The sequence below is a fragment of the Ictidomys tridecemlineatus genome, chromosome 14 (genome assembly GCF_052094955.1).
Source record: "Ictidomys tridecemlineatus isolate mIctTri1 chromosome 14, mIctTri1.hap1, whole genome shotgun sequence".
In the NCBI taxonomy this organism is placed as follows: Eukaryota; Metazoa; Chordata; class Mammalia; order Rodentia; family Sciuridae; genus Ictidomys; species Ictidomys tridecemlineatus.
Genome location: NC_135490.1, coordinates 4,516,007 through 4,753,546, shown reverse-complemented (window position 1 = coordinate 4,753,546; position 237,540 = coordinate 4,516,007). Strand labels below are relative to the sequence as shown.

Sequence of the window (237,540 nt, the reverse complement as noted above, 5' to 3'; positions counted from 1 at the left end):
CCAATTCATCTTTGCAGCATCCCCGTCATCTGATGTTGGTTCTGTCATGTGGGTTCTGGTGGCTGCATACTTGTGGTATACTTTAACATGTCCCTTGGTCCTTGGCATTTCCTGGAGATGGGTGCTGAACCCACGGCCTGGGTCATGCTCAGGTTCAATCCCTTTGTGAAAACCACTGGAAGCATATAATATCTGATTGTCTCTCTTATTGTGACCTTAGTAGCTACTGATACCATGTCTAGTTCCATTCCCATGAAATCACAAAAGGCCCTCTTCTAAGCGTAGGTTTCTTTTTCATGTATTCCTTGGAATACCTTTATAAAGACACACATCTCCTCATTCACTGTTTTCCACCTGTGACGCACCTTTAAAAGGAGAAAGTGTAAATGCTGGACCGCTTCCCTTTGTTTGGCAGGTTTCATGGTCCTATTCCTGTTCCTGCCATTTTCAGTGGCATTAAGAACTCATAGGTGAAGCATTATGGAAGGTTTTCATCCATTGCAGCGACTATTCCTAAAGCTCAGAGTGCTCTGTTTGGTCCAGTGGGGAGTTTCTTCCTGTTGGCTCCTGGGTGCTTTGGACATGTATGACCTTACAGGTCCTGATGCTCCTTGCTATTTGGTATGGGAGGACATTCTAGACTTATCTCAGACTTCTCTTTTGGCCATTTCTCCACGAAATCTTGATTTCTTTTCATTTAGAAATAGTATTTCAGGTCCACAATTTGGCACCTAGAGGTATATAGTGGACAATGGTAGGAATATACATATACATGTAGATATATGTCATAAAATACCTCATGAATTCAATGCAATTGAGTCTATAAAGCTCACCATCTTTTCAGTGGCTTTGTGATGGCCTTTCCTTAGTAGCTGAGAATTTAATTCTCAAAGACACAGAAGGTGGGGTTGGGGATTTAGCTCAGTGGCAGAGCGCTTGTCTAGCATGTGCAAGGGCTCGAGTTCAGTCCTCAGCGCTGGGGAAAGAAAAAAAGACACAGATGATGATAGAATATCCCCTTAAAACTCATTGACATCAGGAGTTAGAAACCAAGTCTGGCCTGCCACCACCTAAGAATGGTTTTGCCTTTTAAAAGGATTCAAAGAAATCAACCAACAAAAGAAGAATAGTATTTTGTTAACACATGAAACAGATTCAAAGCTTCAAATTTCAGCACCCATAAATGAAGTGTTATGGGAACTAACATTCACTTATGTGTTATCTAGGATTGCTTTTGTCCTCTACCTGCAGAGCTAAGAAACCAGCTGACCTTCAAAGCTGACAAGTACCTACCTGATTCTTTACCAAGGAGATTTTCTGACTCTGGTCCTAGGCTTCTTTTTCTGTTGTGCATGTCATGCCTGTCTTGATTGATTTTGGTTCCACTCCCAAGAATTTCTCCCTCAGGTGTGGCCCTGGCTGAGGCAGGCACTCACATGACAGGCACAGTGGCACACGCCTGCAATCCCAGTGGCTCAGGAGGCTGAGGCAGGAGGATCACGAGTTCAAAGCCAGCCTCAGCAAAAGCGAGGTGCTAAGCAACTCAGTGAGACCTGCCTCTAAATAAAATGCAAAATAGGGCTGGGGATGGGGCTCAGTGGTTGAGTACCCTTGAGTTTAATCCCTGGAACCAAAAAAAAAAACAAAAAAAAGGGTGGTGGTAGTTCATGGGGGTAGAAGGCTCCTGGACCTTGAAGTGCTCCCCACTGTGGCTCCCTTGCATTCAAGCTGTGGACTGGGCACGACCAATCCTTCTCTCCAACTGGCCCTGCTGTGCTTCCCAGAAACAACTGTCCCAGGTCCGCCAGCCACTGCCCAGAGCTGCGTTCCTCCTCCAAGCAGATGCCACCATCCAGAGATGCCTTCTTCCAGAGGGACGCTGCCCCGTGTCTGTGGCTGGGGGAGCGCTGTCCTGCCTGCTGTATTTTGAAAATTCCTTTTTTAATTGTTTTATGTGGGGATTCAGAAAGAGTTAAACACTAGTATGTTTTAAATTTTATTATTATTATTAATTTACATAAATTCTATTACGTTCTTTTTCAACCCGATCTTCTCGTTTGGGGGATTTTTTTTCTCCTTTCTCCTATTTGAATGTCCTTTCAGTTTTTTCCGTTTCTATGGTGGTATTGGGGATTGAACCCAGGGATGCTCTACCACTGAGCTACTTCCCAGCCTTGTTAATTATTGTTTGTTTTGAGTTAGGGCCTCACTAGTTGCTGAGACTCTGGGACTTGCCATTCTCCTGCCTCAGCTTGCTGGGTTGCTGGGATCACAGGTGTGCACCACTGCGCCTGGCTTATTCATGTTTTTCTTTTAACATTCTTATTTCATCATTTACATCTGATGATGCTGATGTCTGAAGCCCTGGTGTTTGTTTTTCCCAGTGGCGTGTGGTGTATTTGAAATTGTGTGGTGTGTGTGCATTCAGCTTCATGGTCAATTTTTTGGGGAGACGGGGGGTACTGGGGATTGAACCCAGGGGTTCTTTGCCACTGAGCTTCATCCAAAGCCCATTTTATTTTTTTATTTTGAGACAGGGTCTCTCTAAGTTGCTAAGGCTGGCTTTGAACTTGTGGTCCTGCTGCCTCAGCCTCCTGAGTTGCTGGGATTACAGGTGAGTGCCACTCCATGCCCAGTGTCATGGTGACTTCATCTCTAAGAGTTGTTAGAAGCCCTGCTAAGGACATTCATTCCTCCTTGAAGACACACGCTTTCCTCTTCCAGGGGCCTGGAAAAGACACATTTTCCTTTCCATTTGCCCCCGTGGAAAGCTTATCCCTCTGTCTTCTTTGCTCTCTTCCTGAGAGTGCTACCCTCCCGAGTGCCAGCTTTATTGGGGTGGTCTATGCTCCACCTCCTCCACTCTGCTCCCCCACCCCACAGGCAGGCACCACAGGCACACCCCACAGGCACGCCAGGCACACACCATGCACACACAGGCACACACCACAGGCACACACCACAGGCACACACCACAGGCACACACAGGCACACACCATGCACACACAGGCACACACCACAGGCACACACCACAGGCACACACAGGCACACACCATGCACACACAGGCACACACCACAGGCACACACCACAAGCACACACAGGCACACACCATAGGCACACACCACAGGCACACCCCACAGGCACACCCCACAGGCACGCACAGGCACACACCATGCACACACAGGCACACACCACAGGCACACACCACAAGCACACACAGGCACACACCATAGGCACACACCACAGGTACACACCATGCACACACAGGCACATCCCACAGGCACACCCCACAGGCATGCACAGGCACACACCATGCACACACAGGCACACACCACATGCACACACCACAAGCACACACAGGCACACACCATAGGCACACACCACAGGCACACACCACAGGCACACACAGGCACACACCATGCACATACAGGCACACCCCACAGGCACACACAGGCACACACCATGCACACACAGGCACACACCACAGGCACACACAGGCACACACCATGCACACACCACAGGCACACACCACAGGCACACACCATGCATACACAGGCACACACCACAGGCACACACAGGCACACACCATGCACACACAGGCACACCCCACAGGCACACCCCACAGGCACGCCAGGCACACACCATGCACACACAGGCACACACCACAGGCACACACCACAGGCATGCACAGGCACACACCATGCACACACAGGCACATACCACAGGCACACACCACAAGCACACACAGGCACACACCATAGGCACACACCACAGGTACACACCACAGGCACACACAGGCACACACCATGCACATACAGGCACACCCCACAGGCACATACAGGCACATACCATGCACACACAGGCACACACCACAGGCACACACCACAGGCACACACAGGCACACACCACAGGCACACACAGGCACACACCATGCACACACCACAGGCACACACCACAGGCACAAACCATGCATACACAGGCACACACCACAGGCACAAACCATGCATACACAGGCACACACCACAGGCACACACAGGCACATACCATGCATACATAGGCACACACCACAGGCACACACAGGCACACACCATAGGCACACACAGGCACACACCATGCACACACCACAGGCACAGACACACGCACACACAGGCACACACTATAGGCACACACCATGCACTCACAGGCACACACAGGCACACACAGGCACACACCACAGGCACAGACACATGCACTCACAGGCACATTCCTGTGGTTCCTGGGTACTGAGGATTTCACAGTGCCCATGTCCACTTACCTCTCCCACTTTGCTCCCAGACCTAGAGTAGTTCTCCAGGTTTCTCACAGGTCTGCCCAGCCCCCATAGGGGCATTCTGTATCTTTCATTGAGCACTTTTAAATGTCCATTGCAATGAGCATCATATGCTGGAAACATAAGCCATTAATTTCACTCTTGAGCAATGCAAACAGCCAAATTTAGAAATCCGAAGGTTAACTGGGTGTGGTGGTGCACGCCTGTACTCCCAGAGACTCTGGAGCTGAGGCAGGAGGATCATAAATCAAGGCCAGTCTGGCAACTTAAGTGAGGCCCATTCCCAAAGTAAAAAGGGCTGGGGACGTGCCTCGGTGGTGAAGCGCCCCTGGAGTCAATTGCTGGTACTGAAATTTTTAAAAAGGCAGTAGCAGAAGAAAGAAATGCAGAATGTCTATTATGCATGACATACAGTCTGAAGCCTAGGGCTTAGCATGTGCCCCTCCCTGCCCTTTCAGAAGAACTCCTTCAGCACAGATTTCCTCCTCTGCGTTCACTGACACAAACACAGATCCTCTGGAGAGGGTGGATCATCCTGCCTGAGCCCTGGGACTCTGCAGCGCTCCCCTCCCTCTGCTCACCCTGCACTGCTGCCAATCAGCCAGCACTGTTGATTCCACTTGCTAAGCACCCCCAAGCCACCCTCCTCTGCCTCCACGGACCCTGGTCTAGCACCTCCACATTTCTTCCCTGGAGAGTTAGGAGAGTCTGACTTTGAGCTGTCCTCTGCTGGGCCTCCCCCCAGAACCTGTGGACACTCCAGCCATGCTGAGGCCCACGTGCCTCCCACCCGCTGGGGTGCCGGCCTCTGCCTGGTCTCTTCCACCTCTGCCTCTGTGGATGTCTGTTTCCCTTGACAGTGAATCAGGTGTCAGTTTCTTCTGGAAGCACTTTCTCAACCTTGCCTCTTCAGTCAGTGCTTGGTCCTTACTGAACTCCGCATCTTCATTCGTTTCCCACCTCATTTCCTCCAGGCCAGCAGCTTTTGACGGTCGTGCTCTCAGCTATCTGTGGGCCTGGGAGCCTGATTCAGTGGCTGACACAGAATAGGTGCTCAGTAAGTGTCCTGGGCACTCTGTTTCTCACTGGAGGGAACTGAGCTCAGACGATGCTCCAGGTGAATGTTGGCAGGCAGGCAGAGGGAGCCCCGGGGTTCCCAGGTGGAAAGGCAGGTGGTGACCAAAACTCTTCCCTCCACAACCTGGAGAGATTCCTGCCTCATACAGACAGGGCCCCTTTGCCTCTAACAACAGGCTGACTCTCCTGTGTCTATCGAAATTGAGAGCCATAGGGATCGCCTTACCAGATTTCTTTGTCCCTTTGGTGCAGTGTGAAGGAAGTGAGGACCAAACACGTGGAGCACGGGGAGGTTGAATTGGGGCTCAAAGGACATTTTAAGGTGGCCCCTCAACCCAATAAATCCTTAATCAGGGCTGTGGTGGGAGTAGCTCAGGAAAGCCAAGTCCAGAGAGCTCAAGCTAGCCGAATTCCTCAGTCCTAACCGTATTGCAAGACTCCAAGTCCTCCCTGGGTTCTGTGGCCCAGGTGACAGGCTCTCAACACCCTCTGGCACGAGGTCCGTCTTGCGCCTCAGGCCTGCTCCGGTGCCCACGGCCCTCGCCCACCCAGTGTCCTCAGTTCTGATTCTGGAACACAACTTCTTGGGCCCGTGAGTCATAGCCCTCCTCCTGCTCCTGCCATCCGCAGCTTCACACACTCAGGACAAAGAGTCCTTCTCTTTTTTCTGATGGGTTCCCAATAATTTCATGATTGGGTTTCACGTTATTGGCTGTGTGCTCCATCTGGCTGATGACTGGCTCTCGGGGGCCAAGTCCTGAGGTCTGGCGGGCCCTTCCTTTCCCGCTCCGCCCCGTGGGGCCCTGAGCTGTTGGAGCCGCCGGCCTGTGGTGCGCCTCAGTCTTGCCTTTGTGTTGACAGGCCCAGCCCCGCGGCTTCCCCAGACCCTGCTCTCCCCAGCCTTGGCTGAGCTCACTCGCGGCCTCTGGAGGGATGCTGGAGCAAGGTTTCAGCAAGCCCTCTCTCTGGAATATTAAAGATAGAACAACTGTTTGTTCCCATAGATAAGCTGTGAATCCAAACACTTCAAAATTGAAAACAGATTAATAAAGCAATGGCTGCTGCCAGCAGTGGGTTCTAGGTGGAGCTGGTCCCTGGAGGGCCTTAAGGCTTTGGGAGACATTAAGGCCTGAGTGGGGAACTCAGACCAAACAAAATATTGGTGTAGCCTGAAGGGTATTTGTATGTTCTTGTTTAGTTTCAGGTCAATAATTTTAATTACTGTCTCAGTTAACAGTTCAGATATTAGAGGAATAAAACTAAATGGTGTCTCCCTGGCCCAAAAAATAAACTTTATGGTTTTAAGTGAAGTAGCAGAAGCAGCAAAATTGACAGCAGGAACATAACACTTTAATTATAACCAAGGTAACTAAAATAGACACATTTTAGCCTTATGTCAGGGTCAGTGGCATCAAACAGTTGCTGAGCAGGCCCAGGAAGGGTACGCAGACGGGCTCCTCTCTCCCTGCTGCTTGGAGCGCTGGGAGCCAGGCTATCGGCTGTGTCTCCTAAGCTGTGCTGGGGCTTCCTGACTTGGTTCTCTGTCTGGGTTTGGGGTAGGTGTGTCTCTGAACAGTGCAAACCCAGGGGCATCTGCTCACAAACTCCTCCCTAGGGCATCATCTCCTGGCCTTCGTGCATTGCTCTTGGGATTGTGATTACAGCCAGTTGAAGAAACTGCGGCTCGGGGAACACCTTCTGGGAGTTAGCCTGGGAGCCACTGAGAACGGCTGCTCGATGGGCACAGACTTGGTGAGTCTAGGGCAGCGAGGGAGGGGGATGATGGCTTTGCCAACTTGGGGAGGTGGGAGGGGAGGAGTTGCCCGGAGCTTGGGTCCAGCTGGCAAAGAGCTGTCCTTGGGCAGATGTCTCCAGAGGAGGCTGCATAGGTGTGGCCATCCACTTGAGAGCAGGCAGCCCAGGCCAGGGGTACTTGAGTGACTCGACCAACAGAAAATGGAACTGACAGGTAGGCGAAGAAACAGGAAATAGCCCCAGGTCAACACTCAGATGTGAAGGCTTTGAGAGCCACTGGTCTTGAGAATGCGTGTGCCTGAAGTTTTCAGTTCAGAATTATTAGTAATATTACTGACCAAATATTGTAACATTAACAAAAATCACTACTCCAGTATCTCACTTGAATAGTTTCTCCACGTTATCTACAGTTGGGTGGTATTGCATATACAAAGAATCGTGTGGTTCTGATTGTGGTAAAAATACAATTTTTTTTACTTCATATCATAAACATTTCCTATATCAGTTTTCATAGTTAAAATATATAATGGATGCTTGACAGTTCATCAGCTTGATGTATAACAACCTTTTTTTTTTTTTTTTTTTGTAGCAGGGATTGAATTCAGGGAACTCGACCACTAAATCACATCCCTAGCCCTATTTTGTATTTTATTTAGAGACAATGTCTCACAGAGTTGCTTGAGTCTTGCTTTTGCTGAGTTTGGCTTCGAAATTTCCATCATCCTGCCTCAGCCTCCTGAGCCACTGGGATTATAGATGTGCACCACCACACCCTGCAGTGTTATAACAACTTTACCAATAATTTCTATATTGCTGAACATTTGGTTGTTTCTGATTTCCCTCCAATATAAATAATGATACAATGAAAATTCTTGGACAAAGGTAACTTTCTTCTTTTAGAACATTTTGTTACTTTTAATTATTTGGGTCAGGGATACAAATATTCTTAGAATTCCATGTTGATTGACAGAATGCTTTCCAAGCCATTGTGTCAATTTATATCACCACCACAGGTGCTCAGGTGGCAAGAACCCCACTGCCTTGTTAGTCCTGGGGGTTATACCTTTTCCCCACTTGTATTTGCTTTCAAAGTCACTGTTTCTAAGACTTCAAACTAGCAAGTTTTCACTTCTGATGGGGGGTGGTGCGGGGTGAGGGGGAAGACCCCTTTCAACATGCTTTTGTATTTATGTTGATTTAGTAGGTAATTTGTCTTCATTTGCATTTCAGAATCTGAAGGCATGTTAAGGGAAACTAAATTCACCCAAGTCAACAGTGAACCTTAGGAATCACAGTGCAAAACGGGCACCAATGGTCTGGCCAGTGGAATAAGATAGCTGGGAGAGCTATGGGGACGTGGAGGGGTTTTGTGACCATGGCCTCAGGGAGGGGAGGACTGGAGGCCGAGGTCAGTCAACCAATGATCCCATCAATCACGCCTGCACTAGGAGACCCAACAAAGCGCTGCACAGCAACCTCAGGAGGCTTTCTTGGTGGCTGCTGCAGGCTGGGAGGATGTGGAGCCTCATCTCACAGGAGAGCTCAGGGCAGCTCTGCAGCCTCCCCAGACCCACCCTACTTGTTTGTAATTTTCTATTTCAGTCTGTTTTTGCTGAATAATGTCACTTGTTTCTAATGGGAACATTGTCAATAAGATGGAGTCACACCAAACCCAAAGCAAGATAGAGCTGGGAGGCCACAGACAGGCCCTCACGATCCCCATGTGTTTCAGCCACTTTTTTGCTGCTTTAACTAAAAGACCTGACAAGAACAATTAGAGGAGGAAAAGCTTTGGGGGCTCGCGGTTTCAGAGCTCTCAGCCGTAGATGGTCAGCTCTGTTCCTTAGGACAGGAGGTAAGGTAGAACATCCCACATGCATCAGAGGAAAGCAGCTGAGAATTGGCACCAGGAAGGGGGAGCAGTGAGGGGAGGGGGGAGACTGCACTTCTCTCAACAGGACAAACTATACCCCCCCCCCAAGGCATGCCCTCAGGGACCCACCTCCTCAGGAGCCACAATCCAGTTAATCCCTACCAGGAGATTAATGCGCTGGTTGAGTTAAAGCTCTCATAACCCACTCATTTTGAGACAGGGGCAAAGGACTGGTAGTCAGCAATGACTGGGTTGGAAGGATGGAGGCTAATTCAAAGAAAAGGAACTGGAATGCTAGTACATCCAGAGTACTTCCCCTCTCAAGGCTATGACCCCTTTGGAGAATCACTCCTTCCAACAGAGGAGTTGCTACTGAGTACCTCCTGGGTGGCTCTTTTCCTGCCTTTTGGTCACCTAGGCAAGATAGCAAGAGGGAGGGAGGAAAGGACCCCTGAGATCTACAAAAGGTAAGACACACTCCCTCCCACGGGCATCAGCTCTGGGTCTGCAAAAGGTAAGACACACTCCCTCCCACGGGCATCAGCTCTGGGTCTGCCATCTCTGCACTCCATCTTTGTTTGTCTATTAAATAAAACTTGTTTCCTACATTTGTCTGGTCATTTCACTACTGGGGGAATAAGGATCTGGTCCTGATCTCCAAGACAGCTATCAGTTTCACCTCTAAACCTTCTTGCATCGTCTCACTCCTGACCAAGGTTCTGGGGACCCCCTCCTCATTAGGAGTTCTGCAACACATTTGAAAAGCAGCTTGTAATACTTTTTAATATTTTCTTCAGTTTTTCTAGGTGTGTTACAGCAGAAGGGTTGTTAGTTCCTAAGTGTCCCCGGTGATTTTTAAAATACTTCAGAAGCCAAAAATCTGACCATTGTCTGTTTCCTTTTCTTTTTTCTTCGAATTTTCTCTACACAATACTTATTCTTCTCAGTATGATTTCCTCTTACTGACCAGGGAAAGGCCACACAAGGAAGCAGTGGACAGGAAAAGCACAGAAGAGAGTGTTGGCAATTGTTTCACTCTTTCGTACAATTAATCCACCACTTGTTATGCATGATAAAACAACCAACCATCAATGGCTTTACCCAGAGAAAGGGAAATGAACCTGGGGCTGTGTTTACCTGTACAGTCAACCTGCCCTGACCCACAACACAGAAGGATGTTCTCTATACAATAGGGCTATTTTATGGTCTGGCAGATTTGCATTCATTTTTATTTTGTGCCTTGTTTTGCATCTCATTATCTTAATTCATTGCAGTAAATAACCTGCCTTTCTTTCTTTTTGGAAAGATGTGGTTTGCCCTCTTGGGTCTGGGTGTGGTGTATCCAGAGGGCTGCTGTTGATGCTTTCCCAAGAAGGCCAAGCTCTGGGGCACCGGAGTGAGTCTCCTCTCCCAGGGTCCCAGCTTGATCTGAGGTAAGCTCTTTAGTGGGCACGTGCATGTGCGACTGGCACTGTAGGTGACTCCAGGCAGAAAGATGCTCAGAATAAATTAAAAAACATCATGAATTTCCATTCAGAAGTAAATGGGGCATAAATTTAGTCTCCCTGTGAGTTCTAAATTATTTTTACTCAATCAGCACCGACAAGCATCTGGCCAGAGGCTCCTTCTCAGCCACCTCTCGGGTCTCTCCTGATTTTTTGTTTCCTCGTTGACTAAAGCTGCTGAGTTTCTGATAATGCAGGGCTGAGGACAACCTGATTTGATCTTCCTGGAGCCCGATGGCTTCTCAACCCTCCACCTGTTCACTTCTGATCTATACAGCAATCACACCCTGCGGGCTGATGTGCAGTGCAGCACTTAAGATGCACAGGAGAATCCTGGAGACCAGGAAGTTATGCCCACTCGTCCCAACAATCCCAAGCACTGGGGAAACGCCAGCGCCCAGTTCCACTGCTGTGTTCTGCCTTACCTCTCTCAGGCACCTTTCCGCTCAGACCTGGTCCTGGTGCATCCCACACAGTTAGGGAGGTGTTGTAGCCTGTTCTAGCTGTTATGAGGGAATGCACAGACCAGGTGGCTCCCAGTAACGGAAATGTATTGCTCCCAGTTCATTTGGAGCTGGAAGCTGGATGTCCGAGAGCAAGTCTTGGATAGACGGGACGCCTGGTGCAGGCTGCTTCCTAGTTCATATACAGTGGCCTTCGCTCCGTGTCCTCATATGGCAGAATAGACTCCAGGGAGCCGCTTAGCCTAGGTTAGTGGCTCCCTGGGGTCTCTTCTGTAGGGCACTGATGCTTCTCGTGAGGCTCCACCCACCTGAACTGATCATGTCCCAAGTCCCCACCTCCTAACACCATCACCTGAGTGTCAGAATTTCAACATATGCATTTGGGAAGGGACACAAATATTCAGATTACAGAAAAGAGGGATAACAAGAAACTGGCCCCCCACTCTCTTCTACCAACTTCTGATTCAGCCCTGCCAAGAAGCTTAGACTCCTAAGCCATAATTACCATATGACACCACAAGCTCTTGCTTTGGTCAGTTTCCCAGGGCTTCAAATCCAGATTTAGCAATACTATACCCCAGGCTAGAGCACTCACATTTACTTGCATGGTTAAACGAAGCTGTGGTACCTCCACACCACTGAATCCTTCTTAGCAGGACTGGCCTATGGCTATACATGACATGGATGGACTATCAGAGAATGACAGAGTGAAAAGAAGCAAGTATGAGAGTCACATACTGCACGATTCTGTTGGCACAGTAGTATGGGAATGTCAAACCGTAGAGGAGGGAGACAGCTTAGTGGCCGCCAGAGTGGAGGTGGGGTCTGGTATGGAAGCAGATAGTAGGAAAGGATGGCAGGAGGGTCCTCAGGGTGAAAGAAACGGTCTGTGCATTCACTGCTCATGGTGGTGGATCCCTCCCTCCACATGTGAGAACACGGCCCCCCCCACGTGGATGTCCAGTGAAATCATTCTCCCTGGGGGTGGAGTCTGGAGTTTGTACAGTGTCATCTTTAAGCTAATGGTTCTAATAGCTAAAGTGGAGGGTCACTGCCTTGGCCATTCTTGAAAACCTTGATAAGAGTTTTACAACATATTTGCAATATACTGCTACAGACAGCAATTGGTTTAACAAGACATTAAAATCCCCAAATCTCTAATTTTTGTTCAGAAGTGAGTGGAATGTACATGTATAACATCCTGTGAGTACTCTGAGCCTTTGCCACTCAACCAGCACTGCCACCTTCTGGGAACCTGTCAACAGGTCCCATCCCAGTTACGCATGACTGAATTAGAATCTGCCCCTTAACAATATCCCTGGGTGATGTGAATTCACATTGGAGAAGCACTCGGGTCTAAATTCTTCATTACATTAGTATGCTCAGACTTTTCTCAAACATTCTTCCAGTGAATTATAAGGGACATGATTATAAATAACTACCCAGAGTTATCTTTCCTAAGCCCATAAGTGGCGTTTCCAGAAACATGGCACGATGTTTAATGAGCACATGGTGAAGCATTTCTGAAACATCGAGGCGATGTTCAAACATATCTGGTGCAATTCAATGGCACACAAAGGGCTTTGATGGCAATGTCAGGTGAAACCTCACCTGTGATTCATCTCCTGGTGTGCTACGTTTAAAGCCATTTTCTAAATTTCACCAAACTTACCCCTTATGCATAACTGCTAGGAGCCACTGCAAAGTATTACATTCATATGGAAATTGGGCTCCTACTGTTCACTTAGGCCCATTTGGGGACTCAAGTTACAAGACTCCTGGAGAGTTCCCATTGGTTGGGGAAGGATGGTAGGAGGGGGTTCCGGGGGAAGTGGAGCCCCCCGTGTCCGGTAGGGACACACGTGTGTGGGTGTGTGTGGACCGGCTTGTTAGGGGGACGCACACGGCCTCTCACAAAATAAAACTTTGTTTCAGTTCCATCTGGCTTGTGTTTTTGTGCTCAGCCGGATTGCAGCATCGCAAGCCGGCGTGCACTGACAGCGACCCGCGAAAGCGCCCAGCAGGAAGGCAGCAGGTGAAAACAGCAGCGGGCAGAAGCGGAGCCAAGGCTCACGCGGCCCCCGCCGTCCAGCCTGCAGCATTTTGGTGGCCCTTGTACGGGGAACGCCCAAAATTTATAGGTGAGTGATATCGCTCGCCCCTAAGGAAAGGCGACAGAATGGGTATTTTTGTTTTGATTTATTCTGCTTTTATTTCAGGCTCTCTAGCCTTACAATTTTTTCAGGCGAATTGGGAAAAATGGTTGGCTCAAGGTTTTAAGTTATTCGGCCCTGAGAAAGAAAAAATTGATATAATCATTTTTCTCCTCTCCGTTTCTGTTTCATTCTGTTTTGGCTTTCTTCTATCCTACCTTATTGGGTTACGTTACCTTTATAGTAGATTAGAATCTAGTAAAAAACAAACCGAAAGACTGTTAAGTAAATTGTTAGAGGTCCAGGCTATGGCAGAAAACTTATTAGGTCAAGCAAAACAAAAGGTCCCTCAAGCTAGTCAGACAGAAGAAAAATTGAAGAAGGCAAGCTTAGGGAAAAAACGACCCTCAGATAGGGAGGCTAGTACTAACTCCGTTCCATCACCAGAGGGCGTAATTCAACCAACAGCTTCACCTGTAGCTGAGCAGCCCTCAGTTTCCATAGGTGATGAACAGAATCCTGAGGCAGGACCCCAAAAGTTAGCATGCCCTGTAGTTGAGCGGGGAGAAGAAAGGGAACGAGTTTACCGTGCCTTAGATTTCAAAATAGTAAAGCAATTAAAGGAAGCTGTACAAACCTACGGGCCTGCGGCTCCCTTTACTGTCAGAATGGTCGAATCTATTACCAGCTGGGACTTAACACCAGAAGATTGGGCTAGCGTGTGTCACTCTGTGCTAAATGGAGGACAATATTTATTATGGAAAATTGCCAATGAGGAATTTTGCAGGGAGACAGCTAGGCGAAATGCAGCAGCAGGTTATCCTGAAAGAGATTCTCAAATGCTATTGGGGAAAGGACCTTATGAGGGTCAGAGGCAACAGATTAGATATGATCCTGGCGTATACGCTCAGATCACTATGAATGCAATTAAGGCATGGAAAACTTTGAAGGGACAAGGGGATTTACAAGGTCAACTATCTAAGATAACACAAGGAGTTAATGAGCCCTACGCTGACTTTGTAGCTAGACTTATTGAAACAGCCTCTAAGACATTTGAAAATACAGAACAGGCAATGCCATTTATAAAACAACTGGCTTATGACCAAGCAAATCGTTGCTGCAAAGAGGTCATTAGACCGTGGAAACATGGAGATTTAAACACATATATTAAATTATGTAGCGACATTGATGAACAAGGACAAGTCATGGCAGCTGAAGTAAAACAGGCTTTAGATACCAAACCAAAAACATGCTATAATTGCAATCAGAAAGGACATTTTAAAAGAAATTGCCCCATAGGAGGAGGGTTTAACAAAGCTAGGTATCAAAGGAGTAGAATCCCGGGTATTTGCCCACGATGCCATAGAGGGAGACATTGGGCTAATGAATGCCGTTCTCAAACCACCATAGAGGGTATTCCGTTATCAAAAAATGGACAAAGACCAAGTGTCTACCCACAATATCGTGGAGAAAGGTATCAGGCCCCGTTGTCAAAAAACGAATTGGAGGGCCCAATGCCCCGGGGCCCAAAGCCACAAATATACGGGGCAATGGAGGAACCCAGCAGCACCATCAAGGTAGTGCCCAGGACGCACTATCCATCAGATCCCTCATCAGACAAACTAGAGGGAGCGCAGGGTTGGACATCTGTGCCTCTGCCAGAGCAGTATTAACTCCAGAGATGGGAGTTCAAATCATTCCCACAGGAATAAAAGGACCTCTTCCCCAAGGAACAGTAGGCTTATTATTAGGACGCAGTTCTTCTACACTAAAAGGACTTATGATAAGTCCTGGGGTAATTGATCCCGATTATGAGGGTGAAATAAAAATTATAGCCAGTTCTCCAAGAGGTATATCCGTAATTTCATCAGGAGATAGAATAGCACAGTTATTAATAATACCCAGCCTACATGATGAATTTTCCAGTTGTAATGTAGAAAGAGGTTCCAAGGGATTAGGCTCCACAGGTGTAGATTGGGCTATGCTTTCTTTAAATTTAGATTCTCGCCCAATGCTAAAATTAAATATTCAAGGACATGATTTTAATGGGCTGCTGGACACAGGTGCTGACCTCAGCATCATATCTCGTCAGGAATGGCCAAAGCACTGGCCATTGCAACAAGCCACTCAAACGCTTCGAGGCCTAGGAGTGGCAACTAACCCCCATAGAAGTGCTATGGTATTAGATTGGAGGGATCCTGAAGGATGTGAAGGAACTATACAGCCTTATGTATTGGACCATCTTCCCATAAATTTATGGGGACGGGATGTCCTAGATCAATTAGGATTGACATTAACAAATAACGTCAATTCTAACGCGCCCACTAGTAGGGCTAAACAAGGCTTTAGAAAAGAAAAAGGATTAAGGAAACAAGATCAAGATATGATAGCACCAATTCAAATAGATCAAGAAATAAATAAACATGGATTGGGTTTTCAAAAAGGGCCACTGAGACAATCAAAATTACATGGAAATCAAAAAGACCAGTGTGGGTTCCTCAGTGGCCCCTGACTAAAGAAAAGATACAAGTAGCCCACGATCTGGTCAAACAACAATTAGCGGAAGGACATTTACAACCTTCCGTATCTCCCCATAATACTCCCATTTTTGTCATTAAAAAGAAATCTGGTAAATGGAGATTATTACAAGATTTAAGAGCCATTAATAATGAGATGGTTATTATGGGACCTGCTCAATCAGGGATTCCCCAATTGTCTGCTTTACCAAAAACCTGGCATGTGTTAACTATAGATATTAAGGATTGTTTCTTTTCAATTCCAATTCATCCCGAGGATAGTCCACATTTTGCATTTACTATCCCTGCACTAAATCATGAAGGTCCTGATCAGAGATATGAGTGGAAAGTTTTACCCCAGGGGATGGCGAACAGCCCGACTATGTGTCAAATTTATGTTAATAAAGCAATCCAGCCACTTAGAAATCAAAATCCTGAACTACAAATATTTCACTATATGGATGATATGTTATTAGCACATAAAGATAAGAACACATTGCTAGAATGTTATGCCACACTTACAAACTTACTAAAAAATTATAATCTAGACATAGCAATAGATAAAGTACAATTAAATTTTCCAATTAATTATTTAGGAGTTTTATTATCCTCAACCATGGTCCGTCCACCAAAAATTCAAATACGAGTAGATCAACTCAAATCACTTAATGACTTTCAAAAATTATTGGGAGACATAAACTGGATAAGGCCTTACCTAGGCATACCAACAGGAGAATTAGGACCCTTATTTGATATCCTAAAAGGTCCATCAGATCCAAATTCACCCCGCATGTTAACGCCTGAAGCAAGAAAGGCATTAAAAATCATTGAAACATATATGGAAAATATGCATTTGGATAGAATTGATATAAGTTTGCCTTTATTATTTATTGTACTACCAACAAAAAATATTCCTACAGGAGTATTTTGGCAAGAAGGTCCATTATTGTGGATACATTTATCGTATTCCCCTAATACTATTCTTACTAGATATCCTGAGGCTGTAGGACAATTAATACTCAAAGGGATAAAAGCAGCGAAGGGAGTGTTTGGGATTTCTCCCAATAAAATTATTACTCCATATACTATGGATCAAATTGATGAGTTAGCTAATGAGTTAAATACTTGGGCAATAATCATGTGTAAATCTAGTGTCTCATTTGATAATCACTTGCCATCTAATCCCTTGTTGTCCTTTTGGTCTAAGCATCCTGTAGTTTTTCCTAAAATGACAAAAAAAAACCCTATCATGAATGCTCCAAATATATTCACTGATGGGTCAAACAATGGTACAGCAGCGGTAGTTACCCCTGATCAAACTTTTACATTTTTAGTACCCAAACAATCAGCTCAAAAGGTAGAGCTCAATGCAGTATTACAAGCTTTTATGATGTTCAAAGATTCTGTATTTAATTTATTCTCTGATAGCCAGTATGTAGTTAATGCTATAGCATCCCTTGAAGATGCTGGTAGGATTTCTCCTTCCTCTACTGTTTTCTCTTTGTTTTCTGCTATACAAACTCTAATCTGGGACAGAAAAGATCCATTCTTTATTGGACATATCAGGGCACATACAGGGTTGCCTGGAGCCCTTAGTTTGGGTAATGAACTAGCAGATAAATCTACACATGACATACATATTTTCTCCACAATAGAAGAAGCTATAAATTTTCATAAAAGGTTCCATGTCAATGCTAATACCTTACAAAAACGTTTTAAAATAACTAAGGAACAAGCCAGACATATAATAAAACAATGTCAAAATTGTGTGACATTTTTACCACAAGTTAATCTTGGAGTCAATCCTAGAGGACTGATACCTAACCATATTTGGCAGATGGACGTTACACACTTGCCAGAATTTGGAAAATTAAAATATTTACATGTTACAGTTGATACTTCTTCTGGATTTTTAATGGGCTCCCTTCATGCCGGAGAAAAAACTAAAGATGTTATAGCTCATTGCTTACAAAATTTTGCCACTGTGGGTGTTCCTAAACAGTTAAAAACTGATAACGCTCCTGGTTATACGTCTAACTCTTTTAAACAATTTTGCTCATCATTTGGCATTACTCATATAACAGGAATCCCATACAATCCACAGGGTCAAGGCATAGTTGAAAGAGCTCATCAAACTATTAAAATGTACTTATTAAAACAAAAGGAAGGAATTGGAAAAGGGTATATATCCCCCAAAGATAAACTTAAAATAACCCTTTTTACTCTAAACTTTCTAAATTTGGATTCATCAGGACTTAGTGCTGCGGAAAGACATATGTATCCGAAAAATGTACATAAGCCTAAGGTACTTTGGAAAGATATTCTAACAGGACAATGGAAAGGTCCGGACCCAGTAATAGTCTGGAGTCGGGGCTCCGTCTGTGTTTTTCCACAGGAGGAACAGCAACCAATTTGGATTCCAGAGAGATTAACTAAAACAATTTCTACAGAAAAAGAAGATGATTTGACTCAAATCCATAACAGCTGATATCCAGAGCTCCAGCTTGGCTATTCTTACATCTACAACAGTGATTTACCACGGTGCCTTTTTCAATATCTATTTTATTATTACATTTTTCCCACATCATAAGGTTCTATTTTATTTATTTATTTATTTTCTCTTTCTTTTTGAGCTCATACAAACCTAGGTTAATGTTTTTCTGATCAGTTTTATTTTTTGACTGTGTTTTATTTTTTTTTAACTGTAAAGTTTTTAAACATTGCAATGGAGATTTCACCTAGGTATAGCTACAAGGCCTTTATTTACTATTGTCTTATATGTTCTATGTTATGTATGCACTGTTTTGTGTTGTATGTCTGTATGTGTGTATGTCCATATTTCATTTATAAGGAGCGCTCATGTATAAATAGATATAAATGGATCCAAAAAAAAAAAAAAAAAAAAAAAAAAAAAAAAATCACGTGACTTATATGGTTTAATTTAAATTAGGTAAACAGCTGTTATAAATTTTGCTTTTAAAGGTGGTTAACAGATCTGTTTGTTTACTTTCACCTTTCCTTTTCATTATATTTAACAATTCTGTTCAAGATAATGTCTCTTTAGCACCATGGCCAGAATTCCCATCTCCATCCCAATGCCGGTGAAGACTAAGATAAAACCAAACTACAACTTCTATGATAGCTATCACAGTAAACTATATAAACTGATACATCAATCAATATAACTCAATAAGTATCCTCAATCAAGGACTTAATTTACTTTGGGAGAAAATGGACATATTGACAGACTCCTCCACTTTGAACTGCTCAATCAAGGACTTAATTTACTTTGGGAGGAAATGGACATATTGATAGACTCCTCCACTTTGAACTGCTTACACAACTTGCCTGGACTATGTATCACCTGTATGCATTGTGCTCTATTTGTTGATACAGTGAATTATGGTAGTGCTGAAATATCTTAGCTGCTGTGTCACCAGTGTTACTGTTCTTCCTAAGGAGCCGTCAATTGGCTTGGTGTCGTGGCATTTCTGTATCTTCCTCCCTTCTACTAGTGATGGTCTAAAACTTGGGGGCCAACAGAGGTGAGGCAAGAACCTCACCCCCCCACTGGCACCAAGGTTAAATTTGGGGGCCAACAGAGGTGAGGCAAGAACCTCACCCCCCCACTGGTGCTTAGGCCTATCCACAAGCATGGCTATGCTAGACCGGTAGTCAGTGACGGGTTGATCTGATTACAGTGGATTCAACCTAAGACAGGAAACTGACGTGTAAAAGTCAGTTCTCCCATGACGGGTAAGAACCACATGTTAAATTGGACAACCTACCAGGCACGGTCCCTAGCCACATTGCCATTGCTTAATTAAACAGAAGGGGGCAGATGCTAGGAGCCACTGCAAAGTATTACATTCATATGGAAATTGGGCTCCTACTGTTCACTTAGGCCCATTTGGGGACTCAAGTTACAAGACTCCTGGAGAGTTCCCATTGGTTGGGGAAGGATGGTAGGAGGGGGTTCCGGGGGAAGTGGAGCCCCCCGTGTCCGGTAGGGACACACGTGTGTGGGTGTGTGTGGACCGGCTTGTTAGGGGGACGCACACGGCCTCTCACAAAATAAAACTTTGTTTCAGTTCCATCTGGCTTGTGTTTTTGTGCTCAGCCGGATTGCAGCATCGCAAGCCGGCGTGCACTGACAGCGACCCGCGAAAGCGCCCAGCAGGAAGGCAGCAGGTGAAAACAGCAGCGGGCAGAAGCGGAGCCAAGGCTCACGCGGCCCCCGCCGTCCAGCCTGCAGCACATAACCAATTTTAGTCTGTGCCCTCTTGGCTGCAAAGGGTGCAAACACTGTAGGTCAGAAACTCTTGAGTTAGAGTCCCTTGACAGAATTGCTCATTTGTTACATGACTTCAGGGTCTGGGTGTCCCATCAATGCCGAGAGGGATAGTGGAGACCGGCGGTTTTCAGACCATCTCAGAAGCATCTACAAAGGCACCATGGAGGTCACCTTTGTCAGGGAGAAGGGACTCCTGGGTGAGGATCATGAGCCTCATACTACGACCCTCCTGTCCCAGTTTAATCAGCAGTTCTGAGAGACGTGAGCTGTCCCTACCTATTGTATTTCTCCAAGCAGCCTCATCTGGACGGAGGCGCTTGCCATTTAAAGGCTGAAAGCAAAAGTCAACTAAGGTCTCATGGAAATGCTTCCTAAGTGTAAGGAGCGCGTGCACCCTGAGGTCTGTGTGTCAGACACAGAACAATGACACAGTGCTAAGGGCAGTGACCTCAGCAAACAGTTAAAAATCGATCACTAGTTTTCCATCCCAACAAACATTTTCATAGCTGCATTTTGTATTAGTCTGTTTTTCATTATAATAAAAAAATACCCGAGGCTGGTACGTCAGTCAGCTTTTCATCACTGTGACCAAAATACCCGCCATAAACAACTTAGAGGAGGAAAGATTTACTTTGGCTCATGGATGCAGAGCTCTCAGTCCACGGCTGGCTGGTTTCCATGCTCGGCCTGAGGTGGGGCAGAACATCATGGAGGAAGGGCATGGCAGCGGGAAGCTGCTCAGCGTGGCATCCAGGAAGCACAGGGAGGGCGGGCACGCCAGGGACGAGACACAGTCCCTGTGGTCATGCCCCCAGTGAGATACTTCCTCCAACCAGGATCCACCTGCCCATGGTTACCACCCATTAGTCCACTCAATAATTAATCCATCAAATGGATTAATCCAGTGTTGACATCTGAGTCCTCGGATCCCATCATTTCCTAAGAGACCCACCTTTGGACATTGTGGCACTGCCTTTGATACATATCTAAAGCACAGAAGCTGGGTACTTTTAAAGAAAAGAGGGTTAGTGACCTCACAGTTCTGGAGGCTCAAGGCCATGGTCTGACACTGGTTCAGGTCTGGAGAGGACCTCTTGGTAGATGTCATCAAAAGGGCAGGAGCAAGTTCAAGAGGGAGAGATCAGAGGATGGGATAGGAAGCCAGAGAGCCTGGGGTCCACGAGGGCTATGTCAATCCCTTCCAAGGGCACACCCCAGTGGCCTAACCATCTCCACCAGGCCTTGCCTCTTGAAGGTCACATTACCCCCACAAATGCTGGGGTCACACAGGGACCAAGCTTCCCACACGTGAGCCTTAGGGGGACACTCTCAGACTGCCTCCAACTACAGTTGAACAAGCCTGCAGCACAGTGCAGAGTGTAGATGCTGGATCTAACCTGCCGTGTTCCAACCCCAGATACTCTGTTGACTGGTTTATGTGACCTCAAAAAGCTTAGTATCTCTAGATTCTAATATAAGTCCTTCAGTCCTTTATCCACACTTCACAACCCCAAACACTGAAAACCAGATTACTGCAGATGAATTAGAGGCAAAATCTGTCCTGAATATAAATGAGGCTATTAATAGATTTTGTGCCTTTTCACCTTCTGTGTGTCACTGGGGGTGCTGGCTACTGGTTTCCACCCACTTTCTGTTGGACTGTACCTGCATCATCTCTCTCTCAAGTGGGATGCAGAGTCGAGAGAGCAAGAGGCATACTGGGGGCACTCCTAGGAAAACCAAAGCAGGTGGAAACAGGATCCGATAAGTGAGCTTCTGGCCACCTTGTAGCTCTGACAGCTCAGACCACACTGCAGGTTGGACACAGCTGCAGCCAATCCAAGGGCCATCTCCGAGTGGGATTCTGGAGCACAGGCTAGCTAAGTAAGGGGTCTGATGTTGGGTAGAATCGGTAGGTCCCCAGGCCCTGCTGTGCCCCATCCTTGGCTGAGGGCTGTGGAAGAGTAAAGTGGCCTTGGCTTGACAGCTGAGGCTGGTCTTGAAGGAACTCTGGGCTGGAGGCTGGAGGGTATGGGCTGACTACATTAATCACTGCTGAACAGAAAGTCTTGAGGGCGTCCAAGAGGTGCAGAGCTCCATGGTTGCCAACATAGCTTTGCTTTTTTTTTTAAACAGCTTTAGTGATGTATGATGTAAATTTCACTCACAGGAGTACCGTTCAATGATTTTATTCAATGTCCCCAGTTGTGCAGCCATGATTAGAATCCAGGTTTAGAATGTATCCATCGCCCCAAGTGATTGCTGCCTATTTTTACTTCTACCCTAGCCACAGGAAACCGCTCATCTGCTTTCTACCTGATAGTTTGGGGCTCTAGAAATTTCAGCCAAGTGTCACGATACAATATGTAATCTCTTGACTCTGGATTCTTGGACGGATCATATTTTGAGGATCACGCATTTTGTTGTGCAGGGCCACGCCTTGTCTTTCTGCTGTGGAGTGGCCTTCTGTGGCATGGAGGTACTGCGTCTGGTTAGCCTTCTGTCAGCTGGTGGGCAGCGTGGCTTTGGCCTGATGTGAACGATGCTGCTGTGAACACGCGCCTGCAGTCCTGTGGGAGATGGTTTCCTGTCTCCTGGTTCATCCCTGGGAGTGCGACTGCTGGTCGTGTGGTGAGCAAGTGGGATTCTAAGAGAAACTGCCAAGTGGTTCTTCAGACCGAGTATACCCTTGTCCAGCAGGGCATGAGCGTTCCAGTTGCCATACATCTGGGTCAACTCTTGGTGTCCCCAGTCTTGTTGTTCCCAGCCCTTCTAGAGGGAGTGGAGCAGGCATCTCGTGGTGCCCTCTGCACTTCCCTAAGGACACGGGTGGGGCACCTTTTTGTGCTTAGTAATCACTCAGTATCAGTGTGAGGTGTTGTTAATGAGTTAGGCGGGTTCCTTGCATACTCAGGATACACCTCTTTTAGCCGATATGCAATGATAGTCTGTGCTTGTCTTTTCACTTTCTTAATGATTTATTTTCAAGAGTAAATCTTTAAAATTTTGATAAAACCCAACTTTTGTTTTTATGAATTATGCCTTTAGTGTCGGATCTAACCTGCCTAACTCAAGGTGGCAGAGATGTTCTGCTTTCTTCCAGATGCTATGTGATTTCAGTTCACACAGTAACTGGGGACTGTTTTGCCCTGGGGGAGATTCAGGACCATCTGGAAACACTTTGGCTGTCACAGTGGATGCTACTGGCATCTAACAGGTGGAGCCAAAGATGCTGTTGAGCCTACCACATGCACAGGACAGCCTCTCCACCACCTTCCTGACCAGTGTCCCTGGTGCTGAGGTTGGAAGACCCAGCTTATGTTTTTGGCCCAATTTGAATACATTTTTGCATATGCTACTGAGATACAGATCTAAGGGCTTTTAAACTTTCCACCCCCGGCCCCCCCGCAAGGTTGTTAAAAGCGATATTCTACTATCGTGGGTTGTCCTGCATCTTTGTTGAAAACCAGACCATAAGCAGGAGGATTGAGACCTGATTCCTACTGTGTTCCCTTATCTACATGTCTGTTCTGAGCCCAAATCACACTTCTAGCGATTTTGAAATCGGGTATTCTCAGTCTTTCAACTTTGTCCTTAAAAAAAAAAAAAAAAGTTGGCCTCCTAGTGTCTCTTTGTATTTTATTTTCATATAAATTTTAGCGCCAGCTTTCCAAGTCTACAAAGAAACCACTTGGGGTTTTGAACTGCTTTCTTAGCAATATTGAGTTTTCTAGCTCACAAACTGCACATATTCTTCCATTTATCTAGGTCTTTAACTTCCATCAGCAATGTTTCATGTTTCAGTATACAGGTCTTAAACTTCTTTGCCAAGTTTAGTCCTTTTTTTTTTTTTTTTAAATATGCTCCTATAAATGAAACTGCATTCTGAATTTCACTTCAAACTGCCTATTAACAATTACAGAATTATGACTCCATTAGTTTCATACATTAATTTTGTATCCTTAATCTTGCTAAACTTGTTAGTTCTAGTAAGTTTTTCTTTGATTCCTTATAATTTCCATGTGTATTTGTCACGAGGTTACTATAGATTCAGTCTGAGGCACAGTTACATTCAATCAAATCTATGTCACTAATGCTCATCACACTTCAGACACACATCCTATTTCTAAGTCCTAACTGAGTCTACACCCAAGGGCTCCAGACGCTCACCTGTGATGTGTCTTAAGTCTGGGTTGCTGGAACTTAATCGGTGCCACAGGAGTCTGGTGCCGGGGGACAACAGTGTCGGAGGCCTTGGTCTTTCTGTCCAGGTCCTGTTAGTCCCATCGCCCCCCAGAAGTCTGGGTTTTTAAGTCCTGGTTCAGTTGTGCTTGCAGCTGATAAATGGATGGGGTCTGGGGTGTACGCCCTGCGTGTAGACTCTCATATCACTAACTTAAGTCTATCTGAGTTCTGCAATTTATCTAAGTTTTGCAGTTCATTTTACATCGTGGGCACATTTCTTATAATCATTTACTTATTCACTCAACATATACATAATTAATATAATCAATAGTCAATAATCCTACAATCTTTCTGGTGCTCATATCAATAGGTCCATGAAATCTTGAGAATCATAAATTTTACTTCTTCTAATCTGTAGGCCTTGTATTCTTTTTCTTGCTTTCTTCTGTGGGTAGAAAGCCTATTATACTGTTCAACAGAAGGTGTGAGAGTTGCTCACTTTTCCAAATTAAAAACAAAATTCAGAGTTCTGAGAACGTTCAGCCCTACCTGTGTTGGGTGAGGGATGGCAGACACACAGAAGCCAACCCAGAGGGCTGCAGAGGAGAAGGTGGGCAGCACATGCGGGCTTGGGGCAATGCCTAGCACAAGCCTGTCCTCCTACGGCATGGTTTTTGGGGTGTGAACCTTGACTGACTGCTGGCAGGCTAGGACCAGGAACTGGGGTTGGCATGGGGACTCAGCCTTGCTGGGCGGAGGCTAGGCTGGTATTCCCTCCAGGGTGAAGCTGGTGGCACATGGGAGCCCTGTGGTGTCTTGTCAGCCTCCTTGGGAACTCTGGGTAGTGGGAGCTGTGGACACGGGAAGGGCATGGACTCGGGGTGCTGGGCTGAATTCCCGCCATTGCCAGACAATGAGCACCACAGGGGACTGTGGGCGAGCGCTGTTAGGAACAGGAACACCCTCATTTCCAGCCACAGCGACCTCGTCTCTCAAAGCCTTGTTCTAACCACTGGTCCATCATAACTATTGAGGGATTTGACATCTATCTGAGCTGGGAACAACAGCTGAGATGAGTGACAGTAACAGAAAGGGACAGTTCCATGATGAGCTCTTGGTGGCATCTTCAGCCTTGCCTGGACTTGGTGTTGCTCCTTTAGGAGGCCAGTGGGTTCATCCCCAGCTGAGGACACCCCTGGGCAGCAGCTCTGGTCTCCTGCTGGCGATGCTCCAGGGCCACACACGGCACAACCCGTCGTCACACGACACTCCATACCTGTCTTCCTTAATCACTGTGAGGCCAGATGCACAAATTTCACCTTAGTAACTACCAGACGTCCTTCATACCTAGTGTGTGATACGTTAAAAAGACCTTCAAGCTGAAGCCAAGGAACTGCCGGGGCCCACTGACTGTTCTGAGTAACAAAAAACTTAAAAGATTTTCCACTCTTTATTTGAAAGTACGGTGCTTTAATGACAAGATTCTGCCATCTTTTAATGTGATTATCATTAAGATTAAAAAGAACAGGTTTATAGAGAAAGGACCCAGATGGGGGGGCTATGCCTGTCTGAAACATGAGCTCCCTCACGTGAGACGTAGGACAGCACCTCACCCCCGGGTAGACCTGTGCTATTGGGCTCCTTCTCTTCACCGTCCGCTCCCAACTTGAGCCTCCCAGGACGGCTTTGCAAGCCGTCTTCAGATGCCATGTGCTGGTGTCTTCGTCACTACAGCAGCAGGTAGTTTTCAAAGGCGCAGACCTTGTGCTGAGTGATGGAATCTAGGGAGAGAAATAAGCAGTCAGGCATTTAGGACAGTGAATCACATCACAGCAGAGTAACAACTTTAGGTGTACCACCTGTGGCTTTCTAATAAACTAAAATAAAGCAAACGTATTCAGAATGCCAGGCACCCTGCCACAGCCACATGTCCTGTTAGGTTACTGCACACAGAGGACATTTCTATTATGACAGAACATTTTGTTGGAAATGCAGAGACCTGAATTTTAACCTCAGTTAGCCACCTCAAATAATACTCTGGTACAACACAGGGTATAAATAGACATTCGGAGGCGTTTTAATTGTGACATTAACATGATCCATGCTGTGCCATTCTACCTGCCTAGTGGGTACTTTATGTGGAATACAAAGTCAAGCACAATCCCAAAACTGGCTTGCTAGGGTTCAAGTGCAGAGGCGGCACTGGTGAGCTCTGAGGTCCTCTCAGTGGGAAACACGACTGTTTTATGAAAATTGCTAGTGGTGTGGGCCTGGGAGAGCATGGCAGGTGCAGTAGAGTGCCAACACGGCTGTCCAGCGGCTGGCTGCAGCGTCCCTCGCTCCCTCCTCAGGACCAGAGAGCTCTCTGCTCAGCATTCTGCTCCCATAACCAGAATGAAGGAAGAATGTAGCTGATGGGCAGCGAGGGCTGGATCACAAGATGAGTTCAATTAGCTGAGTTCAACCACTGCCAATTATACCAGGAAGTCATCCTACAGTCGTGTGTGTGTGTGTGTGTGTGTGTGTGCGCGTGTGTGCGTGCACATGCACACTGGGGAATCGAACCCAGGGCCTTATGCGTGCAAGGCAAGCACTCTACCAACTGAGCTATCTCCCCAGCCCCTGCAGTTATATTTGAAGGACATGGAAGAAGGTACACTGAAGAACATGAAGGATGGAAAGCTACGATGGCTTGGGGACAAAGAAAAACATGGGTTTATTCTATGAATATAGAAAAGAAAATGGAGGAAAAAACAGCTGGTCCTAGCTGTGGCTTAAGTGCCTCAGGGTTCACCTGTCGCCCTCCCAATACCAATGTGCTTACACAGGAGGTCTGAGCTGGTGAGGAGTCCTCCGATGGACCTCAGCAGGGAGGAACAGGGACATGTGTGTACCTATCATCCATTGTCTTCTGTCTATCTGCATCTTCTCACATACATAGATACACACAATACATGACTATTAGTAGTATTAGGCATACCATAGTCCATCTCAGTGAAGTATTATTATTTGCATGTTAATATATTAGTCTTTATTTGTGATACATGTTGCATATATTTTCTCTTCTTGTCATTTGTCTTTTGACTTCTCTTGTGCAAAGTTTTGCCAGGCAAAAGTTTTATCTTTTTTATGTACTCATAAATATTCCAATATTTTGTTCTGTTGCCCTGAGTCATAGGTAGTAAGCTGTTTCCTCAATCCAGATTATAAATAATTCTATGAATGCAACTTTTACACTTAGATTTCTTATTTGATATGGCATTTGCAAGTTGGATGGCATGATGTTCTACTTAATCTGAAAATTCAATTAAAAAATTTAAAACTTTAAAAAAGAAAATTGACATATTCATTCTAAAGTGTAAGTGAAAGAGGAAACACCAGAAATATAATTTTGAAAAGGAGAAATAATGAGAGTGAGTTTGACCAACCAGATACAGAAAAATCATTCTGTATTACACTATAAAATAATTAGACCGGGGCTGGAGTTGTAGCTCAGTGGTAGAGCACTTGCCTTGCAAGTGCGAGGTACTGGGTTCCATCCTAGCACCACATAATAACAAATAAAGGCATTGAGTCCATATACAACTAAAAAAAATTAAGAAAAGTAATTATATTGTCCTGTGTAATGCTGAACTGTAAAATCACATGTGCTTTGCACAAAACGGACAGATAGGTGGATGGAGGAGAATAACCAGAAGCACCCTCACATACTTGGGAATTTACAAGAGCTTTCCAGGGAGGCAGTTAAATCAGTGGAAGATGGATGTGTGATCGAGCAAACGGCAAGGCCCCGTCACGGCTCACAACAGACAGGCTGCAGCCAGAGCGACAGCTTTCTAAACATTAATAGGAACTACAAACAGAAGATCCAGGAGACTCTCTTTAAAGCTCAGGGATGAGAGAGACCTGAGAAAGTCAAAGTACTGAATTTAGATGCCATGGAAGAACAGCAGTATTTGATTTCATAAAAACAATAACTGAAAATTAAAACCTCTGTAATACTGAGCACAACTTAAAACCAGAGTGTCAGATTTTAAACCATTTATAACAAATGATCAGAGTCCATATCATTTCAGTATCACTATAAAACAATGGAAAAGATAACTTCATTTAAAAATAGTCAAGAGATAAGGACAGACAATTCATGAAAAATGAATCCCTTTGCTAATCTATTCGTATGCCTTAGTAACTTAGTCCCTGGGGAACTGCAAATGAAATATTCAGATTTATTTGTTTTAAGTCATTACAAATCCAAACAATGCCACACTGCAGATATGGGCAATGCCCTGCATCTTTGAGGAAAGGAATTCACAGCTGTGAAAAGCAGGCTTGTGTATCAAACCTAAAGCATATACCCTAGGCTGCAGCCATTACTCTCCTATGAATATACTGCACACATATGTTCACTCGCCCAGGATTGGGCTACAATAAATACAGAGTAAGACAACCTCTAAAAACTGAGTTCAAATTGTTTCAATGGACACACACACACACACACATAGCTAAAGTATCAGAAACAGAGGAAACAACCCAAATGCCCAATAATAGGGGGTGCCTATTATTAACACTGTAGCTCTGATGTCTCCAAAGAATAAACCAGCTGTGTATGTGACAAATGGGGAGGATCCTCTCGACCCAGATAAATGAAAACTCATAGAAAATATGTGGTCAACTATTTATATCAAAACAAATCCCCAAATAATACCTAATTTTTACATTCATTTATTTCCATGGAAATGTGTTTTTAAAAATCACGAAAACAAGGTTCTATCTTTACCGTCATTACTTTAAGGAGGAACCGGGGCCTGGAGGACCCTTGCACTTCGGTTCGAGTTCTTTGACCATGAAGTCAGGGATCATGCCATCAGTCCTCGCCTGCAGCCACCCACATCCACCCTTTCCTCTGCTGCAGGAGGAAGGCTGGCTGGAGAGGTACCGATTTTAAACTTAGGCGAGATGGAAGACACCTAGCTGTCATCTCACAACACAGGTGTAGACCCCTCATGCCTCTCATGCTGTGTGGTGACTGTGCTCCTGGGGAGTCACCCTTCAGGCTTCAGAGAGGCGGCACTGAGTCCACACGCGGGGTGACAGACTTGGGGGTTTGACAGAGGGGCATTTGGTAGACATGTAAGGGCTGGAAGCAGGAGAGCCAGGCCCGCAGCTTCAAGCTCCCCATGACCCACACACGGGAAGGATGGTTTCTACCCACGTTGAGGCATCTGCAGATAGCCACGGCCCCTGATTCCAAAGTCACATTATAGGAATAATCTTCCCACACCCAGTGAAATGTGACCACAGGAGAGAAGTGAGCAAGGCCAGTCCTAGTAAGTGAACATACAGACAGTAAATCAAACTGCACCGAGCAGCTCCAGGAAAAAAGAAACCAAAACTTACACAAAACAAAACAAAAACAATGCTATTTATCAAGCTTTGGCACACATCATGCGAAAGCTGAAGTGTACCGGCCACACTCCTGTGTGGTCTCTTGCTTAGGACATGGAATCAGCCCGCTGCCAACACGGATTTCTTACAGTACGGCAGGCAAACCCCATTATTTAAGTTAAAACTCTGATTGCCAACAGCTGAATGTGGCTGATGGTGCTGGGTGCCAAGTTCAAGAGCACGAGGGACCCTATGAGGAGCCTTATCTTTGCTTCTCAAAACAAACCAAGAATCTCAGGGCTGGGAGGAACACCAACAGTCATGAAGCCAGACGCCCATTCCGTTAGGGCACCACCTCTACTTCCCGAGGAACGAAGGTCACCCAGCCTCTGGGGACACTCAGGCAGGGGCCTCACTACTTGAGACATCCCTTGGCAGCAGAGCCCAGTTCTTAACATCCTTTCTCACAGTGAGCCCAGAGCTGCCCGTGGTGCACCTCTCACCGCTGACCCTGGACCACTGGCACAGGCCTCTCCTGCTTTCCCATGGAGTCCTGCAGGCAGCTCTTCTGCAGACGGAGCAGGCAAGCTGCGTCCCCCTCCTGCTTCCTGGGCACCTCACCTACCACTGCCGGGATGCTTGGAGCTCAAGGCTGGGCGTCACCTTCAATTCTTCTCAGCAAGGGCAAATGGCTCCGAAATTTAGACTGAGAATCTGGTGACTTCACCTGTATGGATATTAACTTCATCCTAACCACCATCACCCGAGCCACTGAACCACTGCAAGAGCCCAACCACCCGCCTTCTGCTTCTCCTTAAAACATGTATCAGCCTGTTTCCCTTCCTGACGGCCGCGTAACAAAAGCCACACTCTGACCCTGTCTGTCAAGGTCCTGGGCCATCTGCGGGATCCACAGCCCCATCACCGCCCCGCGGCACCCTCCCTTCACTTCAGCTCCCCCAGCCGGCTGCTCCTCCTGACTGCACAACCTCCACACTGCTCCCTGGCCTGACAGGCCAGCCCTGAAGGCTGCCCCAGTCCTCCCCTCTCATCTGGGTCTCAGCTCCAACGCCGCTGCCAGCGGTCACTGCAACTCCTGATAATCACATCCCATTTTGTCACAGCATAGACCTCCATAAGGATGAGTTTAAATTTGTTTTCTGTCTTCTCCCCTAGGATACAGGTTCCACGGGGGCAAGGACTGTATTTCTCTTGTCAACTGCTACACCTGAGTGCCTAGGAAACGGTTAGCACAGGAGAAGCGCAAAATCAATAGCTACTGACAAATGACCCACAACCTGACACCACGGGGTGTGTCTGCAGGCAATGGCTGGGTCCCACGTTCCTATCAGCTGACGCCGACCGGAGACATCACAGCCCACACTTCCCCAAGAGTGTATGAAGGATCAGGCCACACCATGGACAAGACAGCCTGTCCTAGCCCGTCACTCCAAGCACACCAGCTTTTTCTTACTGTCTGGGAAATGGGAACATTATTATATTACTAGAGAGTTTTCCCTGAAATCACTGTTACTTACTATTTTTTCTATTATTTTGATTTGCATTTCCCCAGTGATTAGTGACATTGAGCATTTTTTTATGAGCTTATTAAACATCCGTGTCTTAGGAAAAATACTTATTTAAGTTCTTTCCCATTTTTAACCTCATTATTTTGTTGCTGTTGAGTTGTAGGAAGGTTTATATATTTCTGGATACTCACTGCCAATATTTGCCAATGTTTTTTCCTATTCCACAAACTGCCTTTTACTCTGTTGTTGCTTGATGCCCAGAAGTCCTTACTTTTGATGTAGTTCAATTCATCTGTTTTTTTTTTTTTAAATTTGTTTTAGCTGTAGATGGGCACAATACCTTTATTTGTTTATCTACGTGGTGTTGAGGATGGAGCCCAGTGCCTCACCATGCTGGGTGAGTGCTCTACCACTGAGCCACAACCCAGCCCAATTCATCTGTTCTTATTTTGCTGCCTCTGTGGCCACCTCCTTTCCTGCCCACCGTCCATGTTATGTGAGGAGATGAGGGTCAGCCCTGCAGGCTCCCCCAGCCTGAACAGAGAAGATGATGCTCCTCTCCGTGGGAGTCTTATTTGATGGGTGGCCAAAGGCGTACCATTAACAACCTGTGCACTTTCTCAGTGGTGGAAATTAGACTTTATATTCCTTGAACCAATTTTGGTAACTGTTTTTTTCATAAAAATTTCCATTTTACCATTTTAAAAAATTTATCAGCATCCAGGTGCATTGCGCCCCCCTGATTTACAGACACCATTCCCGGGTCTGTGGGTACAGCACCCGCTTTGCTTGTGGTATCATTCACGGGCACTTCCTCCGTCCCTGTCAACATTGCTCCTCTTCCCCCTTCAGCAGTCGCTGGGAACTCGGCTCCCCTTGCGGCTGAACCTTCTCTTTCCTTCGCTTCTGCTACTATCCACATGATGTTTCTTTCCCCCACATTCTTCAGGGTTACTTTCGAAAAATTGGTTAAAAAAATACACGGGATAATTTCGTCCACCTCCCTTTTCTCCTCTTACAAACCAGGAAGGGTCTGTGACTGCTGCCCCTGGTGGGGGAGGCACCTGGGTCTCTGCCCTGCTGGCGGAACCCTAGTTTCCGTAGTGAAGAGTTTGAGAAGCAGCAGCGTTAGGGGTTTCACAGTCGAGAGAAGTCACACTTGCTGAGCTCAGTGAGGACCTTACTTTTCACAAAGACGACGCTGGGCTGGGACTTAGGTGACTGGTCTGGAACTCTGGATCTTCCAGCCACTCACTATGTGGCTGCTCAACTCAGATCCCCTGGCTTCCCGGTGCGTGAGTGGACTGTGACGGGTGACTGCATTAGACACTTTGGCCCCTGTGGGTCAGCTCAGGTTGCTGAGACAAAGAGCCACAGACGCGTGGGGGGTTAGAAAGTGGACACCCACCTTCTCACAGTTCTGGAGGCTGGAAGCCTGGGTCACGCTGCCTGCAGGGCTGCGTGTTCCCGAGACCTCTCTCCTTGGCTTGAGGACCCCTGGCCCCGCGTCCTCCGTGACCTTCTCTGTGGGTGTACATCCTTTTTTTATTAGGAAAGCCACCATATTGGATTAGGACTCCACCCTTATGACCTCATTCCACCTTATTTCTGTTTAAGAGTCTTATCCCCCAACATGGTCACACTCTCTGAATGTGAAGGGGACTCATTCAGCCCCAAACCTGAGCTCACCACCTCAGGCTCCGCCATGCTCAACGGCACTGCCTGATAAGCCACAGCTGAAAGGAACGGGCCTGCAGCTTACTCCAAAACCACAGGAAAAGCTTTCACAGTCACCGCCCAGGGCAAGGATGAATCAGGTCAATAAGCAAAGACAGCCCTGGACTGTCAGCCACATGCCGTCACGAGCTGAGCTGAAGCGGCTTCTCAGTGCATCACCCCTGCAGGCCCCTGGAGCTGCAGGGCAGCTGCCAAACACTGGAGCACTTTCTCCAAAGCTGGGACCTTGTGCAAAGGGCACCGGGAGTATGTACAGCAAGGTCGCCTTTAAGTCGGCACTGCCACGGCCTGGGGCTGTGGCTCAGTGGTGGAGCACTGGCCTAGAATGAGTGAGGCCCTGGGTTTGATTCTCAGCACGGTATATAAATAAAGTTCTATTGACAACTAAAAAAAAAACCCAGAAATTTAAAAAGTCACTGTCACAACCCAAGTGCTTAGCTTGAGGGTGTAAACGGCCAGTTTAACCTCTGAAACAAGGGCTGCATTTCCCACGATGGACCTAACATGTTGCCATGTCGAGGACATTTCCAGTTTTGAGCTGAACAAATAGCTGCCTGTTACACTCCAAGTGGGTTTTTGGTTCCACTTTGTTTTAAGAGCGGCTCAGGAATGTGCCTTTGGCACACTGGTAAATGTGCAGAAATGGACTTCTCAGCAAGCATTTGCCTGCCGGCCTTTAAAAAGGGCTTTAGCTTTTACATCCGGAAGGGAATCTGCACCTAGTGGGTTGAGTTCTTTAAGTGTAAATTTAGAAAGCGACCCAACATGTTAGGAAATTCAAAGATAACCATCGAAGATCATTAGCTGGCCAACATATTAATTAAAGGAGAGCACAGGCCATCATCTTCTGAGCCTGCGCTTTCCATAGCTTTCCAAAGCTTGTACTAAGATTGTGGCAAGCAGTTAATTAAAACAATATTACTAGTAATACATACAACATATATACACAAATACGGGCTTTGCAATATGTAACATATATACACAAACACAAAAGGCTTTGCACATACATATATATCTACACACACACATATAACATACAACAGGCTTTGTATATATGTATGTGCATATATATTGAATTTAAAAAAAAATCTATAAACATTAGATTTTGGAATTATAAAATACTACATTTTAGTTGTCATTCATTTCTGTCTTGGTAGATTTCGTTTGTTCTGAATAATTCAAAGCAAAAATAATTCTGAAATTGTACCTGAAATGCTGCATCTGGGCTGCCCGGCTGAACCCTGTGGCAAGGGTAAATTAGGCAGCATTGGGAAGAGCCCCCACTGCACAGGTGACCCTGCCTCTCTGACTAGTTCCTTATCTGTGCGTGGAAGGTGGACTGAGAGGATCTCGGACAACACCCACATAGCCTCCGAATCCCGAAGCCTAAAGTCCAAGGCCTCAGGATTGCCACGGTCACTGCACTTCTTCTGGTCAGTCATCAAGGGAGACAGTGAATGATTCAGGCCCCGTGCCGTCAGGGATCCCTTCCTGAAGACGCTGATGCTCTTCATGAGGGATGCACGTCAAGGCCGTGCTGTGCTTGGCCACATTGCTGAGAACATGGCACTGTGCCCACGCAGCCCAGATGTACGTCTCCTCTCCCGAGCACAGCCCGGACAATAAGAGGTGCCTGAGCCTGGAAACATGCTCACGAGAAAGGCCAAACTGGCCTCGTGGTGACAAGAAGGGGACCGAAGGTGTGAACAGAAATGACCACAGCATGCGTGCCACAGACCATGGCTGTGCAGGCTCCCGGCATCCCAGGCTCACCTTCTCACCAGCTGAGCCCCTTGGGACCCCAGGGTCTCCTGTCTCCATATGTAGCATTGGAATGTAATACATCTCACAGGAGTGCTGGGGGAAATCCAATCACCGAAAATGCTTTCACATACAGAATGTTACCAGGTAAAGGTGGCATTTTAGTTCTTAGTGCCGGGAATCTGGTTTCTGTTTTCCTGTTTATTTTTATACATATCCAAGTGCCCACAAGTGTACTATCTCAAAAATCCCCATTTCTCCTTCTGGTATGATTCACCAAGAATCTTGGCCCAAGTACAGAGCTGTTTCAGGGAAGACGGGCTCTGGGGACGGAGCAGGGCACACACTGCTGACCCTCCAAGCAGCCTGGCTGGGAGGCAGCGTGGCACAGAGGACATCCCCCAGGAACGAGTGTGGACCTCGGCTGAGCCCATGAGGTGACAAGGTCCGCTCGCTCTTGCTCTGTGCAGCAACCCGTTGGGCTGGGAGGGAAAACTGGCTGGATGCTGAGGGGTCACCCTGGGCCTGAGGCTAGAAGAAATCTTATAAGTACAATAATCACAAAAAAATGAAAGTTGGGTTGCTGTTTTTGCAATACAGAAAGTCCAGGGACCAAAACTTATCTGATGGGTCATGGTGCTAGGCTGTTGGAGGCCCTGGGGAAAGACTGCTCTTTGGCATCCACCTTTCTCCCTGGCAGAAAAGAGCAATCCTCAAGGGGCTCAGAAACCACAGACAATAGGAATAAATACAAAGCTACTCAAACAGCAAGAAAGCCCTGGAGATTTCAGTTTGTATGGCAGTCTCTAAATCTGAAAGTGGACACAAAAAGTTGCTTTTAAGACTTCTAAGTAAATGCTTTACTTAAACTACTCCTAAGGCTCCCAAGAGCCAGGCTCTGGCGGTGCACACCTGTGATCCCACTGATCGGGAGGCTGAGGCAGGAGGATCACAAGCACAAAGCCAGCTTCAGTAACTTAGAGAGCCTGCAAGACCCTCTCTTCCAAATAAAATACACAAAAGGGCTGGGGGATGTGGCTCAGTTGTTGAGTGCTCCTGGGTTCAATCTCTGGTACCAAAAAAAAAGGAAAATAAAAAAGGTCTCCCAAGGAATCACCTGACCTGGCAGCTGATATTCCAGTTGGAATAAACTTAATTCATAAATTTTGAGTATTGCCTTTCATGATTTACACAAGAGGACCAGTTTTCTATCAAATTGATACTTTAAAACAATTTGCTACATTCTTAATTTTAACTTTAACCATATTTTGAGAATAAAGAGAAGTATTTATAGTAACAGAAGTTAACAGAAGGAAAGGTCTTCGAAGGACACAGGTCTCTGTGAGGGACACTGTCTTGTGGTCTTCTCTGACCACCATGTGAAGCTATCGGGCAAAAGTAGGCTGGGGGCAGAGAGGGCTGGGAGAGGAAGTGCAGTGCTCTGGCTGGCTGTGACTTGCAGGTCTGTGCAGGAGACAAGATGTGTGCAGGAGAAAAGCCATCCCTCACCTGCAGCAGCTGGGGCTACTGAATGGTTATTCAATTCAGAAAGAGAAACTATGAGCTCATAAATATTTGAAAAATAGATGGTCCGCTGAAGGACCCAGTGGTCAGGGTGCCTGCCAGCCAGGGGCACCCCCTCACATGAGCCAGGACTGCAGCACACACAATACCCGGATGCTGCCAAGGGCACAGGCAGGTGGTTGTAATCAATGACAGGTAAGAAACAGGACGTCAATTAGGAGAGAGGAAAGCAACAGAAACAGGTCCACAAGCCCAGGCCTAAAATGTAGAGTTCTTAAGGGGCTTGGGCAAACTAAACCCTGGTGTGGGCCTGCAGATGCTCGTCTCTTAAAATACCACCAGCAAGAGAGCCAGCTGGAGAAATAATCGAGGAACTGAGCAGGCGGCACCGAGTGTGACTCCGACACAGAAGGCAGGAGCAACAGGAAGGGCCCTCACAATTGCCCAACCTGGAAATAATAAGAGCACAGACCCAGACTGGGGCCTTTGTACAGAACACAATTACCGAACTCTGGAAAGATTAGCTGTTGATGTCAATCATGTGCACAGTGAGCTCAGAGGAACATGTTTCCAAGCACAGTTCTGGTCTGCAGTTCATGGCATTTTGAAATGAACACTGGTAAAAAACAAAACAAGAACCTCTGTCTCTGAGCATCGATGTTTCAAGGTTATATTCTTAGCATTTAGAAAAGAGTAAACAGCTTTTGGACTATAGCTAAAAGCATTAGGTTCTTTTTTTTTTTTTTTTTTTGAAGTTGGTTTTCAGGGAAAAGATAAAATACTCGATATCAGAGAGTGAAAAGTCACCTTTGATCATCATCCTTTAGAAATCCATCAAGGATGACCATCAATTGTTTAAAAGATGTTCACAAAGTGCACCCGGCTGCATAGAGATGGAACTTGGACAAATCAGGAATCCGCTTCTCTTTAAAGGCTGATTCCAGCAAAGGGTGAGAAAAACCAGGAGTCTGGGATTCAGGGGGTCCACGTGGAAAGGACTGTGCCTAAGGAACAGGGGTCAAGGGAGGCAGGATGGGAGAGAAACGGGGGGAGAGAGTCTGAAGCAGCCAGGTTAAGGATCTTCGCTGCCGAAGGGGCTGAGAGCCGACAAGTTCACTCAGGGCTCAAATTCCATGTCCCTCTGAATGTGGCTTCACGTGGAGTGATTAAGTTGAAATGAGGTCATTAGGGTGGGTTCTGATCCAATCTGACTGGACCCTTCCCATGAAGAGGAAATTTGACACCCAGGGACACCCAGGGCACGTGAGCAGAGGGAAGGCCAGGTGAGGACACAGCCAGAAGACAAGAGGCCTGGGCGGGCAGCCTGCCGACACCCCACCCTGGGTTCCAGCCTCCAGAACTGCGGAGAGCAGCCATTTGCTGCTTCAGCTGCTCAGTCCGTGGCACGGAGCATGGCACCCAACCAGCCAAGAGTTGATCAAAGACCAAGGAGGAGGAGGTGAGGCCACCCCCAGGGAGGAGCCTGCAATCGCCCTGCCGAGTGCAACCCACCACGGGGCGTGAGACCAGCAGAGGCTGTGCCCCAGTCCTTGGCGCCCGCCCATCACGGTGTCCTGGCTGCCCCATCCTCCCCACCGGCTCCTCCCAGCAGACCCACAGCCTCTCGAAGGTGGCCGCCATGTCACCACAGTGCAGGACAGACCCCGCGGTCAGGGTGTCTGGCTGGCCACCTTGTCCTCTGAGAACCTCGTGTAAGTCTGTGCTGAGCTGACAGCAGCCCTGCACCCACAGTCACACCACCCGCCTGCCGGACAGCTCCATTGGCTGGGTGGACCAGGCTTTCCACACGAGCTGGGAGCCACATGGGTGAAGTCCAGGTGTTTTTTTTTTCCTTTTGAATTCTCCCTCAGTGACAGGAAGGAGCAGGGTGTGCAGGACAGTCAAGACTCTAGGGGCAGCTGTGAGGAGTCGTGAGCCGAAGCAGAGGTCTAGGACACGGGGAGGGGCTCACGGGACGCCCCTTGAAGACTCCTACGGCTGGAACCACAGAACAGTGGCTCTGCAGGGAACTCGCGAGGCCTAGGGATCATCAGGAGCCCTCTGTCCCCGGCAGGAGCCCCCTGGACCCGCCCTTTCTGCACCTGAGTCTTACCTAAGACCCATTTTTCCGACAGGTACTTGGTTGTTGCTTTCTTCTTCCCAGCGTAGGGCCCGACAACGATGCTGGCCTGGCGAGGAACCTGGCTGACTTGGCCTCCACACAGGAGGACCAGCTCACACAGCTTGGCTCTCGGCGGGCTGCTGTCCGGCGTGATGAACATCACGGGCTGGTCGGCAAAGAGGGTTCCCCGGTACTGCTCAGGAGACAAATGGCGCTCAAGTCGACAGACCTGTGGGGAGACAGGGAGCGTCACAAAGGCAGGGGCTGTGTCGCTGTCTATGGGAGCAGGTTGATGGTGAAGCACACGTTCTCTCCCAGGAGGACAGACTTAGTGTAACCATGCCCAGTGGACGAACTGTGAATGCTGAGGACCCAGAAAATATTGGCATTAATGACATGGGACTGATGTTTTCCAAAGTGGCCACAAACAAAACTCCCAAGAAAACAAATCTGTAGACAGAAACATTGTTGGTCTTTGAACTGTTAACAGATCCCAAACCAAAATGCTGGAAAGTAACACCACCAATGGATTGGAGAGAATCACATCTACAAACTCAGGTCTGACCCAGTGCCGCGGGTGGCCTGTGTCCAGGAAGACAGACCCGCTGCCCCAGGAAGGCCCATCACATAGACAGCCTCTCTCGATCCCAGGTGCTCACAGCTCACATGGGTCAGAGAGGCTGAGTCCAGGCACAAGCAGAAGGCCTGTAGCCACTCGCAGACCCAGCAGGTGGGGAGAGAAGTGTCCAGAGGATGTTTGGGTGTCCTTCTGAAAGCCCGTGAAGAGCGTCATGACAGCAGGAAGCACTTGAGAAACAGGGATGTGAGAAGGTGCTCCTTCTTAGTCTGATAAAGCTGTGGTCCTCTGCATGACCCTATAAAGACTTCTTTTTAAGTGCAAATACCAGGAGATGTCAACTGTTATTTTCTCTGAGTACTTTACCTGTGCAGGGAATATCTGAGATCGGTGGCTCGAGGAATTAGGGATTGGCTAGGAGGTATGTGGGAAGGTTTGACAGGGGGCAACCCCGGGCAGGGGCTGTGTGGAGCTTTCTGATCAGGGACGGGAGAGAGGGCCCCCTGAGGTCAGAGCACATTCCTCAGTCCACCTCTCTGGCAGGAGGGAGGCCAGCTGTTCTTCCACGGGGTCTTCACGCCTCCGTGGTATTACTAGAGGACCCTGCTACGAAAACTGGGCTCCCATTAGTGGGATCCGTTCCACACACTTAGGTTTGGCCATGGGATCCACTCTTCTCATCCCTGCTTTGATTTTACAACACACTACTGGGCATTTGGCAGCGTTAACCTGACTGGTAAAAGACAGTGGGATCCTAATAATGCACACAATCCCATTTACATGGGACTTTGTTATACTGCAAGCAAAGGTCCAATACCCCGTGAGGCAGTGAGTGGAAAGGGTTGTGACAGTCAGCTGTTTCACTGCTGTGACTAACGGACCGAGCAGAACAACTGGGAGGAGGAAAGGTTTATTTAGGGGCTCATGGTTTCAGAGGTCTTAGGCCATAAGTGGCCTGCATTCCTTGGGGCTCAAAATAAGGCAGGACTTCAAGGCAGAAGAGTGTGGCAGAGGGAAGCAGCTCACATGATGATCAGCAGCAGAGACAGACTCCACTCTCCAGATACAAAATATGTGCCCCATGGCCCCGCCCCCAGTGCCCACCTCCTCCAGCGACACCCCACCTGCCTCCAGTTACCAGCTAATCCATCAAGGATCAATTCACTGATTGGGTTAAGGCTATAACCTTCTTGCATTGTCTCACAAGTGAGCTTTTGGGGACACCTCATCTAAACCACCACAGTAGTTAATTTAATTTTGCAGATGAAGACGCTAAGCTAAAGCAAGCTGAGACACTGTGTTGGCCTCAGGGGAGTCAAGCTGGGAGATGAACTCCAGGACCCCACCATGCACTGACTGGTGAGCCACTGGGTCACCTGCCTTGCACAGCTGCCCAAGGAGCACCTAGGACATAACCACACATTCAAACATTAATCATAAAAGTGGCTATGGTGGAACAGCACAGAAGGACAAAGTCAATGGTGACTTTCCCAGGTGCCTGCTACTTGAAGCCACTCCTGTCTTGTCTGTTAATGGCAGGCTGAGCATGGAAATTTTAGGTGCTAGGCTCTTTATGCACATGTAATACAGACAGCCCCTTCCCAGGGGGGATGACTTGAATCGGTCACTATCAAGGTGATCCTTTTCTGGCAAATGACATAACCCTGGCCATTGTGGCCTAAGAGTGGGTGGGATTTGGGGGGAGTTTTCCTCACCATTATAAATCAATGCATAAGCAAAAACACGTTTCTTCTTTGCCCACGTATCACATCCCCAGGAACCACGTGGAATGACCGAGGCCTTGGACAAGGTGAGCAGGAAGAGAGCAAGACTGGGTCCCGAGTTGCATTTCCATGTCCTGGCTGACCAAACTGGGGATCAACCTTCCTTGGCCCTTTTATGTCAGCAAACAACTGGCCCTTCTTCAAGTTACTCCTTTTAGTTTCCTGAAGCCCAAGTGGTCCTGTTTTCATAGCCTGGAGCTTCCCGCTGCCTAGAGCTCACCGTGCTTATCCGAAGTCTGTAAAAGGGGTACCTAGTGGGCAAAAGTGGGTCAGGCCTGAGATCTCAGTATGTGCACAGGCGGTGGACAACCTCTAGCCCAGTAAGAGGGAAGTAGGTCTCTGGAGTGTGCAGCTAACTGATGTGCCAGTCTTGCCACATGTACTCAGCACTTAGTCTGCACACCCAGGAGCTGGGAGAGAAACAACGACTGGCACGGGTCCCCAGCTCCACATGAGACCAAACTCAGCAAATTATAGTTCTCTCATTTACTTACTTATTCAGTTTGAACTCAGAGGAGGTAAAGCACTACAACAATCTATTCATTCAAAATGATTCATTTTTTTCTTTTTTGGCACTAGGAATTGAATCAGGGGTGCTTTATCACTGACATACATCCCCGATTTTTTTGATTTAGAGACAGGGTCTCACTAAGTTGCCGAGGCTGGCCTTGAACTTGCAACCCTCCTGCCTCAACTTCCCCAGGCTCTGGATTACAGGTGTGTGCCACAGCGCCCAGTCACTCAAAATAACTGAGACAGCGTGTGCATTGGCTCTCCATACCTAAGAGAAATAATTTCTGGGAAAGTTTAATCAAAGACTGGATTTCTTAAAGTCAAACATCAACCTGGGGTTTGTCCTATGAGTGTACCCTGTGCACACCGGGGCCTGCATGCCCTGGAGCTCACTGTCACACAAACCACGACAGGCGGCACATTTTACCTACACAGACAACAGCACACACGACTCTGGCTGTTGTGAACTTTAGTGAGGCCTGTTCCAGAAGCCAAGCCCTAAGAACAGGACGCCTCCCAGTGCTCCAGGGACAGAGCACTCATTAGCCATCTCGGCCCCCGGAATGCTCACATCACAGTCCTCAGTGACGCCCAGAGTGTTTGAAACTCAGCAGTGCAGCCTTCCCCGGATGTCACTGCACCCCCGAAGCTGCAGATCACAGAGCTGCTTCCCCGTGGTGGGCCATGCTCTGCCTTGCGGATTCTGCCCTGGGCTTGCCCATGTTCCTCTCCAGCAGAGCACCATCAGCACGCTTTTGCATTAGTTAAGATTACCAGGCCACAAAGTGCTCAGAGGTTAGCAAGGGAGCTGAAGGAGTGCTGGTGCACAGAGGCGGGCTGTGCCACACGGCCTCCCTGAGGCAGGGACGTGAGCTTGCAGAGGAGGACCACCTCCCAGGCACAAGGCTGACGCGTCCTCATTGCCTTCTCCACCACCTCTGCACAGCAGTGCACAGCTACTGGCTCTAAACTCTAATTCCGTTCCCAACATTTTTATGCACACCAGAAAAAGGAGTGCGGTGGCCATGCACGTGGTTATCGCAGGACGGGGTGGGAGGGGATGTGTGGATCAGCAAGGGATGGCTGAGTGGCCCTCCTGCTGTCACCTCAACCAGGATCTAGGAGATAACCTGGCTCCTCCATGCTGACCTGAGTTTCTAGTGAAAATGGTAAAAAGGTAAAAAGAGGAAGAATCGCAGCTGTCACACAGACACGACGCTTGGGGCCCTCATTCATAGGACAACCTGAAGCACACATTCAGAGATCGGGAACACGGAATGAGTCTTGAAGAAACCGGCTGTTCCCGGGGCAAGAGCCTCAGCAGATAAAATCTCCCCTCCAGACAAAATCCACTTCGTGCCTAAAGAGGAGGCATCTGTGAGGTCAGCCGCTCTTCACCATATGTGACCCGGGCTCCGCGGGGCGGCGTGCACAGTGCAAGTGAGTTCAGCTCCTCACAGAGGCCCAGGTTTTCCCTGCAGCGCCCAGAGGCCTTTCTAGAAGCACCAGAGCAGGGGACCGAGGAGCCTTACTGACAGCTCTAGGCTCAAGAGCCTCCAAACCAGTGGCGCTGAGGGTGGCACCGGGTCAGGGTGAACCACAGGTGTTTGGAAGCATAGCTGCTGCTCTCTGCAGTGGTGACAGAGCTGCGCCTTCATGCCTATGTCCCTGTTCTGGTGTGCAGTGACGTCAGGGAGGCAGCCGGTGGGCGGAAGTCATCCTGGCCTGAGCTCTTGAACCTCTGCTGTCACTGGGATCGGTCAGCTTTGCCGTGACAGACCGCCTGTGTTTGTCTTCACCGGACAGCTACTAGAGAAACAGGCCGTGGCGGGGGCCCTTCCAGTCATCTATCTGCCCACGCGCCAGGGAGCTTCCAGCTTCATGGAGACCCAGCTCTTCAGCCTCAACCAAGAAATGAACCTGGGGGCTGATGGCTCACTTACTCCAGACACCGCTGCTGGCTTTCCACCGCGAACCTGCTGCCCCTCCAGGGAGCCCACCTGGAAACTGAGGCCAGAGAGACCAAGTTCCTTTCCAGATGTCTGGGAGATCCTGGCAAGACCCTCCTGCATTTTCCGAGGTGCGTGATCCAGCTCGCTTGCCTCCCCACCCTGCCTAGGGCGGGCCCACAGAGTCCCATTCACAAAATCAGCCCCCATCTCTCCTGGCAGGAGGAACACCTGTTCAGTCCTTCGAGGGTCAGGCTGAGTTCTGAGGATTCATAATGGAGGGAGAACGTCTTTGCTTCTTCAGGACTTTCCAGAAGCCAGAGCAAGTTCAGACGTTTCTTTTCATGGGGGAGGAAACAGCCTGAGCAGGTGTCGGGCAGGTGTGGGGCAGCTGGGCAGACCGTAGTGGCCGCTGGGTTGGCGCTGGACTGAGCAGGACATTGGCTCACTGGAAGGGTGGGAGGGCATCGCGCTGGCACAACCCGACCAGGATCACTGGGGTGCAAATGTGAGGCAGGGGAGGGGCAGGTGACAACAGTGGGGATGTATTGTATAGGATGTACCAGGTGCCGAGGCTGCGGGGCTCGGGCCAACTTGCTGGCAGCATGGGGAGCGGCTAGTGGGGAGCCACCAGCACTGGAGCAGGAGGGTAGCCACCAAAGCCCTAAGATAGCAGGGTCACCCCGCAGCCCAAGCAGGACGGAACGAGCCGCTGAGATCTGTCCTCCCACACAGAAGCAGGTCTGGAGGCACTTCCCCACACTGACAACAAGAAGTGAAGCAGGGCAGGGTGTGGGGTGAGGCTGGTTCCAGATAGGAGAGGGCAAGCCCTCCAGAGCCCAGGGGAGTCCCCGGCTCCCTGTGTGCCAAGGCAGGTCAGCCAAGAAGACGTGCCGGAGCCACGTCAGGGAGGCTCCGCTGTTGAGGCTTTAAGGTTTCCAATTAAAAGGACGTGTGTACCCACCCCCAGGCTCAGTATCTACAGGGAGGGAATGCGGGTGCCAAAAGGACGGGGGGACCCACGTCTCCTAGGCTGCCTACATGCACAGGCCTCAGGCCTGCGTCCGCCTCTGCCTGTTGGCAACCCAGGACCCCCAGTGCAATGGCCCCCTCTGGCCTCACACCTGCAGGTCTCCACCTGCAACAGTGCCTCCCCTTTCTCACCCCTGGCCATCATGCTGCTTCCACTACAGCAAGCACAGTGGCAAGGGATGCTGCACAGACCTGCTTTCTCATGGGCAAATGGAGACGGACCGTCCATATGGATGGCCAATTGCTCCACCTGACTACTGTGTCCCTCTTGCCTATTCGAGGCCTGTCCTATCAGTTCTTCCCTCTTGCTCCTCATCACTGAGCTCTTGTTTGGTATTTTACACCAGCAAGTTGCAAAGATGCTCCCCTCCCTCCCACTCCCCTTCCTAGCCGCCTCTGCCAGACACTGCCCATGTGTTTGCACTGCTTTGTGGCAAACTCCTTGACAGTGTGGCCCACGCTCACTGTCGGCTGCCCATCTTCTCCCTGAGTCTGTAGGAACCTGCCCAGGAACCTGAGCTGCTGAGACCATAGGGACCACACACTGCCAGAGTCAGCAGGAGAAGCTCATCCTCATCCCACAGGGACCAGGAGGACGCCGCTGGCCTCCCCTCCTGAAAGCCCTTTCTTTATCCACACATCTGATTCCTTTCAGCACCACCAGTAGCTTCTTCGCCACTGGTTCCACTCTTCCTCCTGAGCTCTTAATTCTGATGCTGAATTTGGGGAATTCCATCCCCTCAGGTGCCCAGCCCAACTCCCCGAGGTCAGCCTGGATGTCCCACTGTCTCACACACCTCCCAGCACCCCCTCCCCCTGAAGCCTGGCCAGCTTCACTATCAGAACATAACAGATCAGTCTTCTAACTGCCACGCACGGAGTCCAAGCCAACATGGCTTCCAGCCGGGGTTAGCTCTGCTGGACTGGCTTCCCTTTTAGCCTTCTCCCTGCTACCGACGCTATCTGACATGGTGAGAATTTTGAAATCCCAAGTCAGATAATGCCATTTGTCTTTCAAAATGCTGGCACCTCACTTCATTCAGAGTAACGGCTGAAGCCCCTCCACACTCACCCCCACCCTGATCCTGGAGCACGCGACACAGCTCTGCCCTGGGCTTTGGCACTGTTTGGTGTTTGCCTGGGACGTCTTTCCTTCGGCTCCCACGGCGTTCTACCTCCTCCAGCTGTCACCAATTCAGCAAGGCCAATCCCGGGCAGCCTGCTGAGAATGCCCATCTGACCAACATCCAATCCCCTCACCGGGGCTCCTCTCTCTTATCGTAAGTCTCGCCACCTTCTAACATGATGGATCATCTGCTATTTTGCATTATTTTGTTTTTTCCCTGTTGGAGCCCGAGGGTGGTAAGATGGCTTGGATATGAGGTGTCCCCCAGAGCTCATGTATGAGACAATGCAAGAAGGTTCAGAGGATAACTAATTGGGTTGTGAGAGTCTTAACCCAACCTGTGAATTAATCTCCCTACAGGGATTAACTGAGTGGTAACTGAAGAGTAGGGTGTGGCTGGAGGAGGTGGGAGTTGGGGTGTGGTTTGGGTATCTCTCTCTGATTCATGGTCATGGTGATGTGAGCTGCTTCCCTCTTCCACCCTCTCCCGCCATGATGTTCAGCCTCACCTTGAACCCTGAGGAATGGAACCAGCCTTCTATGGACTAAGACCTCCAAAACGTGAGCCCTCAAATAAACTTCTCCTCCTTAGAGTTGTTCTGGTCAGATCCTTCTGTCACAGCAGAGAAAAGGCGGATTGAGACAGGTGGGACTCTTTGGTTTATTCCATGGTATACCCCCAGCACACAGAACGGTACTTGTCAACAAGCTCAGCTGTGCTTGTTGAATTGGTAAGTGTATTGAGTAACCACGGAGTGTTGTGCCTGGGAGACGTGGGATCCTACTGAGTCTGACTCCAGGAAAGCCTCTACTCTGGTTTGGGAAGCAAGACTTCCTCTTGTGGAGAAAATCAAGGCAACAGCGACAGAGGGAAGGAGTGAAAGAAGGCAGAAGAGGGGAGGGTGGGAGACAGAGAGACCCCCAGGGAGCCTTATGCCAACCTGAAAGGTGCTGGAAATGCAAAGCTCCCAGGGGAGGCAGAGCAAGGCACTGGGCAGAGTGACGTGGTGGAGGCGCCCAGGCAGGAGGGCCTGGGGACAGTCTGCACAGGCCGCATGGAGACTCCTGGGTGCATCCTCCACTAGGGTGCCTGATCCAGGAAGACAGAAAAGAGCAGTCGGGTGTTGGATGAGCACAGGTGACGGGTTGAATTTAACCCGTTCTGTCTACATAATGAAACTTCATGAAAATCAGAATTAAGGGGTTCAGAGAGCTTCGGGGCTGGTTAACACACGGAGTGCCTTGTCCTGTGTATCTCCTATGCCTATTCATTGTGTCCCTTGACACTGTCTCTGTCATATAGTGCTAAGTGTAAGCAAAGTGCTTCTCTTGAGTTCTAGGAGACATTTCAGCAAGTAATGAAACCCAGGGAGGGGCTCTGGGAGCCCACGGCTGACAGCTTCAGTCAGAGTCGGAGGGAGACCAGGACCTGTAATTGGTGGTTGAAGTGGGAGCAGTGTGGGGGACTCAGCCCAGAACTTGCTGGATCTACTGCTAACTCCAGGTTGGCAGTGACAGAATGGAACTGAGTCACAGGACAGCCAGCTCGTGTCTGCAGAAACCGTGGAAATTCATGTGCATTTGGTGTCAGAAGTGTTCTGACCAAAATACAGAAATCTGTTTTGTTTTTCAGGAATAGTTCTGCAGGCAGCTAGACTGCAGAGCCCCAGACTCTTCTGAACAGAGGTGACAAGTAAGGACCAGAGGACCCTCCAAGAAGGACTCTCGACACCAGCTGGTGCAGTATCTGTGTGTTTTACTAAACACAGTATGTTTAACCACACAAGTTCAAGGAGGCTGGTTACAGTAATCTCTTTGTACAGGCATTTATAAAGCTGCTCAAATTCAGGATGAACTACTCCAGCACTCACATGGATTACTGAGTCTAACTTCTTCATCTCACTGCAAGCTCTTCTGCTGAGCTGGGGCATCCCACCCATCTTCTCCTGCCCTTGGACATTAGAGCTCCGAGTTCTTGGGCCTCTGGACTCTGGGGCTTGTACCAGCTCCCACCTACGTTACTGCACCCAGTTCTCAGGGCTCTGGACTCGGGCTGAACCAGGCCACTGGCTCCCTGGACTCTGGCCTGTAGACAGCAGATGAGGGACTTGTCGGTCCCCTCCTGCGTGAGCTAATGCCTCCTGGTTCGTCTCTCCTTTTCCTTTCTGTGTGCTCTACGGGTCCTGCATCTCTGGACAGTCCTAACACACCTGGCTTCTTATGCTCAACACAAGGCCTGCACACACTCTCGCAAACCTCCTACAGCTCCCATGACTTGGAACAAAGAATAAAACTCCTTGGTGGTCTCAAGACCCTGCACGGCCCAGCTCCTAGTGTCTGCAGGTGACTGCTTCATCCTCGATGTCCTGGGTGGCCTCACCAGGCCCCCGCCTCCATGCTCACCCTCTCCCTTTGCCTTAGGCTAACTCTGGCTCATTGTCTGGATTTCTGGTCACTTGTCACCTCTTCAGGGATGCCCTCCTGGCTCCCTGGATAAACCAACTCTGTATCATGCCTTTATTCATAAACACTTAGCACTTACTGGGTGCTGGGCAATGTTCTACATGTTCTACTTATTTAGTCCCTGTGACAATTCTATGGGGTCGGTACTGAAAATGGCAGAATATGCCACTGTGGTGACAAAGCTCCTTAGAGGCGAAGGCCCTTAAAGGAAAGCAGATGGATGCAGAAAGCCATGTGGGATATACATGAGGATCTTCTCTTGGCATGCAGCCAGGGAGAGAGAGGCCTGGCATCGGGAACTTTCCGTGGCTCTCCACAGCAATAGATTGCCCGATGCACGTGACCTTTCCGTCCACTCTGCTAGGAAGGGTCTTCATAGTAGCTCCAGAGCTGGGAACCTTTGACCTTTCTGGAGAAGAACATTCTCTAGCATCTCTTTGGTGTCTCCTGATATAAATAAAGCAGAGGCAGGTTCCACTTTGTTCAGAGGCTCATCTGACCAGCGTGCCTGCCCTGCCCCCGCTTTTGAAATCACTTTCTGGGTTCGGTGTGTTTTTTGCCATTCCACTTTTCCTAGCTTTTATTTTTTAGCCAGCCCATTCTACTGAGGGCGACACCATTTCCACCGCCCACGAGGGACGTGGGTGGGAGATGAAGAAGGGCATTCAAATTTCTCCTTTCTTCATGAAAGGGGAGAGGATTCCCTTGTGAAAAAGATGACTTCTCTGGACCAGGAGAGTGGAAATACTCTCCAGCCTGGAAACACAGAGTACTCTACAAAAAAAGATCTTTTAAAAACAATTCTTGGGCTGGGGATGTGGTCAAGTGGTAACACTCGCCTGGCATGCAGGGCACTGGGTTTGATCCTCAGCACCACATAAAATAAAGAATAAAAAAAAAGATGTTGTATCCACTGAAAACTGAAAAATAAATATTAAAAAATTCTCTCTCAAAAAAAAAGAATTCTCTTGCTGTAGCCTCCCCACATAACTTACTCTCCCCCAATTCCTCTTTGTTCAACCTAACACAGAAATATGCCATTTTTGCCACGTCTTTCAATCTTCCTTTCCGTGTGAGGGCTCCGGTGTCATGGAAGGTACATTTAACATGCGTGCTTTTCTCCTGTGAATCTACCTTAGCCTCTAGGAGGGCAGAGGTCATCCGCCTCACCTGGGTGCTATCGCCACCCCCTTCTCCCTACGAGAACACGAAGACACAGGGAATAAGTGACTTCCTAAGGCCACAAAGCTGGTGGGTGAGGACCAGGCCTAGGAGCAGAGGACCTGCCTTCCTCCCAAGGTCACACTGCCCACCCATGAGCCCCGTGGCATGGTGCCCAGTAGGGCCAGGCACAGTCCTGGACCTGGGTCGACTCCTCCTCAGGCTGACTCTGGCTCATGGTCTGGATTTTTGATCATACAGAGCAGAATGAAGTAAGTGTGAGCTGTTATTTATAGGTGATGCATTCCAGGCACTGCACACACACGGCGGGGGGGGGGGGAGGGAGGGGAGAGATTGTTAAAAGTAACAATTATATATTGAATATCGTAAACACTTACCAAGCAAATACTCTACCTGTTTGCTAAATTTATTCTTGGCACTTTGCACATTATATGCAATTGCTACAGAATTCTGGGAAGCAGAGCCTAATGCACCTATTACAGTTGCTGGAACTGAAGGGCAGAGTGACTGGATCAATGTGCCACACTGGCATGTGGTGAAACAGACATGACTTAATGTACACGGAGACCCTGTGCCCCTGGCTGCACAATATACTTCCTTGAAAACATGACTTCTGCACCCAAAAAGGATTAGCTACCTCTGAATTTGAAGGTATGACAGTGTTAAAGCCATCAGTTCCTTGGTGGGGACAGCTGCCGAGGATTCGGACTCTACATTCTTGCAACTATTGGAAGAGATTTAGGTCTTTTATCCAATAGCAGTAATCAAAAAATCTTTCCCTTTCAAATAGTCTGGATTAATTACATACCCACAGTCGGATGTCAAGCTTGATCTCCTGGCCAGTGCTGGACACTGTGTGGATACTGCAATATGGTGCCTGGGACCCTCCCTCCCTAAGCTATGAGACCCCGTACTCCATGACTCGCTCAGCGACAAGCAGACAACCACCTGCCATAGCTGCTGAGGGGCTCGACTTCCATCCTGCTCCTCTTGCCATCAGGTGCCCAACTCTACTGAATTCTAGAAGGTGCTTGGTAAACCATGGGCCACGCTACAGCCGAGAGCTGGGCGAGGAAACGGATGTGGCACCGCAGAGGAGCCCAGGCTGGCTGGCTGACTCCAAGCCTATTCTTAAGAAAGACTAGGGTATGGCTGGGGAGCCACAGGTGTGTGCATGTAAAGATATGGACACACCCTTCAAGAATTCCCACACATTGCCTGACGTGGTAAGTTGGTAATGGAGAACCAGAGTCCAGATCCTAGACACCACCCGTCCCCATCCCACAGGGATTTTTCTTGGGTCTGAGCTCTGAGAATGGTTAGGAGAGGCCTGTCTCCATCCCAGTAGCAACCCAGCCCCACACATCTGCATATGTTTAAGACATCTGGATGCTCGGAACATTTAACAGGCTGACAGCAGGGAGAGAAAAACCCGTCAAAGCAAGGAGACTCTGAAGGCCAGTAAAAATGGCGCAAATGATTTAGAGAGTCCTTATGTTCTTGGTAGGAGAGGCCTCAGGCAAAAACCTATGCAGTCAAGCATGGGAGTGAGGTTTATAAAACCCCTTGGTTTTAACACCACAATACTTTACAACGATTCAGAAACAAAATGGAAAGAAATTCCAAAGACCTTATCCAGAAAGAAAAACGTGTGAGGGCAGGGGAGGGGTGCAGCCCATCAGGGTGGGCTGGCCTGGTGGTGCGTGGTGACGAGTAAGTGCAGTCTGTGATGCTGTGGTGGGGAGAACAAGGCTTTTGGCTGGGAGGCTGGGAGCAGCCCACTGGCCCTAGGAATTGCATCCAAATTCTCATTTTAAGCCCAGAGCGAAACAGTGCACCAGGAGTCCTGCTGGCTCGGCTTTTCCAAAAGTTATGTATAAGTGGAACTTTCTGTTCTCCAGACAAAGGATCAGCTGGGCGGAGGCAGAGGTATTCTCCCTTATGTTCGCTGAATGCTACTCAATGGACATCAGAACTCAGTGTGTGCCAAGCTTGGATTTTTAAAGCGTCATTTGAGTTTTAAAGTCTCCATAAGTGATGGGAACATAATCATCTTGGGAATCCACAAATAACTTTTAAAACAACATAAATCTGGGTTTCATGCCTCGTAGTTTTCAATAACTACAAGAAGTATGTCAAAACTTGAACCTGGTGTGCCCTCCCTTCGGAGGAGGTTTATGTGTGGGCCGCGAGGCCCTCCTCCACCCACTTTAGCCATCATGATATGGACCCTTCTGCAACACTTGGCTCTGAGTGCTTGGCTGCTTTTAATTCTCATTTTTTAAAAACAGAGATACAATACATATGGAAATCACTCCTCGGTTTTAGTGAATCTTTTATTTGATCCTTTAGAAACTGATAGATGGCAAGAGATTTGTAACCCTAGGTATGCAACTACTAGTCCATAGCATCGTTCAAAGTTGGGGGCTCTCAGCAGATATTTCTAAGCAGAGCCACATCCAACAGCTCCCCGGGGTTCTGCGTCATTGCTCCCCAGGAGCAGCTCTTATTCCAGTGGCACATTAGAATCACCCAGGAAGCTGTTCAAATGATGCCACAGGGGCTGTCCTCACCAATGAAGCCAAACCCTGGGTGAGGACCCAGGAAAGCCACTTCACTGTGCGATGCCACCAACTCGCAGAGCAGGGCCAGGCCCCAGCCCTGCTGGAAGCTGGCTGGCACTGGAGCCTTGGCCTGGAGCCTTGGAGAGGCTGTGAGGACCCCAGGAGACAGGTGCAGGTGGCCCGTCAAGTAAAAAGTCATACCAAAATGAACAGAATGACTCGGTGGAATACTGACTCGCTGTCTCATAAATACCCTTATTATTTTTGCCAAATTATTTCTAAACTGACGAGTAAAGCAAGTATTATCAAAAGCGTATTTACCTTCACTGGTAGTCCCGCCTCACACCAACTCTGAATTTGAGGGAACAGTGACGGCCTCAGGGCGTGGGACTAAGCCCCGGGCTGGGTCTCTGCATCACCTGCTTTCCAAGCTACAACCTGCTTCTGTTTATTAATTTGAAACCACGGTGAGCCTTAAGAATAAGTGGTGAAGGTGAGGAAGGTACTTCCACCCCCAACTCCCCTCCCATACCTCCCTGCCAGGGACTTTAACCTTTGAAAAACCAGCCTCTACCTCAGAGCAAAGCCTGTCCAAGGAAGGAACATGACTCTTGTCCTTGGAAAGACCCACAGAGCACCCCTAGGCACATTCCCACCCTGCTGAGTTGTTTATCTACAAATAACAGGAGAGATCTGCTGTGCCTGGTGTCCCCTACTCAGTCAGGCTAGGTGGGGACCCAGAGCAACCCCCTAGCAGCCACCAATCAGCAGGAGACAGGGAAATACCTGGGATGCCAGGTGACCCTCCCAGTAGTTTATGGTGGTTGATAACGTGTTGGGAAACCATGTAATTCAGCACGTACACCCCTTTTGGCTTAGACCAATCAGTTCAAACGAATCCCCCTCTTGTAGTAACCAATCACCTCTCCCCAACTTGTTCCCGCCAGGGAATGTGCTAATCATGTTTTAGAGTTGTTGTTTGATTTTCCCGAGGTGTGTGATGATTTGCTAAGAGATGCTATGATGTATGTGGGGGTCCCTGCCTTCTCCAAAGAGTGTATAAAACTGCTGCAAACCCTGGGCTCAGGGCCTCTCAGCGTCACCAGTTGCTATGTGCGCGCACGGAGGACCGAGCTAGCTGGCAATAAACACCTCTTTGCTGTTTACATCGATCTTGGTCTCTGGTGGTCTTTGGGGGTCCTGAATTCGAGCTTAACACCTTATTCATATCTTAAAACAGCAGTGTCCCTGGGAGGGAGAGCCCTGGCCACTTGCACCACTTGCAGAGCCACACAGGGTCCTCTTCTAGCAACGTGCATGTGATTACTTTTAAATCCAACGTTACTGAAGCATCATTTATGAGCAAGAAAATGTATCCACTTAAAATGGGCATGTTATGATTCTGACATTCTGAGGTAACAGGGCCACTCCCACGGTCCCAAAGAGCTCACTGTGTCCCTTTACATCCAACCTCCATCCCCACCCCACAGCTGCTGCAGCTGCAGAGAAAACTGAAGACAAAATGGAGCTGGCCCCTTTAAAGTCCCTATGTTCTAACTGGTCCACGGAAACAGGCACTTTCCTACATGCCCCAGACCTCGAGGAAACTGATGATCTAGAGGGGAGCCAGGCGGTGGGCAGGTCCCACTGTGCTTTTTCATTTGTTCTTCTTTACGTTTTAGAATAAGTCAATTCCTGGGAAAACTTGGAGAATTCAGGCTGCAGACTTGTGCTTGGGTGAGAAGAGCAGTGAGTGACAGCAGGGCCCTCAGGGGACGGATGCCAGTTTACAGCTTCCTGGCTGTGCATGCACACCACACACACACACGCACACACACACACACACACACACACACACGTGAACACATACATGCGTATATATGTGTATATGCATGAATGACAGACACGCACACCCACGTATACACACATGCCTATGCAGACAGGTATACACGCAAATACATATTAATTTCATTGAACAAATGTTTTAATTTCATTTTTCTATTTCAAGGCCATTCTTATTTAGGCCAGGCCTTATTTAGTTTATTGCATCTCTTAAAATAGTCCAAACGGAATAACATCTGAAAACACAAAACAAATGTGCTTCAGAGCATGGCGGGAGGTCAGACCCCGGATAAAAGTTTAAAGGAGCCAAATATGCAGAGCCTGGCCAAGAGGTGACTAAGAGGGAAGGAGATAAGATCTGTCTACAAATACCTGGAGGCTGTAAACAGCAAGGGAAGTCCCACCACAGAGCCAACAACAAAGGCTGGGGAAGGAAAACCAGGTCTAGGCCTGGATTTCACTGGACACCTCTGGGTGCTACTCCATCCCATCAAGGCTCAGTCCTACCTTCTTCACTTCAGGCCTCATCGCTGCCTGGAGACTCTCAGATGAGGACAGCACGCCTCTCTCTTGCTCCAAGCCCTGCCAGTGCGAGGCCCTTGGTTTGCTCTCTAAGGCCCTCCTTCATTTGGCCAACTCCCCTCCACCCTTAGCACCTTCCAGAACTTTCTGTGCAAAGACACTGACCACCCTAAATCCTGCAGACAGCATTTGAGCCTCATTTTGTCCTTCCACTCAGACTCACTTTTCACTCAAATGACTTATGGAGTATATTCAATGTACCATGCAGGTTTTTAAGAAAAAAAATGTGGACCTGCCTCTGGGAAGCTCATGATCTAGTAGAAGAGACACACAGAAGTAGTTAATTAAGCCACAGCACATTGATCATCCTTTTTGTACTCTAGTATTTATACTGGTGATATTAAAACTTTACTATGAGATCATAAGAGAGGATGGAATTTTTGTGGAAGTCCTGAGGAATGCTCCACAGAAAAACTTGTCCTTTACATAACTAGGAAAAGTATGTGTGGGGCTGGGGATGTGGCTCAAGCGTGCTCGCCTGGCGTGCGTGCGGCCCGGGTTCGATCCTCAGCACCACATACAAACAAAGATGTTGTGTTCACCGAAAACTAAAAAATAAATATTAAAAAATTCTCTCTCTCTTAAAAAAAAAAAGTATGTGTGTGTTACGTGTGGAAGCTGTAAGTGTGCTAGGAGTGTGTCAAGTATGTGTGTGGCGTGTGGGGTACACTCTGGTCTGTATACGTGTGAGTGTGTACCTGTGCGGCATGTGTGATGTGTGTGTATGGCATGTACGTACATGTGTGTGACTTGCTGGCCATGGTGGCCTGGTAGGAGGGAGAGTAAGAGCTAACTCCTGTGTGGGCAGCTGGCTCTGAGAGGGAGGGGAGGTGAACTGAGAGCAGGTTTGGGGAAAGGTCTTAAATACCATGCTTTAGAGTCTGAACTTGAACCTGCACACAAAGCGAGGTCACTAGAGATTTAGAGGCCGAGATCTCCTCTCCAAAGGTACATTTACAAAGCTCACAGACAGCAGGGCGGGGGCCGTGGGAGGAAGCAGCAGCTGCCAGGCGCTCACCACCGGGGTGAAGCGTTGATGTGTGAAGCGTTGATGTGTGTTGGCTGCGGCTGCAGGCTGGCGATGCCAGCGCCCAGGACCACCTCAACTTGATGGGAGTTCCTGTCCTTACTGTCTGCCTTGCTTACCTGGCAGTGGTGCAGTCCCCCTCCTCTGCCTCTGTGAGGACATAGTTGGCCTCTATGAACTGCTCATGAGATGCACGTCCAGCAGAGGTATCTGCCCTGTGGCCTTCCATCCTGTCTCATCCTACTGTCCCTCTGCAGGTACCTGCACCTGTGCAGGGAGCTGTGGGTGTCCTTCTGGAGGAGACCTTCCATCAGTGGGTTGCAGCAGCATTTCGTGAATCACCTTATGATCTCTGGCATCATTTAACCGTCCAAACGATGTTTCAAGACCCCCAGCGATTCTCTTTCACAGTAATGCTATTGTGTTTAGTGTTATTTCATCGGTGAACAAAACCTTACTAAAAAAGTCTTTCCACATGGAGCTGCGTCTTTTGCCTCCCCACAGCCTCTGGCTAGACCCGGCAGGTCTCCACCTGTCTCTGGCTGGGGGCATGCTGGAGCTGTGGCCAGTGTGAGGCTGCAGGGGCATGTGGCCCAGACCCAGGACAGCAGAGGGCATAGGGAGGGCAGGCCCCAGCAGACTCTGGGAGCAAGGCCAGCACTCCAACAGCAAGGGGCTGGGGGTCAGGAGAAATGGACTCAGAGAAGCTGGCTCTTAGGCCTCACAACTAAGTGCTGCTGCTCCCAAGAGGAAGGCTAGCTACACCCGAGCTTGCTAAGCAGAGGGGCGGGTGGGCAGGCCAGCATCCAGGGCAAGGTGGGAGGCCGGGCCCTTCACCTCCTCCCCTCCCTGGGCTCCTCACTGAGTTCCACTGGAAGCAGCCATCTGAGCTGTGGGACAGCAGGGAACAGTGAACCCTCACAGGGTGGCTGTGGTTTTGCCTATTTTAAAGCAGCATCCTAATTTTTCCCAAAAGGACAGTAAATTCCAACCTGAAGATTTCTGTCTAAACTGACTTAGCTGCAGATGCTTCTCAATTCTCTGTGAATCAAACTATCAACTAGACCCTGCAGTAAAAGTCACTCTGTTGACCACTTACCAGCCGAGGACATACAGAAGTAAAACCACAACACTGTTCATCTTTATTAATTTCCAATCCTTCCTTTGACTAGTGGTTACCTTTAAAATGGTAAAGCCCGGAGACAGATTATCATTTTACTTGGTTTCCCTCTTTTTGCATGCAGGTGATGACAAGAACACATCTATGTTTGAGAGAGCGTTTCCCGCTTGTGTTGTTTGTTTCATCTTTGAGTGGATTTTTTAAAAAAAGCACACAATCTCTAATTGGATCTCTGTGTAATTTCCTACCTCCACCTGACCCCCACTACTTTAGAAAATAACAGAATGAAGATAAAAAGTCCATCAAGGGAAAACTACCGAGCCTATTTCCAACAACAGATGACTCAGGGAGCACCTGAGAATTTGTTCTAGTTGTGTGTTCTGAGGTTCTGAACTTCCTGCTTCCACAAAATACCAAACAAGTTGTGTTTCCTTCACAAATAAGCTATTACATCAAGCCCTGTTCCTATGATTTCAGGGTTTTTTGTCGCCCTTCCAACATTTTCTTTGGCAAATGTAGAAACATTCTAATTAAAGTGGGAGGAAAACAAGCATCATTCATCATGGCAAGAATAAGGGCCAACAGCACGGCCTCCTCGGGTTCTCACCGTCTCGCTTGGTCCTTCGACGGTGGGGACTGGCGTCACGCGGTCCCTGACTAACTCCTAGGTAATGCCTTAAAGGAGCCTGAGTCACTTGAAACAGAATTCCAAAGGTATCAATAATTCCTGTCACACGCTCAGCATTCTCAGAAGCATATCCTTCCGTCCACGCGGAGGAAGGCACTCCTTTTAGGTAATCACGTAAGGACATCAAGGTTTCTTTTTAAGGTACTGAGATGAGGAAGAGGCTTCCTATTTATATACGCCTGCGGAAGTGGAGTTGAAAGGGCCTTCTCACCTCCCAGGCACTCTGTTCATTTTCACTTTTAGCAAGACTTTTCAAAGCCTGGGAAGTGTTTGCTCAAAGAAGAAACATAGAAATCAATCCAAGCATTTTAACATATGTGGTCTAACGGATCAGAAGTCACCAGGATTTCTGCTTTCCTCGACTCCCTAGGTAAGCAGGGCTGTGTGTGTGCATGTGCACGGATCTGTTTTGGCACTTGAGTTCAAACAAGAGCAAAAGCTCCCTTTACTTGAACTGAAGAATCACTGGACTTTAGGAAAGCCCCAATTGGAAACATGTTGACCCAGCTGCAATGTGGCTGCCACCAGAAATGCCACCTCCCTGAAGAGCACGTGTCCAGCTCTGCCGTGGCCCCTTCCCAGGCTCCAGCTAGCTCTAGTCACACCAGGGAGGAGCTCCAGACGCTTGCTCTGCATGGCCTTCCCTGATGATGGACGGCCACGGCAGAAATGCAGGCGCCGAGACTCTACTTGGCACAGAGGCCTCTGCAGGCCCTCGCCCACACGTGTGTGCATGTCCCCTTTCACGGAGGGCAGCAGAGAGAGAGCCGTGGAGACAGTGGTCGCTCTCAGAAGCCTCCTGGTCATGAAGGAGGAAAGGCTACCCACGCACCTGAGGACAGTGTAGGACAGAGGCCACGCACCCACCACGTGGACAGTACGTGGCTGCCAGCCAGGATGGCTCTGGCCCACGAGCACTGAAACTCTCTTCCCTCCTGGGTGCCTGAGGCCGGGGACTGCGCTCTGCTCCTCCACAGGCTGCTGGTCTCCAGTTCCAGGCACTCCGCTTTGCCTACTCCCTTCTGACCCCCGCCCCCTTTCTCTGCACAAATTCTGCTCCTGACTGGGGTTCTGAAGTGCTCCCTCCCAGGTGGCTTCCCACACTAGTTCACAGACACCATTTCCTAGCCTGGCTCCCCAAGTCTGGCTTGGAACCTTCCAGCTTTCTAAAACGCACACTGAGGACTGGGGCCAGTTGATTGCCTCTGTGCCAGGGCTGCCCCCTTCTCCTCCCCATCCCGTCCATGGCAGGAATGTCCTCACCTCCCTGTGGGGAACAGGTGCAGCTAAGTACTTGCAGACATGCTGAGTGAGGGTCGACGGGGAAGACAACGGCATGGGGACTAGGGAACCCACGTGGCGAGCAGCAGCCCGTGCTTTCTCAGGAAGGCTGGCTCAAGGGCAGGAAGAAGAGCAGCGGGGTCTGTCTCTGCCTTTGTGGAGCTCACACTTACTCTAAGGGGCCAGGTATACGGACGGAGGGTTGGCACCTGCCCAGGAGGGTCCTCTATGGACAGGAAGGATGTCATGCAGGCTCACACTTAGTGAAGGAGTGCGTCCAGAAGTAGCGTGCTCTACCAGAGGCTCAGGAGAGCAGACCGCCTTGTGGCACATCTTCGTGCCCTCTCCCTTCCCAGCACCACTGAGCCTGCAGCTTGCTGGGTCTGTCTGCAGCAGCAGCAACAGCCCCTGGAGAAAACCAGGGAACCCCCAGCTGAGCTGGCGGACTATCTGCACTGGTGGGCTCCAGGACTCGGGCCTGTTTGCTGTTTCCTGTCTCTGTATTGTCTCCAGGATTTCCGGGGCATAAAATCTACCTTACAGGGCATATCTGCAACCTGGCTTATGGGGCCATGTTTTAGCCTCGTCTTCAGGCAATCTCTTCTAGGTGTCTGATGTCCACCAAAGGCACGAGACAAAGGTGGAAACCCTGTGTCCTGCCTGCTGCCTTTTTCTCAGCGTTGCCTCTGTGTGGAGGGAAGGACAGTGACGGGAGGCAATCCTCAGGGAGTCTCCGGAGGACCCAGACCCTCTGCCCAGGAAACCATGCACGATGCCCTGACCAGCTGGCTCACAGGCAGGGGGTGTTGTGACCCCCATGGCAGGCAGGGAAGTTCAGAAAGTGCTAGAAGCAGTGCCAGGAACCAGGAGGGCTGTTACTGGCCCTTCTCTGGGCCACTGGGCACTGCTGTTCCTGCCTGTAGGCGTGGGTCTCCAGAACCACCCAGGCACTCTGCTCATTACTCTGCCTTAGACTCACCTGGCTGCTGAACCTGACCACAGTATCTGTGCTGTTTTCTCGCTCTCCTGTTGTCCTCTATGCCCTCCGCCCAGTCTTGGCCATTTTATGTTGGTAGTGTAGATTCCCAACTGCAAATGTATTACCTGTTGAGAAGCCTGTGAATTCCAGCTCTAATGGGATTTATCTTGGCCTTGGTCTTGCTGGGTCCTTCCAGTTTTATGGTTGGTTGGCATCTTTCACATCCTAGGCTCTGTGCTGCTCACTGGGAATACAAAGCCGGGTGCCTTAACAGGTGCTGAGGACCCTGCAGCCCAGAGGTTTCACACTATGGGCTTGCATGCCACTTTTCACATTTGGGCCTTCTAACTTGCCCATCCTGCCTCACTGGGCCACCACCTAACATTCTAATGGCTAGACATTCCAGGCCACCCTGGGGGTAGACACAGAGAAGACCCACACCATGGCAATGAGCAACTGGCCCGACCCGTGGGTCCCCAGTAGCCAGACCCCTCCGGGAAAGAGCACAGGACAGGCTGTCCAGGGGCTCAGCAGCTGGCTGAGCTCGGGGAAGAATGAGGCGGCTCAGTGTGTCCTTTCTTCTACCTGCAGGCTGGCAGACCTTCCCCGTGGAGGAAGCCCGTGGTTAGGGTGCAGTGCCAGTCAGTGGCTCGGCTGAGGCTAGAACCAACAATTCGGCCAAACGATCTCCCACGCCTGTCAGGGGGGAGAAAACTGGGCGCAGGGCTCACTGCAGCGTGGCCAGCACCCGTGAGGGGCACTCTGGGAGTGGGGAGCATGTGCATGTGTGAACATCTTGAGGGACACAGGAGTGGAAGGAATGAACTGAACAGAAGGAGAGAAACTCTCCCTGTGGCATTATTACTCCTTGCGTGGACTCTTCATCTGACTTTCATACACTTTTTGGGAGTGAGTCTTCTCTTTAGCAAAGTGGAAATAACTAATGCTGACATCACTGTTATGGGCTCTGTCATTTGCAGAGTGCCTTTACCTGTGGTTCACCCCTCTCTCCTGCAAACTCCATCTCTGTCTCTTATCATCTCGTCCCCATCTCAGCCCCAGCAGGTTGCGCTGCCTCTGGAGAACAGTCTCTAAGTCAGTGACACAGTCCCCCTCAAACTGCTCGTTAAGGCCAGGTTATTGTCTAAGATGTACAACAGCTTCTTGGTTAATATATTTAAGTGAAATGCCACCCAGCAACACAGGTGGAGAGGTCCTTCCCACCCAGATCACCCCCCAGCAACACGGTGGGTGACCTCCTTCCCCCCGTCACCCCAGTAGCACGGGTGGACAGGCTCCTGTGCATTCGCTGTTTCTGAGTCTGGTCAACAGCTCATGTCTCGCTGTTGCCCTAGGAGCTTCCACACGGGCCACGCGTGAATCCAGTGGACAATCTAACATGAGCCCCGGACCTGGAAGCCCTCTGTGTTCCGTTCTGTGCTGGGACACGAGGAAAGCACGGGGAAAGCCCTGCAGCTGGCTGCCATGCCGAGGAAGCCCAGAGCCCCGCTCAGGCCCCGGCTCCCAGCTGATTCACTCCGGGATTTTCTTAATACACCTCCTTTGCCGTAAACACTCCCCAGACCCCAGGAAGAAGCAGGAGTCCCAGGCCGGGCCACTCCAGCCGTCCGCACCACAGCCGCTCTTCAGCCTCTCCCACTTCCTCTGGCTGGACACAACAGCCAGCCTGGCCTGGACAGACGCCGCACCAACGTGAGAAAGCGTGGACGTGGAAAAACGCAAGGGGACTCGAGGGAGGAGGTGGCCGGAGGGTCTGGGAAGCTCTGTCTACCTGACAGCAGGACAGCCCCTTCCCCGGGCCGGGTGCTGAGCAGGGCCCCACGTTGGTGCAGCGACATCACACTGTACACGGGAAGCCTCTTGCACGGAAAGGCTGACTCCTGCCAAGTCCTTGGCACAGTTTCACCTCAAGAAACACACTGGCCATATTCCCCCACACCTGGACTTACAAGATGCCGAGACCTCTCCTCACCAGCGAAGACCAGGCCCTCAGGAAGATATGTGAGCCACAGCTCAGGGCAGGGCCTGAGACGGCAAGCACCAGGCTTTGTTTATTACAACCAATCCCAACTGCCAGCAACAGAAACAACAGTCTAGACCACTTCTAAATAAATACAGCAGGACTTTTAGAGGGATTCTATTTTGAAAGAGAAAAGACCTCATGGCTCTTGCAGGAAAGCCACTGTGTGTTTGAATTATAACCCCATGAGGTTAGGACAGGGGCTTCCGCCAGGGCAGGGGATGGCTGGGGTTCCCAGCAGAGGTCTAGTGTCCTGCTGGGGTGTGTGTGCGGGGAGGGGGACAGCAGGAGACCTGGACGTCCCTGGAGACCCTCAGGGGTTGCTCACAGTCACAGCCTGTGCCACGAAGCTGGCTCCCTGTGGAACACATGAGTGGTGAAGAGACACTCTCCTGTGAGCCTGGTGACATCAATGGCCACAGCCTCAGCCTCTCAGCCTACGGTCTTGCTGTCCTCTGTTAGGAGCTGTGTAAAGGGCTTTCAAATGTCGCATTTAATCACCACAGCAACCCTTCTGGGCAGGAGCCACCGTCCCCATTCGACAGATGAAGAAACTGAGGATGGGAAGAGCCTCATCTGTTTCCTAGGATGTGCCGAAGCCTGTGTTCCCGCCCGGCATGCTCAGCCCTGTGCAAGCACCCCGCGGCTTGTGCCGTACGTGTGAGGTGACCTGGAGCCACAACGGCATGGGGCCAGAGGCGGCTCTAACTTACACATTTGGCACAATTCTGTGATACTTACAAAGAGCAACAAAGGTGGGAACCCCTATCCCGGGTGTTAAGAGTTGATGAGGCTGGGTGGTGGGAACAGGGTACTGCACATTTTTTTAATGTCCTCTATTTGCTTAAAATACTTCACAAACCTTGGTGTGAAGGAGTGACGTTCCCGGGGACGATGTTCCCTTTCTGTTTGTCTCAGGAATCTCCCTACTGCTGTCCCAGAGGTTTCCCTGGCACATTACTCTGAAAAATTTCCAATGCAGAGCAAAGCTGAAGAAATTTCACAGGAACACGACAGACACAGCTGCAGCCTAGAACCAGACACAGCATCACTTTCGACTCTTCCTTTCCCGTTTCAGTAACCCTAGCATTGCCGCAGAGCCCCCCACTGGAAATCGGATGCCATGTGTTCAAATGCAGCCCAGAAGCGGAGCATCTCTTAGAGCCGTTTCTGTGAAATCCAATCTGCAGACTTCACCACTGATGCAGAGGCAGTGGGTGACAGACAGCACTGTCTGCTTCTCTAAGGCCACGTGTTCTGGAATAAAGCGTCTACCTGCAGCTCCCTGCCCGACACACGGAGCACCCTGAAAGGAAGCCTGCAGGAGTCTGCGCAGGGCTCACGCTGCTCTTATGCCTCTAGGACCACTGCTGCACACATGGGGTGGCTTCTGGGGGACATTTCATGACTCACGACAGACTGACCAGGGCCAGCAGTGAGGACGGGAGCTCCTCCGCAGGGCCTCTGCTCAGTGTCTGATGGCTCACGAACACGGCCTGGATCCAGGCCTCACTAGACGGCAGCCCCACAGTCGGCCACGGTGTAGTCAAGAATGGTGGGCACCGTCACCGCCGGAGCAGATGTGCAGCCAAGGAGAGGGACGCTCCTGTGCAGGGAGAGGACTCTTCCTGCATCAGAAAGAACAGGGCCTGGGGTTTTGCACGCCCCTGGCCTGAGGTGGCCTCCCACAGCCGCCAAGTCCTCGTGGGTGACAGAGACCACGTCTCACCTACCTGGCGTTACGTGAGAATGGCATAGGTCAACTTGCAGAAGTGCACTTGGGAGCTCTACCTGCTCTTCTGCTTACGCTTTTCAAAAGTTATTACTCGTGTATTTTTTCTTTGCCTATTTTCTTAGTTCATTTTGTTTGTTTTTGTGAGATACTGCTTGTGACAATGTCTCGGAACAGACTGGCATCCAGCATGCCATTCAGGAAAACTGGCCTCAGAGTCAGATTCATCGAGCTCTTGGTTGTCTGAGCCCAGAAGCCTACACAGCTTCTGGCGGGGGCAGCCTGGCTTGCATTAGAGAAGCCACCAACCTCTTCAGGGCCTTGCCAGGGTCCCTCTCACTTTTTGTTCATGGATTAGGTTCACACATTTCAGAAACCACACCTAAGGACGCTCCTCCTGGCAGGGGAGGGACCTGCCCCACCTGCCCCTCCAGCTTCGCTGCTCATCGTCCCATCGCTGTGTGCGATGACTGCACAGCTGGAACCCGAGCCTTTCTCACCCGACTCACGACACTGTGCCACCCACTGAACGCTCGGCAGAGGGAACCTTTCACTTGGCACTGTGTACTCAAACGCTGTGTCTGAGTATTCCTCACTCTCCCACTTCTTAATGCACAAAGTTTTGCAAGAAGGAAGCATTTGGGAAGCAGTAGAACAAGACCTTTTCTGGGGATCAGGTATATCAGGCATGACTTTCAAGATATCTGAAGTCAGTCTTCATGAACTGAGACCTTTCATCTGCCACATTTCAACAGGCACAGACATCTCCTAGAGATGCTGAGTATCTTCATGCCTCACCAATCTTGCAGCCGGGGTCTCGAAGCACTTGAGTAGCCTACACTGATTTAAAATCTCTGCCTCCTGGGGGCTTTATGTGTACCCTGGAAATCACGAAGGAAACCTGGAGAAGTGCTGGCTGACGAGGACGTACCGTGTTTATGGCCCAGCGTGGCAGAGCCGCACACTGAGAGGAAGGTGAGATGACAGCCCACAGTAGGCGCGGTGGAGTTCGGCTTCCTCCTGCCGCACTGGTTCCTCTTCCTGAAAACAAAGGCTGTTGTTCAGGATTTCATCACTTCCAGATGCCTGCTCCTGAAATGACACCGGAGCAGTGCACACTGATGTCACAAAGCCTGGAATTTCTGGTGGGAAATCGGCAGTGGATGAACTCAGTGGCTGCAGATCCTGTTTTCATGTCAATATCCTCGGTAATAAAATATGAGCAGAGAGAGGAAGTGAACATAAATACTCTTCAGCCTCCTCCAATTGGTACTGAAAGAAATTCCCATAAATCGAGGCATCAGCTGTTCTTTAAGAAGGAAAAACAATCCTTAGTCAATGAAAAAGAGCCTTCAGGCCTGAGCTCCTAAAAGTCATCTGTTACAACAATTCCTGCTGCCCATCACCAGGGCACAGACCCTGCTCCCCGGGAGGACAGGCACAAGAGGTTCCTTGTGGCCAATTTACCATCCCAGAATTTGAAGACTGGTTAATTTCCAAGTTGATTAGCCCCATTTCAACAGGCAAATTGTAATTTTCAAACTGATTAAGAAAAATCTAATTGTATAGGCAGGGGCACACCTTCCCATTCCATCTTCCCAGTGCTGTCTTTCCTGCTCTTGTACCTTGGCCAAGTAGTCCTGGTGGTCTATGCGTCACACCACGATCACGAGGGATGTGATGTCTGCCACTCAAGCCTTTCCCACGAGCCTCAGGATCCAGCCTGTCTGCAGTGAGGCTGCAGGCACTGCAGCTCACAGCCTGGACGAGGACAGCTGGGGACAGGAGCATGTAGGAAAGAGTGGGCTCGACGGAGACTGGGAGGCGGGTGGATGGGCTGAGGAAGGTCACATTTAAAAGTGCTGCTGACCAAGTCTGCTCATCCTTTACCTGGAGGACAGGCGAGGCAGAGGGGGAAACAGGAGAGGAGCCCCTGGAGACCTGGTGGAGCATTCAGACTGCCCTAGTGGTTCAGTGCTGGTCCAAACTGATGCCCTCCACCCTTGAAGCCACGGGAACTGGCTTCTCTGGAAGTTGCTGCACCCTCTCCTCTGATGCACTGGGGAGGAGAGTGGGGGGTGCCTTGGCCTCCCCTCAAAGAGTTCACCGACGATTCCTTCCAACCACAAGCTTGTTTTCTGAATGTTCTCACAGTCACACTTCTCTTTTGGTTGCCGTTCTTTTTTTTAAGCACTTTAAGTGAACTTTGTGGTGCTTGTTCCAGTTGTGGTTGGCGCCTTCACAGAATGATGGCCGTGGGATTGGTCTGGCTCTGAAAATGGCACTGCAGCTGCGGACCCGCACGGTGCAGAGGACGTGGTGGGGTGGAGGTGGGGAGCTGCCTCCCGGAGCCAGCGTCAGCCTGCCTGCTCCCTCACCAGCTCGATCACTCCCCACCTCCGGCCCTGCACACCCCCTGAAAACGGGTACCCCTCTGGCAAGCTGTAAATGTTCCCCCGACGCCCAGACTCGGAACAGCCTGGGACCAAATGGTTCAGAGAAGCCTCAGACTGGAGAGCGCCCAAACCCTCTGGGCCTCTGTTGGAGGGGCTGTACCCAGCACAACGGTCAGACACCTGGCTGCTGGGCCTCCGGGCCTCCAGACCTCCCCAGCACGGCTGAGATAGCATGTGCCGCCACATGGTCCTGCATACTGAAAGCTGGTCCATGGTCCTCTGGCCAGTCTCTGCCAGCACTTGTGTACTTTCTGAGCTACCACGTCTTCCTTGCGGGCAGCAGTGTGCTCCCATGAAGATGCGCTGGGTCACACCATCGTCACTGGGAACTTTCCGAGACCATGGTAAACCATTCAGGCCCCAAGACAGCTATATCCCTGAAAAATTACCAGGTGACTTATAACTATATGCGAATCCTCGCCAAAAGTCAAAATCAGATTCATAATGGTTGAAAACTGGACAGCACACAGATGTCCAGCCATCAGCAGCTGAGGAATGGACATGGCTGTGCATCTGGAGTGTGGAGGTGACCCACTGCTGAGCACAGCTGCCCAAAGCCACCTGCTGGGAGTGTGGAAGTGACACTAGGAACATAGCGGGGAACAAGAACCAGGGCAGAAGCAGAAGAGAACAAGGCAAGGCCTCTGGACCCCGGGATAGAAATGCTGAGGACATGCAGCTGGACTTGAGCGAGGCCCAGGGAGAAGTCCTCAGGGGCTCTGCACTTGTCCAGTGGGTGAGTTTCCCTTTCAGTTTTTTTTCATGAAAGAGCTATCATGAAGAGTGGCGCTCTACGTAACCCAGACCATCAGACAAACTCACGGAAAGCTGATATACATCATCAACAACAAAGATAAATGGCTCCTTGCAAGCAGAGGCCATGGCTCTGGGATGAAGCAAAGTTCTGGGTGACAAAACAAGGTCCTCACTCCAGACTGCAGGGCTCCCTGCTCGGAGCCAGCTCCCATAGCCGCACTAGGCGGAGGGGGACTCCCACCAGATGGGAACCATCACGGGGAGTTTTAACTCAGGACGTCTACACTGTGGGAGGTTTGAGGGACCAAAAAGAGTGTCATATTAAACTCAAGTCGGTGCTGGATTCACAGCAAGTGCTTCCCAGTCACCGACCCCTTCGGCCCGTCCTGAACAGCACTGCCAGCTGATCTTGCTAAAACTCACTCACACCTGCTGCTCTGCCCAGGACGCACACGGCCCTGGGCTCAGCACCCGGCTTCCCTTCCCTAGCCGTATCTCCACCCACAGCCACACGGGACTGCGTCTGGTTTCCTCCTGACGCCTGCACGCACCTCTGGCCTGCCTTTATTTTTGGTTCCTTTGCCAGAACGGCAACCAGCTGTGCATTTCTAAGCCTGTCACTGGCAGATGGCAGATGCCCAGTCCCTGCTGGAAGAGCAGCGGTCTTGTTAGGTTTGCAGAGACCACTGTGTGAGGACAGAGCCAGCAGGGCCCACAGAGCCAGCAGGACAAGAGGGCAGCCCGGGACCCACCTCCAAGGTGTCAGTGGCAGGGGCTGTACTGCATCTCCTGGAAGGAGCTTGAGACCTTCAGTTGGTCCCTGCTGTGTCATTGCTCAGCTGACTATTCTAACGTAAGGCGGCTTCATTTACCAGAGACTCTGTAGTCAGAGCTCTGAGGGAAGGTGACATGAGACAGGTGACAGAGAAGCTACAGCCATTGCTCACTTTCTGCAGAGGAGTCACGCTCGCTCACGTGTTCAGCAATCTGCCTGCAACCTCACGGCACGACTGTCCCCGGAGAGTGAATACAGGCCAGGTGTTCTCAGCCATCAGCCTTTGTCGAGAGGAGATGAAGCGGTGCATGGATAGGCAGTGCCACTCTTTCTCTAGTGGACAGCACAGGAAGGGTACTGTCTGGGAACCCAGGAGATGGAGGTGATGCCTAATATCACAAATAAGCTTTAAAAAAAGAACAAGCATTCACAGTGCTCTTTTATCTGTGGCCCTTAGAAAGGCAGACCAGGGAAGATGGTGGAAAAGCTTCCGGAGCACCTGACTGTAGGTCTGAGGCAGCAGACAGGGCGAGGGCTGCTACGTGCACTCAGGGGAGCCTGGGCCTGGAAAGGGCTCTCCGACACCTGCTACCACCGGCCACCTTCCAGCTGCGGTGACCTCAAGCAGATGCAACTCCCGGGACAGCTGTGGGGGTGGACGCAGTCCTGTCCAGGGAACTCAGGCTGACTCACCTTGGCCCAGCCTTTGCAAGGCCCATACCCTTGTCCCCATGGAGCCCCAGCTAGGAAGAACTATCTCTGCATTCCTGAAAAGTCCTTTTATTTGCCATAGAAAAATTTGGAACACATAAACACTATGTGAGAGTGTGAAAATTCTTAAAAAAGACTTACAGTTTTGCCCCCAATATTCAAACATAATTGGTGAAGAATAGTTTAGATTTATATTGCTCCTATTGTAAGGGTACAGGTGCCACCGACTGAGCCATTGAGACCCCTGCACCCACAGTGTGCGTCTGAGGAAGCGGGAGGGGAGCAGCACCCCACTCCCAGGCAGGAGCACGGGTCAGCAGCCTGGCGCTGTGGTACAGGGGCTACGTTGGTGGCTCCTGCCAGTTCAAGGGGGAAGCCAGGTTGGGACAGCCCAGTTCTGGGTGGGAATGAGCCTGGCAGTGGCCACCCGTTCCCCCCCACCCCCATTACCATCACTGTTTAACCATCTCTTCAGTAAACTTAGTTTCCATGTGGGTCAGGACACATCAGTGGGTCTCCCTGACAGCTCAGAACCCTCTAGGACTCCTGGTGACACGGACTCTGAGGATCTAAGAGCTGCTGGTGTCCTTTTTTTTTTCTTTTTCTAAAACCGTCCCATTTTCTCAGAATAATACACAAACCATGAGGCATACAGAGGACCAGACAGTTCAGCTCGGCCACTGGGACGTTTGTTCAGTTGCTCACATGGACAGGTGCAGTGCTGACCACCCTCTTCCCAAGAGCATGGATCTGCGCCACTGAAGTCACTAGTCAGTGGAGGAGAACGGGCCCTCCACCAGGCTCTTGGCCAATGTCACTTACTTCCTGAACAGCTATCCCCCCGCCCCACCCCCCAGCCCCTGTTCCCATTTTACAGAGGAGGGCTGGAGGCTGCAAGTGGAGAGCTGAAGTGTGTCCCGGGAGTGGCGACAGCCACGTCTGTGGAATTCCTGGGGTCTGGCAGCCTCCGTCCCACAGGGCCCTGTCTGAACATCCCAGTCCAGACTACCTGGCTTCTCTGTTCTGGATGCTGGGTCCAATGCTAGGAATTCTGTGCCGTTTCTGCATAAAAACCATGGGCTTGGCTCTGTGAGGTAGTTCCAGGAATAATCAAGTCCCTGGGCTGGAGAAGTCGATTTGCTCCCAACTTCTAACATATTCCAAACAAGACCAACGGCTGCCGGGTCTGGGTTGCACGAGGCACCGTCCATTGGCCCTTCTCCCCGAGGGCAGGCATCTGCTCAGACCCTTGATGAGACTCTGCTGGTCCTGAGAAGCCTGAGGACCCTGCTCAGCCCCACCCCCTCTCTGCAGACGACGGTACTTTTGAAATCACCACAAAGCACGCTGGGTTGACCCTGGATGCGCGTGTCCAAGGGCACACCTGCCACGCACGGCTCTGTGCTTGTGCCTCCCCTTCCTCCTGCTCTGTTAGCTCCAAGTTACTGGCATTTTCATAGTCAAGAGGTAGACATTCTGAAAACAGGGGGAAACAGCCACACATGATACTTATATTTAGAAAGGGATAGCACTTTCCCTTTTAACATTTAAAATGTGTCAAAGAAAAAAAACAGGCACAGAAAAGCTGAACATTAGTTCTTATGATCTGAAAACAGTCATATTTTTAAGGCCTAAATAAGCACATTATGGAAAGGGGTTTCCCAAAGCTTTAGGCTTCAAACCTTTTGTTTTCTCACTTTTCTTTTGCCAACAAAAATGTTGTTTAGAACTGATACAGGATGGTGACCAGCTGCAGGTTCTGGCTCAGTGCTCCCCTAGAAATACCAGTCTAGGAAAGAATTCCACCCATTTCCCTCTCCATGAGCCATCGCAGTGGCTCCAACTTACTCTGCTCAAAGAACAGGGTCTGTGTGTTTGTGGGGACGGCCACGTGTCCAGGAGACAGAGCCTAGGTGGCATATTTGCCAGTCACTAGAAGGAGAGTCTAATTCTGATCTGCCAGCAAGTGTGAGCCCTCCCTAAACTTGGGAAGCCATGCTTCAGAGTTCAGAATTGTGGGAGACATTCCACTGCCTTGTGGGGGGCGTATGGGTGAGGAGGCCTGATGCTCCACCTCAGTGTGCCTCTGCAGACAGGTGGAGGGCGGAGGCTCGGGGTTAACTGGGCTGAAGACCACTTAGACTATGAGCGAGCTGAGAATTCCTTAGCTTGTCCCCCTTGTAGTAGTGCCACAATATCTATCACAATTGACTAAAAGGAAACAACACTAAAACTAAGGACAGTAATACTGCCCTGTGCTTAGGCACCTCCTCAACCTAACACTGCAGTTCGGGATCACATTAAAAACTATCTTTCCCTCACCTGGTGAACATTTATCCTCATGGAAGATTGACGCAAGCCTTTGGCTTTTAGCAGCTGTCTAAAGAATTTCTAAAAGGGTTTGAAGAGGGGCAGCAGAGTAAGTGTAGTACATAATCTGGAAAAATAAGTTTGAAAGACCACACCTGCTTTTAGATGTAAGTTCCCGGATATTTACTGGACAGTCATGTGTACATTCAGAATCTGTGATAATGTGTTTACTCTGGAACAATGCTTTGTGCCAGGCGCTTTGCACTGGGTAATGTAATTCAGCTCGGAACTGTTGACCTGGCTATCTGCTGGATTCACTCAGATGCTACGGGCCTTGGAGGACATGAGGTGAAGAGAAGATGGAGGCTGCACTCGGAGCATCATGGCTTCAAGAGAAGCCCATAGTGAGGAGGCCATGTGCCAGCACTGGCAATGCTGAGGGACAGCAGCCTAGCTCTCAGGTGAACTGGACTGCACAAATCTAAGGCCTACAACAGCTCCGGGGCCAGCTCCCCTGCAACAGGAGCTTCAGCTGGGCTGTGGGGAGAATCTGGGGACTTGTCTAGGACACGATGCTATGGCACAGCTCGCAGGGTGGCAGGCAAAGGGGCCCTTTCACGCAGGCAGCTGAGATGAACAGTGGAAAGGGAAGGGGCCCTGCCGGCTCCGGCATCTCTCAGGCTCCTTCATCACAGATGCTGCTGCATTTGTGTGAGCAGGCGCAGCTCGTGAACCTCGTGCATCTTTCTGAAATAGCAGCAGCAGGACGGAAAGAGATAAGGAGCCTCTGGCCGAACAAGGCCACTCTGGAGTTGTGGCCAGGGCAGGACCCTGAGGCGGGCATGCTCTGTCCTTCCTGCAGAGACAGGGACAGCTGCCCGGAGAAGCATGTTTGGGCTGGGCTGTCCTGAAGTCTGGTGGCCCTCACAGCTCCTTAGACTTCTAGGAAACAGCTTTCCTGCTGCCAGATGAAGCTCTGCAAGGCTGTCACTGTCACCGAAGCCCATGGGCTGCCTGGATCTCTCCCCGTGGGTTAAACAGGGTGCCTATGAACCAGATGGCACAGTGACAGGCGCGGCTGCACGGGGGCAGGCTTCTGCAGGTTGCTGGCACTCCCGGGCCTGTGGAACCGCACCTGTTCTCTGCCTTGGATGTCACGTGGCATTGCCCCTGAGGGTGCCCTTGCCTGCACAGAACAGCCTTCTTATAAAGGCACCAGTCATGCGGGATTAGGGTCCGCACTTAACTAATCACATCTACTCCAAGTAAGGAGACATTCTGAAGTCCTGAGTGTTAGGATGTCAGGGGTGAACTTAAGGGGAACACAATTCAAGCCACGACAAAGGCCCTTAATGAAATGATGAATTTTAGAGTCACCGTGTTACTAATCGTACCCTGTGGATCTTATGCTATTTTGAATCACAACACTTACACAGACACTGTGAGGTTCCTTTCTACTGACTGAGTCTTCTTTATTTGCCATTATGATCTCTCTCTGCCAGTCCAGGAGTCAGAAAATGGGGCAAAAGCAGAACCCACAGAGGCTGCCGGGAAGCTGTGGACGGAGCCTCTTTGCTGTGAACTTTAGAGAAGCCGAGGCTGTGAGGCTTCACGTCACTCACCCCACGTACCGCAGGGAGCTAGGTAAGACTGGTGAATGAGGCGGGCATGCGCGATGATCGCCAGGTTGGATGGTCTTCCTGCTTCAGACCCAGGCCACCCTGAGCCCAGACCACTGCACTGGACAGGAGAGCTCTACCTGGGTGTGCTGTGACCAGTTAGAGGAAACTGCACAAAGTCGTGCTGACCCCCTCCCCCAACCTTCTCCACAGCCGTGGTCCTCCACTGTGGGCCGCAGCTGGGGGCGGCCTGTCCTGACTCTGCCTTCCTACACTCTGCGTGGTCCTGCCATTTATCCCGTTTGCTTTTGTTGCTGCTTTTCGAGTCTGTAGCTTGGTCCCTTCCATCCCCGTGGGAGAATCTGCAGCCACCATCTCCTGGAAGGCCAGGCGTCCTTCCCTTCTGGAATTCAGGCTGACCGCAGGCCTCTCGCTCCTGCTCCAGGTCCTTAGGGCCTGTGCTGTATCACATCTCTGACCATCCTGGCGCGCAGAGTCTCTCACCTTGTTGAACTTGACTTTTAGACTGCAGAGTCCGATTGCTGTCTTTTTTTCCTACGAGTTTTCTTTTCAGATCCACAAGATCTTTAGTTTTCTGCCCTGTTTAGGTGTTATCAACACTTTATTTTGTATCTCTGAACTTGGTAAGTGTTATGGGTGGAACTGCACCCTGCCAAATGTCAGTCCTAACCCCAGTCCCTCAGAAGGGGAGCACATCCCTTTAAGATGTAATTCTTAAAGGGAGGTCCAGGAGCGGGGTGGGCTCCTGATCCCACATGACTGTGTCATCACCAGAGAGTCAAACAAAGACGCAGGGACAACACAGGAGCACAGCCTCCTCCAGGCGTCAAGGCTGCAGAGCTTGGGTGGCTCCCTGCAGGTTTCATCAGGTGTGGGGGGCTCGCCCACACCTGATCACAGACCTCCGGCTTCCAGAGCTGGGAGAACAGAGTCCCCTGTTCTAGGCAGAACAGTCCGTGGCTCCTTCTCTGTCACAGCAGCCCTGAGAGAGAACCTACAAAGTACAGCTATTTTGCACGATGCCTGGTAACTTCCACCCAGAAGCTTCGCTAGCTGCTTCTTGCTATTCGTTCTGCACATTTTTGCTACTGGTGCTGGGATTCTCGGTGTGCCTACTCATTTTTCCCTATGAGTTGTGCAGTCTCCTTGAGAAGTTGACTCTTCTGAGCGCCCTGGTGAGGGTGCACCCCTTCAGAGAGGATTCTCCTTAGCATCCACCATGGCTGGGGTGGGTGAGGGTTGATATCCCCAGCCCCCAACCCCCTTAGAAAAATTCACTGTGGCTTCAGGTCTTTCCCACCCACCCGCCTTGTGCAGTAGGAAGAGCGAGCTCAGAGTTACATCCTCAGGGGTGGCGTCCTGCTCTCAGGGCACGCTTCCTGTCTCCTGAAGGGGTGGGATGGTTCCTGCTGCTCTCCGCCAGAGGCTCAGCTGGGTCCTCTGGAAGGAGAGGCTCACCAGGTGCTCCCACTCTCTCGGGTCCTAGTCTTGTCTTCCGTCCAGCCCACTGAGGCCCTGAAGAGGGCAGCTCTGGTGTGAGCCACATCTGACTAATATTCCCCTGGATTCCTTGGGCTCTTACGCCTGGGCTGGGCATTTTCTTGTGGCCTTTACATTTTGTCGATACTTTAAAACTCAGTGATAGAGAGGCCCTGGGTTCAAGTCCCACTGTGTGTGTAATGAAAAACAAAAACCAACCAAACAAAAAGTCCTGAAGCCCTCATGCCTACCATTTCCAGTTGTGTAGTGGGAGCTCATTCCCGATATCAAACCCATCCCATCCCTGGAGCCCCACACCCAGGCAGCGCAGAAGGCCCTCTGGATCATCTGGAGCCCTGTGTCACTGCTCAGGCCACTGTGACGCTTGACCTGCATCACCACGGCCGCCTGTCCTGGGCGCCTCACCTTCTTCTTCCCCACTCCCCTTTGGGCCTACCCAGAGCAGACGGGGAGCTCTCTGCCTCAGACTCGGGGGCTTTGTGTTCCCTCTGACACCGTCCCATTCCCATGCAGATCCGTGCAGCTAGTTCTGGACGGTGGCTGCAGGCCTGCCCCAGGTGCTGACGCCCGGCATCCTCTACTGTACAAGCAGTGTTTGTAGCCCGGAGTGTGTCATTTCTCTCCGCTTGGGTTGTACTGGGGAAGGGAGTTTGAATCAGTAAGCCATTTGGATCTGAAATAAACACAGTATTCTCACAATCCCTCGGTCCTCACCTGCCTTCCAAGCCTTCTCTGCGTGTTGGCGGTGTGCGAAGGAGCACTTCACCCAGCACTGTCCACACATGGGATGGTCTGCCTGCCTGGTCAGCCTGAGGACTTCCCGCGAGCAGGAGCGGGTCTCCAAGTCCACTCCTTAGGAAGACTGACAGTACAGTCCTCTACTGTTCCTGCTGCCACAATGGCACGGAGGGCCTTGTTTGGGCAGTTACCCTATCTCAGGGCACCCAGAAACAGCTTCTGACTCCATATATTCTAAACGAACACTAAAAATGTTTCTTCACTGTGTGTGTGCGCCTGTGGACTGGGTGTTGATTCTACCTTCTGCATGTACTGTGCTGTTCTGCATTAAAATGAAAATAAAAGCATCCCAGGATGTATACTGGTTGCAACTGACTTATGTCCTAAATTCATTCCTCTTAATGCCTTCAACAATAAATTTTCCGGTCACTTGGTAGGAGTCCAGCAGGGGGAGCAGGTGAGCATCACAACTGTATTTTCCAGCAGGTACCTGCTATAATCAAGCAAGAATTTTTGATGTATACATAAAAAAGGTCATTGCAGGGCATCAGGATTTTGGGGGCAAGCACATAATTTCTTGACCTGGAGATATTCTACTGGTATATGGCCTTTAAAAAACAATGCTGATTTTTTTTTCTTGAGGGAAACAGGTGTCAGGAACTTGGTACCTTGACACTGCTATAAACGTCCGTCCTCTCTACAGTCTTTGTACAACTTACTTCCTTTTATTTTCTCTTCTGTGTCAGTCAGTCTTTGACTTCAGGCCCTTTCCGGGAAAGGGGACACTCTGGGAAGTATGGTGTGTCACTAGCAGGGCAGCAGGCAAGACACCTACGACAAGGTTTTGGGAGAAGAGCCATCTGCCCTCTTCTTCTCCCAGGAGCAGGAGCGGGTCTCCAGGCCGCCACTGGACCAAGTGAGGAGAGAGTGACAGGGACGACTGTCACATGCTGAATGCAAGTATCATGCACACAGCTGCGACTTCATGCATAATATTACAGCTCTGGTATCATTTCTCAAGAACTCCTTGGTGTGTGTGACCCACAATCAGGTGCAGGTTCCCACAGGGAGGCTCTTCCTACCAGGCCGGCCAGATGGAAGGGCACCCCAAAAGGAGGTCACGTGCTGTTTTTACCTCTCTGACATAATCTTACTTGTGTTAACCTTTAGGCAGGAGAGTTAATGCATCTTATGTAAATAGCACACATGGTATTTTTATTTCTCTTTTAAAGTGTTTCTCAATAATTAAGACAAAATTTTATGAATTTAGATTAAACAAAGATTAATTCAGATGGCATTAAGCTACTTTCAAGTGAAAATTCATTCTGTAAGGAGTAATGGTTGTGACAGAGAGGCTGGCTACACATTTTTTCAGAAGTCACAAAAGCTGAATTTTCTACAACTCTGTTGATTTGCATTCAGAAACATTTAATGTAAAACTATAGCTATTAAACTCACTTCAAAAAATCTCAAAGAAAATATGTCAGTCACAGGAAAGATCCTACTTGACTGAACTTAGGTCATGGGTAAAACAGTAATCGCTGACATCAATGGACTGAGAAGAATGTTTAGTATTTCTTTCTAGGGAGAAAACAGGAACCAAATTATTGGCAAAAATACTGTCAGGCTAATGCACTCATCCATTGTTTGAGAATTTCACCCACTGCCTTTGTAAATCTGTGACTTGTATCTTGACCTTTTTGGCATTTGTTTTTTTGATGAGAAGATAAAATATTCCATAAAAATATTAGGATGAAAACATTTAAAAATCAAACAGTATTTTGAGATAACTTTATACAACAGGATAATTATATAAACTAAAATATCCCTAAAAATTCAAGGAATTTGTGGTGCAATCTTACAAAAATAGTTATTTGGAGATTTCCCAAGTTTTTACAAAATAAAAAGTTCTTCCTTTCAAAGCCCATAAGGTTACATAGCACACACAGTGTGGCCCTAAGATAGGAGAGTGCTTTAGCAGATGCTAGGCTGGTTTACGGCTGTGCAAACTGTGAAAGATTTGAGACTCTTTTAAGTTTATTTAAAAAAAAAAATCTTCCTATCTAAATGTCATTTGGACATGGTTTCACAGCAAGCCCCGAGGACTTGGAATGAATGAGCACTCGGCACCTTTTCAGTTTAATCCAAACAAGAACGCAGGGCACCTGGAGTCCCAGGGCATGGATTCTGCCCTCCGCTTCTCCCAGTGTGCTGACAACTGGGGTCCATGTCCAACGACTCAGTGGCAGGGAGGGAGGTAACTGCGCTTGAGTCGGGGTCCTTCAACTGCGGAGGTCTCCAGCTGTCTGTGAGGGGACACGCTGCTGATGTGGGGACAGCTGTTTCCTGGCAAAGGAAGTGGCTCAACACATGGGGCAGAAGCTCTTCCCCTCCTTTGCCAGGCGGAGAGCGACTCATGCAAGCGCACATTCCCTCCCGACTCACAAAGGTGGCTCTATGCATGACGATTTGCACACCAAATACCCAAACATACTGGGACAGCTACTTTGTGTCAACCCCTCCCCTCACATATACCTACATATATTTAATTGCAACGAGAATAGGAAATTGTGCTAAGCTAAGCACTGCACTTCATTGGGGAAACTGCTTCTGTTCTAAAAGGCTCCTCAGAGTCCTCTAGCTGTCAACATAGGATGAAGTCAAAAAGGCAAGGCAGAAAAGAACTGTAAAACCAGAAAAATCAAAGTATGATGGGAAATGTGTGTAAAGCTGAACTGGTAGGTTCAGACAGCACACCAAGTTCCAGGGGTCTGTCCTTGGCTAATCACTAATTCTTTGCGAATTGGTTGCACACCCACATGATAGGTGGTCATGGGCCTGCCATACTGACACACGCTTGGTGAGTGTCCACACAAGACCCCACAGCTCCGACTCAGGTGACCAAAGGCCACAGAAGACTCTGGAAGTGAAATGGCGATGCATGTTTGGGCTGCAGAGAGGACAGTCAGTGCTAAGTGGTGCGTTTTGATTTGATCCTGCAGGCTGGGCTTTTCCATGTTGAAATCAGAGGGAAAAATCATTGCTTTAAGTTCTCCTGAGATTCATCACCATTAAGGTACAGAAAGGCCCAGAGACGCACTTGACTGGTGGAGTCTCTCTGCGCCTCACGCACCTCGCCTTCCTCCCCTGTTACAAAAGCTGCCCCTGTGTTCCCGGAGGCCTGTGCGTCTAAGCTTTCCTTGTCTTCCTGTGGGCAGTATTGCCCAGGGGCTTTCCTGCGGGGCTCGTCTTGCACTCAGCCTCGGGGCACTGCAGCTCCCGGGCTTCCCTCTGGTCCAGCATGATGAGCAGCCCTGGGGAGCAGCACCCGTGGACGCACCTGCATTCCTGCACGTGGCTGTGGACTTCTAGTTCAACGTGTGCCCCAACGGAACAGCCAGGGAGGCACACAAAGGAATGGCCATGCTGGGGCTGCTTTTAGGAGGAAGGCTAGAGTAGACCTCACCCTCTCCTGTGCTGTCAGCTGTGGACGCCTCCCCGGTTCTCATTCCTTACTGCCCTCAACTCAGGGGGAAGGAACGGTGAAAATAACTTCTGACAACAGTTTTATGTTCAGTGAGCTTCCTGATGGTTTCTCCTCATGCTGAAGGCTAAGCTGCATATGTAAACATGTTGACTTTGTTTTGCCAATTTTATAGAGGCCAGGGGTAGGAAGGAGAGATGGCCAAGCTGTCTCTCAGCTGTCTTCCAGTGGTAGCATGCCAGGCGCCTGAGAGTCCCGAGTGTGCCCATCTGTCTGCGAAATAGAGCGTCCCAGTTTCATATTTTAGGGTAATTCAGCACCAATAGTTCCTCATATACCAACACGGCCCTTTCCAAAAGCTAAGATCATGCGGGGCCAAGTACGCCGTGCCAGTCACCACCCTGGGGTCCTGCTGGTGGCGATGACATGAGGAGAGTGGACTCTGTGTGGGTGAGGGTGAGGACAAGGGGCTGGCTCAGGACAGGAGGGCTGGCCCTGCGGGAACCACTGTGCTCCAGGTCAGGGGCCAGTGGCCTGCATGGACGTAGGAGCCCTTTCCTGTACTTGCCAACAGGGCAGGGCTCTGGCAAAGCACAGCGTGTGAGCCCTGTCAGCAGGAAGGCAGCAGCAGCCCAGGCCCAGGCCAGGTGGGGGCCCACTTCCACCTGGTGGTCAGCACCCTACCTGGCTGAGTCCTGGATGTACGCTGGCTCCCTGGTGTCAGCAGAGGCCACGTGGGTCTGCTCACACGTCGTTACTTGGCATCTGTGGCTCAGGGGGCTGCTACCACTTTGTGCCTTTCTTGTTTGGTTTCCTGCTTCCAGTGACACCATTCAACTGGAACAAGACATTTGAGGGAGCCACACACTGCTCTGGGTGCCTCAGGGCCTTGAAGGGCTGTGGCCACTCTGACTCCAGGATCCAGAGAGCGGCGGGTTGATGCCTGCATCAGCCTTGCTCCTGGGTGGCCAGAGGCTCAGCCTGCAGGAGATCCTTGGCCAGACGGGATGAAGTAAAGCCAAGCGGCCAGTTGTGAGGTTCTGGGTAAAGCTGACCTCTTTCTTTCATGGGAGCACGTAATTGAGTCTTTTTGGTGCCATCAAAGAGCTTAATGAGACCTTGAGAGAGTTCTACAGAGGATAGATGGAGCCTCTGAAGTTACAGCTGATAATATACAATACGGGGAGAAGACAAACATTATTAAGAAAACAAATAGCACCGCCACAGCTGTCCAGCTGAACTGTCAGGGGGGAAAAAGAGGCTGGGCAGGCGGCTTTGGGAAGCCTGGAACAACGTCCCTCGTTTCACATCTTCATCTGCCTTCGGCTGCTCTGCCAGCAAGTCACAAGAGTCCAGCAGGAGTGGAGATGCACAGGACCACAGCAAGGCCTCCTTCAGAGTGTGGAGAGATGTGGACTGAAGCCAGTGCCACCCCGAGCCCGTGGAGAGCGGTGCCAGCAGCCACCATCGGGGCATCTCCTAAGCAACCAAAGCAGGTGCCTCTATGGCCCCCAGATGGAAGGCGACCTGGACCCTCACTGCCCCCGCCTTCCTGCGGGGACTTCTGTGGGCCCTCCTCGGCACATAGGTGTGGCCCCTCGCTCCCCTGACGCAGTGTCTCTGGGCTCCTGCTGTGAGCCCTGGCCCTTCCGGCACTTCCTCCTCCCGCTGCACCTCCCACCCGGCCTCAACAGGGCACTCTTTCTGGGCCTTTCTAAGCCCCCTCCCCTGGCCCGTCTCACGCTCCTGTCCTGTCTGAAGCCGCAGGGCATCAGAGGGCTCTGCACTGAGCAGTGGCCCTAGAGGTCCCATCCCAGCTCCCGGTGGACAGGTCAGCAAACGACAGCCCATAGCAGATTTTGTCTGTGAGCTAAGAATAATCTTCACGTTCTTAAATGGTTGGAAAAAATCCAGAGAAGACTATTTCACGAAGGTGAAAATCACATGAAATCCAACTTTGGGATAAAGCTGTACTGTCCCCACTGCTCTTACTAAGTTCTGGCTAGTGGCTGCTTTGGGACTCGAGCCAAGAGCTGGTGACAGATGGGACGGCTAACAGAGCCTAAAAATCTACTCTCTGACCCTTCACAGAAACGGGTGTCAACTCCTGGTCTAACCAGAGCTTCCCCTCCATCTCCAGTTCTAGTAATTTCTATTTAGAAATCTACAAAGAGCAGTTCCTTCCACGCTCTGGTCCTGGGGGCCTGGATCAGGACTGTGTCCACACTGACACCTGCAGGCCAGCTGTCCCCAGGAGCCTGTCACCTCCCTGCTGTCTGCACTCAGTCCCTGCTCTCCTCGTTCTGCTCGCTCCCTTGAGACACCAGGAGCTTCTTAGGTGAGAAGCTCAGGTGTGAGCATCCAGCCCCTGCCCTGGCAGCGCGTCTCACACAGACCTGGTGGACAGGCAGCACGTGGGGACCTCCTCCTGGGGCCTGTAAAACCACCCCATCTGCCTGGGAGACAACCGAATGAGTCTTACAACACACGTGCAATTTAATACTTCACAATATGCTTCTTCAAACAGGCAAAAAATGTAGAAGAAAAAAATGTCTATGCTGTGCTACTGCTAAACACTGAATCAGAGAATAATAGTGTTTGAAGGTAGAAGAACTGATTTCCATTTCATAACAGTGCCTAGAAGGAAAGGGAACGAATACTCCTAAATGACATGTACTACTTACTGCCTGTCACCTTAGCCTGGAAGGCTTTACGAGAGAGTGGCCTCTTTTCACAGTGGGGAAACTGAGGCTGGGAGGGGCTGAGCATCTGCTGAGGTACCTCGGCTCCCAGGCTTGTCTGAACACAAGGCACCTCCCTCGAGGGCTTGCTGACTGGAGGGGTGACCTTCTCTGGTTTGGTCCTTTCGTGGGGACTATGCACCTGGATCTTGGTGAACTCAAACTCTTTCTTCTACCAACACAAATTCTGGCCTTTCTGAGCTTGAGAATGTTGGTAGTCTGGCGCCAAGGAACCCCTCCTCAAAAGACCTGAGGCCAAGATCTAGGGATGGCCTGACCACAGTGTGCTGCTCACATGAGAGAGAATCTGAGACACTGTAACAGAAACCTCCAACCTACGGGGATGAGAAAGTCACAGATGCTGACCACCATGTGCTAACCAGTTGCAGACACAGGAAAGGCTGTATTTTGGCAAGAGCATGGTGGAAAACTGACTTTTTACCCCCTGTCCAAGCTCATGGACCTAATGAATTCTGGCTACGGATCTCAAAATCAAAACCCCTGTTCTAAAGGTAAGAGCGAAGTCGGTCCAGTAATAGGATGGATTTTTTCAGAGTCTCCTGGAAACAGATCTCAGGAAAACAAAATTCACTGTATAAATTCCAGATTCACCTATGAATTAAAATCGTAATTCTTCACTGCTCTGAAAGCTGACCTTGGTAATGCAGACTGACCCTCAGCTAGCACAGCTAGACGAGCTCTGCTACTTTCCCACTCACCTGGGAAATAAGTCCAGAACACTGAGACACAAATACAGAGCAAGGCTCGAGTACCCCAGTCTGGGAGCCAGCACTCTGCCCACCTTCAAGGATGGGGTTTCAGCTCCAAAGGAAGCGACACACGGGGTGCAGAGCTGTGGAACTGAGCAGACAGTCTGGGAAGTCAGCTGGAGCTGCTGCTGCGTTTACAGATAAGGACGTTAGAATTCAATTCAAAAGGGGACATGATTGGTCGGAGTCCAACACCATGTAAGACCAATTTAATTGATAATGCTATGAGATAATGAGATCTGGGCAGGTCTGGCTGTAAGAAAGTGGGAGGCTAGGTGCTCATCTTAGCACACTTTTAAATTCTGATTTTCGATTGCAACTGTATTAATACGCAGTAGTTAATCAGACCAGTATATTTTAAGTTTACTTTGAATACTTATGTGAATATTTTGTTTAAAAGAATAAATGTCAAGGCTTTCAAACTGATCTTTCTAACAGGAGTTAACAATGTCAAGCTAGTTTAAAATAAAAACTTTTCATAACTTAGCGAACAGTTCCAAAATTGAGCCGTACCAAGGAGACCGTTTCCCTCTGGAAAGGCAGTTTACAGGAGCCAAATGTCTTCCTCTTTATTTGTAATAACAAAAATAAACCGAAGTCCTGACATATTTGTAGTATTTTTATTCCTAAAGGAAAAAACAGGAACTTTCATTGTACTTTAAAATTAAAGTTACCACCTCAGATACACTGCCAGCTGAGCTGGGAGAAGCGAGCATCGTATCATGGGACAGCCCCACTTCTCTCGAGGAAATGCTCAACCAGGGTGGTGCCTCCGCGGGCCCAGGGGTCCCACAGCTGGTCAGCGTTCCGACCCGAGGGCTTCTGCAGCCTGCGGTCCTGGTTGGACAGCGAGCATTACGCTCTGATTTTTCCTGCTGCCTGGCTAGTGACCCCCTACAGGAAGATAACGGGGGAGCCAGGAGGGCGGAGCCGCTTGCTGCACATGTCTGGCTGCTCTTATCAACTTATCATATAAGGAAAGGAAAGTGATTGATTCGGATAGTGACACTGTAGAATCAGGGAAAGAGAAACAAAGAGACATGAGAGCTGCTCTCTGAAGCCGGCACAGCCCTCTCCAGCGAGCAGCACTGCTCTGCCCACTGCGATCTGACAGTTTACTGCGTGCCCCGAGAGAAGTCAGCCCTGAAACCAAGCCTGCCGCTGGAAGGGAGGGACAGGCAGGCTGTCACTGACGGACTCGGCCATGCAGCACAGCCCTGCCTTTTAGACGGCAGCTCAGAGCTCTGGACTCCCATGCGTCTGGAAGTCTGCTGAACTGGTGGTTTACTCCCCAAAGCAAGAGAATGTGGCAGATTGTTTTCTTTACTCTGGGCTGTGATCTCGTCTTGGCGGCAGCCTACAACAGCTTTCGGAAGGGTGTGGACAGCACTGGCAGAAAGCAGTACCAGGTCCAGCACGGGCCCTGCAGCTACACCTTCTTGCTGCCGGAGACAGACAGCTGCCGCTCTTCCTCCAGCCCCTACGTGTCCAATGCCGTGCAGAGGGACGCACCCCTGGACTACGACGACTCCGTGCACAGGCTGCAGGTGCTGGAGAACATCATGGAGAACAACACTCAGTGGCTGATGAAGGTAGGCAAATTGGGCTCCCTGAGCTTCGGGAGCTCTCGGGGCCAGAGCTTTGGCGAGGTGGTGACTAGCACCCTGAACAAAGGACCATCCCTCTTGTCCTGTGCCCGGTGGAGGGGGGGTAACGTGCCACAGGGCAGAAAGTGAAAGGGGTTACTTGAAAAGTGTGCCAGGACCCGTGTGGACGGTCTCTGGGGCTGGGAGCCTCCTAGAGTGGCAGCGGAAGTGCACTTCCCTGCAGGCGCTGCAGGCTCTTCTGTCTGAGCAGCTGGAGCTCCCCGACACCCATTACCAGGACCTACTCAGCGGGCGGCAGGCATGTGAGGGAGGCTGTGAGCTTGCAGCCCAGGGTCAGGAAAACGTGAGAATCATGTTAATGACTGATATGAAGCGGATGGACCCAAGTGCTTTACCAATTTCCTGAATTTCTTTATGAAAAGAGATTGTGACTCCTGCTAAATGAGAGGAAATTCAATAAAGCAGACCTTGGTTTCCCAGAATCTCAGGGCTCGACCACTGCGGGCTCTGGGAGCTTCCCCACGTGGGACCGGAATGGGACGGGGTGACAGCCTGTTCTTCGGTGGCAGAGCTCCACCGCTTCACAGCCTTTTCTCAGAGCACGCGACCAAAATAAGATCCTGAAAGCTCTGTTTTTCTTTCACAAACGATCGTTTTCATACGAAACCCCAAGTGACCCTGGAATTTTCTTTATACGAACCATATGTATTCCAAAGGAAGTTTAAACAAAACATGTAAATAGTAGGTTAACGGTTAGACATTATAAAGATGACATTGCCTGGCAATGCGGACGCGGGAGAGGGTCATTATTTAAAGTCACATAAAAGCTTCTCAAAGTCGGTGGGCGTCCTGGACACTTCCTCCCAGAAGAGGGTGATTCTCTTGTCTTCCATTTCAGCACGGGCTCTGCGCTCTGGCACCCTGCCTGATCCCTGAGTAGGTGTGGGATCCTAATCTGTGTTTCTCATTAACTCCCCTACCTTCAGAGAGGAAGCCACTGACTCATGGCTCAGGCCAGGAGTCCAAATGAATGAATGTGCCCAGCCCCACTGCTATTGTGACAGAGGGGCTGTTCAACTGGAGAACAGAGACAACAGATGCAGAAAGGCTCCTCAGATAAAGATCTCAGCAGGGTCTGCCCCTGGGTGAATTCTCTGGTGTCTCTCCTTCTTGAAGATCACTGTGTGTGCTCTTTTTAAATCTTGTAAAACTCATCATGTGCAAATGATGACACTAAACATTGACGTATGCAGCAGCACAGGTCTCAACTTTGGAAGGCAAACTGGATCCTCGATGTCTGCTGACCTCTATTTCTTTGACTATGGCATGCTCACATTTAGTGACCTCCGATATCTACCATGGCCGGGTGAATTGTGCAGACAGCCCCAGAGCAGGGTAGGGGAGACACATGGAGCTAGAAAACACTGTAACCTGCCCGACTAGCAAGCCACCTGCTAAAATAAACAGTCACCAAATATAAAGAGAATGTTTTGTCAAAGGCAGGACGACTCAATCGTATTGACTTGGTTAGGCCCAGGACGGTGTACCTGTGACCCTCTGAGAAGGTGCAGGCGTTTTTAAGGGCAAACCAGCCCCTTCTCTCAGGCCTTGGAGACACTGTTGAGACAGAAGAGGAGGAGGCAGACTCTAGCAGGTGACCAACACCTCGTCCTTCCAGGGTGGATTAGTAAGAGTGTGAGCAGCAGCGCACGGGGATTTCCAAAGCCCTTGTTAGCTAGCCAGTGAGGTGTCAAGAGGGGCCTGCAGTTCCTCTTTTCCTAGGCTCTGCACCTGTTCCTGGGCCTTCCTGGGTGGTGTGCACCTGAGGCAATTTGGCCCCCACTCCCTGGTTTACAGGCTCCCAGCTTGGGAAGGAAAGCGAAAAACAAACAGAAAACCTGCTTGGGATGGCTCAATGTAAACTCTCTGCTTGTTTTTCTCCCTGTGTTTTGGCACCTGTAATAATAAGCACGCTTTTCTGTCAAGGAAAAAAATAAGGTCCGAGGGAAATGATTGATAAGCCCCTAATTAAAGGACCCACCTCACACCTATTTATAGATTCACACTGAAAGAAAAAGCACAACCCCGTACATTTCATTGTTTCATATATTTTCTTTGGGGCTGTTTATTTTTTTATGGTCCCATATTTCCTTTCTTTCCTTGATAAACACTAAAAATAAGAGGCGTACACACACATTCAGGAAAAAAAAAAAGCCAGCAGAAAATCTTTATACATTTAAGAGTTTAAAAACTTGCTAGGAAGGAAAATGAGACCAAGTTTCTGGTTAGTTTTAAGGCCACGGAGTAGTTATTTCAGCTTCTGAGTGGGGAGCAGGCCCAGGAGTCAGGACAGATAGCTGTGTGCACACCATCGACAGCCCCCGGGCAGCCCAGCACGGCCAGGCAGAGGAGTGTCCAGCTGCAGGAGAGCCGGGAGCATGAATGGGAGGCAAGGGAGGGAGGCTCTTGCTCATGCTCAAGGGTAAGATAAATTCACCACAGTCCACCCAGCAGTCCCATTGCCAGGCCAGGTCCACAGGAGTCTGCCTTTCCCTGCAACTCTTCTGAACCTCTGTCCCAGTGATAGTAAACACAGTTCATAAAAAAACTCACAAATACCTTAGCAAAACACATTGTAGTTGGCTAGGGGACCAAATGTATTTTTTTTTTCCGATAAGAGGAAATGTGAAAAGGAAATAAACAACTATTTCACGCTGATGAATGCCTTATATTTCATAAACAACTGCAAGCCCCACAATCATTTTAAAACAGAATGATTTGAAAAATAAAGCTAATGACTATTAAACTGATGTAAACATTTCCTTTGCTATATAAGTTCTACTTCTTTTAAACAACATTAAGTGCAGGAGCTGTAAACTTGAATCACAATCTTTTTTTTCTTTAAAAGTGATAATGTGGGCTGGGGTTGTGGCTTGGTGGTAGAGTGCTTGCCTAGCATATGTGAGGCACTGGGTTCAATTCTCTCTGTCTGTCTCTCTCTTTTTTTTTTTTTGTGGTGTTGGGGATTGAACCCGGAACCTTGTGCATGTGAGGCCAGCACTCTACCAACTGAGCTATATCCCAGCCACACGGGTTCAATTCTTAGCACCATATAAATAACTAAAATAAAGCTCCATTGACTTAAAAATATACTTTTAAAAAAAGTTTTTTGATTTGTACTCTTTTAATAGGTATGAGAGCTACTGCTCAGGGGCAGGGCAGGTACAAATGCGTCATTGCCACCAGGGGGGGAAGTAAGGACAAGGGGCTCACAGAGGAGGGTGAGTGCTCCATCAAGTGGGGTGTGAAACATTCCTTAGCTGTACATTAAAAAACTACGACCAGCCCCCCCCCCAAAAAAAAAGATAAAAAAGGGAGCTGGGTTTATGAAGGGAAAGAGAGCCCATCACAGCCACAGCCTGGGCCTGCTGCAGTGCAGAGGGAAAACTCTGTCCTGGTCCCTCAGCTCCATCCCGAGTTGGGCAATGTGACTGTTTTCAGTATTTCAAGCAAATTTTATGCATTCACGAGCCGATCAAACCTGCTATTCAAGATTGTAGGGAAAACAACTGTCATTATAGTAATCATACACCAATAAGATAGTAGGGGTGAAGAGAACAGGTTTCACGGTGGCTGGGAAAAAGAAGCTATATTTCAGTGTGACAAGGAAAAGTACAGTTGTTGACTACATATCTTACCCACGTGCTCATGCACTGCCTGAAGTGCAGAAGGTGCTTTCTATACATAATTGGAAGATAGAATAAATGTTTATTACATACAGTTTTACCCTCTGCTTATTAAACAAGGTTGTCTGACATTGGATCAATTACTTAGGCGTCATACTGGGGTAGAAGAATTGCTCAAAGTCTAGAACTAAGAATGGATGTCCCTAATCTCTTTCTTCAGTGCAAGCTCCATGTGGCCTTAATACGGAAGTCTGCTGACCTCAGTCGATGTGGTGCTTCTAGGCTGACAGGGGCTGCAACCAGAAGTTCACCTGGGCACTGGTTACTGCACTTAGAAGCTGACAAGGGTACTGGCCTTGCCAGCGGTCACTGCACTCAGGCTGACCACAGGGCTAACTCCAACCCATAGTAAACTGAAATCTTGTATATTTGTAACTAAAAAACAACACTTCAAACCAATCCCACCACCATATTGATATTTGAAAAAATATGAAAATGAGCTGATCAAACCTGCTATGAGCTAAAAAAAAAAAAAAAAAAAAGAAGTCAAACTATGGAAACGGTAGAAAGTAGAAGGAGATTCTTTTTACCCTGACCTTTGGTCCCTTCCTTTGAGATCAGCACTCAGAGATTATGCCAGCCCTTTACTGTGACTGGAAATTGTATGGTTTTCCTCTTCTTAAAACACACACAATGGCATCATACCATGATCAGAATCTCTGTGGCTCTTAAGTGACCTAAAGAGAGGTTGGAAGAAATATTTTATCTAGAAAAAAAGCAAAAATCAGAAGACGGAGGTAAAGGAGTCAGGAGGGCAGCAGCCACCTGTGACATGACCAAACAAGGCGCAGAGGGGGGAAACACTCGGAGGAGGGGAGGAAGGGGGGAGGAAGGGGGGCTCCTGTCCTCATGCATCTGCCCAAGGAATGGCAGCAGGACCTGGGGGCTCTGTGGACTTCCTGAGAGGAGAGCAAGAGGGGCAGGCTGTCTGCAGAGCAGGCGCTCAGGGTTTGCAGAAAACGTGACTTTGTGGCAATGGCTCCTCAGCAGGCACACCCCCTGCCCATGCATGTTTCCTATGTCCCTCACGTGCCGGACCTTGACCCAGGCTTCACTGGGCAGCCGTAGTCAGGTTAACAGGACCCTCCAGAGAGAGAACACCTATTTTCTCTTTCTGTCATTACTGGACAAGGAGGATGTCCTGCTTGCTAGAATTCGGACATAAAGACAGCTGCTCAACACCCTGGCCACACAGTCATCACCGAGTCACCGTGGCCGTGGTGCTGGGGCGGGGCTGGCAATAGCAGGCAGTGGCACTGCCTCTAATCAAAGCACCCGTCACGCCCCAGACACCCCTGCAACAGTCCGGGACCCCACATGGCACATGGCACAGTCAGACCCAGGCCCTGCGTGATTTTGCAGCCCTGTGCAGATCATCAGGGGAGGAAAATAAACACGGGGAAGCACGCGGGCCCTCCTGGGAGCAAGTGGCGACTGCCGTGGGTGGGGGGACACAGCAGCCTTCAGGGGAGCGGGAGTGGATGTGGACCTGTGCAGAGGCACGACACTGCTGAGCTCGTGACGCAAGAGTGAACACCCCAGACCCCATCCCTCCTGGGGTGTTTCTGCTTAGGGAAAGGAGCCTCGAAAGTCCACTTATTTGTTTAAGAAATATTTACTGAGGGCCTCTGCGTGTCCAGGCAGTGTTTACTCTAGGTGCCTGGGGTAAGTCAAGGGGGGAAGAAAGTGCCCGGGACCCCTGCCTAGTGGGGACGCTGGCTCATGCACTGTCCTCAGAACATGCCGTGGGGCAGGAGGTAGGCCCTGCCCAGAAGGGAGGAGAGGGAGAGGGCAGGCCATAGAGCGAGGGGGAGGGCGATGCTGACCCTTTGGTCCCTGCACCGAAGCCTCTTTTATGAAAGCAAAATCAACTGGAACTAATTCCAAGTGGCCATTTTTCCTGATTACCCAAGTAATATATGGCTATTGTAGAAAACCGAGTTTACAAAAAATGCACAAAATAGATATTTCATCTAATTCTACCATTCTGAAGTAACTACTCTTACTATCCGACGTGTACATGAACACCTATACATAAGTACCTTAGAACATGCTGCATACACTACAATGCTAAGCACAGCTATCCCTATCCAACAACTTGTAAGTTAAAAAGCGAGCCGGAGAGGTTGAGCGACTTGGCCGACAACCCAGTCAGTAGGGGAGGGGATGCCCACCACGGGCAACCCCTGTCTTTGCACAAGCCGGGTTCCAGGTGGCCTTCGCACTCTCGGCATCTGAGGCTGCTCAGTGCACAGTGCTGCTCTCCCAGGCAGATGGGTAAGACAGATCATCGCCCGATGTGAGGACACTGCGGAAGCCGTGGCTGGGAAGACAGAAGCTGGGGGTGTCTCCTACATAAAGTGATGACCAGAAAGTCTGCCTTGTAGTTTGGGAGAGTAGACAAATCACCAGAGGACAGCCAAGAGAGCAGAGATGGACATTCTCAGAAAGGCACACCTCATCTCAGCCCTTTCTGGGAGTCCACAGAGTGGGGAATCCCAAATTTCAACAAGATCCTGAGAGCCAGGCCAGCAACACTGCGGTGCCAAGTGCTGTGTGGTCTCCCTTCCCTGGGTAACCATGGAAGCCACTGGAAGCTCTCCCCATCCAGCATCCTACAGGGCCACGCTCCACAGACGGTCTTAACATCTAAAACGAAAAAGCAATGCCCAGGGGAAGGGCCAGGTGGAAGTGCAGAACCAAGAGCAATGCATGGAGGTGCTTTAGAACAAACCTCTCCACAGGACACCAGGACTAGGTGGCTGTCCTCTGAAAAGGAGGGAAGGAGCACTGTCCTCCCCGCTGCAGTGGGGTATGCCAGCCCACTGTCTTTGAATTAATGTTTTAATTAAATATTTCCCCACAGAGTCACCTTTCTTTCATGTCCTAATCCCAGCTTGCACCAGGTGACAAAAGATGTGAAACCTATTAAAAATCTCCCAAGATGCAGATCTAATCCTGTTACCAGCTCCACTCCTTCCACCAGTAAAACCATTATCTTTTTGGTTCAATGAGAACTGATTAAAGCCCTCCCAGCCCAGAGGGCTCCTCTGAGGGTAATTACTTTGCTCCAGAATGAGCCCTGCTCTCCTTCTGAGAAAACCCTCATGCTCTGCAAATTAACTTTGGAATCAGCTGATAATGCTACAAAGTATGGAGTCCATGTCCGGAATTTAGAAAGTGAACAGTGAAAACAAATTTGAAACACACAGTAAGAACACAGCCTGTCGTTTTTGAATATACAATTTTATAATTTTCATGGGAAGCAGAGATGTTTTAAAGGGCAGCGCTGCTAAGACCAGAGGCGTGGGAAATGGGTTGCTGATGGTGCTGAGGAAGCCTCGGGAGGAAAGGGGGACTGTCTAGGTGCTGAGTGTCCAGCGCCTCTCCAGCCTTCGGAAGACATGCTGTTCACCATGAGCAGCAGGTGAGCGCCAGTCTCCCCAGTTCTCCATTTGCTCCCACTCCTCTGAGCAACAGGTAGCACTCCTGGTCATGGGGTACACCGTCCCTGAACAGGGTCTGGCCACGCGGTGAGTCTGCGTGTCCTGAGGATTCCTGGGTGTTCCTGGGCACAGGCTCACACCTTAACTCACCATTCAGTGTGTCTCAAGGAACTTGCTATAAACTATAAAAGGGAGAACACTGCCACAAAAACGGTCTCTGCTGCACACATGACGAGGGGGTTGCCTTCCTCCTGGGACCGGCTGGATGGTCCCTGCCAGGCACAGGCCGACATTAGTCATGCGTTGGAATAGAGCTGGGCAGCCGCCCACCGAGGCCTTGGAGACCACCAACGAAAAGAGAAGGAAGAGCGGAGACTCCGAGATGTTGCAGGGGCCTGTCCGAGCCAGCCTCCGGAAGGCCAGACTGTAGCCTGGTGAAGTCCCCTCCCGCTGGGTGTGTGCACTGGCACTCTGAGCTCTGCCCTGCACTTGCCCTGCCCGCCACCACTGACTCTCTTCTTCCTCTCGTTAGTGTTTCCCAGAATGTCATGCACGCCTGAAACCAGGCAGCCAGGGGTCTTTCATACTGGGCGCTTTCACTTAGCTAATGTTTAGTTAATTGAGTTTTAGAACTATTGATTGAACCCAGGGCTCTTTACCACTAAGCCAGACTCCCAGCCCTATTTATTTATTTTTTATTTTGAGGCAGTGTCTAAGTTGCTGAGACTGACCTCAACCTTGTGATCCTCCAGTCTCAGCCTCCTGAGTGCTGGGATTCCAGCACCTGGCATAAATGATTGTTTTAAAAGCCAGAGTACCCATACAGTATTTGTTTAGTGAGCCCTTATCTTAACTAACCTAACTGGCTCAGACCACCATGATGCGTCTTCAGAATGGTTTTCTTGCTCATGCCCTGACCTTGTCGGATGACTGGAGTTTCCAGCCATACGGTGGATGCCCAAGCATGCAGGGAACTGGGGAACTCTAAGATGCTACAGACTGCAGGGCTATCATTAACTTCAACAACAATATCTGAAACACGCCCCTGTCCCTCTACTCGCTGTTACCAGGTTAGATGGCCTGGCTTCTGACCCCTGTGAACCACACACTGCGGCAGCTCTGCCCCGTGCAGAGGGAATTTCCTGGCCACAGAGAACAGGGCCACTGCAAGTGTGCGTGAAATGTCTTTATTCTGCACACCACCTGACAGAAGGGCTCTCTGGAAGCACCACCCTCTAAAACTGCACACCAGATGGCACTTCCTCTGACCAGCCCGGCCTGAGCCCCAGGTCCTTACACTAAAGTGACCATACCCTGCTGTCAAAGGACTTGTATCACCCAGGTTTCAGGAGTGGCCTGCAATGCTGGTCTCTGCATGTTCTGTTTTCTAGAAGGCAGGAACTCAGTTAAAGACAACCCCAAGCTGCCTACCAGTCAGGCCAGGAGCAAGAAAACCATTCTGTTCCTGAAGACCCACCCTGGTGGACTGAGCCAGTTAGGTTAGTTAAGATAAGGGGTCACTAAACAAGCAGGCATTCAGGGGCAAAGCACTCTATCTGCACCTGGGTAGAACAGATGGAGGATTCCTAAGAGGTGCCTCTTCCTCTGATTTTCTCTGGGCTAAAAGCATTTTCTTTGCCATTGGATTTCTGGAATCGACAGATGATATCAATTCTTGGTTATCTACTGGACAATCATAAACATTAGTCTGAAGATAACTGCAGGACTGAGTTTCACTAGACTATTTAGTGTTTGGAATCTTGAAAAAATTTTAGATATAGATGTAGCTTTAAACTTTCCTGAACAAAACTGGGCTTTTTAACGGGGAATTGTTGTTGCAAAAATGTTGCTAGAGAACACATTATGTTCTGCTGTGAATCATGCAGTCCCACCACAAGCTGGTTATCTCTGCTTTATACTAGGAATATTAAGGGTTTGATTGTGAAATTCCTTATGGTATTTAACTACCAATGAGTAGATTCTTCAGTCTTTCTTTAAAACAAACAGGGGTTGGGGTTGTGGCTCAGTGTAGAGTGCTCACCTAGCACATGCAGGGCACTGGGTTTTTTCCTCAGTACCACATAAATAAAATAAAGGTATTATGTCCAACTACAACTAAAGAGAAAAAAACCCAAAATATTCAAAAAACAAAACAAACAAACAAATCTTGTGTAACTTTAACAGAACAGGTGCTAACAGGAATTCATAACAAGCATAGTTTTAAAAACGTGTACAGTGAAATGTTCTTAAGGAGCACAGATGGTTGGGATTAAAATACCGGGACACTCATGAGTGGTCAAAACACTGCCCCCTCAAAGGATAACTGGCCATTGTGTGATGTGAGATTGCCCATATTTCTGAATCCAAGTTTGCTTTTCCCTTTAGTAGGACAGTTTTTTAGCAGTCATTCGCTTGTCACATGCTGAGCCTGCTGCAAGCTACAAAAGACGCTCTGCTGCGACATGCAGAATGGACAGTGGGCATGCTGCCCGCCCCTGCCCTCCTCACCCCCCCCCACTCCCACTATCAAGCAAGCAGCTCCCCGGTGAAAACATCTGATGGACAAAGGTACCCTCCTCCCTGGCACTCCATGCACTTGCCCTCCGAGGAGGTCCAGCTTTAAGTCAGCCGTGAGGTCAGCAGGCAGGGGGCCGGGCCTGGAGGTGACATTCTCACCTCCTCTGAAGCAGGATGGCTTGTGGCTCCTCATTGCAGGCCTGCACTAACCCCTGTTCACTGAAGTCCCAGGGGTTCTTGCAAAAGAGTCTGTTCATCATGGCTGAAGTCACCAGAGACCAACAAAGGCCCCTCCCTGTGTGACCCATGGAGCGTAGCAATGGCAGGTGCCATTGATCAGGTGCCCACAGTGTGGCTGCCTTTTCTGTTTCCCCACAGCCGTGGAGGGCAGAGGCTGTCTTTTCCCTTCACAGATGATGAAACTCAGCACAGGAGGTGGAAGGGACGGCCGACCAAACAATGAAGAAGTCTCTGTGTTTCAGGGCTTCTCAGGAGAAAGCGGGTTTCCGCACGTCTGAGGAGGGTCAGGAGAGAGAACAGGCCTTGCCTGCTTCCCAGGTCCTGCAGGTGTATTCTGCACACGCTGTCACCTGCAAGGCAGGTCTGTCACACCCACACATGATGCCACGTGCACGGCAGGTGTCACTGCGTAAACAAGGTGAGGAGACCACTCCTGGCAGGTGTCACCATCTCCGCTTCACCCCGAGGAAGTCTGAAGAAGTGCTGGGACATTCAGTGATCCGCTGGGCCCAGGGGTGGCTGGCAGAAACTTAAACCCTGGGTAATGGCAGGCTCCACTCCCCTCCAGCTGGGCTTCTTCACTCTGGACCCAACCCTGGAGCGAGAAGCAGAGCCCTAGGTCCCCACGGAAGAGACATGCCCTGCAGCAAGGTGACAGGCACTTAGCTCTGCGATGGCCGACCTGGGAGGTTTCCAGAGACTGGAGGGCTTCACACAGTAGCAAGTTAGCTGGCAGGAGGAAAGGTGCTGCTAAGTCAGCGCTGGAGGAACAGAGGGAGGACAGGAGCCTAAGCACCCCTGCTCCCCACGCTCGCTGTGGGAGGCCACCCCTGGCCTTCCTGTGGACACACTCTGCTCTCCGTGCCTTGAACTCTGTGCTGCTGCGCGAAACACAGCACATGCTTTTGAGAGAGATGCCACACAGAGCAAAATTTACCCATCCCAAGCGCACAACACGACGAATGACCCCCCAGCTCAGGACACACAGCAGAGCATGTCCAGCACCACCATGGCTCCCTGCCCCTCCATCCCACCGTGTCCCTCCTCCATCGCTAGCCCTTCCTCTGCCCTCTACCACCCGCCATAGGTTAATAAGCTCAGTTCTGAATTTCATGTAATTGGAGCAAAACACCCCATATTCCTTGTGGCCTGTTTGATTATTTCTGCGGTTCTTCCGTGCTCTTGTGCATAGAAAACTGTGCCTTTTTTGTTTCTGTTTGACTGAGTACAACACGTTTACACAGCCGCGTAGTGCTGTAGACAGGCGCCTTCTTCAGGGAAGTCAGTACCTGGACATTTCCTAGTTGGCCACTCCAGGGATGGTTGGCCTGTACTGTTACGTCTTTGGGGTCTCTGCAGCTGGGTTGACTTGAAGCTTCCCTGAGTGAGGGGTTAAGTCTACCTTCCGACGAAACCTAGTCTTCAGAAAACATGCCGAGGAGGCGTCTCGGTGCCACTCCTGAGGTGCCCAGGAAGAGCTCTTCAGGAGCAGATCACTTCAGTGACTTCGAGTGTGGGATGGACACGGTCAGTTCCCCTCAGGTGGCAGAGTTAACAGGACGTTAAAGAAAGCGAACAGCGGCGACATTCAGTGGAACAGGAAGACAGGTAAGAGGGGAGCCCCGGCGTCCAGCAGTGGCTCCCTCCGCCTGGGGATGTCACCTCTCCCCGAGCACCTTCCTCTCCAGCACATCAGAGGGCTCATGACCACGACTGTCCAGGTTAGAGCCTGTGTCTATGAGCGCCAGGATTCTTCTTTCTTTATCTCAACTCATTCTACACAGGAGCATGCTTCAACGTGTGTGGCTTCTGGTCAGCGGTACGAATGTCCACGAGGTGTACTTTCCCTATTGCTCACAGCAGCTCCTTTCTCAAAGTTGGCCCCCAGATCTTGCTTCCTGGAAGTTACTGGAACCACGGAAACACACAGCAAAGGTGCCATGAAACCCCAAGAGCTACCCTCTGAAGGTGGCCCTGGTGGAGCTCCTGGCCGCTGGAGAACATGGTGGACACGAGGATTCCAATCCTGACTGAGCTCTCACTGCTGTTCTGAGGAATTTCCCAGGCTAGCATGGACTATGGCCCCCAGGCACTCAAGCTGCAGGGGCTAAGGGTTGAGGGGTCCAGGGACCCGTGAGACGCCTGGACAGGGATGTAGGAAAGCCTCTGGGCCAGAACCTTCCCTTAGGTTCTAACTTTGGCCTCCTGAAGTCAAAGTGCCCCAGAAGCTACCCCAGCAGAGCCAAGATTCCACGGGAAGCAAATACCCATAATTTGGATCCCAGTGAGCGGCCAAACTCCAGTGTGGGTCCTTCTGCCAGGGGCTCAATAGAGATTCAGGGCCACAAAGTTTAACCTGGCACTTGGACCACTTTAATTTGGAACTAAATTTCTACAGCTGAGGAACGCTTTCAAGAATTCAGTACCACCGATAAAACTGAACCGGCTTGCCGGAGTCAAGACCCAATTACAGAAGTGACCACAGTGAGCTCTGGTTTAAAAATGGGGGCAAGATGACTCATTCTGATTGAAACCAACCAACAAACCTAACAATAGGAGAACGTCTACTACAGCCGTCTTCCTGGGCTCACCCCTCATTCCCATGAATGAGTCAGTCAGGGTGGGTATCCAGTGTCCCTGGTGTCCCTGCAGCGCTGAGAAGCACCCGTTTATGGGACTACAGGGGGCCCCTGAGGCGGCAGCAGACTGGGCCAGCCCTTCTGTGGGGCCTCTCACCTCCCTGACAAATAGAGAAATAGCTCTCGAAAGGGTTTTTCCCTTTTCAGTTGTGGGTAAAAATTCAAGCATGCAGAAGAAAACTCGGTTCTGAATGGCATGCTTTTTATAACTCGTGGCGGTGGGGGAAAGAGGAATTTTCCACTAGCTTCCACTGGAATAGGCACGCATGCAAAGCCAGCAGGCTGGGGAGGGGGCAGGCCTCCAGAACTGAGCTAATTATGGGAAAATGATTCCAGGCCCTTGTACTTGTACCACAAGCATCTGGAGAACCACATTGAACATTTACTTCCCAAATTTCTGCGGTGTTCAAGTCAATTTGGCTTTTCTGTATAACTTAATGTTATAAAACTGGTTCATCTCAGAGCAAGTGAGGAGGGTTAGCATGCGGACTGTAAATCACAAGCAGAACTGGACCTCAATACTTTGCAAGATGGGCACATATTCTACACTTCCTCCCTGCTCCAAATGCACCAGCCTGGGGCAACCGCAGAGTTCCCTAGATAGAGCACATGCACGAGGCTCCTAGAGTGCTTCCACTGGAGTAGACCCCCCTTACAAACCCCACCTGCCCCAAAGAGAACGAGTCAACCCATCTGTTTTCCTTAGTGATTTCAGAAGCTAGAGAAATACAGAAGTGCACATCTTAATGAAGGTCTTACACAATTTAATAGTTCTTCTTCATTTTCTAGTCTTCTAATAAATGTACAGACCATATTTACTACAATTAAAGACAGTATCTTGACTGGGGACAAGGACAGAAGGGAGAGTGGGCTGAGCTTCCTTTGTACCAAATGCGAGGTTTACAGTGTTCTCAAACCTTCTGAGCTCCCAGCACCCTGAACATCTATCTCATAGCACCTCTAGGCCAAAAGTGCCTAACAATTGCATTTGCTAAGAAGTCAGATTCAAATGACTTAAATGTTCAATAGCTATCTGGAAATAGGAGTACACATAATTAGAAAGGAAAATGTGACACTGTTTCTTAAGTAATCCCAGTAACTTGGGAAATGGAACAGACTGGTGTGTAGGCTTCTCAACAAACTTTGGAATCAGAGTTGAGACCTCCCTCCCTGCACCCCCCACCTTTATTTTATTTATTTATTTTTATTTTACGTGGTGCTGAGGATCAAACCTAGCTCCTTGCACGTGCTACGCGAGCACTCTACCGCTGAGCCCCAGCCCCCTCCCTCCTGCTTTCAAGCTCCATGATTTTCCTGTAGTGCTCGCTCTATGCAACACCAATTGCGGGAAACCCAGCTTTTCAGGAGGTAAAATACAACAGTATAATTGTGAGCTGTTGGTGCTCCCACTTCTCCCAGTGCTGACGGCTGCTGGGCATTGGTTTCTCTTGAACATCTAAACCATCTCCCACCGGTGCTGTCAGCTTGCTGCAGGGACCTAGGGTGCCTCTGCACACAGCCTGGGAGCTGTGCTAATTTGTTTCACTAATTTTCAAGCTAACCTAGCAGAGCAAGCACCTACAGGCTGGTTGCTTTTTTGTTTGTTTTCCGAGAGAAACAAAGTTAAACAATGTGAAGCCAGTAGCTCCCATGGACTGAGCTGGGATTCTTTCCTAGCTGTTTAATTCCCACACCTGTGCTGCAATAAGGCCTCTATGACAGACTCCAAGACCACAGAAGTAACTTCCTCCCTAGCCAGAGGCAACATGAAGAAAGCAATTTTATTCAGGTTTTTATACTGTTGCTCAAAAGTAAGAAATGCTAGCATGGAAGTACCTCAAAATAGAACTGAATTCCATTGATGCATGTATTTTGCGTTTCTCATAGTAACTCTGCACTGGTTCTGCTCGGTGCTGGGAAGAACGATATTCAGAGCACTCGAAGCCACTGCACTCCAACAAAATGCGAAACATGACTCAGACATTTATTTATTTATTATATATTTTTAGACTAATGGGAACTGCATGAATTCTTTCTTGGGCTTCCAAGAGCACATACCTTTTTATGCTTGATCCGGAAAGAATCATGTTTCAGAACATTAAATTACTAATTTACCTAACTGGATACTTTTAACCTTCTTTAGGGAGATGCAATGGTATAATCTGCAGACAAGGACTTTAAAACCACTTTTCCAAAGTTCACTTTTTCAGGCATTATTTAGGTACGCACAGATGAACAGTACAAAGACAAAATCACCCACTCTAACTAGGATTATGGACTCACAGTAAAAATTATCAAGCATTTCCTCTTAAAATATCTTTTTATTTATTTATTTATTTTAAAGAATGTCTTGGCACAGGCATCCAGATAACCTGTGGCCTTTTTTTTTTTATAATTTTAATTGCCAATGGACCTTTATTTTATTTATTTATATATGGTGCTAAGAATCGAACCCAGGGCCTCACACATGCTAGGCAAGGACTCTGCCTCTGAGCCACAACACTAGCCCCTAAAAATATTTTTTATTGAAATATAAAGCACAGGAGATGCATGGAGTCTACAATTGAATGAACTTCTAAAAATTGAATACACTCAGGTCACTGCTGCAAGATCAAGATAAATTGCATCTGTGGTGCCCGAAGGCTCCCTCACTCCCCCAGACCTCCCACCCCACCATGGATATGGCTTATTCTGGAGCTTTCTATGACCGAGATCAAATAGGAAGGACTCTGTGTGTGGCTTTTGCTCTGCATGATATTTAATTTCAACAACAATGTATGAGGTTATTTTTAGAAACTGAGTCCCTGGCATGAACACACCTGGCCAGTCCCCACCGAGAAACATTCCCAAGTCAAAGCAAGGATCCAGGTGTAAGAACCAGTGAAACTGCTTACTCAGGAAGCTACTGAGCAAGTTCTACTGGAATCACACAACTGGCCCCCAGACATTTAAAGTCCTCAAGGTGACCACAGTTGGAGAGGTGTCATGTATAGCAAGCAGAAGACAGAAGGTTCTCCTGTGGCCCAGTGTGACTCTGAATGCCTTATCTGTGCCTTTCCTTAGATGAACTCCTCTTAGAATGCAGCTGTGTGAAGATTGCTTTAGGATGACTGGTGCTTTTGAAATAAAAGTGCTAAACTCTATTTGAATTTTATGGTCAAATTTTGCGTATCTAGTCCAACTCGCCACTGCATGAAAGAGGCGCCTCTCCTGATTTGATAGGAACACCACAGCCTCGAGCAGAAATTTGATAAACTGCCCCCTCACGCCAGTCAGAAACAAACCAAACCGCTCCGAGAGCTGAAATTCTGTAAGGAGCAGTGCAACGCATATTTTGTGGTAAGGAGGTTTTGGAAGACACAATTAGAAGCTCAGAGATTTGCCCATAGTCATAATCACCATTTGCAGTTCCCAGTTGAGTCTCCCTCTCAGTGGAATCAAATCATAACTGTCTACAGACGCAGTGCAAGTGGCTTTCGGAAGAGTTCTGCTGGACCCTGAGCCACAGACAGAAGAAGAACACGCTGAAGAGTTTTCTACAGACTGCCAAAGTGAACCGTGGTTCCAGCTGAACTACCACAATTGCATGGCACAGCCCATATGTTAATATGCAGTAAGACACTTCCTATCTTGGTTCAGGTCAAGAAATGAAGAGAAGTTGTTGTCGGAGGAAAGGGCCACTCCAGTCTATGTGTGGCCACATAGCTGGGGTGCTGAATAGCATCTTGCTTTTGCTGCATGGCTTCTTATTTAAAAACAAAACAAAAACCCTGCTGATTGGATTTATGATTAGCTTGTTAAAGCGTTTACAAATATATTACAACTTTAAAGAGCAATGTGCAAAACGGGGCCTTGTTAAACAAGTAATATGTGTTTCTAACGTGAGTCATAAAATGATGGTCATTGAGCACAGGCAGACGTATGGCTCTGAAAAGGACGTGCACATGTGGGGACTGAGCTTACGCAGACAAACATGAGACTGTGAGAACACTTGTAGCTGCAAACAGTGGGAGATTGGGCCCCCAACCAGAGCCTGAAGGAGGGACAGTCTCCTCCAATAGAAGGAGGACAGCAGGAGTGGTTTTCTCTCCCAGATGGTTCACTGTAGCATCAAGTCCAGCTACAGGAAAATCACTGAAGAAGCCTCAGCTGCAGCCTTATGAACATGACAACGAAAACAAAAAGAACACTTTCCATCTAAAGCGCCTGGTACCGAGCTGCAGTGGTCTCGCTCAGGTCTGGGTGGCTTTCCCCAGCATCTGGAGTTGAAAGGTCAGGGCAGTCGGTATAGCCCCCTCCACACGCCACCTGTGTCGTCAGGTCTGCTATTGCTGGGGCACCCACATTTGTACCTTGGGATCTGTGAAGCATGTGCTCTGTGGAGCTGGCCTGTGAATTAACCCTGAGTCTTTAGGGCAGTTTCCTGGGTCATCCCCAAATTCCCTCCACAGAATTCTTTCTGCTTTTTTGTGCAAGCAGGAAGAGGAGATGGAGCAGAAGGGCTCGGCAGGGGTCTGTCCAGAGGCAGCAGCACCCAGCAGGGCACACAGGGCCAGTTCTGGGATTCCTCAAGCATGCTGCAGGCATCCCCAGCCCGCCCCCACCTTTAACTAGAAACAACAGAAGCTTCCTGCCTCTGGACCCAGGACAGCAAACTGGTCTGCTTTGAAAACGTCTTCTAGACAAAAATCATCTGAATTTCCCTGGCCTCTTCCCCTTTCCGGACAGTCTTTATGATCATGTAAATCCAGTTTATGCTAAAAGTAAAGGAAGCAGCTCCGAGATGATCACGCTCCCGGGACACAGGGCTGCCTGGGCTGTAGCAGACCCACACCAGGCAGAGGACAGCAGGAGGGGTGCTGTCCGAATGCTGGTCTCAGGAGTGAGAAAGGCACACTTCTTAAAGGTACAAACAGGTGTATCAGTGCCGGGAGAGGCGGCTCTCTGCCACCAGGCTCTGAGTCCCAGGCCCCGTGTCATGGGTTCAATGGGAGAAGACTGGCTTCTGAAGCCTCCCGGCCCCACACAGCTCTGCTGCCCCACAGAGAAGGGCAGAGACCTCACATCTCGCCATGTGCACGTCCCGCCACAGGTACCCGCATTTCAGAGGTTCAGTTTAGCATGGAAGGTAAGGGGTCTGCTCACTTTATTTTACTTTCAGTGTGTTTAACTTCAGAAAAGAAAGAGCACTTGATTTTATAGAAGAAATCAGTAATGCAGTAGCCGGACTCAACCTTCTCATTCCCAGAGCAGAATTCCAGCTGCTTCCATCCCTGCATTTAAAGAGACAGAACACATTTCCCTCCACCTCTGCAGGAAACACGACCTGTCTCCTGGGCTGGCAGTCCACCAGTGGCAGGGTCTCCCTCGCCTGCCACGAGGCCCTGGCACTTCTCCTGAGTGCTCTCACCGCTGCAGCCTCCTCAGCGCCGGCTCCGACTCCTGCCATGCTTCTCCTGTCTGCCAGGAGTACTGCCACTTCCAGACCCTGGCTCTGCCACTGCTCTCTTCTCCCCCACGGCCACTGCAGCGAGCTGCTGAGTGGGTGGATAAGCAAGGACACCAGCACGGACCACCCAGCTCCCACCACAGTCTGCCAGACGGTGGGGGTGAAGTTTTAATGTTCCGATCCTCAGTTCTGCCTTATACAAGGCCAAGAGTACCAGCCTGCCATCTCAGGGGACACCTCTGGAGACCACTCTGAGCCTTCTGGGCCATTCCCAGAGACAGGCCCTGCCGTGGGCTTCACCCGGGGCCTTCCTGTGGGACTTCCCACAGATCCCCGGCCGGGACTCCTCGACACCATGCTGCCGTGGGACGCCAGCTGGAAACTCCTCAGCACATCCCCAAAGCTTGGGGGTGGAGGGTCAATGCCCACAGGGCCACCCTTGCCCAGCGAGGGGCGGGAGCATTCTCTTCATATCCCAAGTCCACAGTTCCAAGACACAGTTCCCAGGGTCTCCCAGAAGTCTTGAGGGACTTCTCACCAGCTGCCGCAGTGGTGGCCGATGGAGGCCACGTGTTTGAACTGTCCACCCCTCCTCCCTCGCCTGTCCTCCACGCTGCTCTCTGGGACCACTTCCTAAATAAACTTCCTGCATGCCTGCCTTGGTCTCAGGCTCTGCTCCTGGGGAAGCCCAGGCAAAGAATGTGAGAATCCACTGAGATTAAAAGTGTGTGTGTCTCTCACACACACACAGACATTTCTTTATTTCACTGCTCTTGTAGCCTGCTCTGGGTTCAATTGCTGTGCACGTGTCTACATGACTGTTCTACGTGTCTACATGACTGTTCTACGTGTCTACATGCTACCTTTCATTTCTTCACTGACCTATTGGTGTCAGTACAAATGCCAGGTATGTGTAAGCTGCCAGGAGCTGGAGCTCTGCTAGATATAATATACAGCACATATTAATATACACGTATATGCCCACACATGCTCCAAGAGCCCTCCGAGATGCCTGTGTGTGAAATCACCACCTTGTGCCACATGAAACGTGGAACACATTTCCCGAGGCTACTACACCAGGCTCCCCAGACCTACACAGTGACAACGGCTGTCGTGAAAAGAGCCATTGTGTCAGCAGGAAGTGGCTGCTGGGCTCCGAGGGGAACAGCACACTTCCTTCTTAGGTTTTGATTGGCGATAGGGAACTACCAGGGGCCGAGGTGTGGGCTCTGCAGCACTCGACCACAGTGCGGGACCAGGCCAGGCGCGACTTGATGGAGCACAGCACACAGCGCTGAAAATCACTGTCTCTGTCTCAGGGGGAGGGGACCCTGCCACCACCGCGGCTACAACTCCAGCGCACCTTCCCGTTCGCAGTGGGCTCCAGCAGAAGGAGTCTGCTGTACTAACGAAAGCAGGGAAGGGCTGGTGCCCAGACCTGGCGTCAGCCGGCAGAAAGTGTGGACCCTCAGCAGCAGGGCAGGCAGGCCCTCCCGGCTCTGCATGGTGAGGTGCGCCGCCGGGTCACCACAGGGCTGCCGGTGACAGCATTCCCCAGGCTGTGTGATGCCAGCCCGGCTCAGCACAAACTGCCCAGCTCAGGGGCACCCGAGCGTGACCGCCAACCTGTGGCGGGGCAGGCAGCCGTCCAGGCCCCGGGAGTGTGCTGGAGGCCCCAGGCTTGCCCCCACACAGCCTCGCGGCCACTTGTCTTCCATCTCAGCATCTCTCTCAAGCTCTGCCGAGCACACTGCTGGGGCGGCAGAATCCCTAGCCTTACAACAGGAAGCCCCAGGATACCCCATGAGGAGGGGAGCCAACAGGACACCCCATGAGGAGGGAAGCCAGCCCAGGGCTGCCAGTTCCCCATCTGGAGATCTCAAATGATGCTTCAAGATCTCTCGTGACAGAGAACCAAGAACATTAGGTCAAAAGCCTTCCAAACAGAATATTCCTGGATCGAATAACCTTGTGCTTGGGGTTTCACGCTAATCGTGAGGGCCAGTGCTCTGCCTGTTGTCACTGGGGCCCACTTATGTGTAGGATGGTGGCCGTGAACACTGAACTGCGGGGTTGGGAGACGGAAAACAAAGTAGAACACACACAAAAGGTTTCTGGCATCAACGTGTGACACCAACGTAGTCAGCTTCTGTGATGAGAGAGAGATGGGGCGCTGGAGCCTGGGCGGGCAAGGACCGGAGGAAGGGGAGGCTGCTGTGGTTTGGGTATGGTCCGAGAGCGTCCCTTGAGGGTTTAGGTGACGAAACTGCCTACAGTGTGGTGATTTGGGGAAGTGGTAGGACCTCGAAGAGGCAGAAAGATCACTGGGGGCGAGTCCTGGGAAGGGGTGAGACCCTGGGTAGTTCTCCTGAGAGGGCTGTTCTGAAAGGGCAAGGCTGGCACCCCCCCACACGCTCCGGCTTCCCGTCTCATGGGTGTTTCCCACAGTGCCATCCTCCATGATGCAGCCCAGCCAGAGGCCCTCCCCAGGGCTGGCACCAGGCTGTGTGGGCTTTCAGCCTCCAAAATTGTGAGCTACATGCAACTCTTCTTTACACAGTACCCAGCCTCAGGACGTCCATCTAAAGGGTTGTGTGTTTCCCAGAGAGAGAATCCTGCAGGCATGGGTAGGGGATAATGTGAACCTCAGGTTTGCATTTGGCTTTTTGACTTTGAAGATGGTAGGACGGCTGCCAGAGGATTCAGACAAGAAGTTGGGAGGGAAGAAGGGCTCAGAGGCCGAGAAGCAGCCCCTGGGCGGGTGTGAGAACAGGGCCCGTCTCACTTGCAGACTGAGATGCTGCAGGGAAAGGTTTCCAAGGAAACTTGGAGCTCTTGGTTTTCTAGGAAACCAAGTCCCTGAGATGGACAAAACTGAGCCAAAGGGACAAGGACACTCAGCTTCATTAGATGGAGATGACCTCTCAGGCAGCATCTGAAGCTGCGGAGGGGCCCACATCAGAATCTCCTGCTGGGGACCCTTTGCTTCTCCTGAGACAACTGCAAGACAACGTTTGCTTTGGTATAAAAGACATGGATGACGACTGTCGTGAGAAGGAAGATTACAGAGTAACATGTTTCTCCATGTGCCCCAGTTTGCCTGGCAAACGCACTGCTTTTTCCCTGTCAAATTTGATCATTCACCTATTAGGGAATAATAATAAAATCCAGAACACGGTTTACCTCAGGTTATATTAGAACCTTTATGTCACAGCAGATTCATGGCATAGTATTTTCTCCTGGGTGCCTGGGCTTTGCGGCGACGTCAAGTTTGACAGATTGTGGAGCATGGCTCCTTAGCCAACCAGACGCTCAGCTACAATCTGCGCAGCTACAGTACAATGATAGATCCAGCCTCCGAATGTCGAGTTTGGGAAAGGCATCTGCACCCTGGAAAGAGGCTCCTGACCATACTTCTCTTTTGTGGTGCTGGGGATGGGGCCCGGGGCTTGGTGTGTGCCAGGCAAGCGCTCCCCCACTAAGCTTCACCCCAGACCCTGGCTCCACACTTTCCCGAGGGCTCAAGCCGTTCAGAAGGGGCCACAGTCAGAGCCCACTGCCCTCTCACACTGGCATAGGGGTCCTGGTGCCCACGGAGCCCGACACTGTGCAGCTGTCTCTGGACAGGAAGGTGATGCCAGACATTTCTTAATACCTGTGTGGGAAGCCACGTGTGAAATTAGGAAGGACCACGGCCCCTCCCACGGGAGGCTCCAGTGTCTTGGAACCACTTCTGATAAGAGCAGCTACCTGTGGACGACAGGACGGGAAGCATCTGCCAGGGAGAAAGGACCGCCCGGCCCTCACCTTCCCCTGTGCTGAGGCCCCCTCATGCTGTGATGGCATCACGCTGGGCCGTGTCTCTACTCCTGGCTGCTGTCACACAGTGAAAACAGAGACGCTGAGCAGAGACACCGCAGGGGAGCAGTAAACTACAAGAGAACCCACTGTAGAAGCTGAGGCAGGGACGTTTCAAGGCGTGTCTTTGAATGAGGATCAGGCACATGGGCTTTCCTTCTCCATCTGGGACACTGTGACACACAGAAAAGCCATGTGAAATAGGAGCGTTTCCAGGTGAGCATCTCCCATGTGACAGCGTGACCATCCCTCTCCTTCCTCTCTCAAAGCATCAGTACTGGTTTCTGGAGAGAAAACAGGGTTCTTTTGCCACGATGCTCCCAGGAGATAAAGCAGCATTGGTGGTTTTCATTCTAGGCTTTCCTGTTGGTAAGAACTGCCCTTATCTGAGTGGTGGGTATTCCGCCTGCTGCTCGTGGCACTGGTACTGGGAATAGAAAGTACCTTCAAGCCAATTTTGGGACCCAGCCCTCTGGCTGATGAAAGATGGGTGGGTGGAGCAGCCTCGAGTTGGACACGTTGCTCATGGCACAGCAGCTCTCAGCCAGCCTCTGGGGTGCACAGGAGACCCACGCAGCGCCAGTGGACCCTGCCCTGCTGCTGGGGCCAGGGCTGTGAGCTTTCCTCAAGGACAAATGCATTCTTCCTGTTCTTTCCACATCAACGCACAACGTCTACCACCGGATGTTCCTGCCAAAGGCTTCAATTAGTTACCAACTGGATCAATGTCCTATAGCATTTTAAATGTCATTATTTAAATGACATGTCTTCAAAAACAGTATGCACGGTATGCAGATGTGACACAGATGACATCAGAGTGTCACACAAACATGGAACGTACACAGGAGCTGTGATCTGCCCCAGTGTCAGACACACAACCATACCACCGTCATCCTGAGGAGCTGACCAGTGGTAGTTTAAAAAACATTGTCATTCTGTCGTTTTCAAGTATATGCAAAGTTAGGACAGTAAAGTTAAGAAATTTTCTTTCTAAAAATTAGGCATCTACATCTTTTAAAAGTTCTTGATATTAATTTTAATCTGGGACTTGACTTCAAATTTTCAAATTATAAACAATCCTCTCGTTTCTCAGGTTATAACCACATTTGATCCAGTAGCTCAAATAATGGGAGGCAGGTATTAAAAGGTACATTTTCCTCTCCAGTTATATGATTCAGAATGACAAAGAACAGAGCGATTTAGCTTTTAAACACCGAAATAAACAAAGACAAAACTGTTCTTTGTACCAGTTTATAAAGTATTACTCTGGGTATAGATTTAAACTAAACTACAGCTTGAGTACATCTTTGTAGCTCTGAACTTCCCAGAATAAACTTTCTAAATGTTACCTTCGCTGGGTGGTGGGAGTAACCATGACCAAGACACAGCTTTACTGTAACCTCCAAAGTGCCACCACTCCCACACGAGGAGGGGATGACAAACTGCTACCTATGAGTTATTTCAATCATAAAGGTCCCATTTATTAACGTGTAAAGCAGAGGAAGGAAGGATGAAATAAGATCCTGGACACACAGGCTGAGCTGGTCCCAGGAGGGAGCGGGCTGGACCGTCAAGGAAAAGCACCTCATTTTCTCTTTTGGAGTCACATGGAGAGGAAAGGCTCTAACTACATGATTCCATAAACTACCAGAGCTCTACTAAGCGTCCTGTGACCTCCATAGCCAAGCACAAGATCACCAGGATGACCGCTCACTGCTGGGACCACTGGTGGGGGGGCAGCCAGGAGGGAGTCAGTGGGAATCAAGCAGCGCAGACAGAGGTCCAGCACCCCACCAAGGAGCCTCAGACCACACTGCACCCACCATGGGACAAAGGAGGCCGTGAGCCCCAGGAGCCTGAACCCTTCTTATACCTATTTCTCAGGTTCTAAAGCCAATGTACAGAATTAGTAATCCATTAACATTTCAGAAGAAATCATGTTTGAGGACTGTCTATGCATGGCATCTCGGAGGAGACTACTAAGTCTTAAAGAAATGCACCAGATAGAAACCAGTAGTTTCAAGGTCAACTTTCAAATTCAGTTTTAAAAAATTTTTTTTTGCTATACTATGTGAAAAAGAAATAAAAAATATAATTTTTGAGCTAGGCGTGGTGGTGCATGCCTGTAATTCCAGGAACTCGGGGGGCTGAGGAAAGAGGATCACAGGTTCAAAGCCAGCCTCAGCATTTTAGCGAGACCCTAAGTAACTATTGAGACCCTGTCTCAAAATAAAAAAAAAAAAGGGCTGGGGATGTGGCTCAGCGGTTAAGTGCCCCTGGGTCCAATCCCTGGCACTCCCCACCCCCAAAATGTGTGTGTGTGTGTGTGTGTGTGTGTGTGTCTTCTGTCCTCATGAATTGATAGTAACAACCAATAGAATAGCACCTTCCACCATTTGATTATTAAAAAGAAAAAAAGCACTTGAAGTTATGAATGCACAGTGACTTTAAAAGCATAGCTTAATTATTTAAAACACTTCCCTGGCTCCAAGCCCACATGCTCCTCCCACACACCAAGTGCCATCTTTATATTTAATTATCCAATTTTATTGCCACAGATAAAGATATGTACGTGAGAGTGAAATTAGCTTCTTCATTATCTTTGTGTTTAAGCTAATGCTAAGATTAGTTGCTGTCTTCCTCCTTTTTGTGTTACCATAACAAAATACCTGAGGCTTTGTGCAAGTTAAAAAGAAAAGGCGGTTATTTTGGCTCAGTTCTAGAGATAGGAAAGTCCCAGAGCACAGTGCCAGCACCTGCTGGGCTCTGGTTGCAACATGGCAAAGAAGTAGATGTGTGCAAGGGACTGAGAGACAATGTTCTCTCCGGAAACTAGTTCAGTCCCAAGTGACCTAACCCACACCTGTGAGAGGGGCACTGATCCCTCATGGACTAGGCAGAAAGCAGGAGGGCACCACAGACCCGGAGCTGAGTGGGGTCTGTGGCTCTGGGAGCTTCAAAGGGGCCCCTTCCCTCACACTGTGGCGAGGGTCTCCTGAGGCCAAACTTTACTTCCTGTTAAGAGGCAGAGCTGCAGCCTGGCAGCACCGCAGCTAAGCCCAGGGTCCTTCCTGCTGCCTGCACCTCGTCCCACCAGTGGGTGTGGCCCACCTCGCTGGGCTTGCTGGGCTGTGGCCTCTAGGGTGTAGGGACAGTGGGTGCTTGTCATGCTCCCAGGTTGCCAGATCCTGAGTCAAAGGACAGTCACTAGCGGCAGGACACAGAGGCCGACTGGCAGTGGGCCACAGGTCTTCAGATGGACACTGAAAGGAGAAAAGGATGACAGGTACTCAGGGAGGGGTTTCTGCTCAGGTGACTCACGAGCACCCTCCCGCTCGGGTTCCCCCCAGCTCGAGAACTACATCCAGGACAACATGAGGAAGGAAATGGTGGAGATGCAGCAGAGCGCGGTGCAGAACCAGACGGCCGTGATGATCGAGATCGGCACGAACCTCCTGAACCAGACAGCAGAGCAGACGAGGAAACTGACGGACGTGGAGGCCCAGGTAGGGACCAGGTCAGCTGCCAGGGTCAGCCTCCATGGAATGCGGGGACAGGCGCTCCATGGTGGGAGAAAAGGGTTTGTAAGGAATCAAGAAAGGTCGAGAACTCATCCCTGAGTGCTTTCCTTCTGAGTACTGAGGGCAGATGATGCTCGTCCAGTAAGGACCTCCAAGTCCCCTTCCCACTGCACACACCTGATCTCCACAAGGTCAGCGGTCCTTTGCCTCACTGGTCTTCTCTGGATGCTACATGGCACTTTTCTTTTCCAAGCCCTAAACTTTTCATGCATTTTAGAAATGAAAATCACAGAGGCAGGGAGCTGCAAACCTTGTTCTTAAATCTTAATTCCAGGTTAAGATAAAATCTAAATTTCGAATACATGTTAACACAATTTGTGGAATTAATTTATAGGGAAAAAAACAAATGCAACAGTGAGAGCGGACGCTGTGGCAGGGACAGGCATAACCCTGAGCCGAGAGCCCAGTCCACCGTGGTCCAGTTCCACCAGGACAGGACGCATCCGTCGGAGCGGGCCACTGACACTTTCTTTGGGTCTCAGTGGTTTTAACTGTCAGAAGAAGGGCTGGGCCAGACAGATCATTGCTGACTTCTCTTCTAGCTTTAGGAGTCTATGAGCTCATGGCTTAACAGCAGAAATGAAAATATTAAATACAGCAAAACATCAAATTATCAAGCCAGTTAAAAAAACAAAATCTCTGAAGTCATGCTAACAATGTACAACCTGGGACCCACAAGAACAGGTCGGGGGTGTGGGGGAGGCGCTGTTGGCCGCAAGGATGGAGCGGCCCCAGGCTTGCCTCAGCTGGTCTGCCCTTGGACCCAAAGCCAGGCTCCTTCATGGGCTCACCAGGTCGGCACCTGCCCACTCTGAGCTGGAAGCAAGGCTCCAGAACTGTGTGTGTGGGTGGGGTGGGGGGCGGGGAAGGTGGGGGGCGTTTGAGCTGCACGCGATTCCTGCGACACATCAACTCTACTTGCCAAAGCCCAGAGAAGGGGTCACACCAGCGGGGGATGGGAAGGGAGTCAGAGGCCTCCTGTGCCCACACGACGCTCCAACGGCGCTGGCGCCTTCCCTGACGGCTGCTGGGCGAGGTGGAGGACACGGAGGGAGAGTGAAGAACAGGAGGTTCTGAGGACAGGACAGAGTAACCAATTATTTGATTACCAAGACTTTTCAATGAAATCAGAATGTTTCAAGAAAAATATGAACAAATTTTTATAGGGTACACCATAGAGTACTAAAAATTTAATCCTAGTTGTTAGTAAGAGCTAAAATTGAAAAGAAATAATTTAGAAGTAAATTCCCCACATGCCCATAGTCAGCCAGTAGAATAAACCAGTGGTCATTAAGTGACGCTCCCTACCTTTGGATAGTAAAACCAGTGGGCCATCAAGCTCATCCCAAAATAAAAAGTCCTATAAATATCATTTTTATGTTTTTAGATAATAGTAATAAAAAAGTGTTAAGGCAGAGAACAACCATGTAAACTTTGGCCACATCCTGTGTACGTCAGATTTAATGTGCTTCAGGGTCACATGATTTCTTTAAAAAGCCTGTTGTGAAATTAGATATCATATGATCCAGGGTAACAGGAAAATAGGAAAATGAGTGGGAAGAAAACAGCCTATAAGTCCAACCAAAGACATGAACGTGGCTGAGCAAGAGACTACCCATGTCCCCAGTCCCCTCAAATGCCACTGCCGGGGGGTCATGACTGCACGAAGTAGGCGTAAACTCCAACGTGAAAGTTCTGGTCAACGCGAGACCGACTAGCCTGACACAATGAGACTACCGGGTCGGGCACTGAGTGGTGGTTGGAGTTTTGAGATCTTAAAGAGGACAACGGCCAGGCCTGACTAGCTCACATGGTCACTTGCAGACAGAGGCCTGGAGGCTGCCTTAAGGAAACAGGGTTGTGAGACACAGCAGTCATCCCAGGCCAGCAGGACCCACAGACCATCCCTCTCTGCCTCTCTAAATGCGCTCATCTAATAATTCCCATTAATTAAGGAGGAGACCCAATTCCCTTCATGGAACATCTGAGCCCAAGAACCTGCAGGCCAGGTCTGCACCCTAGGGGTCCACCTCAGCACCCAGGCCTGGGTTTGGCCGAGGCCTTGCTCCCTTCTGGGGGGGTGTGCAGCCCTGACCTCCCACCAGCTGGGATGGAGGGCTGGACCACCCCCGAGACCTGCAGAGCGTGCAGGCCAGCGCTTTGGCAAACCACAAAGACACCCAGCAAACAGTGATTCTGTCAAGGACGCCAATTCCTTGGCCGCGATCCCGACTCACATTTACACGTGATATCACATCCTGAATCACTGTGACACGGAGGATGTGAGTAATCAATTCTTCCTGCTGCACGGCAGCCAAACACCAAGGAATCCGTCCTTCAGGCTCCTGGGGCAGAATGGGACTGCGAGACTGCACACGCCACGGACCAGAAGCCACAGAGCAAGAGGGGTCCTCTCAATGTGGACCATTAGAATAGGAAAGAGAAAACAGCAAGGGCTGAACGTGTGGCCCTGTCAGGGAAATGCCAGGCTAACGGGGGCTACGTGTCTATTTACTGAGCATCCCTGTGTCCACTGACCACCAGATAAATACCACAACAGTGCTTGTTTGGGCCAGCGGAAGTACTTTTTATTTATCCACAATTTTTAATCTTTGAAATCTGAGCATTGGATGCTCCTACTAGTCTCACAGTGTAACATGATAAAATACAGAACTATAGAAAAATATTATAATTTCATACAAACATCAATATCCATAACTATTAACTACTTTCAAAATAAAAACAGAGAAAAAAAAAAAACAACCCACAAAAACCACACATGGAAGTAATCCAAGACACCTCGCTTTTTCTGAACATGAAAAATAGGTCAAAATAAGGAAGTTGGGCTGATAAACAATGTGTTTATTTTCTGATTATTTAGATAATTAGAAGGTAAGAAATTAAACTGATTAAAAGTGATAAATAGGAATTTCATTCTGTTACATTTAGGTTTTAAACCAGACAACAAGGCTTGAACTTCAGCTTCTGGAACATTCCCTTTCTACAAACAAATTGGAAAAACAGATTTTGGACCAGACCAGTGAAATAAACAAACTGCAGGACAAGAACAGGTAACCACCAGTATAAAAATATCGTACGCTCTGAAGACACAGGGCCTACCTCGCTGCCTGTCAATTGCGGGTGTAGTTCTCACAATGATGGATTTCTCCGTGTCCAGCACACACACGGAAGAGACAGTGTGCAGGGAAAGGCAGGGGAGGGTCCAGGAACATGCTGCACCGACACAGAAGTCCTCCCCTGTCCCTGATCCTGGTCTTCACTTTCTGCTGTCACTGTGGCCCTCCAAGCTGCCTCAATAGCACACATGCTTGTCGGTGAAAACTGCGGTTTGTGACGATGGCCGAGGCTTTAACGGTGGCTTCACCATGCTCATCTGCCTTTGGGGACTTTGTGTCTTCTATACAAAATAATTTACAGTAGGAAGGTTTCTTATATTGTCATTCATTCATCATGCATTATTTCCTCTTAAAACCATGGTCAAGTAAAAACAAAAGTTGGTGCTAAAATTACTGAATTAATACTTAAATTTAGAAAAAAGTCCCAGGATAAGAAGTATGGTAACAAAAACTTCAGGTGGTGAGTGGGGACCGTTTTCCTGGGTTGATACTAGATGGAGACATGTGAAGGTAAGTTTGCATACATATTTGGTGTGCTTTGTCCTTGGTTTTAATTAAGGCATGGAAAATAGTCACAATAATTTATCTTTTCTATTTCGCAACCTAAGTGATTCTTTAGTCTTAGTCAGAAATGGCGATAAATGTTGTATATACTCATTATTTACTGTGAATCAAAAACGAAACTGCAATTTTTCTTTCTGTTCTCTGGGGACCAAATTTAATTTATTCTGGGTCTCCAGTTTTAAAAAGCAAACAGATTTTTTTTATTCAAGTAATTTTCATTTATTTCAAATTTCTACACACTAGGATATGAGTTTGAGACCAACATTTGAGATAAAACAATCTCACAGCAATTTCACGTGGCACAGGAAAAGCTGCTGATCACCACCACTCACTCGACTGTCTCTTGGAAACCTGGGATAGGCTCAGGCTGTTGAATGTGCCCTGGGACTGAACACTGCTTCTCTCTGTAGTTTTCAAATTTAAGCAGGAATGACCTTCAAAACACAGCAAACCACAGTACAGTTGGAATCCACCATCTATAGATCCCAAAACCTTGAGTTACAAAGAAATTTCACTAAATTGTAAGATCAGAAAAATGTTGTGAGAGTTGATTGTGTCTCCAAGCAGTGGCTTTGCTCAGTGAAGTGCCTGTTCTCGGCAGTAGATCCAAGCTAAGCTGCGAGTCCTGCTCTTCTAAGTAAAAGCAAGGAGATTTGACAGCACAGTCAGCCATCCTTGACCTCTGGGTCTGCATCCCAGAGTCAGCCAAGCTTGGACCCAAAATGTTTGTGGGGAGTGGGGGGAGGGAGTACATTTGTGCAGAACGTGTTGCTTTCCTTGTCATTATTTTGTCAATAATGGGATGTTAACAACTATTTACATAGGTTTGTATTAGGTTAGGTGTTAGATTATTTAGATTATCTAGAGGTGCTTTAAAGCATTCAGAAGGACATATGTAGGCTACAAGCACATTCTGTGCCATTTCATATAAGAGACTGAGCATCCATGGATTTCAATAGGAAGGGGTCCTGGAATCCACCCTGTGGGTATTGAAGGACAGCAAAATTTACAAATATGGTGTCAGGTGACATTGTTGGCATATGCATATATATTTTAGCATTATAGCATACTAAATTTGAAAACTATAGGGCGAAGCAATGTTCGTTACCAGAGCATGTTCAGCAGCCTGAGCCTATCCCAGGTTTCCCAGAGACAGTCAGGTGAGTGGTGGCCATCAGTAGCTTTTCCTGTGCCACGTGAAATTGCTGTGAGATTGTTTTTATCTCAAATGTTGGTCTCAAACTTCTACCCTAGTGTGCAGAAATTTGAAACATGAATAAAAATTACTCGAATGAAAAAAATCTGTTTGCTTTTTAAAACTGGAGGCCCAGAATAAATTAAATTTGGTCCCCAGAGAACAGAAAGAATGACTGCATTTTTTTTTTCAATTTAAATCCTTCACATTTCCTCTGGTTTAATTTACATGGCTCAATAACATACTTTTCTCATAATTCAAATCTAGTTTTACGAAGTTAAATTTAAACATCACAATATTTTTTCCATATAAGCACTTTTCAAACAAGCTTCCAGAAAAGTACAATTGCTTTCTTTATACAATAGGTTCAAATGAAGTCAAAATACATACTGGGATCAACATTTCTTTCAAAACTGCCACTACTACACTTTTTAGATTCACAGCTGAAGTTGAAAATGATCATTTCCTTTGTTTTGTTTTTTCCCATCTCACTCTTCTTCCTTCTCAAAATAAGTGACTAGTTTAGGGACTCTATGCATCACTTCAACTAAATTGCTCCGACCCTGAAACATGTGGCCAATGATATTTCTTCCTGAGGAGATGAAGAGAAACTCATAAATAAACACCGACAGCCCATTTTTCATGACTATAACTTTACAGTTTATTGAGTTCAGTTTTGGAGGCTAGAAGTCCAAGACTGGGTGGCCCCATTGGTCTGGCCTCTGGGGAGGACCCAACTGCAAATGGTATCAGCACGGTGGTACAGTGCGTGGGAGGAAGAGGTCACCTTTCCAAACGGAGAGCCAGAGAGGGACTCGGGAGGTAGGCTCACTTACACGCGCTTGCTCTGGTGAGCCCAGGGTTCCATGAGAGTCCCCTAACCCTTCTAAGGGCGTTCCCCCCAGCCAAGGACTCTCGTCTTTAATCTCGAGACCACTCATTGGATCACGAGAGGAGCTAGGCTGGCGGGCCCTGGAGGGGGAACCGAGGTGCTGTGTTTAGCTGTCCAGCCCACAGGCTGCTCCTTCCACACTTGGGGGCTGTACGCCCGGCACCTTCCCTCACACCTCTCAGATTATTAAAAACAGTGAAGGAGGCTGGGTGGGCCACAAGTCTCAGTGAGGCCACACTGAAGGCAGTGCAGACTCAGGGTTCCCAGGCACCTCAGACCACAGCAGTGTTTCCCAAAGCGTGCCACCGGCATGCAGGTGGACTAGACAGCTGTGCACTTGTGTTTTAGGTGACTTTCTGCTTATGGCAAGTCATCTTGGTTTTTAAGACATACATTTTAAAAAAATAATGTTAGGTGATATCAAGAAAAATAATAGTTGAAAAACATGGTAAAACTGATGAAAAAATCCAATCAAAATGAATTATTTACGGACTTAATATATTGACAGTACGTTTGTCATCACTAATGATTTACAGTGACCAGAGGACTGGGATAAGTTTAAGAGCCACAATTCAATTTCTAATAATCATTAATACTGTTGTTACTACTTATGGGCAAGATCTGTAAGGGGTGGTCTAGTTCTTTGCCTGGCTGACGTTTGCAGGGCTAAAGGTTCGTGAAATACCAGGCCAGAAAGGCACATGGATGCACAGATTGACTGAACGGAAAGGCCCAACGATCATCTAATGCCTCTGTTTAGATATCTACTTGGATAGGACACGCAGACAGTTGTAACACACAGGCAGGGTAGCCCCGCAGAGGTGGGGATCTCTATGACACTCCTTCCACTTAGGCACTGTGCCCGCAGCGTTGGTGACTTTTCAGTGTCCACATGACCTTCTTGTGACATACATAATCTTTAGGAACTGAGATTAGAAAGACAAATGGCATAGCTTTATAACTATCAAAATCATTTTTAGAAAACCAAAGGCCAAATGTTCTCTCTAGTATGTGGATGCTAATCACAATGAGGGTGGGGGAAGGAAGAACAGAAGAATTTTGGAGCAGACAAAAGGGAATGAAGGAGAGGGAGTGAGAATAGGAAAGGTAGTAGAAATGAATTTGACATTACTTTCCTATGTGCATACATGATTACATGACCAACATCACGTACAACCAGAATGGGAAGTTATACTCCATATACATGTGTCAAAATACATTCTAGTGTCATATATAATAAGAGTAAAAAGTGATTTTTAGATTGTTTTTCAGGGGTCTATCTCACATTGCAACTGCTAGGCAACAAGTCTAAGAGACAGTACTGGTTAAAGGGGTCTATGTTAAAAGAAAGGAAGGAAGGTGGGTGTTTCAAAGATCTGGGTTTGAACTCTTCCACTTGCATGACAAGCCAGGCATGTGATTTAGTATGCCTACATTTAATGCAAGTTGTCCATTGGAAATGGGAAGTGATACCCCCATATACACAAGAGGAAACTGAGGCAGAAGTGAGTAGGTAAGCTGCCAGGGTCACAGGCCAGTAAGCCAGATCTGAACCTAAGCTAAGTGTCCATCCCTCTCACGCAGGAATACTTACCAAACAGTACTAAAAGATCAGCTGTCATATCATCATTAGGATCAGTATCCAACATAAACAGCTCACACTACCCCGAGGTCCACCTCAACGGCTCCTTCTCAAGCAGAGCATTTCATGAGCACCATGCCTGAAATAAGGCCTCCTCCTTCTGGATTCCCGGGTACCCTGTGCTGTGACACTTGTGTTCCACTTCTGTGGCTAGCATGACACATATGTGTTCCTGGCACGTGTCACGTGTAACCCTGGCGAATGTGAGAGACTATTTAGGGCTGTGACAACCTCTGGTTACTTTATAACTCACATGGCATCTGCACAGAGTGCCTTGGCAGAACAGAAACACAAAACCGTGAGGGATGTCACTAGGGCTATGGAAACCGTGTTTCTGAAGCGCCTACCCTCAGTGGCAATCCGGCCCCAAAGGCCCTTCGTTAAGGAATGTGTCCTCTCCCTTCAGCTTCCTGGAGAAGAAGGTGCTGGACATGGAGGACAAGCACACGCTGCAGCTGCGGTCCATGCGGGAGGAGAAGGACCAGCTGCGGGTGCTGGTGTCCCAGCAGAGCTCCGTCATCCAGGAGCTGGAGAAGCAGCTTGTCACCGCCACTGTCAACAACTCGGCCCTCCAAAAGCAGCAGCGTGACCTGATGGAGACGGTGCACAACCTGCTGACCATGGTGTCGGCGTCCGGCTGTAAGTGCGGCCCACACCCCCTCTCCGGGTGTCGGCACCCCTCATAGCCCTAGCTCACTCCTTCAGAAGAGGCACCTTTCTCTCGTATTTCATATGAAAGCTCGATCGGGTCTCAACGTAGAGCCAAGGAGAAAGGGAGGAGGCAGAGAAGAGGTAGGCGAGACACAGGGCATCCCCACTATGAGGAGGCAGAGCACCCAACACACTTCAGAGTGAGGGTGCACGAGCCTGGCAATTACGACACCGCAGCGGACCTCTGTTTCTCTGGGATTTAAATGGGAACACATAACCAGACCCACAATCACCTGTGGAGACTAATAAGATGATCCTTCGAGTGACAGGCACTGAGGAGGTGCCAGCTCCCCTTTCTCGTCCCGTCCTGCAATACACTTCACCTTCCTTACTCCCTAGCCCTTCAGCTGCAGGGGCACAGGAACTCAGGTCATTAACTGAAGAGATATATATATATAATCTCTGGGACATTCTGAGCACTTTTTCCTGAATGAATTTGACCTGGTTCTTTGTGGCTCATCTTGTGATGGTCTTAACTCAGGCTCTTTTGACTCAATGCTCTTTGCATGTGAGTCGTGAATCCACACATGAGGATCGTATGTCTAAATCCATAAAAGAAATCTGTTCCCACATTTTACTTGAGTCCTGCAGTTACTCCAGTTTCGACAGTCACTAGCAGAGGGCTTATTTCAGCGGGTGCCCAGCCGCAGGACAGAGAGGCAGGATGCCGACGCGAGAGCTGGCGACTCTGGGCTGCCAGCTGCAGCTCACATTTCCACCTGCAGTTCTACTCTCTCACAATTTGGAAAAATCACATTTTCTTCACATTCTTAGAAAAAGCAAAGGTAGTCAGTCAGCTAACACTGCAGGGACCAGACGGTATGTGTCACCAGCTGTGATGAGTTGAAGGAGAGAAAGCCACCTGGCTCAGATCCTGGCAGAAAACCAGGAGCAGCAGAGACTCCTCCTCTCCTGGGCTCCACAGCCAGGGCCGCCTCTGTGCCCCAGGGGATGCGGAGGGGGATGCGGAGAGCTCTGCTCCCTCCACAGGGCTCCACGACAGACCACCGTTTTTTGTTTTTTTTTTTTAAATGTGGCAGAAATGTGAATGTTGACAGAATTGAAATTTGAAGAATGTCATAGTCCTAGAAATTTTAGGCTTAGTAGAGGAATTCAAAACATGCAGGTAAACATTACGTCCTTCAAAATACTAGCTATCCACGGTACAGCTGCTAAAAGTCCAAAGACTACTAAATATCTCCCATGTGGTATTCTAAAAACAAATTAGGCTTAGCCGTGTGTGTGTGTGTGTGTGTGTGTAAAAGGGAAAAACACACACTATGGCCCCAGTGGAAAAATGGCCTAAGGGACATGCACGGGCCCTGAGAAGGAGCACTCTTGGGGTCCTTCTCTTACTTATGTATAGTAAATCTTACCTGACTGTACTCAAGATGAGAAATTTTCAAAAAGCATAGATTCTGGGCTGTGAAATACCTGCGTTACATGCACTTGATAATACAAAAGTAAGGATGATTTCAGAATTCACAGGAGAACAGGTGACTTTTTTAGAAAAGCTAAAACCTAGCATATCCTTTTTACTATAAAAATTCAAATGTAATAAGTCATCAAATGATTGGTTCTTGAAATAACAAGTTTTATCTTTTTGTAAATTCTATTTAAATGCTTTTTTTTTTTTTTAAACACAGCTAAGAACCCTATTGTTGATAAAGAGGAACGGAATATTTTCAGAGACTGTGCTGAAGTATTCAAATCCGGACTCACCACTTCTGGCGTCTACACGCTGACGTTTCCCAATTCCACAGAAGAGAGAAAGGTAGGCATCAGTTGCCCCCACGCCCGCCTGGCTGTGGGGCCTTGTGGGCTGAGGACTCCCCAGCAGAACCCTGCCCCAGGGCCCTCCGCAGCCCACGCCCTGTAATAAGGGGCTATGAGTAGACTGGGCCACTGTGTGCTAATAGAGTAGACCGTCCATGTCATCCTCCACCGGAGATGTTGTACTTGAACAATGGCTGCTTTCCTTGGAGGCCAGGATCATTTCATTGATTTTATAGAAAATCTCTTACAAAATCTGAGTCTGCATAACCATAGTTTGTCTTCTGATCATTTTTCCAAGCAATGTTTGTGTTCCATGAAGGAAGAAGGAAGAGGCTCATTCACGCATGCACAGTGATTCTCTGAGCCAATGCTTACACACATTTCCCATCTTATTAGAGTAGACATGTGCACCAGAGGTTTAAAAAAATTAGGAATTTTTACTAAGGCGGACGATCACCTTGAGCCCAGGAATGGGAGACCCAGGGAGCACAGAGGCTGGGTTTCAACAGAAGTGAAGGCCCAGTGACGTGTACTGCACTGCCACGGAATTCTGGGGGGATGCTCTCCTTTCTCTAACCCGCGAGTGTGGTGCCATTGGTACTTCTGCCCTGCTGTGATCAATCACTATTGCCCTGCGCCATCGGTACAAATGCCACCCTGAGCCACAGGCCAAGGGCACCTCCTTGTCACCATTGAAGTAGCTTCACTCTTTGGACTTGCTGACAGGTGCCCAGACGCTCAGGTCTGCAGTCCACAGAGATAGGGGGGTCGTCTGTGGCCCCTCCTAACACAGTCTGGAAGAGCCCGAGAGCAACTGCTTTTCTTACCGAGTGCAGGTGTGTTCCACTACCACCTAGGAAGCAGCGCCATCAGCATCTTGCCACAGGCCAAGGAGGCTCCCAGCTGAACACAGCCATCCTTCCATATCTGATTACAGACCTAGTGCGTCACCCGAAGCTGCTCTGGGAGATTCTGAGTCTTAACTGTGAGAAGAAAGCCACTTCCTTGGGAAATATTTCAGTGTGGCTTCTTTGAGGGATGGAGATATGCATGAGGTACGATGACACCACAGGAGAATCAGTGTGAAGTTGAGTCGACGCTCGATGGTTGTATACACTAAATGTGTACCAATGTGGCTGCACCTAAAGGTAGACGCTGCATACTGAAACACCTCTCCAGAAAACCCACTTAATACTGGAGCAGAATGGACGTCTGACAGGCTTCTGGAAGTATATTCTTTTTGAACCCTTCATTATCCTCAGTATTTAACATAGTATCAAAGAAAAACACAGGCTTTAAAGGTTTAAAGATGTGGAATTTGAAACAGTAACATAAACCTTGATTATGAATTTAAAGATAAATACTGTGCTATTTAAGATAATTCTTTCCAAAGAAATCTCTAATTCATTCATGCTGCTTTAAATCAACCTTGAAAATGAGTTAATGTCCCCAGCGGCCTAGAAGCAATGCATCAGGGGAGAAAACAAACACAAAACAGGCTGCTACAGATGAAGAAGCCATCAACGCTAGGCTAAGCCTGTAAATCCCCTCTGTGATCGGTCTGCATGACAAGTCTTCTCCTGTGAGTGCTCCTCACCAGAGGCTTGCATGTTCTTGGCCTAGCGATAACGGGGACAGGAACGTCCAGGAGGACAGAGAATGCGGGCTGGTCATGCAGATCCCGGGGACAGCACTGAGGGCACAGCCCCATCCTGCTGCTGTAGGAATGTTCTTCTGGCTTGGCTCAGTGTTCCCAGCATGCACGGCACACACCCCTCCCCACTGCCCCCCACCCCCAAATGCTCTGCAGAAAGAGGAAAACATTGAGCACACTGGGATTATGTGTCAGGTCGTGGTTGGAAACATAAGGATTTATATCCCCTCTAAATATCTGCAGTAAAAATAAATCCATTTACACGGCAAGAAACAATAATCTTTCAAAACCTCAACTTTCCCATCTTTAAAATAAGTGGTCTAGATTTAGTTACCTCTGAATTCCCTCCCAGATTTAAGACTTTATAATTCACCATCTGATCTGGGGAGACAGACAGACTTGGGTTTAAATTCCAGCCCTGCCCATCCAAGGCTCAGACCAAATCATTTCACCTCTCTGAGCTGTTTCCTAATCAGCCACATGATGACAACACCCAGCCCTGGAGAAGTGCAGGACCCTGAAATAAAAAGTGGGGGCTTCCCCCAGGACTGGATGGATACACAGCCGAGCTCTACAAGACCTTTAAAGAAGAACTAATACCAATACTCCTCAAATTATTTCATGAAAAAGAGGAAACACTTCCAAACTCATTCTATGAGGCCAATACCACCCTGATTCTAAAATCAGACAAAGACACTTTAAAGAAAGGAAACTTCAGACCAATATCTAATGAACATAGATGCAAAAATCCTCAATAAAATTCTGGCAAATTGAATATAAAAACATATCAAAAAAGATTGTGCATCATGATTGAGTGGGGTTCATTCCAGGGATGCAAGGTTGGCTCAACATATGGAAATCAATAAATGTAATTCAGCACATCAATAGACTTGAACATATGATCATCTCAATAGATGCAGAAAAAGCATTTGACAAAATACAGCACCCCAAAACACTAGAAAAACTAGGGATAACAGGAACATATCTCAACATTGTAAAAGCTACCTATGCTAAACTCCAGGCCAACATCATTCTAAATGGAGAAAAATCGAAAGCATTCCCTCTAAAAACTGGAACAAAACAGGGATGCCCTCTTTCACCACTTCTATTTAACATAGTTCTTGAAACACTGGCCAGACAATTAGACAGATGAAAGAAATTAAAGGGATACAGATAGGTAAAGAAGAACTTAAACTAGCACTATTTTCTGACAATAGATTCTATACCTAGAGGACCCAAAAAGCTTCACCAGAAAACTTCTAGACCTAGAAAATGCCAGCAAAGTAGCAGGATACAAAACCAACACCCATAAATCAAATGCAATTCTATATATCAGTGATATATTCTCTGAAAGGAAAACTACCCCATTTACAAAAGCCTCAAAAAAAAAAAAAAAAAACCAGGGCTGGGGATGTGGCTCAAGCGGTAGCGCGCTCGCCTGGCATGCGTGTGGCCCGGGTTCGATCCTCAGCACCACATACAAAAATGTTGTGTCTGCCAAAAATTAAGAAAAATAAATATTAAAAACAAACAAACAAAAAACACCTCGGGAATTGACCTAATGAAAGACGTGAAAGACCTCTCCAATGAAAACTATAGAACGCTAAAGAAAGAAATTAAAAAAGACCTTGGAAGATAGAAAGATCTACCTTGTTCTTGGATAGGCAGAATTAATATTGTCAAAATGATTATACTACCAAAAGTGGATCAAGAACCTAGGAATTAAACCAGAGACACTGGGTCTGTTAGAAAAAAAAAAAAAAAACAACGTAAGCCCAAATCTCCATCATGTCGGATTAAGCCCTCCCAACATCCTCAATGAGACTCCTATAGCACGATAATTAATATCAAGAATCAATAAATAGGAAGGATTCAAACTAAAAAGCTTCTCATCAAAAGAAACAATCAGTGAGGTGAATCGAGAGCCTACTAATTGGGAACAAATTCTTATCACACGCATGACATACAATCAATCAACAATTATATGAAAAATGTTCATCATCTCTAGCAATTAGAGAAATGCAAATCAAAACTCCTCTAAGATTTCATCTCACTCCAGTCAGAACGGCAGTTATTAAGAACACAAACAACAATAAGTGTTGGCAAGGATGTGGGGAAAAAGGCACACTCATACATTGCTGGTGGGACTGCAAATTGGTGCAACCACTCTGAAAAGCAGTATGGAGAATCCTTGGAAAACTGGGAATGGAACCACATTTGACCTAGCTATCCCACTCCTTGGTCTAAACCCAAAGGACTTAAAAATACCATACTGCAGTGATGCAGCCACTTCAATATTTATAGCAGCACAATTCACAACAGCTAAACTGGAACCAACCTAGAAGCCCTTCAGTAGATGAATGGATAAAGAAGATGTGGCTGTATACACAATGGAATATTATTCAGCATTAAAAGAGAATAAAATCATGGCATTTGCAGGAAAATGGATGAAGCTGGAGAATACAACATTAAGTGAAATTAGCCAAGCCCAAAAAAAACAGATGCCAAATGATTTCTCTGATTTAAGGATGCTGATCCATAATATGCTATGGGAGTGGGGAATGCGAGGATTAAATGAATTCTAGGTAGGGCAAAGGGGAAAAGGGGAGGGAGGGGGCAAAGGGGTAGGGAAGTTGGTGGAATGAGATGGCCATCATTACCCTAAGTACATGTAAGAAGACACAGAGGATGTGACTCTACTCTGTATACAACCATAGATATGAAAAATTGTGCTCCATGTGTAATGTGAATTGTAATGCATTCTGTTGTCATATATAACAAATCAAAATTTTTTTAAAAAGTGGGGGCTTCCCCCAAAGAACACGGGACAGCTCTGCATAGCAGAGTACCCAATCTTGCCCTGGGTCATTTAATTCAAGAAATGAATTTTCAATAGCTCTTTGGACAGATCTTCTTCCAAAAGGCCCTAGTATTGCAACTTTAATTTTTGAAATTTAATTAGTTTTCTGTAGAAGATAGACATGGCAACAGGGCATTTATCAGGAGCATGAAGACAGTGCACCCGCACACCGACGGAAGCAGGCTGCCATGTGTGGATTGGCAAGGGTGAGGGCATCGCCAGCCAGCACTGTGCTTTTCCAGTCCTGATACAGTCTGTTCATTATCCCCCGGCGTGTCTCCTGGCTCTGTGGACAGCCGAACACGCCCCCTGCATGTTTAATGACCAATTTCACCCAAATACATCTGTTTTTACAAATCCTCTGATTTTTAACAAATCTAGATGAAGTATTAAAGAAATGTTCTAAGAAGCTGATGGTGACGACTAAAGGAGTCAGAAAGATGGTGGTGTGGATCAAGTTGATTGTGCAGACTTGACTCCCATGGAGTCTTCTCCACAGGAGAGAGGGCACATCCTTAGGTGTCACTAGTTACACGGTGCCTCTTGGCACTGAAGAGTCGAAGGTTCCAGAATGAGGGCAGGCCCACTGAGAGCCATGCTAATGCTTCCCCCCACCACCAAGCCCTTAGGTGCCAGAGGACTGACCACTGTGTACACACATTCCTCACACCAGCGTGCTCACTCACCTACTTATTGGATTTGCAAAGCCCGTGGGCAGAATGGAGCAGCACTGTCCACTTAGTTGACCACAGGCAAATCAGGAGGCAGTGTGACTCATGAGCCGATTTCCAGTTGAGCCGAACAGAGGGACTTTTGGCCTATTAACAAAGGGTCGAGCTTCTGTGTGTTTGGCAGCATGATGCAATGTAAATACATTATGCAGGAATTAAAGGGGCCTCTTCAGACCTTGTATGCTATGGTGCAGCTGCCTGCCTTGATCAGTCGATCAATTTCAACTGATCTTTTGGAGATGCAGAACGTATCTCGGCAGTCGTACAGGGTTAGGGTCTGGCACAGTGCTGGAAGAGGGGAGTGGGATTCCCGTGACAATTAATGAAGTCACATCAATACAATGTGATAATAAGGGGATTCCTTTAGCAGACCCAATTTTTAGAGCTGATTAATCTATGGAAATAATTTTCTTACCCATAATTGTGATTTTCTTCCATGGCACCTATCTTTCCCAAGGTTCACTAGAGAGGGCAACTTGAACCTGTGACCTTTGTAGAGGTATAGGACTGTGAGGGAGAAAAGCCCTTGCAGAACAGGGTGGCTCAGTCACAGTTCTCTGGCTCCATGGGGATGATGTACAGGCAGCCGGCTTGGCTTGCAGGCTCCAGCTTCCTCACATGTACAACACAGGAGCAGGACCAGGGGCTCCCTGGTTCTCATTTAGCTCTCACCCCTAGATCCTAATTCAAAAATACAGCTCCCACCTTAAGCTTACCCTGCCCAAACTGGCTCCCTTACTCTCCAAAAGACCGTGGAAAACAACAAAGGAAGAATGTTTACGATTGTTCTTGAACTTTAATATTTCTTACCTCGTATGCTGTAAAGAAATCATCTTACTTTTGGAAAAATTTTTCTTATTGTCCTAGTATAATCTCATTATTGAAAACTGTTTATGTAATCTTATTTTCAGGGGTTTTTAATTTCATAATAAAACTCCAGCTGAGTTGAAATTGAGCATGCATGCACTTAGCCCAAGAAAGAATTCTATGTTCTGGACAAAGTTTAAACCCACTGAGCCAGCTCAAAGGCAGAAATAAAGAGTGTCAGGAAGAAAAATACCATGGGTGATGGGCATGGTGCAGAGAGGCCTGGCCAGGCTCTGGCCCGCTGTGCCGGCCCACTGGTGCCCCAGGGGAAACCTGGTTCTTACTGCACACAGAGGCAGCCTCAGTTCCAGCAAGGACGCAGCAGGGTCCAGGGACTCTTCAGTGGAAGAGCATCCCCTTTGCCAACTCCACAGGGAGGGCAGGGACAGGCAAGCACTGACAGTGTCGCAAGGCTGAGGACACAAGTTGAGGGCTCTGGACCTGCTGAAGGTGGGGATGGAGGGCCATCTGCTGGAATGCCTCCTTCACAAGGAATCTCTCAGGAAACTGTATGGGGGTCATCTAAGGGCCAAGATTCACCCCATCCTTCTCCCAGAGACCCTGTGGACGCAGCTCCCAGCAGGTGTCCACACTTCTGTTCCGGGATGGAGTCCCAGGTCTCTGGTGTGACTGTGCCCTTCCCTTTCACAGGCCTACTGCGACATGGACACCAGTGGCGGGGGGTGGACTGTCATCCAGCGCCGCAAGGATGGCAGTGTCGACTTCCAGAGGTCGTGGAAAGAGTACAAAATGGTACGCATGTCCCTTAAAGCAGCTTGAAAGAAGTGCCTTCCTCTGTGCATACTAGCTTTCAAGGTCCTCAGAGCCTTAGTTGCAAACCCAAAACCAACCAATGACTTTGAGGCAGACTTTTAGGAAAGATTCTTTCCAGGGGTGCTGCTGTCTCCCCACTCAGGAGGAGTCGGGTCCACCCAAAAGGCTGCGTGTGCTCTCAGGCCAGCCCCAAGCGAGCAGCAGCACCGAGTGCTGACCCGGGTAGGTGCACCTGAGGTGCTCCTCGAGTGTCCCTGGTTGTGCTACTTGTGTCACCACTGGCTTTCTTCCAGAAACACCTTAGCTCCTTAAAACTGATGTTTTAAAAATCCACTGTCCTCTAAGAAAGGTTCTGCATCTGTGCAGCACAGGGCGCGGGTGGCTCTGCTGATTGGCAGGTTGTCCAAGGGAAAGAGATACACTGTTGATTTCAAGTCCACAAAGAGAAACTTCGTGAAGTGAATGAACTCTGCTTGGGCCCAGGGCTTTGGCGACCCCTCCGGAGAGTACTGGCTGGGGAACGAGCTGGTCTCACAGCTGACGAACCGGCAGCGCTACCTGCTCAGAATACACCTGCGGGACTGGGAGGGCGGCGAGGCATACTCGCTGTACGAGCACTTCTACCTGTCCAGCGAGGAGCTCAACTACAGGTAAGCCCTTGGGATCGGAAAGAACTGGGGGATGTTCCTATTCCAGAACCTGAGATCCACGTTGAATAGCCACGATTTACGCACAGACCGCCTCTGACTCCATACTGTCTTTAGTTAGGTTTCCCAGTTTTCAAATCTAACTTTGTTATGACAATACTAGGGAAACTTTTTGGAATTTTTTGGTTGTGCTTCCTGTGTATCTTCAGAGACCAGACCCTCCAGGGCACATGGTGGTGTCCACACCCACCCAAACAATAAGTGAATGCCGAGTGTCCCTATGATGACACGTAACGTGGCTATCCTGACAGATGGACACCTGGGACTATGTTGTTTTCTCCCAAAGGATATTAATATTTTTTTTGAAGTTTAAACACATCTAATTGTTGTGTTCAATTTCAAATTTGGGGTTACTTGACAAGTTTAAAATGAGGTGGGTGTTTACTAGGCTTCCTCTTTTCTCTGAAGTACATCTTATCCATAGCACCCCTTTAATATTTGTGCTGTCTCCACACATTTGGTGGCAAAAATCTTAAATGTTCCACTGAGGTGTGGAGACTTGACCAGGACTCTGGCTCTGAGTGCCAGCAGGCGAGACCGGGCAGCTCAGGGGCCTGACGTGGTGCAGGAGCAGCTCAGGAGCAGGCATCCCCAGGCACTCCCTGTGCAGTGTATGTGGCAGGGAGCCACTGGGAGGATGTGGGACACTGGACTGGTGGCACCCAAGGGACACATATGAGGAAAGCCATCACCAATGCCACCCCACAGCTGCGCAAAGAGCGCAGGCTCCTGGGGTTTGGTAAACATGGAGCATCTACTGTGAGGCCACAGCAGCAAACGGAGCCCAAAAGAGCATCACAGACACAGTTGTCACCTGGCCTGCAGTTGTTCATTGATGCCCAACCCCTGCAGGCCTGGGGTCGCTTCCTAGGGAGCTGGCTATAAGCCCAGGTACCTGACCAGACCCCTGGAAGTGATAGGACGCCCAGGGCGCCCTGCTCTAAGGCAGCAGACCTGAATTCAGAAGCCTGCCTTGAGAGCAGATAAACACGGTGTGACTTTTAAAAAGTCCATGGAGCGCAGTCCATCAATTCTCATTAGAGAGCAGGCTCCCTTGGAGATGAACAGAGATAGTGTCTGGGCCTCCCGTGGGTCCAACTCAACTGCAAAGGCATCAGAACGTCCATGCGTTCAGAGACATGAGTGGTCAGTCCTTGTGTTACCTCCAAGTTAAATATTTTTTCAACTGGCAACAGTTAGGAATCTACAATAGGAATTTTTAAAAAAAGAAACATAAAAATTAAGGATTAGACTGTTTGGATAAAAAGATTTTACAAAATGGGTCATTACCCTTGTATGCTGACACTGTAAAAACATTTTAAACTGGAGATGGATCTTAACAGATATTTCCTTTAGAAATGTAATCAAATTTTGGACATGCCACTCTAAAAACACACATGGGTTGAAAACTTAATATACTTGGAAATGTAAAATAGATTAAAAATTACTATCCTAAGAAACATGATGCTACTGAGAGAGGAGAATCGTGATGGGATCATGAGTTTTGATGGCTGCAATGTTTCAGAATGTCAATTGTGTATAAGCAGGTGCTTTTCCCCCATGAAGAAATGTCCCTAAGTGATGGAAAACCGTGAAGTACACATTATAAGACATGGATAAATTCATCAACAGGATGGGATTCTTTTTAACTCAAATGTATTTGTACATGAAACCTTCAATATTGTTTAGTTTTCACCAACAACATCACTGCAGTTTTATGCAAACACTGAGATTTAACTGTTAAATGCTGCATTACGTCCTTACCCCACTGTCATGAAAAAAATCAACCAGAACCAATTTAAAGCAATTTCCAGAGTACAGCTATTTTTATAGTCAAATTTAAAAGAAAGCAAAGTGATTGACACGAGAGCTACTCAGAACCCACACCTGGGGACCTCACTGGACAGGCCCCTCACCCTGGCCTTTACAGCTACACCCCTGCTAAGGCGGGCACCGGTGTGTGGAAACAACAGAGGAGGAGGGTGCACCTGGGGCGGGCCCCAGGGCCACAACTTACTCTCGACTTTGGGCAAGTCTGTCTCTCTGAACCCTGGTGGCTTCCTGTGTAAGAGCAGCGGTGGCTCCCGGCTCTGGGGCTGTCAGGAGCACTCAACACGCCCGCCTGCCTGCATGCCTGGGACCAGCCAACCTCCCCTTGTCCTGGAACTCCTTGCCAACAGGAACACTTAAGAATTCTGCAGTTTCCAAGGAGGTGGTTAGCAACTGTCAGCAGGTCTCACAAAATAAGCACAACTTTGGGGCTTCAAGTATCGTTCTCCTGCAACATGGCAGGGCCCTGGCCCAGGTCTTCCTGTTCCCGTATCTCCATCAGGTCATGGCGCTCCATGACACGGAGCCTGGTGCTCTGGTTCACCCCTCCCACAGCCATGCCCATCATGGAAAGCAAGCTCTGATCTGTCCCAAACCATCAACCTGTGGGCTTTCTGAGGCAGTGACTAGGGCACAGTTAGGGGAAGATTTTACAAACCACACACAGTCTTCCACCTTTCCTCAGGGTCTCTTTGCATGCACAGCGATGACGATGAACGCCATACTTGTGCAATATTCTACAAGTATGTGCTGCTATCTGGTGTCCCAGTATAACATTTCCTCCTTTCTCATGGCTGAACAGGTTGACCACACCACAGTAGAGAAATGGGGCAAAGCAAGGCTCATGGTTTATTTTCTATGCAGTTCTATTGATTTCTACTCCAAACTCAAGGACCATCCTTTGTCTGCTACCCTCTCTGTGCCACCCCCACCCCTACTGGAAACAATGAGTTTGAGGCTGGTCAGCATCTTGGACTCCTTTCCGTGTGGATAGGGACTGGTGCCCCCTGGGGCGGGGGGAGGTCCCTCCATGCTGCAGCCCACTCTTCTGTTTATCTGAAAGCAGCAGGAAAATCAATTACAGGGCCCTTCAGTCCCTGTTGATGCTTGTGCAAGTGATATGTGTTGAAGTTTTCACAAAAACATCCCTCTTTGCTAAAGGATTTGATGATAAGTTGGTTCCTGTTTATACCAGTGCAAACTATTTTGTCCAGGGTAGGCACTGAAGTGCACTGGCCAGTCCACAGCACGCTGCTGTAGAAGGGAATTCTTCACTATGAGAAATTTTCCACTACGGTAAACCAAGGACCCGAGCCAATTACGGTTTTTATTTTTTCCTTTTGCATGCTTACAGGATTCACCTTAAAGGACTTTCAGGCACAGCCGGCAAAATAAGCAGCATTAGCCAGCCAGGAAATGACTTTAGCACAAAGGATGCGGACAACGACAAATGTATCTGCAAATGCTCGCAAATGCTGACAGGAGGTAGGGTGACTCTTCTGTATGGGCAAGGGACACTTTGAAAGTGCAAAAGCCTGGCAGCTGGGACTCCAAATGTGACTAGTAACAATGTCCACAATTTCATAAATAGACATACTACCTTGATATAGGCAAATTTGCTTTTCACTCTTTTAGACGGTTAGTTTGGAGTAAGAATGCAGGGCTGGAAGGGCCGGCAGTTGGCAGCTGGGGGGGCCTCAGTATTCTCTGAGCTTCCCCGAGTGTGCTCTTGCTGCACATCAGACGTCACATAGATGCCCAAGTCCCATTTCCCTTTATTCCTAGTCATCAGCAATGTTTGAACAAGGAATTTTCAGTTGTCTTTTATTGGTGAGAATTTCACTAGAATAACAGCAAAGACTTATGAACACGAAGAAACTATCAACCCATTTTATTAGTGCCCCAGATGTAAATGAGTGAGTGTTCACTTTAAATCAAGGCCTTTCTTGTTTTCCACCTTTTGTGTCAGATTGCTTTAAAAACGGAAACGGAAGCCATCCCCAGGAGCCAAAGGCTGTTGCAGCCGTCACTTAGACAGCAGATTGGTATTCAGAGCCACTTAAGAGCGCAGTGATGGGGACCAACTGTTAGAAAGCTCACCCTTCTGATTTTTGAAGGTTTAGAAATTGAATAACGGGAACCAGTTGGTAGTGACTGAGATAAGGGAGAAGTGTGACAAACGCTGTCAAGTTCCTTCTTAAAAACACTAAAATAGCACCAAGAGTTCGCCAACAGTGCACACAGAAACTGGCAGGGACTAATTCGTGAGAACATAAACTGAATGAGCAAAAACGGATTCCCTACACTCAGGAAAGGCAAAGGCGAGAGCGGTGGCCAACCGCTTCTCAGGACAAGGGACACGAACGAGACCAGCAGCGCTCAGCCCAGCCTATGCCGTTCGGCTCCTAAGGGACCATTCGTAGTCAAAAGGAGGGTGTTTTTATGGAAATAAAGTGAAACCCAGTAGTTCCAGTAAGTCCCAACTTCATGTCTTTACCACCTCAAGAACTCGGCCCGAGGTGGCAGTTGCTGCCTGGTAACACGGAACGTCCCCCAGCAGGGAGGCTTTAAGGAGACACAGTCACTGCTGCCCCGCTTGCTAGACCTGTTTCTGTGGGGCTTTCCAGAACTCCCACAGGCCCAATGGCTACTCCAGAGCAGGGAAGTCACATTATTTTTTTTTTATACAAATAGAGACTTAGGGGCTGAGAGGGGAAGTGCAGGAGAGATGGGAGAAGAAAGGCCCAAGGTGACAGTGGGGTAGGGTCAGACTACGAAGGGGCCAACTTGCACTAGTGGACTGGCCACGAAGAAGCTGTGGCCTAATGTGCAGCCAGAGATCTGCTTGGGTGTGATTTCCGTAGAGGGCAGACGGTGGGCTCTGGGGGGGCCACATCTGTCACTCTGCAATATCACAAGGATTCCGGGAACATACAAGCTTCCCACCACATTTCCATTAATCTGAGGCATCTCAAGGAACAGAATCCACAGCAGGAAGTCAGTCAGGCGCTAGGGAGATAAGTAGCACTCACATCCAATGTGTATACGTTAAAGATATGTTTTGCATTAGAATTCTTTAAAGGAATAAAATGTTACAGATAAGTCAAAGGCCACCCCATGGATACCGCCCCCACCTTCCGCTGGGGGAGCCCCGAGTTGAGGTTCACTTGCTTCATCTATTTTACCAAGTGTGGCGTTATCAAAAATAGTCATGTTATAGTTTTCTGTATTAAAAAAATTAACAGACATGGTATCAAACCCAAATCTTTACACATGCAAACCAAGGTCCTTTCTTCTGGCCAGCCCTGGCCCTGGTTTGCCATTTGTGGGCCCTGCCCAGAGTGAAGGCAGGGCGTGCTCTGCTCGCTGTGCTCCGGCTCAGACAGCACCCACTCCCACCCTCCTTTTTAACCAGCTGCAACAAGTCCTTCCCATTGGGTGTTTCAGCCCCCATGCTGCTGGGAGGGATGCAGTCCTGGCCTGATGACGGCCATCTTAGGGCTCCTGAGGTTCCCAGGTCCCTTACTTCCCAATGTACCAGGTCTCTTCTAAAGCAGGTGCTCGTGGACGAGGTGCCTTTTCACGTAGCCCAAGAGGAAAGGAGTGCGAAAGTGCATGAGAACACTTAGCTGTCAGCACTGGGACCTGGGTGTGTGGCTGGGAGCACGCTCAGCACTGTGGTGTACTATGCCCGTGAAGATGCCCAGGCCTGCTGGCATCCCTGGGCCCTAATTCCTTCTGCGCTTTGCCTCCACAGGCTGGTGGTTTGATGCATGTGGCCCTTCCAACCTGAACGGAATGTACTATCCACAGAAGCAGAACACAAATAAATTCAATGGTATTAAGTGGTACTACTGGAAGGGGTCAGGCTACTCACTTAAGGCCACCACCATGATGATTCGACCGGCGGATTTCTAAATGCCGGACGCATACCCCAGAAAGACTGTGCTGGATTCTTCCCACAGCTAATCCCAAAGCACTGAAAGACACTGCTGCACTCCATCCCTCACCCGAGACAGCGCTGGGTGCCCACGGAGCCATGCTCCAGACGACAACCTCGACGTCATCGCTGACCCGCACCACTTAACGAGCCAAAGCAAAACCCAAACTAGCCAGGACCTGGCACTGTGGTCTGGTGGACACCTATGCAAAGATGAATTCACGGCTGAGAGAGTGACAATTCACAGACTCTGCTGTCACAACCAAGAATGTCATGCTCGAGTTCATCAGTAAATAACTGGAAAACAGAACACTTGTGCTATATAGTAGAGATAATCTTGGAACGGATCCTCTAAGCACTGTTTATGGGTTGTGTAAATATCCACGTGTCCTGAATTCAGCAACACTATCACAATTACAAGGAAGACAAACTTCTCTAAGCCATAAAAATAGACTCTATATTCAGGGATTTTCTCATTAGTGGTTATTAGCAGTTTAATATTTGGAAATAACAGTGCATTTTTACTCCTCTTAGCTACTTTAAATTTTCATTACCCAAAACAGCGTATTTACTTATCTGTTGACAGCTTAGTTTTAAGTTAATGCTCAAATACATATTTCAAATTGTATGCCATTTTAGTTTCTATGAAGATTGTACTATTTTTTTTCCAGTATGGCTGTTAAATATGAAGGTATTTTAGTAATTAAATATAACTTATTAGGTGAGATGATTATGTTTAACTTTTATAATAATATTTACAATTTTGTAATTTGGTTACAAAATACCTGTGCCTTATTACAAGGGAAAGTTTGATTTTCAATGAAGAAAATTATGCACTTTACTATCTTCTCAGACTATAGGATTTTCTCAGTATTCTAATACAGACATGTACTTTCTCTTCTAGTAAGCCCTATTTTAGAAAACTGAGCTAAATTTAATTTGTGGTTTAGAAAAACATTCCATTTAAGACATTGACAAAGTCATAGACTCACCTCTGATTTTATTTAAGAAAAAATATTTGCATTAGTGTTCATCAGCAAACTGAAAAAAAAGTGTTCTAGAATGCAAAAATAAAATCTGATGTTCATGAAATAAGCAAACGTTTATAGAGCATTTTATGAACACAGCTTATGCTCACAAGTGCAAAACTTTAGGTCCCACTGTTTCAGTTCCTTTTAAAGGTTTTGTAGTAGAATTAATACAATGAACATCTGGGGAATAAATTTAGGAGCAATTTCTCAGATGTCCACTTTCGAGTCCATGTTGGCAAGTTTGGATTCACCCGCGGCCAGCGTTCCCCGAGTTTGTCTCCACCTCCTACTGTTCCACCACTGCTTTTTCTTTATTCAGTTTTTCTTCCTTTTCACTCCTACCTTCCTCCAGACTTAGCCTGGGGGCCCTCACATTTCACTATGCCTTCTGAGTTAAACTGTGGGCACTGCTCCCCTCTGCCATGTCTCACTTTCCCAACGATTTAGGGGGTGAAAAACGCTCCTGAGAACTATTTCCACAACTGCATTTAAGAACGCTTTAAAAATTCAACAGGCGTATCACGGCTTTGTATCAAGTTAAAAAAAAATGTGATAATAAGAAAATTTCACAACTTCACAATAGAGTAAGCTTCTGGTGTTTCAATGACTACAATGATGGATGTGGACTTGGGGAAATGGTAACAGAAAAAACCGGCAGCAACATGATTCATTTGTATCAGTGTCTCAGGCAGCAGGAAAAATGGATTTCCAAAACAGACCTCACAATGTTACTCAGGGCTCTAGTCTCTTATGACAGAAATGAGAAGAATCTGTTTGCACTTTACACTTCAATTCCTAATAGTATTCAAACAAACAGTCTTGCTAGGAGGAATTTTTTTCTCTCCTTAAGAAAACATCGACAAAGTTGAAAGGAAATCAAAACAGTAATCTTAAAAATGAAAACAAAAACAATTTAACAACCCAGATAACGGCAATGGCTGGAGAGCAGAGTTCAGTTTCTTGCTATATTACAGTCAGAGGGCCGGTCAGCAAATACACAACAAATGGCAGATACAACCATCACTTATCTTCCAGATATTAATCTTTTGAAATAATAAACTGTCACAAACCAGTCAACATTCTTGAAAATAAAAGCCAACTTCTGTATAATCCTGCTTCCAAACAAGCCATAATTAACCCACTTCACTATTATTATTATTATTTTAAATTAGAACTTGGAAATTTTCCATTAACTGAAATATTTAAAAGTCAGTATAGTTGAAGTGAATTTAGAAAAATCAAAATATAAAGACCACATGATAATGATAGCAAGCCACAATTTTCATACCTATCAGTTTTGTCTCTGATAACAGTAACAATGATTACTTTTTAAAACAGCAATATATAAGGCTACACTGTCAAGAATCCATTTGGCTTATTTTCCTCAATTGTGCTCCTGAGGTTCCCAGGACCCCTACTTTAAATTCATATTTAAATTTCTGGAGACTCTCTTTCAGGGAGTACTACTTTCATATCCTCACACGTGACCTCCTGAATAGACAACAGGTGTGAAGTTCTGCGGCTACGTCTTTCTCATTTGAGCAAGACTGCTCTGGACTTAGTCAGCTGAGCTCACGCTTATAGCAATACTAGATTGCATTCACCATCCAAAACATTATCTGACTCACGGGAGCTGCAGGGAAGTGGTCAAAAAGCTCAAAAGGCTCCTCGGAAATCCAGTGACCCATCTCCAAAGACAACAGGACCTGTGAAGGACACAACAAGCAGAACACTGATTACACATCCCTCAGGCTCTTCGTGGGCAACAGCCACTCTGATGACAGTAAAAACAGACACAGCACCACAGCGAGGACCCAGATCTGAAATGCATGTGTCTCCAACACCCATGTGTACTCAGATGTGTTAAGGATATTAACACTTGGTCAAGAAAAAACTCAGAGTGACTAGAAATTGAGTCATTATCTTAGTGAGCCAAAGAATTAAACAAGACCCTGGCTTTCAGTCTCTGTGTCACAGAAATAAGAAACACGTAAGCAAATGAGATTTAAAAATTGGGAGAAGATGCAACACAAGCCAAATTTAAAAAGTGATCCTTTAGGATTAGGACTTGCTGCTAGCATTAGCTGATGTGTTCAGGAGAAGGTGTTGGGAAGTAACCCTTCCTCGAGTGCGGAAGACTAAACGTCTCATCAGTAAGGTTCATGTTCATCATCACCACAATTCCATCAATACTACTACTGGAATCCACACATTTTTAAATGATTAAAACATTTTCATTTTCAACTCAACAATGCTTCATATTCTGCAGGCATCAGTATTCTATCACCAAACCCCTGGAATCTATGGGTTTCCACACACCAGTGGAATTGTACAGCTAAAAGACTCATGCTAGTCTTTTGCATGCATTATTCTTACATTCAGCAAGTCCATCCTTCCACCCAAAGTCTAAGCTCCTTTTGATGAATGACCAGAATATGAGACCTGTCTCCTTCTTTTTTGATAATTTCTAAGGCTCAGTACCACCTACAGGAGATGTCTTTCCTCCTTCACATACTAAAGCTAATACGTATTCAATGTGAGATAGCAACGTATTTTTTTTTCCAAGAAAGTGGGCATCACTGTGGAACAAATGACAAGAACAGGATTCGGAAGCTGAATGCAATCCTCAGCACCTGCCAGTTCTGACTTTAAACAGCTGCTCCATCTATTCATCTGTGAATAATTTAGTGAGACCACAAATAAAAACCCAAGCCAGGTCCCAGGACCACAGCCCCCAAACTAGAGAGTCCACACTCTGGTAAGGAGCCTGATGTAAACCATCCATGTTGGTTTTCCCACTCAGTGTCACGGAACCTTCATAATTAAATTTCTGGAGACGACCACATCTCTTAGATCTCTTTCAGGGAGTACTTTTATATTCTCACATGTGACCTCCTGAATGGACAACAGGTGTTAAGCTCTCATTTGAGCAAGACTGCTCTGGACTGAGCTGAGCTCACGCTTATAATGCTTACAATAATCCCAGATGGCTCCCAAACACTCTCGATGCAGGAGAGTCAAGACAAGCGGGGCTGACATTTCAAGCTGCATCTTACGTAATGTGTAAAAGGTCATTAGGCACAGAGAATGACAGGGAAAGGAGACAGGCGCTATGTACTTATTTTTGGCTAGAAGCAGATGGTGCTTTGGAAAAATGCGAGGGAATGGGGTTGGTTGGGTCCCCAGGGTGAGTTGTGAGAGCATACCGTTTCCACCCCAGTGCAGGAGTGGCACTGAGGCATGGCAAAAGCAGCCCAGGGCACCAGGGCCGGAAGCCCAGTCCTGTGAGGCAGGAGCAGCAGCTCTGGGGATGTTGGGCCCAAGACAACGAAGGGGAACGGAGTATAATGTGGGAAAATCTGTCTGCAGCCGAGATGGAAAACAGCCCGCTGTGCTCTCGGGGACCTGCTCCCTGTGACTGCTCGTCCTCACCAGAACCTTGTACGCAGGAGGACTCTGTCATTTAAATCTCTTTCCCGTTTTCCCTAGTTTATATGGCTTAAACGACCTTACAAACAATGACCACAACAACAACGAAAAAGAAACAGTTGAATGAAAGAAAGTATAGAGAACTGATAACTCCACACTGAAATCATGCTCTCATCTGGCTGTTAATGGGTGTCTTAAAACAGTTAAGCATTTATCTTCCTTTTACCAGCCCATGTATGTTATCGTTTAGAGATACACAAGCAATTTGTGTGGATCTCTACAAACTCATATAATTAGTCCAGGAAATAAAAGGAAGAAGTTTCAACACCAGGCTCCTTTCAGCCAGGAGGCCCTGGGAAACAACGTGCTGGTGAGGGAAGCCAGGGAATGAGCAGTCTTACAAACGCGTGTGCCCTGAAGTTCAAATATAAACCACACTGAAATGTCAACTGAATTTAAACAAACTTGGAGAATATTCATGTTTCCTGAATTTATCCCTTTCTAAATGTTAAGAAAATAAAACCATAAGGCAGCTATTAGAATTCTGGTAGGCAAATTGATAAATTTAATTTATACAGGCATCTCAAGAATTAATATCACAAAGACAGAAGATGCTAATTTGATTGCTCTAAAATCATCATGTAAGAAATGCAATGTAAACCTCGAGCTCTGGACTCTCATTAGCCAAACATATCTACCTTAGTAGAGTATCCAAAATAGAAAACTCAACATGTAAGACCACAGTTGGGCAGCACATGAACTCAAAAACAAAAGGCTGACCCAACACATTTCCCATAACATATCTGAGAAAACAAAAATAACTAAGAAGCTAAATAAAGTGAGGAATGAGGCTGCGTGAACACAAAGGACTGGGTCCTGCGTTTATTATAGCCTTAAATGGCTGGGGGGTGGGGTGGGTATTTCAGCACCCACAGTGAGACTCGGCATCCTGTTGTAACACATTAGGTCATGACAAGGGTGTTTCTTTTTTGAAAAGAATATTGAATATATCATATTGACTTAATCTCAAACATTTGATGGCAGCTCTGTAGTGATTTAAGAACAAGATATTTTTCTCTTATAAAAATTTGATACTGTGACGTGTTCATGAGAAATATTCCTAAACTGTAGTTTGTTAAAGTAGAATTATTCATCATGGATATTTCTGCTGCCAATCACAATCTAAATTATTGTTGGCAAAAGATTAGCTATTTACTCTTACCAATTCAGTTCTGCTCTTTTGGACCAAAACAACATGAGAGCAAGTACATTAATCAAAGTCCCAAGTTTTCAGTTCTATATAGGATGATGGGACATATTGGGTTAACATCTGTTGGGTGGGAATTCAACTGACATACATTTGGAATGTATAATCCCAGCTTTTATAATAATTTGGATTACATTGTATGTTGGGTTTTTGATAAAATTTGGCTAAATTTTTACAAATGAAATTATTTCTCTGATCATTTAGTCCTATCTATTTAGAAATATGTTAAACTGGATTTTTTTTTTAAGCAACATGTGACCAAAGTTCATTTTTTTCTCCTTAAGGTCTAAATAAAGAGAAAACAGTTTCCCATAAAAAAAAAAAAAAACAAGATACTATACGTCATTCATCAATAGTTACTTTAAAAAGACTACAGATACAAGGGAATAAGAATTTCTTGCAGGAATAAGAAAACACAAGGGACAAGGGAATTTTTGGTATTTTAAAGTCATCATTGATAAAGCTCAAATCTTGCTGATGAATTTAGATAAGAACTATTTTCTTGCTTTATTCTCAGATGAGCAGCTAGTAGTAGACGTCACTTTCCCTGATGTCGGGCTGGCTACGCAGTTACTTCTACAGAATACCAACAGTCTTTCTTGCTCTGCACACATTGGTCACTCCGTGTGGACAGGGGTGGAGGATGGCTGCAGCGCTCTCAGGCTAGAAAGAGGGACAGTTATCAATGCACGTGAAGAGCAGCATGGCGGACACGGTGGACCAGGAAGAAGGCAGCGTGGCTCCAGTCAGGATGGCAAAGCAGAAGTACCATTTTGTTTCACCCGCTCCCAGTACTCAACCGAAACGGTGGAATTAAAAGGATGGGCAGAGTCCACAGAAGACGGGATGGAAGGATATTTTGGAAGCTGTAGAGCAGATGGGTGAACAGGGGCTGATGAGAAGGCCTGAGCGCAGATCCAGAGAGGGCAGGAGCCAGGAAACACCCAGTCTCCATCTGCTCGTTTCCACAGTCTGAGAACTGATGTTCCTAGACTCGCAGAAATCGGGGCGCAGAACTTCTCACCCCTTGCCCCACTCTCCTCTGGAACAAGGCAACCCCCAAATGTATGACCTTCCTGAGGGCTGCGGTGGGAAGCCCAGGGGAACACGCTGTGGTCCAGCCTCGCTCTGGCTACGTCAGGAAGGACACCCTCAGCAGGACAGCCTTTCTGGGGAGACTTCCAGCTCAGACACAAAGGCACACACGCTAACGTGCGGACCCCCCGCCCAACACCTCCACCTACATCAGAGGACCTGGGCTCCACTCCGGCCGTCCATCTGCCTCTCATCAGAGGACCAGGGCTCCACTCCGGCCAAGTCCATCTGCTTCTCAGTGGCCTCTGTATTAACATGATTTGATGCCCGTCTGAGAGTAGTCCCAGAAAGGAGAAGAGACCAAGCCACACCCAGAAATGCAGGACAGCCACAGCACGTTAATGGCTCCTTCCCCCCACAGGACCCCCACGGGGGTGTGCCACACATACGGCTAAGTGTCAAACAAAAAACAATGACCATGCTGGGTAACCACAGGGAAGTGTGGACAGAGGGAAAGACAGCCCTCTGTTAGCCAGAGCAGAGAGAGAAGGCCGAGGCGGCAGGGGAGGAGCAGTCTGTGTGTGTGTGGGGGTTCTCAGGTTGACGACTGCACTGATGATTCACCACCTCAGGTAGGAGAATCTCAGCTGTAACATGAAACCAGTTTAACTCACCTGAGGGCTTTACTGGTCACCCTGAAAACATGTTAACGTTGACAACGTCTGATAAGCAAAATTCCTGTCATTCTCACATTAAGTTTATGATCCATCTCTGGGTCTGGCCCAGTCTCCAGGCCACCGTGTGCCCGACTGTTCAGTTCATTGGCAGCTATAAAGAATACTTGTGGGAACACAACTGGTCAGGGACAAGAGGGGACCACAGTCCACAAGGGTCTCTGCATATGGCAGGCTTCAAGTTGCCTAAGATACAGGCTAAAGAATGAAAATCAAATCTGACAGCTAGAAATTTGTGCCAGATTTAACCCAAGGGATTCTAGTTAACTTCACACGGTCCAACAGTCCGCTTTATTCTCCATTTTGTCACATATCTGTCTCTGTTAACATGACAAGGGCTGAGACACCATTGTCACGGTCTGCCCGTCTGTCCTTCCCCTACCCATGGTGGTAAAGGTATAACAACATGCTGCATTTGCAGATTTCTTCTGTATTATGATACTAACAGAAGTAATTTATTAATCTTTTATTGTTTTAAGCTCAAACTATAAAAATCCAATTATAAATACTTTCCTCTCCAGATTTTATAGATTGTCTCACTTATTACAGTGATTTTCTCAAACAACACAACTTAAAAGAATTTGCTAGTATGTACAGTTTTGTTTTTCTGGGGAAAGGATAAGCTTTTGATTCTTCCCCAACTGGACAGTATAATGCACTGCTCAAACCCACAGCATCCAGGCAACTGGGTGTAAACCAGTCTTCACTACATCACAGCTTTGTGACAAAGGGCAAGTTTGTTAACCTGCCACACAAATACATTATCCCTCATTATAAACTACAAAAGCAATCATGTAGTTAAGGAAACTGTGGCAATGAAGTTATTTTTAGTTGGCAATGAACTTCAGGGGAAAAACTTAAGAGATGCAAATGGTATAATTTTTCATAACAAAATAAGTGGGTACTTTGGAGCCAGAAAACAGAAGAGCTCTAGTGTTCCAAAGAACCAGCTTGAACTGGCAAAGGTTCAAGGCAATACTGTTTGTTCCAAAATAAGCCATTCCTCTGTATTTCCAACCCATCTCATCATAACGTCAAGAAATGCTTCCTGCGATTCCATGAAGTTCATTTAAAAACATAAGTGTGCTTGGTAGATGTGTTGCTTGCCTTAGTGGAGCAAGTTTTCATATGACTTTGCTTCATTTAAGTGACATTTTCAAACATACAAGTAATAGTGCTAAAGGGCACAAGCCAGTGGCACTTAACACATTCACAAGGTTGTGCAGCTGCCAGCTCCTCCTAGCTTCAAAGCGTTTTCATCAAGCTGGGAAAGCACTGTGCATCCGTCAACCCATGGCGGCCTCCCACTCTCCCCTCTGCCCTGTCCCCTGGTAATGGTAACTACTCCCATCCCGGAGATGCCATCTGAAAGGAATCCCACCATGTGTGGGCTTCTCTATCTTCTTTCACTCAGCATAATATCAGCAAGGTACAGCCAAGTTATGATCTTACTATCAGTGACAGGTGTCAAAAATGTGTGTTGAATGCTAATAGCATTTAGCACTCAGTGCTCACTGGGCCCTTTGGTTGGCTGATCTTCCCACCATCTTACTGGTAAGGAAACTGAGGCCTGGGGTCTAACTGTCTTACTCAAGGCTACACAGCTAAGAAATGGCGGGGCAGGCATGAAAACCCACCCCTTACCATCAGTCTTTAAGAACACACAGGCGGTGTGTAATTCAGAATGACTACGGAAGATGAAAATGTGCTCTCGACTTAGGTCTGTGGAAGCAGATAGAAGAAGAATATGGGCCACAGACTATGGAAGATCTGAGTTCAAATTCCAAACACATCATTTCCTAAGCATCAAGTGACCAAGAGGCATTTGCTCTAAGCGCTCAGGCCACAATTCCACAGATGACTGTGCAGACTAATGAACTCAGATATGTAAACCAATGACAGAGCAGCTCTACGTCTGACAACTTTTCCAAGTACCCCTGGAAGCAGCTCCATGTCCACACACAAACACCAACTCTGGTCCCATGGCTCCTTCTTGAGTAGTGTGTGGTCCCAGGACCAGGTGTGCACACACCACCTGGGAGCCTGCAGCTCTGGACCACATCTCCCAAATCGGACTCTGTTTTCAGAAGCATCCCTGGATGACTCGTGTTATAGTCTTAAAAAGTGGCAAGAAACTAAACACATCTATTTAACTTAAGCAATAGAGAACTGAAGTAGTTCAGAGCTCTTTCCCATTTTCAAAATATATGAATTGATAGACTAAAGGGCAGCTGGAATAGCCAGCCACTCGCTGACATGTGTGTGAAAAGTATCACCAAGAAATCCAGCTCTGGGCCAGCTGTGGCGACGCACGCTTGTAATCCCAGGGCCTTGGGAGGCTGAGGCAGGAGAATTGCAAGTTTAATGTAGTGAGGCACTAAGCAACTTAGCAAGACCCTGTCTCAAAAAAATAAAAAGGGCTGGGGACGTGGCTCGGTGGTTAAGCACCTCTGGGTTCAATCCTTGGTACCAAAAAGAAAAAAAAAACAGTCCAGCTCTGTTCATCCAGATATTTCAGTAGATTAATTCTGCTTGTATTTTGCCCCATCCTTTCCGGTTTTCAAAAATGAAAATGGGTTGTTCCCAGATTCTAAGACTTAACTGCTGGGTCAGAGCCGCTTTTTAAATCCGTCTAAGCAACGACCACAGTGACCCAGCATTTCACCACTGTACTTACACGCGGAGTCCAAACAGCTTTATAAATAACACAAGCACGTACTTGTCTTATCAAAATGAAAACAAAGAAATAAGTATAACAAATTCCAATGTAACTAAAATAAATAGCAGAAGCACCACTTCACTGAATGAAAATAAGGCAGAAATGATTCTCACCACACCGGCCCAGCCAGCACCTTGGCAACCACAAGGATTGCTGCGTCTGTCCTTTCCTTGACTCTGAATCAAAGTGCACAGCAGGCTATTCTGCCCTAATGGCTTTTAACAAGAAACATACTAACTACATGGTATGTTTGTAATTTGGAATGATGTAGAATGCATATTCATTAGAGGCAAGAAGAAATTCTGAGATTTAGAACATAAATAAACCACTCACCTACTCATTTATTCACTTAAAACTTATGCACCGAGTCTCAAGTCCAGTCCCAGGTTCTGGGGCCACGTAAGTGAAGACTGCCCTCACAGGGCTTGAATTACTAAATGACCCGTGTCTCCTTAAGAGGCTCAGCTTTGATCTCTGGAACACTCATGCGCAAGCAGATACGGCTGCTAAGTTACACTCTCAAAAATAATGTGTAAAATTTAATTAAAATAAAAGTCCTTCCACAATAAAGTGTACATAGAATATTAGATATATTTTTAAAGAAAACTCCTGTTAGTAAAATAAGGTATTTGAGTATTTTTTTTTTTTTTGGTTGTTGTTGTTAAAATACCTGTGGCCAGGGTGTAATGTGGTGTCCTTGCCCCCTCCTCCCCAGACTCCCCGGTGCACACAGCCAGGGCTCAGTCCTCCCCTGGCGCCTCTGCTCACTCTACACTCCCTGGTACCAGGGCTGCAAACATCGCCACACACCAACAGTCCCCAGACGCACCTTCACAGTCCTAACGGTTCCCCTACATATGCATTTAGTCTGACGTGTGTATCCCAACTTGAATGTCTGATGGGAACTCCAACTCAATGTGCCTGAGCCACAAGTCCTATTGTACCAAACTCTGCCCACACCCCTCCCCTGGCAGCACCACTTAGGTCAAGGGCTCCACACACTTCCCTCAGTTGTTCATAGAACAGAGGTGGAAGCCGCCTTGCCTCCCCCACTCCCACCTGCCACGCACTATCAAATCCTGCTGGATCTTCCTAAAAGACATGTTCTCTCCTCCCACACTCCTTCCTCTGCTGCCGTCGGCACACTGAGGCTGTTTCTCACCTGGACCATCCCGGCTGCTTGCTCTGCCTCTGCACTGTGCAGGCACCAGAATGGCCCCCACCCTCCTGCCCCATGCCTGGTCCATGGTGGCCTCTCCAAAAGGTGTCCACATTCGGAGGCCTTGGGTCCTTCTCTTCCTTGCAGAGTTGCAGCCTCAGTACTTGCTTTTCTGTGCCAGGTATATTAGGTAGTTTTTTTTTTTTTTTTAAAGTGCCTTGGCTACATTAAAGAAAAAAGTACTACTGTAAGTCTTGGAAAATGATGGAAGTTCCTTCCTAATAAAGTCTGTGGCTGTTGTTCATGTGACTGAAGTCTTCTGTCCAAAAAGTAAGGCCAGCTCCTTGCATTCCGCACCACAGATCCTGGGCAGTGGTCAGTCTTCCTCCATCTTTCCACCGTTCTCCTGGGGGCAATACCAACCCTCAACTTCCCTGGAAGATCACGTGTCTATCTGTCCTCAATCATGAGGTCAGGAGGTGGAAAGCACGCTGGGTCTTGCCAGGAGGAACAGAGGGAGCTCAGGGGAGAGCAGAGCACTCTAGAAAGAACCGCCCGCTCACAGGTCGGTGCCTGCTCTACTGCAGAGCAAGGGCTCTGGCACTGCTCAGGGACACCCAGAGGAGATGAGCTCCACAGACTGGCTGGCTGTCCACAAGGGGGTCCACAATTTAATCATGGCAGTCTACAAATTAGGGGGCTCTGAGCTAACTACTCATGCTCACCAACTAAGGACAATGCCTTCATCAAGACTGTAAAAAGGGCCCACATTCCAGTTAGACAGCAACTTCTGCCTTGTGTCCCCATCCCAGCACCCAACATTGACACCCTTGCTAGGATCTTCCCCACTGCAAAGGTATTCTGTAAGGACCCAAAGGGGCGGAGGTTGCGCAACTGCTCTGCATCACCAGGGGAAAGAACTCTGGAATCCACCCCATGAAGGTTCCCAGCATGAGCCTCAGACCCTGGCGGGCTGGGATGGCCAGGGCTGCCACGTCTGCTGGAGAAGACCCCATGAAACAACAGCGAACTCTGGCTGCGAAGGTGACGCGCCAAGAACCAGCAATCGGAAGTGATTCTTAGAATGGGTAAGAAGTTGCCGGGCATGATGGTGCCCGCCTGTTATCCCAGAAGCTGGGGAGGCTTAGGCAGGAAGATCACAAGTTCAAGGCCAGCCTCAGCAACTTAGCAAGGCCCTGTCTCAAAATAAAAAAAATAAGAAGGGCTAGGAAGAAGCTCCGTGGGTTAAGTATCCCCTGGGTTCAACACCTCGTACCAAAAAAAAAAAAAAAAAAAAAAAAAGTAGTTAATCTGCAATTTAAGGATAAAAAGTGAAAGGCCTTGAGATGACTCCTCCTGAGGAGCCGTGGAGTTCATGTCAGCACCAGCTGAGCAGAACACGGACTGGGCCGCTCTGCAAGGCTGCACCTTTAGCAGAATGACAGGGTGCCTCACTGTGACCAGAGGCAGGGCTGCAGACACATCACAGTTCACTCTGATCATGTTTGATCCTATGCTCCTCGCCCACAAGCCATGTCCCCTCATGCTTACTGAATCCCCTCGTGACATGGCCCAAACTGAGTCACACTGTGTGGAGACAACTGATCCCCTATAGTGTCCTTTTGATTTATGAGACACCTGGCGATCTATTGACAGCCCACCTGTTTAGAGTTCTGCAGGGCACTAATTTAGCTTATAACCATGTCGTTGCACTTAGGATGGATTTATCTGTACTTGCAGGGTGTCCAGATCAGCAGGGGCCCTGAATGTAGGCTTGGCCATGTGCTGCCACCCCACTTGGACTGGGAAGCAGGACGTCTTGGCCACGGGACACTCCCCTTGCCTTTCAGGGACCAGTGGGGAGCCAAGGCAGAGAACTGCAGGCCAGTCCTCAGAGCGTGGGAAACAGCATCTGAGAGAGGGACCCAGCTCTACACTCCTGCAGAGCCAACGCGACTGGACCTGAGGGGCACCCTGGCTGCCCCAGCCCCTTCACTTCCTGTCTCCCACCAAGAGGAATCAGAGCGACTCCCGACTCAATTTTCTGTTTCTATGCCTCTGCCAGGCCAGACGGTCACGAAGCAGGAACAGCACGAGTTGTCTTTCCTGAGAACCAGGTTACACTGAGGAACAAAGTGCGACGAACAAGAAATCACTCACAAAGCCCTTAAAAAAGATTAAAATTCAACCTGAATTTTGTTATAAAATCACAGCTTCTTACATGACTCACTCACCATGGACCACCATCAGATTTTGAAGAATGGGTACAACGCTCTTTACAGAAATTTCCAGAGAACACTACACAAGCCCTGAAATAAAAACATTCTCAGTAGTGTTTTTCTTGGAGGCAAATTTCTGATACTGGCCAAAGAGAATATTTTAAGAATCCCCAACTGCACTGGAGACAGGGTGAGAAGAAAGAGGATCACAAGGGGAGAGGGGAAAGGGGGGAGAGGGGAAAGGGGGGAGAGGGGAAAGGGGGGAGAGAGGACAGGGGGGAGAGGGGACAGGGGGGAGAGGGGAAAGGGGGGAGAGGGGACAGGGGGGAGAGGGGGGATTTCTTCTACGACGGAGCGAACGAGATCCCCCCAGTATATAATAGGAACACTTGGAGGCACGACCCTGAAGGAAACTGCACCCTGTGAAGCTCATATCTCGAGTTACACATGTACAAATGACCATCCAATTGGGCCTTAAGCTCTAGAAATCATGTGGAGTGGCTTTCTTGATGGTGACAGCAACTGTCTTCTCTCAAAGAAACGTATTATGGGGCTGGGGATGTGGCTCAAGAGGTAGCGCGCTCGCCTGGCATGCGTGCGGCCTGGGTTCGATCCTCAGCACCACATACCAACAAAGATGTTGTGTCCGCCGAAAACTAAAAAATAAATTTTAAAAATTCTATGTCTCTCTCTCTCTTAAAAAAAAAAAAAGTTTTATGCCAATACTATCAATTTCTTAAAAAAAAAAAATCTGAGGCAGGCCGTGCAAGAGGTAGGGGTGATATGAACCCCACTCAAGACCGAGGTCAATCCAAAGGGACACGGCTTCTGAAGGGTGTGAGTCACGGGAGCCTGTTGGCACCAACACGCACACCATGCAGCCAGGGACACACCTGTCAGCGTTCACAGTGGACACACAGGTGCACAGCATGGTTCTACCTGAAGCCATGGTGCAACTGATCCTTCTCGAGCTGCTCACCTGCGATGCCCGGTGGAGTCGGGGAACGCCCGGTTGTTTACAGAAGGAGGACCACATTCTCAGGATCCTAAGAGGTGGCCTGAGCGACAGCGCTTGATGGTTTCAGAGAAGTGAAAGGAATGTCCGTTAGGACGGCTTTCAGGCGAGTGGTTCCAAACAATGCTGAGCTAGCTCCAGGTAAGGACCCAGCCCTCTTCTTGGCCCCTAAGGGATGGCCCAGACACACAGCCCGCCATCCACCTTGCTGCACCCCCCTGCAGCCTCACTGCGGAGTCCTCTTCCCCTGCCAAGTGTCTCCTGTTGCTGTAGATACCAGGGCTTACTCTCTCGTGGGCTGCAGCAGTTTGGGCTTTGATGGACAGCCCAAGCACTGGCCATGGCTGTGCAGGTCCACGGCAGAACTTTCACTGTCCAGAACATTTTTTTAATTTTAAGAATCCTGCATTCTTTTTGTGTATAACAACTATGGTGACGACAGATGGCCACTGATTTTAGTAGCCAGTTTGGGGGAAATCAGCAAGCTATTTTTGCCAGAAGGTAACAGCGGCTGTGTTCTCAGTCCTCGCCAGTCTGTCACGACACTGTGCAGGTTCACCCTCAGATGGCACAGTCTACCAAATAGGTCGGCTCTGCCCCACAAAGAGCTGTCAGCCTGAGAATCCCACCAAGTCCAGCTCTGGCAAGCGCCAGCACCTAGCTGTTCACCTGGGGACAAATGCGCATTGAGCACCTGGCAGGAACGTGGCAGCGGCTGCAGGCTGGCTCTTACCTGCAGTGTGCAGAGTGTTTCCACTGCTTCACGTCACCATCCTGGAAAGGTTAAAACAGCTGGGTCTTGAGTTACAGTTCTGAGGAGCTCCTGCTATTTCAGAATAACTCTGATGTAAATGCTCTGCTGCCTGAACTCTGTAAATGACCGCAGTAGTGCAACAGAAACACGTGGGAAGCTCAGTGGGGAGCCGACGTGCACGTCTACGAGTGTGTCGATGTGTGTCCTCAGTGTCACGTTTACACACAATTCCCGGTTCTCTGAACAGCTATTCCTCACCAGGACCTGGTGAGGCACGAGATAAAACTTGTGACCTGCCAGGAGTCATGTCCACGGAGGACTCTGCTTGTCGGTGGCTTAGTAAAGCAGAAGTGGGTTAATTCCAGGCGGCTGCCTTACTGCTCCTGAGGCTGCTGTGTCGCACACGCTGGCGGTCCTTGGCGTACTAACCCCACGCTGCCACACATGCGGCTTGCTTGTGTCAGACACACTCCCCAAGGGACACTCTCGGGCCCCAGGGCTGCAGGACCATTTGGGGGCCAGAGCAGTGCCCTTCCCTGCGGCTGCACCCGGCCAGCACCTCTCATGGAAGGCCCCGCGGCCAAGGCAGCCGAGCCGTCCCGCGGGGGCTGCCTCCTCAGGCTTTCCTCGCCCGCGCTCCTGCCCCGTCTCTGGCAGGCGGGAAGCCCCAGGTCAAGCGCTGGTAAGTTGGTCCCTCCTAGGGGACCTCCCTGGGCTCTCCCCCAGCCTGAGCTTGGGAGCTCCTCAGTGCTCCTTGGCCTGTCCACACGTCACCTCAGGCTCTGCCTCCATTCAGGGGCCTTCTGAACCTTCTGAGGGTTTATTCTTATACAATTAAAAAAAAAAAAAGCCATCAACCGCGAACTCCACGAACCACGGCCTACTGCTCTTATGGGATGAATGCACTAGTAACTGTGGGGGGCACAGAATAAGACCCACATTTGTGAAGATGCTGCTTCCTGACAAACGGTGGTGACGGGGAGGCAGAGTGCTCCTGTCATCGAGGAGACTTGACCATCCTGTGTCACCCCCGGGGGAGGGGCGTGCGGCCTGCTGATGTGGGAGGGGGCTGGGTTCGACACACATGTGTAAGGCACCTAGATGGACTGTCACCAAACTCCACTTTGGTGAGACTAAGTAACTGCTGTGGGCTTTCCTTAGCCTCCTGGAGAGAACTCGGCCGGCCACAGCGAGACAGGAGAGGAGCGCCATCAGCTCTCCTCAGTGTTACGCCCAGGAGCAGGGGAGAGGGTGAGCAGCCAGACGGGGGTCTTTGTGCTCATGTGGCTACCGTCTACAGGCAGACGGACACCAGGCAACCACGCAAACCACCACCTCAATGTCGACCAGTGTTACTGAAAAGGCACCGACTGCTCCCAGCGGTTTCTGCGTATGGGAACCTTGGGCCTGCTCCTCGGCTCCTGGAAGAGGGACAGCTGAAAGGAGATCAGCACGAGCAGAGGGACGGCAGCTCGCGGGGGGCAATGCAGCTGGACACCTACCAGCAGCAGCCTGGCGACTCGGGGTGATGGTGGGGTCAGATGCCTTCTTAGACGGGCACACAGGACATCCTCGTAAACTTCTCAGTGAGCAGCTGTCAGAGCGACCTGGGGACCGGAGGCCGTCTGTGCTGTGGCTATAAAGGTGAGCACCAGCACTAAATGCTACCCCAGTCGTGACGTGGGGTTTCCAACAAGAAGGGCATGTGGGAGGAGCTTCCACGGCACTGACACAGCTGTGTCTCCCTGTGTAACTGAAGGTCCTGATCCCTGCCCCGCCCCAGGAAGTCCCTCACTTGCTCTGCTCCTGAAGACACCTTCTGAGTTTAACTCCTGGTGAACTAGGCCGAGTGAGACCAGAGAGAGGGGAAAGACAAGGACGGGGGCTAAGGACAAGCCCCGGGCAGCCTGTCACTGGAAATGGTGGGAGAGAGAAGTCCATAGGCAGATGAGGAGGAGCACCCAAGTCTGCGTTGAGGGGTAGGATCAGCAAGGTGGCAACACCACGGCCCTGTGATGGGTACTTAAGAAATAACTGTCGTCGGCTTTTTAAAACACTGAATCTGAGCCAAAATCAGCTTTTCTTTATAAAAGTAAATAAATTGCTGCTGAAAGATCAAGTGATAAATCTGTCCAATAATGTGAAAATACTAAGTGGGTTAGAAGGAGTCAGACACAGAAGCTCAGGTCCCTTTCCTGCTCGGAGGGTGCCACGTGCATCCTGTCTTGCACCGGTCCAGGGCTGGGGACAGACTGGACTGCTACACCGTGTGCTTGCCTCAGTACAGGCATGAACCCTCTCCCCAAGCCATGGAGTAGGGCCCCAGAGGTGGAACACAGTGGGTCCCTACCACTTCCCCCTTAGGAGGGGGTGCTTCTGTCCCTCACCCTCCTCACAGCACAAGCAGAGCCATCCTGTCACTTCGGGAGGCAGGATGTTTAGGCAATGTACCCCTCCCCGTGTGGACCTGGGGCAGATCTTTACAGGATCTCCCTGGGCACTGCACAGCCCAGACCTGGAGGCCCAGGATCCTGTGGGGAGAAGGGCAGGCCCACAGGAAGCCACATTTGGGAGCAGTGGACCCTCCCACCCTCAGGATCTGGTTCACATGGGTACCACACTGAACAGGACTCCTTTCTGCAATTGGGCTAACTCCAACGAAATTCAGTATGACTGCATCATGAAAAGAGCAGAAAAACAGGAGTACTGAGCTATGTTTTGCAAATGCTAAAAGCAAGGCTTGATCCCCATGAAAGTCAAGACAGAGTTCCTTCAAGGCAGTGGAGAAGAGTATATGCGAGCCTTCTAGAGCGTGGACAGGCTCTGCCCTGGTCTGGGGGGAGACCACGATGCTGGCTTTATCATCTGTCCAACTCACGTATAGGCTTTATGAATCGTCTGTGATGCTGTGTAACTAAGAAACAGATGCAGTGGATAGAGGTCACCCTCCATCCTGCACAGCAGGAGAGCCACATGGGATCACTGCATGGAAGCCAGATCTGGGGTCAAGGAGACAAGGACTTGTGACATTTGCCATGTAAGAGGAGGAGAAAGGGACACAGAAGGTCAAGAAATCCAGGCAAAGTTGTTTTTAAATTAAATTTAAGGTAGAAGGGATGATGTCAAGATTAAATGCCAACAGGAGGCATCCAGGCCAGAGGCTACGTGAACTTTTCACAGGTTTTCCAACTCTTTGCTCCTGTGAGCACGTGTGCACAGTCCTCTGTGGGCTGACGCACAGAACACGGCGGTTCCAGCTCCGCGGACGTCTTGGTGCTGCTTCTGTATCCAGACCCACGCTTGCTTTAACTCCTGGACCACTCACCTTTCTCTCCCAGTGCTTCCCTCCTTCCAGAACAAGGCAGACAGGACTGCACTGTACCTGACCTCGGGGCATGACGAGTTCTGCTCAGCATAATGCAACAGAGGGTCACCCAAGTTCCACATGGCATGTCTCTACCACCCACAACCTTTCCACTGTATGCATGGACCCGTTTGCTCATCCATTCACTTGCCCAGGAACATTTGTGTTCATAATCATATCTGGGTGATTTTAAGTAAAGCTACAAAAGCTACACACACTCATGCAGATTTCTGTGTGAACATAAGCTTTCATATCTCTGGGGCAAATATCTGCCCCAGAGTGATCACTGCAGCTATTCTAGTAGATATGTAATGTATCTTATTATACTCTTCATTTCTTTAATGACTAGTGGTATTGGGCATCTATTCACGTACTTATTTGCCATCTGTGGATCTTTGGTGAGATGTTGCTTAAAAATTTGTTTGGACTCTATTCTTGAATTTTGAGAGTTCTTTATATATTCTGGATGTAAGTTTTTTGTCAGATACTAGATTGGCAAATATTAGTACTATTGAAAGGCCTCTGCAGTTCCTTTCTAATGTTTCTCAGAGTGAAATTTTCCTGTTTTGATGGAGTTTAATTATCAATATTCGATTTTTTTAAATCAGCATTATACCGTTGTCAACATACAGGTCCTGCACACACATTAATGGGCTTACACTTTGTTATTTTGACTTGCATCCTGACGACTTGTTAAACTCAGTTCCTTGCTCTAAGATCTCCCAGCAGGTTTCCTGCAGTTGAGCAGGACGGACGCCATGATGCCTATGAACACAGCTTTTTCTATCTTTTCCTTCGTGTTACACGTGTGCTGCCATCATTCACTTCTCTGCTTCATGTTCTTCATTCCAGGCAGGAGTGTAGCCCAAACATTAGTTTATTAAATAAGGTGTTTGACAGCTGGGGGTGTAGCGCAGTGGCATGGTCCTTGACAGTATGCCCGAGGCCCTGGGTTCTGTCCCCATTACTGCAAATAATACTGATAATGTCCTTGACCACTTTGACCAGGTAACTCAGGCAGAGTCAGCACCAGTTCTGTTTTCATGGACAATCAGTGGAAAGCACTGATCAGTGCCAGACCTGAGCAGAGGCCTACAGATGTCCAGGGCCAACGGCCAATGCTAAATTCTCGTTTGCTTTCTCTGGACAGCTCAAAGTCTCAGAAGAATAGCCTGGGTACAGGATCCAGCTCAGACACATATATTCATGAAAAACGAAGATGGCTTTCCTCTGAAGCATGAAAGAAGGAGCTGAGTGATGAAGACACTTTCTAAATTGGAAGCAAACGGGGAATTCGTGCACTGAAACTAGAATTAAGTTCTAGCTCATAAAAACAAACAAAAAGCTGTGCTAGTACTCAGGTAAGGTAATCCCTAGCTGCCACCAACGCAAACGGCACATTTTTCTAGAATTCCAACCTTTTGTACTTTGTGACTTTAAGCACTAAGCTCTTGGACCTCTTGTAAGAGTTTCAGGGCCAAGTTACAACAAAGGAAAACAACTAGGGCCATTCTTAAAAGCACATCTGTGGTTTGTGTGCACAGTATAATTCCACTGGCTTAAATGAGTGAAGTATTAATATAACATCCGTGGGGGCAGAGGAGGGTGGACAGCGGAACACACAACAAGTACCGAACCAGCAAAGGGATGTCCACAGTGACCTCAGGCTGAGGTCAAAGTAAAAACAGGAGGAAGAGCAGAACACTTCAATCTTTATGAGTTTTGAAAATGATGATTTTTAAAAAGTAACCTTAATGCACTGAAATAAGGGCAAATAATGCCACAGATAGATGTGTGCAAGACAATCATGTCCAATGGGATTGAATGAACATGTTCCATCCTAAGTAAGTCCATCTGTGAAAACAGTTGCTGGATTCTGTTGGCTTTCCAAACTGTCACTAGCACAGGTCACATTATTTCTTGGTCAAACAACAGAGCAAGTTTCATTTGAGTGTAAGAAAACGTGCTTGGCGTTCCCAGTGCAAGTGTGTTCAGGTCTCATCACCGCCGAGGGGCTCCAGTGGCGCTGCCCTCCTGCTTCACGGCCTCCTCTGCACTGGCTGGAGGGTGCCCTGGTCGGCTCCCGGGGCCATCGCTGTGCACCACCAAACCCATCCAATACCCATAAGAGCAGCAGCTCCAGCACAGGGCTTACCCACTCGTAGGAGAGCACCCAGCAGCCACGTGCAATGCCCAGCAGTATGTTCAGGGTGCGCAGCGTCTTCCCGGCCAGCACGTGGGTGGTGGTCTCACAGACCTCTGGCGCAAAGGAAAAGCCTTTCAATTTATCCACCACCTGGATGATGATATTCTGCTTCCTGTCAAAGGAGGACACAAAATGAATGTCTGCTGCACATAAAACAAGGTGGTTACACTGAATAATTAGAAGATTAGGGAAGCTAAGGTGTTAAGCCAGTTTTGGATATTGTGTTTATGCCTTAATTTTTAAAAAATTAGTGAAATGAGATTTAGAGAAATAAATCTTCAGATCTTAATTCCAATTCATCTGTTTTAGTGGCCCAGAAAAAAGGCCCTAAGGTCATACGTGCTTTCACAGGGTTGCTGGGTGGAGAAGGGACAGAGTCAGCATCAGAAACATCCGACACCAGCCCAGAGCTCTCCCCTCTACCCAATTACCCACTTCTTGGGCATGTGTGATCCCACGTGGGCATGGTCAGCACCAAATGCTTATTTTGAAAATATAACTTTTTTGTTTTATTTTTTAGTTGTAGTTGGTCACAATACCTTTAGTTTATTATTTATTTGTATGTGGTGCTGAGGATCGAACCAGGGCCTCGCATGTGCTAGGCGAGTGTTCTACTGATGAGCCACAAACCCAACCAAAATATAACACTTTTTGAGTGCCAAACTCAGTTTTCCTCCTAAAGGAGGAAAAAAACTTTTTACTAAGTCATCCTACCAAAGCTTGGAGCAAATTTGACAGAAAGCACCTTTCACAAAGTACTGTTCATCATCTTCTCTTAATGCCTTACAAACTTTCTTTTTAAATGTTCTAACTTCCTGAGCAAATGACTCTCAGGTCTCTCCTATCTCACAATGACCTTCCCAACACTGTCAGTTCTAATGTGCCCTTCTCTCCCCCTCCCAGCACGGCTTGGGAATCCATGGGGGAAATGCCAGGGCCTGAAATGCCACCCAAGCTCCACTCAGCAGGTTAAGAAGTGAGCGTCTGGCCTCTGCACAGGTGACTAGGGGGCAGAGGCAGTCTTCCCTGCTGGCATAGCTTCCCCCACTGAGTGTGGCTCTTGATCTCAGCTGATCTCCATGCACTGTCCACCTCTGGTGATCAGGTGCTTCACCTGTGAGGCAAGGCTGTAACACCTTGGGCTCTGCAGGGCAGAGACGAGAGGGTCAGATCCCAGTCTAACACCATATGCACCAAGGGAGATGTGGCTAAGAATGTAGTCAAAATTATTAAATATAGAAAAAAGTAAGGACAAATAAGATAAAAGAAACTAACAGCAAAAATAAGTAAACCCCTCTAAAGTAATCTAAATAACTAATTTCTGAATATCTGATTTTCTCCATTGCCAGTCTGCCGGCTACCAGCAGATGTGCAAATGACTAGAAGTAGCTTTAGACCTGGACAGCCCATGCAGTATCAGACTGCCCAGGTCTCGCTCTTAAGGCACACAGCATTCTAGGATTAAAAAAAAAAACCAAACCCCCCAAAAAACAAGAATATGGCCTAAATGAAAATTTTCTTTTTAAATTTTTTAATAAGAAAATGATAAACTTGTCTTAAACCTAGGAACAAATGTGGACTTTTAAAACATTATGCCCGTATTCAATATTACTTCTGTATTACTGTTTAAAATGTTCAATATATTTCATAATATATTTACAAAAATTAAAAGCGAGCTCCCCCCCACAATTACATGATGACCAGTTTGTAAAGAATCAGTTGTTTCATTTCCACACCACGGGCAGGAAAAGGAGCCTGCTTCAGAATGTGGCCCACACATGCGCTCTCCTGCAGTGAATTTTTCAGCAACATGCCGAATGTTTTGGTGCGTGTCTTAAAACCTCAAAACCTATGATGGTATATAAAAAACACCGTTTTCCCTCCAAATAGGAATTCAACAATCTGTCCCAGGGAATACAGCCCTGTGTTTTTGTTGGATGCTCTCTGCTGCACTAAATGTTTAAGGGAGATGATAAGCGCAGGCCAGCAAGCCATTAACCCTTCGGCAAGATGCGAAGATGGCTGCCTGACACGGATTCAGGAAGGCTCTACCCAGGGCTCCTGGAGACCTTTCAGCAAAGTGCCGGCTGGTGCTGCTCCACTCACTGAACCTGTGTGGGAGGGAGGGAGGGCAGGCCACGCCATCAGGAGCTCAGCAGGCCCAGGAACAGCAAGGACAGGCCACCCCCCACACTGCCTGGACACCCCTCAGCTCTCCAGGATTAGGAAAAACAACAACAAAAATCAAGACTATGGCCTAAATACTAGTTTTCTTTTTAAATTCTTTAATGAGAAAGTGATGAACTTTTTTAAAATCTAGGAACAAATATGGACTCCCCTTCAGCCAGTTTTGGTTTTCAATGATTTTCTAACTCACATATTAATTATATCCAATAAAAGTGACATAGTACAGACCTGTAACTGCCCCAAAGCGCACAGAACTACAGTACGCAAGCAAGGAGGACGACCAGATTTCACATTGAACAGAAAGTTATGAAAAGAACAAGGACTTACTCGGATGACATGCTGGTCATGACTAATGTTCTCGTTGGCTAGAGATTTCAAAAGAGAAGGAACAAAAAAACAGTTAAAAAAATGTTTTTCTCACAGAAATAAACTTTAATACTTTTTTTGAAATGTTACATCACTTAAAAACAAACATTAAAACATATATCAAAGAAAAAACCCCTCTATATTCCCGGGAAAAGCAGCCCAAAAGATAGAAATTAAGATACTATTCCCAAACCAATCCTAAATAATCCAGACATGAAGAAGGAGAGAGATGTCCACCCACTGGCTGGAGGGCCTCTGGCCACATGGACATGCAGACCTGGTTGTGAGTGGTGACCACACTGGCCCTGCCGATGTAGGTGTGGGTCAGCAGGCCCCACAGAGAAGCACGGGCCTTGCTTACAGTGCTGGCATTTGCTACCGACTGGAGATGTACATGTTTTCTTAGAAGACTAAATACTCAGAAATAAATGCACACTTACTGTAAAGAAGCTCAAACGCTATAGAAAATAATAAATAATAATAATATGAATCCTCTGTAACTGTACCATCCAGAAATGATAATAATAATAATAATAAAAAAAAATATATATATATATATATTTTCCTGACAATTTGGTGACCTATTGAGCCCAAAGTACACTCTCTGGGAGTCTGTTGGTGTACATTTTAATCTTTGTAGTAAACAACACAAAATGGAAACTAACAAAAGTACAACTGATTTGTGTGTCGATTTCATATCCTGCAACTACACTGAATCATTTATTACTGAACGTTTTATGGCCTGTATTTACCTGAATCCACATGACCCATGGGTTCCCTGGTGCACACGAGGTGCCTCCAACGTGGCCGACTGTGGGGCATGACCCTTAGCCAGGCACTGACATCACTCATGTCCTGAATGGCCAGCATGCAGCACATGAGGGACACACAGGCTGACAGACGGCAGGCCTAGAGGGACCCGACGTCTGGGAGGCAGAGGAAGAACGTGGGGGGGAGCACGAACCAAAACAATACTCAAAGGAGGGACCCGAGGACTGGCGACTGCTGCCCGTCCTTCTGCCAGCCTCCCGGAATATTCCACGGTTAGCTCTTCTGTATTTCACACACCACGCGTGGAACCCCACACGCAGCTCCCTGGGCCAGGTGGAGAGCAGGGCTTTCCACGGCATCTCTGGTTATCAAACACCGGTGGCCGAAACCCAGGCCTGCTCTTCAGTACCATCCAGACAGGAGTCAAAGGTGCACTGTGATGCACCACCCAAAATGGTTCTGTGGCACCACCCTAAAGAAACCTGTGGTGTTCCATTTGTAGGGGGTGCCCCACTGCAGGACAGCAGCAATGGGACACTGACAAGGGAACTCTCCATTATGGGAGCTGTGTAGTCGAGGCCTCCTCCCCGTGCTTCACCCTGACCCACGCTAGCCCCCGCCTGCTGCCGGCCCTCTGGCTTACACACCAGCTTTCTGCCTTGTGGGGCCCTCTGGCTTACACACCAGCCCTGCTGTGGCCCTCTGGCTTACACCCCAGCCCTGCTGTGGCCCTCTGGCTTACACACCAGCCCTGCTGTGGCCCTCTGGCTTACACCCCAGCCCTGCTGTGGCCCTCTGGCTTACACACCAGCTTTCTGCCTTGTGGGACCCTCTGGCTTACACCCCAGCCCTGCTGTGGCCCTCTGGCTTACACCCCAGCCCTGCTGTGGCCCTCTGGCTTACACCCCAGCCCTGCTTGTGGCCCTCTGGCTTACACCCCAGCCCTGCTTGTGGCCCTCTGGCTTACACACCAGCTCCCTCCTGGTGGTGGTCCTCTGGCTTACACACTAGCTTCAGAGTACCTGGTGGCAGTTCCCAGCGTCACATCTGCAGCGGGGACCTATTCCCTGCGCTCCAGACTTGAGCATTCCCCTTTCCTGGCATGTGCCCCTGGAGTCTAATAAGGATCTCAAATCTATCACATTCAAAATAAACCTCTGCTCTCACCAGGTGATGAGGCCAGAAAAAGAAACCAGTGAGATCCAGATAAAGAAGAACTATCTGTTCACTGATGAGATTAATTTATATGCAGAAAGCCCTGAAGAATCCAGAAAAAAAACCCAGTAACTAATAATTCAACAAGTTGCAGGATATAAAATCAACACATAAAAGCCAATTATATTAGTATAAATGAGAAACAATTCAAAGAGGAAACTAAGAAAACAGTTCCATTTAAAATATCAAAAAGAATAAAATACTTGGAAATAAATTTAACCAAGGTACAAGATTTATGCCTTGAAAATTAAAAATATATTGCTGAAGCACAGTAAAGTCGACCCAAGTACAGGAAACCGTTCCACGTTCACATGTGAGAAGACACTGTTAAGACAGCAGCACACCCCAGAGGCTCCCACAGAGGCAACCCGAGTCCCGCCAGAACCCAATGGTCTTTTACTGTTTCTGCAGAAATGAAAAAAGGCCTCCCCCAAACTCCTGTGGGATTCCAGGAGTCCCACATTCCCAAGTCCAAAACCATGCTGCAGAGCGACACATCTGAACCACGGGGTGCAGGCACAGGGACAGGCAAGCCACCTAGAAATAAAGACTAGCCTCTGGGTCAGCGGATTCTTTTCACAAGGACACAAGTGGGTGACGACAGTGTCTTCAACAAATGGTGCCAGAACACTGGACATACACATGGAAAAGGGAAAGCCGGATCTTCCCCCTACACCATGTATAAAAATCAACTTAAGAGACCAAATCCCTATGTTTAAGAATAAAAATATAAAATTCCTAGATGAAAAACTTCATGGTGTTAGACCTGACAATGGTCCCTTGAATATGGGACCGAGAGCTCAGGCAGAGAAGGACTGGGACTTGTGAAACCAGACAGGCCCCACAGGAAAGAAGTCTACCAGGAGAGGGAAAGGGCAACCCAGGGCGGGAGTGAACACTGCCGGCCACACCCTGATGGGCTGGCCACGTGGACTGTGGTTAAAAAGGCCAAAGCCCTAATTTAAAAAGTGGGCAGAGAAGACAAGCACGCGGGCAGCAAGCACGAGAAAACACGCTCTCCCCGGAACTGGAATCCCACCTCAGTGACAGCAGCCTCCAGCCCGCCGGGTCGGCTATTCAACAACACCCACCAACAGAGTGGAAGACCGCAGCAGGAAGGAGCAGGTCGGTGAAGCCCTCTGTGTTGCGGGGCTGGGTATGCAACAACAGAGTGACAGTCGGGGCAGCCCAAGGCAGAACACCAGGCTTCGTCTGATTGTGGTGCTGGGACATCAGACCAGGTATGTTCTGAAGGGGAGAAACTCATTCTACCCAATCCTGGAGACTAGGAAGACGAACTGGGGGGCCAGCCCTGGAGGGCTCTTCTTGGGGAGGCGTCCCGTGGCAGAAGGCAGAGGGGCTCGCTGCTGCAGTAGAAGTGCTCTAGGGATGAACACACTAATCCTCATGAAGGCCCCACCTCCCACCCCGGGCACTGGGGACAAAGTCCCCAGCACACAAACTGAAACAGTCACAGCTGGGCTCAACCCACATCCTTCAACAGATGAAGAACTAACAAAAGCTGGCAGACACACAACGGAAAACCACCCAGGCTGAGGAAGCACAGGCACTCTGGCACGTGCTCCAACACGATGAACCTTGAAAACCCACTGAGAAAAGCCAGGAAAAGGACAGCATGTGCAGGTCCCCTCCCGTGAGCTCCTGAGAGCAGGCACTTGCTCAGACAGAAAGCACTGCTGCATTCCAACCCCCGGGGCAGGGCCTGGAGGACAGCAAACATCTGTCAGATATTTATCATAAATGCATCAATGAAAAACTGGAGATGAAAGTCAATTTCTACAGATCAATGCATATATTTCATATTACCTATCAGTCTCTAATGTCGTATCTGTTAATACCATTCAAACAAATTGAGACCTCCATAGGGCCGGGGTGAAGTACAGCTTGAACAATTCCAAGTCAACCAGAGCCACGGCAGCACGCCCCAGGCCCTGGGAGAGCAACTATCTCTATAAAGAAACTCCAAACCCTAAATAGAAGGAAAAAATAGAGGGAAGGTAAGAAAGTGATCATACAAAAGAATACTGTTCTTCTGCATCCCTCTGGCTTGCAGCTAGCTAAAAAGAAATCTGGAAGACCCAAGGTTCTTTCCTTAGGCCAGCTACAGGACCTGAGAGGCAAGTGCCCACAGAGTGTGGTGCATACCCCCGTGGAGTGTGCCAAGAGAGATGGCACTTGCCAAGGCTGTGTGACAAATGACCTGGCCGTGTGCCAGTGAGTAAAAAGAGCAATCTACAGTAACAGCACGTGGATCCGCTTCCTGATAGTTTGAGCAAGGGGTTGGAAAACATATGCAGAATGATGCCTCTGGCTAATCAAGGAAGCTCCTAAGAACATGACAGCTCCTGATGTCTGCAACTACTTGGAAACAAACTGAAAGATGAGAAGCTTGGTGGATGACGACATGGAGAGAGAGATGGTAAATACAGCCCAACAAAGGAAGTGGGCAGGCCCTTCACAGAAGAAAAATGAGTGCTCAACAAATATATGAAAAAGCGTGCAACATCTCTAGCGTTACAGAAATGCAAATAAAACTACACTGAGAGTCCATCTTAATCCAGTCAGAACGGCACTTATCGAGAATACAAGTAACAGACAGGCTCAGTAGTAGAGTGCTTGCCTAGCACACGTGAGGCACTGGGTTCGATTCTCAGCACCACATAAAATAAAGGTACTGAGTCTACTTACAACTAAAAAAAATTTTAAAAGAATACAAGTAATAATAACTGTTGGTGAGGGTATGGGGAAAAGGAATGCTCTTATATTTCTGGTGGGACTGCAAATTGATGCAACTACCATGGAAAGTAGTATAGATTCCTCAGAAAACTTAGAATGGAATCACCATTTGACCCAGTTATCCCACTCCTCGGTTTATACCCCAGGGATTTAAGGTCAGCATACTACAGCAACACAGCCACATCAATGTTTATAGCGGCTCAATTCACAATAGCTAAGCCACAGAACCAATCTAAGTGCCCCTCAACAGATAAATGGATAAAGAAACTGCTATATACACACAATGGAATACTACTCAGCCTTAAGAATGAAATTATGGCATTTGCCAGTAATTGGATGGAACTGGAGACTACCATATTAAGTGAAATAAGCCAATCCCACAAAACCAAAGGCTAAATGATCTGATATGCAGATGCTAACAATTGAGAGTGTGTGTGTGTGTGTGTGTGTGTGTGTGTGTGCTGGGGGGAGAAGAGACATTCATTGAATTAGACAAAGGGGAATGAAAGGAGGGAGGAGGAATGGAAATGGAGAAAACGGAACAAATTGGACATAACGTTCATGTATGAACACATGACCAGTGTAACTCCACATCATGTACAGCCACAAGAATAGAAGTCATACTCTATCTATGAATATCAAAATACACTGTCATGCATAACTAAAGAGAAAAATCTGAAAAAAACCCAAAAGTAACAGTTATGAAGTCAGGGCTGGGGGGGAACACTGGAACACAGCACTGCTCACCACACACGCTTCAGGGGTAGGGTTCCCCGTCTGTCACTGTTTCTGATCTATTGACAACTAGGTAGAAAACTCTTAGTAACGCAAATAATTCTTGTCTTTGGCATTTCTGTCACTGTGCTCTTTTGATTCTCCTTTGACAGGAGAAAACGGTTTTCTGGTTTGCTTGTAAGTTAATGAATTAAGTGGAATCCTTATGATGTATTTATTTTAGTCATGGAGTCACTCTGACAGTCTTCAAGGTGTCCCCTGGGCTGACACCAAGAGGAGCTCTGCAGGGAGGCGGGGCTCTGCAGGGAGGCGGGGCTCTGCAGGGAGGCGGGGCTCTGCAGGGAGGCGGGGCTCTGCAGGGAGGCGGGGCTCTGCAGGGAGGCGGGGCTCTGCAGGGAGGCGGGGCTCTGCAGGGAGGCGGGGCTCTGCAGGGAGGCGGGGCTCTGCAGGGAGGCGGGGCTCTGCAGGGAGGCGGGGCTCTGCAGGGAGGCGGGGCTCTGCAGGGAGGCGGAGCTCTGCAGGGAGGCGGAGCTCTGCAGGGAGGCGGAGCTCTGCAGGGAGGCGGAGCTCTGCAGGGAGGCGGAGCTCTGCAGGGAGGCTCAGCTCAGGCAAGGCTTTCCCTGCCTGCAGAGGTGGATCCTACCAGTGGTGGTAGAAGAACAGCGAATTCCATTTTTCTACCTTCTCTACCTTTAACTTTCCCCTTTGCTAGCTTTTAGCTTTGTTTTGCTTCCTTCGTGGATAAGTTATGGAGAAAGCGACATGCAGAAACTGGCTTGTATGAGCTGATCGTTTGGGTGTTCCACACAAGTGAATTTCAGCATCAGAGAAATCTATTCTCTTTGGTGGCAGAAACAGAGAATCTAGTTATATTTTTTGCAATTGTTAAATTTGGCCCAAGGTGGCTTTTGTATCTTGAGTCCACATGTGATGGGCTAGATGAAGGCCTAACTCAGGGTCCACTTTTGTAATGGAGAGCTGAGTTCCAGCCCAGCACAAGCCGGCCAATTTTGTTGCTGGCAGTGGGCAGCCAATCAGGTCTTGTGTCCCTAAGCACCATCTGCCCTGCTGTGGAGCGGAGCTTTCTGAACCTTCTGGTTCTGAGGGCTGTCCAACCAGCAAACTATTCCTTGTCATAGTTTGTTGAAAGCTTTAGTAACAAGGGCTATATATACAGTTTGGGGTAAAGCACTGCCCAGCCTCCAGAAGGCCCTGGGTTTAATCCCAAGTACCACATTAAATAACAAAAAAGAAAGTCTTAATTTCTACAGTTTTGAAGTCAGAAATGGGATTCAAAGTAGCCCATTCTGCCAGCAGCTGCACCGAGCCAACAGGCAAAGCACCTTTAGGGTCTGTGACTCCTCCAGCAACTGGGGTGCTGGTCAGTCCTCTTGGTTCCCACCCCAACATACTGTGTTTTTAAGTTTTACAAGTTCATGAGAGCAACGTTTGGACTGCACAGAGCCCAGGACTAGACCCTGCTAGAGGCTGTAGATTTATGTGGGTCAGACAGAAATCAAGACTGGCTTGGAAAGATGGGTCCATCTGAGTTCAGGGAGTACAGGTGCCTCCATCTCGAAACAGTTAAAAAAATAGGTGAACCCTCCCCAAATAACATAAGTCACAATAGCCACGTGGAGCAGAGTTATCCTAAATAGAACTGCTCAACTATAGGGTGCTTTGGAGGGAGGGAGAGAAACCCTGAAGGTCTCAGAAACAACAGGATGCGTTTTTGAATGGCGTGTAAAGGCTTCTAAAAGACTAGCTGAAAGGCTTAAGCAACTGACATGAGACTGATGCTGACTGATGGCTCTGACTGTATCTTAAGCTTCAGGAGAGGGAGGGAGGGAGGGGGAGAGAGGGGGGAGGGGGGGAGAGGGAGGGAGAGAATGGCCATTATCAAGCATACAAGCAACAATAAACGTTGGCAGAGATATGGGGGGAAAGGCACACTCATACACTGCTGGTGGGACTGCAAATTGGTGCAACCAGTCTGGAAAGCAGTATGGAGATTTCTCAGAAAACCAGAAATGGAACCACCATTTGACATTTGACCCAGTTATCCCACTCCTCAGTTTATATCGAAAGGACTTAAAAATCAGCATACTACAGTAATGCAGCCACATCAATGTTTATAGCAGCTCAATTCACAATAAATAGCTAAGCTGTAGGAACCACCCTAGGTGCCCCTCAACATTTGCTTGGGTAAGTAAAACATGGAATATACACACATAAGAAACTACTCAGGCATAAGGGAAAAAATGATGGCATTTGCTGGTAATTGGAGCTGGCGAATATCAAGCTAAGTGAAATAAGTCAATCCCAAAGAACCAAAGGCCAAATATGTGGATGCTAATTCACAATGCGGGGGGTGGGTGCAGGCTAGGGAAGATAGAGGTACTTCAGACTAGACAGAGGGGACTTAAGTGAGGGTAGGACATATGATTACATGATCTGTGCAACTCTACATCATGTACAACCAGAAGAACGAGAAGTTACGGTACTGAACAACACAACATACCGATCTTTCTCCCAACTTTGCTCTTACAGAAGGCTTAATTACGAAGGGGGCTGGTAGTGTTGTTGCTTTATCCCTGTCTTTATACAGCTGTCACATACATTAAAGAAAGTTATCAAGAGAAAGAAACATGTGTTAATAGAAGAGATAACAGCAGATGACAGCCTTAAGCTTCCGAGAGTCTCTCCCGTTTCTTCTGCTGAGTCTCTGGGTTACTGGAATGCAAGTCACAGGTTAACAACATAACTGGGCAGCCTTTAAGCCAGACTGTCCTCAGCAGATGATGGTCCATATCTGCCATCAGACTGAGGCATGCGTTGGATCTGGAATGTCTCCCAAAGGCTCAAGGCTTGAAAGCTGGTCCCCAGGGCAGCAGTGTTCAGGGATAGCTCTTGGGAAACTGGATCATGAGAGCTCTGACCTCATGAGTGCATTAACCTGAGGGCTTCACAGCTGAGCAGGGTGGAGGCTGTAGGAGGCAGGAGCTACTTGAAGGAGCAGATCCTTAGGGACCTGTGGTGCCCCCCCCCACTTCTTGACCACCTGGGGTGAGCAGCTCTTCTCTGCCAAGCCCTCCCCATCATGATTTTCTGCTTTGTAACAGGCCCAAAGCAATGGAGACACTGACTTCGGACTAAAACGCTGAAACCATGAGCCAGAACAGATCTCCCCTCCTCTAGCTTTTCTCATCTGTTTTGTCAGCAATGAAAAGCAGACCAACAATCCCAACGGACTGCGATAACTGGATCCGAGTGCTACTGAACTCTTGGTTCTCAGGGGCTTCTGGTAGGACTACACTCTGTTTTGAGCCTGACAAAATGATGGGATGCAAACTCTTAGGTCTTAAATGTTTGAATGCAGCCATCTGTGAGTCACACTTTGACCATATAAATAAGAACAAAGAATTATATTCAACTGATGTGACGACGACTCGTGAGTTCCACACGGAGATCAAATACATCCATAACAGTGACAGACCATGGAATTCACACTCAAGGTTTTGGTCAATCGAAATTGAGAGGCTGCATGCCTGTAGCTTAGAATGTTATCACTACTGGAAACCCAAAAACACCACAATCACACAAGAAGACAGAGAAACTCTGCTGCCAGTAGACAGAACAAGCCCAGCTCAGGGAGGCTTGCCGCTCCTGTGTGGCCGCGCACTCGACGGCCACCTCGTCTTCAGGTCTCATCTAAGAGATGCCACACTAGATCACTCCCAGAGCACCACAGGATCAACGATTCTGCTGAAAGTCAGCCTTGACAATAGGAGTTCTGTAAACCACAATCTTCATCATATGTCATTACAGGGGAATATGAGCCACTTCTCAATGCAGTAATTTATCTATATAACCTTTTCTTCGTCACATTTCAACCACAGTGATGAAGAAGCTGAGGGTAACCTGGCCCTCCCACTCGCAATGCCATCTATAGTGTAAGACGATAGTAGTAATGCACAAACCTAGTCAGTAAATTTCACGTAATGTCACTGGAAAAGACCAAAAGGACAAACTAACATAAAGATCAACAAATTAAGTGCTGAAAAATTGAATAGATCTTTGCATTTGAGTCTTGGACAGGTACGTTATATATGCCTATTTTGTCGAAAGTCGATTCTCTGCAACAAAGTTGAACTTGGTTAACTGAGCCCTATGTCCCTAGAAAACAGAGGAATGGTCAAGGGACCTCCCTGGCCGCCTTCTGAGAAGAGGCTAATCCAAAGGACCCCTCTGCTCTCCCAGAGTCCAAGCCGACACCCATTCCACTCCTGGTCAGCGACTCAGAAGACCACAGCTATCACCTCCCCCGGGCGTAAGACTCGCTAGTGATGCTGCCGGCCTGCTCCTAGAGCCCCGTCGTCTCCTCTGGAACATCTCTACTGCAGCAGTTTGAACAGCATCATCTTAATGGGCGCATTTGACTTTCCCAGTTTGGCTGCTCTGGCTGAGGTCTTGCTTCCTGGTCCAGGAAAAGGGGACCCTAGGTGACCAGTTAGCCTCACTCCTGAATGGAGATCCAGGGACCTATGGCAGATGACATTGGGCTCTAGACTTGTCAGTTGGGAGCATGATAGAAAAAAATATTCAAAATTAAATTCTTATTTCTTCTGTCAGCGTCTTTTGGCTTCATGGTCTGACCTTTTGGTGATCTTTATGAATAGATGGTTTAGAGAGATCTCGTCTTTGTTGGTGAAAACAACGCAGAATCCAATTCATGAAAATTGTCAGTTTCTTTGCTTTTCTGAATTAAGCTCAAAACAACTAAGAATTTCATACCACCAGGAAGCAGATACACTGAGGGTTTTTGTTTTTGTACATATGCCTGATCCCGACTGAAATTCTAGAACTGAAGCTATAAACTGTTTTATGTGTTTATGTGCCTGTACTACAGACACAGCACTGTGGTGAACACACGTAAGTTCAACTTTCTTGTACACAAGCAGCGCTCAATCACCTTTAACAGTTCCAGGTCTAAACCTGCCTCCTCCAGGTCTCCAGATGGTTGCCTTACACAACCTCCTGCTCCTTACTCTTAGCAAGGTTCATACACGTTTCTGAAAACAATGAGGATGTGTGTCAAGATTTTAAGGAACGAGTCAACGTTTCACTTGCCCAGCATCTGTGCTGACACTCTTGGGGTCACAGCACTGGCACATGTAATTTCTACGCTCCCATGAGATGGGGAGGCCGGGACCTCTCCAGGAGACAGTTGGATATGCGCCTAGTTGACTAGTCCCACTGAGGCTCACACCTACGCCACAGTGACCATCTCTCAGTCACAGCCTGGTGCCACAGAGCTTGTTCTAGCTTGCTCTAAACCCGCCAGGAAATGCTCCATGGCAATCCTATTTGGGTAACACCCTAGACCCTGATCAAGGAATGGGCCCTTGGTATGTCCCTGGTTCTCCAATCCTTCCTCACCTGACCTGGGGGTGGAGGACTGCCCTCCTGGTCTGCAGCACACTCTGCTCAGGAAGTGTAGGTGATGTCTTTGACCCCGTTCCCTTATTGCGGCAGTAGTGGTGGTATGCAGAAGTTACCTTCCAGCTGAACAGCAAGGGCTACCCACCCCCCAGCTGGACTCCCCTGGGATGTCAGGGAGCATTCAAAGAAGCATTCCCAGGACCAAAGAGATAGCCGGGTCAGTGTAAACAGGACACAGGTCAGAAATGAGCAACAACGTGTCGGCCAGGACAGAAAAGGGTGCTGTGTGAGAGACCCTCCTTGTGGGTCAGAGCTCTCTACGCATTGGCCTCCACCTGGTGAAAAAAGTGTCCACAAGAGGCCCCAAAGCACCTGGGTTCCTGTTGTGGAAGGAACCCCAATTTATGGCAGGGCCTCAAACAGCTGTTGCCTCCAACCTGATCTGAGCTTCAGGCTGGCCCAACGCCCCGCCCTGCCCCTCGGCCCTGAGGTTCTTCAGGCCTAGCTTCACCCTCTGACGGCTATTAGCTACTGACCACGATCTGCCCGACTGTGAGGGTCGAGTGTCCTTGCCTCGGGTGTTCCCCATTGTGAGCACAAACACCACCCAATCTGAACAGCCAGCCCTTGGGTGTTCAGTACATCCTGCCCCCAGTGCGCCCCACGTCTGTGTCGACGGCCCCCTGTATGCCACACGTCTGTTAAGTCCCCCCTGGCCGCTGGGCCCTCTGCCCCTGGACACACGGCATGTCTGTATTGAGCGCCCCCTAGCCAGGCAGTGCCCTCTGCCCCCGTACGTGCCCCACGTCTGTGTTAAGCGCCCCCTGGGCGCGCTGTGTCTCGTCTGCCCCAGGATGTGCCCATGTCTGTTTGAGCGCCTCCTAGTGGTACAATACCCTCCCATACGTACCCACCTGTGCTAAGCGCCCCCAAGCCATGCAGTGCCCCATGCCAGTGTTGAGCACCCCCTAGCCGTGCAGCGCCCTCTGCCCCTGTACGTGCCCCACGTCTGTTAAGCGCCCCCTAGCTGTGCAGTGCCTTCTATACCCTTTGTGCCGCACGCCTGTTGAGCAACCCCTGGCTGTGCTGTGCGCTCTGCCACTGTACTTGCGGCATGTCTATTTACACACCTGGGAAGAGGTTTGACAAAGGCTGTGAAGACCAAGACACGACTGGCTCAGCCGGCCTTTCACTGAAACCTTATAAAGCTATAAAAAAACTTCCAAGTTTGCCTTTGGTGGGTTTCAAATTAAAATTGACAGAGGAGGAGGAAGCCCTGGCATAATTAGAGTAGACAGACTCAGGTTTCCTCTGAGAAAGGGCACTGTCCCTGGACATGGCCCAGTCAGGGCTGACATACGTGTAGGCCACAGCAAGGCACCAGTCACAGGACCAGGTTGGCGATACAGAGGTGGTCAGGTCACCCCTGCCCTCGGGAAGCCACTAGGATTCCGAGGGCCTCCTCTACCATTCTCAAGCCATTACAATCCAATCATATCATGATCAGACACAAGCACAGTCCAGAGTGCAGAGGGAGGAGAACTCTGCCCAGCACCTTACAGCAACAAGTGACAAGCTCAGGCTGCGAGGAGGAAGAGGAGTTGGCCGTGGGAAAGGCCTGCAGAGGGCGCTGTGAAAGACAGTGGCTCCGGGGAGCCTGGAGAGGTGCCCCTGGCTTCACCAAGATGCTGCCTAGGTGACAGATGTTGTAGAAGCTCTTAGGGCAGCAAATAACTGTCCCAAGTGGAGGTCAGGGGACAGAGGTGACTCCCACAAAAGCCTGGATGGGAAAGGGTGGAGGTGCCACACACCCATGGGGACGAGAAGGGGACGCTGGACTCCATGACGGGAGTGGCAACGCCCAAGGGCAGCAGGGGTTCTGCGCAGGTGGACATGGGTGACAGAGGGCCTCCTGGGCCGTCTCTCTCTGCCACAGAGGCTCAGGGCTGCTGGCCCAGCCAGGCAGGAGGCACAGGCAGGGAGTTGCGAGGGTGAGGCCAGCTTGGGCAACTCCGGGAGACCCCAACTCAAAAGAAAAATGGGCTGGGATATGGCTCAGTAGTACAGCACTAGCCTACCAGTGTGAGGCCCCAGGTTCAATCCCCAGCACTGCAACAGGACTTCTGTTTACTTCTGGTGGAGTATAGCCGTGGAGGATTAAGCCATGAACATCTTCTACTTCTCAACAATGGCAACACCTTAAGAACAGCAGTCCTTAGACCGTGGCCAACTCTTGTGCAGAGAATTGGAGAGAGAATCAGGCTAGTCACCTGGCAATGGACGAGTTCAGAGAAAAGAGGGACCTTCCTAATCTTACTAGGAAGGAAGGAACGGCCTACAGCAGTGCTGTGGGTGTTCCCCAGCCCGGGACGTCACAGGTTAAGAACCATCTGTACATCTGCCACTGATGGAGCCCAAAGAAGCCTCCACAAAGTGAGGGGTCCACCGATTGTCTCGGTATGCTGGCAGCAGGGCACAGCTGGCAGCAGGGCATGGTTTGGGGCCCCACAGGCTTATGTGTGTTCATGGGCTCACTACATTTATGCAACTCAAGAACAAACGAATGCATAAGCACACAACGCTAACATCCAGCCTATTGCACGAAGGTCTCAGATATGGAAAAACATCAAGATGATACTAGCAGATAGCCCCCAGAAAAGCTAGAAACTTGAAGCTGCTGTTTGCAAGTGCATTTATATAACATTTATTTTCCACTCTGGTCACATCTTTTCCCTTTTTGAAGTACCCATTACAAAAAGAAAACAAGCCTTTTATGTTTTTGATTGTTATTCAATGGAAATAGAAGAGGCAGGACTCTTCCTGGACGGGAAGGTGCTGGTCCATGCAGTGACAAAGCCCGATAGGCCAGGAGACACCCCAGCCAGAAGCCAGTGGGCACCTGGATCACTGCACTGGCTCCAAAAATGGGGGGGCAGGGGGTGAGGAAGGGAGGGAAGGGAGAGCATGACATTTGGGAAATGCGGTGGTTGATTTCTTTTACTAAGATCAAAAGTAAGTCAAACAAATGTACTTGTTTTATTAGCAATTAAAAAAAATTAAAACATGCTTTGAAGTCTTTTGGGTTTAGGTACCAGTTTTTAGGTAAATAGTAAAAGCTACTTTTCCTTTAAAAGAAATGAAGTAAGGAGATAGTCCACATATGTGCAAAGATTAGTGATCTGTTCACTACTGATAAGCTATTGATAAGTCCATGTAAATATATGAGCACTATCAGAATCAATCATATGAATTTTGACTAGAGAGAAAATTAAACAGACCGAGTCAAATATGACAAAAAACAAACTCTGGAGAAGTGCCCTCACACCTCTCCCTGTGGATATTCTTTGATCAGAGTCCTGGAGGCCACGTCATTCTTCTTCTAAAGGGCCTTGCCCATGTCCCCAGGCTCCATGCTCACAACCAAGCAGCTCACAATGTGTCCTTCATGCTGTTGATCCCCGCCTTTCACCTGATGGATTTCACGTTCTGCAAAGCTGAAAACTGGACCTAAGTACTTCTTTATATCAATAGTTCATAACTTCATTTTCCTTCCTTATATGGAATCTTTGTTTAGAATTCCAGAGACTCCTAATATTTGAGTAATTTTTCCTAAAAAGCATATCATCTTTTCTATATGTTCTCAGCAATGATAATAGTGATCAGCGCAGCATCATTGTAAATTCTGAAGGCCCACTGGCCTGGATGAGGGTGGATTTCTACAGTGAAAAGCAAACAAAGTGTACAACCAAGTAAGTCACCACCGATGCCCACGTTGCTAGAGATCCAAGATGCTTTATCAGATGTAGCTGCGAAACCCAACCCTTGGCCTGGGTCAACACACACTCCCTCTCTGGTTCAAGGGGCAGGGTAGACGCTGCCGCAAGGGTGGCACCTGGCCCTGGACCCTGCTTTTGCACCCCTTCTCCATCCCACAGAACAGACCCTGGGAGTGGGTAGCAAGGAGGAGCCGAGGCCTTGTTGTTCCAGGAAAGAATGTGCCGAAGGATGTGCCTCAGTGTGCGGGACAAGGGTGCCTTCAAGGGGGCTCTCACAGGCTAAACCTGGGGCTCTGTAGGGACACCACTGCCCCACATAGTGCAGAACCTCTGCCCACATGCTTTCACACTGTCAATCATTTGATGAGGACTTTAAAAGCCACACTTGCTGGGCACCATGGTGCACGCCTGTAATCCCAGCAACCTAGGAGGCTAGAGGCAGGAAAAGCTCAAATTCTAGCCAACCTCGGCACCTAGTGAGGTCCTGTTGAAAGAAAGGAGGAAAGGAAGGAAGGAAAGGAGGAAAGGAAGGAAGGAAAGGAGGAAAGGAAGGAAGGAAAGGAGGAAAGGAAGGAAGGAAAGGAGGACAGGAGGAAAGGAAGGAAGGGAGGAAAGGAAGGAAGGAAGAAGGAAAGAAGGAAGGAAAGAAGGAAAGAAGGAAAGAAGGAAGGAAAGAAGGAAGGAAAGAAGGAAGGAAAGAAGGAAGGAAAGAAGGAAGGAAAGAAAGAAGGAAAGAAAGAAGGAAGGAAAGAAAGAAAGAAGGAAAGAAAGAGAGAAAGAAAGAAAGAAAGAGAGAAGAAAAAGAGAGAAAGAGAAAGAGAAAAAGAGAGAAAGAGAAAAAGAGAAAGAGAGAGAGAGAGAGAGAGAGAGAGAGAGAGAGAGAGAGAGAGAGAGAGAGAGAGAAAGAGAGAAAAGAAAAAGAAAGGTCTAGGTCTGGGGATGCAGCTCAGCAGTAGAGTGCCCCTAGGTTCCATTCCTAGTACTTAAATCCCTCGTACTTAAAAGTCAGGTCAAGTTGCCTACCTTTACATGTAGGGCAGAAAGACTCCTTTCATCAGCCACACTCTACATACAACCCAAGACTTATCAAAAAACCTGGAGGGGTTTTGCAAATCTGTGGAGTTTCCTGGTTAGTGTTGCTATTTGAGACACATGCAACCACCACCTGCAAATCCTCCCAGGGTTACACCACAAATTCTACACTTAACTGGGAGTCAGAAGCAGTTTTTTCTATCCACAGTCCTTCCTTTAGTTAACATTCACCTAAATAGAACCATGTAGAAAAAAGGTGTGTGTTGTGTGGGGGGAAATCCCTAAGAACCAACAACTCTATTAATACTAACAGATTTTAGTGCCTTTGAGAAACAAATTGTAAATATTTTAAAATGAAAACAATTCTGCATAAAAATGAAATAGTATAACTTCAAAAACAAGTGTTTGAAATAAAAGATCACCGATAATGAAGATAATAAGGGTTTATGCCAAGCTGACTGTACACAGTGTGATTGTACATGGTGTTCTTTTAAGGATGACCTAAGGATTAACCTGAGAAGGGCCTTAGCCTTATTAATTCCATTTTAAAATAAACTGCAGTTCCTACCAGTCACGACTACAGAGCCCTCCAATATTGTCATCAGGCATAGCCTGATAAGTCACTTTCCACAACCCTGATAAAACTCAGAGTGACATCTTCACCCTTTACCCTGACAAAGTCAGAGGTGAGAGACCAGTGTGGAAGCCACCAAATGTCTTGACCCTAGAATGAAAGATGTCACTGAGAAGCCTGGTGATAGCCCATAGGGACTGAAAGGGCAAGCAGAAGCCCCCAAATTTAACATAAATGACGGAGCAAATGAACAGACCTTCAGCCAGCCAACACCGATGCCTACATGCCAGAAAGCCTGATGAGGACCATGACTGACATCCCAGTTCTTACCTGCCTGGTCCTGTGCATGGTCCTCACTGCTCTCAAGCTCCACAACCACATCTTGATCCTGATGAGAACCCTCTTCTCCGCCTGCCATCAGCTCCACCCCAGGAGAAGCCTGCCTTGGTCCCTAACCTGATCAGGGCGGTCTGAGTGTGCATCTGCTGGACTTGGCCTAAGGCTTGGACTTTAGATCAGGCACTTGAGCTTAGCACACAGAGGGAGTGTCTGTAATAGGTTTGCCATGATTAAGTGTTTGCAGTGTTTACAATTAACTTAGAATTTTTTGCTTTTAATTGATTATGTCTATTGCAGTGCCCTGCATTAAGGACTATAATTTTCTTAAGAACCTAGAGTGGAATTGTATTAATTCGAGTGAATAAAGCTTTGAAAAGGGCAGAAGTGCGTGGCCATTCTTTCTTTCCCCTTCAACTGCCTAAGTCATACTTTTACCCATCACGACATTTCTTTAATGGATTCTCCATTGATATATGAACCAAGTCTTAACTTATGTCCCAAAACTCAGAAGCGTATGGCAAAAAATGCTAGTTGAAATGCCTCAGTTTATTTTCTAACAAATTCAGTAGTAATGCCTCCTAGATTTTAAATTGCAGTTTTCAATTGTTACTCTTCTATGCACCCTCTTTACTGATGATTATTTTTTTAAATAAGGAATAAAAACAGAATTAAAGATTATCTTGGAGTGGGGCTTGGGCTCACTGGTGGTAGAGCATTTGCCTAGCCTGTGTGAGGCACCAGGTTCGATCCTCAGCACCACATAAAAATAAAGGTCCATCTATAACTAAAAAAATGTTTTAAAAAAATTATCCTGGAGTAACGTCCAACAGCTTACATTCCTAAATATTTAGGCTCTTGAGCTTAGCACGCAGAGGGAGTGTCTGTAATAGGTCTGTCATAGGTTTTTCGTGATTGTTTGCAGTGTTTACAATTAACTTAGAATTGTTTGCTTTGAATTGATTATGTCTATTGCAGTGCCCAGCACTAAGGACTATAATTTTCTTAAGAACCTACAGTGGAATTGTATTAATTTTTTTTTTTTTTTTTAAAGAGCTAGCATTAAGGAGTTTAAGGAAAGGCAGAGAATTAAAGCCCTAGGATGGGGCAGGCAGTCACCGCCCCAGCTGCTTGGGACATCGCTCATCATAAGGAGATCTGGCTGGGGACAAAGGCACAGTGGTGACACACTGCCTCACAGGACTGCTGTCAGGGCAGTTCTAGCCACTTCTCTCCAGGACTCTCCAGTGGGGAACACTTTCCACAACTCTCCCAGGAGGCCGTAAGACTTTTCACATCTTACTGGGCACAGCGAGTCACATTCAGATGTCCACGATCAGCTGAGTCCATTCTGCGGACACTGGGAAGGCGGGACGGAACTGAAGAGTGGACGCCCCCTCACTGAAGGGCAGGTGCCTGCACCAGGCAGGTCCAGGGCTGAGCGCCGATTTTCTCACCCAGTTCCCTCATTCCTGAATACACTTTAATTTTTCTAGACACAAGGTCTCAAGCTTACTTGTGCAGGAAGTTATTCGAGTTTCTACATATCCCAAACTGATTAATTTGATATTTTTAAAAGCAAATTACCATGGTATATTATCATTTAGCAAATATCTGCCAAGTGGAACATTTGGTAAACTGGACCTTAGAAACCAGCAGCTAAAAGTATTTAGAGTGGTCCTGTGCACTCTCCATTGCCCAGAGCACTGACCGCCCACCAGTAGACCTTGGACAGCCTCACGTGGCTCCTCTCGGTGCCCCAAAAGATCTTGCTCAGGAGGGAGTATACCACTCCTTTGTGGCCCAAGATGACCACTGAGGGCCTAAGGAGATCCACCCCACCTGGCCCTTGCTTCCACCACCTCCAGTCCAAACACATTTGATGATTCCTGAACCACATACTTCACAATGCTGGCAAAAATCAGCCATTCAGAATAGGGCATGGAAATAATGCTAAAAGATGGAGCTCTTTGAAAATTCTATTTAATGTTTTCTATAGAAATATTTTCTTTCACACAAAGAGAAAAAAAATAGCATGCTAATAGGAATTGAAATCAACTGCGGCCATCAAGAGGCAGCTGATTGTCCAGGGGCTTTATAAAGTAACACCTGCTGGCTCCCGCACCTGTCACAACCAGCACAGCCCACCTCTGCCAACTCTGGGCTGGCTGTGCCAAGAGAGGCTTATCAGAGTAATCACAGCCCACTGGAAACCCCGTGGAATCCAGAGCAGCTCTGGCCTCGGGAAGCCGTCTCTCAAGTGAGGGCCACTCCAAGCTCCTACCACACGGGAGGCCTCCATCTCCCTGCGTGCAGCAGGATGAACAACAGGAAACCTACACGGACAGTTAGGAAGCGTGCCGTCCTCAAGGAGGTGTGGCTAACCCTCAGTGTGTAATCACACTCATGCTGAATGTCCAAGAAAACAATAATAAACATCACCTGCCGTTTGGATGAATCACTGCTAATAACCCCTTCAACAACAAGAGTAAACCGAGAAGTCATAAAATAAAAAACCTTAGAGGAAAAAAAACATTCATGTGCTTTACCAGAGTGCTAGCACCAGTTGGGGTCTACCATCCTTCTCTGCCAGTGACCTACAATTTATAAGCCAAGAGGATAGAGGTGAGGATTGCTTAACTCAAAAGTGGCTCAACAAGGCCAGGCACAGTGGTGCACACCTGTAATCACAGCTGCTTGGGAGGCTAAGGCAGGACGATCACAAATTAAAGGTCAGCTTCAGCACTTAGCAAAGCTCTCAGCAACTTCGTGAGATCCCATCTCTAAAATAATGATATAAAAAGGGTTGGGGATGTGGTTCAGTGGTTAAGCACCCCTGGGTTCAATCCCTGGTACAAAAACCAAAAACAATTAGGGAAGTCTGACTTTTCCACTGACTTATACAGTGACGTAAGGTCCTTGCTTAGCATCTGGACAGCTAAGTGATAGCCGCCTTGTTAAGAAAAATTTACTTTCCTGCCCAAGGGCTTTTCTGAGAAAGGCTAACCACTCCCTCATAGTAACCCCACCCTTAACCACTTCACTAGGACCCTCTGCGCTCTAATCCCCAAGCCTGCCTCATAAAAGTCCCGAACCCCAAGCCTGGTTTGGCCCCCTTGTCTAGAGATGTGCCTTTACTTGTCCGCTCTGACAGATCAAGTCCTGTGTGAATCTCTGCCTGGTCTGTCATTTCCCGTTCACCGTCTCCTGGCTCCTCCTTTCACGACTTCCCCCATTAACAGTACATACCGAATCAAAAGTTAATAAGCTAATAAACAATAAGAATTAATAACAGAAGCTCTACCTCAGATTCTACAGTTCCTCATTGAATAGTAATCGTTTTCACTCTTGAAAGAAATTAAGTTCATCTCAAACATCTTTTGCAAACAAGGACTAGAAAGTTCACCTTTTGAAAGCCCTTCTCTCGTCTTGGTCTTTCATCGCCCCTTTCTCAGAAGGGTCCAGAGCAGAAACCCTGTCTGCAGAAGTCATCTTTGTTGGGTCAAAGCAACCTGTGCGCGTCAAAGAACCACCAAGCAGGCGCCGCGGAACCACCTATCGGCAGGGTCTCCTGGCCAATCCTGCATCTTAGCCAGCTCCCCCAACCCACCCCAGTAGGACAATGGACTCTAAAGGCCCCTTTTCCTGTCCCAAGCCCTCCCCTCCTGCCCTAAGCCCAGTAAAATTCCAGTCTGGTCGCGCTCCCCACACTTCTGCTTAGACCCACTCTGCTGGTCTGAGGGTTCCGCCCGGGAGCGAAATCTCAATAAAGCCTCGCTCAGCAGCCTTTTAAAATCTGCCTCCTTTTGGTCACCGCTGCCTGACCTTACATTTTTAATGAAACGTAAAGGTGGACTATAGTCTTATACAACCTCTTCACTGTGATCAATTAGAAAAGCTGGCCAGAGTGTAGACAGACACGCACGCGCACGCATGCACACACACACACACACACACACACACACACACACACACACACACACACGCACGCTACCTGAAGACACCGCCCAGGAGCCAGGTGATAAACAAGGAAAAACAAACCACAGACTCAAAGCAGCACACGAGGCTTAAGTTCCCTGGGGACACCCGGCCTCGGGACAGAAGCACAACTTCATGCCAGCTCCTGACTAGAAGACAAACCAAAGATAACCAGGCACAGGAGACATGGGACATCTGACTGAAAACCAAGAAACGGACAGAAAACAAAATGGAGTTATCAGGCAGATTCCAAGCGACATGCGCTTCACGTGCTCAAAAACATAAAACAAGGTTTAATGATTTTAGCAGAGAATTATGGGACAAAAGTCAAATTACAAGGATAAAAGTACGAAATGTGGAAGCTCAATGGGGGTGTTCAGCACCAGAACAGACAGATGAAGAGGAAAGGATGAAATGGGCAAGAAGTCAGTAAAAATGCACAGAATGAATAAGATGCGAGAGGACCACTCCACAGGAAACCACGACGTGTGGGCCACAGAGGCCAACCTGTGACTGCACCCCCAGCCACGGAGGCATGAGAAAAAGGGACGGAGTAACAGCTGGGAACTTTCAGAACAGATCAAAGACAGGAAGGCCAGTGACCCTCAAGAAAGACCACCACCTCAGTGAAGCTACGGAGGACCACGGAGGCTCAGCGCGCTTGGGCCCACTCTAGCACCTCTCTTCCGGCAGGTTCCGGCATCCATTCCCAGGCCAACCCCTCCAGCAGCTGCTACTGCCTCCACAGGCTCCTACTTCCCCATCTTCCCGACCTGCCCATCTTTACCCTGAACCTTCCTATGGCACAGATTCAGGATAAGCCACCCCTACTGGGCCTGCTCTGCAGGGCAGCCAAGGCAGACATGACCTGAATGCACAACTCCAAGCTTCAGATTAAAAAAAAAGAGCATCGGGCCACAGGACAACTGAATTTCAATCTGTTTCATAACTTCAGAAGGGACAGGTAAGCCAGGCCTCAGGTGAAGATAGAGAAGCCAGAGTGAGACAGGCAGAGAGGCCAAGGCCAGACCCAGAGAATGGAGAGATTGAGAGGTTGATTCCTTCAGAGCTCCTCCTCCACCTTACTCAGATAACCTGCCCAGGGACTAACCCCCCTACAGGGAGTAGTCAGTTACAGCCCCTTCCTGCAGGGATCCTATTCCCAGCCCCTCCAGCCCACCTGTTCTCCACCTTAGGGCCATCCCATCTAGCATTTCCTAGGAAGGAGAAAGGAGAAGAGAGTGGGAAAAAAGGAGGCCTAGGACATAAAAAGGCAGATCACCCTCACTTCTTGGTATACTGAGATACCAGGATATCAGCTATGGCCCCCTTCTCGCTCCTGGGAAAAGTCTGTTACCCCTTTTTAAGTCAACCCTGCTTTATATGCTTGCCTCGCTGTGCTTCTCTAATGTTATTTCAACCTGCGAAGAAGCAGGGATCACTACAGGTAACCAGTGGTACCAACGTGAGAGGCCACCCCATACCCTAGGGCCAGCCCCCTCCACTGCAGTCCATGCAGGTCTCCAGGAATTAGCTGATGGAAGAGCTGGTCATGAACTTACTTTTCTTAATGTTAAAATTCAAGGTTTATTTTTGTTTTTTAAAGAAAAAAAAACAAGTTTGGTGCTTGATAAAATCTAATCCCTTAATATATAGTTACACATAAAAACATGACTGAGTTAAAATGTCTCAAATTTCAGCTTAACATAAATTAACTTGAAATCTAACAGGGAACAAAAACAAGCAGAGAAGACCTCCATTTCCGCAGGTCAAAAGGGAATAACTGAGATACTAAGGACCCTCGAGGCCTGTGAGCCATAGATCAGAAACTTGTCTTGAATTCACTACTCCAATCCCTGTGCGGTTCTGCAGAGGACCTAATACAAGGAAACTAGACAGTGTTTTTGTCGGCTGGTTACAACCTAAGATGCTGACATAATGCCTCTCCCCACTCCACATTAGATCTCAAAGTACCAGGAAGTTGTAGCTTTCACACCTAGAATTGCACGTTAAACACAGGTCTCCTCCTTCTCAATTACCTGTGCAGCATGATAAACCGTGACCACTCATCTCTGCACCGCTCTCTAGACTTGCACTTCTGAAACTCTCGGGCTGAAGCAAAGCTGGTCTTGGCATTCGGTGCTCTGTGGTCCCCCTGTAGCTCTAACTCAAGTTTCTCAGTGATGCCTCCTGGGCCTCATACAAACGAGGCTGAGAGTCTTAGGTCAAAGCTGTCTGGGTTCTCTCCCTGTCCAGGAAACACTTGCTGAAGCTACAAAAGGGCAACTAACCTGGGCACAGCCCATCAGGCCCCAGGGAACTTGCTGGCAGAGTGACAGGGCCAGCTTGTCCCGAGTGAGACCCTAGCTGTCAGATCCAGATCTCTGACATTCACCCACAGTCAACTTTTTAAGTGAACATAAGTTGCCGACTCGTTTCCTCCATGCAAGGTGGAACATTACAATGTCGTACTGACCTTTTGGCCTTTCCCGCCTTCCTTCGATTTCTCAGGAGGCTGGCCGCTGTCCTGAAAGCCTTCATGAGAGCCTTCTGGAGCAGCCTTCCTTGTGGCACCTAAAACCCAAGTGGACCAAAGGTTAGAGTGTAGGTGGAATGAACACTGAAGCAATGTCAGCAAAACAATGAGGAGTCCCTTTTACTGTGTTCGGTGGTGACGGGAACCTGCGGGCCTCTACTCAGCATGCATGTCTTGCTCTTTGAAGATTCTTGTGCCTGACAGGAGTCCAGGAGTCCAAGAGTCCAAGGCATACATATGCATACCTTGTCTTGCATTATCAAAGGGACAAATGTGATGCTACACTGTAACCACACGGGCAGAGTTGTCCCTGACTGTCCAGTTAAGTGAATTGCTTGGGAGGTTTACATGTGCAATGTAGCACCACAATCACCAAAACGCAGCTCCTTGGAGAAGGTGGTTCTAGGTGAGAGGCTGGAAGTGATCTCAGCATTGGGGCGAGTTTCTCCACTACAGTCTACAGTGCAAAGCTCCAGATTTCAATCTGCCGATGACAGTTGGGTACGCTCCCCCAAGATTCCCATCTTAGGCCAATATCTTGCCATGAAGACACACCAGTGAGTGCACTGTGGTTCCGTTAGGTGCTGTACCGAGTGGACTCCCCCAAAACCCACGATGAACAGAGCTATGTTGGGGTGCACCTGCTTCCTGCTGATGCCGTACGTGGCGCTCCATCCTCTCTGCACCCCAAGTCGCCCACTTGGTGAACTAAAGTTGGATTTTTTGAGGACATAACAAGGGCCATCATGCAGTCCTGATATGCTGGCACTTGCAGGGGCCACGGTTTCGGCCCTGGTCAGGTGACGGTCAGCCTAACTGCACACCCCACTCATTCACTGATGTGCTCATCAACAAACACCAATGACGAGAGGCTCCCTCTGGAGATGCAAACGCATGAGACACTGGCCCAACCAACAGGAAAGGAAGTACACATGATGCAAAAAATGTCAGTACTCCCAAAGTTCACATTGCTTAAGGAAGTCTACACACAGGACACAATGATATAACCAAGTACAACTAAGTGGAGAGTCTGATCTGAAAACTTCAAAAAACAGTTCAAAAAACATAGGACAACAATGGTGAGGCACTGTCCTGAATCCAGACTCATTGTCATCCGCAACCCTGGTCCCGATACATCTCAGGGTCAGGTTTCGAGTCAAGAAACCAACATTCTCTGCCTATGAACTCCTACACTTAGTCCCTCTGGAAATGGCAGCCACTGTGATGCCCTGTCCCCTGCAGTCTAGTGTCCAGTCTTCCCAAGCCCTGCTCAGCGCCAGGTGACTGTCCCATAAACAAAGACCTCAGCCAGCCAAGCAAGCAATGGAAGAGAGCAGGAGGCGAGAGGCTGTGTGGGAGGATGTCATGCAGTTTGTGCCAAGATCTAGCCGAGTTTCCTACTGCTGTTCACTCCTGTGATTTTCAGTAGTCTTGTTTAAGTGCTGAGAACTCCTAAGCCCTATGGTGGAATCTGGATGAACCTGCCCTTCATCTTTAAGGTCTAAGACTAAAAACAACCAGAAGATTAGAATCAGTGTTAATTGTAACCGCTATTCATTTTCATTTTAAAATATATTGAAAGCAAGAGTATATCAAAATTAAACAGGACTAAGGATAATTTAGGGATGAAGTCTCTCAATACTGAATCATGCGCAAGTCTGCAGCTTCCTAGTGTATTGAAAAAAGGTCAGCAGCCACGTGCTTCAGTACTTGCCTCGGTTCTTGACTAACAGAGACAGGTAGCAAAGCATTCTGCAGGCAGAAGCTCTAGACAGAGCATCATGACCACCTCAACATCAAGACCAACAATCACGGTGCATTTTCACAATTCCACAGGTCTTGCAGTCACAAAATGATGGAAGTCAAAGACTTACATTTCCAACCTTCTGCCCATTCACCAGCGATTTACTGAAGTCTTCTCTGCAGATTTTAATCAGGAAGCCGAAAGCAGCCGAGTGTGCACGGTGGCTCAGTGTCCACCTGCTGCAGATCCGGAGGCAGGTCTACCTGCCATCTCTGGTTCCCACCTACTTCTCCCGAGTGCTCCTGTGTCATGGGTCGTTCACAGGCTTCTTCCCTAGATGACTTCAACACTCACCCTTTGCCCCCTTAAAGTGGGCCTTACGGAGAGTCTCGATTCTGTCCCTTGTCCAGAAATCCCAGGTAGGGTATGAATGGATATATCCAATGAGTTAGTGGACATCTATTTTGACAGTCTCAGGAACTGCAGTACGTCATGCCCACAGTCTCACCCTCATCCCTCTCCCTCCATCACAGCCTGGTTTGATGGACATCTTAATCAGCTTAGGCTGCTGTGACCCCACACCACAGACCAAGTGGCCTGAGCAACAAATGGATTTTCTCAGTCCTGGAGACTGAGATCCAAGTGACGTGACAGGTTCTGGTGCAGGTTCTCTCCCTGGCTTGCAGAAGCCGCCTCCACAGGGCTCAGAAGAGCAAGCCTCAGGGGTCTCTCATCCTTTAAAGGCAGTTCGGCACCATGACAGCCCAGCCTCATGACCTCCTCCAAGCCCGATCCTATCCCAAAGTCCAGACTCCAAATGTCAGCACATTCGGGGGCAAGGCTCCAACACAAGAATTTTCAGGGGTCACAGTTCAGTGCTCAGCATCTCCTTATCAAACCCCCACTCCTCATGCTAGCTTCTTTCCAGTGATTCAGGTCTAAGTTTTCATAGAATAACCAAATTCAGAGATAAAAGAACTTCATCACTGCCGAATTTGTCATGCTGTATTATCTGAAGCTTCACCATTTAGAAGTTTGTATAATATCACAGTCACACCAAGGAAAGCTAGCAAAGGGTCATTCACCTCTCAGCGTGCATCACCATCTCCGCCTCTCAACGCACATAAGTGTGGTTAAGAAGAGTTGATACTGGGGGAACGTGGGATGGGATCCCTGCAGAGGCAGGACCAGGCTAAGGCAGCATGAGGACAGTAGTGAATCAAGTCCCGGGGAAGGAGGGAGAGGGGAAGAGGGTGCTGAGAAAGAGGAGAGCAGCCCGTGTTGAAGGTCTGCCTGTCCTTTCCAAGGTCTGCCTTCTGCACATCCCTCTTCCTACTCCAGGACAGCAGGCAGGTGAAGGACACTGGTGTATCTGACAAATGAGTCACGTGTAGGAGCACCATGCAGGATTCAAGGGCCAAAAAGGCTTCTGAAGGCAATTTAAGAACCCATGATTTTAACATGCAAATAGCGTAATACCATCTAAATATTATCCTAATGGGAACTCTTTTTAATGGGAATATTTGAGTCCAAGATATGAATAATAAATTTAAGAAGAATGCAAAAAGCTTAAAACTGTGGGGAAAAAACCTTAAGACAGGATAGACACTTCCTACCACTGGGATATGTGCAGTTTATTAACAGCCTCATCTGGGACTGTGCTCTCAGCCGTTACAACCAAGTTCACTTTAACTTGGGGGGGGGATGATCTAATCATGGTCTACAATAGATTGAGGTAATTATAAAGCAGAAACTTCCAGACAGTTAAAACTAACTTACATAGAACCCATATTTTAACACTACATAATTTTCCCATCGGGAGTTTTCTGCACCTTTTGAATTCCCTGGCATTCAGTGGCTTGACTGTCCTTCCTATTTGCCTAACCTCCCAAGGGAGGTGAGCTCCGTATTAACATCACCTGCATCTGTCTGAACACCCTGCATATAATAGATGCAAACATCTGACGAAAACGCTTCACCAGTCGGTTAAAGGATTGCAGCCTGCCTGCCTCATAGCCAACCTTCCTGTTTTAGCTGACACCCATGCTGAGCTGTTCAGACTGCCTGCAGCTTAAGGCCCCAGGGAGTGGGGCAGACTGTGGGGAAGAGGGCCGAGAAATGCTCTCCTTGCCATACTTAGATGATCTGAATCATCCAGAAGTGCAATAGTTACTCTTCAATTTAAAGTATTTAAGGAATTCATGTACACTTATTTGCTACAATAATCCTCACTTCCTCTTGAATGAAGAAATACTGAAATGTACAGACTATCAGACAGGAACACCTACATGCCTATGAGTGGATGGGTTAGTTCTCAAAGCACATACAAAATACCTTAACTAAATTTTTAAGAGGGTGTACGTTGATGATTTTAACGACTTTAAAAAACACCAGGATTCTCGAGCTTGCTCAGTGGTGCAGATCCAATGTAAAGATGCGATTCTCTGCCTTGGGATTATGCACTCTATACATACATGCCCTCCACAATGACTGTAGCATTTCTGCCGCTAGTTCTCAGTCGTGATGTAAATAAACCTCAACTTGAGCCCTACTGACCTCCTCTAGGCAGGCACTCCTTCAGAGACAGGGTGCCACCCCATGGTCCCTCCCAGGCAGAGAGGCAGGCAGGGGCCACGCCCACCTGAAGTCAGTACAGGCAGCACGACATCTGTCACAGACCAGACCAGCAAGGTGAAGCATCTCGTGACAACAGCAGCACAGGCCACCAGACCACTCCACTAGCAGAGCATCAGCCACAACACTAGCAAACCATACTCCAAGCCAGCTTCTAGAGTCCTTCAGGCCAACACTGCAGGCTTTGTTAACTGCCACAGGGGTGTGACAAGTAAGCTGAACTTGGTGACATCACTAGCTGATTCATCAGCACAGTAGATGTTAAAGTTTGACTGGTAAAATTCACGGGCTTCCAAAAATGGATGGATCGGTTTAAATGTTCCAGGGCGAACCCTACTCACACAGAGCCTGGAAATCCAGAGTGAGCTACAGCTGGCATCCCTCAGTGGCATCCTAAGCATCTAACTGAAGATACCTGGTAGCTGAAAAGATCAGACACGTGTGCCAAGAATACTGGTCAACCTTTCAGATAAAGTATGGACAGTCAAGCAGGGACAGACTGGGGCTTCAGCACATCTGCCCTCTGGTGGACCGATTCCTCTGCTTGTCAACAGACACCCGAGTCACTCTGCCTGAAACTTGCTTCATTAAGACCTGGTAGACAGCTAGAAGAGTAGTTAACCATCAATCTCCAATAGCTCACGACTACTAGCTATGAAAAAGAATCTGGCAGCTGGACTCGCTGGGTTGCCCAGATAGCCCGCGTAGACAAAATGCTGACACGTAAATTCCCATCACACGGCACAGGAGAAATCTGCATCCAATCAGGGGGCAGGAGTGGGGTGCGGTGTGAAAAGGACTCGCTTCTGCAGATGGCCACACAGCACCCTTCTGCCCCCTTCATCAGTGAGGCAAGTCGGAGCCCAGCTCGGCAGTTCAAACCAATGTCAGGTGGCTGAAAGGACTTGGTCAGCACCTCGGGCAGGAGGGACGTTTCTCTGCAGCCTTCCCATCTTGGCCCTCAGGGACACAGTGGTGCACACCTATCACCCCAGCTACCCAGGAGGCTGAGGCGGGACGACCGTGAGTTCCAGGCCAGCTTCAGCAGCGTACCGAAACCTCGTCTCGTGGACTCTCCATGCCTATCTGAATTTGCTGTAGACATTTTCCTTGAGCTACAGCAGTGTTCTCCAGACCTGATGCAGGAGCAAAGATGTTCTCACTTCAAAAATCCCTCCACCAGCACAGCTGAGCTGCCTTCTAACTTCCAACTGACTAATCTGTACTGCAAGGACATTCTGAAAGGCACAGAAAGGGGCAGTCTCAAATTTCATGATACCTTCTCAGCAGCAAACATGCACCATGAAAATCATTCGCTCCTGACTGGTATCAGAATTTGACAAAACCCATTATGCAAAGGCCTTTTCCCAGGTGAAATAGGGAAAATCTTATTAAGATGTCTTATTACACATCAGCCTTAATGAACACTTAATAATTTGTGACAGGAAAACTCAATTTGAGCCTCAATATTATTCTCCCCACCTAAAGAGTTCTATTCTCAATAGCCCTACATTATAAAAAATCTACTCAGAGTTTGTTTCATTAAAACTGAAAATGTCTTATCTGCCCAAGTACCTACAAGCCTTGACTTGGCCCACAAACCCCAAAATATTTACTGATTCATTACAGAAAATTACTGACCCTTGATATAGATTAATAAAAAAAATGAAGCATATCAATACCATCATGGAAATATGGCATTTTAACCTTAAAAAGGCAACAAACTTCAAGGCAACAGGATATTTCTACATATGCACAAGCAGACTGTTAATGTTTGTCCCTCTGCACACTCAGGTGTCTGCCTGAAGGACAAGGTCAACAGTGATTGCCTCCAGCAATAGGTGTAAGCCAGTCTGCTCCCCAAAACATCCAGGGTCCACTTAAAACATCACGTTTGATTACTCTTGTGCTCCAAGCACCCAAGGGACTTCACCACACTGAAAAGCCAATTAAAACTGCTGCTCTTCCTGGGGACGCAGGCCATCCCCTGCTCCAGCTCTGGGGCTTGTGGCTGCTCTGGCCACCCTGCTCCTGCAAACTGCCTTAGGACGTTCATGTTGGCCATCACTTTGGATTTGGATCAAAATGGTGCCAGTAACAGCCACTGGCCCTTTCCCACCTCTGCACTGGTGACCTGTGCCACCCGAGAGCTGCCACCTCACCCAACGCCTTTACTACAATGTGAACAAACACGTGCACTGCCTATAAGTTAAAACAAACATCTTAAACACAATTAAGTCTTATTTATCACTGAGTCTTTGTAACTTGCTCTTGAAACCTTTCCACACACGAGACGTTGAAAACAGCAAAAGGCACGGTGAACTGAAAAGACTCAGCCTGGAAGGTCTGGAGAGGCCTCGTCTGAAGGGGGCCGCCTCTCCTGCTCACAGCTACGGTGCGGCAGGAACGCGAGTCCATGTAACTGAGGGCTTCAAGGTTTTGCAGTGGCAGGTTCCCCCAAGAGGCGGTTCAGCCGAGACCCAGTGGCCGGCAGCAGGTACTTCATCAACGAGTCTCCATTACTCTCCAAGTAAGAGGGTCGACCGGGCTACACAGCATGGAAGTCTCTTCTTGCCCTAGGATCTGATGATTTCTGTCTCTTGGGGATGATGTGAATGAAGAGAGGCACAAGGCTGCAGAAGATGCCCTACACCAGGCACACACACGGTTCCCATCCGAGTCAGACAAGGACACAGGAGCTGCCTGCACACCCGTGTGATGGCTCACACCCACCCTCACAGTCTAACGTCTCCAAGTCCTAGGGGGGCAACCAGCCCTGGCCCCTCGTCCTCTCCCACTCAGGGCTGGGGACACCCCAGTCCCAAGGACTGCTCTACTCTTATCGACACTGGGAACCAGTGTTCTTCCATGTAATTCATGTGTGCCTGTCACTAAAAGCTATTCAAAACCTTAAAAATACACTAGATAAAAACAGGAAGAGCATAGGTGGAGGAGCATGGCGTTCTGACCACCGGAACAGCCCACTGCGAACTACTTCACACCCACTTTAGAGGCAACACGGGTCTACAATGTGAAAACACTAAGCTCAAGCTACAATTTGACATGTTAAGATAAATATCGGGGTTAAAATATAGAAAATTATATTAATATTTTTAGAGAGACAATTCTGGAGAATTTATAATCCAGGAGAAGATATGCATCACTTGTGGTTACTTCACTCCTGGTGAATTCTCCCTCTTGAAAATGGTGGTTAAAACCACTGGACACTAGAGAAACAACTTGGAGTCAACCGAGTCTTATTCAGGTTTTACCCAAATCTTTAGGTAAGGATGGCCAGAGCCAAGAATTTTCAATGAAGTGCCAAATGTTTATCATTACTACTTCTACTGCAATCGCTGACGCTCTACATAGTCTATTATGCTGCTCAATAAGTAAGTCATCATAATAGTTACAATTAGAGTACAGACAGGAATAAAGTTAACATCACCCAAACCTGCTTCAAAAATAAAGGCTGATGTTTCCAAGTTGCCCCTTTCACACCTCCTTCCTTGGCAGAATCACCAGCTCATGCCATCCTAATTTCCTGCTATATGAACAGCTGCCGGGTGCGAGCCCAGATTTTAAAGTCCTGGTGTGCCACAGGGAGCCCACAAAGGGCAGGACAAGTGCTGCCCGGCCAACTGCTCCCGCCAGGACTCCTGTCCCTTTCACCTGTACCAGGGAGAGAGCTTGGGGAAGTGCATTAACAAGAGCTGGCCGACAAGTCCACAGGGCAAGCAAGCGCCCCTAAAGATTTATCACTTCTTTAAAGTCAGAAGAACGGTTTAAATTATGAAGAATGCGGTAGGTTTTAAGTATGGACACATGTTACAGACTTTCATAATATTAAAAAGATGCACATACTTGCGCTATAGGCCGTGGGCAGGTTTTCCTTCTCTTCTGTAGATTTCTCCACATTATAATCAGCTTCGAAATTCAGTTTGGAGGTGAAGCACCCGGCGTTGACAGGGTCCAGCACTGAGGAAGGGGAGCCTCTTTCCTGCCCGCTTTGTACACAAAGGGACCCTCTCACGTCCTCCCCGCTTCGCTCGGGGGGACACAAGTCGCCCTTGCGTTCTTCTGGTGGCGTGGGGCTTCCGCGTGGGCGAGCGTCTGCAGCCTGGCCCGCGCCCCCCTGGCCGTCCTCGGCGGCAGGCGTCTCCCCTGCAGCTGTGCGACTGGAACCCGGGTTCTCTGCACATTTTTCAGGCTTCTGAAGTTGGGAGCAAGTTTTTGCTGTTAGCTGAGTCACAGGGACCGATCTGGGGCTTTCACCAATGCAGGAAAAATCAGCCATTTCTATTAAACTCCTTGCCCTCTTCTTAAAAAGACTCCTGCAGCTGAGCTGCACAGGGCTTGGCAGTGGAGATCCGGGGACAGACTGCTCCGAACCCCTTTCCCTCAGGTTGTCAGGTGAGAAATAGTCCTCGTAGGACTCCCCACTATCAGGAGTGGCGGGGGCAGGCCTGGCGGCTAGCAGCAGGCCACGCTCCAACCTGAGCTGCGACCTGGGCGTGACAGGCTTTCGACTGAGTCTCCTTTTCTTCACCTGCTCTTCTGGAGGTGAGCCCAAGCCCACGGATGCCCTCTCCCGCCTTGGGGAGGCGCTCCAGGGCCGTGAGTGCACCAACACCGTGGAAGCAGGCGCTGTGGAGCGGTCCCCAGACACACCCTGGGCTGGCCTCCCGTCGGGGGCGACTGCTTCTCCTACAGCGTCTTTCTGCCAACTCCTCTCCTCCTCCGAAAGAGGACTCTCGGATCTCTGAGGGCTTGAGGGACAGAGGCGACCAGACAGAGCTGGTGAACAAGTGCTGTCTGTTTCTAACACACACGAGGACGTGCACGTATTACTTCTGGTTTCCTTAGTAGTCCTTCCCGATTGGCTTCCCTGGTTTCTACATCTCGATTCTCCACGGAAAGCATCCAAAGGTGAGCGTGAGCCACCAGCAAAGAAGTCATCTGAAAAACATAAAGACCTAACTTTTTAAAAATGGTTTAAATATTATACCGCCGGGTTTCTGTTCGCCACTAAAAGGCTCAGGGGTCACTCCAGGTAAACTGGGCTAACTGGGTGTGCAAAATAACCACACAGGAGGCAAATATTTTCTTTGGGGTCGCTGTGATGCCTCCTCTGACCTTAAGGGTCCGAAGAGAGAGCACACGCTCTCTTGAGAAGCTATTCAAATGAGGCAAGAGGTCAGGTTTCAGGGGGCTGAATCTACCTTCACGATGTCCACTGTCAGCAGGTTGACTGACATCTGGGTAGTCCACACCCAAGGGTACAGTAAGAGTAGGGGACACACACAAGGCACTTCCATGGAACATTCTATCCTGAAGAGGGCAAGGGGTTATATTACAAAGGAACAGGTAGCTTCACCCACGGGGCTGTAGGAAGACAAGCCTGGGCATGAAGACACAGCCACTCGAACCCTAGAAGAGTGGGGCAGTCTAGCAGCATGGGTGACTGAAGTCACATCGCCCAGCAGGGTCACGAGCGAGGTTGGTCTCCCACATTATACAGTTCAGCCAGGTGTGGCGGTGCACACCTGTAATCCCAGCAGCTCTGAGGCCAGGGCAGAAGGACTATAAGTTCAAGGCCAGCCTCAGCAACTCAGTCTAAAAGAGTCAAAAGGGCCGGGGAGGTGGCTCAGCGGTAGAGTGTCCTGGGTCACTCAGATTAGGTCGTGTGCCAGTTCCAGGAAACAGTGCCCCAATCACCACAGCTTGCCTCGGCCTTCCTGCCTCCAGTAAAGGCCTTATGTCCTATTTATACTCAAAAGTGAGACCAGTAGCCGTTTCCCCGAGAGCAATGCTGGGCTGCTGCACACCACCTGCACACTCTGCACCCTTCCATACTCCTCCCCACTTCCCTTGACTCGGACCCTCTGGGTAGGATCCATCCTCCAAAATTCCCTTGAGCAGCAGCCAGGTCTAGGCTAGTCAGCCAGGTTCTCCTGTGGCACCAACGTGCACCACACCTGCATGGTGACTGTCCTGCTCACCATGCCACAGACTGCTAGAGGACAGGCGTGTCTAGCCCAGGCCTGGCTCTGCTGTGGACACAGCCTGCTGGCTGCTGGAGGCCCCCCTTTGACTACAGTCTGGAAGCAACATAGGTTGCTGTAACTTTCCGAGATCACTCCACCTCTACTTTTAAAAACCAAGTTCAATGTTGGGTGCAGTAGCATACACTTATTATCTAGCAACTCAGGAGGCTGAGGCAGGAGGATCACAAGTTTGAGGCCAGTCTCAGCAACCATGTGACCTTATCTCAAAGTTAAAAAGAAAAAAAATGGTAGAGCACCCCTAGGATCAATCTTTAATGCCCACCTCGACCCCCAGAGGAAGAACCAAAGGAAGAACTTTCCTAGAGTCTGTAGGGCAGGGCCATGCTACGCCTAGGTCAACCCGTCTCTGGGGAAGAAGCTGGAAATATAAGTCACTGACTGGCCTGTGGAGGTGCATACGCTCTTCACTTTCCAAAATGCCAACTTGCAATGTGAGGGTCGTCCAGAGAACCCATTCTGAGTCCGACTCCTCAAGTCAGAAGCCTGGGTTTGCCCCTCACAAACCGGGGACCCTGAACAAGCTGCTTGGCCTCCCTGCGTGTGGTCCCCTCCGGCAGGGTGGGTGTGGTGGTGCCCTAACTCACAGGGCTGACGGGAGCCTGGACCCGATGCAGCAGGAAGTTGGGCAGAGCAGCGTCCATGAGCGGTAACCCGCGACCCCTGCCACCACCCTCCATTTCCAACCCGCGGGAAACCAGGGCACTTTAGGTAACTGGGCAAATGACCTCAGCCAACACAGAAGGGATGACAGGGAGCGACCAGGCAGGGGAAGGGGCCCGAACCTCCCAACGGCTCAACACCTGGGCCTTGCCACTGCTGCAGCCTCCATGAGGAGGCCCAGAACCTCTAGACATTAGCAGTCCTTGACTGCCATCGTTCAGGCCGTCTTGTGGGATGGATGAGAAATCCAGGAAAACCAGTGCAACCGAGAAGTCGCAGCCCTGAAAACCCCTCATCCCCAGTGAACCAGGACCCCGTTAGAATCACACACACACACCCGCTGACCCCACTCAACACACCCCACGTGTCCACTGAACAGCACGAGGAGCAACTCGGCTGACTGTTCGGGCCTATTTAAACGGTGTGCAGGTCAGTTCATACAAGTTTTAAAGATGAGCAATTGATTCTGTAGCAAGGAAACAAATGCATAAGAGAAAACCCACAGGAACCCAAAAAGGAGGTTTAACTTATGCATTTCTCAGGTCTTAATTTATTCCAATACCAAATTTGGGGGTGAAATTTATGAGTTCTAGTTATACCTAGATGTTCTACTCAACGGAACTATAAGAAACGAAGCGAGAAAGTTATTTCTAAATCTCAAATATCACAAAGAAAATAATTTACCTGAACACAAAATATCAGGTGAAATGTTCAATGTCGCTTCACACGCAGACACAGGGTTACCTCGATTCTCATGGGACTGCTCAGTCATCTGGGAAGCTGTCAACAAAACGAAACATTCTCGGTTTCAGTATTTTCAACTTCAGTATTTTCTAGCAGATAAGACAAAGTTGAGATGGATTCGTGCATGCCACACGCACACCAACTTGCTCCTCAGGCCCACCACTCCAGACTGAATACAAACAGGAACCACAAAAATCCCCAGTCAAAACTCTCAGACAGGAATCGTGAACAATCTGAGGCAGTCATATTATTTAAAAAGCATGAAATCACACAGAATCAAAGACCAGAAGGGGCTGGGGACATAGCTCAGTCAGGGCTTTGCTTAGCATGTCTGAGGCCCTGGGTTCGAGCCCCAGCACAGCAACAAAACCTCAAAACCCCACAAAGCTCAGCTGAAACCTTTAAAGGAAAACAAACTCAACTTGCTGAAGCTAATCAGAGTCCCAACAAGGGGAGGCGGAGGCTCCGTTTTCCTACTTGAGGACCTCAGCCCTGTCAACAGGAAGCTCACCGCGGCTACTTCCCTACCAGAGCCATAGCTCTCACTGGGAGCTTGGAGCTCCCAGCAGATCCTCAGTATCTGCAGGAAGGATGTGACCAGAGGCCAAGGTTGCTGGGCATGCCACCATGCACAGGACAGTCCCACAACAGAATTACCCACCCCATAATACCAGCAGCTCCGGGGTCGAGAAGCCCTGGAGGTTTTGGTCAAAACAAGAATGACGTAATAAAGGTAGCCTGTATGTCACCTGCGCACTGCGACAGATGAGAAGCCAAAGGCATGTTCAGGTCTATACCCAAAAACGTCTTTTAAAGAGACCCTGAGGATACTTTTCTGTGAACACTTTGGTCAAACAAAAATGCAACAGAGTCATCTAGCCAGGTGCGGTGGCGCAGGCCTGTAAATCTCAGCAGCTTGGGAAACTGAGGCAGGGTATCATGAGTACAAAGCCAGCCTCAGCAAATGCAAGGCGCTAAGCAACTCAGTGAGACTGTCTCTAAAAGTACAAAACAGGGCTGGGGACGTGGCTCAGTGGTCGAGAGCCCCTGAGTTCATTCTCCAGTTAAAAATAGTTGTAAAGAGAATAAATTCCGGGAAGGAAGGTGACCCTGGAGAAAGTTCTCCAGGTTGAGTTTTAAACCACGCCAGACTCGGGAGGCAGGACCACTCCACAACGTAACTGACACGTCAAGACCAAGGCGGGTTGGCTCACGTAGGTGGTCACACGTCCCGGCAGTCTGGATGCACAGCACCCTCTTCACAGAGCCTGACCGTCTCCCAGGCTGCACTGCAGTCCTGGCTGTAGCCAAGAGCGGCCATCAGCTAAGTCCCGCCCACGGACTCAGGCAGGAGTATCGGGTGGGATGGGCGGTCATGTCTGGGAAGGTGGCTGGAGCTTACTAGGCTGAAGTTAGATCCTGGAATGGAAAGGCACCAAGGAAGGAAAACAGAAGGTGGGAACCTCAACTCTTAGGACACCACAGAAGGTCACTCAAGCCCAATGGCCTGCTTCTGACTTGACAGAGTAATGCAATTCTAACCCAAGTCAGTTTATTTCTTTCTGTGTTACATGTAGCTAAAACCAACCTCTTGGATACAGGTGCAGTAAGACAGGTTAAAGGTCTGACTTTATGGAAAGCTCATACATAAGAATAATAAGCAAATGAACATAAAACTCAGAGGCAATTATTGATTACATTAAAAAATTAGCAAATCAAAAAGTCAATCATATGAAGACATTCAACCTCACTAAAAATCCAAGAGAACTAACAAAAATACAGTTGTTCAACCTCCAGACTGAAAGACTTAGAAGCTAGTGCCATCCAGTTTTCCAAGCATGGAGAATGAGCATTACGGTAAATAATGGTGTAGGGTAAAAGGCCCCACAGTTTTGAAGTGTCATTTCAATCTATCCAAGTTTTAAATCCTGTCTTTATATTCAGAAATACACAAAGTACACAGGAAAATAAGTGTTTGTGAGAGATGCAGGTGGGGTTATAACAAAAAGTGGGAGAATTAAAATGCATATACCACGATCCAACTGCAGTAAAGATTAAATCACAGCTCCATGCAGAAACCCAGCCTCTATCATGTGCACACAGATAAGTGATGGCGTGAAGATGATCTGGAAAAACAGACGGAGTTGACAGAGATCCCCTTGCAGAAGGGCAGAACTGGAGGAAGAGGAACTTTCACCCTTGGCTACAGGGTTCTGTTAGAACGTGCTCAGCTGTTACCCAACTAGTTGAAAATGTTACAAGACACTACAGAGGATTTTAAACCTGGAGGATACTGTATGCCCAATAAAAGTTCTTAACGAAGACTTTCTGGAAAAAAACAATGAAAAGATCTTTACTGAAATAGGTCAAAGTGTTAGAAATCAGGAAAAGCTAAAAATATCCAGGTTAAAAACTTTCCACCATAATTATTCACCTGCCTGCCCAAGTTTCATTTTCTAAGACCACTTACATGTAGGGGAAAGATTTTCCCTCCTCTCCTTCATGTCTCGTAATCTCTTCTCCATTGTGCTGTGGTGGTCACTAATTCGAGTTGTGGGACTATACATCGATGAGTCATTATCTGACAACAAAAATTAAATGTAAGCTCAAGAAAACAGCTTTGCATTTCCACAATGTGACTCCTTTTAAGGAATCCTGCCCCACAGCCTTCTCCTTCAGCATCACGCCAACACGGATGGGTGCCACTGCAGTGTTGGCTGGCACCGAGCTGCACAGGCCATACCCTGGCATTGTGATGGGCACAGCACCCACTGGTATCAGCAGACCTACCTCAGACCCCGCGTCCTCACTTAAAGATGAGGAAACACCTCGGAATCACACGGCCATGAAGAGGCTGCAAAGCTGAAAGCAACCGAGCTCCTACACGTGGTGTAGACCCAGGTTCCAGAGCTGCTCCCAGGAACCCCAGCTCACAAGCTCAACACAGCCACCCCTGGCAGCAGGTCTGGTGTTCCCAACTCCAGAAGGATACAGCATTTAAGGTTTGCTTTTTTCAGATAAGAACTAATATCAATAAGAAGACAAACCAATGCAATCTGTTTCAACAAGGCTTAGCAAGGTTGCTCCCAAAGGTTCCACCAATCTGGTAAACGATGGAGACCCTGCTGGCCCCTGACGTCTGCTGGGCTCCCAGCAGGCCCCACATCAGCTCTGTGCTCCTTCCTAGGGTAAGGCCACTCGGTCTTACTTGTGGCCCCTGGGCCCACCGGGCAGGAGTGAACCCAGGGCCAGGGCTGTTGCCTGAGGCTGGGCCTACCTGGGGTCATCTTTTGCTTTTGTAGCTCTTCAGTCATCTTCTCAAATTTCCTTTGAAGTCTTTTGTCATTTTCTGGTGTTTTAGGAATAAAATCTTTGGGCTGCATACACTTACGCTGTGGAAAGGGGACATAAAAATCAATACCATATCACAATTGGTTTTAAGATAGGAAACACTCTTTCCCATACGCTTCTGATATAATCTTTTAAATATCACTAATATTTTTTGCATATATGTAAATTGGAAACTTTAAAAGAGACAGAATTTGAGAGTTTAAATGAAAGGCTGTGTACCATGCAGTGTTTCCTGGCTCTCGGCACTCATTTTCCTCGAAAATTCGTAGAACTAGCTTCTTCATATTTTTTGCTATTCTCACATCATTTTCCCTCCAAAAATCATGACATAAAGTAATCACTTTGTATTGTATTACTATAACTAAAGAAGGAAACAATCATTTAGTCTTTCCTCCTTGCCTTAAGCCACAGTAACTCCATTCAGCCAGTGAAATCCAAATCCTAACTACTCACCAACACCTGAATCTCACACCCGGGATCCAAAGCCTCAGCTAACTTTCTAGCCTTCCCATCCTTGAACAAAAAGGAGACAGACATCCCTTTGAGACCACTTCAGCTCCGACTTTCCTGCTGCCTTCTGTCCTTGGCTTGACCCTTCTGTTCCGCTCTTGAGCCCAGAATCCCATGAATATCCCAACTTGCCCTCTGCCCTGCACCCGAGCTCTCCAGGTTAAAGCCACAGCCCCAACTAGCTGACGTGGAACCTAGTCAACTTCCTTAGTCTTAGCGTGAACTGCTTTTAGTCCTTCAAGGCTAATGCCCACACTTCTCAGGATCTGACTTTTAGTAATGCATTCAATCATTTACTGACAATGTTATGTGTCTGGCACTGGCCTTGTTACCCAGAAAGATCCTTGGATCAAGAATCTTGCACTTCTGGTAAGAAATGGTTACCAAATACAGCTCAAACTATACCTCCCAGGTGCCGGAGGTTAACCTCAGCAGACACATGGCTGCACAGCATGAAGTGCCCCGAGGAGGCTGCTCTGTAACCGTAGGGCCACACAGTGCAGAGAAGGGCTGTACAGCCTTTGACACTGCTTACCACCAGGGACTAATGGCTTGCCCAGAGGACTCTACAAGGGATAGGGTCAACTAAGCAGCAGAGGACAGGCTCTACCTGTTCTGGCTCCAAGGTGCTCTGTAGATTTGGAGCCTTTGTTACTTTGAGCTTCTGTGAATCCTTGGTAACTGAAGCCCATCTGTCCCCACGGTTGCAGTGGGAGAGATCGCAAGCTCTATAGACAGGGACCGGAGAGCTGGCACCAGAGGAAAGAAAGCTTCAGCATGCAGGGTGTCAGAGGAGATGCCAGGGAGAAGGTAACATTCACAGAGAGCCTTCAGGAAGCTGGAAACCAAGTGGTGTGGATGGATTTGGGAGAAGCATGTTCCAAATGGAGGGAGGAGATAATGCAATAAATGGCTCAAAACAGAAACAGTCCTGGTATGTCTTGATCAGCAAGCCAGACTGTTAGGCTAGGAGTAGAACTGACATGGACGAAAGCAGAGAACTTCCAAACAAGGTCTCAAGTCATGTTTAATTTGCAAATTACAAACGGGCACGGTGGTGCATACCTACTAATCAGAGGCTGAGGCTAGCAAATTTGAGGCCAGCCTTATCAACTTAGTAAGATCCTGTTACAAAATTAAAAATAAGAAGGTCTGGGGATGTAGCTCAGTGATAACAAGCCCCTGGGTTCAATTCCTAGGATAAAAATAAAAATTGCAATTGCATTTAGAAAAGGAAAGTTTTATTTTTAGACAGAATTCAAGTATATGAGCAGTCATTATGCATCAGATCAGCAAACAAAGATCATATCCAGCATTGATCAGCATCAAGAAATACACTTCTAACAGAATGTAAAATGTGTATTCTGAGCCAGTAATTTCTAGGTATCCAATCTGGAGATATAAAACTCAAACACATCCCACAAGTAAAAAGCTTTGCAGAGGCTGACAATGACCTAAACACACTTGACCTGGGGAGAGGCACATCCATCCACGCTGTGTACCACGGTGCAGAGACAGTTCCACAAAGGACCTCAATGGCAGACCATCGAGACCCACTCTCAAGTGGAAAAGCAAAAGCAACCCCGCAACCACCACTCACAGCTGCAGAGCCCCAGGCTCAGAGCTCACGGGCGAGTGCAACACGTCTGTTCTGAGGCGGTCCTCCAGGACCCTCGCAAACTGAAAGTTGCTTATTTAGAGAGAAGGGGCATCAACAGATATCTGTGTTATCGGGGTTTCCTCGATATTCTCTCCCCTGGCGCAGTTGGGAGACTGCTGGGCACGCAGCCCACACTCATTCCACCACTGCCCTGACGACCGGGTGCATAGAGGCCATCACGTACCACCTGGAGAAGCCACGGCTGCTTCATTTCTAGGAAGTGAGCCATTCACGTGTGCCCGATTCAGTTTGGACAAAGTCTTCAAGTCTCTAGCAGAGATTCTAGTCTAGCTTTCACTTTCATAGGAAGCTACCCTCAAAACTGTGAAACAAGTCAAAAACTGAAGAGGCTGCAGTTCAAATGTGAACTGGACTCACGTTGAGGCCGTGTCCTCAACGCTGGCTGTGAGGCAGACCTCCTGTAATAATGAAGGGCTCTTCACACTCAGATGCGTTTGCACTGGGCTCTTGAGATTCTGCAAGGAACACAGACCTTTGGTACAGGTCTAAACTGAGTTCTAAGCAAACCCTGAAGCACCCGAGGTCAGCAACTGCTAGTTTTCCACTTGGGTCAACCACGGATTTCCCCTTTTCATAAATCAAAGTAGTCATGGGCCAAGATGAACTATAATGTGCCAAAACACCACGCGAAGAAGATGACGGGATCACCAGCGTGACAGACGACTCTGGAAGATACTTCCGGAAGCCCTGTCTTCTAGGGGTGGGTTGCCCGGGCCTGCAGCGGATGGCACACTCACCTTCCTCCTCATCAGGCACGGCAAGAGCTCGTTAGTGTTGGTGGCAGGGAACAGCGACTCCTCCACGCGTGCTCCGGCTGTCCTGCACCTGTGTGGTGAAGATGAAGAAGCACTTAGGAAGGGTCTCCGTCACCTTCACACAGCACCCGACCTGCTCGCGTGTCAGCCATCCAGGAGATGCAGGCATGGGTCATTTAAAGTAAGCACACTCAACACCAAATTCAAATCAATATACATTAAACTTTGTCTTCTCCACTCGGTGGCGTTTTGGTACATTTAAGAGGCGTAGCAGGTACAAGCAGCACGGTTTCTATGTAACATTTTTAGGCTTGTAACACTTTATACTCACCAGCGCATGACACTCATGAAGGTAAAGCAGACACTGTTCAGTGTTTAAGAAGATCAGGGTGAACAGGTCGTAAGATGAGGGGGCAGGAGGGACAAGACAAAGTTGAAGCCAGAGACTTTCCTCCAGATCCCTTCGCATGCTTGTCAGAGGCCCCAGAGCACCAGGTGGGCAATGCCATGACCTTGGAGCTGTGCCTTCCACCCCAGCCCTCCACTGCCACTTCGGAGCACCCTGCTCATCCCCTCAACCATTACCCTCCCTCTGGGCACCATCACTCAGATCTAGACAGCGCATCTGCTTTCCAAGGGACCTGCAACCTCCGATTCCCTTGTACCACCGAGATCTCAGAACATTCTCTCTCCAACCCAAGTCAAAGACCTCCCGTCACTCCTGTGTTTGCAGGATGCTCTCACCCACCTGTGGGTCAAGTCTTATAACATGGCCCCTAACCACATCTCTGGTTACCTCTCACAAGCCTGTCACTGGTGAGCGTCTAATATGCAGCAGATGTTTGAAAAAATAACGTACTAAAGAAGTGCAATGAGGAATGCCTGCCCACAGGTATAGAATCCACCATGACACACCAGAAGAGGAGGAAGTTTCAGAGATGTGTGTGATGTACGTGGTTTACACAGAACGTTAAAAGAAAAACATGACGTGACCAGGGCGGCGAGTCCGGAGCTCAGAACACCCCTGTTGTTCCCGACACCCTTTTGAGCACATGCAACAGCAAAACTGTTCCACAACTGGCATCGCCTCCTTCAAGTTCCCAGGCCCTGTGGGTGCACACAGGGTTTCAGGACCTTGGCACCAACAAACTGCCCGCAGACACGAGTACAACCGTCTTCAAGGAAGCAGGACGCAGGAGGAATCTGCAAAAGCGTGGAAGAGCAGCAACTGTTGGAGAGGAGCACAACCAGGCAGAGCACAATGGACGCCCGCAGGCCAGAACAAGCTGCAGCCAGAGCAGGTCCCAGGCCCAGTGCTGTGGAGGAAGACTCAGGACAGAGATCCCACCCAGAAGCACAGCTCTGGCAGAGACACCAGTGTGAGCAGGTGGCACTCTTGGGAAACACCATTGGAAAGAGGGGATGAGCAGTCAGATGGCCAGAGAACTGGGCACCTCAGGGCTGCAGGCCAAGCGCAAGAGCCTGGGGGATAGGGCCGAACTGAGCAAACTTTAGGTAATGAAACAAAGTCCTTAACCTTTGGTTAAGTCTACTCAGATAAACACGATTTTCTCTTACCCCCAGAAGTCCCAATAAAATGCCAGGAAAACAGAAAACCCAACAAAAGTGAAGAGTAGATAAGAGCTGTCTGAGGAACTACAGCGCAGAGAGAAAGGAAAGCCAGGCCTGGCAGCAGGAGACCCGAGCCCAGGGGTTCAAGTGCAGGAGCCGAGAGCAGAGGGCTGCTGGACCTCGGGCAGGGCGCACGGGAGCCTGTGGTTGGGGGGCCCTCAAGTGCAGGAGCCAAGAGCTGCTGGACCTCAGGGAGGTGTGAAGGAGCCAGAGCCTGCGGACTCGGGTGGAGGAGCAAAGGGCTGCTGGACCTCAGGGAGGCACACAGGAGCCGAGAGCTGCTGGACCCTGCAAGGCTGCAGCAATGCCCAAGATGGCCAACCGACTGGCTTTGGATGCAAGGATCCAGGCCAAGCTCTGGGAGAAGAAAGCTCCACTTGAGGAGAAATGTGCCCTGGTAGACTCAGAGCCAGTACAGTTTTACAGTCTTAATACAAATGCAGACAACTGATTTGATGAAAACTTACGTAGATTGGAATAAAAACAGGAAGATTGCAACTGTGCAAACAGCGGGTACATGTACAAGAGAGCAAGGTGCCCTGGAAGGAAGCTAGCTACAACCTCTCCCTGTCAGAGTGGTAAGAATTAGGTAGGGAACATCCAAATAAATCAAGACAGCAGCATGGCCTGTGCTTGGAACAGTGGGGGCAATAGCAACCCCTGTGGAAACAGCATGCCTAGGAGCCAAGCAGGGGTCTGGAAGGACGGCTGTTCTCCACCATGCACCTGGGAAGGGGGTTCACCCGGTCAGTATTATGTTCCACACACACACTCCATCAGGATAGGGAATGAAGCTGCTCACCCGACATCTGGACCTTGCCACAAAGCAGCACATACATGGTCCCATTTATGTGAAATGTTCAGAACAGGAAAATCCAGAGATGGAGCAAGTCAGTAGATGCCTTGGGGTCGGGTGATGGCTAGAGGGTAGAAGGTTTCGTTTCCAGGCAATGAAAATGTTTTAAAATTGTGGTGATGGCCACACAACTATGTGAATGTTTAAAACCAGTGAAATATTTTAAGAGAACTGTAGGCAATTAAATCTTAACACACCAAGAACACGAGACACTACCGCATATCCACTCAAATGGCTGAAATTCAGATGATAAATACCAAAAGATGGAAAAATGCTGGTGAAGATGGGGAGAAAACTGAATGCTCACTCACTGCTGGTGGGATTACAACCACCTCGGCACCAAGCTGGGAAACAACCCAAGAGGAAAGAAAGCAAACATGTATCCATAGCAACTCCAACCAAATAAGCACAACACAAACCTCTCCAAACCCCTCGGCTGGGGAGCGGATAAGCACACTGCGGCACAGCAACAGAATGCTACTCGGCTGTAAAAAGGAAGCCCCCCCCCCCCAACCCGCACCCAAAAGACACCGCAGACCTCAGGAACAGAGGAGCCAGGCCAAGACGGCATGCAGGCACCACCCGTCCCCTCCCTGTCATGCAGGGACCTGGGCAGGAGACAGGCTGCCGGTGTGGGCCTGTGGGAAGGTTCTGGGTGACCACACGGTTCTGAGTTTGGTGGTGGCGACTTGATGCATTTTTCAGAATTCAGCAATCTGTACTGTTAGAATGAGCATCTTTATATAAATTGTGTTTTTATTTTAATTGTACATGAATTTTTTTTTTAAATGTGGTGTTGGGGAATCGCACCCAGCATCTCACACATGCGAGGCAAGCACTCTAATACTAACCCACAACCCCAGCCCCGTAAATAGTTTTTATAAAGCCAATTTTGATAAACCACGCAAGCCTGTAGAAAGCCTATTAACTGCATGGTGAGCAGAATACTGGCCCCAAGAACAGAGATGAGAAACCAGGAGGAGGGGTGGAAGAGAATAGGTATGGCTGGCTTCTTAGGTGGCCCCTTTCTCAAATACCCTTAAGTTATGAATTTCAACCCTGAACAGTTTTACCGGCTTCTCACTTCAGCAAAATATCACTTGTTTACCACTAAGGCCAGTAACAACGTGTAAGAGGAGGAGGGGCAGTGCACACAGCTGGACAGAGGCGAGGATGGACAGACGGGGGCAGCTGTCCCAGCACCACGCCCTGCCCTACCGTGAGCACACGGGTGCAGCTTGGCTGGCTGGAGCACTGCTCAGGCCGGCAGGCAGGGGCCTCCACCTGAGGACCGGAGGCTCAGCCCAGAGCATCATTTGCAAATGGCTTCCCAGCTGGTAGCTCCAGGAAAGGCTGGAATAACGGGCAACGAGGCGGTCTGCCCCCTGGAGGTCCAGCTTCCCAGCAGCTGGTCGGGATCTGAAGACATGGAGGACACAGTCCCCGGATCCCGTCTGCCTGGGCTGAACTACTGTCCCCACAACGAAGCAAACAGGTCTCAAGGCGGGTCCTGTCACTGCGAACAGCCTGCCCGTGAGCTTTCATAGTGACATCTGCAGCTGCTACAGGGAAAGCCACATCCACAGGCACTTGAGGCAGATCTAGTCAGACAGAAAGCTTCCATTCCCATTTTCTTCAGGAAAATAAGATAACACTAGCCCCCCACCTAGTGGTCAGAAAGAAAAGTATCTCAAGAAAGCTCTAGAAGTCAACTCTCTGACCTTGGTCCTCTAGCATTGGAGCTCCAGAGCCCATGGAGACAAAGGGGCACCCTCCCTCTGGGGAGCCCTGCTCTGCGGAGCTCCTGCCCCCAGGCTTCCCGCGGCACACCTGCCTGGCCCTCTCCGGTCCAACCTCACTGCCACGTGGCCCACTGTCATCACTGTCCTCTGAGCCCCGTCAGCTCAGCAGCCTACTCATCCCCTACAGGGACGGTGACCGTCATCTTTGATGACTCCAGCTGCAAGCACACATGTCCCTGTGTTCAAGGATGAGCCCAAGCAGGGCCCCTGGGAGCTGGGAGGAGAGAGTTCTGGGAGCACAGGGAAAGCACAGGCGAACCTGAACTGGCTGTGGGCACAGAGCCCCCGCTGTGGTCGGGCTCCAGGAGCTCGCCTGCCTGGGCAGCCCCACCCCCCGTCCCCGTGGGGCCCCAGCATAGTGGGCATCTCCACAACACTGTGCTACCTCCTGGACAGCCGACCGGGAGACAGCCTTAGGACTCCGCCTGTGAAAAAGGAAAGAACTTTAACAAGAGCACGCGAGGGCAGGGCACTGGAAGGCAACACCGCAGCAGGTAACTAGAGCAGGACAGCAGAGCTGCCCCTAGGCCATCTGCTGCTCAGCAGCCCTCGTTCCCGACGCGCACAGGAAGCCAGCGCCAGCACATTGAGGCCCACAGACCTCCTCCATAAGGGACCACAGGACGAGGGCTCGTTCACCTTCACACTAGGGGTGCAAACACTGCGGAGATGCAGACTTTCCGAAGGGCGGGCAGACAGAAGAGGGTGAAGGCAGCAAGTTTCCTGCTCACCGACTTTTCTTGAAAACACGTGAGCAGTTCTGGAAGGCCCCAGTTCCCCTCCACACTCACTCGCCTGGCCACACTGTCCTCCCACGGGCCCCTGCCAGCGCCCTCCTGGGTCTGCAGCAGGGGCTTCTGTACTGCTGTGAGCAGAAGGCTCGACTCCATCCTGGATCTTATGGAATGTACGCCCAGGATGTAAAAACCTCCTCAGTAAAGGGGACAACGCAGTTCCTGGTCTGGTGACACCTTCAGTATGTCACAGATCCCAATAAGCTTGCCTTGAGCTACACAAACGCCGTGGCCATGAGTGATGTGCTCTGGCCAGTGCTGGAACTGGACAGACTAGAGCAGGAGGAGAAGCCTTCCAGCTTCCCAATGGCTGCCACATGCTGCACCACCCTCCAGAGACAAAGCCAGCCCATGTGAAGTGGCGTTTCCCCCACTTGGGGCAGAAGTGCTCAACACCCTCCAAAGCCACTCACAAGACTTACCAAGCGTAGAAGCCCCTCCAGCTGAGGCAGCCTTCAGACCTCAGCCCGAGCCCACCCATCCTGAAGCTTCCCCAGGAACCCTGCCCCACTCACGGGGCTTCAGAGCCATCGTGGGCAGACCCTGACCTTCATGGAGTGGGCGAGCACTGTGGAGAAGTGCCCGAGGTGTGACCTGGACAGCCACAGCTGGCCATCACCCATACTGGCAATTCTTAAGCATTTGGACATGAAAAATGTTGGGTCCTGGAGAATTTGACTGGCAGGTTTAAAAACCATTTGTTCTTTTGACACAACTTCTCAGCACACAGTGGGCTTGACAGCTTGCAGCAGGAAGAACAAGTGAACTGACTCCGATGGCCAGCCTGTCCGTCCACCTCCAAGGAGCCCTCCATGTCCGAGTACACACCACCTGGGGCCTGCTCCCCTCCAGCATGCAGACCCAGGGCACAGGGACAGAAGGAGCATCGACTCTGGCATGGGGCAGAGGCACCAGACAGGGCCACACCAGAGGGGCACCCATGCAGAGCACAGCCCAGAGAACCAGAGCCGCAGAATGAGGGCAGTGCACAGGACCGGAGGTCAGGATTCGACTGGGGTGGATGAGTGTCCATCAGGGACTGGAGCTGCGTGAGGAGCATCTCCCCTCAGGCAAGGACAGCCTGGCCCAGGGTGTGGGTGGCAGGCGGGGCCATGGTGCTAAGGCCCGTAAGTCAGGACAAGAGTCCCAGAGTCCCCAGAGCAGCTGATAAGACAAGCAGGGAAGGCGCGCTCAGCAACTGCAGCTGGAGCATCCCCCTGCCAGGCCCAAGTCCAAAACCTGTGGATTCGGGATTTATGGGCTTGGTCAGAGGCAGCCTGATGGCCGTCTCCCACCTTCCTAGCTCCCCCCATCCTGCCGTAGGCTTTCTCAGAAGTGTCCTCCACAGCCATCTAGGTGGCCTCCTTAGAATGAGACACCACCATTCCCCGAGGGAAATCCCAAGTGACCTGGGAGTCTCCCAAGATCAAACACAGGTCACACTGCACGGGCACACTCCTGGCGAGGGCAAGGAGGACCGGTTATTTACCGCTGAAAGGGCTTTTGCCCACGCCAAGTGCACTGCACAGGGAGCCCTTGGCCATGAGGAAGTGCCCCACCAGCACACCACCCGAGGTCAGTGAGAACAGGAGCTGTGGGGCTTCCCAGGGCACTGCCCACAGTGAACTGGCGGTCCTCCACAGCGCCAGCCTCAGGAAGCCCGAGAGTAAGGGACAGGCTCAGGGCTCCAAGGTAGGTGGTGTCCACAGGGTTTCCCATGGACACTGCCCGTGGCCATGAGGACCCGTCCACAGCCTGGGAAACAGCCACCCAGGGGTGATGGGCAAGGACCCTCCCCGGGTCAGTGATTAGTTTAGAAATTTAACTTGATCAGCGTTCCTTCACAGCTTGGCGGCGAGAGCCCAGCTGACCTTGATTTCTTCCGTCTTCAACACAGACGTTTCTGCTGCCCAAAGGAAAGGTCAGAATCCTCCCAGTGGCTATTAGACAGCAAAATGGGATTCTAGTGACACCTAGCGACCTCACACAAAACGTACACACCACAGGAGAAACAGGGGTCATGGGACAGTGAATAGGCTGATGTGTGACAGATGCGAGGTCATCGCAGCTCTTACCCGTGTTCCGGGGAGAGCTCAAGTAAGCTTAGGACAGTCAGGGGAACGCAAATGCAAACACCACTCCTCACCTACACACTAGGAAGGAAAGGTGCTAAAACGGGTGTCCTTTGACCTGCTTGAAACAGGGGAGATGAGCAGTTTTCCAGGAGCAACAGGCAGCATCTATGAAGCATGAATATAAAACCCTTTGAACTCAAACTAGAACCAGGGAAGGACTCCTATGTCTGTGACAGAGGCCGAGGCCAGACAAGGGAAGAGTTATGTTCCCCACAGGCAGGCAGAGTCTGCAGATCTATCACAAAACATTTCTATAACTCTGCATCACGTACAGCCCCGATAGAATCCTAACTAGAATAGGGTTTGTTCTGTGTGTGTATAACTTTGTCAAAACACTTCTACCATCATATGTAACTAAAGAGTGAAGTACGATGTTTAAAAAAGGGCTGGGGATATGCTCCGTGGTAAAGCGTCCCTGGGTTCAATCCAGGGCCTACCAGACTGAAAAGATCAGTTCAAAACACATTACAGTAAGCCTGTCAGACCACAAGGGGGGAGGAAAAAACCCGGAGTTCCCGGTGAAGAGATCAGATAACCAGCAACGGAAAAGAGAGTTACACTGGTACCAGACACTCACAGCAAGCACTCTAGGTCCCACTTCTGCCTACTCCCAAACCAACGCCCAAGTACAGTCCGCACCGTGAAGAGCTCTGAAGGGGGGGAGAGGCAACCCTAAAGGGAGCATCTGTGGTCCCCACTCCCTCCTCCCCACGGAAGGAGGGCAGTCTCTGGGGGAGCAATGGCGCTGGGCAGCTCAAGGCACCAGAAGAACCTGCCGTCACTCAGCTGGACAGACCAGGGAGAAGCCTGCACAGCCAGGTGCCAGGTAAGGATTCAGGGAATAAAGGACCAGAAAGAACCTCACACCTCAGAGGACAAAGTCAAGTCCCCTAGGCGGACCACCTGCAGCTAAAGCTAAAAAGGCTAAAAAGAACATCCCCAGGCTGAAGATCACAGTCTGCATTTCAACTTTCAGGGAGTGAACTTTAAAACAAAACCATGGACAGGCACAGTGGCACACGCCTGTAATCCCAGCAAAGTCTAGGAGGCTGAGGCAGGAGGATCGAGTTCGAGTTCAAAACCAGCTCAGCAAGTGAGGTGCTGACAGTGATAAAACACAAAACAGGGCTGGAGATGAATTCAATCCCCAGTAGCACCCCCCCCACCCCCGCAAAAACAAACAAACAAAAACATGGGTACTCTAGAGTCTACGCAATATTTACAGCACATTGGGTTGACTGTAATTTATCTCAATTATAGCCAGGACCGTCTCAAGAGAGCCAGGAGAGAGGAATTCAAAGGCTCCCAGAGAACTACACCGACTTGGTCTTTATCATACACATCAGATGGCCACATTGTACTCCATAAATACCCAGATCATCAACTAAGAAGCAATCTAAGCTAGCAACTGAAGAATCGGCATGCAAGACGGCCAAGTAGGCCTCACCCTGGGAACGCGAGGTGGCTCCCCACACAGGGCCACATGCGCCCACTCTAACAGAATGCAGGGAAAGTGCACGCATCTTCCAGATGCCCAGGAAGCACTCAACACACCACTTAATTAGGAAGAAAGAACAAAAAGCCAGGAATGCGGGGAGCTCCTCAACCAGGAAAAGCATCCACAGGGCAGCAGTTGTGGCTCGTGGCAGAGCGCTTGCCTGGCACACACGAGGCCCCGTGTTCCATCCTCAGCACATGAAAATAAAGGTATTGTGTCCACTACATCTAAAAACTTAAAAATCGACAAAAAGCCTCCGACTACCGTCACACTCAGACACTGAAGGCTCCTCTCCCGAGGTCACACCTGTTCAACATGCTAGAAGCTCCAGTGAGGGAAATTAGACAAAGAAGAGAAACACAAGGCAGCCAGGATGCCAAGAAGATGACCTCTACTTGCAGACGACCCAACACTGTGTACAGAAGTTCTAAGGAATCCACGAACACCTAGAACAAGTCTAGCAAAGTTGACAAATGTAAGATACAAAGATGGGGTTTAGTTCCAAATACTCCAACCACCTAAAATTCAACAATGACATTAAGAGGACAATTATTTACACGAAAGTGACAAAAATATTTTGGAATAAACTTAATCAATGGAGTACACAGTTTGTACACTGAGAACTACAAAAAACACAAAGCAAAAAATATATCTTGTCAGGCACAGTGGTACACACCTATAATCCCAGTGGCTCAGGAGGCCGAGGGAGGAGAATCACGAGTTCAAAGCCAGCCTCAGCAACTCAGAGAGGCCTTAAGCAACTGAGCAAGACCCATTTCAAAATGAAATAGGAAAAGGGCTGGGGTGTCAGTAGTTAAGCACCCCTGGGTTCAACACCTAGCGCACACACAGAAAAACATTCATGGATTTAAAGATTAAATATTAATACAGCCACATGCTCCTGATGAATCCAGACTCAACACAATCTATCACTCCCAGCTGCTCTCCACCACCCCATTTTTATCCTCTGCTCCAGAAGCGGACACACCAATCCTAAAATTTACATGGAAATGCAAGGTACCCTCAGTAAACAATGTTGAAAAGAAAAATGAAGTTGGAGGACTCTTGTCCCAATTTCAAATTTTACTGCAGAACTAGAGTAGATCAAGACTGTGTTAGTGACTCAAAGATAAGCTTACAGTTCAAAGGGAACTGGGGCTCCAGGAAAGAGCTCATGCATTTATGGCAACCAGTTCTCAACAAGGGTGCCGGGACCACTGAAAGGGAAAAGAACCATCTCTTCAAAAAACGGCATTGGGTCAACAAAGGTGACTGCATGCAGAACAGTAAAGGTCGAAGTCCACTCACATCACGCAAACACCGACTCAGGTGGGCGCAGACCTAAGCATGACAGACCAGTCTGTAGGCGCACCTGTGCGGATCCGTGTGTCCTGGGATTGAGCAGTGATTTCTGGGATACAACATTTAAGGCACAATGAGGTGGGGGGAGAGATGAACTACATATAATCAAAGTTAAGACCTTTTCTTTCAAAGGAGAAAATGAAAACCCATAAAACGGGAAAAAATGTCTACAAATACACGTGATAACCATCTTATAACCAGACCACATAAAAAACCTGTCAAGTCACCCGATTTTAAAATTTGAACCATGCATTTGAATAGATGTTTCTCCAAAGAAAATAACAAGACGACCCCTAAAAGCTGCTCGGCGTCATCGGTCATTAGGAAACAGCTTTGACAGGGAGACGGTGGTCTATAAAGCCCACATCGAGCGAGACAAGGGCTGGGGGAAGCCGACCTTCACACATCACATGGCACAGCCACTGTGGAAAACAGTTGGGCGGTTCCGCAAAAAACCGCTTAAGCACACGGGCGGATCCCATGAGAGCCAGGAGAACACACGTCTACCCAAGAAACTGAGGATGCACACTCACAGAAAAACCTGTGCACCGACGCGCACAGCAGCCGCATTACAGCAGCCAGAAGCTGTCGATGAGCGATTTTACCAAGCCATTAGTGTCAGCAACTGCACTAGCCACACCAATGGCTCTTCACTACACAGTTTGTAAAAAAATAAATAAAAAAACCACATCATCACGACAAGCCCGAGTGTGCACGACCCGGACAGGCAGATCCAGAGGCACAAGCTGGGTCCCAGGTTCCCAGGGAGGGGCTCGAGGTGCGACTCCTGGCAGCTCAGGGTTCCCCAGTAGAGGAGGGACCAGAACTGCCTGTGGAAGGTACAAGAAACTCTGAAAGGATGGGTGGGCTCTGATGTGAACTTTATTTCAAAATAACAAAGGCTGAACAATTATGAGATGGAGAATTATTCATTGAAAGGAAAACCCCTGAGGAAACAAACCTTCAGGAATGAAGACCAACAGAAACATAAGCAACGTTCAAAGTCAGACAACTATTTAAAGCAAAATTTACAATATCTCAGAATTCAGAATTCACAATCCACAGGAGAACCCTAACACAAGGCAAGATGTGCATCACCCAACTCCTGTGGCTAACGAGCACCCATGATCAGAAAACTTGAAACCCGAAACTTTAAGCATCAATTTTGCTTAAAATGATTTGGGTTTGGGGGACTGGGGCTGTAGCTCAGTGGCAGAGCACCTGCCTAGAAGGTGAGAAGCACCGGGTTCAATCCTTAGCACCACATAAAAATAAAGGCATTCTGTCCAACAACTACAGAAAAATGGAAAGACTGGATTTTGTAACACTCCAAGTTTTAGATTTTTGGAATATAGATATTCAATCAATAAAGTCTACAAAAATTTTCCAAAATCAGTTACTTCCTTCCGGTCCCTTCTGTAATTGGGATACTCAACACGTGTGTTGACTTCTCGGCAGACTTAGAAATGGATATGTTGTAATCCTCAAAAGGAATCACTATTTAAAAAAAAAAAATATGGCAAGAGCTATAGCTTTGAAAGTCAGCTCAAATAATCCCAAATAGGAAAGGGGCAGAAAAGCATAAGACGCTTACCTCTCCAGGCTCGGAAGGGTAAGATCAGCAATGCCCAGGGGGCAGTGAGCACCCCAGTGCCCAGATCTTAGTCTGATGCTGCCCCAGAGAGGAGCCAGGCCCCTGAACAGGTGGCGGATTCCACAGCTAGGGTAAAGCAGGTGCGAGACAGACTTATCTCACCTTGTGGCAGTAAAGAAGTGGTCCAAAGGCAAAACCCACAGTGCCAAGAAACCAGCTCAAAGCTGCCACTACCAGACCTGAGCAACAGGAGCCCCAGAGAGTAAAACATCTTGATGAGTCGATGAAAAACAGGCATAAATGGGTCGGGAATACTCAATACGGAAGCAAGCAGGCATGTGCGGGTGGTGGACGGCACACAGGGAGGTGGTGCTGGGCGTGGAGAACAATAACCAAGAATCATAGGTATAAGACTGGACAAGAATCAGGCACGATGCTGCACCAGAGGGAGGGAGAGATGGGGAGATGCCCAAGGAGCAGAAGGCCTGGGCGCTAGCTGACACCTCCCACTGGCAGCTCTAAACCATCAATGGTGTGGGAGCCACACCCGCCACACAGCTACTTGGGAGCTGGAGGAGGGGGTATCACAGGTTCAAAGCAGCTGAATGAGACCCTGTCCCAAAATTAAAGTGCTGAGGATGTAGCTCAGTGGTAGAACACCTGGCTCAACCCCCAGTACCACGTAGATAGGACAGTGCAAATCTCAAACTCTGCCAGGTGACTGCAGTAAACATGACCACCAAGGGCAGGTGGGGCACCCCATCACTTAGGGAGCTTCTGACTACCCGATCTCAGGACAACCCAGTGAAGAGCACCCGTTTTACACAAAAGGGTGCTGGGATCAGGAGGCAGGATTCTCACACATTCAAAGTGTACTTCCCAAGACATCTTCAAATGGAAATTTCAAAAAGAAATTTTCAGAGGAAAGTATTCTGCTGTGGTGTCACCTAAAGGCAAAGGGGTTACAGGCTTGGTCCCCAAGGTGGGGGGAGGTGGTAGAGGTCCTGGGCCTCCTTTGGACTGTGGGACTCCAGCTCCTCCTCTTGCTTTAGGCCATGGGGCAGTTTGTCCTGCCACATGCTCCTGTGCCGCAGTCTGGCTGGGCACAAGATAACTGAGCCGCCACACAGCCTTGTAGGTTCAAAAGAGGAACTCCTTTATTCTCTGCACTCCCGAGAATGCCACGCACCCGGCCTTCTCCCTGGGAAACACCACTCACACACACCGGAAATCCCTCCTCCGGCACTTCCCCAACCAAGGGGAACTCCCCAGGAATCCCCATGAGAACTCCAAAGTAGCAGGCCGAGGCAGCGGACAGCAGGGGTCTAATATACAATTGAATATACAGCTTAACATAACCATTGTCATCTCAATGGCTTGCTGGCATCACCTCTCAATCACTCCGTTCTGGCAAATATGCCACTCGGCTTTGGCCCTCAACACTCCTGTCCCACGCACCGCAGACCAGAGGATAAAAGCAATCACCCCAGCCTCATCCTGCACTCAGCTTCCAAGACCAGGAGCAAACCGACCTTTCCTGGGCAGCATCTCTGGTGACATATTGTACTAATGTGAGTCGACAATGTTCATCTTAGTTGAAGTTTAGCTTCCTGTAACTGCTTCTCCCAAGTAGTTCTCCCAAAACTGATCACATAAAACATCCACTATTAGAGCCACACAGAATTAAAGCAGATCACAAGCAGCAATTAAGCCCCAAGACTCTTCTACATTCTCACTACATTAATGAAAGCCTTGAGTAATAGGGCCCAGGTGGCCGTGGGGCAAGGCTGTGTGAGGTCAGGGTCCAGGAGCTCTGGAGGGGCCATGAGGAACGCCTACTTTCCATCAATCTTACTGGGACCTTAAAACTGGTCTAAACACTCGAGTCCTAGAATTTGAAATACTGTTGGTCTTCATTTCCTGCAACAGAGCTCCTAAAACCCTTGAAAATTCCCAAAGGAGGGGTCTTCTGCTGTTCACGTGGGCCCACTTTCACAAGGCCTGCGCTTGTGCCAAGACTGACTCGGGGTGGGGCCCTGGACGGCTGGTCCTGGGAAGCCTGGTGAACACCAGAGGCCTGGAGCTTTCCGCCCCATCCGCACACTTCTAGCAAAGCGAGGGGTCAGGGAGGGGATGGAGATGAAGCTCTGTAGCTCTTCAAAGGGGAGTCCAACAGGCTCGGGCTGCTGAACAGGGCTGCAGGTACAGGAGGCTGGCACACCTGTGCCCACACCCCAGGCCTCGCCCCAGGCGTCCTTTATCCTGTATCCTTTAGAAGAAGCCAATCACGGAAAGGAAAGCATTTTCTCGAGTTTTATGAGAAGTAATCAGTAAACTTAGAGTCCCGGCCGGGGTGGCATCTGTTCTGAAGGAGCAGAGGCCAAGACTTGCAGTTTGCCTCTCAGGTGGGGACAAACGCATGGGACCACACCCCTACCTGTGTGATCCAGAGAAGCGAACCAAAGTCTAGGACACCCAGCTGGTGCTCAGGGTGCTGGAGAACAGCTTGACATGGAGAATCCGCAGACACCTGGTATCAGAAGGCTAAGACCACAGAGCCACCAAGCGTGCGTGTTCCCAAACGTAAAGTCCACTGATGGACAACAGTAGGGTACAGCCTCAAGACTCTTGGGAGGACATAGTTTTCCGGAAGATGCCACAGGGAAGATGGGCTCCCAGGTCTGCAGCCGCAAGGCCCTGCCTGCCCTGCCTTAGCATTCCCCTAGGTAAGGGGTTATTTGAGGTCTGTCATGTCCTGGGATCTCCAGAGCACCTGGTGTACCTCTCTGCAGGTCACTGCTGAATGCAGAACTACTTCCAGGATAAGTGGCTCAACACAGAAGGGTCCCCTGTGACTCAGGCCCACCCTCCAAACTTAACGCTCTCCAGCCACACCCTCCTTTCCTTCCACACCCAGTCTCTGCAGCGCCAACCACCCTCAACCCATCCAAGGGCATCCACTGTTACCTCACAGCCCCCCCCCCCCCCCCCCCCCGCCATGTGCTCCTGAGCTGGGGCCCCATGACCTCTTGGATCACCGCCTTGCAGGGACCTCACAGCCTTCCCTCTCCCGGTCGTGGCTGCCTGGCAAAGCCCCAACCCTGGTTAGCACAAGACCCCTGCTCCCTTCTGCTTGAGGGCCACTGGGCAAACCACTGTCCTGCTCCCCTGGCCTCACAGACGTCCTCAAGCAAGCCCCGAGCACAGAGCTGGCGTAAGAGCTTCTCTAACCACTCTCCCCTGTTCCTAGACAGCTATTTCAAGTGTTCTCCTTAGCCCCGACACTACTTACCATGCCTCATGCTCAGAGGGAAGCCTTACTTCCCCTCACTAAGGAAGCAAACAAACAAGCACCCCCCTGTGATCCCAGAGACTGGGGAGGCCGAGTTAGATGATCAGGCCTGAGGCTAACCTCGGCAAGCTAGCCAGACCCTATCTCAAAACAACAGAGGGACTGGGGATGCAGCTCAGTGAAGTGTCTTGGGTTCAATCCCTAGTACCAAAAAGAAAATTCAAAATAAAAGATCTCCTGACTGCCACATCTACTCACTTAACAGGAACTGCCCAGAACATCTGCATTCCCTCCTGCACTTAGGAGGATGGTCCAACGACCTGTCCTTGACCCTGCCCACCCACTGAGGTAACCCACAGCCCACCTGCACTGGTGGTCGGCTCCCTGTGCCTCAGCCTCACTGAGTCCTGCACTGGACCCCCTCAGGCCACACGCAGGGATGCTACAAGACTCACCACGCTGCCCGCCTCGCCCCGTTGCTGCACTTGCAACCCTCTCCAACTTCCATCTCAGGGACTCCCATCTTTATTACTCCCACAAATCAATCAAATCTGCTCCCCAAGATGCCCTGTGGCTCGGCTGCCGATTCCAGGGGTGACCTCAGAACTCCTTTACTCGGCCCACTGCTGCTTTGAAAGTGTCACCAGACCTCCAGAACCCTCCCCTCCTGGCTGCTGATCTTCCAGGAGCACTCAATCCCAAACCTCTCCCTTCCCTTCTATGTCCACCAAGGAGCTCCTCCAGCTGCCGGCTTTGACATCTGCAAACTGAACTCCCACACTCCCCCTCAAGTTCCAGACATCTGCCTGCCTGACGTCTCCACAGCATGTGGAGTAAACGCCTCTGACTCGGTGTCCAAACAACCCCCAACCCCCCAGTAAGCCCTCCTGAAGCCTCCCCAGTCAGTAGGTGGAACACCATCTCTGGTTCCTCTGGCCTCAAATTCTCAGTCATCCCGATTTCTTCTTCTCTACAAACACCAAATCCTCAGGGGATGTGCTTTGCCCTTACCTTCAAAACACCTCCTGACCCTCAGTGCCACACTGCGGCCAGCAGGTCCAGCCTGGACTCCAAGCCTGTGATCTGCTGGCCTCTGCCTCGGCCTGCTCTCTACACCACGGGCCTTGCACACTCTGCTCCCACGTCCCTCTGAACTCAGCCTCCACCTCCACCTCCCAGTCTTGCGATGGCTGTAATGTGTCCCCAAATTCATGTGTCCTCACCCCCAGGAATGTAGTCAGTGATCACATTTGGAAACAAGATATTTAAAGAGGCAACCAGCCACAACAAAGTCACCGATTTAGGCCCTAATCCAATCTGATCAGTGTCCTGGCAAAAAGAGGTCGGGACACAGACACACAGGAAAGACCCAAGACAAGGGGAGAAGCAGGTTCTACACAAGTCAAGGAGAGGCCTCAGGACACAAGCCTGGGGACCCCTGGAGTTTGGACATGTGGCCATCCCGGCAGGAGTTGGCTTGTATGCTCCGCCCCCGATACCCAGCACACTGCCCCTCAGGTCTTCACACCACTTGCCCTCTAGACAGAACTGGTTCACACCATACCCATTTCAGCTGCAGAAACTGAGGGCTTGAAGAAGTCAAATGTCCAATAAGAGGTAGAGGGGAAAACTACCTAGTTTCCAACCCATGCAAAATATCAGCAGTAGGTTTCTACTACTAGATAACGTCAACAGAAGAGCGGTACTTACTTTTCCACCCAGAGCACGGATACGAGCTTGGCCCCCATCTTCTGGGCTTTGTCCCAAGTGCTCTGGTACCCATCTTTGAAAACAACATGAGTTACTTGTTTGTTGAAAGTTTTTGATACCTGTAGACAAAACACAGAAAACCAAAAGTACATTACTATTTGCTCAATTTCTTATGCACAAGTGATCAAAAAGGATATGTTAATCAATATCTGTGAATAAAAGTGTCCAAAGCCCCTACACCTCCGTGTTCCATTCTGGCACACTGATGACTGTGTACTGCTGCTACCGACGTAGCTGGTTAGAATGGGTGTCTGCCACCCGCTTACCTCTGCTCCCCCCAAAAAGGCAGAGTCGAAGCTACACGAGGACAGATGAGGGGAAAAGTGGGCCAGAGGAGGCACACGGCTCAGGGGCAGGACAGAGGGAACCATCAGACCATTAAGGCTCCTGTGAACCACCGCTCCTTCAAGTGAGACAAACTCAGAGGACACAGGAGTCGCATATCCAATATTAAAAGCACCTAGTATTTCTAATCACTGCACTCCCGATAAGATGGGAAGATGACCTCTTGAAAGGATCAGACTTGGAGGCACTCGAAATTTTTAAAATGAGAAAAAAGTTGTACATAAATATTGGACACTGAGGTTGAGGAAATATCCCCGACAGCAGAGCACACAGGAGATGGGGAAGTAAGAGAAACATGAGAAGCACAGGGCAGAGCAGGACCCACCACTGGACTGCACCAATTAAAAAAAAATGGAAAAATAAGATGAAAAATATCTTTATTACTGGACTGGGGGGCGGGGACCAAGCCAACCCAGGGGACTAAAGAAATTACAAAAGAAATAATCAAAGAAAAATTTCTTAAAACTTCAGGACATGCATACTGAATCACGGGAAATCCCCCAGGGGCCCAGCACCAGGGTAGAAGCAGGGCCACGGCAAGCACATGTAAGAAGTCAGCAGGTTTCAAGATGTCTGGAATAAAGAACAGTCTTCCAAAGGGCTTAGAAAGGGGGTGAAAAGGGAAAGTAGCCCCCCCCAATAGTAAGAAATAACACTGGAAGTGAGGAAATAATGAAAAAGCCTTCCAGGGAAAAATATGTGCTACCATTTTATAATCAGCCAGACACCAAAGGAGATGGTACAATTCCAACATCCAGAGCATCAGAAAATAAGCCTTTTAGGTATCCTTTCTGGATGTGGAATCACCCCCGTTTTGTATGTTCAACTTTTTTTTTTATAATCACCTCTGGTCCAGTGGACTTGGATAATGTGATGGATATTGACATCTTAAAAAAAAAAAAAAAAAAAAAAAAAAAAAAAAAATCAACCTACTATATGACTCCTTTCATTATCTTTATCAACATAATTTATATGCAATATAGAGGAAGTGGAATATGAAGGATATAACATTTGGAGAGAGAATTTTTTTTTTAATATTTATTTTCTAGTTTTCGGTGGACACAACATCTTTGTTGGTATGTGGTGCTGAGGATCGAACCCGGGCTGCACGCTTGCCAGGCGAGCGCGCTACCACTTGAGCCACATCCCCAGCCCTCGTATGTTCAACTTTATTGAAGGAATACCTGCCCTTGGGCTACCTGCAGTTTCAGCTGCCCTTGGTCCACCGGCATTGCCCAGGCTCCAGGGTCCTCACTGACACTGCCCAAAGGTCAAAAGCAGCCTAAGATCGCACCCCAAAGCCAAGGTCTCTGGCCCCACTTATCTTCTAGGCCCTGTCACATCGTGGAGGGGGATCAGTACATGAGGCATTTCAAGAGGGACACAGGCCATTCACAACTTACTGCAGGACACCGTTAGGATGGTTCTCCTTCATTATAGCTGCAAATCCTTTTACTATGCTCAATTAATAAAACAAATGGTAGGTTTGCATGTATGGGGAAAAACAGTCTAAGCAGGGTTTGGTATTATCAGTGGATTCAGGCATCCCCTGGGGTTTTGGAATGTGTTCCCTGGGGATAAGCAAGCTGCTCAACAGGGGAAACAAAGGGTTGTTGCTTTGCCAGGTCTGTGCTGTCAATTGCACACCCTGCCCATGTGTCCTTTTAATATCGCAAGGGGGAGCTTGAAATGCAGTCAGGAATGGTTGGGCTGAGATTTCAGCACAAGACTGACCCCAGAGAGCCACTCAAGCCCTTGGGGCCATTTCCCCCAAGGCCTTTATCGAGTTTAGCAAACTAGCAGCACTTCTAAACACCTTTTAAGGAGGTGAGGTTGGTGAAAATTGGAACACATGCGTCAGAACAGAAGGGGGTCTAATGAAATCCCCAGGTCCAGTGTCAAGAAGCCAAGGGCTGCATCTAGGAACCAGGTCAAGGACCTGTAAGCTGGAAACCTGAGTCCCACATTCCACCTATTGGATATGGAAAGTGAAAAACCCCAAGGCACTGTGGCCTGAGAAAGGGGAATGAAAAGGAAAGTCACACATTGATGAGTCTTTCTAAAGGTAAATCCCTTTCAGACACTGGCTGCAGGCAGGGAGAAAGTGTTTCATCAAACCTAGAATGATTCTCCAGGAAACACTAATCTCTTCCAAGATAACTCCTCCAGGTGCTGGCCACTGACCCCAGCCCAAGGACTCAAACTCCCGAGTGCCCAGACATGCTCACAAGTCACTCACAACCTATAAGCCCAGTCCCTTCCTTTGTTCGGTGACTCATTTTTTCCACCGGGAAAGTGGGTTCATTCCCATAGTTATAGTCCTATTCCTGAAAAAGGTTGAAATTATTTGTGAAGTTTGCGTTCAGCCAGGTCTCTTTGCTTAACACTACCATATCCAGTAAGATACCTCTCTCCACTGCAGGCTGGATTTTTATAGAGTTGGTCCCCGATTTACCATGATTACACTTTTTTTTTTTTTTTTGACTTTAAGATACACAAAGCTGGGGCTAGGGTTGTGGCTCAGGGGCAGAACGCTCACCTAGGATGTGCAAGGACCTGGGTTCAATCCTCAGCACCACATAAAAATGAAGGTATTGTGTCCGACTACACCTAAATAGAAATACACAAGAGTGGAACACATTAGGTCGGAGTTTTGGTCTTTGCCCTGGCTGGCACTAAAACAATACTCTGGAGACGCCGGACAGAGGGATGCTGCAGTGGTTCCCCACCGGCCACGAAGTTGACCCTGTGCTGTGCTGTGTTAAACGAATTTCTGGCATTCCGTATTTTCGATTTACAATGGGTTTATAGGAGAACATAACCTCATCACGGGGGTGGGAGGGTCTATAATCCAATTCCTCTTCCTGCAAGTCTGATCTCAGCCTTTGATCCTTTATTCCCCAGGAGTGGCTAGGGTGGTCAAACAGCCCCCTCCCCTGTGTGAAATTTAGAAATTCTGGTGGGGTAAGGGTCTCTTTATGCCCCAGGCACCCTTTGCCTCATCCTAATCCTTACATTTTAATTCACCCTGGTAGACTCAGTCTATACCAGCCAGCCTCTCAGATGCCCAAACCACACTTAATTCACAGCTAAACTTGCCAGCAGAGTAGTCTATGTTCACTGCACCGTTTCCTCAAATGTCAAAGCCTGGACCAATCTAGATCCCCTTCGCCCACTTCACAGAAAACTGGCACTGCCGAGTTCAACAATAACCTTCCAGTTCTCAACCTGAAGTACACTTGCCATGCAGCCTGCGGATATAGCTCAGTGGTAGGGTGCTTGCCGAGTGTGCTAGAGGCCTTGGGTTTGATCCCCAGCATGGAGGACAAATTTTTGATAAAGTATATGTGCCATCCTATGTGTCTTGCGGCTCTGTGCATTTTCAAATTCCATCTTAATTTATTTATGTACTGGGGATTTAAGCAGAGGCACTTCACCGCTGAGCTTCCTTCCATCTCAGCCTCTAGGAGTCACTAGGTTACAGGTGTGCCATCACAAGGGCCTCAGACTCCATCTTTAAACTCCTTCCCCCACTTGCCTTCAGCACGGCCCCCTCATTTATCTGACATTCCTCTCCCTGCCTCTCAGTGCTCAGCAGGCCTCTTAAGCACTGCTCCTCCTAACCATGCAAGAAGGACAATACCCACACTCATGGCCTCATCTGACCCCCATTATCATGTCTCTAGCCTTCAACACCTCAAGTTCCAGATCTCTACATCCAAACATCGAACAAGGCATTTCCAACGTGCCCAAATTCACAACCTTTCCCTCAGAAACGCACCCCTTTTCCTGCTTTAACAGCACTATGCACCCAACACCAATGCCGGAATCAGGACTCACTACCGTCCCTCTACACTTGAGACCTTCCAGACCAGCTCTCAACGCTTCCTCTTTTGGTTCTTCCTCCCACCACTTCCCACTACCTGGTCCTTCGTGTTCTAAGTAATCACACCTGATGGAAGAAAAGGCAAATGCCAGGCGTGGTGGAGCACTCCTTTAATCCCAGCAGCTTAGGAGGCTGGAGCAGGAGGATCACGAGTTCAAAGACAGCCTCAGCAATTTAGTGAGGCTCTAAGCAACTCAGTGAGAACCTGTTTCTAAATAAAATATAAAAAAGGGCTGGGGATGTGGCTCAGTGGTTGAGCACCTCTGAGTTCAATCCCCAGTACCAGGGGGAAAAAAAGGCAGGTGCATCTCTTTACTTCTAAGACTGTTATATGGAACACCAGTAAAATGAATTCTTACCTTTGCCCCCATATCCAAGAGTTGGTTTGTAAATGTTTTCGAGTAATTCTCTGTCCCACTGGAAGACCACACCTCAACGTAGGCCACAACATCTGAAAACACAAGACGCTCACGTGAAATACACACTGGTCATTTCAGCATCCCTTTGCCCAATAGATTTTGCTCTTGTTCTGTTGAAAAGTTAAAACTTAATAGTACCAGTGTTATTTATGGTACTCAAAAACTTAATCCAACACCTTTCCTGATATCACATTTTGCATTTCTAATACCCAATGCTCTTCCCAATTTCCTAAACAAGGTTTAATTATTCCAATGCAGGAGTCACCTTTCTGGAAAGGGACAGAAAGTAAATATTTTAGGCTTTGAGAAACAAAAAGCGTCTTCCGACTATTTAACTTCATGGTCACAGCCTAGCCACAGGCGGTGTTAATGAGCTAGGATAGCTGTGTTCAAAAAAACATGGGGAAATACGTTAAAATTTGTCATTTTTTTCCTTTTTAACTACTTAAAAATGGCAAAATTTCTTAGCTTGCAGGTCCTACAAAAACAGGCAACAAATCAGATCTGGCCTTGGCTTAGGGCACTAAAACAGTACCTCTGTTTTAGTTGATAACTTCTAAAAACCTGGTGTTTTAGAAGAATATTCCTTGTGTCACTGGTAAACAACTGAGCCAAGCAACAAGAAGGTCAAGTTTACTTTACAAGATACTGAATAGTATTAGGAAAATAACTCCAGGATATTAGAGGGCATGTAAAAATCACTGGTCTTTTGACTCAGTTCTTATGCTACCCAAGCTGGCCTATACAGACTCCTTTCCTCCAGTGCCAAGCAACAAGCACCTGGCCACTGCCTCAATCCTCAGCTCTTGCAAGTGTGCAGCCAGCAGAACTAAGAGCAGCGGGTGGGGGTCAGAAGATCTGCCAAGGGGCTCACCCCCTGCGGGCTCTGCAGGCCAACGTGCAAAACAGAGATACCCCAACTCCAAGCTCTAGCCTCTCCACTTGTAAAATGCCAGTTTCTGCGGCCGGTGGAAGGAGCCACTACCACAAGGCACGCACCCTGCGGGACACTGAACGGTCACTCTGGATGTCAGAGCAGCAAGCCCGGGAGGTGGTGTCACTTCTTTTCCGGATTCTACAACTGCCCACGCCCCTAGAGTCACTCGGCCATTCAGAGGCACCGGGCTATCTGGGAAGGGCGAGTCCGAACCCTTTCCTCAGTCGCCTCCCTACACAGGGGCCGCGGATACCAGCCGCCAGAGCGGGGAGCAGCCCCCCGAGTTGGGCATTCGGGGGGAAGGGCATCGGGGGCAGAGGGGACCGGCTGGGGGCGGAGGGGAGACCAGTGGGGAAGAAGAGAGACCTTTCGGGGTGGGGACGACACTGGGGGGACCCTGGGTAGGAGAGGGGACGAGCGCGAGTGGAAGGGGATGGAGGGGCGGGCGGCCGGCAGGGCTGCTCCCCGCAGGTCCCCGCGCGCCCGCGATCCACCCTCAGCGGCGCAGCCCGGCTTCGCGCGCGCGGAGCGGGAACCCCTCACCTTTCAGGAAGGCGCCCCCGGCGGCTCCGGGGACGGCCATGCCGCGCGGCTGATCGCGACCCAGGGAAACCGCGCGGGGCGAACGGACAGACGCGCACTGGGCATGCGCGGGCCGAGCACCGCCCCTCCGCGCTCGGCGAGTCCGAGCTCCGGTTTCGCGCGCAGCGCGGCGCGGCGCGGCGCAGGGCCGGGCGGAGGGGCGGCTGGGAGGGCTCGGCGCGCCCGCTTCCCGCCTCCGCGCCCAGCGACCGCGCCCTGCCGGCGGGTGGCCTTCGGGCGCTGTTGGCGACCGTGAGCCGCACCGCCGCCGGGTCGTCCCGCGAGGCTCCTCCGCCCAGAGCCCGCGGCGCCCGGGCTCGAGGGGCGCCCCGAGACCTCCAGCCACGATCCGGGGGGCGCCACTCCCCGGGGGGCTCTGCGGCCGCAGATTCCGGAGCGGAGGGCTGCGGGGCGGCCGGGGGCCGGGTCCAGGCGGCAAGCGTCCCGCCCCGAGGCGCGATCAGCCCCGCCAGCCGCCGGTGAGCGCCCGGGAAGGAGGCTCCTGCTGGTTGATAAAGTTCTGCTGAATCTTCCTGAAGCACCCGGCTGAAGCGCTAAGGAGAGAAAAAACCAAAACTAAACAAAAACACCTTCCTCCACCCTCGCTCTCAATTCCATCTTTATTGCATCAGAAAACGTGCTCCCTCCCCACGGAAAGCTAGAGGGCTCCTTTGTAACCTGGTGCGCCCCAGCGCCGCCTCCACTCGGGACCTTGGGAAGCCCCAGTGCCCGCACTCGGCCACCTCTCAGCGGGAATTCGTCTCGACTGGCTCAGTCAGAACCGTCACAACTCTTTAGTTGTCAAGTTGGCCTCAAAAGCAGGATGGGAACTCCCACTGGGCCATGTAGCAGAAGGCGACCTGGGTAAGGAGGATCAGGATGGAACCGGGCGAATCTGATCAGCTAGCAAGCCATTACTGTTTGCAATTAAAACAGATGGGACTTTTAGGGGCCTAAGGCTACCAGCACAGTTGCAAAGAAACTCCAACAAGGGTCCAAGAATGTGCAAGCAAAACGTCGAATCAATCAGATTAAAGATATTAACTTAATCTCTTAGTCTGGTCAGGGCTGCCGTAACATATCAAAATACCAGCAATTAGGTAGCAGTTCTCACCGTTCTGAGGGCTCAAGTCAAGAACAAGGTGCCTCAGATTCAGTGCCTGGTAAATGGCCTTCTTGTGCGCGTCTTCTCCTAAGAGGGCTAGCTTGCTCGCTCGGCCTCTTTTATAAGGGCACCAATCCCACTCAGGAGGCCACCCGATACTCATCATCTAACCATCTCCCAAGGACCCCCACCTGCTGGACCTAATCATCTCCTACTACCAGCATCTTGGCTTTGTGTGACTTGGGTTTGTTTGGTTTTTGTGCTGTTTTAAGGGCAGTTTTAGCACATGTCAAGAAGCTTTGTTGGGGGGGGGGGGTTTAAAAAAGACTTGAGTGAGCAATATCATTTGGAGAAAGGCCTGCCCCTGACACAAGAAAATACCCAATTTAAATGATGTTCTTCTATCCAACCTGTTTGTTTCACAGATTGGGGAAATATGGGTAACGGCTGAGCAGCACAGGCCCACTTACATTAGTGTTAGGTTGAATACAAGAAACAAGAAATCGGTAGAAAGGAGACATAAAGAAGGACCAGTAAAAGCAGTCTTAATTCAGAAGTTAAACCTGTCACTCTGATACCAGTCTTGGAGCTCAGGAATTGGTGTTGAACTTGATGTGAAAGATTAAACACCTGAGAGAAACACTGAGGCCAAGGTAGAAAGCCCGTTTTATTAAAGAAAAGGAACAGCCACAGACTTCTCTGAAGAGGAGAAGCCCCAGAGCTGGGCGTCTGTGGGAGAAGGTCTGTCCTGCTTTATGGACCCCAGAACCCTTCTCCTTAATTATCGTCTTCTCTTTCTTACCCCAATATATGACCAAGGGCAGGGACATGGAGGTTGTTAGCAACCCAGAGTGCCCAGGAGCAGGACCCACAGAGGTTAACAACCCATTGTCCTCTGTTTGATAACCACTGATGACTCACAATCTACCTTTGTCCCCTGCCTCAGTTTGCTGAAGAATGTGACATATCTCCTCTACTCAGGCCAGGTGGGGCTGCAGGAAGATTGCTTTTTTGGTGAAGAAAGTGAAGCCAGATTTAAAGTTAGGTAGTCAGGGTAGTTAGGTAGATCAGGTCTAATAAGATCTAAAATGGAGGTCATATTGAGAATGAATTCCAGAAAACTGCAGGACAACTCATGGAATGTTAATGAAGCCCAGGAAAAAGCCCAAGGCCAGAGCCCATCCCAAAGAAGTGTTAATGAACAGCCCCCAGCAAACTTGAAGGTGCTGACTCAGAAGTCCTTCCTGACCAGGTTACTTCCTTGGCCCACCTGTGCCCCACCCTTCGGGCCTTCCCACCTACATTCCATCACTGAAAGACTATAAAAAGGGGAAACAACCGCACTTTCACAGATTTCCACCTCTTGGGTCCCCTTCTTCCTCCTGGAGAAGTCTTTTCTGCTGTCCTTTAATAAACTTCTATTTTCCACTCTAAACTTGCCTCGGCGTGCTTCTCTGTTGTTATACTTCAACATTGGGGAAGCAAGGACTTGTCACGGGGCAACAGTGGTAACAAAAGGATGTGAGGAATCAACACAGTGGGCTCATTGTATAGAATTATTCTCTTTTTAAAAAGATACTGTTTAGTTGTCAATAGACCTTTATTTTATTTATTTATATGTGGTGCTGAGAATTGAACCCAGTGCCTCACACATGGTAGGCAAGCACTCTACCACTGAGCCCCAGCCCCTAGAATTATTCTCTTAACCTCGTGTTCCCATCATGCTCATCTATCTGTCCCCTTAAAACTCCCTAATGTGAGAAACAGAAAGTTAGGTGGTCAGTTTTCAAAATATAGTGTTTACCCTTAATTGGGATGTAAGACCCATGTGTAGCCATTTTAATTATAGCCCTTCCCTTCACCGTGCCAATTTTAAAATCAGCTGATTGTGTAGATTGTAACCCCGAGCTTCTATCAGGGCAAGGGGAAACACCTTGGTAGGGGTAAAAGCAGAAAGACTGGGGCTGGGGATGTGGCTCAAGCGGTAGCGTGCTCGCCTGGCATGCGTGCGGCCCGGGTTCGATCCTCAGCACCACATACCAACAAAGATGTTGTGTCCGCCAACTAAAAAATAAATATTAAAAATTCTCTCTCTCCCCCCTCTCTCACTCTCTCTTAAAAAAAAAAAAAAAGCAGACAGACTGCCCGCCAGGTGTGCTTGCTAATCAGGGTTGGTAGTGCGCCCTTCTGGCAGAAGTAACGTTGGCCTCGCCTGCCTGCTTCTGAGCACCTGTTTGATTTATTGGGGATCCTCAGTATTTCTAATACTAAGCCTATCTCACTTCCAGGCTGCTACTCCCAAATTCCTAAGAGGTCTATAAACTGCACACTGTTGATTTATTAGCCCATCTATAAATAAAGGGAGATAAGCTTGAGGACTCTATAATTAATGACTTTTTGGAGTGATCTACTGATCAGAAAAGGAAGACCATGTCAGCCAGAGGGTCCCGAGACTGACCAGACCACCTGCAATGGTCTTGGGATCACCAGACTAATGCCATTCCTACAGATCTTCCCACACCACACCCACCTCTCACCAAGTTCCCTTAAAAAGAAGAGCTGGGAACCCCCAAAGCACGTTTCTTGCTCTCTAGGCAGCCCGCCTTCTCCCTTGCCTGGGTACTAAATAACCCTCTGCCTCCGCGTCTGACTGGCGTGTTCTGACTTTCTTTCCATCACCTTTGCCACAAACTGCTGAGGTCCAGAGTTGAGTTCCTGCTTCTCTGGGGGACTCCTGGGACACTTCGGAGACATCTCTTCTCCCATGACAAGTGTCAGTTCTAGAGCTCAGATGGTGCTATGAGATTCAGTCTGCCCATTTTTTTTTCATTCCATAGTCTTTCTATAGGTATTTCCCCACACCGTAGGAGCTGTGATAGACTTCAGATGTGTGACAATAAAGCTGACTTGACTTCCTCATTATTTTAGAAGGACTATCCATCTTCAAAGCACAAGACTAAGAAACAGTGTTGAGCAAGGCAATTAAAGTTAATACATGCAAGAAGTCTGACTACGCGCTGATACGCTGCAGTTTTGTTTTTTTGTCATTGTGTTTCCCTTCAGGATTTTAATAAAATAATCCCATTTAAAAAGGGACCTGGTGAACACTAAAATGATTCGACTCTGTTCATACGTTTTTTACTCTCTGCTGAAGGAAAAAAGATGAAAGCCATTTTCTCTACCAATACTCACCTGCAATAAAAGGACTGTACACTAGAAAGTCCTTTTAAGTGGATTCAGGCAGAGAAAAAGCTGGAAATATTGACTTTTGTGAGGCACCCGCTTTGGCTCAGCAGGTGGAAGGCTTTCAGAGTTCTTCCTAACAAGCTGACAGCACTGGACAGAGTCAGGATGCAAACATCTCTGGGAGTCCTGGCAAACAAGTCAGGTAAAAGGTTCAGCTTCAGAAGGAAAATCCTGGCGCCTTGGAGTCTGAAGTGCCCTGTAGAAGCTTCATTCTCAACCTCAGCAGCATAAACACTTAAGGCGGTGGTACTTCTGGGTTCTTAGGAGTCATGATCTCAAAGGTAAGGCACAGACCATGCAAAAACACTTTCCCTTACTTTTTTTTTTTTTTAAATAAAACAAAAAGCAAAGGAGGGAGACGTCGAGGGAGGAAGACAGCCAGCTGAGAGCCTAGACCTTAAATCTGATGGAAAACTTAAATTTTATATTAAAATAACAGCTTTCCATTGCTATTTATGTTAGAGGCTCATCTAGCAATTTTTCTGACTAATACTAGCAACATACCCTTGTTTTAAATTTTTTAAAAAGAGGTTTTCTTGGGGGGTGGGGGTTCTAGGAATTGAACTCAGGGGCACTTGAATACTGCGCCACATCCCCAGCCCTATTTTGTATTTTATTTAGAGACAGGATCTCCCAGAGTTGCTTAGTGCCTCAACTTTTGCTGAGGCTGGCTTTGAATTCGTGATCCTCCTGCCTCAGCCGATGGGATCACGGGTGTGGGCCACTTATTTGGCAAAATGAAGGTCTTATATGTTCTAAAATGAGGGTGCTACGTGATGATTTTGGAACTCAGAATGTTGCCACGAGGCTCATTCTCTCCATCTTTTTTTTAGTCTATATCCTCCCCATAGGTATTTACTGAGCACCCTCCACATCGTAGGAGTGTGTTCCACTCTAGAAAAAAAAAAAACAGATGAATTTTGGTTTTCAATGTGCCACAGCACTTAAAAAATGGAACTTAATACCTAAATTAAGTTGTTATTCCTAATGAATAACAGTGGAGTTGTGATTCCTAATGAAATGGAATGTGAGTTCCAGTTAGGGCTTATTAGGAAAGAAGTTTTTACTTTGACTAGCCATTTCACTTAGATGCTGAAAAATGCGCAGCCCACAATCTTTATTCCCGGTAGGATCTATGTAAAACTCATTTGGAAAACTGAAACTGTTACCCTTTGGTATAACAAAGGAAAATTGCAAGACAGATTGCCAGGGAATTGGTTCTATTGCAAATGTTAGCTTTTTAAAAAAACGTCGTTTTGGGTTACCCAGGTAACCAGAATTTAAAAACATGAGTGAGCTCTTTGCCTCCTGTTTCCTACTGCACTTACCAGGCCCCTGTCCCTGCATTCACTCCTAGTGGTACCCACTTCCTCCCGTGGGCCCTGGGCAGGGAGGGACCAGTGCACCCCAGGGCCAGGGAGGAGGATCCCTGTTGCGCGGGGTGGTGGAAAGAGTTTTCCGAGGCCTAGGCAACTGTTCAACACTCTGGTTAAATCCCCTCTAGGAGTCACCCTGTCACCGGGAGGCAGGCTTTGCTGCACCCCACCAAGATCCGGAGGCAGTTCTTTCAAGCCGGCTTTGGAAGGCAGAGGAAAACTTGCTGTCTCCAAGCTGGGTCTGGGGGCCACGGATGAGACCACAGCTTCCCTCTGTGTGAACGAGGGAAGGGGGTGCAGCGGGACACCGGCAGGAAATCCATTTTCAGACACTGCCTGGCCTCCACCTCAAGGCTGCCTCCTTACCACATCAAAGGGAGCCTGGGCCTCCTGGGGCCAGAGTCTGCATTCTTTCTCAGATGCCTTGGAGCTGTGAGGAGTCTGTTTAGAGGGCTTTCCTAAGAATTTAGAGGATCCTGAGAAAGGAATTGTAAAGACCCAGAAATAGATTAGGGAAAGGTCCAGGGAACCGGAAGTAACAGTAAGGAAAATATCTTCCCAAGGGAGTAATCATGGTAAAAACACGCCTCCCCAATTGCTGTTCCCAAAGCAAAAAGATAAACGTAGAAAATGCCAGCTGTGGGACAAGGGTCCCCAAATGGTATGAAACGGAACAAAGTAAGGCACCTAGTTAGTAATGGTAGGACCTCAACTGTAAAATTCAACATTTATCCCCCAGTTTCAAGCCAGGGCATTGCTAAAATATGCAATACCTGTTCCATTTGAAGATTGCTACTGTCACTTGATGTGAATGGATCTGCTGCTCTAGCCACCTTAAGGCCTCTTCTGGTTTTCATCCAGTTTCCCAGCTGTCCAGGCAGAGACTAGGACACTCGGCCCCAGATGTCTCCTCTCAGTGGTCACTGCCTGTGCCATAGTAGCTGTTAAATATTTTATAATTATGTCTGCTTATATGCAGAAACAATTGTAAAACAAAATTAACTGCAACTGCTCTTGTCTCCTACTTTAATTTTTTTTTAAATTAAAAAATTAATTAACATAATCAGTTTAACATAGTTATGGGGTCTGATGTGACATTTTGATCCATGTATACATTGTGCAGTGATCGAATCAGGGTAATTAGCTTATCCATCATTTCTTTCAAACGTTCGTCATTTCTTTGTGGTGGGAACATTCCAAATCATCTCTTTAAGCTATTTGAGCTGTACAATATTGTCAAGTATAGTCACCATTTTGTGTAGTAGAACACCAAGATTTCCTCCTCCTCTCCAGCTCTGCCAACTAACCAACCTCTCATTTCCCGACACCTCCCCTACCCAGCCCCTGGTAACCAATACGCTGCTCCCTACTTCTGAAGTTAACTCTTTTTAGATTCCGTAGAGTGCTAGGGTGCTGTAGATGTCTTTCTATGCCTGACTTACTCCACTTAATGCTATGTCCCCCCAACTCTATTCCCAGAAGCAAGATGCTCCCACCAGGCCATACACCGTCACTGTGGCAGCCACCTGGTCATGGAAGATGGCTTGTGCCAAAGGCCAACGGGCTCCTGATAAGGGAGATAAGCTTGGGTTACCCAAGGAAGACTTGAAATGGAGCAGATCATTTCCCATGAGCATAATATGCACCTAAAAATACAGCTTCAAAATGCTCCAAAGGACAACTTTCAAAATTGCAAGGAAGAAATAAATGAGCAGCTCTAGTGGGAGATTCATTTGTACCCCTCTCAGAAACGGGTTGGGCAAGCAGGACACAGTAGGAGAACTAGTGCAATGATTGCCGCCGTTTAGAAGACACTACGTGTGCATGTTTACATGAAAATGTGCACACGAGCACGTGATGCTATCAGTGTTGCTCTACTGAACACTGTGCAATGGTGTGTGAGTGCCCACTGACTGACTCATGTGACCACACCGGGCACTGTGGTGCTCTCAGGTCACCTCTCGTTCCTGTTTTCCTGTGTGCGAGCGTGTATGTTATGGTATGGGGGGGTGTGGGCTTTCCACAGCAGGAGTCTAGGCACACCGTGCTTTCTTCTGACAGCTGGTCTTGGTTGACGGGCTCCTTTCACCTGCGGCACCATCAAGTTGGAATGCTGGCTCTCGGGGTCAATTTTTGAGGTTCAATTTATAGTACAGAGCCCCCCTGTGGAATTTGTCTGGTGCTTTTGCTTGGGTCTGTGCTGAGTCGGAATGGCCCCTGGCATTTTGCCAGAAGTCATGGTTTAGAGGGGAGCCATTAGGATGATGCTGGATTGGGGCTGGGGATGTGGTCAAGGGGTAGCGCACTCGCCTGGCATGCATACGGGCCCAGGTTCGATCCTCAGCACCACGTACAAGAAACAAACATGTTGTGTCCGCTGAAAAATAATAAAAAAAAAAAAGATGATGCTGGATTGATTCAATTGTATATTACACCTTTACACCAGTAATAGGGAAGCTCTTGCTGCCTGGGGGGCCGCTACTTTGGATTTCCCATTGAGTTCTTGTGGGGTTCCGAGAGTGAATGCACGCAGCCCAGGAGAGGGAGTTCTGGTTGGTGTGTGGTATGTTCCGGGAGGAGCCTCGTGGGTGGCGATGGGGAGATGTTCGGGGGAGTGTGTGTGGAGTGTGCTGGTGGAGTTCGGAAATAAAGTTTGTTCCTGCTTGAGTGGCTTGTGATTTGTGCCCAGCCAGTCTGCGGCAGTTCTGCACCTTCTCTTGGCCTTTTGTCAGGTGGCGCCCAGAGGGTATTTAGGGTTGGGAAACTACTCTGCCTGTTATGACAGGGCACCGTCATGGTCATTGTTCATTCATGCAGAAACCTCGATTCGAAGGCTACAGGTAGGTACAATACTGAGGCTATCTCGTCACTCCTCTCTTCTGGTCACCGCTGCTGAGCCTCTTTACTCTTGACAATTCAGTAGCGAACAGGAGAGTTCACGAGTCAACCAGGGAAGAGGATTATAAACACCACACCTCAGCGAGCAGTGCTAACTTTCACAGCCCCAAGGAACTAAAGGCAGCCAAATAAAAACTGGTAGAAAATGGAATGATTGGAAAGAGAAAAAAAAAATGAGAGAAGATGAAAACACTACCTTGCAATTGTGGAGGGAAGTGTTATCTATGTTCCCATTTAAATTTTTAGGTGACTTTTTCATATAAAATTTGGATCAAAAAGTAATATAAAAGTGCTTCTAGAACCCGAGCTCTTCCTAAAGCGTCTCAGAGCCCGCGGGGCCAGCAGCTGTCTTCATTTTCTCCTCCAGCGTAGAAGTGCTGCACAGTTCAACGGTGCTTTCAATTTTTTTTTGCTCTTTTAATCTGAATTTCATTTGGTAGTGTTTCACTTGTATTTTCCAGAAGAGAAATTACTTAGATAATTCATACTCTAATACCAATCCTTCAAAAACTTATAACTGAAGAATCAGGGCAGCAAAGTTTCATTGGTTTTAGGGAAGGGTCTGTTCAAATCATTGCTTATTGATTACGGACGTAATGAGGGACGCATCAGAATGGAGACTTTGAAGTTCAAGCCTATCAGCCCCTGAGACTATCAGAGGGACAGGCCAACTCAGGGCACCTCTGCTCTGCCCCGAAGCCCTTCTAGTGTGGAACATTCAGCTGCAGATGGAAAATGCATGATTCATGGAACCCTTGGCAGCTCGACCAGTTGGGCTGACTTGAGAAGTGGGCAGAAATGAAAGGTGAGGCCTGTCGTTTGATATTGGACGAGAACAGGAGTCCTTCTCCAAGTCTGCATCACAGAGGTGGAGAGGTGTTGATTGCAAGACCAGAGGCTCTCGGCAGAATGGCTGATATGATACCAAAGGTTGTGTCCAGTCCAGAGGCGAGTCTGGGTTTTGATATCCACCTGGCTGCCAACACTCTGTCTCCTCAAGTCCATGTGTTGAGGTACACTGCAGCCTGGTAGCAGTGGGATATTTTACGGTCTGGCCTTGCAGCACTCCAAGGTCATGGCCTGAAAGAATAGCAAGGGGCAGTTGTTATAGACGGAATGGCGGCCCCTCAAAGCATGCATGTCGAAGCTATAACCCTTGGTGTGTCTGTATTTGGACATGGGGTCTTCAGGGTGGCTCTAAAGGCCATGAGGATGAGCCTAGCCTAATGTCACAGTTTTCCTATAAGAAGAAGAAGAGACACCAGAGATCCCTCTCCCTTTCCCTCCAGATGCGACAGAGAGAAGCCAGTGTGAGGGGGTAGGTGAAGGTGGCTGCCTAAAAGTCAGACAGAAGTCCTCCCAGGAGCCATGGAGCTTGGCACATTTCTCCTGGACTTCAGCCTCCAGAACTGTGAGAAACCCATTTCTGTTGTTTAAGCCACTAGGTCTGGGCTTTTATTATGGCTCACTGGGACTCGCGCCCACCCCAGTCCATCACTGCCGCAGCCAAGGAGACTAACATAGAAGGTGACCCATCAATACCATTTCCTTTCACAGCGTCCACATATATTTGTAAGAGGTGTCTCCAAAACACATGACCCATGCCACAAAATATTATTGTGATGGCCCAGCAAGAATCTACCACCATAGCTACAGCCGTCCTCAGTAACACTGGGTTTACATTCACACTGTGTCATCTTATGGAAGGAAATGACCCAAACCTCCTGGTGGTGGCATGTTCATTTCTGCACCTGGACCTGGAAACGGGGAGGTCCAGACCGACTCCCTGCTGGGCAGAAGTGCTTCATAGTGGAGAGTAAAGTAGGTGCTCATGTTTATCCTGTGCTTAACACTGTGTTTACAATGAGAATTGTTGAGGGCCACAGCCCAGTGGGGATGACATGGCATATTTGCCAGAACGGAGTGGTTGAGAGGTGCCAGCAAGCCATTGAGAAGATGATGGTTATGTTAAGCTGTGTATTCAATTCTATATTAGACCCCTGCTGTCCGCCTCGGGCCTGCTACTTTGGAGTTCTCCCAGGGATTCCTGGGGAGTTCACGATGGTTGGGGAAGTGCCGGAGGAGGGATTTCCGGTTGGTGTGTGGTGTGTCCCGGGAGAAGGCCCGGCGTGGCGTTCTGGGGAGTTTGGAAATAAAGTTTGTTCCTGCTTGAGTGGCTCGGTTATTTTGTGCCCAGGCAGACTGCGGCAGAGAATGTGGTCACGAACATTACTCTTGAATTTCTAAATAGGCGATAAAAATAGGGAGGGGAACAAAGTTCATGTAGATGGCCACCTTGGAAAGGAGCAATAATGTAGATGACGAAACTGAAACCATTTGAAGGCCACGAAAGCCCAAAGCCAAGGCAGCTCAAGCCCCATCCATCCCTGCTGCAGCCAGAGAGGTCTGACGAGAACACAACTAAGTCCTTCACCGACCTTGCCATCCTTAGGGAATGCCGCCTGGGCTTGGCTGACCTTCCCTCGCTCATCTCAGGCTCCTGTCTAGGCTCTGCCCTTTCCTGAGCTTTCAGAAACTCCGACTCTTACCTGCTGGGGCCTCCCGACTGCTTTCCTCAGCCTGGGCTGGGACCCCCTTCTCTCCCCCTGGTAACTTCTACTCATCCTTCAGACGTCCACTTAAGCATCCCTTCCTCAGGAGAACTGCCCTCAAGCAGCGGCCTCTCTGGCACTGTCCAAGCCTGAGCTCCTTTCCAGTCTTTGGAGCATTTCCTGAGCCGTAAGGAAGCACTTCCTCCTGCTGTCCTCTGGTCACGCTGGCCCCGGTGCCCACCACCAGACCCACAGGCTGAGTCCGTGCTCACCCCCAGCAGAGGGTCCACAAATACTTATTGAATAGATGAACAAAGAAACGTGAGAACAACAGCTTCCAACAAATTTCTGCAGCGCTTCAACCTTTCGCAGGTAGGAAGAGGAGGTGCAGCGGGCAAAGTCCGAGGGCGGGAAGAAGCCACAGGAGCACTGGAATTGGGAGCACAGGGGAAGGTGGAGATGCCTAGGAGAGAGGGGCCAGCTGTGGCCAGAGCCAGAGGGCCAGCCAAGGGAAGGATGGAGGGTGTCCACTGTCCTCAATGGCAGGGAGACCATGGGGGCAAACCTCAGGGGGACGTCCTCTCATGGTGGCTGTGTGGTGAGGGAGAGTGAGCACAGGTTGGTGGCCTAGCTCAGACCTGAGCCTTCCCATTTCCTGGGCAAGGACCTCAGCCACTGACGGGAGCCGTGTTCTGTTCCTCTACAACTTGGGAATGATAATGAAACCCACCTGCTGGGTCATTGGGAAAATTAGAAATAATGAATGCTGCAGATCTTGCCCAAGGAGATCTTCAATAAATAGTAACAGTTGTGATAATCTAGTTCAGCTTTGGAATTTAAATTTACTGGTCTGTGAAAATACACTTAACTAAATCAATAGCAGCCAAGGCATTTTTTTTTTAAAAGTTTATCAGCTGCTTTATATTCGAGTCAGGTTTTTGTCAACTCAGTTGCTTTTCATTTAGATATAATATCACAGGAAATAACAGCATGTTTGTATGTGTGTATGTTATTCAGGATATACAAAACACTTCTAAGTATATTGGTATAGCTATCTCACAAGGAATTACTTGAATAATGTCAGTACAAAAATTAAATAACACAAACAAATCTTTGGTCAAATCATAGCACCACAAAAAAAGAACACCACCAACAAAAAAGAATTCTGATTTTGATTTGAGGGAAAAACATGTGGACCAGGTAGCATATTGTTTCTCTCTATTTGGGACTTATGAAATTCACAAGTGGGTGAATGTTGAAATTTCTTCCTCTGTGATTTGATATTTATTTATTTATTTAATATCATGGATTGAACTTAACCACTGAATCACGTCCTCAGCCCTTTTTTTGTGTTTCATTTAGAGATAGAGTCTCCCTGAATTGTTTAGGACCTCACTAAGTTGCTGAGGCTGACTTTGAACTTGTGATCCTCTTGCCTCAGTCTCCCAAGCTGCTAGGATTTCAGGTGTGCACCACCATGCCTGGTCCTTCCTCTATGATTTGAAATGACTTTGGTGTTCAGTATCCTACTTTTTGAAAGAAGTGTCTGTTACACTAAAGTAAAATTTTTTATTTAATATCAATATTTAACTAGTATATCTAACTCATGTTAGAATCTTATGTTTTCTAAAATGTTTCCCCCCCAATTTTTATACACTGTAAAATGTGAATAAATATTTAAGCTATTAGCAAATATATTATTAATTTTTATTCAATTCTGAAGGACAGTTTTGCCAATATATAGACTTTTTGGTTGACAGTTCATTTTCTTTAGGATTTTTGAACATGTCCCCCTGTCTTCTGGCCTCCACAATTTCAGATGGAAAATTGGCTGTTATGCTTATTGAGGATCCCTATGTGTGACCAGTCTCTTCTCTTTTGCTGTTTCAAAATTCTCTCTGTGCCTTTGGCTTTTGACAATTGACTGTCACAGGTTTAGGCATGGATCTCTCTTAGTTTATGCTACTTGGAATTTGTTGAACTGATTGGGTATGTAGATTAATGTAGTTCATCAAGTTTTCAGCCATTATTTCTTCAGATATTGTGTCTGCCTCCTTTCCTCCCTTTTCCCTTTGGCCCTCCTTCAGTGTACACATTGTTAACCTTGACAAGTCCTAAGGTTCTGAGGCTCTGCTCATTTTGTTTCTGTTCCCCCTTCCTGGATACTCGGTTGATCTTCAGATGTCCAGATTTCTCTGCCTGCAGGAGTCCGCTATCATGCGCTTCTGGGGCATTTTCCATTTCCATCACTGTGTTTTTCAACTCCAGACTTCGGTTTGGTGCCTTTTTATAGTGGCTACTTCTTTCTTGATATTTCCTTTCATGACCCAGAAGTTTCATCCTTTGCTTTCATTCTTTAGACAAAGGTTCCTTTAGTTCTTTGAACATATTTAAAATAGCTGATAAAATCTTTGCCTAATAAATCTGCACCTGGGCTTTCGTTAAGGACAAATTCTGCTGAGGGTCTACCCTACCACTGTGTATGAGTTCTGCTTCTTATTTCTTCGTGTGTCTAACAATTGTTTAAAAGTGAACATTTTATGTTATATAATGTGATCACTATGGAAATCGAGTTCTGCTCCCTCCTCAGGGTTGTTTGTGGTTGTTGTGGTTGTTATAATGGTTATTTGTTCAGGGACTTCTCTGAACTAAATCCATAAGTTGTTCTTCTCCCACTTTCTCCTCCTGCTCTTCCTTCTCCCTGAAGTCTCTACCCGAGTAGCCTGGTGGTCAGCTTTCAGTTGGACAGAGATTTGCTTGCCTGCCTGCGTGGAACGGCTCTCCGTCTGGGGGCGGGGGAGGGGGGGGGTTCTGTGCACATCTGGAGCCTGCTTTTGGCGCTCCGCCTGTTTCTGCCTTCCTGTTCCCTTCCTGCTGGCTCAGCCTGCAGCTCAGAGGTGAGAGGCCAGGGCTTTCTCCCGTCTGTCATGGGCAAAGCACTCCCTGCAGCTTCCTGAGTAACTAAGAATACTGTCAGAGCATTTCAAAGTCCCCTGTGGAAATATCGTTTCATAACCATTTTCTTTTACATTTTTTGGTTGGCTTCCAGATAGCACCAATTGATAATATTGCCTCATACATTTACATAGTTAAAAAATAGGAGTTACATATCAAAATTGTCTCTGATCATCTTCAACAAAAGCCCTGGAGTAAGGCCATTTCACTGAGCCAGTTCTGAATGAAATGGAGTAAACATAAACCCTGTGAGTGCAGGTTCCCAGGGAACTGCCATAGGGAACAGGTAGTCACAACTTATTGGGAATGGGGACTTGGGAAGCTCCGAGCCCATTCTTCCTCTCCACTGGTTGCTATGCTGATGTTTTTATCTGATTGGGGCCCTTGGTTTTCAAGGCTACTGCACAGCTGGAGCGAGGGGCTTGGGAATGGGGCCGGTTACCGTGACAAGACATCGGATGTTCTTACCGAGATTCAGCTGTTTTTCTTGAATAAACTTGTCCCAGATTGTTACAAGTCTCTGGTTAATTTGCACAGTGCTGAACAGGTTGATCTTTGGCAATTTTGCCAGTTTCTCTGTTGCTTTTACGCAGCTGTTTTGGGGATCCTCCCTCTACCGTTTCTGCTAGTGTCCTGGCCCAGTGTTTCCGAGTTCTGCCCGTGGTGTGGCACCTGGCAGCAGCTCACTGGCTTCATCTCTGGGTAGTATTACTTCATCTCTGGGTAGTACATCCTGTGGGTATGCATTTTGCCCACCCACTCTCCATTTGATGGATGGATGGTTTCCAGCTTTTTTCAGAAATATTGCTTCTTGAAATGATCCAATACAAGTCTTATTTCCATGGTTTTACTCTTCCTGAATAAGTACCTTGGAGTTCTGTGTTTGACTTTTTCATAGACTGTCAAACTCTTTTCCCACAGGGCATATGGCTTCATATTTCCACCCCAGAGTGTGGAAGCTCTCGTCTCCCATCCTCCTGCACGATGCTCCTGTCCACCTCATTCATCGTAGCTCTGTGGGCAGAGTGAAGTGGGTCAGTGTGTGTGTGTGTGTGTGTGTGTGTGTGTGTGTGAATTTGGACAACTTCCACAATAAATGATTTTGAATATTTTATAGCACCTTAATATTCATCAGGCACCTCACATAGGACCCGATGCAACAAGGATGGTGAGATTTAAGCAAAGGCATCGTCCCCACTCCTCAGGGGAAATGAAGACTGTGGAGTTAAGGGACCAGTTAAACACAGATGGCTTCCAAGTGACACAGTTCCGCTTACCGATGCCCAGGCCAGTACCTCTCAGGTGGAAGAACTGCAGTTCTAAGAGACATGGACTTTTTTTACATTTCCAAGATCCCCTGAGTACCCCAGGTGAAGTCCAGGGTTTCATGTCCACAGTCACGGGGCCCTGAGCAGTGTCTGGGGTGGGGTGGGGTGGGGTGGGCAAGAAGGAAAGACTGGGAAAGATGGCCTCGGCAATCAGAGTACAGATTTCTCTGCTCACTTATTCTAGAAGGACTTTTTTGTGCCCCTCATATGTGCTGGTCAGGGTCTTGGTACTGTGGATATTCATTAGTTTAAAAAAAATGGTCATTCTTATTATCGTGGAAATTATATTTTAGCCAAGGTTGATATGTGGTAATCAGAATAAATAAGTGGAATGTAAACTATTAGGTGGTGAGCAATCCTACCAAGAACATTAAACTAGGAAAGGGGTTAAACATGTTGGTGGAGGGAGGTGAAGAGGGGGTCTGCACTTTTAAAAGGCAGTAAGCACAGGGTCCACGGGCATTTGAGCAAAGGAGATGAAGAAAATACCCCAAGAGAAGGAGTGGCGTTGGACCTCCCAGGGTGCTGGTGGGTGGGAGCAGAGCCTCCGCAGGGCACACAGACTCCCTCCTGGGTCCCTAAGGCTGGAGTAAACCTGGCTTGCTGGGCAGAGAGCAAGGAGGACTTTGAGGGAAATGGAGAGTCAGAGCCCAGCGTGGAAGAGAGGAGATGAGATCTGACGCAAGTGTGAACAGGATTATTCCACCTGCTGTTTGAGAATGGACTGTCAGGTGTGTGGGAGGAGGCGTGGAAAAGCAAGTGCATATTGCAGTTATTGCACAAGGATGATGATGGCTGAGATGTGGTGGTGGTGGAGAGTGGACGAGGGGCAGAGTTCAGTGACTTCCCAACAGTCCACTGTGCGCTGGCCACTCTGGTTAGCACCTGCATGCTCGAGCTCATTTTGCCTTTCCTGTCGGCACGATCATTGCTGTTTGAATAGACGGTGACACTGCTGCTAACGAGGTTAGTTAATTTGACCAAGATGGAATGCGACGGCCAGGCCTGGATGGAATCTGCTTGACCTCAGACCTTTGCCTCCATAACTATGTTATACCACATTCCACAAAATTAAAGAAAATTTGTAGAAGGTACTGAGAGATGTAATAACTGCTGTTAAGGTCAGAAGCCAGCAATTAACCACTAAATACGCTGTGTTAAATTATCTGTTATATGGGTGAACTAAATTATTTGGAATTTTTAAAGGCCATAGCCTATGACAGGTAAGGCACCCGTCATTCTTTTCTAAAGCATGACCATGAGTATTTTCAGTGTGTTAGGACTGTGGTGGGCAGGTCATGTAACAGCTCTCTCAAAGAGGCCACGTCCTGTTCCAGGAACAGTGGCTGTTGCCTTTATGACAAAATGGGATTTGCAAATGAGACTTTGTAGAGAGCCACAGCGAGTGGCACCTGGCATTTTACCAGAAGGAGTGGTTGAGAGGTGATGCCAGCGAGCCATTAAGATGATGATAATTAAGTTAAGCTGTGTATAATTGCTGTGACTGGATGATGCTGGATTGAAACAGGCTGTGTATTCAGTTGTATATAGACCCCTGCTGTCCGGCAATAGGGCGGCTCTGCTGCCTCTGGGTGCCAGCTACTTCTGAGTTCTCCTGGTTGAGGGCTGGGAGAGTACCCGGGGAGCGCAAGTGGAGTGCTGGTGAGGGTTCGGGCAATAAAGTAGTTCCAGTTTGAACCTACAAGTGCCATGTGGTGGCTCAGTTATTTTGTGCCCAGCCAGACTGCAGCAGGATTTAAGTTAAGGGAACTGAGTTGGGCAGATTAGACTGGATTAGCTTCAGCGGGTGGGTGCAGTGTCATCACAGGGTGCTTGCACGAAGGAGGGGGGCTAGTCAGAGTCAGAAGAGGACTAACGATGGACACAGAGGCTGGGCGATGTAGGTACAAGCCAGGAGTGTGGGCAGCATCCAGATACCAGAACAGGCCAGGGGCAGGTCCTCCCCTAGAGCCTGCAGAAAGTCCACAGCCCACACATCCCCTGGACCTGAGCCTTGGGACACCCCTGGTGGATCTCTGACCTCTGAAACTGGAAGGGAATGGATTTGAATTCTTTTTTTTTTTAAATGAGAGAGAATTTTTTAATATTTATTTTTTAGTTCTCGGCGGACACAACATCTTTGTTTGTATGTGGTGCTGAGGATCGAACCCGGGATGCATGCATGCCAGGCGAGTGCGCTACCGCTTGAGCCACGTCCCCAGCCCCTGGATTTGAATTCTTTAAAGCCATTGTATGTATGGCAACTCGTTACCCTAGCAACAGAAACTAACACAGAGGCAGGAAAGTGGACTAGGGAGACCTGACCTTGGGAGCAGGGTTCTCTGTGGCGACCACACCCTCAGCTGTACGGTCCCACCCCACATGCCTTTACTGGAACTTCCATCTGCACCTCACACACAGAGTTGATCTCAGGGTATGAAGGTGGACCCAATCACAGTCCCACCTGCTAACGAAGTTTTCAAAAGGCAAAACTCTGTAAACCTAAAATCTGAACACCTCCTCAGGGAAGTTACTCAACTTGCTAATCAGCAGGGAAAACAGTAAGTTATTAAAACTGCTCCACAGGCCCTTTGGGAAGCCGTGTGTTTTGGAACAATGTAGCAGAAAGGCGTGAGGATAAGATCCCAGAGCCTGACCCCAAACTAGTAAAGGTGCAGGGCAGTAAATGGGTGTTTTGGTAACTACTTTTCCTTCTGGACAGAAGTTATTTTCATATTTGTAAGTCACTTTTAGATCCATGATGTCACACATCTTCGCCAAATCTGGGAACCTTACTCAGTACCATCAGAGTGACCTGTGGCCTTCACTCTCCTCTGACCATGAGGATGTGCCGCTCGCCCTTTGCACTCCAACTTGGAATGACTTTTCTTAACGCTGCCCTCCGCCTGGTGACTTCCAGATTGCTAGCTGGTGGGAAATGCAGAGAAACAGTAACCCCCGGGCCGTGTGTTAAGGGGGACGAGCAGCGTGGGGTCTTGCTGGCATGGAACATGCCCATGGGCACCCTTCTTATCACTCTGGAAACAGGGAAGGAACGGACACTTCCAGCAAATCTCGAGGTGCTGTTGCTGCTGTTCACTGCAGAAAAAGAGAGGAAGATAATTAAAGGCACAAAGCTGTGGTGAAGAATCCAAAAAGAACCAGGAAACTGAAATGGAAGCAAAGCAGGTGTTGTTGGCAAGCGGCTTAACTTCATTCAGTGTAACATCCTGTGCAGAACTGGTGATCCGTCACGTTTCACACCCAGAAACGCCACTTGTTAAACTCCCAGAAAGGGTCTAGCTCAAGAAAGGATTAATGGGAGATATTTTCTGCAGAACCCTTATGCAGTTAAAATTTTCTAAAGATTAATTAATGGATGAGTAATAAGAAAATAAATCTAGTGATAGGGTTCTCATGGTAATTTGAAAAATAATAAGGACAGGAGAGCTGTAGACCAGGATTCACTCTCTGAT

At 48.6% G+C, this 237,540-nt stretch overlaps 2 protein-coding genes across 5 annotated transcripts; one reads left to right on the top strand and one right to left on the bottom strand.

Annotated features, from left to right (window-relative positions):
• Positions 1-25,569: 25,569 nt before the first annotated feature.
• Positions 25,570-218,680, bottom strand: Mcph1 (microcephalin 1). 4 transcript variants are annotated; one of them, XM_078030762.1, is made up of 15 exons: positions 218,566-218,584; positions 217,026-217,117; positions 215,320-215,390; positions 212,376-212,494; positions 195,683-195,770; positions 192,681-192,795; positions 191,874-191,984; positions 189,344-189,439; positions 185,796-186,890; positions 177,494-177,591; positions 154,363-154,400; positions 151,798-151,960; positions 133,576-133,653; positions 38,182-38,419; positions 25,570-25,913 (listed from the first exon to the last, which is right to left on the bottom strand). In XM_078030762.1, the coding sequence occupies exons 4-15, from the start codon at positions 212,411-212,413 to the stop codon at positions 25,861-25,863; spliced, it is 2,211 nt and encodes a 736-aa protein (XP_077886888.1). In that variant the 5' UTR covers positions 212,414-212,494; positions 215,320-215,390; positions 217,026-217,117; positions 218,566-218,584; the 3' UTR covers positions 25,570-25,860. The 4 variants fall into 4 exon arrangements, with proteins under 4 accessions (XP_077886888.1, XP_005334413.2, XP_077886887.1 ...); XM_005334356.5 differs by lacking the exon at positions 215,320-215,390 and having other exon boundaries at positions 218,566-218,680; XM_078030761.1 differs by lacking the exons at positions 133,576-133,653; positions 215,320-215,390 and having other exon boundaries at positions 218,566-218,680.
• On the top strand, positions 81,276-131,128 carry Angpt2 (angiopoietin 2). Its single transcript, XM_005334345.5, has 9 exons — positions 81,276-82,145; positions 107,406-107,561; positions 110,586-110,707; positions 115,473-115,705; positions 117,424-117,551; positions 124,317-124,418; positions 124,923-125,089; positions 128,331-128,461; positions 130,734-131,128. Exons 1-9 carry the CDS (start codon positions 81,858-81,860, stop codon positions 130,892-130,894), a joined length of 1,488 nt encoding a protein of 495 aa, XP_005334402.1. The 5' UTR covers positions 81,276-81,857; the 3' UTR covers positions 130,895-131,128.
• Positions 218,681-237,540: the final 18,860 nt, after the last annotated feature.

Excerpts from the sequence above, each read along its gene's own strand:
- Angpt2 (XM_005334345.5), top strand. The coding sequence starts at position 81,858 with ATGTGGCAGATTGTTTTCTTTACTCTGGGCTGTGATCTCGTCTTGGCG. Across the intron at positions 124,419-124,922 it reads CGTGGAAAGAGTACAAAATG|GGCTTTGGCGACCCCTCCGG; the intron begins GTACGCATGTCC and ends GCTTGGGCCCAG. Across the intron at positions 128,462-130,733 it reads CTCGCAAATGCTGACAGGAG|GCTGGTGGTTTGATGCATGT; the intron begins GTAGGGTGACTC and ends TTGCCTCCACAG.
- Mcph1 (XM_005334356.5), bottom strand. The coding sequence starts at position 218,605 with ATGGCCGTCCCCGGAGCCGCCGGGGGCGCCTTCCTGAAAG. Across the intron at positions 191,985-192,680 it reads AAAGCAAAAGATGACCCCAG|ATAATGACTCATCGATGTAT; the intron begins GTAGGCCCAGCC and ends TTTTGTTGTCAG. Across the intron at positions 151,961-154,362 it reads ATGACCAGCATGTCATCCGA|GAAGCAGAATATCATCATCC; the intron begins GTAAGTCCTTGT and ends CTCCTTTGACAG.